This window comes from Delphinapterus leucas, chromosome 1 (genome assembly GCF_059928025.1).
Source record: "Delphinapterus leucas isolate spDelLeu-1000000601 "Yukka" chromosome 1, BTC_Dleu_Yukka2, whole genome shotgun sequence".
NCBI classification, from domain to species: domain Eukaryota; kingdom Metazoa; phylum Chordata; class Mammalia; order Artiodactyla; family Monodontidae; genus Delphinapterus; species Delphinapterus leucas.
The window spans coordinates 132,062,714-132,351,071 of record NC_143129.1 but is presented as its reverse complement, the minus strand read 5'-3'; the positions used below and the strand labels follow the sequence as shown (position 1 = coordinate 132,351,071).

Genomic DNA, 288,358 nt, shown 5'->3' with positions numbered 1-288,358 from the left:
ACTCTCAACCACTGCACCACCAGGGAAGCCCTACCATGTATATTTTAATATCCTGAGTTTTAAATCTTAGTATATAAGGGAAACATTTTCTCACATCACTAAATATTCTTTAAAACTTGATCTGTAATGACTTGTCATGATATAGATAGGCCCAAATTTTATCAAACTTCTCTTATTCAACATTTAGAGGGTTTGCATTTTTTTCTCCTTTAAATAACAGTGTAATATCCACCCATGTATATAAATCTCGACAATGTATCTAATTATTTCATTAGAATAGATTCCTAGGAGCACACCAAATGTTTTAATGTCACTGTCAGAGACAAAAAATTCATTCAGAGAAATTCTGGTTTTGAATCAGGATGGAGAGTATACTATTTTATGTAAAGATGCATCTTTGGATTATGCCCTTAAAAATTATCTGTGCCTCTGATAGCTCACATAAATTTATACACAATTTATTTATAGTTCAGCTAAATAAGTAATTTTTGTATAGTTCCGACCAGTAAATTCGTATGTGTTATTTTATCTCAGCAACTCACATTGCCTGGCACATAGCAGGTATTCAATAAATATTTGTTGGGTGAATGTCTACTGAATGAAATCTTTTATAAATAAAGATATTTCCAGCTTGAACATGAGGACGTAAAACTGAAAATGTGGAATTACAGTGCTCTCACTTCGGTGTATGATTCGCAGGCCCAGGCGGCTTTGTGCATGTTTTGCGGGAGAAGCGCCGTTCCGTAGCGACTGCAGTCTGGGAGGATGGACTGGACTCAGAGGAGCTGGAGCCAATCATCTGGCGCAGAGTCTGAGAAAGCCCCGCTCTCCTGCCCACGGCAGTGCTGAGCTTCTCTGGCGAGCAGGGTGGATGGCCGAAGTTCTTGGTCTTCTCCAGTTGTGTGCACACAGCCTGTGTTACTCCTGCCTGTTTTGTGTCACCAGAGCCCTGGGGATGGCAAGCGATCTGCCCAGAAGTATAAAGCCGTCCTTCTACTGAAAGAAATTTCAGAATGAGAAGGTACCTTGAGATGCCTGGCGACCTCAGAAAAGATAGCCAGAAACGGCACAATATGAAACAAAAGTGTTCTCCTAGATCTGGCGTCCTAGATCACTGACCTCTCTCCATCAGAGAGGGCTCTGCTTCCCATAAGCTGTTGCCTTTACAGGACCTCAACACAGATGCTCCTCCCCGTCCTCAGAGTTTGCAAAGTTCAGTCCCACGAGGAAAGTTTCTGTCCTACAGGTGGCATGAGAATGTGAGCCACAAGCACGGAGTGGGAAAAAGGAGGCTACAGCGAGCGGTAGGAAGAAAGAGGGAGTGGGCATCCAGGGAACCCAAGACTCCACTCTCAGTCTTTCTGAGTGACCTTGGTCAAGTCACTGAACTCATGTATTCACTCGGGGAACATTCGAATGATCCCTGTGTCCTAGAGCAGCACTGTCGAAGAGAAATCTAAAGGAAGTCACATATGTAATTTAAAATTTTCTAGCTGTGACTATAGGAAAGTAAAAAGAAGAGGTGACATGAATTTCAACGTATTTTACTTAACCCAATATGTTCAAAATATTACCATTGTATTGCACAATCAATATAAAAATTATTTGTGACATTTTTTCTTCCTTTTTTCCATGTTAAGCCTTCAAAATATGGTATATGTCTTATATTAGGGCACCTCTCAATTCAGATGCTACGTTCTCATTGGAAGTAGTCAATCTATATCTAGATTTCATAAAATTTACAGTTGCAAAAGTAGATTCACATTCCTGAATTGTTCCCAGCATACTTAAAAGTTCTCCAGTAACTGAATTCAGTTTTAAATTTAAATTAATTAGAGTCTAATATAATTAAACATTCAGTTCCTCTGTCTCATTTCAAACTAGCCATATTTCAAATGTGTGCCTACTGGCTACTGTATTGGACTACAGAGTTCTAGGGTTCGGGGTGCAGACTTGTTTGACGTTGAATCCTGTCCTCTAGATTTCAATCCAGTAGGGAATTCAGGCAAAAAAACCCCTAACAATTACAATATGAGAAGCCCTGTTATCTAAAGCAGTTGGGTCTAGAGACTGGCTGGTTGCCTTGTAGCCAGTCTAGTAAAGGAGGGAGTTGTGAGAGTGTTACCTAACTTTAACATTTCTTAAATTTAAAACATATGAAAGTACATTCATTCAGCAATTTTATGGGGTATGGTCAAGAGGTTTTCTCTGAATAAGGGTTTGCTGCTTGGAGTTTTGAGTTACCACCCCTGTTGGTGGTGATCAGTCAGATCTATTGTGCAAGAACAATAATTTTCAACAAGTGGGAAAAAATTCAGAGTTGTGAATGAAGGCCAAGGTCAAAGGCTGGCTGTTAGCAAAGCAGGAAGCTGGCCGTAGCCACTGGAGCAGACACTTGGGCCAGAGACCCTTAATGCTGCTGAATGACTGTCTGTTTATACACCATCTTCATTCCCTTCTCTGCCAAAGAGAAGTCTGGGTCTATTCAGAAAGTGAGTAGAGATCTCTTAATCTCGTGGAAGACGGGCGTCTACCCCAGACCAAGGAGATGAATCATGAGTGGCTTAAATCTTTGCCAGTAAGTGGCTACAGAGATAGGCATATGGTTCAGCTCTGGCCAAGGAGATTTCAGGGAAAATCTGCTGAAGAGCTTCTATCAAAGACTTTTTTCTTGGAAAGATGAAGCCTCAGGAGGAGAACATCCTTGGCCCTTGCCCCTTTCTTCACGCTTGGAATGAAGTTCTGTGGGAGTCACAGCTGTCATCGTGTGGCCATAGGGAAATTAGCCGAAGGATATGCAAAACAATTTCACTGAGGATGGCAGAGGAAGAAAAAAAAAACCTTGGGCCCCTCGGGGTATATGTGGGCAGCTATAGCAACTGTGGACCTCTTGTTTTGTGTGATAATTAAACATCTTTATTATTGAAGCCACTGTTAATCAAGCATCCTGTTATTGGAAGCTGAACGCATTCTAAACATGTATTCTCCAGGTCACAGAACGTGCTTTCCAGGTGTCTACCATGGTGAAGATACCATACAGCCTCTGAAACACACACGCCCGACCAATCACCCCAACAACCAGATAGCATAGCAGGTGTTCACCATTGAGTCTTCTTTGCCTTCTCTTATTCTAGGTCTTGGAAGATAGTAAAGATGTCCTTTGTTGATTTTAACCTGGGACAGCTCTTCTATAGTTTGTCATAGATCATGAGAACTCAGTAAATCATCACCAAGCATAAGGATTCCGCTTTTCCTTTATCATTTTACCTATTCATCAAGGTCCCTTGAGGCTCACCTTCTCCAGGAAACCTCTGTGATTCCATCCAACCCCCAGGGATGCTTCCTTATGAGGACTTATGGTACTTATCCAATAGATAATTATATTCTCTTGCAGCACCTTTTGTTTTTTTTATCTTAAATTTATATGCATCTAGCTATCTTAAGGGCATGCACTAGGTGTTATACTTCTTGTATCTCTCATAGCATCTAGTACCAGGCAGGCACTTGGCTGGTGTTCAGAAAAAAATCTGTAAAATAGGTCAGTGAAAGAACAAAAGAGCAAAGCCAGGTATCCTCACTTTGTTGATCGGGGAGTGGTATAGTAATTAACTTAAATAGTGTAAGCCAGTTGTGAATTGATGGTCTAGATGATTATTATTACATTTTACACAGATCTGATTCTTATAGAGATTCTTACATTTAACTCAAATCTTTGACTTAATATTTATCCCTATTTCTTAAGGCCTTTGCCAATTTTATATTCACGATAATCTTAACCACTTGACTGATGCTCTAATTTTTTCCACTATATTTCTTTTACTCATATTGCAAAGAATTTATTCTAAACCTCTTTCCACTCCTTTCTTGAAACTCTCTCCTCTCACATTTCTGCCACCCAGGGCATCCTTCAAGTACTCCTTTTGGGGACTTCCCTGGTGGCACAGTGTTTAAGAATCCGCCTGCCAATGCAGGGGACACGGGTTCAATCCCTGGTCCGAGAAGATTCCACATGCCACGGAGCAACTAAGCCTGTGCGCCACAACTACTGAGCCTGCGCTCTAGAGCCCATGAGCCACAACTACTGAGCCCACATGCCACAACTACTGAAGCCCGCACACTCTAGGGCCTGCGTGCCACAACTACTGAGCCCGTGCACCACAACTACTGAGACTGCATGCCACAATTACTGAAGCCCGTGCGCCTAGAGCCCGTGCTCCACAACAAGAGAAGCCACCGCAATGAGAAGCCTGTGCACCGCAACAAAGAGTAGCCCCCGCTCGCCACAACTAGAGAAGAGCCTGCGTGCAGCAACGAAGACCCAACACAGCCAAAAGAATAATAAATAAATTTATTAATTTTTTTTAATTATTAAAAAAAATTTTTCCTTGTGAACTGTGTTCCACCACCCCGTCCGCCTCCTGAACTTGACAGCCTCTGAAGGCCTGGACAGAGAGGGAAAGCCCGACTCTAACACCTGGTGTTAGGTTAGAATGGGACCAAAATTAGTGTGGGATGTTCTGCCTGAAGAACCAAGAATTGAAACAGCCTAAATCCCCAGGGCATGCTGTCGGTACAAACACAGGAAGCCAAGGGCCAGCGCTAGTTTCTAGAGGCAAACAGAAAGGTCAAATTTCAGCAGCTCTGCCAGAGCTGGAAAGAAGTAGAAGCAAGCTAGAAATGGAGCAAAGAGGGTCCTGGGCATTTCAAAGAGAGCCTGGAGGGGCCTCATTTCCCATTATGAATCAGAAGCCTCATGCTACACACAGAAGAATGAAGGGACACTTCCTTTTCATCTTTTTCCTTTCCCAGCCTCACATCTTTTAGAGGTAACTTTGTCTGGCTATTCTATTTATTAAACAATGTTTATTCCCTCCATACCCTCTGATGATTGGGTTGGACCAGAGTCGACAGGACACTTGCCAGGCTGCCTACACATTTGCAATTGAAGGACACTGTCACTTTGGACACGTCCAAGGACTTCAGTAGGACAGTGTTTTCCCGAGGCTGCCTGCCTCCCGGAGAGCCTCTTACATGCCTGCTCTCAACAGGAAATAGGCAAGGAGGGGGGGAAGAAAAAAGGGAGAAAGGCTATAAAATGTGGACAGAAAAATGCTCATATAAGAGACTGCTTAGAAAAACAAACAGATCCATATCTGATCCTAGAACAGCGGCCATGTCCAGAGGGCAGCCAGAAGCCCAGTGGAGCAAGTAAAAGATAACAGACAGCAAGCAGCAGGCAGCAACTGACGGGTTTCTCGGGGCAGGCATGGGGGAAGTCTGAGCAATTACACAGGGATGAAGCTGAGACCCACAGAGCAGGGAAAGAGATGGAACAATGCCAACAAAGACTTGGGGGTAAATGGGGGCATCAGAGGGAAATATGAACAAAGCTTCCTATTTGCCATAAGATACCAGATAAAGAAAGTTCCAGATCAAAAAGATAGATTGGGTCCTCTAGGAGGAAGGGAGGGGGAGGAAGGGAGGAGGATGGGAATGGATTTTCTAATACAATTGCTTAGAAAACTTCTGATTTTTTTCCTTTTTACAATGATGAGCTCAAAATGAGATCACTGGGGACATTGTCACGGCAGCCCACAGCTGTCATAGTAAAAGGGCAAGGGCTTCTAGAAGTGCAAAGTCACTGTCTGGACTCACTGAGGGGACTCCCTGAGGTCTCAGATATCTATTGCTGGTGGCCCCAGGTTAGGCCACTGGCTGCAGTGACGGAGCAATGAGGCAGGCAGAAGGGGAGAACTCTGGTTCCTGAATGCAGCCAGGAGGACCTTGATCTATGCGACAAGTTTTCACTGCTTAGGAAGACGGTCGGTCTAGGGGTAGAGAGGGCTCTCCTCAAAGGCAGGCTCTGCGGGGCATTGCGACAGATCTGATGGGATAAGGTAAAATAATATTGTCTGTGTGTGTGACAGTGACTCTCCTTATTTGTACCAGGAAGCCTCTGTAAGAGCATGGGCCTGTTTAGGTATGCAGTGCTCAGCACTTCTTTGGCGTGTAGCCTCCATTGACCTTCTGCCACATCCTCTGGCCGGGTTCCAAACCTGGATGGTTTCCATGATCCATTTTCTCCACCTTGCCCTGGATCCCTGAGCCTACCATGTGACCTGGCCTGCCATATGTCCATCTGCCTCGCAGACATCCTGCCATCCTTCTAAAGATTTCTCCTCTGTTTCTGAGCACACTTGCCACCAACTTTCTTCACTCCCTGCCTTTAATTAAAAGGAATTCCTGATACTTGCAGCCCCTCTCCTCCAACACACACGCCATTGGGTCCTTTCCTTGTCTCTGGCCTTTGTTCATCTTCCTGTATCATCTCCCAGTTGCGCTCCTCTCCACGATGGCTATGAATCTTTTCTTTCCTCCAGCCCCAGCCTCACTTTCACCCCCCCGTTCCTGCTCTAGTCAGCAAATGACGTCACCTGTACTTAAGGAATTAGGTCATCTGACATCCTCTCCTCTCCAGAGTCCTGTGACTCTCCTCCTTGTCTTCCCATGGTTCCTGACCACATAAACTCCTCCACTGTAGCCAGGATCCTACCCGTGCCCATCTCCTCCTGACCCTTGCATGGTCACTCATTCTCCCAAACTCCTACATTCCTCATCATTCCCTTTAACCCTCTTCTCCTCTTTTGCCTGAAAGAAAGGTTTTCCACCTTGGCTGTACTTCAGATCACCTGAACCACCTTAAAAAAGTGTAGGTATATCCAAAAGAATTGAAAACAGGATCTTGAAGAGATATTTGTACACCTATGTTCATAACAGCATTATTCACAATAGTAAAGGTCAAAGCAACCTAAGAGTCTGTCTACAGCTGAGTGGACAAACAAAATGTGCTATATGCATACAATGGAATATTACTCAGCCTTAGAAAGGAAGGAAATTCTGACATAAGCTGTATAACATGGATGGACCTTGAGGATATTACACTAAGTGAAATAAGCCAGCCACAGAAGGACAAATACTGTATGAATCTGCTTATATAAGGTACTTAGAATAGTCAAAGTCATAGAAACGGAAAGTAGAATGGTGGTTGTCAGGGGAAGCGGGGAGGGGGAAGAGTTATTGTTCAATGGGTATTGAGTTTTAGTTTCGCAAGATGAAAGGAGTTCTGGAGACGGCTGGGGGTGATGGATGCACAACAGTGGGAATGTACTTAATGCCACAGAGCTGTACACTTAAAAATGGTTAAAATGGTAAATTTTATGTATATTTCACCACAATTTAAAAAATAATAATAATGAAAGGAAGGATGCCCTTTCTCCAGCCCAGATGCCCGATGTCAGAATCTCCAGGTGGAGAACACTTCTCATTCATCCAACAGACAGTGACTCTGTGCCAGGCACCGTGCTAGAGGCTGCGAGTCCAGACACACAGCACATACCACCGCTCCTTACAGAGCTCTCGGCCCATTGAAGTGAATTCCTGCAGGATGGGCAGATGCAAAACGTGCGTGGGAGATGAGAGGGCAGCTCTCAACCCTGGGGTGGGAGGGTGGAGGTGAGCAGAAGGATTCTGGGAGGCAGCACTGAGTTACCTGCACTTCCTCACACCCATCCCCCCTTTCACTCACTCCTTGCAATTGGACTGTCTGTCTGCTCACTCTGCTAAAACCTTTCACAGGTTTAAATGCCCCGGACACTTCTTGCCCCGCCCCTCGTGTATGCACTCACGTTTCTGAAGGTTTCTGATGAGCTCCTAACTGACAAACACTGGCATATTCCACGTGGAATCATCTCTGGATCACGCTATGGGTTTGCCCAGGCACTCAGGAACAGATCTTCCATCCCCCCGCCCCCGCCGCCCCCCGCTTCCTGTTAGGTTGGGGCCGTGCACCTGGGCTCTGGCAAACGGGGTATAAGAAGAAGTGACGCCAGCCACTCCGAAGTCAGACCCTCAAAAATCCCCCCACCCCACCTTTCTTGGCATCACCAGCAACTCCTGCCTTACGTGGACAAACCACAGCACCCGTCTTGCTGTGAGTGAAAAACAAACCTTTATGGGGTTAAACCAACTGAGAATTGGGGATTTTTCTGTTGCAGCTGCCGACTTTAAATACCTTGATAGTTCTCCGTTTCTATTCACTAAGTTCAGTCAACACTTTTTTTTTTTTTTTTTCCTGGTACGCGGGCCTCTCCCTGCTGTGGCCTCTCCCGTTGCGGAGCACAGGCTCCAGACGCGCAGGCTCAGCGGCCATGGCTCACGGGCCCAGCCGCTCCGCGGCACGTGGGATCTTCCCGGACCGGGGCACGAACCCGTGTCCCCTGTATCGGCAGGCGGACTCTCAACCACTGCGCCACCAGGGAAGGGAAGCCCTCAGTCAACACTCTTCTAGACTGTTGTACCAGGCAGGCAGCTATGAGTCTTCTCACTAGTCTTATTTTCTCTTCAGGATACAACTGGGGATCATCCTCTTGACATTTGCTCTCTGAGGCTTGGTCACAGGGCTTTCTGCTGGGTTTCCTCTTATTTCCATGGTCTCCTTCATTCTCCTCCTCTCTTTACTCAAGATGAAGGCCTTTTCCAATCGTTTTGCCCTTGGTGTCTCTTCCTGTCTAACTCAGTGTGTCAGTTCAAGGAGAGGGAACAGGATCAGGTGGGAGAGCCTCGTAGCACATAGCACGATGCAGATCTGACACCTGTAAAGGCAGAGAGGAAGGAAGGAGGACCGGGCTGCTGCTGTGCAGCTCTGAGCACTGGAGGATTTGTTGGAGGATTGCTGTGTTGGGCAGGAATGTCCTGGCTGTAGTACCTTTGCCATACTCTGACAGTAGCAGGGAGCAGCCCGGGAAATGTCACCTCCATGTGAATGCTGCGTGCACCCCCGGGGAACAGGGACGCAGCAGCTGGGAGCTGTCAGCTGTGTTGTCCTCACATCCTGTTCTCTTGGAGGGAGATCTGAGGGTGCACTCCCTTGGCTGCTACATCCTCTACTCTCTCTTGTCCCTCCCCTTGGAGGCTCCCTGGTTCTGGCGGGTCCACTAGCACTTGACATTCTACGAGGGTTAAGTGCAAGACTTAGACCATCTGTGAAAGCATAATTTGGATATGTGGCTCAGCGCAAACTTGGTCTTCTCTGTGAGGCCATTCTCCCCCATGCAACCCCTTCCGTGACACTTGTGCACCCACTGCCATCTCAGCACTTGTCAAATTGCTTTTTTTTTAAAAATTTAAGTCTATTTTCCCCAATGGTTTGCGAGCATGACACATATTTGTCTTTGCATCTCTATAGCTTGATACTTTATGAGACATACAATAGGTGCTCAACTGTTTGTCGGATGAATTATACAGAACTGATAACTGGGCTGACAACGTAAACTGGAAAACTGAATAAGCTGGGAGAAAGAAGTTGTGTTCCAGTCCTATCTCCAACAGTACAAGCTCTGTGAACTTGGGCAAGTTGCTTAACATCTTTGACCCTCATTGTCTTGTCTATCAAAAGGAAGTGACCTTTATTCCTGTCTTACCCCTAGGGTAAGCTGTGACAAAGTGAGAGTGGCATGGACATATATACACTACCAAACGTAAAATAGATAGCTAGTGGGAAACAGCCGCATAGCACAGGGAGATCAGTTTGGTGCTTTGTGACCACCTAGAGGGGTGGGATAGGGAGGGTGGGAGGGAGACGCAAGAGGGAGGGGATATGGGGATATAGGGATATATGTATACGTATAGCTGATTCACTTTTTTATAAAGCAGAAACTAACACACCATTGTAAAGCAATTATACTCCAATAAAGATGTTAAAAAAAAAAAAGGAAGTGACCTTAATTAAGCACCCACTTTAAAGTAGGCATTTCACATATGGTAATGCACTTAATGGGAGTTATCTGCCCACCCCAAGGATAAGGTTATTGTGAGCATTAGCAAATACCTGGGGTTTGAAAGCACTAGGCAAACTCTAAAGCTCTGTGAAAATGTAAGCTATAGTTTTACCACGTTTGGGCACACAAATCCCAAATCTTTATTTCTCCCCTAGCCTGTGTCTGGAGTTCCAGGCGGGCACACACAGAAACTGACCGGCAAATGTCTTATTTCAGTATTGAGTTCTCTCCATATCGGACCCTAACCATCTTTTCTGGCCTCACTTTACACTACTTCCCTGGAAGGCAGACCCTTTGCAGGGATCAAAAGGGCCTAATTTCACGAGCCAGTCTGCTCCTGCCCAGACTCTAAGCTTTTGCTGGCAATTGCCCTCTGCTTTGGGAAGACTTTATCCCTCTCTGCCTGTAGAAATCTTGCCATATTTAAAAGCCAATCTCAGATCCCACTGCCAAGAGGTCTTTTGTGCCCACTCCCTTCAAAGTGATTTCTCTTTACTCTTACTTCTACTACTCCTACTGATAGTACTGCTCGTTCTAATATTACCATTACTGTTTTTCTTTTTTTTTTAATAAATGTATTTATTTATTTATTTTTGGCTGTGTTGGGTCTTTGTTGCTGTGCACAGGCTTTCTCTAGTTGTGGCTCGCAGGCTCTAGAGTGCAGGCTCAGTAGTTGTGGCACACGGGCTTAGTTGCTCCGTGGCATGTGGGATCTTCCTGGACCAGGGCTCGAACCCGTGTCCCTTGCATTGGCAGATGGATTCTTAACCACTGCACCACTAGGGAAGTCCCTTACCGTTACTGTTATTAGCCTGTAGTTAAAAGACTGCCTGGGTTTGTGTCCCTTGATTCTACCATGTATTAGTTGTATGTTCTTTAGAAAATTAATTAATCTCTCTATATTTTAGTTCCTTATCCGTAAAGTAGTCATAAGAATCCTCCCACCTCATAGAGTTACTATGAAGAATCAAATGCAATGCTACAGGTAATCTACTCCGTATTGTTGTAGCACAATTCCCATAATGACCCTGAGAAATATATGCTGCTATAGTCTCCATTTTACAGATGAGAAAACAACTGTCTGCCCTTTAAGGTGGCATTTAATTAACAAGATAATTTCATGCAGCAGGGTTAGCTTTTTTTTTTTTTAGCAATAAAAAATCTGGCTTTTAATAGACTTCTTGGCACTTAGATCCATTTCTCAAATCTGGATAAACAGGAACACAATTTACGTATATATTTTTAAATTAACTAGTGTTAAAATAGAAAAAGGTCCTAAAGAAACAAGGAAGTGTAGGATGAATGGTTGTAATACTTTGTAGTAGACTGTTTACAGAAGTGGCCACAAATGTCCCATTCTCTGAGTCCACTTTTTTTTTTTTTTTTTTTTTTTTTTTCGGTACGCGGGCCTCTCACTGTTGTGGCCTCTCCCGTTGCAGAGCACAGGCTCCGGACGCGCAGGCTCAGCGTCCATGGCTCACGGGCCCAGCCGCTCCGCGGCATGTGGGATCCTCCCAGACCGGGGCACGAACCCGTGTCCCCTGCATCGGCAGGCGGACTCCCAACCACTGTGCCACCAGGGAAGCCCCTCTGAGTCCACATTTTAAAAAATGTGACTCAACAGCTCCTCTATTCAAGACATGGTGCCTATATCCCCACCTCTTAAATCTGGGCTGGCCTTACCACCTAAAATGCGGAAGTGATGGTGGACTAGTAATGGGCCTGGTCCTCAACAGACTTTATGTTCCTTTACTCTTACTTGAAACACCTACTTCTGTCATGCCAATAAGCAGAAGCTAGCCTCTTGGAGGATGAGAGACCGTGTGAAGCTGAGCCGAATCAGCCCAGTTGTCCCTTCTAAGGCCTTAGATATATGAGCCCCACCATAGCAGGGTTAGTTTTATTGAGTTCTGACTACACTCAGGTACCACGCTGGTCAGTTTACCTACATTATCTTATTTATTTCTCACAAAAATCCAAGTCCCCATTTTTTATAAACAAGTAAACTGACACCCAGAAAGTAGAGCAACTTTCCCCAAATCATAAATTTAGTTGGTTTCTGTAGACTTCAACTCCAAATTCTATACCTTGATAGTATATTATGCCATCGCCCTAACAAGTATATGTCTTACCAACCAGATTGTAGGTGACATAAGGGCAGTGTCTGTCTGCAGTTTTTACTAAAGCCTGTCTCACAAGGCACTGCAATAATTATTCAATAAATACATTTTGATTGATTGATTAGTCCATTCCCCGTTTATTGAAAGTGTACAGTGTCAGACAGGCAGAAAGGCAAAGTGCAAGTTATATCCTAAGTAGGAAATACTATCATAGTATATCATACAACATATATACACACATATGTATAATCTATATTATAGTATAATATGGAGAGTGGGAACATAACAGAAGGAGAAATCACCTGATTGATTCAGTACACAACAAAAATACCATGTACAAATGCCCAAAACAAAAACTACCCTAGAAAACATTCTGTTTAGCAGGGGCTTAGCTGGAAACATTAGATTAGCAAGCAAAACATTCAGAAGAGGACTCCCTCACCCTCCATGGATTGCAAAAGGCTGTAAACAGATCTCTAGCAATGTTTTCGACTACAGATCCAGGACAAGGAGAGTGCCAGGAGGGCAGCTGCATCCCCTGCAGACTCTTACTCATTACTGAGCACTTCTCTCCTCCAGATCACAGTCACAGGAGTAAATAACCCTCACCCAATGGAGGCACAGAGTTTAGCCAAAGTGGGTACACGATGCAGCAGGAAGAGGTGTATATAGCAGGCATTACACATATACTTCATGGTGGGATCCTCAGTGCACTCTCCAGTTGGCCATTTCAAACGCTGTCCTCAAATTTCCTGCTCCTCCCCACTTCTGCTGATGGTCTTAACATACTTCAATGAGAAAATCGACATTTTCAGAAGAAAATTGCTTCATCTTTCCACCACTAAGTTCCTAAGCCTAGCTGAATCTGTCCATCTTCTTCCCTCTTGTTACCATGGAGGAAGAGACCTTTCCATGACCAAAATCCTTCCACTTGGCTCCAGAAGCCATCCCATCTTGCCCTCTCCTTAGGACTTTGCTCCTTCTTTGTTCCCTTCTTCTTCCATCATTATTCTCCCCCTTTCTAGTGAGTCATTCTCACTGGTGTAAAAACATGCTCTAGTGTGTCATATATTTAAAAATAAACGACCGCCAAAAAGCTTTGACATCACATTCTTCTGTGGCCACTGCTTTAATTCTCTAAAGTTGTCGGCATATGTGTCCACGTTTCTTCTCCCCTATTCACTCATCCCCCCTATTGTTTTTAATTTTAACTTAATATACAGAAGAACTATTAAAAAATCACCACCATTCAGTGTTCTTATGTGCACCTCTCATGTTCCATCTCCCTGCATCCCTTTCAAAGGTAACCACTATCTGAATTTTGTTTTTATCCTTCCCTTGCTTTTTTCTTTATCGGATATGCGATCAAATAATTTGTGCAACGAAATTCACATAATTTAAGAGTACAATTCAGTGCATTTTGCTTAATATATACTGTCATGTAACCACCACCATAATCATGATCTAGCACACTTTTTAACCCCCAAAGTTCTCTCTTTTCCCTTTGCAGTCAACCTCCACCACAACCCTCAGCCTCTACCAGCCACTTATTTCTGTAATACAGTCTTGCCTTTTCTAGAATTTTATGTAAATGGAATCCTACAATATGTAGTCTTTTGTGTTTGGCAGTTAGAATAATACTTTTGAGATTCATCCATGTTGTTATATATATATATATATATAGTTTATTTCCTGTGCTGCATAGTATTTCATTGTATGGATATACTTCGATGTGTTTATCCATTCACCAATGGAGGAACATTTGTGTGGTTTCCAGGTTTTGGCTATTGTGATTAATGCTGCTTTGCACATTCAGATACAGGTTTTTTTGTGTGAACATACATTTTCAGTTCTCTTGGGTAAATACCCAAGGATGGAATTTCTGGATTCTACGGAAAGTATACGTTTAACTTTATAAGAAACTGCCCAGCTTTTTCCAAAGAAGTTGCACCATTTTTTAATCACCACCAGTACTATGTGAGAGTCCAGTACTCCATATAATCATTAACACTTGGTATGACCTATCTTTTTAACTTTAGCCATTCCAGTGGGTATTTAGTGGTATCTTGTGGTTTTAATTTGCATTTCTCCACTGACTAATGATGTTGAACATCTTTTTATGTGTTTGTCACCCATATCTTTTCTTAGGTGAAATATCTATTCATATTGCTTGCCCATTTTTTAAATTGGTTTTGTCTTCTAATTATTAAGTTGTAAGAATTCTTTATATATCCTGGATACAAGTCTTTGATCAAATATATGCTTTGCAAAACTTTCTCCAAGTTGGTGACTTGCCTTTGCATTTTCTTTTTTTTTTTCATTTTAACATCTTTATTGGAGCATAATTGCTTTACAATGGTATGTTAGCTTCAGCTTCACAACAAAATGAATCAGTTATATATATACATATGTTCCCATATCTCTTCCCGCTTGCGTCTCCCTCCCTCCCACCCTCCCTATCCCACCCCTCCAGGCGGTCACAAAGCACCGAGCTGATCTCCCTGTGCTATGCGGCTGCTTCCCACTAGCTATCTATTTTACGTTTGGTAGTGTATATATGTCCATGCCTCTCTCTCGCTTTGTCACAGCTTACCCTTCCCCCTCCGCATAGCCTCAAGTCCATTCTCTAGTAAGTCTGTGTCTTTATTCCTGTTTCACCCCTAGGTTTTTCATGACATTTTTTTTTCTTAAATTCCATATATATGTGTTAGCATATGGTATTTGTCTCTCTCTTTCTGACTTACTTCACTCTGTATGACAGACTCTAGGTCTATCCACCTCATTACAAATTCGTTTCTTTTTATGGCTGAGTAATATTCCATTGTATATATGTGCCACATCTTCTTTATCCATTCATCCGATGATGGACACTTAGGTTGTTTCCATCTCTGGGGTATTGTAAATAGAGCTGCAATGAACATTTTGGTACATGACTCTTTTTGAATTATGGTTTTCTCAGGGTATATGTCCAGTAGTGGGATTGCTGGGTCATATGGTAGTTCTATTTGTAGTTTTTTAAGGAACCTCCATACTGTTCTCCACAGTGGCTGTATCAATTCACATTCCCACCAACAGTGTAAGAGGGTTCCCTTCTCTCCACACCCTCTCCAGCATTTATTGTTTCTAGATTTTTTGATGATGGCCATTCTGACTGCTGTGAGATGATATCTCATTGTAGTTTTGATTTGCAGTTCTCTAATGATTAGTGATGTTGAGCATTATTTCATGTGTTTGTTGGCAGTCTGTATATCTTCTTTGGAGAAATGTCTATTTAGGTCTTCTGCCCATTTTTGGATTGGGTTGTGTTTATTTTTTTGTTATTAAGCTGCATGAGCTGCTTATAAATTTTGGAGATTAATCCTTTGTCAGTTGCTTCATTTGCAAATATTTTCTCCCATTCTGAGGGTTGTCTTTTGGTCTTGTTTATGGTTTCCTTTGCTGCGCAAAAGCTTTTAAGATTCATTAGGTCCCATTTGTTTATTTTTGTTTTTATTTCCATTTCTCTAGGAGGTGGGTCAAAAAGGATCTTGCTGTGATTTATGTCATAGAGTGTCCTGCCTATGTTTTCCTCTAAGAGTTTGATAGTTTCTGGCCTTACATTTAGGTCTTTAATCCATTTTGAGCTTATTTTTGTGTATGGTGTTAGGGAGTGATCTAATCTCATACTTTTACATGTAGCTGTCCAGTTTTCCCAGCACCACTTATTGAAGAGGCTGTCCTTTCTCCACTGTATATTCCTGCCTCCTTTATCAAAGATAAGGTGACCATATGTGCGTGGGTTTATCTCTGGGCTTTCTATCCTGTTCCATTGATCTATATTTCTTTTTTTGTGCCAGTACCATACTGTCTTGATTACTGTAGCTTTGTAGTATAATCTGAAGCCAAGAAGCCTGATTCCTCCAGCTCCGTTTTTCGTTCTCAAGATTGCTTTGGCTATTCGGGGTCTTTTGTGTTTCCATACAAATTGTGAAATTTTTTGTTCTAGTTCTGTGAAAAATGCCAGTGGTAGTTTGATAGGGATTGCATTGAATCTGTAGATTGCTTTGGGTAGTAGAGTCATTTTCACAATGTTGATTCTTCCAATCCAAGAACATGGTATATCTCTCCATCTATTTGTATCATCTTTAATTTCTTTCATCAGTGTCTTATAATTTTCTGCATATAGGTCTTTTGTCTCCTTAGGTAGGTTTATTCCTAGATATTTTATTCTTTTTGTTGCAGTGGTAAATGGGAGTGTTTTCTCGATTTCACTTTCAGATTTTTCATCCTTAGTATATAGGAATGCCAGAGATTTCTGTGCATTAATTTTGTATCCTGCTACTTTACCAAATTCATTGATTAGCTCTAGTAGTTTTCTGGTAGCATCTTTAGGATTCTCTATGTATAGTATCATGTCATCTGCAAAGAGTGACAGCTTTACTTCTTCTTTTCCGATTTGGATTCCTTTTATTTCCTTTTCTTCTCTGATTGCTGTGGCTAAAACTTCCAAAACTATGTTGAATAAGAGTGGTGAGAGTGGGCAACCTTGTCTTGTTCCTGATCTTAGTGGAAATGCTTTCAGTTTTTCACCATTGAGGACAATGTTGGCTGTGGGTTTGTCATATATGGCCTTTATTATGTTGAGGAAAGTTCCCTCTATGCCTACTTTCTGCAGGGTTTTTATCATAAATGGGTGTTGAATTTTGTCAAAAGCTTTCTCTGCATCTATTGAGATGATCATATGGTTTTTCTCCTTCAGTTTGTTAATATGGTGTATCACGTTGATTGATTTGCGTATATTGAAGAATCCTTGCATTCCTGGAATAAACCCCACTTGATCATGGTGTATAATCCGTTTAATGTGCTGTTGGATTCTGTTTGCTAGTATTTTGTTGAGGATTTTTGCATCTATGTTCATCGGTGATATTGGCCTGTAGTTTTCTTTCTTTGTGACATCCTTGTCTGGTTTTGGTATCAGGGTGATGGTGGCCTCGTAGAATGAGTTGGGGAGTGTTCTTCCCTCTGCTATATTTTGGAAGAGTTTGAGAAGGATAGGTGATAGCTCTTCTCTAAATGTTTGATAGAATTCGCCTGTGAAGCCATCTGGTCCTGGGCTTTTGCTTGTTGGAAGATTTTTCATCACAGTTTCAATTTCAGTGCTTGTGATTGGTCTGTTCATATTTTCTATTTCTTCCTGATTCAGTCTTGGCAGGTTGTCCCTTTCTAAGAATTTGTCCATTTCTTCCAGGTTGTCCATTTTATTGGCATAGAGTTGCTTGTAGTAATCTCTCATGATCTTTTGTATTTCTGCAGTGCCAGTTGTTACTTCTCCTTTTTAATTTCTAATTCTATTGATTTCAGTCTTCTCCCTTTTTTTCTCGATGAGTCTGGATAATGGTTTATCAATTTTGTTTACCCTTTCAAAGAACCAGCTTTTAGTTTTATTGATCTTTGCTATCGTTTCCTTCATTTCTTTTTCATTTATTTCTGATCTGATTTTTATGATTTCTTTCCTTCTGCTAACTTTGGGGTTTTTTTGTTCTTCTTTCTCTAATTGCTTTAGGTGCAAGGTTAGGTTGTTTATTCGAGATGTTTCCTGTTTCTTAAGGTAGGATTGTATTGCTATAAACTTCCCTCTTAGAACTGCTTTTGCTGCATCCCATAGATTTTGAGTCGTCGTGTCTCCATTGTCATTTGTTTCTAGGTATTTTTTGATTTCCTCTTTGATTTATTCAGTGATCACTTCGTTATTAAGTAGTGTATTGTTTAGCCTCCATGTGATTGTATTTTTTACAGATCTTTTCCTGTAATTGATATCTAGTCTCATAGCCTTGTGGTCAGAAAAGATACTTGATACAGTTTCAATTTTCTTAAATTTACCAAGGCTTGATTTGTGACCCAAGATATGATCTACCCTGGAGAATGTTCCATGAGCACTTGAGAAAAATGTGTCTTCTGTTGTTTTTGGATGGAATGTCCTATAAATATCAATGAAGTCCATCTTGTTTAATGTATCATTTAAAGCTTGTGTTTCCTTATTTATTTTAATTTTGGATGATCTGTCCATTGGTGAAAGTGGGGTGTTAAAGTCCCCTACTATGAATGTGTTACTGTCGATTTCCCCTTTTATGGCTGTTAATATTTGCCTTATGTATTGTGGTGGTCCTATGTTGGGTGCATAAGTGTTTACAATTGTTATATCTTCTTCTTGGATCGATCCCTTGATCATTATGTAGTGTCCTTCTTTTTCTCTTCTAATAGTCTTTATTTTAAAGTCTGTTTTGTCTGATATTAGAATTGCTACTCCAGCTTTCTTCTGATTTCCATTTGCATGGAATACCTTTTTCCATCCCCTCACTTTCAGTCTGTGTGTGTCCCTAGGTCTGAAGTGGGTCTCTTGTAGACAGTGTATGTACGGGTTTTGTTTTTGTATCCATTCAGCCAGTCTATGTCTTTTGGTTGGAGCATTTAATGCATTTATATTTAAGGTAGTTATCAATATGTATGTTCCTGTCACCATTTTCTTAATCGTTCTGGGTTTGTTATTGTAGGTCTTTTCCTTCTTTTGTGTTTCCTGCCTAGAGAAGTTCCTTTAGCATTTGTTGTAAAGCTGGCTTGGTGTGGCCGAATTGTCTTAGCTTTTGCTTGTCTGTAAAGGTTTTAATTTCTCCGTCGAATCTGAATGAGATCCTTGCTGGGTAGAGTAATCTTGGTTGTAAGTTCTTCCCTTTCATCACTTTAAATATGTCCTGCCACTCCCTTCTGGCTTGCAGAGTTTGTGCTGAAAGATCAGCTGTTAACCTTATGGGGATTCCCTTGTATGTTACTTGTTTTTCCCTTGCTGCTTTTAATTTTTTTCCTTTGTATTTAATTTTTGATAGTTTGATTAATATGTGTCTTGGTGTATTTCTCCTTGGATTTATCCTGTATGGGACTCTCTGTGCTTCCTGGACTTGATTAACTATTTCCTTTCCCATATTAGGGAAGTTTTCAACTATAATCTCTTCAAATATTTTCTCAGTCCCTTTCTTTTTCTCTTCTTCTTCTGGAACCCCTATAATTCGAATGTTGGTGTGTTTAATGTTGTCCCAGAGGTCTCTGAGACTGTCCTCACTTCTTTTTATTCTTTTTTCTTTATTCTGCTCTGCATTAGTTATTTCCACTATTTTATCTTCCAGGTCACTTATCCGTTCTTCTGCCTCAGTTATTCTGCTATTGATCCCATCTAGAGTATTTTCATTTCATTTATTGTATTGTTCATCATTGTTTGTTTCATCTTTAGTTCTTCTACGTCCTTGTTAACTGTTTCTTGCATTTTGTCTATTCTATTTCCAAGATTTTGGATCATCTTTACTATCATTATTCTGAATTCTTTTTCAGGTAGACTGCCTATTTCCTTTTCATTTGTTAGGTCTGGTGGGTTTTTATCTTGCTCCTTCATCTGCTGTGTGTTTTTCTGTCTTTTCATTTTGCTTATCTTACTGTGTTTGGGGTCTCCTTTTTGCAGGCTGAAGGTTCGTGGTTCCTGTTGTTTTTAGTGTCTGTCCCCAGTGGCTAAGTTTGGTTCAGTGGGTTGTGTAGGCTTCCTGGTGGAGGGTACTAGTGCCTGTGTTCCGGTGGATGAGGCTGGATCTTGTCTTTCTGGTCGGCAGGTCCACGTCTGGTGGTGTGTTTTGGGGTATCTGTAGACTTATTATGATTTTGGGCAGCCTCTCTGCTAATGGGTGGGGTTGTGTTCCTGTCTTGCTAGTTGTTTGGCATAGGGTGTCCAGCACTGTAGCTTGCTGGTCGTTGAGTGAAGCTGGGTGCTGGCGTTGAGATGGAGATCTCTGGGAGATTTTTGCCGTTTGATGTTATATGCAGCTGGGAGGCCTCTTGTGGACCAGTGTCCTGAAGTTGGCTCTCCCACCTCAGAGGCACAGCACTGACTCCTGGCTGCAGCACCAAGAGCCTTTCATCCACACGGCTCCTTAATTTGGGATGATTCGTTGTCTATTCATGTATTCCACAGATGCAGGTACATCAAGTTGATTGTGGAGCTTTAATCCGCTGCTTCTGAGGCTGCTGGGAGAGATTTCCCTTTCTCTTCTTTGTTCTCACAGCTCCCAGGGGCTCAGCTTTGGATTTGGCCCCGCCTGTGCGTGTAGGTCGCCGGAGGGCGTCTGTTCTCTGCTCAGACTGGACGGGGTTAAAGGAGCCGCTGATTCGGAGGCTCTGGCTCACTCAGGCCGGGGGGTAGTGAGGGTCACGGAGTGCGGGGTGGGCCTGCGGCGGCAGAGGCCGACTTGACGTTGCCAGCCTGAGGCGCGCCGTGCATTCTCCCGGGGGAGTTGTCCCTGGATCCCGGGACCCTGGCAGTGGCGGGCTGCACAGGCTCCCCGGAAGGGGGGTGTGGATAGTGACCTGTGTTCGCACACAGGCTTCTTGGAGGCGGCAGCAGCAGCCTTAGCGTCTCATGCCTGTCTCTGGGGTCCGCACTTTTAGCCGCGGCTCGCGCCCGTCTCTGGAGCTCCTTTAAGCAGCGTTCTTAATCCCCTCTCCTCGCGCACCAGGAAATAAAGAGGGAAGAAAAAGTCTCTTGCCTCTTCGGCAGGTCCAGACTTTTCCCCGGACTCCCTCCCGGCTAGCCGCGGCGCACTAACGCCCTGCAGGCTGTGTTCACGCCGCCAACCCCAGTCCTCTCCCGGCGCTCCGACTGAAGCCGGAGCCTCAGCTCCCAGCCCCACCCGGCCCGGCGGGTGAGCAGACAAGCCTCTCGGGCTGGTGAGTGCCGGTCGGCCCTGATCTTCTGCGCTGGAATCTCTGCGCTGGAATCTCTCCGCTTTGCCCTCCGCACCCCTGTGCTGTGCTCTCCACCGCGGCTCCGAAGCTTTCCCCCTCCGCCACCCGCAGTCTCCGCCCGCGAAGGGGCTTCCTAGTGTGTGGACACTTTTCCTCCTTCACAGCTCCCTCCCACTGGTGCAGGACCCGTCCGTATCCTTTTGTCTCTGTTTATTTTTTTCTTTTGTCCTAACCAGGTACGTGGGGGGTTTCTTGCCTTTTGGGAGGTCTGAGGTCTTCTGCCAGCGTTCAGTAGGTGCTCTGTAGGAGTTGTTCCACGTGTAGATATATTTCTGGTGTATTCTTGGGGAGGAAGGTGATCTCCGCGTCTTACTCTTCCGCCATCTTCCCGGAAGTCCCCGCCTTTGCATTTTCTTAACAATGTCTTTCAGAGAGCAAATGTTTTTAATTTTGATGAAATCCAATTTACCAATTTTCTTCTTTTATGGTTTATACTTTTTGTGTCCCATCTAAAATTCTTTTCCTGCTCTGGAGTCACAAGGATTTTCTCCTAAGTTTAATAGTTTTTGCTCTTACATTTAGGTCTATGACACATTTCATGTTAATTTTTGTGTGTGTTGTGAGGTAACAGCCAAATGTTGTAGCACATTTGTTGGGTCCCTTCCTTCAGCACGCTTGTCAAAGACAAATTGACCATATATGAGCGGGTCTATTTTCTACTGATCTATATTCCTCTTCTTGTGCTAATACCACATGTGTTGTATAATAAGTCTCAGAGTCATATAGAGTAGGTTTCTTTTACTTTTTAAAAATTATTTAACTATTTTAGGTCCTTTGCATTTCCATATGAATCTTAGAATCAACTTATCAATTTCTATTTTTTAAAAAAGCCAGTTTGGAGACTCTACTTTCTATAATTGTGGCATGAAGAAGAGTTAGAGAAGTTCCTCTCCAGAGAGAACAAGTATATAAAACTGAACAAAATGATTAACAAACACTTCATAGCCCTGGAAGATGACCAAACTCAGGCAGCAATGTTAAGAAGTCTTGCTAACGAAAATTTCACCATATTAAATAAGAACAAGTTTGTGGCCTTCATGCTGGTCAGGGGGCAGGAGGCATTCCCATGCACCACTCCCGTGTTGAGTAGCAAAAGCCTACAGTTTTATCTGCTGGATAAAATGGTTGTCTTGGTTTAGGGAGGATGGCAGAAGGGCTAATATGGGGAAATTTTAGAAGTGAGAGAGCCATAGAAGGGCTGACATAATAAAATCACATAAGTCTGGATGGGTGCCAAACTACATGTGCACCCCAAAGAACCCAGTGAAAATGGAAAGTCTGGAGAAATTTGTGAATTTGCTGTACCTTTAAATACGCTCCTTGGCCTACCCACAACTCAGACAGCAGAGAGTCAAGGCCTTGCTGGCTTGAGGTATCTAAACATAACCTCTGCCCAAATCACTGGTGTACCAATAAGTTACGTAGGTGTGGGAGAGACCTTCGGGAGCCAGTAGTCCTCCTCTGGGAAGCAAAACAAAACAGCAAAACTGAGCAGAGCCATCAACGGCTGCACACTTTAGGGAAGTGGACTTTGCAATTTTGAGGGCAGACAAGTTAGTTACCTACTGAAACCAAAAATAACAATCATAAGAAGAATAAAACAAAATCTGAAATCACTACACATATTATCTACAATCTTTGCTTTTTAACAACAACAAAAAATTATGAGGTACACAAAGAAACATAAAAGTATGACCCATGCACAGGAAATGAAAACCAGTCAATAAAAAATCATTCCAAATTGCCCTGGGTGTTGGATTTAGCACACACACACAAATTTCAAAGCAGCTATGTAAATATGTCTAAGGATTTAAAAAATATTTGTATTCAAATAATTAAGAGAAAATATGCTAAAAAAAAAAAAAAAGGGTGGGGCTTCCCTGGTGGCGCAGTGGTTGAGAGTTCGCCTGCCAATGCAGGGGACACGGGTTCGTGCCCCGGTCTGGGAAGATCCCACATGCCGTGGAGCGGTTAGGCCCATGAGCCATGGCTGCTGAGCCTGCCCGTCCGGAGCCTGTGCTCTGCAACGGGAGAGGCCCCAACAGTGAGAGGCCCGCGTACCACAGAAAAAAAAAAAAACAAAAAAAGGGTGAAAAAATAGGGAAACACACCAGAGAAACAGACCCTATAAAAAGATCCAAGTGGGAATTCTAAAGAATGCTGAAATTCTACAGAAATGCTAAGAAGTATCATACTGAAAAGAAATATTTATTAGATGAGCTCAACAGAAGATTTGACCTGACAGAAGAAAGTCAGCAAGCTTTAAAATAGAAATTATAAGTCTGAAGAATAGAGAGAGAAAAAGATTGAAAGAAAATTGAGGGCTTCCCTGGTGGTGCAGTGGTTAAGAATCCACCTGCCAAAGCAGGGGACACAGGTTTGAGCCCTGGTCCAGGAAGATCCCACATGCCGCGGAGCGACTAAGCCCCTGTGCCACAACTACTGAGCCTGCGCTCTGGAGCCTGTGAGCCACAACTACTGAGCCCACATGCCTAGAGCCCGTGCTCCACAACAAGAGAAGCCACCGCAATGAGAAGCCCACGCACCGCAACGAAGAGTAGCCCTCGCTCGCCGTAACTAGAGAAAGCCCGTGTGCAGCAACCAAGACCCAACGCAACCAAAAATAAAAAATAGATAAACAAAAATAAATAAAAATTGAACAGAATCTCAGACTTGTGTGGATCACGTGAAGCAGTCTATCCTACATGTAGTTGAAATTCCAGGAGAAGAAAGAGAAAGCGGTAGGAAACATATATAAATAAATAAAGGGTGAAAACAATGCAATTAATGGTTGACTTCTGCTCAGAAACAATAGAAGTCAGAAAACATTGGAATGATGATTCAGAAGCTAAGAGAAAAATCTCTCAACCAAGAATTCTATATCTAGACTATTTTTCAGAAATGAAGACAAAATAAAGACAATTCCAAGTAAACGATCTGACAGAATTTGTTGCTAGCATATCTGCACTATAAGAAATGCTAAAGGAAGTCCATTGGGCTAAAGGGAAATGACACCAGATGGTAACTCAGATCCACAGGAAAGAATGAAAAACATGGGAATTGGTAAATATTTGGACATATATGAAAGATTATACGTATTTATATATTTTCTGTTTTATTCTCTTGATTTCTTTAAAAGTCATATGACTCTTTAAAGCAAACATTTTAACACTTTATTGTAGGGTTCACAACATATATAAATGTGATATATATAGCAACAATAGCCCAAAAGGGAGGGGCATGCTACTAGACTTGTGATAAGTTCTTATATTTTATCAGTAGTACCTAAGTACATAAGTGTTTATTTGAGGTAGATTAGGATAAGTTAAAGATGCATATTATATCTTTATATATATATATTATATCTTTAGAGGAACTACTGAAAAATAAGGCAAAGAAATATAGCTATTAAGTTAACAGGGATTAAAATGGAATACGAAAAATATTTTTTAAGCATAAAAAGTAGTAAAGGAGGAACAGAGGAGCAACAAAAACAAAAAAAAAGATGAGATGAATAGAAAAAAATAGCAAAATGGCCTACCTCATCCAACCATATTGATGATTACATTTAATATAAATGGACTAAACACCCCAACCAAAAGTCAGAGATTGCCAGATAATACTTTAAAAAGCAAGATTCAGTATCTGTTTTCTACCAGAGATGCACTTTAAATTCAATGACACAAATGCTATCCAGGGTATTTTTCACTTTGGATATTATAATTTTCATCTCTAGAAGTTCCGTTTGGGGTTTTTTTATATCTTCAAATTCTCTTCTCATTATGGCTACATGGCTTTTCTTCTACCTTCTGAACATTTGGAGCATATTTATAGTAGCTGTTTTAATGTTCTTATCTATTAGTTCAATCATTGATATCATTTTTGTCTATGTTTCTATTGATTGGGTTTTTTTGTCTTATTTTCCTGCTTTGCATGCCTTATAGAGTTTTTTGTTTGTTTTTGTTTTTATTAGATACTAGGTATTGTGAATTTATGTTGTTGGTTGCTAGATTTTCTTGTACTGCTTTAAGTACTATTGTATTTTTTCTGACACACAGTTAAGTTATTGGATCACACCTGGATCTCTCCAAGCTTGCTTTTAAGCTTCTTATTATGGGTCCACAGCAGCCTTTAGTATAGTTTTAGACCCATTACTAAGATGTTTGATCTTTAAGGTTCCTACCTGATGCCCCACATATTATGAGATCTTTCCACTCTTACTTGTGGGAGCAAGAACTTTTCTCAGTCCTGTTAGGTCCAGGAATTGCTCTGCCTATTCTTTTCTGAGTGGTCTTTCCCTGGCCTCGGATAAGTCTGTCTCACTCAAGCGTAGGTAAGTACTCAGCCATAGACATTTAGCTGAGCCTTCTACAGATCTCTGGAGCTCTCTTTCTGCACAGCTCCTCCTCTGCAGTACTCTGCCCAGCAAGTTGTGGCTGCCTTGCTCTCCCCTAACTCCAGTCTCTGCTTCCCACTCAACAAGGCTCTGCTTGGGTTTCCCCTTTCTGTGCTACCACATGGCAATTCCTTCCAGGGGATAGCTGGTACAATTACAGAGCTCACCTTGTTTGTTTTCCTTCATTCAAGCATTACAGCCCTGCTTTGCTGTTGTCCAATTTCTGAAAACCATTGTTTCATATAATTTTCTAGTTTCCTAGTTGTTTAAGGCAGAAAGGTAAATTTACTCTCCATTCCAACACCTTGGCTAGAAACAAAAGTTTCAATTTCCTTGTTTTTTAAAAATACTTTTACAATATAATATGTATATAAAATTTTTAAAATATTTTGGGTATTCTAAGATTATTTAAATAAATAATATGGTAAGCTATTTTTTAATGATTTGTTTTCTCCATTCAAAGTAGGGTTTATAAGATTTATCTTTATTGGTTTGAGTAGCTACAATTCACTCATTTTCACCACTGTATAACATTCCATCATGGGACTGTACCAAGATTTACTTCTCTTTCCTTCTGTCAATGTTTTGATGGCTTTAGTTTTGTACTATCACAAAGGTTAGTGCTAATAGAAGTATTCTTTTTTTTTTTTTTTTAATGAGTATTCTTATATGTGTCTCCTAGTAGAAAAATGCAAGAATTTCTCTAGGATATATACCCAGTAGTAGAATTACTGGGTTTGGGGGTAGACAATATCCACTTTTTAGGATAATGCCCTCCTTTGTATTTTTCAAACTACTAGGCTACTTTCAGTTTCTCAACTCCTCTTTATCAAATCAGAGCCTTTGCACAAATTACTTCCCTTACCCAAGACAGTTTTGCCACTTGCCATTTACAAAGCATGCCCTTTGTATGCTTTAGATGTCAGCCTAAGTGTCACCTCTGCAGAGAGGCCTTCTCTGACCACCCACTCCAAAGCATGTTTCCTCTCTTTATTCTCTATCATAGCACCCAGTTCATTTATTGCCTCTTTCTCTCACCAGGCCGTAAGGTTCACGAGGGCAGGATCTCTGAGGTATGCTTGTATACAATATGAAAGACCTGTGCATAAATCTCTATCGTGCTGGACATTGTTTATCTAGTGCCTAGCTCAAGTGGATATTTTTTTAAATGTTTTCTGGATGAATGAATATATAAGCAAACCAAAAAAAAAGACATTATTATCTGTTTTACAAATAAGGATGGAGAGGCTCAGGAAGGCTTACGTAACACAGCAACATGAGACAGAGAGTGGATGAAGAAGCCAGTATTCAACTATAGGGCATGTTTCTCAAGGCTTTGGATAACAGAGTTAAAATAACAGAATCTTCCAATAGTTATGAAGGTGATCTCTCTTAGTTCCTGGAATCCCTTCACTATCTAGTGTTCCAGGACTTTGGGGGAACTTCTGGAGCAGGAACTAACTAGAATGTATCCATACGCTACTGGGCATCTCTTACTCTGCACACTGAAGAGAGATACCTTATAAATTGTTGCCGTATCATGAAAGAGTTTCTGTGGAGAGTGGGGAGAGGGACAACCAGGATATATTTCACTAATTATACTTGGACTATTCCACTGACTTAAGATCAACCTTATCTGTGCTCTAAACATAAACTAGAATAAGTTTTTATGGATTCCTTGAGTACAGGAACATGCCCTTTGATCTCTGTGTCCTGGATATAGAGCAGAGTAACAAACTTACGGTAGGTACTCAATACATATTAGATGAGGGAGAAGTGGAAGAAGCTGGGTTGTGAGAGGGGACATCATTTCACCTTAAGGGCAAAATAATGTCACTGAGATTTATGCACAGGTCTTTCATATTGTATACAAGCATACCTCAGAGATACTGCAGGCTCGATTCCAGATCACTATAACAAAGAGAATATTATAATAAAGTGAGTCACATACAATTAGTTTCCCAGTGCATATAAAAGTTATGTTTATACTATACTGTAATCTATAAGTGTGTAATAACATTATGTCTAAAAAATGTACATACCTTAATTTAAAAATACTTTATTGCTAAAACATGCTAATAAACATCTGAGCCTTCAGTGAGTCATAGTAGTAACATCAAAGATAACTGATCACAGATCACCATAACAAATATAATAATAAGGAGGAAGTTTGAAATATTTTTGAGAATTACCAAAGTGTTACACAGAGACACAAAGTAAGCAAATACTGTTGGGAAAATGGTGCCTATAGACTTGCTCAATGCAGGGTTGTCGCAAGCCTTCAATTTGTAAAAAACAGTATCTATGAAGTGCAATAAAGTGAAGCACAATAAAATGGGGTGTGTCTGTATATGAGTGTATATATATATATACATATGTATGAAAGTAAAGTAATATAATAGCATGTTCTGAAGACTGTTACTATTATAGGAAATAAGAATTATAAATTATAGTAAAATTAAGTTACTTGACAAAACCAGCATATCCTGGCCAAGAAGACTCTTGAAGCTGTGGAAATGTTAGTAAATTATCCATTATGGCAGAATTAACTACTACCACATACTACACGTGCACACACGCACAACACACACACACACACACGCACACACACAAAGTATACTTGAAAAAAAATCCTGCAAATGCAATTTCGGTAGAGACATGAAAGCAAAACTAAAATCTAAGGATAGCAACATAGTGCCAGTTGTTATTGTAGAAGGCTATTTGGCTTCATGACTAAAAATAGGGGCATGAACATCAAATCTGGGTTCAAACCCAGCTCTGCCATTTAGTACTGTAAGAACTCAGCAAGTCACAGCTCTGAGCTTCATTTTCCTCCTCTGTAAACTGAGGACAATAACACCTACTTCGTAGGGTTATTGTTAGAGTTAAATGACACAGTAGTAGTGTTTAAAACAATCCCTGACACATGTTAAACGCTCAGTAAATAAGAGTGTTACTATCATCACCATCATTCTCACCATCATCATTATATCATCATATTGGTAATTTGAGTAACACACTCTAATGGTCAACTCATGGAACAGGAGATCTACTGTGTTAGTGACAGTACAGAAAGTATTTTTTCTATATACTTGCCACGGCCTCCTTTTCCTCTACACAAACAATAGATCATTGTAAAGCACCTGGCTAACTGGATTAATCTGTTATGTTAACAGTTAATGCCAAATGTATTAGAGATACAAACAACATTAAGGCCCATTCCAGGGGAAGAATACTACGTCCTCATGATCATGGAGCATAGAGGATCTTGATCAACAATTAAAACAAGAAAGACCCTGAGAAAGTTTTGAGAGTGGGAGAAGCACTTCTGCACAGTAAAGGGGAAAGATGTCGGGTAGACATGTGGTTGAATCCTAGCTCCATCCCATTATTTATGATGCTTGAAGCTAGACAGCTCTGTGAGCAGTAGTTTCTTCATTGATAAAGTGAGAATATACCTGCCTATAAAAATTTCTGTGAGCATTAAACAGTATAACAGCTAAATTGCCTAGTGGAGCACCTGGCACAAAGTAGCTACCAAAAAAAAAAAAAAAAGTGATCTCTTCTTTCCTTCCCAAATCTCTCAAGTGTTCTAAAGTCTCAGTGAAAGGAAGCTAAAAAAAATCCTTTTTGAGAATAAGGGGCAGCTGGGTGGGAGTGGGACAGTGTTGTCTGAGGCCCTGAAGGTCTTCCTGTTTTTACAAAAGCATGAAAAAAGGAAGCAACAAATAACGGAGTAGCAAGGAAGACGAATTGCTGTGTGCCCTCTCTTTGATTTTTTTTTTCTTCCATTTCTGTCTTCCTAATGTACCTTCTTCTTAAGGCTTCATTGTAGCCTAGACTTTTAGAAAAAAATGTCCAGGTAACATGACCATACAAACTAAAAACTGAGTTTTGGAAGCTATGATAAAGGTACCATACAGGCATACACATTTAGTGGTTATACATTTTTGTAAGGATTGATAAATTCTGTGTAGCTTCATTTCTTCTTTCAACTCACAGTTATAGAGTATCAATTATATATTAGTAACTATCCTAGATCCCACTAATATAGACATAACACTGCATGTTCAGTTTGTTTGCAGCCCAACTCCTTTCCTCTTACCCTCAACCCCTGAAATGTGACTGCAAAGAAGAATATTTATACAAAGACAAAACTCTCCCGTACTGATCTCTGACCATTGTCAGCCTTTATAATGATAGGAAGTCAAAGGGAGGAAACACCAGAAAGCTACAAAGACAAAACAAATAGACACACAAGAAGGAGTGATGTGGTGAGTCAACGTGGTATACATTTTCCTCTTAATCTCGATATCTTCATCGATTCTTTTCATCGTTTCTAGGCAGTATCTGAAAAATCTACTTTTTGTCTTTTTGCTTATAATCATTAAATCAGAAATGTCACTTACTTCTGTTTTCTTTTTGGTCCATGATAAGAACCCCAGTTTTGCTCAGTTTGAGTGTGTTGAGATACATACACTTTCTTGTGTTGTGCTCTAATCCCACAGGTGGACTCCATTGGATCTTTTTGCATTCAAATCATTCAAATTCCCTTTGCCCTATATTTCGTAGTTATTTTAAATTCATTTTCCTTGCTATATTGTTTGCATTATTCTATGCTACCTTAAACCCCTTTGGAATCAAGGAAAAATAAATAGAGATACGTGCCTTTGGCTACTATACTATCTTTGTGGAGGATAACCCCCTCTTTGTGTATTCTTGTCACAAGATTTTCTTCACCTGTCACAGTTAAAAGACAATGATTGCAATAACAAATGCTAACTTTATAGAATTTTAATTTATTTTCTTAATGAGACTAATAGGTCAGGGAATTTATTTTTATTTTTTTGCGGTACGCAGGCCTCTCACCGCTGTGGCCTCTCCCGTTGCGGAGCACAGGCTCCGGACGCACAGGCCCAGCGGCCACGGCTCACGGACCCAGCCGCTCCGCGGCAGGTAGGATCTTCCCGGACCGGGGCACGAACCCGTGTCCCCTGCATCGGCAGGCAGACTCTCAACCACTGCGCCACCAGGGAAGCCCAGGGAATTTATTTTTTACAGTAACCCAAATTTCAGAGCCCTTTTCACCTGGCTACAAATAAATACCTATTAGAAAAATGTATAAAAACATATATCAGTAGATTTATATTTTAAAACATTCCAATCTGTTCCAATCATTTCTGTACTGTTTGATTTGTAACCAGCAGGATGGTTAAAGGTGCAAAAAGCCCGCTGGAGGTCTTTCTTTTGGGATACATCCAGCTTAAAGCATGAAATATTATAGCCGCATAAATTATTAATACCACTTTAATCCTCTGTTGAAACTACAGTGTGAACCAGACCGTTTTACTGTGTAAACCATACCATAGGAGCACGTTAAACACCTTTAGATGCTGCTCTAATTCTTTCAGCACTTAGCACAGTGCCTCCGAGCACGATCAGCTCAGTAATACATGTTTTATTTGCTGGGTTCCAATCATTTCAGTGCATTTGATCCACTAAATCATTAATAAGTGAAGTGGGGCTCATAGTCAGTTCAATTCAACAAGCACTTATGGAACACCTATTATGTAATCCGATCATGTCACTCCCATACTTAAAATCTTTCAATTATTCCCTATGGTTTTCAGGATAAAATTCAACCTCCTAATACAGCATATGAGGCCCTACCTAATCTATCAACAACGGCAGATATGCGACATGCAGGCTCCCACTCCCCTCGTCTGCTCCCATAACACATAGAGCTACTGTATCCCATCACTTTTTCCCACAGAGATTGGGCACGGCTTCAGAATCCTTCTTAATACAATGTTCCAGGCAGCCACTACCAATAGACCAGAGTTGAAATCTATTTGCTAGTCCTACCAATCTATCCCTCTAGTCTCCCAAAATATCACCAAACACCATTTGCTTCAGCCACATCGCATGACATGTAGTTCCTTAAACATGTGAGACTTCCACACTTGGGTGTCTTTGCGTGTGCTATTCCCTCTCCCTAGAATAATCTTCTCTTTTTCAGTGTTTGCTAACTCCTACCCATTCTGCACAATTCAGATCAAGCTTCACGTCAAAATCTGGATGCCTTTCTTCTGTGCTCTTAAAGTAACTTTCACCTAGGATTTTATCATGTTGGACCGTGATTGTTAATTGCTTGTGTCTCTCCCTGACTAAAATTAAATTCTTTGAGAGCAGAGGTCATGATTTATTTCACTCTGTATCTCAGGCAGCCAGCACAGAGCCTGGTGCCTGGTGCACGCTAGATATTCAATAAATGTTCAAAGAACAAATATTCTAGCCACTGTACCAGGTTCCAGGAACACAAAAGAGAATAAGGTATAAGAATAGAAACATTTATTGAATATTATTATATGCCAGGTCCTGTTCCAAGCACTTTATATGGATTATCTTATTCAAACTTCACAGCAACAACCCTTCAAGGTAGGTATTATGAGTATCCTCCTTTTGTGAAATGAGGAAACTAAGACACAGAGAAGCCAGCTGACCTCTCCAAGGTGATTCCCAGCCAGGGAGTCTGGTTCCAGAGTTCCTAACCATTATGTTCCACTGCCTGGGCCCTGCATGGACCCTGTCCTCAAGGAGTTCAAAGATTGGTAGAGAGACAGGCAGATAGGTGACTCATCACCATATAGCTTGGAAAGATTATAATAGACGTTTGTGTAACATAAAGGGGTAGCACAGAGGAGGGAGGGGTTAATGTGGTCAGGGTAGAGGGACAGGTGTTCAGGGAAGGTTTCACTAAAGAAGTGGTATTTAAATTAACTTTTTTTTTTTTTTTTTTTGCAGTACGCGGGCTTCTCACTGCTGTGGCCTCTCCCGTTGCAGAGCACAGGCTCCGGACGCGCAGGCTCAGCGGCCATGGCTCACGGGCCCAGCCGCTCCACGGCATGTGGGATCTTCCCCGACCGTGGCACAAACCCGTGTCCCCTGCATCGGCAGGTGGACTCTCAACCACTGCGCCACCAGGGAAGCCCTCAAATTAGCTTTGAAAGACTAAGAAGAGCACAGGAGATGGATATGAAGGGAAGGATATGCTAGGCAGAGAGAAGAGTACATGCAACACCCAGAGGTGGGAAGCAATGTGATGTTTAGGTGCCGGGACCAGCTATGTAATTTGCTGAGCCCAGAGCAAAATGGAAATGCAGGGCACCTCGTTCACAAATTATTAAGAATTTCAAAATGGTTATAGCAGAGCATTAAATCAAACAGCCCTTGTAAGTGCAGGGCACAGGTTGCCTGCCCATGAAGCCAGACTGCTGGGCACCATAAATGCTTCAACCTTGCTGGAACAAGAAGTACCTGGGGCAGAAGTACTTTATGAGGCAGGAAATGACACTGCTGAGGTCAGCAGAGGTCAGACGGTATGCCCTGCTAAGCACCCTGGACTTTGCCACATAATTAGCAAGAGTCCAGAGAAAGCTTCTCAGCACTGATGCCACCAGATTGGATTCATTTGCAAAAAGATACTTCTGGCCCTCCTATTGGGAGCAGATGGAGGATGAGAGGAAAACCATGGCAACAGTAGCAATTATACAGGGCCTGAGAGGCTCAGGTCTTGAACTTGGCCTTTCCAGTGGGGATGTCTGAGAAAGGTAGATCTGAGAGATGAGTAGGAGGTACAGCTGGCTGGAGTTAACACTCCCGGTGCACAAGGAGCCTGTAAGGAAAGAGGAGTGGACCAAAGGCTCAACCAAGTGAGCGGGGTTCAAGAGAACACATCACTGTTGTGCTTGGGCCTACCAGACCCACTGAAAGCCGTGCTTCATATAATTATTCTGCATCATTCATATCAGGGACACTCCCAATCCTTGTACAAACTGTAAGGAATGAAATCCTTGCACAGATTTCCACTTCTGCAACTCCCACAAGGCACATGAAGAGTCTATTTATTTGTTTCTTGATCTCCTTCCAAAGAACCATGGCTTTTTTGGGTCACTCAAGTTTTTCCTATGAAATACTAAAAGAAACGATCCTTGAACCCTGCTGATGTGATTTCTCAACTGCCAAACTGTTCCCCAAATCTTCCTGAGTTCTCTTTGGTTTTCTGGCACTATTTGAATGTGATCTCCAATACAATAAGGATAAAATTAAATAACACATTAGTATTTGGAAATAGAAGGTCAATGTAAACACAGCAATATCAGTTTCATTTACGTGAAGACGGTAAAACACCCAGATCCTGGGACGATGGCGATGCTTCACAGAACTAATGTGTTCACGCTACTGCTCCTGGATCCTCTGAGCCTCTTTTCTTTTATTCAGTTTTTCAGCCCATTTGTGGAAATTCTCCTAATCATGTTAACTTCCCTTTCACCTCTTTGCTGATAAAAATTAGCGAACCGTAATACCAGCAGACACAAACTGAAGTAGTCAAAGCATGGACCTGCTCACGAGTCATAATCATCTTTGTTAAACAACAATTTTTTAAAATGGCAACATTGCAGATTGTACTTGGGTTTACTCTCTAGTTCCAGGACTGTCACTTAAAATGTTTCTTTGATGATCTAAGTGCCCATAGAGAGGACAGCAATCATCTGACAATATGCCAACAATTGAGGAGCTTGGTGTAGCTGAAAGGACATGGGCTTTCATGGGACAAGGGACAAGGGTACAGGTGTGATCTTAGACAGGTTATTTAATCTCCCTGACCCTGGGTGTTACCTGGGGTGTAAAGTGAAGTTTATATTTGCATTGCAAGGTTAGTAGAGGACTGAATGATCTCATGGAGGTATAAATCGGTTGTCCCAAAGCAGACCTTCAATAAAGTGAGGTTCCTGAGTGGCCTGTATGTGTGTTTGGTAAGGGAAATTAAGTGATATTTAATATCTCTTTATTCTCTACCCAATTTTATTTATTTTTGTTTAAATTTATTTATTTCTTTGTGGCTGTGCCCCATGGCTTGTGGGATCTCAGTTCCCCGACCAGGGATTAACCCTGGGTCACGGCAGTAAAAGCCCGGAATCCTAACCACTAGGCCACAAGGGAACTCCCTCTCTACCCAATTTTAATTGATTGGTTCTGAGGATACCTGAGTAGGTTTTTTTCCTTTGGGTGTAATCAAGCGGGAAGATTCTTACAGATCCCAGCTTCAGAACACCAACCAGTCACCAAGGCTGGAATACACTGCCAGGGTGGAACCTGAGACAACCCACCAGCAGCACTGGGAAACTCAGAATCTTTATCCTCCAAACAGCTGGGAACTCTTCTTTTTCCTTATCAGGAACTGCTTTTTAGCCTTCACATTCAGTGCTCATTAATTTCCCCAGAAGTCTCCCCCCACCTCCCTGACCTCTCTACTGCATCAGATCCCCTGCTATAAGCTCGCCTAGCAACCTGTAAATGGTTCTTTGTAGAACTTAGCACAATTATAATTGAGCAATTAATCCTGTAATTAGTTGTTTCATGTGCATTTCCTTCAACAGCACATGGATTCCACTGGAACTCTGTTTTGTTCATCACTTGTGGGCCCGCTCCCAGTGCACCCTCTTGCACATAGTAGGTGCTTAACAACCACGTATGACTAAATGAATGAGTGGGTGTTGGGTCCTTGTTAACTGATAAACACAAATAGTATTCATAGTTATACATGATATGGGTTAGTTTGCTTGATTCGTATGTGTACACTTTGAACAGAGGACTAGGCTTCATACCTAAGGATGTTTGTGAGCGGCAGCCAGTACAGTGCACTTATTGAATTGCTTTTCTCATGGTGGGGATGTATTTGTGCAGTTCCAGCCATACTCTCCCCCTTAATAACTGTAGTGTCCAGTGGCTTACACTTAACAAGTTGGTGAGACAAATGACTATCTCACAAATCTGGCATGTCCTCATGTAATGGGCAAGTGAGGAGGGGAATAGAAATGAGAGAAAGACCTTCCAAAGGCACTGTGGTGGCACCTTTAAGCTTGCCTATTAAAATTGAGTACACCGGGGCTTCCCTAGTGGCGCAGTGGTTGAGAGTCCGCCTGCCGATGCAAGGGACGCGGGTTCGTGCCCCGGTCCGGGAAGATCCCACATTCCGCAGAGCGGCTGGGCCTGTGAGCCATGACCGCTGAGCCTGCATGCCCGGAGCCTGTGCTCTGCAATGGGAGAGGCCACAGCAGTGAGAGGCCCACGTACCACAAAAAAAAAAAAATTGAGTACACCGGAGAGTGACTTCCTGATGGCTCCCAGCAATGGAGCCAATGAGTGGGTGGTGGAGGAAAGCAATTAGCAGTGAGAAATTTCCATGTAGAAGACACTGAATCCACTGACATTGATATTATCCCCCAATTAGAGTTGAAGAGACTGAGGTTCGGAGATCTTAAGTAAACTTTCCAAAGACACAGAGCTAGGATCTAAAATAAAGACAACTGATAGACAGGGAGTGCAAAGAAAATACTGGAAAAGGACAACGAAGAAAATAATAGGGGAAATTGAAATAGGATGGGCCCGGCCTACACAGGCTAAGGGCAGCCTCGTTTTTCTAAGAAATTACAATGGCAACAACTGACACTGTGACCCGTCCGATCTCCCCACTACTCTTATAAGGCAAAAACTCAATGTATGTGCGGTTTAAGAGGTGGTACAAAGGCGGCCCACCTTAGAGCCACAATTATCAGAAATCACCTTAGCAGGGATGAATTATCAGATACCTGAAAAGGATATGAGGATTGGTAAAAGAAAAGGAGGAATGTGGACAAGATCAAGAAAAGATACCCAAGAGAACAGGTTGTGGGCATCAAAATCCTTCCACCATCACCATTTTGCCCTGCACCAGCCATTCCAAATCACTACTTGTGCACCTCAGGTCTGCAATGGACACATTTTAGATGCATGGTCTGAGCTCTGCTCAACAGAGGTCTGACCCTCACCATGGTATCTTTTGCATAATGATCCGAGAGAAAAAAAGTAAATGGTTCCACCATCAACCAAGATGGTGCTCATACCAGGACTTGGAGTCACTCTTGACACCTCTACTCACTTATTCATCACAGCCAATCACTTGTTAAGGCTCAGTTTTGTCTCTGAATAGGCCTTCACTCCATTTCTTTTCACTTCCTCTACTGCCGCCCTCCCCAAGGCCCTCAACTCCCTCTTACAACATTATAACAGCCTCTTGATTGTCTACTGTTGCCTCTGTCCAAGCTATCCTCTCTCTGTTCAAGATCCAGAGTAATATCTTTTTTAAAGATTTAATTTAATTTTTTATTTGTGGCTGCATTGGGTCTTTGTTGCTGTGCACGGGCTTTCTCTAGTTGCGGTGAGCGGGGGCTACTCTCTTCGTTGCGGTGTGCAGGCTTCTCCTTGCGATGGCTTCTCTTGTTGCGGAGCACAGGCTCTAGGCGTGCAGACTTCAGTTGTTGTGGCACGTGGGCTCAGTAGTTGTGGCTCATGGGCTCTAGAGCGCAGGCTCAGTAGTTGTGGCACATGGGCTTAGTTGCTCCACGGCATGTGGGATCTTCCCAGAGCAGGGATCAAACCCGTGTCCCCTGCACTGGCAGGCGGATTCTCATCCACTGCGCCACCAAGGAAGTCCCCAGAATAATATTTTAAAACACAAAATCGATCAGGTCCATCCCCTGATTAAAATCCTTCAATGGCTCCCTGTTTTTCCTGGGATAAAATCCCCAATCCATCTGACAACCAGCAAGGTCCTATCTGTATCATCTGGTCCTCGGCTAACTCTGCAGCCCCACCTCCTGCCTCCTCACCCCTCACTGTACTGGCCTTCTCTCAGTCTCCAAGCTTACCAAGCTCCTTTTTTTCTAATCCCTCACTTGTGTCATTTTCTCTGCCTCTAGAACTCTGTTAATATCAGTCTTCCTGACAAGACACGTTGTAAGCTCTGTGAAGTTAGGGACCATCTCTACCATTTTTAAGGGCCATTGTCTACCGTTCTATCTCCAGAGCTTAGCACAATCCATGACACATAGCAAGAGGTCAATAAATATTTGTTGGAAGAGTAAGTAAATATTTGTTGACTAACTGAATAATAGTATCCACTTATTCAGCTCACAGATATTTCTTGAGTCAGTAGCTCTGCCAGGTAATGTGTAAAGCAGTGAGGATACACGAAACAAAATAAATATAGTCGCTGACCTCTTAGAGCTTATAGTCCAGTAGACTTTCTCCCTTTGTCTACTTGAATGAAATAATGGATCTAAGATCTTATAAAATCTTATACAATCTTGCTCTTCTCTGAGTTTTCTTGAGCTACATGATTTCACTCTTAAATTCTCTCTCCTAAGCTCTCGCACTATTATTTTTCATATCTCTTCACTGACAAGGTAGGGGACAGTGTCAACTTTTCTTGGGGTCCTATCTCAGTTTATACAGAAGTTTCTTTAAAAAACAGAAACAAAAATAATTATGCTGTTTTTTTAATTTAAAAGTGACATGTACATCCATGATGATAGAAATCAGAACAGTGGTTGCTTATGGGATGCAGAGATTGACTGGAAGAGGGTTAGAAGGGAGCTTTCTGGGGCAATGGAAATGTTACATATCTTGACTGGGGTTATATCTTGATTGGACTTTATATGTTGCTTGGGCTGTATGAGTGTGTACGTTTGCCAAAACTCATCAAGTTGTATGATCTGTGTCTTTCACTGAAGGTAGATTTTACTTCTATTAAAAATACTTTTAAAAAGTAACACGTGCTTATTATATGAAACATTATCATATAAAAGTAAGCAAAAATAAGAAAATCAAAATGACCTGTAATCATATCACTCAAAGAGGAACAGTGTTTACATTGTGATATATGTCCTTCCAAATTATTTCACTTTTTACACATCAACACACAAGATGGATTCATACAGAATGTAGTGCCTCCTAATTTTTTTTTTAATCAACAGTATACTGAGAACAGACATAAAAGATTCTTTATATTTACTTCTTACAGGATTAATTTGCTAAACTAAGTAAAAATCAGGGTCCTAAATTTGTTTTCAAAACTTTTAAAGCCTATGATACTCCATCATTATCACCAACAACAACACTTACTGAATGTGAAAGGCCATCCCTAAAGAGGTTTCTTGACCAAGAATGTTCTTCAGGCTGTGGTGCTAAGATTGCTAAATCTTAGCTGCTAGACGATCACTAACAGTAAATCTTTAAGCTGGTTCCAAATTTATGATCAGCTTTAACTAAGAACAGTCTAGTAACTAGGTACATTAAACACCACCTCAGGATCCATTCTTCTATCCTCCCCAGATTATTAAGCTGTTACAAGATCCAATTTATGGCATGTTACTCATATCTATTGTTTAATTTGTGTAGATTCTAATCCAATACAGGGACCCATATAATTGTATGGCTAGACTGTTGTGATCTACAGCTCCATAAAATTTACCACAGCATGAGATCATACACACAAACCTCACATTTATATCAGAAATTCAAACCACATCAAACTTAAGACATAATATCTGAAGTCAACAAAGCCACAGCCCACCTCTAACACTTCCTAAAAAATCTATTGCTAAATCTTGTTCACCAAGAAGACATCTGGGTAAATATTCTGGTGTGTCCTTTGTTAGTTTCCTGATGGTGGTTCATAGTAGACAGAAGGAGAATTATTTGGAACTACCCAGAAAATTAGAAAAGTAAGGACTAGAAGCAAAGATCTGTGAGAAAGAGAAATGTCGTTAGCGTTACACTTTTGGCAAGCGATAAAAGGCAGCTTTAGTGACAGCAGCCAGATGGAGATCAAATGACAACTGTGAGTTCATAATGGTCTCCAGCGTCCTGGCAAGCACAGGGGCAGTAGGGGAAGTGGGAGGGATCAGCTTTACTGGTACTACAAGTCAATCTGGTGCATATCAGCATTATCTGACGTCAACTAAAACCAGTTCTGAGGCACTACATCAGGACCAACTGCTAGATACTGAAAGCACCCTGGCCTGCCTCTGTGTGCTTCCCGAGCTCCCACTCATAACATTTATAGGACGCTACCAGTTAATTTATGTTCCCTGCAGCAGGAAGGACCCAGATGTTGGGGCTGCACTTGCTGATTTGAAAGGAGTTCACAAATACAGGAAGCTCTCAGAGGATAAAAGAAACATTAAGAGTATTCTATAGTTTGAGGAACACATTGTTCTGTATTAAAACACACACATGCACACACATACACACACACACGAGGAGGGTTTTGAACAACATCAAGCCCTGTTCCTTAGCACACAGAAATACATCATTCAGGCTATCAAAACTGCATAAAGATCTAAAGTGCACAAACGGGGAAAGTTTGCTTCCTCTGTAGTTAGAGAGGAACACGTATGTTGGATTCATCTGTGACTGTATTACAATAAAATTCAGTGAAATTTTTCACAGCATTAGTTGAAGACCGGGAAGCCCAGTACTTTTACCATCAGCAAGGATGCCCCAAAGTTTAGAGAAAATGAAAATACAACATTTTACTTTGATGAAGGAATTGGAAAATGGGTGGCAAATAATTAACACTTATGGTATTCTCTGTGCTGCACACTATAAGTGCTGTGTCTATATTATCTCACTTCATCATAATAATAAACTCATGAAATAGGCACTATGATTACTCAGGAAAGAGACAAAACAGGTTAGGTGATTTGCCCAAGCCTGACTCAAGAGTCTGCATTCTGAATACCATGCTCTGATGCTGAGAGCTGTTCTAGAGGAAGATGGTCCGCTGCTAAGGAGGTGAGATCTGGAGTCTCGCAGACGTGCATTTGCATCCTGACTCTGCCCCTTAGCTGTGTGTCCTCTGAGCTAGTAACTAGCTTAACTCTCCTCCAATAGGCCACAGCTTCTTCAGCAATAACGTAAAGATGACAGTATCCACCTCAAAGATGGTCGTGAGAGTCAAGTGATATCATATAAATAAAAAGTGCCAAGCAAATGACAAGCATTTAACGAAGCAGCTCTTTTTATTAATAAATCACAAGTCTAGTTAGAAATCTTCTGAAACATCCCTGGAAGCCAACTTGCTGTCACCTCCAGAGTTTAGGAGAAATTCTAAAGCATTGCACATGGGTTGAAATCTTGACATCTCAGATTGTTGGAAATTCTTGCTAATAAGTGTTTTAGGTTACGAGGAAGTTCTTTTTCTCAATAAACACTCAGAAAAGAGTAAAGGGATATTTATCCATGTCATGGATGACAAGAAGGCATTTGAGAAAAAGTTAATTGCAGAGTACTGCCAAAGGCCTGCGTTTAAGAGCTCCCACAGCTAGACCCAAAGACTTTAGGATTTACATTGTGGTTGGATTTAGGGCGAGTATAGCTTCCAGATCACAGATGGACCTGTTTTGATAGTTTATGTAAAAGATATAAACCCAAACTTATAAAATGGAGTAGAGGGTCCAGTTGCTAGGGATAATGAGAGACACGCCAAATTAACCAAACTTAATTCAGATGGTCATTAAACAATGACCCCACCTGGTTTTCAGTCGTTTTACCATCTGCTGTAGCTGTTTCTTCTCAGATGGGAGAGTTCCCACTAGCTCCCAGGTGCGACCTGTTTATTAAGACACAGTGCCAAATCATACTCCATTTGGTTAGTTAGCATTTGGTAACTGGGCAATATATTAAGGTTAATAAGGCAAGCTGTAACATAATCTCGACTAACCTACTGAAATGAATTGAGATTTTAAAAAATTGACATCACAGCAGAGGGATATGAATGTGTTTTTAATTCTTTAGACAGATTATCTGGTGACTAAGCTTTCAAGGCCCAGAAAAATAACGTGTTTTTGTGTGGCAAAATAAGATATTAAACGTTTTTTGGTGGCTGCTGAAAATTATAGAATGATTATTAAAATAAAAAAATTATTAAGCAAAAAATGTCAGAGTTGGAAGGGTCTTATAGAACAAAGTTTTCAGTTTCCAGTTGTGACCAATGTGTGTCTCCAAGACTGTGAGTTGAGCTGGGGTGTTGGGGCCTTGGTAAGAGGAGGCCTAAACCTGCAGACCTCTGTCCTTCAGCCCCACCCCCATCTGCCAATGTCAGCCAGAACACTTCTGCTTTTATTTATCTATGTGTGGGATTATACCTACTACTTTGCGGAAAAGGCAGTTCTCTTCCAAAAAAAAAATTTGATAAATGAGGAAACTGAGGTACAAAAAGGGTAAACAACCTGCCTCAGATCATGCATCATTCAGTCCACATTCTTAGAAGGACATCAAGTTAGATTTATCATGCTGGCTATGCATGCAAAGTAGCCACATAGATCTTAATTTTATAGCATCACTTCAAAACATCCCTAAGATACAGACATAAAATATAAACAATCAAATGAATCTATAGACGACTTATATTTGATGGTGACACTTCCCTAAAATAGGGAGGACGGCTTGCCAAGGGTGATATTCCAGCTGAGAAAGCAAAATCCCTGACACATTTCTGCTTAGTGGCCAGTGATACTATTAGGGCCTCCCCCTCCTCTATCCTAAAGGGGACGAGCTACAACATATGGCAAAAATCCTTATAGGTCAACAACAGAATGTTAAACACAATCCATCACTTTGCCACAAACTGATATGGTCCATGAAGCACAAGAGTAAAGTGTTCGTAATGGACGCTCAGATAACAGTGTGCTTACTGCATTCTTTGGTTACTAAAAATGAGGCTACTTTGGACCTTTAGAATATAAAGTCAAACAGTAGCCAGACAGAGTACTGTCAGACATCCTCCAGACCAGCCCACAGAAATAGGTGTTTCAAAAGACTGTGTCCCATACCCTATTCAAAAGGTCACAGCCTTATAGGGCTTAATCGTAAATTATCCTTTTTTAATATTTAATATCTTCCAGACCTGGAGACTGACATTTCATTGCCAAAGTAAAGGAGGACCAAAGCAAAATATAAGAATGCATATTATTCACAGAATAGATCTTACAAGCAATTTCAGAGTATAAGCTCTCCTGGCAGAAATTTCCAGTGAACAGAGATTAAATGCTTATAAGCACTAAAGCCAGAGAAAAAGGTAAAAGTTCAAATACTAGTAAAGAAGGCTTTTATTTTCCTTTGTGCCTTATTTCTTTTGTTTGCAGTATCCTAAATATTACTCAATGTTTTCAGTTTCATCTCCATTTGTGTTTCTTATATGTTGCTTCTATAACAAAACACCCCATCTCTGCTCTTTTAAATCTCCCACTTCAAAACTCACCTGCATAAAAACCTTTCAAGGTTGTTTCCCTCATCATTATAATCTTTTTATGCTACATCCAAAGAACAAGACTTGAAGCTTGGCAATTAAGCACCTTTTCATCTGTTGGGTTTTATAGGTGTATACAGTACAGACTGGTAGAGGTCACAAATCCGTAGTTACACAATGGGCCATTTTATAGCTCCTGAAAATAATATATAAAAAATCATTGGGGGCTTCCCTGGTGGCGCAGTGGTTGAGAGTCCGCCTGCCGATGCAGGGGACACGGGTTCGTGCCTCGGTCCGGGAAGATCCCACATACTGCGGAGCGGCTGGGCCCGTAAGCCATGGCTCCTGAGCCTGGGCGTCGGGAGCGTGTGCTCCGCAACAGGAGAGGCCACAACAGTGAGAGGCCCGCGTACAGAAAAAAAAAAAAAATCATTGGGGTGTGAAAGGTGTACAAAGAAGAATATAATATGTAGATAAGGGTGTATAACCCTCTGTAATTAAAAAAGTACAACCAACAAAACTAGGATTCAATCAAAAATTCTGTATAATGGTTTCTATTCTCTTCTATGTAAGAAGAGACCAGAAGATGTACAGTTTTATGTTCTAGTTCATTAATTACATCTCTAAATCTGTACAACTTATTCGTTCAACAATATCTGACTCAATAAATATTGAGTGTCTACCCTGTGCAGGGCACCCTTCTAACTACTGGGGATCAACCAATGACCAAAACAAATCCTACTCCATTGAACTTATACTTGGAGAGTAGAGTGGGTAGGATAGGGGAGCCAGATAATGCAGACTATAGAGAGAACAGGGTTTAGGGGATCAGTAATGCCAGGAGTAGGCAGGGTAGGCCTCATTGAGAAGGGAACTTGAAGGGAGCGAGCAATGTGGTGATCAGGAGAAAGATTATTCCTGGCTTTCAGTCCGTAAAAAGGCCCAGAGGCAAAAGGAAGGCCAATGTGGTTTGAGAGTGATACGCATGGCGGAGGATAGTAAAAGAAGAGCTTGGATTAGGGATTCAATATTTTTTTAATAACAGGTTTATTGAGATATAATCCACATTCTCTACAATTCACCCTACATGTACTATTCAGTGGTTTTTAGTATATTAATAGAGTTGTGCAGTTATCACCACCATCAATATTTGAACCTTTTCATCATGGTGAACAAATTTTTTTTTTCTTTTTGCGGTACACGGGCCTCTCACTGCTGTGGCCTCTCCCGCCATGGATCACAGGCTCCGGACGCGCAGGCTCAGCGGTCATGGCTCACAGGCCCAGCCGCTCCGCGGCATGTGGGATCCTCCCAGACCGGGGCACGAAACCGCGTCCCCCACATCAGCAGGAGGACTCTCAACCACTGCGCCACCAGGGAAGCCCAGTGAACAGATTTTTGCAGGGCCTCTTAAACCTTAGTAAGGACGTTGGCTTTTACTCTAAGTGAAAAGAGGAACCATTAGTAAGTTTGGGTCAGAAAAGTGACTGTGATTTGACTTGCTTTTTATAGAAATAGTATATATAGTACTATATAGTATCTATAGTACTATAGTACTCTATAGTATATAAAGTACTATAATATTCTATAATGTATAGAATACTTTGTCTGCTGGAGATGATTAGAGGAAGGACAAAAGCAGAGAGAGAGAAACCAGCTGTTGCAGCTATCCGAGTGGGAGATGATGGTGGTGGTGTTGGCAGCCCTGAGAAATGGTTGAATTATTTTACATTTTGAAGTAAGCCAATAGTGTTTGCTGATGGACTGGATGTGGGTTGTGAAGAAAAGAAGTCAAGGATGCACCGTGGCTTGGGGTCTGCGCAATGGGAAGAATGGAGTTGCCATTGACCTATAGGAGGACAATCAGGAGGCCACCTTTGTCAGTTTAAGTTTGAGATGCTTATTGTATATCAACACAAAGATGATGAGTAAGCCTGAGATTCAGAAGAGATGACCGACCAGATTGGAAGTATATTTGGGAGTCATTAGCATATAAATATTTAAGGCCTTGAGACTGGATGAAGTCACCAAGAGAGTGAGTGTAGATAGAGAAGAACTAAGCTGTTAAGAGTTAGGAAGAAGAGAACTTTACAATGAAGTAGATGGGTGAAAAGAATCACCTCTTCTATTTCAGAGGTAGAAAATTTAGAAACCTGGTCAAGGTACCAGAACAAACTACAAAGGGCCAATTACCAACCCCAAACACCTATCTTTTTCACCTTTTTATTTTTTTTGCGGTACGCGGGCCTCTCACTGCTGCGGCCTCTCGCGTTGCGGAGCACAGGCTCCGGACGCGCAGGCTCAGCAGCCATGGCTCACAGGCCCAGCCGCTCCGCAGCATGTGGGATCTTCCAGGACCGGGGCACGAACCCATGTCCCCTGTATTGGCAGGCGGACTCTCAACCACTGCGCCACCAGGGAAGCCCTTTTTCACCTTTGATTAGCTCACCAAGAAGAGACATTCACAGAGAGAACATTCCTACAACAATAGAAACCTCCTGACACACACTTAACTCAGTGGGGAGGTGGGGAAATGGAGTGAGGGGGTCCTTGAAAAGTGCCCTAGTGAGTCTCTTTATCTGACACCTCAACTAGCTGGCCCCTGCATGGCTGGTGAAATGCGAACAGCTGATGGCAACACAAGGAGGTCAGCCTAAAGCTCAAAGCAACAACACGCAGCTATTGCCATGAATATTCATAGCTAAAGAAAATTTCCTTAGGGTAAGAAGTTATTGAACACACAACAAGATGGCATTAAGCGTATTGTATTAGGCCTTGATGCTATGAAACAAAGTACAAATAACAAATTACTTAGTGGTTTAAAACAACACTTACTTGGGCTTCCCAAGTAAACACAAGGTTAAACACAAGGAATGGGTTCTGCCTATACTCAAAGAAGGAGGATTATACAGAGCTTAACACCTGGGGTTACAGATCATTGAGGCCGTCTCAGAATGTGCCCACCAGATAGTCCAAGAAACTAAACGTTTACGTTAAATTCCAAAATGGAAGTACTGATCCTAAGAAATGACACGTTTTTAGGTGTAAAGTCAATCTTGTCTGAATGATCTTCTCTGAGAAAAAAACTGAGGGAAATTTAGAGCCTGCCTTTAGAAACTAACTTCACTAGACTTACACAAAAGATACATCAGGAACCTTATGATCTTTAACAATAAAATATAATACAGTTGTAGATAGGGAGTTAGTACACCCGTCATAGACTAATTGATCTCCTTCAATGTGAACAATGATCTGTTTAATGCTGTAATAATAAGCATCATACTTCTTTCAGATGTTAAGGGATTGACTGATTTTTGAAAGAAAGAAAAGTTATCATTCTAAACTATAGAACCAGTAGTAGGAATATATGTATGATAATAGTGAAGAAAATATCAAAAAAGCCTTTTAATATGCAAAGCAGGTAGCAGTGCTAAAATAATTTAACAATTTCTGAGTATATGTTTTCATCTGATTTCCAAATATAACCATTTAGCATCCTTATAAATGTTACTAGAAGGTCATTCCAGTCCTGTGCAGTTGAAGTACCTGGAGTTACCGGGGATAGTTTTAAAAATGATTTTATATGCTGGAATTATTTTTTTAAATACAAATATATTAAAACACATGAAAAAAGTATATATACACATATATACTGATCTAGGGATATTCCTCTGATTTATCATTGGATACCATCCTCTCCTAGGACTAATAAGCACTTATGAAATGTATCATCTACGATCATCCTATTGTATAACTGCAATCTAGCTGTAGCTAAATTCAGCTTCTACTTCCAGTTGGAAACACCAGCTTTGAAAATAATCACTGATGAAACCGTCTAGGTAGACTCAGCAATGAGGCAAAATGGTGTAACATATCTGAGTCAGAAAGTATGACAAATGAATATTTTTGAATACTGGAAGGCTAGGCTTATCTCATAGGGAACAACCGAACAACACGTGAACAAATCACTTTCCCTATAGATCAAATATAGAATTCAGTATAATTTTCGAGTGAGGGACCAGGCCTATATTAAGAAGTAATCCTTTTATACCGCATTTTTACTGCATGTAGTTGACCTGGGTGGGGCATTATTAGGGCTGTGGTTCGTTTGAATTGGAATAACAATACAGGGGTTCTACTGTCCTACGGTTTCTGTTCAGATGACCAAAGTCATGGGACTTTCAGCATAGCTGGCTGATGACAGACAGTGCATACTATTTTGTCCCAAAATCCAGTTCAAGCATGGACATACCAATTAGACGGTAAGCACTTTAAAGGCAAAGGACCAGGAATTGTACCATTGTTGGTATATTGTAGGACATCAAAGAAGTCTTTTCTTTGAATTAAATTTAAATATGGAATACCTTAGAGAGAATTCAATCATTACACAGGACTGCAGGATTCGGAGATCTTTTTGTTCAACCCTCAGATTCTGTTTAACTCAGTGAACATTGACTGTGCTTCTACTAAATGCAGAAATGGTGCTACATGCCAAGAACACCAAGTTGATGAAGTCACAGTCCCTGCTGTCAAGAAACTCACTCGATTCCCTAATTCATCGTCAGCTTGCTGTGATCACACTTCCTTCCAAAGAACTTCTAAGAAATACCTAGTGGATAGAACCTTGGAGTTCCACAGAACACAGTTCAACAATCTCCAAATGATGACTCAGGCCAGACTGCATAATTCAGGTTTTGTTTGCAAAGCTGACCGGGCTTCAGCATCTCCCTAAATTTCAATGTAAAGGAATTCTTTAACAAAGACACTACATGTTAGAATTTAAGATATAGATATGAAACATACCTTACACTCCTGGGTAAGTTATGCATTGACAAGCACCATTCCTTTACTCAAACCTTGTCCCTTGCTGACAACGCAGTTAGGGATTAAGTGCAAAATGGCAGCTCAAATAAATGAGCCAGAAAACTGACCTATCACTTTTCTTTTCCACTAAATTAAGATCAAGAGAGCTGGAGAATATTTTGTCTAGAATGATACAAACATACGGGAGTTTGCAAAAACTCCCAGGTAGCTTAGCAAAAAATTACTTCTGTGACCTTTGTCTGTACAGTAACCTTAATAATGCAAGCATTGTTTTGAATGCAAGCATATGGGAGCATGTTTACCACTTTTGGTGACTTCAGTAGGTTTAACACATATTTTTGCATTTATTGCATAAACTCATGAAACAAAGGAAAGAACTTTCAACCTATTCAGTGAAAGTCTATGCATTGAAGTTTGCTTTTCAAAAATGCATAACTACTGCTTTCTTTACACCCACAAGTTGCCGTTATCTCAAAGCTGAAATTTTAGCATATGACTAAAAGGTCCGATTGCTGCCGCTTCATGATTCAGCATCTAACATTAATAATTCACAGTGAGATCACAGGCCCCCTGTGGAAGGTAGTGACATACTTGCCTTATGAAAGGAAGCTGAGGGCATATTGAGAGCATTTTGAATTTAGATATGTAGCTTGTGTGGGTGTCAGACAATTGTCTCTTAGCTGGTGCCCTGCAGAATGATCCTCCTTCGGGAAAGGCTGTCTGAGAAAGGTGAACTGGGCTTGTAAGGCTAGGATACACACATGTGGTAACCAGCTCCTGGTGCACACGGTTTTCCAGAGTTACCCTGGGCAGGTGGGAAGCCTTTCTGCTTTCTGTGGAAGAGATTCCAACTTGGTTCCCTGCCACCACCAAACACAAATGTGTTGATTTTTCTTTTTTTGAGCTCCCAACCCTTGCAACCTTCCAAAAATAAATCAAACCAGCCATCAGGGGACCGAAATAATACTACTACTAATAAGCAGCTTTGCCTAGACTTACATAAACAACACTTCTGAGGTAAACTTTGCCCCAGAGGTCTGGACACACTCTTTTTATGTAACCAGCTTATTAATAATTACTAGACTTGGGTGCATTAACCCTGAAAATAGATTTTAATAGCAGGCCCCCAAAACAAAAGACATGAAACGACAATTAAAAAAAAAAAAAGTGCACCAACTAGAAAAACACTTGGCAGCCAGCTCCAGCCCAAGCTAAGACACCCTCCTCTCCCCGCACAAACACCTCCTCTCCTACCCGCCCTGCCAGCAGAATGAGAGTAGGCTCGGGACCCCGCCCCCCATCCCCGCCCCCGCCCCAGGCTCGCCTTCCTCGTGGCCCCTCCCTCTTCCGCTCCTCTCAGCCGGGTTCCAGGAGCTGAGGTCAAATTGTCGGAGCAGGCTGATTTGCATAGCCCAATGGCTGCGCGCATGCAAATGAGGCGGGTGGTGGTTGGCTGGGGGTTGGCAGGATAACTCCGGCGAGGGGGGCCTTTGTCCTTCAGTGGCTGTGAGGCAGCTGCCGCGTCGCTGTAGTGGACCGTGGCGAGGCGGGGGGCCGAGAGCCGGCGGGCGAGCGAGCGAGGGGGGCAGGAGGGGCGGACGGCGCGGCGGCGGCGGGCGCTGGAGGAGCCTGAGAAGGAGTGCAGAAAGCAGGCACCCGCGCGCCCACGTGGCAGGAGCAGCCCGCAAGCCGCTCTCTCTCTGTAGGGCACCTGCAGTTGCAATATGACTTTGGAGGAATTCTCGGCTGGAGAGCAGAAGACCGAAAGGCAAGTCAGCCGGAGCTTCTCCCTGAAATCTGCTTGCCCACTGCGCGCACCCCAGTGCTGCCGGGCTGTGCAAGGTTTGCGGGGAGCGAGCGGTTAAAAGTTTGCAGAGGGTACTTCCTATCCTGCCTTTCTTTCTCGGGACACTAGAGGCGTGCGTGGACAGAAAGAGCGTGCCCCCCACGCAGGTCGAGCCCCTCGAGCCTTTGCAAAGGGCAGAAGTGACCGTCCCTGCCGGTGCGGCTCCTGCGGCCGGCAGCCTGTGGCTTCGCCCAGCGCCGGGGACTGGCAGTGCCCTCGGGAGAGGGTGGCGGGTGGCACTCTTGGGGCTTCTCACTGGACGCCCGGCCTCTGGGCGTGCGAGGGGTCACGGCGGGGGCGGGGGGTGACAGGCCGGGAACCCCGGGTTTGCAAAGGCCCAGGTGCGCCGTGGCGCGTGCGCTCGGGAGGGAGGGTCGCGGCGCAGGGCGAGGGGGCCGCGACGGCCCCGAGGGGCGGCGGGCTGACGGGATCCCCTTGCTCTGCCTGCGTGTAGGATGGATAAGGTGGGGGATGCCCTCGAGGAAGTGCTCAGCAAAGCCCTGAGTCAGCGCACCATCACCGTCGGGGTGTACGAGGCGGCCAAGCTGCTCAACGTGTAAGTGGAACCCTCGCGTGTCCCTCGTGGTTCCTCTTCCCGCCCCAGCCCGGAGAGGTCGCCTTCCAGGGGCGCCCCCTCGGCCAGCAGTGCCACTTCCTAACGCTTTCCATCTGCCCTGAGGCTGCTTGTCCCAAGGGGAGCAAGCGGGCCGGGGCGCGACCCCCGGGACGTGGGCGCGGGGTGCGAGCGCCCACGCGGCGGGTCTTGCCTTTGGGCTCATCAGCCCCGTCCCTGCCCGCACGCAGCGACCCCGATAACGTGGTGCTGTGCCTGCTGGCGGCGGACGAGGACGACGACAGGGACGTGGCTCTGCAGATCCACTTCACCCTGATCCAGGCGTTCTGCTGCGAGAACGACATCGACATCCTGCGCGTCAGCAACCCTGGCCGGCTGGCCGAGCTCCTGCTCCTGGAGAGTGACGCGGGCCCCGCGTTGAGCGAGGGCGCGGAGCAGCCCCCGGACTTGCACTGCGTGCTGGTGACGGTAAGGGAGAAGGGGACTAAGGGCAGGACGCGGTTAGAGTCCTGGCAGGAAGTCCGCAACGGCTGAAAGTCGCCTGACTCCAGATCTGGAATGGGTGAGGGTCAAGAGCTGGGCGCCTTTGCCCCATCAAAGAGTGTGGCTGGACTTTCAGCCGAGATGTGCTAGTTTCATCCTTGGGATTTTCTCTGGTACGGAACGTGTCTAAGCACGTTGGAGGCTGCCAGAAGCGGAAGAGATCCTTGTGAGTCAGCATTGTCAGCCCAGCTACTCCCTACCTACATCTGCACTACCTCCCGTGACTAATTCCTTTAGCAGGGCAGATTAGATAAAGCCAAATAAATTCCTGGCTCACCCTCATTAAGGAGTCAGCTTCATTCTCTGCCAGTCAGAGCTAAAAATAGAAATGGTGTGGGAGACAGACCTTATTAATTCCCTAGAAATGTATTGAGAGGATAGAGTGGAAATTTTTTCTTTGCAATCTTGTATATTTTAAAATGGAGCTCCCCCCACCCCATAAAAACCTTTGGTAGGTAGATAACTTGTGTTTACAGAGGTAAATGTGATCGTTTTGTCTTTTACATTTTACTACTTTTTGGCTGATCTCTTTAAGTGGCAGCCTAGTTATTTTGCTACTCCTGAAAAATTACTACTGTCTCTTTTGGGAGGATAACAGGTGGCAGTTCTAGTTAACTGCTATGCAGCTCTCACCTCCTGGTAGCCCAACATGGAAATATTTCTCACAGTTGTTTCACTCAGGTCTCTGCCAAGGTACAAGTTTGGTAGGGCAAGCCTGTGAATAATACTTTCATGCAAAACTGAATAAATATTATGAAAACATACATATATATGTATATGGCTCAGTGGGTTTCATGTACTCAGACTATACTCAGACTTTGAAGAGTACAGCTTAGTAGAGAATTACCCTGAATGATTTTGCAGGATACCCAACTACCTAGAAGAAATTTTATTTTTTATGGTTGTAACAGGTCTCTGTGTCACACAGCCAAAGTATAGAATGTTCGAGTGTCTTCCCCTCAAAAGTGGTATAATAAGTAGCAAAGGCTGACTTTTTTAATAGTAAATTTATTTTTTCTAAATTTGTTCCCAGAATCCACATTCATCACAGTGGAAGGATCCTGCCTTAAGTCAACTTATTTGTTTTTGCCGGGAAAGTCGCTACATGGATCAGTGGGTTCCAGTGATTAATCTCCCTGAACGGTGATGGCATCTGAATGAAAATAACTGAACCAAATTGCACTGAAGTTTTGAAATACCTTTGTAGTTACTCAAGCAGTTACTCCCTACACTGATGCAAGGATTACAGAAACTGATGTCAAGGGGCTGAGTGAGTTCAACTACATGTTCTGGGAGCCCGGAGATAGATGACTTTGCAGATGGAAAGAGGTGAAAATGAAGAAGGAAGCTGTGTGGAAACAGAAATACAAGTCAAAAGGAACAAAAATTACAAAGAACCACGCAGGAAGGAAAACAAAACTATGTATTAATTTAGGATGGTTGAGTTACATTTAAATAAACCAAATATGCTTTGTTAAAGTTTAAATGTGCGGCAGTAGTTTGGGTAATTTTGGTTTATATGCCCTCAAGTAAAAAAGAAAAAAGCAGAAAGGGTTAATCATATTTTAAAACCATATTTTATTGTATTTTGATGAGATGTTAAATTCTCAAAGTTTTATTATAAATTGTACTAAGTTATTTTATGACATGAAAGGTTATTTATGCTATAAATTTTTTGAAACACAATACTTAACAATAAACTGGTATGGAATAATTGCATCATTTCTTTATGTGTGTTTTGTTTCTTTTAACTTGGACTTTCTTTTAAAGAAGTTTCTTTTTAATATGGAAAAATTAAAACCCTTGTGAAATCATATACATATAGTATATGTGTCTGTATATATAGATGTGTGTGTGTATGTATATATAATTCTTTTCCACTCTTAAACATTTGGGCCAGACATGGGGGCATAATATTGCTTTTCATTCATTCTTTAGTGGACATTTTAGTGATGCCCTGCTCTACCCTACATCCAAAGTCAGAAAAACGATGACTTAAGAGGAGTTGGGGTTAGAGTTAGGGAACAGGAGTGCTAGAAATTGCACTTGCAAAACCTGAATAAATATTTATAGTTCAATGATACTAGTGCTGTAATAAGATTATATGCAACATATTAAGGAAGCAGAGGGGAGAGAGTGACCAAAGGTACCTGTAAGACCAGTGAAGTTTTTCCTGGAGAGAGATTATTTTATTTGGATCTTAAAACAGGAAGCGGATATTGCTAGCAGCAGCACACTAGTTTCTGAAAAGGTGTGGAGGCCCGAAAGACCAAAACCTGTTCAGGGAACAAAGTGATTCTGTGTGTGCCTCTGGTGTAGAAAGATAAGGGAGAGATAAGGCTGAAAGGTAAGTGGCGATTAGGCCCAGACTGTAAAGGGCATTCTGTGTCACCCTTAGCTTTTGGGCTTCCTTCTGTAAACTTTGTCCAGTCTGCAGAGGCCTTCACGCAGGGAGTGACGTGATCAGTGTTCTAGGAAGATAACACTGGAGACTGAAAGACGAGTTATTGGGATAATCGGCTGTAGGTAACAAGGCCAATTAGAAAGTGACTGGAACAGTCCAAGGCCGTGCATTTTGCAGAAGCATATTCAGGGAACAAACAGGAAAGTGGCCTGCTAAATATTCTGGTACCCTTAATTCTCTTTCTAGAGCTGTGTGCCTTCCAGCTGAACATGTCTGCTATGGTTCTGAGGGGTTTGGTTAAATTAGATGGGAGAGGTGGAAGAAAAGAGCAAAAGAAATGAAAGGCTTCAGCAGAACAGTCATCTTTTACTTGGAACAGTCACTTGATAATTAACTGCAATAACCTCCTGTAGATGCAGCCAAAGAAAGCAAAAATGCCTACTGAGGCGAGGCCTAATATAGCTTTGGTCTACATGATTTTTCTTTGCCTCCTTCTCAAACCATAAGCCCCCATGGCTCCCCTGCCATCTGTCTCCCACCCTTGTCATGACTACATACAATCAGGAAAAAGTAGAAGTCAGAGGAGAGAAAACCAGCTAACAGTAACTAAAAGCTCCACATTTCTGTATATTTTAGGAATAACATAGGCCCATGAGCCCTTCACCTTGCAATTAAGTTTCTGTTTTTCACATCTACTAGAAATGTGGGTTTTTAGGCCTTGTTTAGACTTGTTGTATCTTATTTAAGCTAGTGCCTGATCCAAAACATAACTGGTATTTAATATTTGTTTCTTACATTATCAAAAGATTGAGAGCAGTGAGTTTTAAACAGAATTTCTTTTCGTTCCCACTAAAGTAAAAATATTTTCAATTCTTTCCCACAACTACTTGATTAAAAACGCTTCTGCAAAGATGAGTGAATTAAAGTAGGAAGGCGGAGTGGGGAGAAGCAGCATTCCTTGGCGGAAAGAGCATGGGGTACAGCCAGGATCAGTCCCAGTGCATCCCGTTTTCATCAGCAAAATGGAGATAAAATTAACCATCTTGCAGAGTTGTTTCACTCCTACAGGACTGTAACCTCCCTGAAGGTAAGAAACAATGTCTGGTTCATAATTGTAGCCCAGTACTTAGCACACTTCTCAGCAAGCAGTAGGTGTTGAATTAATATTTGTTGACTAGGGACTTCCCTGGCGGTCCCGTGGTTAAGACTCCACCCTTCCAATGTAGGGGGTGCGGGTTCAATCCCTGCTCAGGGAACTAAGATCCCACATAGCGTGGCAAAAAAAAAAATTTGTTGACTAAATGATTTAGAAATAATAGATGCAAACTACCTGGCATCTGATAGGTGCCAATACAGTGTGTCTATTACGAAAACTTAGGCGATAGCAATAGAAAAACTTTTAAGGCATCAGAGAAATCTGTTGCTTATAACATGGTATATATTTTAAGAAAAGTGTTTTGAATCTGTATTCTCAATTCATAGTACTTAGAGATATGAAGTGGTAGTATGCATCCTTCAGGTTGTTTGGTTTCAGAAAAATCTCAACAATTAATTCAGTGTTGTTGTTTTGGTTTTTAAGTTTTAACTGTTGTTATTTGCTCCTGATTGAACATAACCCAAAAGTAACAAGGCATTGAAAAATCCAATCTGAAACAATTGAGTTAATTGTAAACAAGTGTGCAATTACCAGGGCAGATTCTGCCTCTAAATGATGCTAATATTTTTCAGTTGTGCTTTAAATGCCTACTTATTGCAAGTAGGTGAAAATGTTACAACAGGGACAAAAATCCCCTCGTCTACCTACAGTGTGTTGTTTGTGGAAAATACCTATTTTTTTCCACTGGCAGCTTCACCTCAGTGTCGTAAATAGCATTGACTTCTCCTGCCTACAGTTCACCAAGGCCCTCAGTAAGTTAAACTTATATAATGAAAGGACTCATGAAGGTAACTAATCTTCCATAATACATGTTTTATTTCCCAAATAAAGAAAAAAGGGTCATGACTAGGAAAGAGCTGTTTGTATATTGTTAATTGGAAGTATTTTCAAAGCTTGTTTTGAGATGCCTTACTGTAACCCTTCTAAAATCAGTTTCCCAATTTTCAACTATATGGGTTAAATTTTATTCTTTGATATGTGGTAGAAGGCTGTAAGCAGTGAGGTGCATTTCCTTTAAATGAACAAAACTCTCAATGGCATGATTTAACACCAAGCCAGTGTCCCTCAAGTTGAGTTGAATCTTTTTTTGTTCCTTTTTAACAATACTTAGATAAACATAAGAAACTGTGTAAAACGTTATATTCATGAAGATCACCAAGAAGTACTTAGTGAGAGCTTATTATGGGCAAGGGGCTATGCTGGTTATATTGAAATCTAAGAAAAATCAGACACTTCCTCTGGCCTCAAGGAATTCCCAGCCTAGTGAAGTAACTAGGGCATGCACATCAATAGATGTAATCCAAAGCAAAAGTGCCCAGTAACATAAGAAAGGCCCAGAGAAATGCTATGAGAATTCAAAGGGTAGAGATTTCTGGAGGGCACATGGGGATGACAAGTAGAAAAAGTCGGAGCACAGGCTCCGGACGCTCAGGCTCAGTGGCCATGGCTCACGGGCCCAGCCGCTCCGCAGCATGTGGGATCCTCCTGGACAGGGGCACGAGCCCGCGTCCCCTACATCGGGCAGGCAGACTCTCAACCACTGCGCCACCAGGGAAGCCCCAAAGTCTGTAAGTTCTTTGACCAGAAGCTAGCATCGTATTTTGCAACCACACAAATTACTTAATTGATTGAATATTGAATGTAATTCTGCTAAGTGCTGTGGGGAATACACAGATGTAGCCTATAAGAGCACTTGTCCTTAAGAAGTTTATCATCAAATAAGGAAATTGTGAAGGTTAGCACATTCACTTCTTTAATGCTATTTATTGAAAGCCCATCATGTACCTGACACTGTGTTAGGTCCCGGGGCTACAAAAGTGAAAAAATAAGGTCTCTGCCTTCAAGGTTGTGTGCAATGTAGTGTAGAAGACTGACACCTGTGATGCAGGGTGATCAGCGATGATGTGCTATGTTCAAGGCCTAAGTGTTCCTGGGGGTCGGGAAGGTTTGCCAGATCCAGAGCAACCAAAGGATGAAGAGATCTGCCAGGGGACTGTGAAGGGCACGTCTTCCTGGACAGGAACTGCAGCTCTCGAGTGTATGTTTGAGGCATGTTTGGGGCGAGTTTCTGAGGCAACCACACCACTCACATAGGGCTTACTACACGCTGAGCACAGCTCTAAGAACCTTATGGTAACTCATTAGCCTCACAACAACTCTATGGAAGTATCAGTACTATTATTGCCTCTATTTTGAAGGTGAAGAGACTGATACACAGAGAGAAAAATCTGCCCAGAGCTGTTTGTTAGTAAGTGGCAAGTCCATGATGCACGCTGAAGCAGTCTGGTCCTGGAATCCATATTCTCCAATGACAGGTGATAATGTGGGAAAGGGTGGTAGGGAGGACCATGAAGGGCCCTTCAAGCCAGCCTTTTTTTCATTAGGCGATAGAAAGCCATTTCAAAACTTAAAACTGAGAAAATAGGCAGGGTGCTGTTACCACCATGACAGAGGCTAGGAAAAGATGAAACTGTGGCTCACAGAGTCCTAACGTGAGGTTGGAAACTGGTAGCCAAGAGAAATTTGGCTCACATGATGTTTAAAAACAATTTTGGGGGGGAATCACTTGCCAACGTTTAAACATGGAGAAATTTCTTCGAAAAATCTTTATTTCTGTTGTCGCTTGGAAATTTGCTGTATGTGGCAACAGTGGGTTCACATTCTGCATGGAAGCAATTGGCTGCAGCTGAGGGAGGCTCCTCCCTTTGAGACAAAGATTTCCAGTTTGCCACAGACCTCACCCCTCCCTATTGTTAACTTAAGCCTGCTGGACTCACTTAGGCTTTCCTTCCTAATCCTTTTAGGCATGTGAGGTCCACACTTCACCCCCCAATGACAAATATCTCTCAGTCTGGGGCTCAGATTCTTCCTGTGTAAAATGAGGGATTTGCCCTCCAGAATTTCTCACATTGTTCCGATAATAATGAAGACCTAGCGTTTTTGATAGTGTTAAAAATACAGCTTTAAGACCCCTTCCCAGGAGCTTCAGATTAAGTGGGGCTGGGAAAATTCTCAGAATTTATTTTTTTAACAAGTAAATTCAGGTAATTCTTATTATCAGGGAAGTTTGAGAAACACTGCCTGCTTTCTTGGAGTTCTTCCAGCTGAAATTGAGCAGAATCATGCTTAAGGAAGTTTGGTGCGGGGGCAGGGGCAGGGAGCAGCTTTCACCACATCAGTTTCCAGTCTCCCTGATGTTAGCCCACCAGGAGCTGAGGGATACATGTTTCTCTGCAAAGGTTGAAGAGATTCTCAGGGAAGAGGTATAACCAGAACAATTTGCCACGTGTGGACAGAGTTAGAATTTACTAGTTTACTAAGGTGATTACTGTACAAATTACAAGAACTACAAAAGGTGGGAGGTCCACAAACAGGTTGGCTCTTAGCACTGCCTTGAACTGACCGATCAACAGACCTGTTATGTGCCCGACACAGCACTGGGCACTTGGACAAGAAGCTGACAGCATGATAAAAACAACCTGTTGTACAGAGTGTTGCTCGGCATCAGGCACAAGGTAAGGAGCTTGGAGAGTGAGTGGAGTTCCTATTTTTGTTATATCCATTAGCACTTTCTGGCTTATAATGTGCTTTCTTATTTATTTATTTATTTATTTTCTTTTTTGCGGTACGCGGGCCTCTCAATGTTGTGGCCTCTCACGTTGCGGAGCACAGGCTCCGGACGCGCAGGTTCAGCGGCCATGGCTCACGGGCCCCAGCCGCTCCGCGGCATGTGGGATCTTCCCGGACAGGGGCACGAACCTTTGTCCCCTGCATCGGCAGGCGGACTCTCAACCACTGCGCCACCAGGGAAGCCCTGCTTTCACATTTATTAATCCATTTGATTCCTTGCCAAAGCACCTGAGGCTCAGAGAAGTCAAGAGACCCCTCCAAAGCCACATGGAGAGGAAGGTGAAAATCAAAATTCTACTGTGAACTCCATCTCTCAAAGACACCAACCAGACAGCACAGGTTAACCCGGGAGGCTGAAACTAATTGCATCTAATCTTTTACTTACCCGGTAAATGGGAACAGAGCCCCCGGTAAACTAAAGGAGACCAAAAAACAGGAGGAGAGAATTCTAAGAATTGTTCTCTTTCATCCTGTAACCTCATCACAGAAGAAGTGATTTTTGTGTCCTTGGGTACTTTATGCTAACGTATTTTCTACAAATAAGTGTCTGAGAACTTATTATGCAGAAAAGCTGCAAAGTTCCCTAGTATCCCCACTTAATACCTGATTACGTCACCATACTGTAATCACGCTGCAACCATCAAAATGAGCACTCTGCAAAAACGCTCATCAAAAGAGCCTTCTGAGTTTTTTGCTTCTTTGTATAACTGTTAAGGACAGAGCTGGTAAAAGATCAAGAATAAGAGTTCAGCAGTTAAGACAATAGGCTTTTCTAGCCAGAAAGAGCTGAGCTTGGGTCCTGGATCCCAGCTAGGGCTTGGGAAAGTAGTGTAACTTCTCTCAGCCTCAGTTATTTCTTCCAGAAAATGGGAAAATAAAGAAGGCTTATATCGTTGACTTTTTGTAGGGATTAAAGGAAACAATGCAGAGAAAGCAAAGCACTTGGCTCAGTTCCTGGAAGTACTGGATATATGTAACCTAACGATAATTGCATCTCCCATGATAATTACCTCTCCCACGAGTGGGTAACTTTCTATGCATGTATGTTATGTATGTATTTTGTATCATTATTCTATGTTTGTAAATTAGAGGGTGACTTAAGTGAAAAAGAAACCCTCCAGCCAACTACATAGCTGAACAGAACTGAATATGGAAAGACATTATCCAATTAAATTGTTAATTTCCACGAATCCAGTTTCTCCTCTCCATTACCATTAACTTAATTTGGTCCTTTATCACCCATTTGGATTATCAGAGTAGTTTCTGTTCAAAATCAAACACTGAGCTCATACTGTGTGCCAAGTTCTGTGCTGGAACTTACTATAGAAAGATGGTTATGGTGCAGTTTCTACCTGCAGTCTAGTGTAGGGAGCTGACAGACACAGAATTTAAGGTGGTGCGGTGTCTTGGCATTTTGGGCATGGTGTGTGTGGGCATGCTGTGTGTGTGTGTGTGTGTGTGTGTGTGTGCGCACGTGCGTGCGTGCGTGCGTGCGTGTGTGTGTGTGTTTAGGGTGGTGGTGGTGAGGAAGCCTTCCAGGAAAGGGTGATGCTTGACCTGAGTCCTGAAGCACGGTTAGAAGAGAGGGGAGAAAAATGCGGTGCACGAGGGATTCTTTCAGTCTGTGGTGTTTGGTACAGGATTAACTGTTAAGGAAGGGAGTGGAGAAAGGTAGGCTGAAAAGGTAGACAGAGACCAGCTCACAGAAGGCCTTGTATGTCCTTCTAAGGAGCATGGCTTTGCCCTGCAGGCAATGAGGGGACGCCGAGGATTTTATATAGAAAAGTAAAATGGGCTAACAGTCGTCTATGGTTTACTCTTCTCAGAGGCATTTAATTGCCCAGATCAGTGCAATGGGATTTGAGGGGAGTGTAATGTAAAGGGACAGCTGTTCATTGTTCTTGTCTGTCCTGCTCCCCTCCTTCCTTCCATGAACCTTCTTTCTTGTTAGCACCCCTCACCCCAGCCTCAAAAATAGATTTGGAATATAGGCCTGGCTCATCTTCCTGGCCATGGTGATTGGTGTGGGGATAGATAATGTGACTCAGCTGGGCCAATCAGAAATCTTCCTGAGAATTTTCTGCCAGAGTAGAAAAGTCTATAGTCTCTTTGCAGTGCCACCAAGCTAATGGATGAGTCTAGGCTTGCTGGCAGCCGCTTGCCTGCTGTGGAGAGTAAGTCTATTAAAGAGTAAAGGGCAGAGGTGACACTTGAAAGCAGAGCTAAATCCAGCTGTACCTGAAGGGAGGCCCATGGATTTTTTATTATGCGTAATTTAATTTTCAACTAAAAATCAGGTTTTAGTTTTATTTGCAACTAGAAGTAGGACTGAGGGATTTCCTGGATGCGAGACTTTCAGGGCCAAAACTGAGACAGTCCCAAGTAAACAGAAACAGTTGGCTATCCTAATACCAGGGGCAACCACAGAGGCTGGAGTCTAGATGGGACGTTTTCCAGTAGTTCAGTCAAGGGGTGATACATGCCTGAACTTGCAGTGGATGAGGAAAATCAGGGGTGGATTTTAGAAATATTTGGGAAATGAAATAGGCAAGACTGGGTGATCAGATGTAAGGAATGAAGGGGAATTCTTGAATGCCTCTCAGGATTCCAGCTGGGGCAATTTAACGATGATACTGATGTCAATTAAAGTTTTGCAAGGGGAGATGGCTTTAGTCTTGGACACATTTTGTTTCAAGTCCTTGTGTGACTATCTGTTAAAAATGTCCAGTAGAACAGGTAAGTTGGATGCTTGGATAAAAGGTGGGCTGGATGTTTGGATTTGGGAATCCTCAGTGTATACTAACAGTGAGAGTGGATGAGCTCTCCAAGAAGAATGGATAAAGTGAGAAGAGCGACAGTGGGTCAAGGATAGAAACCTGGGACTGAGGGTGGGATTTTAGAAGGCAGACATAGGAAGAGGAGACAGAGGGGAAAAATGAGTCTGATGTCGCAGAAGCTAGTGGGGCAGAATGGTGAGTTTACAGGAGAGAATAATTCCCACTGTTAGAGGGGTCCCTGAAGCAGAGATTGAAAGTTTCCACTGAATTTCGAAATTAAGAGTTCACTGGCTGGGACTTCCCTGGTGGCACAGTGGTTGGGAAACTGCCTGCCAATGCAGAGGACATGGGTTCGATCCCTGGTCTGGGAGGATCCCACATGCTGTGGAGCAACTAAGCCCGTGGGCCACAACTAGTGAGCCCGTGGGCCACAACTGCTGAAGTCCGTGTACCCTAGAGCCTGAGCACCACAGCTACTGAGCCTGTGTGCTGCAACTACTGAAGCCCGTGCACCTAGAGCCCGAGCTCCGCAACAAGAGAAGCCACTGCAATGAGAAACCCACGCACTGCAACAAAGAGTAGCCCCTGCTCACCATAACTAGAGAAAGCCTGTGTGCAGCAACGAAGATCCAACACCTCCCCTCCAAAAAAAAAAAAAAGAGTTCACTGGCCGTTTTATTGGATGACATCAGTTTCGCTCTGTTGGTGTGAGTAAAGCCACATTGCAGTTGATTGAGAAGATGGGAGGTGAGGAAGAGAAGACAGGGAAGGTGGACTACTGTTGGGAAATTTTGATAAGAAAGGAGAAAAGAGGATAAGCGGCTTCAGGAATAGCTGGAGGACTTGCTGCTCACCTGTGAGACTGATGGAAGTTATTTGCTTGGGTGTGATGGAGACATTTGGATGTGGAAAGGTAGGAAGTTTTAAGAATTCAGGCCAAATGGCCCCAGCATGTTTTTGATGGGGAAGGCAGGATTATTTGCTTGATGGGAAGGAGATAAATAGGGGGGTTTGAGTAGGGTGTTAAAGGTTTGGAATGGAGGAGTTGAACAAGGACCAATAACAGAATTATAAAATGCTGCTGGAGGCTCAGCAGAGGTTAGAAACACTACTGCCACTTTTTCTCCACTAGTTCATTCTCCTTCTTCACTCTGTCTTTAAGAAAACAAGGCTTATCATGTCGAGACCCTGCTTAAACCACTCTACCAACTCCCTCCCCTTGCCTTTTATAATCAGTAGAAACTCTTAGCCTTTGTTGACTTGACTCAAACTTCCTTCCCAGCCTCATCAACATTCTTCTCCCCACACTCCTGCCACAGAGATCTGTTATCTGATAACCCAGACTTCTTTAGAACCTAGCGTTTGTACACACTTTTTGTGCTGCTGAGAATAACCTTTCCCTATTCTTCACTAACAAACTCCTACTCATCCTTCAAGGCCCAACTGATACAGTGCCGCCTCTGTGAAACCTTTGTTGACTCATTCAGGCAGGGCGACTTCTTATAATAGCATTGATCACATTGCACAGTAATGCCCACCCCAATCCCCACCCTCACTATCTTGGGAGATCCTAGTCTTTTCTGGGTTTATCCTAGGACATACTTAGCTAGTAGGAGCTACCATATTCCCAGGAGGAGCTCAACAAATGAATGAATTCCTCTTTGTCCTGCTTCTAAAAATCAAATGCTGTGTTATCCACATTTAATGTCGAGTGGGGTATTTTTCTTTCTGTAGTTATAACTCATGAGACATTGTTGATACTTTGTTGAAGAACTTTGCTCATTTAATTCTATTAATTGCTTATATACAAAATACCTTTCTACAATTCATTTTTCCTTAAAAATTCTTTCCTGCCCTGATGATGAGTCAGTAGCTGAAGTATCAGGAAGTGATTTTTAAAATATCTTTTAAATATCTATAATTATACTCGGAAAACCCACATACCCTTCTCTGACCCCATACTCTAGACTTTGGTTCTTTTCCTCCTGATTTTCGATTCAAGGAGGAAAATGTAAAATGACTGGGGGTAAAGATGGCAAAAAAGTGACCCAAAGTGAATTGCTCTCCTCTCCCAAATTTGTATAAGATTTAAAGCTAGAAGAAATGTTAACAATTACCTAGCCTAAATCCTTCTTTAAAAAATTCCTTTTTTTTTTCTGGAAACAGGAACAGGAGTCATAAAAGTCTTAAGGTTGCACAGCAAATTAGTGGCAGTCCAACTAGAACCCATATTTCCTGAGTCTAAGATGTTTTTTCTCTTACTTCATACTGACAACTCATGAAAAAATGCAGTTTTTTTAAAAAAAGCATATCGAATGCACTTTTGGATCTCTGCGAAATTCCATTTTCTCATATGTAAAGTAGGGATAATAATAGTAGCGACCTCATAGGTTTGTTGTGAGAATTAAGTGAATTAAGAGATGCAAAATGCTGAGAATAGTACCTGCCCATAGTAAGTGCCTGGAGTCTAGTATTGTTTATTTTTATTTAAGGTCCAGTACATTAGGCTCTTGATTACTAAGGAACCAATTTGCTCACTTTACATTACTTAAGTTTATTTAAATTAAAAAATTTTTTTTTGTTTATTGAGTTCACGAGCAATATTATGTTTCAGGTGTACCACATAGTGATTCACAATTTTAAAGGTTATACTCCATTTATAGTTGTTATAAAATATGGCTATATTCTCTGTGCTGTACAATATATCCTTGTAGCTTATTTTATACATAGTAGTTTGTACCTCTTAATTCCCTACTCCTATATTGCCCCTCCCCCTCAATCACTAGTTTGTTCTCTATATCTGTGAGTCTGTTTCATTTTTGTTATATTCACTAGTTTGACCCCTCATATAAGCGATATCATACAGTATTTGTTTTTCTCTAAATGCACTTAGCATAATACCCTCCAAATCCCATCCATGTTATTGCAAATGGCAAAATTTCATTCTTTTTTATGGTTGAGTAGTATTCCATTGACTATATTTATATACCACATCTTCTTTATCCATTTGTCTGTTGATGGACACTAAGGTTAATTCCATATCTTGGCTATTGTAAATAATGCTGCTATGAACATTGGGGTGCGTGTATCTTTTCAAATTAGTATTTTTGTTCTTTTCAGATACATACCCAGGAGTGGAATTGCTGGGTCATATGGTAGTTTTCTCACTTGATTAATTTTAAAATTCCCGAAGTTATTTTGCCTCCCTGCTGCCCCCCCCCATTCAAACCATGCTACAGTTATGAAGACAGACTATGGGCTGTAGAATCTAGCTGACGCGGGTGTGTGGAATTAGGGTCCGTACTTCTTAGTTGTTGGATCCTGCATTACTCACTTGACTTCTCTGAGCCTCAGTTCCTCATCTGTAGCATACAGTTAAATAAAGTCTACTTTCCTTTCAAGAGTTGTTGTGAGGCTTAAATGGGAGGATACATGTGGAGTGTCCAGCCCAGTGTCAGTGTTTGGTCCCTCCTTTCCCCAGGCCCTCACACAGATGTCTGTAAATATCGACAGATGTATGAGCTATATTGAAATGTACTTCATTGATGTCAGATCTACAAGGGTTTATCTACAATAAAGCAATTCTAATGCATTGGCCATGGGAAAATGTCTCAAGGTTAAAAGTAGGAAGGATCTGCTGTATATGGACGATTCTCCAAAGGGATGCTTGTCTTCAGATATACTGTAAAGCTTCTTTACCATTTTTGCCACATCCAAGTACAAGCTGTGCTATTATATACCCACATTTTTGAAAATATAAATTGGCTTACTTTTTACTTAAATCTGTTTTAGAAGGAAACTTTATATCACAACTTGCTCAGTGAGTGACTGCTTTTCCCCTGCCCCCAGCATATCAACTTACAGATCCACAGGGTCTTTGTGATGTCACATGGTTAATGTCCTATGTCAGGACCAGATTTCAGGTCTTTTGTGGCTGGAGCTCTCTCTTCTATCACTAAGGTGTGTGTGTGTGTGTGTGTGTGTGAAGATGGCATGATTGGATCTAGAGACCAGGAGTAGCAATTTGCACATAGATGTCTCAGCTGCAGATTTAACGTGCAAATTCGAGACCTTACCATTATATACCTCGGCCAGTCCAATTACTTGCTTTCATTATTCAATAGATTACCTAGGAGGATTTATAGGGTATAAAAATGCTTTGTATGTAAAATTAATTCTCAATACACCTCAAACTTTAACTTCTGCTCCTTTGTGCTAAGCATTGCTCTCTCCATAGTTCTATTTTATAGCATCAGTTGTCTTCTACAGATTAATATATTGTCATATAGCATTTCAGGATACATTTATTTGGACTGCATTTTCTTCCAGTGCAGAGAAAATACTGGTTTCTTAAAAAATTAATCGTTGAGGTGAGGGTTCCTGAGACCAACTGTAGGTATATGTTTGCCCAGGACTGGCCTATAACTAAATGGCCTTTAATAGATATGATTGACTCAGATAAGGAAACAGCAATGGGGGAAGCATCTGAAGGGAAACGTTATTTGCTGCTCACAGAGGCAAAGGGGTAGAGTAGCAAGCAGGGCCGTGCTCTGAAAGCAAGCTATAGGCAATAGTCATGTCAGGTTGTGCAAAGATGGCTTAGAGCTGATGGCAGGACAGGTTCTACACAGTCAGAGCTGTGAGCCCAAAGTTTATAAATGTAGACATAGGGACTCAAAAGACTGTCCACCTAGCCCCAAGTAAGAAGGCTTATGGTGAATGTCCTTATGTATATGTGTAACATTGCCGATGAGGAGCTGGTCACAGCGCATGTCCAGGAGAGCTGGACCTGCGTCTCCACATTTGGCTCCCACATTACCAGCAGGCTTGAGTTCTTTGTTCACACCATTAAGGTTGCATACCATTTCATCTGCCACGTTTACTTACTTAGTCTACCCATTTCAGCTTCACTGTCCTCCATCCCCTTATCCCTACCCAGGTCCCATCTACCACCCCCAAGCCCGTCTTCCATTGAAAGTCACAGGGACTTCTGGTAATTTGGTCTGAGCCAGTGAAAGTCCTGGTCAGTTGCTGCTGCCTGTTTTTCATGACCAACGTGTCTAAATTCTTCAGTTCCTTCCTAGGAAGGGCTGAGTGGCTGTCTATCTTTTGCCCCTACCCTTTGTAGTGTGTGTGTGTGCTGGTTTTCGGAAGCAGGGGGCATCTCTTTAGCTTGCCCAGCCCATAACCTTGTTGGCTGCCTTCTCCCTGGCTTTCTGGATGACGTTGTCCCTCCCTTGATCTCTGTGGGAATCCCAGCTCTGGAGGAAGGGACTGGGCAGGAGGCAGGGTACCTTCAACAAACACTTGGTGAATATGAGTCTGCAAGTCTGATGACCTTTCCATTTGTTGTCTGTTTCTGTGGTCACAGCCGGGTCTCAGGATGGGAAAGAGCCTTCCACACATTGTGACTCACTACGCCACTCCTCCTTAACAACTTCCACTGCCTTCCGGTTGCTTGCAGGGTAAGTGGTATGGGAGATGCTCTGCACACTAGCTTTGAGCTCACTTTTCTCCTCCTCCTGTCATTCCCTCCCAAGACCTCATTCCAACACATACAGGGTTTCTTCGTCTCTCAAGACCTAGTTCGAACACCACTTCCCTTGGAAGCCTTCTCAGACTTTGCTGATATGGAGGTAGCCCTCCTTCCCCTGGGCTCTCACGGCACTGTGTGTTCGCCTGAGTTCAGGCACTTTGCACACGGTACTGTAATTATTAGTTTATATATTGGTTATTCCCACCCTTCCTTGCCTTAGCCCGGGTGAGCCTTATTCATTTGGGTGTATTCAGAGCCTGAGTCCCATACCTGGCTCTCAGCAGGTGCTCGGAAAATAATGTTAACTGAATGCAGGCAGGAAAAGGGGAAGAGAATTGGTCTTCTGTTAATTTACTGAGCAAAATACAGTAGGAAGATTCAACGAGGCACTGATCCAGTAAAGAGAGCAACGGTGCTTTAATGAAACTTCTTTCAAATCTGTGAACACGTTAGCTATCAAGTAAATGCTTTTATTCTTTCTGCAGAACAGACTTCCAAACAATAATCACAATGTTTAGGTTAATAAGATGCTGGACAGATGAGTAGTTATAAAACAACAATTCCATCAACTATATACCAAATGCAAATTTACTGAGACATCAAGAGAATGTATGTTTATAGTTACATGGCTATAAACAAGACATTATTACAGTAATCAAGTCCATAAAACTAGAAAAAAAAAGCCATATAACAAAAAGGCCTTTCATAAGCTATTAAATGAGCACACACAATAGACAAACCAATTCTATATTTGAAGCAGCATATAGCACCAACATGTTGGCAGGACCAGTAGCGGGGTAGTAGGCTGCTGGATGGAACAGGGGGAATCTCAGCCATCATCTACTTCAAGCCCCGTTTTACAGATGGTGAAATGGAGGCCCAGAGAGATGGAGTGCCTTGTTCAAAGTCACACAACACAGGGACACAGGATTGGCTAGACAACGAATGATCCAGGCCACCCAGCTCTAGGTAAGTGTTCTATTTTAACATACAGATAATTCTACTTGATTCAATGTATTTTTTTTTCCTATTAACAGATCTACCATAAAAGGTCAATACAAGTCCTAACACACTCTGGTATTATGTTTATTGAGAAAGGACTGACATGTACTGTGATTTACTTCTTGGGACTATATAGCTGTTAAAATTCGGAGTACTCACTCAGATGACACTCTCTTAGGTGCAAACTGACTGAGAAGAAGGAATCTGAAGGGAAAGTTTGGCACATCCTGCACTACCTAAACTAACTTATGCCTCAAAATTACTAAATTGTTGGTATAATTTTTTTTTTTTCTGATAGTTGAAAGATTAGTAAAGCACAGAAGTAGTCCCAATAGAAAGAAAGCAAATCAGGTCTTTCCTTTAAAGGGTAAGCATGGCACTTTTCATTTTAATAATAAGGTAAAGGAATGTAAAAACCTGATTCTTATTTAGGAAAAAACCTATAGCTTGTGAACCACCTGGTATAGAAAGTGTTTCTCTAGTTAAAAAAAAGTGTTTCTGTAAAATACTTTGGAGTCATGAAATTCTGTCTAGCATATCTTGCCATGGTCCTGAGGCCTCAATTGGACAGATTTACGATGCACTAATGAAGATATAAGAATGGAAAAAGAGATCACTGTTAACAGAAGCAGCATTACAGACAAAGTAGAGTGAACATATTTAAATAGCTTCATAGATATGAAGGCAAGAAGTTGCATGCACATAAGTGATTAGGTGTGTCATTATAGTGGTAGTTGGAAAAAATAACACACACTGGGCATTTGTCTGTCATTACCAAAAACCAGTTGCTGCCGAATAGTTAAACTGTGGCTTTACAAGTAGAATAAAGCCTGATAAATAAAAGTGACTTCTGCATATCATATATATGTATACATATATTTTTCTCACATAGATGTCTAGTTATAAGTAAATCAACATTTAGCTACAGTTTTTCTCCCCCTCGGGTCCAGCATCAAAGGATTTGATATCACTTTTCTTAAACATACCCTATACCTGGTTAGGAAGTTACATGATTTTCATACTCGTAGCCTTTATGATATCTGGCCAGCAAAAATAAAAATGAAATCTCCTGGGACCTCAAGTCCATTCCTTACCACTACAGGCATGTTAACAAATATACAGCAAACCGTATTTGTTTTCTGTTAGGTAAAAGAACATGTTTTAGTACTAAAGAATAAACTACGCTTGCTACCAAAAATGTGTACATAGCAGTATAATAAAAGTAATTTCACGAAAATATTTTGTAACAAGCTACATTATAAATATTTAAAGAAACATGGTAAAAATCAGAGTGAAAATCAGATTAGTGTTCTGAAACTCAGTAGAAAAATATACTTATAAAAAAAGAATGTCTCATTAAGTGAAGCTGTAAATGTAAAGCTGTCTTATTAATGTACATTTCAAATATCACCTTTTGAAAGGAAAAACCGTTCTCTCTCCAACAGGTGCCTATAATTTACTTGGAAACTGGGCGTTTTGCAGAACTAAGCGTAGATGACAAGAGGGTAACAGCGGTGGCGTGATTTCCACATGGTCCTGGAAGAGTGAGGGCCGTTCACAATGCTGAATAGGCAGGTGACTTGGAGAAATACGGAATATATTTGAGCAGTTTGGAAACAGTACTGCATTTGTTCACCCACAATCAGCATAATACTCAAAGCTCAGACATTAGATTTTAAAAGGGGCTTGCACTGCAGGGCAGGACTGTACAGAACTAGGGAAAACCCGTTGTAAATAATTCCTTCTTGGGGAGGGATCCTTTCTGAGAATATTTTAAATCGTTCACGAGTAGTTGTTTTTAATGAACTGAAGCTGAATTAAAATATCAAAGGTCTAGTGTATGGTTTGGGCCCATAAATAAGCATTTAAAAAGACCCTCTCTTCCTCTTTGATAAAGTTAACATACCCTCTGGCCACAGGAGATGCCTTCTTTTGGCATCCCCACTGGAAATTCTGAGAATGTGTGGCAGGACCATCATGCCCAGAGGAAAATCAAGGAGCCCAACACCCAGCTGCTGGAACCGTGGGCCCAGGTAGCGAACCACTGGATCCTAGCCTCTCTCAGATGGTGTGAGGACAAGCTAGGGATGACGATGACGCTGCAGGTATTTGAAAAAAGAGCTTAAGTAAGTAAGTGTCTGATACCTTTACGTTCTTTCTGTATGTATGTTTCTTCCCCATCGTGATCTGCCCACTGGGGGCTGGGAGGTGAACATTACCTCTGAGGACATGCTCTGGCGGCAGACGAAAGATAGATAGAGGGGAGGCAGAGACAGTGAGATAAATCACAAAGTTGGGCCAAGGAGAGCAGCTGTTTTTCACGCATTCCTGCTCTTCTCTTGGCCCGGCTCACGGCTGCTCTGTCTCGCTCCCATCGTTAGAGTGGAAATTTCAGAGGTGTCTACCCCTGCTCCAGAGAACGTGAGCCCTGGGGCACAGCTGCCCAGGGTACTCCCCAAGGGCCTCCTCCCCTTTTCTAGATGCAGGATCACTGAAGCCTGAAAGCCCTTGGTGAATTAATAGTCATATCATAAAAGGGCTTTTAGTTCAGTTTTTGAATTTTAATTGGCACAGTTTACTGTAGCCTAAGAGGTCAGCACGATTTCAAGAGGAGAGAGATGCCTTCATTACTCAATTACAATGAATGCAGTCTTCAGGGTGTTCTTTACTTTTTGTACAATAACTATGAGAAAAGAATTTAATTCTACCCACACACAGCTCAAGATAAAGGTATAACTTCTGGAGTTGAACTGATGGTCTGGAGAGAGAGACATTTTAATAGGGAAATAAGCTTTGAGATGTGTATATACAAACACACATATATATACACAAAACACTCCTCACCCACCTATACTGTACAGATTGGCATAACCCTATTAAGAACATACTATGATAGAAAGGCTTTAGGACAAGTTATTCTTGGCATGTTAATCGAGACGAGTCCTTAGGTAATTTAGGTCTTAACTGGATCATTCACATATTTGTTTTTTTAAAAGGCCAGACCAACTTTCCTTCAGCAGTAACCCAACATGGCAGTAACCCAATATGACACCAGAGTTAACAAATGGAAAACAAGATTGTTATTCTCTATTAATTCATTAAAGGGCATTTTAGAGAGAGGACAACTTGGAAAACAAAGACTTCAGAGTCCATGATTCCAAGTTACTTAAGAGCATTTTAGTTATTAGCAGTGGTTACCAAATAAGCCGAAGGTAAATCTTTTCAAGGAGCTGCTCATCGTTTGCTTTGTTGAGAAGAGGGGAGGAGCCACTTCACTACTCCTCTATAAGATGATGCAGGTCTTTTTATCCTTGAAAGGGTTTTCTGAAGTTGGTATCCCCATCAGCAGAGGGTCATTCCTCGCATGTTCCTCGCAGTAGGACATGAGGTCCGCTGATGCCTTTGAAACCTGGTGCGCAGACAGACCAAAGCAAACAAAGAAAATATTTACAGGATACAACTAGAGATGATCATACTAAGTGACGTAGGTCAGACAGACACATACCGTATGATATCACTTATATGTGGAATCTAAAACATGGCACAAATGAACCTATCTACAAAACAAACAGACTCGTAGACATGGAGAACAGACTGGTGGTTGTCAAGGGGGAGGGCGAGGGACGGAGTGCGAGTTTGGGGTTGGTAGATGTAAACTACTATATAGGTTGGATAAACAACAAGTTCCTACTGTAGAGCACAGGGGACTATATTCAGTATCCTGTGATAAACCATAATGGAAAAGAATATATAAAAAAAGAATGTCTATATGTGTATAACTGAGTCACTTTGCTGTAGAGCAGAGACTGGCACAAAACTGTAAATCAACTATGCTTCAATAAAAAAAAATTTTTAAAAATATTTACAAACTTGGAAGGTATTTGAATGCTAACCCACTGGGTGGAAGACTGTTGGAGAACAGGATGACCAAAGTATCACTCCCAGATTATCTGTTACTTAAAGAGGGAAAAGGTACTTCTAAATGGAGAAATCTGGCAGATAAGGCCTCCCTTAGCCAAGTGATCAAACTGACATCAGATGTCTCTTGGAGTGAGTGCAAAAGACTCGCCACCAGCCAGCTAGTATTTCTGCCCAAACTTTTAGCCTGAATTTGATCGTCAGCAAACAATCCCATCTAAAGTGAAGGCCATTCTGAAAAGTGAGTGGCCTGCAATCTTCGAAACCGGACTATGTGTTAGATACTATTAGCAGCCGATCTGAATGCAATCCCTGTACTGTGGTTACGCAGAAGAATGCCCTGATACTTAGGAGACAGATGGTGAAGTATTAGGGGTGATGCGTCACGATGTTTGCAAATAACTTGCAACGAATTTAAAGAAAAAATGATGTCAGTTTTGTGAGTGTGTGTGTGTGTAGAGACAGAGAAAACAAGTGGGGTAAAATGCTAATAATTGGTGAATCTTGGTAAACAGTATACGGGTGTTTGTTACAACTCTTCCACAGGTTTGAAATTTCTCAAAATAAAAAAGCTGGGGTGGGGAGGGGAACAAGAAAAGTGTCTGTGATTCAAAGGAAGGTTGTATCTTAGTTTCCATCCAATAACAAATCGATTAGAATGCAGAACAGAGTTAAAGAACTGAATTACGGGCTCGGAGCCAAAACTCAGAATGGAGCCAAATTCTAGTAGAGCTTCAAGATTTACTGTTAAAGGCTGGACTTGGCGGAATAAAAAGAGGGACAAAGCCAGCATGGGAAGATGCAGTACCTTACTTCGGCATGAGTTAAAAATGGAAATACCACACCCTGTTCAGAAGTCTGGGTAGGAAACCCGTTAGAATAATCAGATAAGTGTCCTCAGGCGAGGGGCACAGGCAGCCTCCTGTTTTTTTTTTTTTTTTTTTTGCAGTACGCGCGGGCCTCTCACTGTTGCGGCCTCTCCCGTGGCGGAGCACAGGCTCTGGACGCGCAGGCTCAACGGTCATGGCTCACGGGCCCAGCCGCTCCGCGGCATGTGGGATCTTCCCGGACCGGGGCACGAACCCGTGTTCCCTGCATCGGCAGGCGGACCCTCAACCACTGCGCCACCAGGGAAGCCCTGTAGGCAAATTCTTAACCACTGCGCCACCAGGGAAGCTTTTTTGTTTTTTTTGTTGTTGTTGTTTTTTTCAGCCTCCTGTTTTGAAGACAGGTGACTATCTCTAGGCCCAGAGGAATTTATCAGGTGACTGCTTCAGTATCTAGGCGACGGCCATTACTCACAACATGCCAAGGCACTCACCGCCTAGCCATCTCTGAGGGTCTGGGGGGAAAAGACGTCAAAGTCAGGTGACCCAACAAATGCCTTCTGGTTTCCTCCAGATCTCAACTAAGGCTGGCGATACTTATCCTGGGTTGCAGACTGTGGTTGTCCAAGTCTGCACACACTGAAAAACCCACCTTCTCCTAAAAAGGACACCTGGGTGTTGACTTATGCAAGGCCACCTTGGCTGCACTGATAACTCTAGAACACTTCATACATTCCAGAGGGATGACAAGGGTGTTTATAAAGTCCACCTGGAAGCCCTGTCCCGAGGGAGGACACGGTGACAGAGGGGGTTCGACCATGTGCGCTCAGGGAAGGCAGGTCCTCAGGAAATCCTGTCACGGGCTTTAGGTTTTCTGTCCACACAGAGAGCCTCACATAGACACTTTGTATCGCCAGTGCTACGTTGAAATGAAAGTTAAGATTCGGAGGCTTTCAGCTGGCTCAGGGAACAGCCTGGCACCTGGCCCAATTACATGGCATCCACCTTCTCAGAAATGTGGCCCAGCCTTGGGAGGGCAGAGGGAGCCGGTCCGAAAACACGTCTGACCCACTCAAGGCTCTTACCTTTATTCTTTCGATGGAGGCTTCCATTCTCAACTGCTGCACAGTCCTTCGTGCCTGGGCGATGTTGTTGGTGCTGGCTGTCTTGGTCGACATCTTCAGTTACGGTTTCACCTGAAATCTGAAGAGAACTTTTTTGTCAAAGGTGAAGAACAGTCATCTTTAAGTTGCTTAGACATTCATAATGCTTTGAGGGGAAAAGGATGCATTCCCGGTCACCACAGCCTCTTGGAGGCTGCTACCACAAAGCCCCTCAGCAACGGGAGTGGCGGCCTCAGTTTCTAAGCTTGTAATCCTTTTGAGCACCTTCATGAATCTTTCGTCTGCAGAAACCCAGTACTAGTAGTTTAATCCATGCACCCCATATACAGCATAAGGTAGCGTTTTCTAAGGGGAAACAAACACACACACACATCCGTGGTAGTTACCAGGCCTCCGGCCAACGCGGGCCATGCTCCATGTGCAGGTTAACATCACTGCCCTGTACGTTAATAGAAGGTTTGATTTCATGTCGTTTTGGCTCTCTTACCCAACTATTCACTGATACAAATCCTGGCAACAGAAAAGGGCAGAAGAGAGCGCTTCTGGAGAACTCTGCACAAAGGGTGCATTTTTAGGTGCTATCAAGATTTGCAGTCGTTTGGAGAAAGTTAGGCAGATAAGGAAGCCTTTATTCAGGAAAAAGTGGGAACCTTTCAGCTGAAAGACTCTCAATGACAGATCCACAGCAAAAGTCACATAGGATACAGCCTCAAGCCTGAAATATTTAATGGAATTACATCAGCACCTCCCCCCCTGCCCCACCCCGTTGACCTCTCTGGCTTCATCCTGGTGGCCAGGGCACTGGCTAATCCCACACCCCCATCACATGTGCGTGGGCCTGCCCTCTGCCTCTCTCTCCCAGTGAAAACAAAGGAAACATCCCGGACCTTGAGCTTCGACCAGTCTAGTTGCCCAATGGCATAGTCCAAGGGGAAGGCGGGCTGGGGAAAAGCACTGCCTGGTGCCCCTGCCATATGTGGCTAAGTTCTCTCTCGGCACGGTGGCATTGGAAGACATCGCAGAGCTGGCAGCCCTGGCAGTTTTATGAGTCAGAGCGGGTGGACAGTAGGTGTGCCTCGCCGGCGCTAGTCAAGGACTCAGCAAAGTCTGAGGGCACCGTGGCGCCAGCAGCAAACGCAGGCTGACTCAACCTTCTGGAGGGGCTGCAGGTGCACAAGGCGTTATCTGCCATAAAGGCTTACATTAGACAAGGCTGCCGAAAACAGCAACCCACAGCTCCTGCGGTGTCCACCGGAGTTCTACTGCACTCAGGATGCTGAGTTCAAGGACTTGGGTAGGGCTTGTACCTTCTGAAGTCAGAGGCAGCTTTGGATCAAATGCCCAAATAAAACTGTGCTTTTAACTGCGTGCGGAACTTTGAAGTCCAACCTAATCAGCAAGCTTCACGTTCCTGGTTTGGACCCTCTTCCAGTTACTGGACCTCTATGAGCCCATGCTTCCTCATTTGTAATATAGGGATACTACTGTTTTTGAGGATTCAATTCACTGGTGCACATGCAGTGTTTTGCACAGGACCAAGGCACTCCATACACAGCAGCTGCTATTGTATTTATCCTTGGGGGTCACACCCAGCACAATGAATGGGAATCCTCTGTGTACCTACCTGCCTCCACCTGGTCAATGGGCCTCCAAGCGTCTTGACCGACTGGTCTGGGTGGGCTGTGGGCATGCGCCCCAGGCAATTCTGCTGCACTCTGGTGTCAGGACGGAATAGAATGGCTGGAAACAGCCCTCTGAGGATTCCCCTAGCATAAGGGAGCCCAAGCCCTGCAGGAAATTGGGAGGAGCCAGCGCGTGGCAGGGCACGCTGGCCTTGCCTTGGGCGACCCGGTTACAACACACTTCCAGACAAGCTGCCTCCTCCTCGGATTCCGCACTCATCCTGCCCCACCCAAAGGAGAGGCTGAGGGTCTCCTCCCGGTGACTTTGCACACACCCAGCGGTCTGGCCCAGCCCTTCTGCGCTCCCAGCAAGCACCTGTTAACAGAGCCTTTGAAACGGGTCTAAGGCAGCAGGCAGCCTTTCTGCGAACAGTTTGAAGTGCCCTGATTCACAGCGCGCTGGTCCTCATTTTGTTCCCTGTAGCATGTTAAACTGGGCTCCCCTGCCAGCTGGCGCCGGTTCTGAGGATTGGCCCCCAGCCTTCAGAATGCGAACGTGACACCCTTTCTGAGTGGCCTGTGGTTTCCAGGCTGCACCCTTAGGATTTTCTAAATGTTCCCTTTGCAGGAAAATAACGCCAAGCAGTCTCTTCTTCTCAACCTCTAGGGCATAAAGTTTCCAAGGCCTGAGCAAGTTTTCCTGTAACTGCAGAACATTTCACACACGTATCAGGACTGGGTCAGCCATGGCCCCTCCCACCCACACAGCTGTAAGGAAATAGGCCACAATTTGGCTTTAGTTATAAAATGCTTGGGTAGGTCCTCCTAAAATTGGTGAGAAACTTTGCATCTGCTACACGGACGACTTACTTCCTGACTGTATTATAGTCACGATTATAAACAGCCAGTGGTTCACAGTGCATGCTTGCCAGCTTGGGGCTGTTACAGCTTTCCCCACTTCTGACATCTGTGTTCTGACCTGCTCCTTCACAGAGAGCCCCCTCCCTATCCCTCAGATAGCTTCCCGCTCCCTTCTGCTGGGGATCCCTCTAGAAAAAGTTGTACACTGGGCCACTGGTAAAGAACATAATTTCTTGGGCTTCTCTGGTGGCGCAGTGGTTGAGAATCTGCCTGCCGATGCAGGGGACACGGGTTCGAGCCCTGGTCTGGGAAGATCCCACATGCCGCGGAGCAACTGGGCCCATGAGCCACAACTACTGAGCTTGCGCGTCTGGAGCCTGTGCTCCCCAACAAGAGAAATCGCGATAGTGAGAGGCCCACGCACCGCGATGAAGAGTGGCCCCCGCTTGCCACAACTGGAGAAGGCCCTCGTGCAGAAACGAAGACCCAACACAGCAAAAATAAATTAATTAATTAAAAAAAAAACAACTTATGATAACATGCGTCCAATGGAGAAGTCAAATCAAAATCATGTCGTTTTAACTTAAGGAACCTCTTCAAGGAACTCGGTGGGCTGAGCTGCCTCACATGTACGAAAGCAGGGTCACGGCTGCTTGACGTCTGAGTGGTGGGTGGTGTTTACAGGAGCAGGAGGTCTTGCTGAGGACGTCCTCCCCACTTGCAGCTGCTCTGCATTGCCTCAACAGCTGGGCTGGGGCAGAACCAGACCGAGAGGCTGGGACACAAACATCTCTGAGCCTCTCTGCACCCTCAGAGGGTGTCTTTGGTCTTCCCTCAATGCACGGATGTCTGGCTGTTTGTTTGTGCTACTACCTGGATAAAAAACTTGCGTTATTCTTACTCCAAAAATAGCTTCCAAGACAAACAGCACCCGATGTATAGGACCTTAGAGCACACACATACTTTCATCTGCATTCGTCTGTCAAGCCTCACTCTCAGCCTGAAAGGTAAATTACTTTTTCATCCTTGTTTTATAGATGAGGCAGCCAAAATTAGAAAAACTTGCTCCAAGTTAACCCAGCTCAGAGCCTTGAACTAGCTTTTAAGCCTCTCCACCCCAGAAGCCACACTTCCTATTGTATCAAGGAAAGGATGCAATTCCAATTAATTTGATTTGCAAACACTCTGGACATCACTGAACAGTCTACGATGTGGTTCTCATCAAGGGCGACCTTGACACTCCATGACCTGGAGTTGTGGCCTTGCTGATGGCTTCACGTTTGTGCAACACCCCTTCTGGTGCAGAAGGCATCTGCTTGTCTGTCTAGTGCCCTGGAAGACAGGTCTCCCCTCTCATATCCATAAGCTAAGTGAGAATGTGCTCGCTGTGGCTATTAGGCAAGGACTGAGGTCAACTTCTGGAGTCACTGGATAACCCACCCAGAAGGGCCCAGGCCTGTGCCTGCCTGTGCAGACACCCGGGTTTGATAAAACTCTGCCTATTGCGTCCGCAGCCTTGTTTCCACTTTTACATGTGGCTGAGAGATTTGAATAAACATAAGTAGTATTTAGCTACTCAAATACTTTGCATTGGTTTTAATGCTATTATCCATCTGAATTCTCAGCTTCCTAGAAATTCCTAGGAACAAGTTGTCACTTTAGGGAAATGTGGGCATTTTAATCTTTGTCTAGTGGGACCTGAAGCAGGGAGAGGAGGGTGGGGATGGAAAGTGTGTCACAGAGCACACTCTGGGGGGAAGGCACCAGGAAGCCCCAGGATCTGAATCACAAGTCATCATGGCCTGGCCAGTAACTGAATCACTGGAGTGACGCCAACTTTCTGAGCAAACACACCCCTTGTGGCTGTAATAAAAGAGCAGGTTGCAAAAAAAAAAAAAAAAAAAAAAGCCAGCAGGCTACCACTTACCCTCTGATCCTGCCTTCAACCATCAATGTCCTACCCCAGCTCTCTTCTAAATGGGACAGCAGTCTGTCTCACAGGCTTGTTGGAAAGACAAACCGGAGCGCCTGGCACTGGTGCACCCGGTACACACAGACATGTAACCAGTGCTGGGCCCCCAGGCTGGTTAATACTGAAAACCACGTGTTCAGTGGGAAACAAGGGAAAAATTCAGACAGTAAAAGAAGAGTTTCAAGGTAATGTGATCAGGTAGCAACATCTACTGATAGGGTCTTGGCAGGAGTTCAGGGAGTGGACAGTCAGGCCCCTAAGAACCGGTTTTCTATTCTCATGAACACTTATTATTTTCTATCAGAGCCTGCAGGCTGAATGCAGACTGCAGATGTGTTTGGTTGGGTCCCACAGAGGGTTAACTAAATTGTGTGTGTGTGTGTGTGTGTGTGGATGGAGGGAGGGAGGGAGGGAGGGAGGGAGGGAGGGAGAGAGGGGGAGGGGGGAGAGGGGGGGGAGAGAGAGAGAGAGAGGGAGGGAGGGAGGGAGGGAGGGAGGGAGAGAGAGAGAGAGAGAGAGAATGTGTGTGTGTTTTAATTGTCAACACTTGAAAAATGAAGAGATTTCACCTTAAAAAGAAAAATTTCTGGAAAAATCAGAAAATCTTACACAAGTGGGCTGGATCTGAGCAGAGGCACACCTGCCAGGCCCTCTATTTGAACTTGTGGCACAGCCTTTACACTGTGCCTCGGATATTTAGTTCCTGGGACATGCTCAAGGATTAGGCCAGGGGACTTGGACTCATCCCTGCCCCTGCCCCTTCTTACCTTTGGCGCCCTGGGCGGGACCTGTAGCCTATCTAAGCCTCAACTTCCTCATGGGAAAAATGGGGATAATAATACTTTTCTATCTCAAAGGACTGTTAAGGCATCAGATAAAATAAGCATGTGAGTGTAGTAAACACAGAGGACACCCCTGCTGAGCACTTGGTAGCTGCATCCGCTGATCACAGCCCGTGGGAAGCCCTCTGAGCACCCGCAGGCCCTGACCTTCTCCCCGCTCCTGGAGTGGGAAAGTAAACTACCTCTCCCAGTGTTATCAGCTGAATTGTATCCCCCCAGAATTCACAAGGTATAGTCCTAACACCCCCCCCCCCACCCCCCGCAAACAAAGCTCGCAGGCAATGAGGCCAAGGGTAGTTGAACCTGTGACTGGCTGGCTGCATGTCCTGCCCTGCTCCTGTCCAGTTCCGAGAACACAGAGCGCAAGGAACAAGTTGCTGGCCTAGGGGGGATGGAAAATAAGATGGACAGATGAGGAAGGGCTGCACAGAGCGGTGGAAGACGTGCTTCGCGGTGGGGAAGAGACAGCGAAGTGACAGTGATGTTCCTTTCTAAGAGAAGTATGTGTGGGCTCAGAATCAGCAGAGTGAAAAAGAAAGAGAACGATTCTCTCTCAAAACCTCAACAGAGCACTTCCTCTAAAAGCAGATGCTTTTAAACTTGCTAATAACCCTTTGAAGTCTTTGTCTGGTATCTCTGATTAGTAGATTTTACCTGACATCCAGGGCACATGTCACTGAATAATGATGATGGTGATGAAGATGTTATTGCTATCGTTATGATGATAAAATTCAAAAAACCACCACCGCTTACTGAGTACTTAGTATGTGCCAGGTAAGTAAATTCCAAGAATCATTTCATTTAATCTTCTTAGAGATGAATTCTTTTATCATTTCTGCTTTATAGATGAAGCACAGAGAGGTTAAAAGATCTTGCCGAAGATCACGCTGATTTACGTAGCAGAGCTGGGACTCAGGGCCACCTGACTCTCAAGGTCATCCTCTCCATCGCCACTCTTTACTGCAGGCCTCTGAACATCAAAGACACAAGGAAGGAATCGGGAGAAAGCAAGGCCAAGCGTCAGCCAGAAGCACTGGACAAAGAAGACAAGGCCTCCCTTTAGGGCCTGTTGCTCCTTCAGATAGGTGGTTTCCATAGCAATGACGGTAGAAGTGGGGAGTTCAATGGCCTTGAGAGAAGATCTAAGCGAAGGAGAGCTGGTTGCTCTTATTTAAAAGAAGGACTGCCCCAGATTCCAGGTAGGACTACTGCTAAAGACGCAGGATGGTCCCATCGTCCTCCTGTGCCCTAGCGAAGCTGGCAGGGAGCCATGAGAATGAGGCAATCCTGGGTAATAAATCCAGAGGAGAGAGCTGCATAGCCTGAGCAGCTGGTTCCTAACTTAACTGTGTATCTAGAACACCTGGGGCATTTGTTCAAGAAAATCTGATTCATTATATCCGATGCAGAGCCCAAGAATCTGTATTTACAAGCTTTCTAAAGGATTCCGATACAGGTCCTCCTGAGAAACACCAGTGATGATTATTAGAGTCTCTGCCTCTTGGTTCGACCCATGTTTATTTCTGCCTGGGTCTTAGAACAGGTCAGTTTAAAAGAATGCCACTTCCTACCTATGCTTAACTTTTCAAAGGTCTGGACAAGTCCTGGAAAATTCTAACTCCTTCTAATGACCTTAACCTACAGGATTAACCCTCCTTCAGTTTGAAACAGTTCTTAGCATTTAACATCCTTTGTAACTCAAGTCTAAATTTGTTTTCCTAACAGCTACTTCCTTTTGGAAAGTGTCTCCTCCCTGGCTTCCGAGACACCAGACCATCATGTTCTTGCCTGTCTAATGCTGTTCCTTTCTACAGCTCTTGTTCCTTCTTCTGAGTCTGGTTTTCTCAGGGGCCCAGTCCTGGAGGGCTGGTGTAGCAGAGTGAACAAGAGCCTTTAGAGTCAGATAAATTCGAATCCTGGCTCATCACGGACTACCCCATGTTGTTTCACTTCTCTGACCTTCAGTTCCCTCATCTGTAAAATGGGAAGGGATAATAATAGAACCTACCTAACAGGGTTGTACCAGGAGGATATGAGAGAACATACGTAAATTACTCAGCACCTGCCTGACCTGCAGTGGTCCTCAGTGACAGTAGATGCCTTACCCATTAAGGACTTTAGCTAAGACCAACACACTTCTTGTGCATACAGCCCTGACCCTTCACCTTAATTCCAATGTCTAAATAAAAAAGCCTATTTCAATTTACACTCGAATGCTGCACAGCTGCTTCAAACACAACACACCTAAAACCCGATGCAACATAGCCGCCTGCCCCCAATCTTTCTCATGTCCCTTTCTCAATGAGTGACACCGCCGTTGTCCTGGTCACGAGGCATCCTTTTGCATTAGCCCTCCTTCCAATTCCTAAAATCAAGCTTTGTCCAACAGAAATGTGAGCCACATATGTGAGGTTAAATTTTCTAGTAGCCACATGAAAAAAAAAATTAAAAAGTGAAATTAATATATTTTATTTAGCCCAATATGACCAAAATTAAAACGTAAACCAATGTTAAAAAAATCGAGATATTTTATTCTTTTGGGTACTAAATCTTTGAAGCTCAGCATGCATTTTGCGCTTACAGCACATCTCGATTTGGATGAGCCACATTTCAAGTGCTCAGCAGTCACAGCGACCTTTACTGAACAGCGTAACCTTAGACGCTGGCACTTTCTAAATTCTTTTGATTCCGACTCTGACAAACCCCGCATTGAAATTTCTCCCCATTTTCCGGTCTTGGCTCCCAGCACCTCAAGTTAGGGCTATTGCAACAGCCTCATAACCACTTACGTCCCTTATTTTCCTCCAGTCTAATCTATCCTGACCAGCATATGCTCAGATAAAGTACCATTTTCAGTTTATTTCTCTCTGGCTCAAAGAAGTTCCAGGGATTCACCAGGAACTCCAGAAAAAGTCCAAAGGGCTCAGCTTTGCAGTCAAGATCCTCCCTAGTATTTTGGCCCCATAATAAAAATCCTAATCTTAAAAGCAGCTTATTGCTACACAGAGCTTACACCAGACACCAGCCTATATGCCAATCACTGTCAATACATTATCCTACTGAATCCTCACAATCACCCTGTGAGAAATTCTATGTATTTTCATCCCCATTTTATAAATGAAGAAACTGAGGCACAGAGGGGTTAAATACGTACCTAGCGTCAAACAGCTAGCAAGCTGCTTGGCTGGGATTTGAGCCCAGGCAGTCTGACTCCAGGGGCCCAGCTGGAACCTCACCTGCTGTATACTGCTGTAGCCTCAGGGGGCTGTCAACCCATCCTCTGGCTTTGTGGGCTGCGTTTTCAAGTCCCATCTGCAAATCTCCACCCAAGTTCTCCGCCTGCTTCTCTTGGCCAATTTAAATTCTCTCTTCTTTTAGGCTAGTTCACATTTTTAGCTCTTCCAGGAAGGGCTCCCTAACTATCAATACTTTTGCTTACAGTGACTAATTCCCCCTACGAATTCTTGCTATATGCTTGAAGCTCAGGGGTTTCAAGGACCCCTAAGGGATGGCCCACGCATGAGATGGGAGAGGCAGGGGGAGATGTGAATGAAGCCCCTAAAATCGCATGCAAAATTCAGTTGTGCGCCTATGTTTATTTTTTCTGAAGTGAGGATTTATAGCTATCATCAAGCTCTCAAAAAGGGTCCGCAACACCATTTATTTATTTCAATGCTTAACTGTGCGTTATTTAATGCTTATTGTTATGTAGTTGACTTTGTGTGTGAAAATCGTCTTCCCACTAAACTGTGGGAAGTTTAGCTCAATAATAATAGTATAGCAAGTACATTCATTCATTACTTACTATGTGCCAGCTACTATGTCAAGTACTCTCTACAGATAATACTTCACTTAATACTGCCTGCAACTGTAAGAGGTCACATTTATTATACCTATTGGGACTGAAGCTCAGGAAGGTTAAAGAATTTGCCAAGATCAGAAAGCTAGAAAGTGGCAGAAACAGGATTTGAACCCAGAATTCTCCTACTTCAAAGCCACACCCTTAACCAGGCAGGTGCGTTATCCATGCCATCTTCTCTCTCGTAGTGACTAATGCAGAGAATGGGGCCTCAATAAATACCTGGGTTAGGTTAAGACACTCAATATAGCAACCAATACAACACATCAGCCAGTGTGAACCTATCACCCTGGGATGTTAATGTGTACAGTGTTTGTCTTCTTAGAAACAGGATACACCTTGCTGCTCCTTCCCCCATGTACCCTGCAAAAGACTGCCTGTTCCAAGCCAAAGGTTACCCTTCACAGCTCTGAGGAGCTGGGCTGGGGTCCCTGGGACTCCGATGCACCCGATCAGGGCCAGTTTCTGGGACTGTGAACTTTCACCTCCAGCATGGGCTGGCCACTTGCGTGGTGCCCAGGTTCTGAGGGCAATGCTGCTCTGCACCCCCATACTGTGCCCCAAACAGGTTCACAGCCAGTGGAGGCGGGCCGAGGGAGCAGCTCTCTGACGTGCACTGCAGAGGTGCAGGGTCCAGCTCCCCCCACCGTGTATGCCGAGCTAGGGTCCAGCCATGCAGAGGCACGTGTTTACCATCAAGACTGAGAGTGACCTTTACAAACAAGTTTTACTCTCTACCTAGCATAGTGAGACTGGCTGAGAAATGATTTGCTCATATCTGCGTGGCTGGCTGAGGACAGCTGCATGTCCCATTTGTTTATTCATGAATGAATAAATAAATGAATGGATGAATTCCACAACTATTTAATACTGAAGACAAAGGCTGACACTAACAGAGTGCTTTTCCTGTGCCAGGCACTGTGTTCAGGGCTTTATGTCAAGTTATCTTACTTACTCTTTACAGCACCTCTGAAAAAGAAATTACTATTATTTCATTAACTAGTTTTGAAAAGAATATACGTGCATAGTCAAAATTTTAAACAGTCAAAAGGCGTAGGCAACAAAAAATAGCTGTCCTTCTAGTCTAGACTTCCCAAGGTAATCACTGTTACCAGTTTCTCGTGTTTCCTTCTGAAGACATCACACACATACACAAACGTGATTACCCACATACCTGTTCCAAAAAATACAAACGGGAGCATCTCATGCATTGCTCTGTACCCTGTTTTTTTATTTTAACTATATATTTGGGGGTTATGGTGAAGGTGGTGTTATTAGCCCATCTTCCAGATGAGAAAACTGAAGCTCTCCAGGGCTGAAATCAACCCTGGTGTTCCTAGCCATCACTGCACACATCACATCTGTCTGCAGGTTCTACAGGAGAAGCTTGCTGGGGCTGGAGAGAGGAAGTGGGCATGATCAGAGAAGCGGAAGACTGAATTCCTGCCTTCAAAGGGCTCACTGCTTTGGGGAGCAAACGATGCTATATGACGTGAGGAAGCCCCCTGGAACAGTGCTTCTCTATCTCTGAGTTTCTGAGTCGGTAGGTCTGGGCTGGGGGGAGAACTTGCATTTGTGCGAAGTTTCCGGTGAGGCTGACGTTGCTGGTGTGGTGTGAAGCCCACTTGTGGAGGAGCAGAGATCTAGGGTCTCCCGTCTGGAGTCGTCCCCACCCTCCGGCTCCTTCCCTGCACAGATACTGAGCACCTTGGGGTGCAAGGAAACGGTCTCTGGGCTATGTTCTCATGTCGTTTGGAAATCATTCTCTCATTTCATATAGCATCGTTCGGTTCCAAAAGACACAGGGACTTTGCCTTGAGGAAGTGATTCCTGGCAAGGGACACAGGACCAATCTAAGGAAGGAGGTAGAACATTCCGAAGGCCCATTCATCTCTTACCTGTGGTTATGTGGTTGATGGCCCTTCTGATACCCAAACTCAGAAAACAGGTGCCTTCTTCTCCATCTATGTGACAGCTGGAGTCCTCCCCATCAGCCTTCCTGAGGGATCTGCCTTGCACTCCCTCTACCTCCCCTAGCGGAGCAGGGCTGGACGCTGTCTGCAATGAGATCCCTTACCCGGGCTGTTGTCCCCAACACAGCCATTCCACCCTCATTCCTGGTGGGCTGACAAAGCAGCAGAACAGAGATATTTAGGATTCTGGTCATAAAGGCCTAGCATCTCCCTGACTTTGAGCAGAGGATGTGCTTTCTAATCCTGCTAAGCAGAGAGGAGCTCACCTACATGCCCACAGCGAGTTAAGACAAACAACCGAACACCTAACTGGAGAGCTGAAAGTGAGGCAACAGGTAAACGCCGTTACATCCATTTTCGATTAAGAAGCAACTAGGTAGTCATTCTCATGCTTTGAACAGCACAGCTGCTTGAAGGCGTAGGAGTGGGGGGCGTTTGAGAGAGAGAAAGGCTGAGAAGGACTGAGACGTGTGTGTGCAGCACACTGACATTTACAGTCACCAGCTGGGCTGGGCATGGCCGACAAACAATGAATGTGGGCTGTTACACTGGTGATTAAGGGGCTTGTGACTCCAACAAGATGGACTAAGCCCTGAATATGAATAAGGAATATCAGTGGGCCAATAAGGCATGCCAAGCGCAAGCATTAGGAGCTTAGAGAAGACAGAGTCAGTGAGGGCTTGAGCAAGCAGACATGCACGAAGGATACAGTTCTTAAATGGATCAATCCCTTAAGGATACGAACTGGATGGGTGGTGGCAAAGGAGTGGGGAGAATTTAGAACGGTTATTGAGGGGAGCAGTAGAGAGTGGATGAAAGCTGATTCTGTTATGTGAAAATGGGAGCCACTGAAGGTTTCTGACCAGAATGACAGGCATAGGAAGTGTTATCAGAAAAACAACCCAAAAACCTTTTGTAGGATGGAATAGAAGTGGGGGGTAGAGAGAGACAAGTAGAGCATTTCCATGGAAGGTCTAGAGGGCAGGCAATACGGTATAGGTCATTTTTTTTTTTTTTTTTTTTTTTGGTACGTGGGCCTCTCACTGTTGTGGCCTCTCCCGTTGCGGAGCACAGGCTCTGGACGCGCAGGCTCAGCGGCCATGGCTCACATGAGCCCAGCCGCTCCGTGGCATGTGGGATCTTCTCGGACCGGGGCACGAACCCGTGTCCCCTGCATCGGCAGGCGGACTCTCAAACACTGCGCCACCAGGGAAGCCTGGTATAGGTCATATTTACGATCAGATGGAACTGGGTTCAAATCTGGGCTGTGCCACTTCGTGTGTATGTGGAATGAGCCACTTAGCCTCACTGAACCCCGAGGCGCTCTATCTGTAAAATGGGGTAACGAGAGTGCCTACCTCATAGGACTGTAATGATTAAATGGGATCATATAGAAAAGAGCCTGGCACACGGAAACCACTCAATCTTATCTATCAGCATCATTACTGCCATTAGGAGTTAGAGCATAAGGTTTCAAATATATGGAGGCAATTGGAATGTAAAGAAAAAGCTGGATGCAAGAGATAGGAAACGTAAGAATGAACAAGACTTCTTTCTTTGGGCTGGATGGGGATCAACAGCCCGGAAATGGTGGCTGAGTGCTAGACTTTGGAGGGAGAGCATGAAGAAAAGAGCAGGGCGCACCCTTGGGCCTTCCCCGTGTGTCAGGGGACAATAACGGCAGCTTCAAAGGAGCAGAGAAGGGGCAGGGCGACACCGTCACAAAAGCTAGGGGAAGAGAGGCAGGAAGGGCACGTTAATGCTGTGTAAATATGTTTAGTCAGTTAGTTATAAATATGTTTAGTTAAAATATATCCAAATAACACACTGGAATAGTCCACAATGTAGCTATAGATAGGTGGTGAGGATTTTAGGGGATTTTCAGTGTTTTTATGCACTCCTGCAGTGTGTACGTTTTTATTTATTTTTTTGCTCTTAATAGCTAATACTTGTACAGCACTTACACTTGCCAAGCATTGTTCTAAGAGCTTTACAGATATTAACTTACTTCATCCTCAAAACAACACTATGAGGTTGTTACTATTGTTTTTCCCAGTTTAGGATTAAAGGAACTGAGGGAGGCAGACGCTTAGAACACAGCCAAGGTCAGAGCGAAGGTAAGTGCAGGAGCCAGCACTGCGATCCCGGCAGCCTGGCTCCAGAGTCTGTGCTCTCAACCACAAGTGATGCTTTCATGATTAAAAAAAAAAAAAAAATCCCAGTAATTGTTATTCACGAAACCAGGAGGAGGGGCAGTTATTAGTCACTTTACAGGGATAAAGGAAGGAGAGAGCAAGCATAGCTCATGGAACTTGGTGATGGGGGGGGCCCCTGAGTGAGTGGTTTCCACCGTGTGAAGGGAAGGGAGGTCGAAGGATAAGGGACCAAGAGAGAAGCATTGATTCAGGAATGGTGAGCGCAGGGGAATATGAGAGGAACGCGGCTGAAAGCCTTCTAATAGGTGAGGAAAAAGGGAAACCAACTACCGATGCACCAACAACATGGGCGAATCCCTTAGACGTCATGCTGAGCGAAGGACGCCAGTCACAGAAGAGTGCATACTAATTCCATTTTCTTACAGTTCAAGGCAAAACTAATCTATGGTGCCAAACGAGAAGGCTAGTGAGAGTGGGTGAAGAGGTAGATGAAGCAAGACTGGCTATGAAATCTGTTGCTAATTGTTGAAGCTCGGTGGCAGGTACACGGAGTGCATCCTACTTTTGTGTATGTTTGAAAATTTCAAGGATAAAAAGTTGAGTAAAATTCTATGATCCTAAACACTTCATAACCTATAACATGATAATGACCAACGCCATAAGATGAGCTCTGTCATGAAAGAGTGGAAGATACGTTAATTATTATCTACTGTTACCTCTTCCAGATTACCATCTAGCAAGTATGTCCAATGTCCACAGTACAGAGGAAGTAATTTAACTGCCTTTTTAGGAGGCACAGAGGGGATTAAAACAGCCATGATCTGGGCCCTCTGCCCACTGTACGTGGCACTCAGGCCCTGAGTCACAGGTGCCAAAGTTTAACTTGTCAGGAAGCTTCGCACCCTCCTTGCACTCACTGACCAAAAAAAAAAAAAAAAAAAAAGGCCCAACTCTGGTCTCGATGGTCCCGATACCCATAACTCGCACATGCTACCGACTACATAACAGGATACTTAATTTTTCTTTCTTTCTTCATCTCACCTTCTCCCATGAAACGATAGCCAGGGAATATGCCCAACCTCCTTTCCAACACGTCCGGACTTGATAACTGCATTGGGGAAAAGCAGTGTCTATCGAATTCCTGGAATGACCAGCAAGATGAACTTTCCATGCTGGCCCTCACAGGTAAAGTACCTGTTTGTTTTGAGACTCACGGAACCTAAAAGTTCATATATTTTCAAAGGGAAAGAACTGAAGATACAAGGGGTCCCCAAGGAAGCTTCCTGTACTTCTAACTCATTCTCTATGTAAAAGGATTAGAGCTCTCCCTTCCAAAGCAAATTTGTTGATTCCCTCCTTTTCCAAAAAAAAAAAAAAGTTACTTGAGGGAAAACATGGACTAGGAAACCAAGCCAAGTCATTTAAGGTCCAAACCTCATCAGCAACATCAATGCAATTTAAATAATCTGGCACCCAAATGGCACACTTCTACTGCAGCTCACTGAGTTCTGTAAAATTTCAGAATATCTCTTAACAGGGGATATAAAATTCCTCAGAAATATGAATTAATTCAAATCCATTAAAATTTTTCTTTCAATGAGATACAGAACTTTTGAGAAAGGGGGCTGAATCAAGCAAAAGGTAGATCATGACAGAACGACACTCAAGACCACTGGAAAGAGGACATCAATTTAAATACACAGCATGTTACTACCAACAGCTTGCTTGTTAAGGTTTGTTCTCTTAAACACAAGAATTTCACAAAACAAGAACATCAAACGGAATGCAGTGGGAAAGGATGCTGCCTGTAAGCCCAGATAAAGAATTTCTATGGCCACTCTCAGCCCCAGATTTTCCAGGCCAGAACTATTTCAAATATTCTGCTTCTCTTGGTGTTCTAGTAACTTACCAGACCACACGTCCCAAGGGCTGGCTTTACGACTACAGTCATCATACTTCTCACAAATATTTTGCATCTACTTCACCCACCAGAGTCCTTCTTTAAGTCTAATTCTCTCTCTGATGGCTGGCCCTTGAGGCCAGCCACCCCATATTACACAGGTCTCTACTTCTTCCATATACAAGACACACAAGATAAACACATACTGATTTGGTTTGTTACGAGACACATGGATAGCCCTGGCAGGAAGCAATGGCTTTGCAATTTTTCCTTTTCCTAATTCAGCAAACAGAAGGCGCAATATATTCCTGGGGCTGGACACACGGCAGGAACTCAATACTTTCTCCAATAAAATTATGACACAGGGATCTGTGGCAGTATTTTAGATGAGTGATGATAAGGGCCTGAACCCAATGTATAAAACTCAGAATTTCTGAAACAAATGGGGATCATGTCACATTACAAAAGGATTCCTTCAGGTAATACTTTCCCAGATGCGTTACCTCCGGATGAAGAGGTCAAGTCAGAGAAACTCACTGTATTAGCTCTGTTTCTGATTATATATCAATTAGGAACCATAACAAACATCTCTGAAGTATAACATTTTACACAACTCCTTCTTATGTCTTAAGCACAGTTTTACTTGAGTTTCCAAAATGAACACTAGGGCATATACTTTCCTCATTCCTGTACTTATGAAAGGAGGGTGACATAGATGTTGGTTTTAGGCTACCTGCTACCCTTGGTTTCAAAAGCAGCTCCTTATCTGGACTCTGGCCTCGGTGGCACTTTCCCCCTTATATTAAGGATGAATATAGGAAAGTACAGTTGTGATGCTGCAAGCTCTGGAAAGAAAGATGCCTCCATTGCTTAAGTCTGCTTCTGCAGGTCAGGTGCTTACAGTGGAAGGAAGGGGGCTGCTTCCCAAGGGTAATTCATCTTATGAGTGGCACTGGGAGTAACATACGCCTTCCAGCAAATGCTAATACCAATAATGACAACATTAGTGCCTATTATTTATTCAGGCATTTAACTGTAAAGTTAAATTTTTCTAACACTTAATGAGTCCAGGGACTAAATTCCTGGGAGAGATCATAAGAAATCAGCACTTAGTTGTCTGTGACCAAATACGAGTTTCAGAAGGTTGAAGTAGATTTTGTCAAAAGTTTGTCCTTGGACATATACACACTAACAAACGTAGTAAGGTAGATAGCTAGTGGGAAGCAGCCGCATGGCACAGGGATATTAGCTCAGTGCTTTGTGACAGCCTGGAGGGGTGAAATAGGGAGACTGGGAGGGAGGGAGACGCAAGAGGGAAGAGATATGGGGATATATGTATATGTATAACTGATTCACTTTGTTATAAAGCAGAAATTAACACACCATTGTAAAGCAATTATACCCCAATAAAGATGTTAAAAAAAAAAAAGTTTGTCCTTGGGGTATTTTCAGAAGCACATGAGATTCTTTGGAACAATTTTATGTATAATATAAGTCAAAATAAATGACGTGTTTATATTACATGTAGAAATTATGAGACTGATTTTAGTCGATTGAAAAAATAAACATATTCAAGTCTTATAAACAGCCATGACCTGTCAGTGTCAACATTGATAAATGAACTGACCCAGAGTGATCACATGATCACAGGATGCTTGTGCCTTCATTTATAAATGAAAACCATCCCCAGCTAAATTCTGGGGAAACATACCTATGTGTCACATACAGATGCTGCCACATGTTTGTACGTCACTTCTGCCTCGACCCAATGTCGAAATCTGGTATTCTATTTCTAATGGGGTAAGTCTGGTATCCCAATAATGCCTCCAATTTATGAAGTGCTTTCTCATATACCATCTATATCAGATAGCTTCAACTAAATACTTAATTTCATTTTAATTTCTACTTATGGACTTGTTGAACTTCTTCAATTTAGCATGCAAATGTATGTGGTCAACAGGTAAGATATTTTTGCAGATAACCGGAAAAGTATCAGAATCCTTTGCCTCACAAGACTCTTATTTCTTAGTAGCCTATCAGGTGCTTCCCTTCTTAATATTTAGTGTAACATTCACTTTTAGTAATTCCATATAGTATATTTATTTATTTTTTTGCGGTACGTGGGCCTCTCACTGTTGTGGCCTCTCCCGTTGCGGAGCACAGCCTCCGGACGCGCAGGCTCAGCAGCCATGGCCCATGGGCCCAGCCGCTCTGCGGCATGTGGGATCTTCCCGGACCGGGGCACGAACCCGCGTCCCCTGCATCGGCAGGCGGACTCTCAACCACTGCGCCACCAGGGAAGCCCCCATATACTTCTTAAATAGAGGAAAGTATTGGTTTTTCCTCTCTGAGACACAACCCGTTTAATGACATTTTCTTAGACGCAGATTATACCTGTACTTAAGAGGTAGCGTGGAGTGAAACACAGAAACCACAAAGTGACTAGATGTTGGACTCCTAACAGGGTTGCTTTCAGAATCACCTGGGCAGTTCTTTCAGTGCGCCCAGGTCTGAAGTTCACCCCCAAACCTCCAGAATCAGAACATCAGGGTAAGTCCTGGGAAAAGTACATTCTGAAAAAGTTCCGGGTGATCTGGATGTACATTTGGATAAAAGAGCCGCAGGGACTAGAATACATCAGGGCTGCTCAGCACAACGCCTGGGACTCCCTGACTCCTCACGTGCCGAACTGGTGGCCAGTCATTTGCCCTCTCTGGGTCTCAGCTTCCTCATTCTTAGCAAAGGACAACAATGTACACGCTCTGCACCTCTTCTTTGCTTCTCTCTGAGTGGTCCTCTCTTTCCTGCTCTTTAGAATTCCTCAGATCATTGGTTTAAGCACTTAATATTTATATATTGTCATAATGATCACGGCAGGGACAAAGTCACTAAAGTAAACTGTGTAGGGACACGAACAGGTGAATCTAGTGCCCTGAAAGAATTACGCACATGGGAGGGGGGTGTGTGGTCAGCACAGAGTTGCTTCTGAATCCCCAGAAGACTTTATAAGCGGGGATCAGCCCAAATAGGGGAGGGATGGGCAGGGGAGCTTTCCTTACCAAGTGGGTTCTGAAGCAAGCAAGCATATGGGGGAGAAAATACTGTTCATGGATGTTTTAAAATAAAGCCATGCTCACAAATACAGTAAGCTTTTTTAGCCAGAATGTTCTGGGAAGGGCTATCAGAGTGAACTGAAATTTCTGGGCGAGTTACCATGTGCAAGGGCACGCTGTTGCCAGTTTTCAGAGATAACAGCACAATAGCACATAACCCTGAACATTACTGATGGTTAAGAAGGCACTTCCGTGAAATGTCATGATTCCAGATAAAGCTGAAGAACTCTTGGAACAAGTCCAGTTTTTGACACTGACACTGCTGGACTGTCCCACCCTCCTGACTCTGCCCTCGGTCTCTGAGCCCCGATCCTCCCCTGGGCGCGTCTGCATGCCTCCGACTGTCCCGCTCTGTCTCCCGGGCTGACATCTTTCCCTCTCCAAGTCCTCCAAGCTCAGCTGTCCTTGAAGACTTTGCCTGCGTGCTTATTTTTCCTCTCTCTGTCCTCCCTCCTTCCATCTCCCTCCAAGGGCTTGCAGAGGATTCTTTTTTTTTTTTAATTCATTCATTCATTAATTTATTTTTGGCTGTGTTGGGTCTTCGTTGCTGCTCGCAAGCTTTCTCTAGTTGTGGCGAGTGGGGGCTACTTTTCCTTGCGGTGGCTTCTTTTGTTGCAGAGCATGGGCTCTACACATGCGGGCTAGTTGTAGCTCGCAGGCTCTAGAGCGTGGGCTCAGTAGTTGTGGTGCACGGGCTTAGCTGCTCGGCAGCATGTGGGATCCTCCTGGACCAGGGCTTGAAGCCGGGTCCCCTGCATTGGCAGGCAGATTCTTAACCACCGAGCCACTAGGGAAGCCCCTTACAGAGGATTCTTACACCTGTGTCTGGTCCCGGAGCTGTCTGCGGGACCCCCTCATCCACATAGCCTGCCTGTTCCTTAAACTTGTCAGAAGTCAGGCTCCCCATCTTCTTCTCCCCGGGGGCCCTTCTCTGGACTTGGCTTCTCAAACTCTCTGCTAAGAAAGCAACCTTTATTACAGTAACCTAGATTCAAAACGTTAGTTCTGTTTCTGAGACCACCCCCTTGCTCCCTGACATCCAAAGAGGTGACCAGTCCTACAGGTTCTATTTTCCTATCCACACCTTCCTCTCTGGTGCCCCTGCCGTCAACCTCTTATTAAGGCCCTCCCTCGATATGTGCTTGGAGATGACTACAACCGCCTCGCTTTTCTTGGTTTCCCTGAGCTCTCCCCCAACAGCTGTCAACTTGTCAGACTGCTGGCCATGGACCAGTAATCCTAGATAATGGCAAAAGCTAATGAAACAGATACGAGCGCACCTGCTCTGCTGGAGGGTGGCTGTGAACGAGGAGCTCAGAGCACTACCACAAACTCAGCCTCCCTTCTCTCTGCCTGGTGGCAGCCCCTAAGGCGACTCTGCAGATTCCCAGGGCTCTCTGAAACCACTGCTCAGAGACATCAAAGATACCACAGCCAAATAAATCTTCCTAAAATTCAACTCTAATCTTATGATGCCCCTCAAAAATCATCAACTGGATGGGGGGAGGGAACACAAAATATGGCAATAGTCACTTGGGCAGAACATTTACATATTGCCATTCTAGTCCTATATCTGCCAAAGGACATGCATTAGAATGTTCGTAGCAGCCCCCAGATGGAAACTGCCTCAACGACCCAAGCAGGAGAATAATATCTCACTCGACGGAATATTCCATAGCAAATGACAAGCTCCAAATACATGCAACCATATGGATGAAAGCCCCGAATCCTAGCCACTAGACCGCCAGGGAACTGTATAACAATATGGATGAATCTCACAAATATAATGTTGAGTGAAAGGAGCCAGACACAAAGAGTCAAAAGAAGTACCTACCATACGAGGCCATTAAGCACAAAAACAGGTGAAACTAATCTATGCTGTTGGATGTCAGGCCAGTGGTTACTCCTGAAGGGGAAGGTGGCAAAGGGGACACAAAGGGACTTTTCCAAGTGCTGGCTACATGTGTGTGTCTAGCTTGTGAAAAAAATCATTATGCATACGATCTGGGTCAGCAGCTGCGAGATATAACACGTCAAAAGAAAGTAAGAAACAAAAAACCAAAAACATCAACTGTTCCCGATTAACTGTTGAAGTGAACGCAACTTTCACTATGGCCCAGAAACCCTTCACAATATGGCTGTAATCTACCTTTCCAGTCGTCAGCTATGTTTTTGCTTTGGGATTCTTTCCCCGAAAAGGTCCAGGTACCCTCTATGAAATGCTGTGGGTATGTACATTTTCTGGGGAGAGGGTCCAGAGCATTAATCGAAGGGGACCCACAACCCAAAAGAGGTAGGAGAAAATAACCTGACTTGTAGCTCCTCAAATGGCCCCTGGAATTGAACTCTGACTTGCCCTTCCCAAGCCGCCTGTTGAGATGCCACCCCTGCTTCCAGGTCCTGTCAGGTTGCCTCTATCACCAAGTCTCTGTTTATCCTCCAACCTAAAGCTCCCCCCACCTCCATCCCACAGCTGTTTGTCAGGAGGCTGCTCTGATGCTTTGGTAGGCACTGAGCATGTACAAATAAACAAACCCTCAGGGAGCTTTCCATCCAGCAGAGAGAAAACTGGTGCGTCCACAAACAACTTGAAGCAGAAAAGCTGCATCAGGAGAGACAGAGAGGTCAGTACAAGGGGAGTTCAGAAGAGGGAGTGATTCCTTCTGGCTGGGGGAAATCTGGGCAGGCTTTATGGGAGAGGTGGCACCACACTGGCAAGCTATGGAGCTGGGAGGGTAGGGCATTCCAAGTGGAGGGGCAAAGGCTATGAAAGCCCTGGTGCTGTGCAGGGAAAGGCAGGTAGCGGTTAGGTTCGGCAGAGCAGAGACACCATGAAGAGCTGGAAGGGGTGTGGAATAGAGTCAAAAGGTTGGCTGCCAGGCTCAGGAGTTTGGATTTTATGCTGGAGGCAACTGAGAGCCACTGAAAAATTTTAAGCAGGGGCTGATATGATCCTTGGTAGGTCAGATGGATGGAGATGGTCTGTTTCTCCTTTGAGGGTCTAGAACACATTGTCCTGCCTCTGGCACTTAACTGCCTCTTGCCTTGTAATGCGGTTATCTGTGTGCTTATCTTCTGGTGCTCCTCGCCCCACTGGACTTCAGCTAACGAAAGACAGATATGGTTTCAGTGCTAGTGTACCGTCATACGCACGTGGCACTCAATAAATATTTACTTAATAGGGCTTCCCTGGTGGCGCAGTGGTTGAGAGTCCGCCTGCCGCTGCAGGGGACCCGGGTTCGTGCCCTGGTCCGGGAAGATCCCACATGCCGCAGAGCGGCTGGGCCTGTGAGCCATGGCCGCTGAGCCTGCGCGTCCGTCTGGAGCCTGTGCTCCGCAACGGGAGAGAGGCCACAACAGTGAGAGGCCCGCGTACCACACACAAGACAAACAAACAAACAAACAAAAATTTACTTAATAAATGAATATGCAACGTCTCCTTAAAATGGGTTTTGAGTGAATGAGGAAAGAGAGTGGGAAGGTGGGACAGAAAAAAACTACAGGGCGTAGCATAAATGAGCTGGACAAGTTCAGGTGCGCCATTCACCTGTACGACTTGATGTCTGGGCCCAGCTGTTCACTACACTGAATGACTGACATCTGGAGGGAAAACCTGTCATCACAAAGGAGAATGTTTAAAGTTCCTTAAACCCTAGAGGAGGTGTATGTGAGGAGTGGGGTCCCACTCTGTGTCATTCTTCAACAAACACTGACATCAGTCAGTTACAGATGCCCTCACCATAAAGTGACTGTTGAAGCAGGACAGTCCAGTTAAATGCTTAGCACCTAGAATGTGGAATCCGAGAGTCCAGCCTCACCCTGGGCCCTGTTCCCTGGCTTCCGGTGGGATCTGGGAAGGTGGGAAAAAGAGACAGACTATTCACCCTCTCAGGCCCTCCTCGTGTGTGTTTCTTATCAAAAAAGAGGGGATTCCTAGGACAGCAAGTACTCTGAATACTGCAAAGGAAGGGGCTCTGCCTCCAAGTCAGTGCAGAAAGTGAACGCTGTGTTGGGAGAGAAATCAGCTCAGGCACTGAGTACCCTGCCTGCCCCACCCCCAGCATAGTACTGCTAATGATAACATCCAGGGGGCCAGTTTTTCTTTTCAAATCACCACCTTTTACCTTTTGAAGCTCTTTCACTCCTATTATCACATCTCACAACCACCCTGTAATTAAATTACTTTGTATGTCTAGCATCTGAGAAAACTGAGGCAGAAGGAAATCTGATTTGTCTAAGACCCCTCAGAACTGGGAAAAGACCCCAGTTCCTGACTTTTGAGTCAAGGTCCTCTCCCCACTCGAATCTTTCCCCGCTGGGCAGGGCTCCAAAGTTTGGCTGTGGAACTCTCACGGGGAGTGAGGACTCTGCAGAGGTGACCCAGTGATAGCAATGGCCCCTCCGTTTGGTCAGGGCCTGGGTGATTAAAGTGCTTTACCATGGCCAAGGGCAATACAGGAGGAGCTGAACCCCTGAGGACCTGGGCAGCCTGGGTGGCCTACAGGAGGGAAGGCGTGGGAAAGGGAAAGCAAAACTTAGCACCACTTGTAACTGCACAGGCTCCAAAGCCACCCACTGCACTGCTGAGCCGAGCCTATACCATACTCACTGGGCCTGGAATTGGCCCATTTTCTGGTCTGGTCTGTTTCCTTCCTTCTCACTGCAAAGCCTCCCCGCCTAGGCAAACAACACCCATTATTAACCACTACTATTTATTTTTGGAGTCTACCTCGGGGTGTTTCCCTTTTATTATTTTCTTCTTCTTCTTTTTAATAACAAAAGGAATATGTTGAAAAATTCAATCTATAGGCACGTGAATCGAATAAAAAGTTAAAACTCTTTGCTTCTAATTTCACTCGAAAGGGCAAAGGGGTAACTACTGTCCCTAGTCTTTTTCCTTCCTTCCACACCTTCCTCTGGCCTTTCCAAACACACACATCATACACATATATGTGGATTTTCAAACAAATGGGGCCATCTTTACATATAGTTCTGCAAATTTCATTTTTTCACTCAATAATAAATATATTACGGGCAACCAGCCTTGCTCACATAGAGGGTTGGTGCATTTTTCTAATTTGAATTTCTCATTTTGAGACATTTAAAATTTAGAGAGGACTTCCCTGGTGGCGCAGTGGTTAAGAATCTGCCTGCCAACGCAGGGGACACAGGTTCGAGCCCTGGTCTGGGAAGATCCTACATACCGCGGAGCAACAAAGCCCGTGCGCCACAACTACTGAACCTGCGCTCTAGAGCCCGCGAGCCACAACTACTGAGCCCATGTGCCACAACTGCTGAAGCCCGCGTGCCTAGAGCCCGTGCTCTGCAACTAGAGAAGCCACCACAATGAGAAGCCCACACACCGCAACGAACAGCAGCCCCCACTCGCCGCAACTAGAGAAGGCCCACGCACAGCAATGAAAACCCAATGCAGCCAAAATAAATAAATAAGTAATAAAATAAAAGATGTTAAAAAAATAATAAAATAAAATTTAGAGAAAAATCACAAAGGGCAATGTAAACACACGGCGTTCATTTTAAAAACTAGTAAGTTCCTGTAATTGCTCTACTTCTCTCCAATGGACTTCTCTCTGACCCTTCCCGGGAGTCAACGCACAACCAACTTTGGAACATGCAGAGGAGGGGAAGAACCGGGCCCCACCAAGTGCTATCTGTCTGCTGCAGGACTTTGCACGAGGCGGCTCAGGCTGGCTGGGTGCTGAGACACCAGGACCAGAAGCCGAGCCTGCAGAATTGCAAGGCTTCTCATCCAGCGCTGGACCCCCTTGGAGGAGCTGCTCTGGTTAGTGGCAGGTGACAGGGGGAGCAGCAAATTCAGTGAAAGTGCAATGCTTTGCAACAGTTTCCCCTTCTGGAAGTCCAGGAGCCAACAGTGTGCAAGGGCAGCTGCCTTGTTTAAACACAGGGAACCTGAGTTCCTTTCTTACCAGTACATTCTCTCTGCAGATTCTGCTGGGGCCACCCACAGGCATGTGGTTAATGCCGATAGCTGTCCCCTGTCCCAGCAAGAGTGCATGCTAATCCTGACTCAAGGGCAGAGACCTGAGCCCAGCTCTGAGCTGCTATCTGGACCAACCAGATGGTGAGAGGCAGAGAGAATCCAGGGAAGCTAGAGAGAGCACCAAGGGAAAGAGGGAGGGCAATGCTTCCTGTCTCATGTGTTTTCTAAGCACCATGAAATAGCATTTTGGCTTCGGCCAGCCCCCACAGGTAGTAGCAAATGTTTTGATTCATCCTGCTACATTTGGAACATCGAGTACTTCTCCATGTATACAACACTCTCCTAGGTCTTCTAGATGCACTGACTAATTTAGTCCTCACCATCACCCTGTGAGAGAGTGCTATTATATTTTGCCATTGTACAGATGGGAAAAGTGAGGAAGAGGAAGTAGCAGATACAGTATTCCAATCCAGGTACTTTGGCTCCAAAGCTCTCAATCACCTGGCTATATGTTTTCGTATACTAGTGTGGTGTTTCTCAAAACGCATTACAACTTAATAGGTATACATGGAAATAAGGGTCCATGTCACATCTATTTTGGAGAGTCCTAGTTCAAACAAAGATAAGTAGGCTTCTTTCACATAGGACGACACAGGGTCTTCCCACACTAAGATACGTTTATGATCTGCAAGAGGCATACGGTTTGCAGCATTTCCCCCAATTATTTGAACACAGTTACATTTTTCTAGGAACATCTCATGAGGTCAGTGCTCTGCTGACCAGACTTTTGAGTAAGTGCTGGCCAAGAGGGTGATTAGAAACGGGGCTTAAGGGCTGGCACTTGCCATTCAACTAACGTTGTGACTTTGGAAATTGCTTAACCCAAGCCTCAGTCCCAGCACACTGGGAATAACAATAGTCCCTCTACCTCATGGAGCTCTTGTGAGGATTAATGTATATGTGAAGTTTTTAAAAGGGTGCCTGCCTCTAAGCATTCAATACATTATTATAAGGATAATTTAAGAACAAGGGGATTATGAGAATTCCATTAAAAGGAGCAGAGAATCCCTCAAATATTATAAATTCTTAGTTGATCTTCATAAGCAACAGTTCCTGTCAGAAAAACATGAAAAATGTTTACACAAAAGAAAATCCTAAGAAACCATACAGTGCATTACCATCCCGAGAAGAGAAACAAGGGAACATATTTGAATAAAAACAAAACAAGAATCAAAAACCAAACAAAACCTCAGACAGAAAGTTTCTCTGGCAAAGAGGGTTCGCTGATACCGTCACAGACACAGCAGACCAAGGACACGGCCAATTTCCTGAGCACTAAACCAAGCTGGGCCCCGGGCCGTCCTTCACAGGGAACACAGCCAGTGCCGGACCACTGTGCCCGGGGAGACGCATGCCGAATGCTGATTTTTTGTCTTTTTTGGGGGGGCAGGGTGTAAATTCTCATAACTGAACTGAAAATGTTTTGGCATCAACAGGATGTCTTCCTGTTCCCGTCTCACAGGGTGACTCACGCCTCTGCCATTTCACTTGCAGCCGCTGTGGGAGAACTGTGTAGGAACCCTGACTCCACAAAAGGTACCCTCCCCGCCCCGCCTTTTGGTCATGCCTGCCAAGCACGTGATAGCGGACAAAAAGCAAACCAATCTCTCACCCCCCAAAACACTCAACCGTCCCCCACTAAAGCCCCACCAAGCTGCCGCAGAAAGACTGCTACCCCCACCCCCACCCCGGGGCAAACGTGAGGCGAGGGACACAGCCACAGCTGCAGGCCCCAGAGCACCTGGAGCCACGGCTCTCCGTGAGCCAACGCGGCTCTGAACACCGGCCCTGCTTCCTGTTGTGCCACAATGTAAACGAGCCTGTGCTCAGGCCGGGGCCAGCTGCGCGGGGTGGCAGGGATGTGTGAGTAATGCAGCCACCAGGGCAGCCTCTCAGGGGAACCCGCTGGAGCAGCCCACAGGCTCAGACTGTGATGCCAGCCCTGGGGGCCTGTGCCCCCAGTGGGCACTCCTCCCCCAGGGAAGCTGTCCAGGCAGTATGGCGGGGCAATTTCCTGGCGAACGCAGCCTGAGGAAGTCAGGAGCCAGGAACATCAGGAGACGGTGACTGAGCTGGAGGGTAGTTACTTAAAAGCTAGGGCATTGGATTGTGGGCTCAACTCACAATGGTTTCTTTGGGTTACTTCTAACAGGCCTCAGTTTCCCCACATGTAAGATTCGAAGGGTTCCTCTCTTTCCCCAGGGCCTCGTCCGTGCAGGCATCAGATGGCTGTGCTTTCTAATGTCCTCATTAGAAAGGAAGTGTCTCCCTCCCCATTTTGCAGATGTGTAAACTGAGGCTTGGAGGAGTGAGTTAGCTTGGCCAACACGTCTGTACAGGTAATTGAGCTGTGGAGCCAGGATTTGAACCGAGAGTTGTGGATATTCAGATGTGTCCCCTCCTGAAGGCCTACATGGGCTTCTCAGCTTCCTTAAAATGATGTTTGCAGCTCAAATCAAGTTTTAATTTTTCGACACGAGAATTACTCACTTGGTAAATTATCTATTGCAAATTAAACATTTTACTTTCAGCGACCCTTCTTGGACTACTTATTTCTTTCGCATTGCCAAAAGGAACATGCTTAGGGAATTGTAAATGGATTTTGAAATCAGCTAAAACAAAGTCTAATTATAATTCTCATATTAAATTGCCTGCAAAATAGATCACTAAAATAATTCCATGGCCAAAAATAAATGAGTTCCGTTCTAAGGCAATACCTCAATTACTGGTCTGAAGAAAGTTGGTGCTGAAATTCAGAGCACATGTGTGGTGGAAGGAGTTTTGGGCTCAGGTTAAGGAGACCTAGGAGTCCATCTAGGCACAGTCATTAATTAGCTGTGTCATTTATGCAAATCACTTAATCCCAATCCCCTTCCCTTTCTGTATCAGTAAAACAAAAGGCTTGGATTAGATCCGAGTTTCCCACCCATTTCAAGACAAAGACTCCTTCTAATGTACAAACACTCACTAAATTCTCTCCCCTCCAAAGACAGTTGGTCTTTGGGAGCTTATGTTGTTCTCTCTTATTTTACTAATTGCAACATCTTCGTATGCTTGAACAAGAGTAGTGCATTGACGGTCAAGACATTATTTATTCAGTTTATTGTCAGTGTGCGGGCCCTATACACTGTCTCACCCTTGGCAATAAACCATCTACTTCCCTTACCACCCTCTCCTCCACAAATTTTGAACTTTTGCATTAAATGGCCTCAAAGGTTCCTTTCAGTGTCAAGCTTTGATTTTATCATATGCCAATTATTTCTTAAGAAACTACACACCAGGTTTCTATTTTTGGTTTGGAATAATAAAGCAAATTTTCAGTTAGTGCTTTTGTTTTGCACGAAACCACATTCATCATGTAACAGTTTAATAGCCACAGATTAATTTACTCACCAGACACATACTGAATATTCATGCTGTGCATACAGAGCTCAATGACACAGACACGGTCCCTGTCCTCACACAGCTTTGGTCTCTGTCAGGTCTTTCCCATGATCCTGAGCCCTCCTTCTATTTATGTCCAGCTTCAACCTCCCCCTGGACTTCTGGATTTTAATATCCACCTGCCTGCTCAACATCGGCACTTGGATCCCTATCGATACAACGCATATCAAACTTAACACGTGTAAAGCAACCTCTAGATTTAGGTCCCCCTGCCTGCCAAAATCCATCTTTTCTCAGCCTTCGCTGTCTCTGAAATGGCAACATCCAAATGCTCAGACCCAAAATACCTGGAGCATCAACTCCTTTCCTCATCTCATACCCGACAGTTAATCCCAGAGAAAGCTCTGCTGGCCTTACCTACAGAAACACATCCTGAGCCCAGTGGCTTCTTATCACCTCCATGCTCCCAGCATGGTCCAGGCCACCCTCATCTCTCTCCTAGATGCCTGAGACAGCTTTTTTGCTGTCCTTTCCTATTTCTTTTTTGCTACCCTACAGTTTATTTTATAATTAGCAGCTGGAGTGAAGCTTTCTAAATGTAATCTGATCACATTGTTCTTTTTGCTCAAACCCTTCGGTGGTTTTCCATCATTTCCTGGAATAATTCCAGGATCTTAGCATGGTTTAGGAGACCCTAGATCTAGCCCCTGGCCAATATCCCACCTTTCTCTCCCAATCCTTAAGGTCTACTTGCTTTTTCATAAATATGTCAGACTGCTCCCACCTCAGGGCCTTAGCATTTGCTGTTCCCCTGGCCTGGAATACTCCTCCCTTAGATATGTGCATACGGAATACTCTGTTGTTTTTTTTTAGGTTTCCGCTCACATCACCTGCTCAGGAAGACATTCTTTGATTGCCACACCTGAAACAGCCAACACCCTATTCTACCTGTCACTTTCCTTCCCCTTATTCTGCTTCAATTTTCTTCTGAACCGGGGTGGTCACTTCATGACATTATAGTCTACGTGTGTTTGGTCTGTCTTTGCTCCCAGAATCTGAGCTCCATGAGGACAAGGTCTGTCTTTTTCAGTGCTCTCTGCCCAGCTCTTAGAACAAGGCCTGGTATGTACACGTTGCATGAAGGACTGGGTGATACAATACTCTAAGTACCATTAACTGTGTCTTATATGCCGGCTTCTGTTTTCACATTATCTCTAATCCTCACACTAACCTGACAAGGTGTATAATACAAACATTCCATAGATGATGAAATGTGCTCAGAAAGTGTATGTAAACTGTCTGCAGCGTCTCAGGCACCGACTGGTGAAGCAGGGGTTGACCCAGGATTTAGGCTGCATGTGTGAGATAAGAAAGCCAAGGAAATGGCAGTGTTTCTGGGTAGCTCAGTGACTCTGCTGGGTGGGCCTGCAGTTAGTGGGATCCTGGCAGTCTGTGAGAAGGAGATCACAGAAATTATTCTGGCAGCTACTGAAGAAGTAGGAATAACTCCTGAAATAGACTTGGTGGTGACTACGGGGTCCGGAGCTCTGAATTCCTGGCTGCCCCGTGGCTGGACCAGTCTAATCACCCGCAGGTTCTCCTGCAAGTCCTGTCTTCTTGTCCTGCAAGCTCCCACTCACGATGGCTTCTTTCTCCCTTATTAATAAAGAGGTTCTGGGTTTGCCTTGCTCCACAGCCCATTCTCTGACCACACGGCCAGCTCTCCTTAGGGCTGAGTGACAGTCCTCAGGCAGGTGGAAGGGGTCACAGGAAGTGCCCCAAAGGAATACGACCAGCCACCCTGCTGCGTGCTTGGGCTGGGCAGCACCCAGCAAGGACCCTGCCAGCGGGTCTAGGCCTCAGCTGGGCAGGTTCTGAACCACCATCAGGGCCCCCTGAGGGGGTCCTCTCAGGAATGAAACATGCGTATCAAGCTCAAAGAGACAAACAGAGACACCAGTGGGGACCCTCTTCACCGCACAGGGCAGCCCTCCATGGGATCAGCTGTCTCAGGGAATGTGCCAAACGAGACACTGGAAGGCCTCGTAGGGAGCACACAGTCTAAGCAAAGCTGAGAGACGGCTCAGCTGGGCTGCAGCAAGACCCATAGACCTCTGTCCCTCCAGCAGGTCCACCTCTTCGGTGACCTCAGGTCAGCAGGTCTCTGCCCTGCACAACTGCGGATCATGTGGTACTGTAGTGTTTACTATTGAAAAAAATCTGCGTAGAAGTGGACCTGTGTAGTTCAAACCCATGTGGTTCAAGGGTCAACTGTCTATGTACATAAATCAGTGGTCAGAACATGGAAAGATGAACTTATTTGCTAGCTAGGACTATGAATACTCTTGCTATTGTTTGAGCAATAAGAACAATTAAGAATATAGCAAATAAGAAACAGAAAATATTAACATACCAATTACCAGTACTGAAATTGAACCAGTAATTTAAAAAAACTCCCAACAAACAAAAGTCCAGGACCAGATGGCTTCACAGGTGAATTCTACCAAATATTTAGAGAAGAGTTAACACCTATCCTTCTGAAACTACTCCAAAAAACTGCAGAGGAAGGAACACTTCTGAACTCATTCTATGAGGCCACCATCACCCTGACACCAAAACCAGATAAAGGTATCACAAAAAAAGAAAATTACAGGCCAATATCACTGATGAATATAGATGTAAAAATCCTCAACAAAATACTTGCAAAATACTTGCAAACCAACTCCAACAATACTTTAAAGGGTCATATACCATGATCAAGTGGGATTTATTCTAGGGATGCAAGGATTTTTTAATATCTGCAAATCAATCAATGTGATACACCACATTAACAAACTAAAGAATAAAAACTATATGATCACCTCAATAGATGTAGAAAAAGATTTTGATAAAATTCAACATCCATTTATGATTAAAAACTCTCCAGAAAGTGGGCATAGAGGGAACCTACCTCAACATAATAAAGGCCATATATGACAAACCCACAGCTCACATCATACTCAGTGGTGAAAAGCTGAAAGCATTTCCTGTAAGATCAGGAACAAGACAAAGATGCCCACTTTTGACACTTTTATTCAACATAGTTTTGGAAGTCCTAACCACAGCAATCAGAAAAGAAAAAGAAATAAAAGGAATCCAAATTGGAAAAGAAGAAGTAAAACTGTCACTGTATGCAGATGAAATGATGCTACACATAGAAAATCCTAAAGACACTACCAGAAAACTACTAGAGCTCATCAGTGAATTTGGTAAAGTTGCTGGATACAAAATTAATATACAGAAATCTGTTGCATTTCTATACATTAACAACAAAATATCAGAAAGAGTAATTAAGGAAACAATTCCATTTACTATGGCATCAAAAAGAATAAAATACCTAGGAATAAACCTACCTAAGGAGGCAAAAGACCTATACTCTGAAAACTCGAAGACACTGATGAAAGAAATTGAAGATGACACAAACAGATGGAAAGATATACCATGTCACTGGATTGGAAGAATCAATAATGTTAGAATGACTATACTACCCAAGGCAATCTACAGATTCAATGCAATCCCTATTAAAGTACCAATGGCATTTTTCGCAGAACTAGAACAGAAAAAATTTTTAATTTGTAAGACAAACAAACATACCCCGAATAACCAAAACAATCTTGAGAAAGAAGAACGGAGGTGGAAGAATCATTCTCCCTAACTTCAGGCTATACTACTAAGCTACAGTAATCAAAACAGTATGGTACTGGCACAGACACAGACACATAGATCAATGGAACAGGATAAAAAGCCCAGAAGTAAACCCATGCACTTATGGTCAACTAATCTACATACAACAAAGGAGGCAAGAATATACAATGGAGAAAAGACCGTATGCTTAATAAGTGGTGCTAGGAAAACTGGACAGGTACACATAAAAGAATGAAATTAGAACGTTCTCTAACACCATATACAAAAGTAAACTCAAAATGGATTAAAGATCTAAATGTAAGACCTGATACTATAAAACTCCTAGAGGAAAACACAGGCAGAATACTCTTTGACATAAATTACAGCAACATTTTTTTGTTTCTGTCTCCTAGAGTAATGGAAATAAAACCAAAAATAAACAAATGGGACCTAATTAAACTTAAAACCTTTTGCACAGCAAAGGAAACCATAAATAAAATGAAAAGACAACCTGCAGAATGGGAGAAAATATTTGCAAATGATGCAACCAACAAGGGATTAATTTCAAAAATACACAAACAGCTCATACAGCTTAATATCAAAAAAAGAAAAAGTCCAACCCAATCCAGAAATGGGCAGAAGACCTAAATAGACATTTCTCCAAAGAAGACATATAGATGGCCAACCAGCACATGAAAAGATGCTCAATATCATTAGTTATTAGAGAAATGCAAATCAAAACTACAGCGAGGTATCACCTCACACCAGTCTGAATGGCCATCATTAAAAAGTCTACAAATAATAAATGCTGGAGAGGGTGTGGACCTCCTACACTGTTGGTGGGAATGTAAATTGGTACAGCCACTATGGAGAACAGTATGAAGCTTCCTTAAAAAACTAAAAATAGAGTTATCATATGATCCTGCAATCTCACTCCTGGGCATATATCAGGAGAAAACTCTAATTCAAAAAGATACATGCATCCCAATGTTCATAGCAGCACTATTTACAATAGCCAAGACATAGAAGCAACCTAAATGTGTACTGACAGACAACTGGCTTAAGAAGATGTGGTGTGTGTTTGTGTCTGTACATATATATACACACACACCACATATATATATGCAAAAACTATAAAAAGAATGAAATAAGGCCATTTGCAGCAACATGAATGGACCTAGAGATTATCATATTAAGTGAAGTAAGTCAGAGAAAGACAAATATCATATGATATCACTTATATGTGGAATCTAAAAACAAAAATGATACAAATAAACTTATTTACAAAACAGAAATACACTTATAGACACAACAAACTTATGGTTACCAAAGGGGATAGCAGGGGTGGAGAGATATATTAGGAGTTTGGGACTAACATATATACACTATTATATATAAAATTGATAAAAAAGAAGGGCCTACAACAAGGGAACTATAGTCAATACCTTGTAACAACCTATAACAGAAAAGAATCTAAAAAAGAATAGATATAGATATATGTATAACTGAATCACTTTGCTGTACACCTAAACTAAAACAACATTGTAAATCAACTATACTTTAATTAAAAAATGATTAAAAATAATAAAGTACTTTTCCAAGTTAAAAAAAAAACACTATAACAAATAAATTATCCCTCCCATACTTCTTCCTCAGTTACCTAGAACAGGGGTCTGCAAATTGCAGCCTATGGGACAAATGCAACCTGCTGACAATTTTTGCAAGTAAAGTTTTATTGGAATATAGGCACGCCCACTTGTTTATGTATCACCCATGGCTGCTTTTGTGCTACAATGGTAGAACTGAGTAGCTGTGACAGAGAATGGATGATGTACCAAGCCTAAAATAGTTACTATCTGGCCTTTTATAGAACATATTTGTCAACCTCTGATCTAGAGTAAAGAAAAATCATGGCTCCATTCACAAGTCTACCACATATATAACCTAACAGGTACTCCATGAATATGGATAAATAAATAGGGAATTGCCTGTTTTATACTTTCACCCACTAGTTCTTTAAAAAAAAAATAAAATAAAATGAACTACCTCCCCAAATACTTCTCCCTACTGTTTGTTTCTGCTTCAACTTGGATAAGAAGGTCCTGTATTAATCATATAGTTTATTATCTAATTTGGACTTCAATTCATTTTTATAAAATACACACTGAGGAAAGGAGACAGACAAATGCATCTTAAGTTAAAGATTAGTGCTGAGAACTGAAAAAGCGTTTCTTATGCTTTAAATTTTTTTTGCTGTTTGTTTGCTTTTTAAAGCTTCTCTGGCTTTTGGGAACAATAAACAAGTCAGAGTTCCTGGTTATTCCGACTGATTGCACACCTGGACTTCAAGGCCACTACCTTGGGTGTAAGGTCATTGACACGTGCAGCCAACATGGACTTTCCTTCCAAGTTGTTCCTTATTGCTCTACAAAAATGCACTGACCCTGGAAGAGCGTTCACCATATTCTAAGCAAAGTTCCCACCAAGTTACCTGTGCTGTTAACTGCCTGGCATCTGTTTCCTTTGTTTGCAAAGAGGGGAAAGACTGGAGCCCAGGCTTTAGGGTCAGTAGCTTATTCTCCTGTTTTGGAGGAGCTGGGATTCCCCCACAGAAACTGACCACCAAAGTTACAAATCCTCCTTTGATTCCAGCATTCTTAAGAGTTTAAAATAATTAAACTAGCTGTTTGACATGAGAATAAATTACTGAAAAAAAATATTGTATGTCTACAGATAAACCCTCAAATCAATCAAGGAAGCAAAATCTAAGCCAAAAGTCACATACTGACATCTGGAGAGCTGGAGCTGGCAGCAGACCTGTTTTATTTGGCTCACAGAGAATTATTTAACAAAACAAAACAAAAACAAAACCAGCAACGGAGCCAACATTTAGATATTGGGAGTTTTCACATAAAAATCCAGATTTCTGGCTTTTTTTAGAGAGAGCACATTCCCATGTAGATGCAGATTCGGGGTAGAGCCCAGCCTCATTCACTGCTACGCCGGCCTGGCCCCTTCAGTATCTGAGTCTGTGACCATGGGGTAAACGTCCTTTTGGAAAGTTGTTCCAATGTTTCAAGGGGTGATGGGACCAATGACAGTTTAGGAAATCAAAAACCTCAAAGTCCTGAGACTGAATTTCAGTTCTTTCTCCTTCTCCACTTAGGGGAGGCATGAATGAGGGGGAACTAGCCAGAGACAGATTCTCTAATACCCTTTCAGAGATGACTTGAATAAGGGTAGTCACAGAAAAAGACTCATCCACAACAATGTGCATTAATAAACCTACATCAAGAAGTGTGTTATCCTCATGACCCCAGTGTCTATTTATTTCCCCGACTATTCTACAACTACTCAACTTTTAATCATTTGATAAATATGTGTTGGGTATTTACTGGAGGCAAACCAGTATACTATATACTCACAAAGAATTCAGGAATTGTTTGAACCCTAGGATTTGATAAATTCAGCTGGGAAGAAAACACCCACACAGACCAGAGAGGAACTAATAGCCCTAACTCTGTGCCAGGCACTGTGCTCAGAGCTTTCATCCTCCAATTACTCTGAGATAAGTATGATTATTATCTCAAAAGAGGAATACATTTTAGAGCCTTAAATGGTAGGTAGAGTCCAAGGAGACTGAAGAAAAATAGTGCAGAACAGTGTGTGCAAAGTGACACACACTACTTAAAAAAAAGAAATATTTTTTATTATAAATAAAGTCATAGCAGTGAGATTGCTAGCAAATTATACCATTTGATCAGTCTCTGCATCAAAGAGTGCTATTTTCAACTCTTTGGAACTTACAATAATGTTTGGTAGTATGCAGACATACATTCTTCATTATAATAATAATGGCTAGTATTTATTTTAATGTTTGTTAGAAAACAATAAAGATAATTATACATCAGACCAGTGGTTTTATTGATGATATCGTTTGAGAAAAGACTAAAAAGTGAGTTAGTTTAAAAAGAGATTTAAAGAAAAACATTAAACACAGGATGTCAGATGATATACAGGTATGATAAGTACTCTTGATGGTGGTATGCAAAATACTGGTGTTTTATATTCATTAGAAGAGTAAAGATATAAGCTGTCTATTTATTAATCAGGAAGAACAAAGGTCTCTGATTGCTCAGTGCAAAATTCCCAGCCACATGGGATTCACTAACAATAGCGTCTCTGGGTAGAGCGTTACCACTGAAGCTACTTTCTGGGATCTGAAGTAGGGAAGGAATGGGGGAAGCTGGGTGAAAACAAAATGCTGCCTAGTATTTTAGGAATTCGAATCTTGGATTTGCAGCATCAAGATTTAGTATGTATTGTACTTAGTACCTGAAGCAGAAGCAAGGTTCTTCTTGACCATGTCAGCTAGGTAGGCAAAACAATGTCAAAACACAGCTAAATAACACAAAATGCAACAAGTTTTTGTTAACAAACCATAAAACTGTACCTAGTCCCATGGCACAAATGTTTCTATATAGCAGATGACAGAGTTTTGGGTTTTTTTTTCCTGCTAACAAGGCCTAAGGCAACAGAATGAAAGTGAAACCTAGATATGGCTGGATTAGATAAGGAGGGTAAAAGGCCAGAATGCCTTTGGATATAAAGACACTTTGCAAGGTGAGGCCCCGGGGAAAGAAGACATTTAGGTTTCCTCACATCTGCCTATGTTTGAATTTGCTTTTTGACCCTGTCACCCCCCCCCCTCAAAAAAAAGCCCTATTTGAATGTATGACATATATTTTTTTAAACCTCAGAAAACTCAAAGAGCAATGAATAAAGGCTGCTGTGATGCTTAAGATATTTTTATATTTCTATTTATCAATAAACTGAATTCTTTATTTTTGGAAACAGGGGCTAATAAGTTAGGAGGCAGGCCAGTCATTTAGCTTTCTTCAAAGGTATTGGTCCCAAAGAGGTATGGGAACATCAGTCAGGTGCTAAATAATTTTCTGGAAATGTATCAAGATGGAAAAAATGGTATTTATCTGTAAGTAGAGTACTGAAAATGGTGAGTAGTATAATAATGTCAGAAGCCACTTGGTGTCTGTGTGTGTGTGAGTGGTGGGCAGGAGAAAGAGAAAGGCGTGTAGGTGGGGAAGGGAGGTGGAGGACCCTCAAAGGGCTTTGCTTGAATGATAATAATACTAACAATAATCCGAACAGTGTTTACTGGGTTCTTACTAAGCGGCAGGCACTGTGCTAAGTGCTGTACAAGGACTACCTCATTTACTCTTCACCCTAATCCCATGGGGGGAACCTTGACCATCTGCACTTGGATGTATGGAGAAACTAAGGTATGGGCAAACTAAGTAGATTGGAGCTAGAAGTCCACAGCGCTGGGATCTGACCCTAGACAGAATGACTCCAAACCTTCACTCTTCAACGCTGGTCCCTTAGCTGCCTTCTAAGCAAGATGGGTCCAGGTTAAGCTGCAGGGTTTTGCGACTGCCAGCTGCTGTACGCAAGTGTAGGGTCCGAGCTGAAATTCTCAGGGTTACCCGTGGTGTTCCTTCACTGTGTCCCACACCCTTGCAGGCACCTCTCTAAATAACTGATTTTCAGATATGTAAAGAATGTTCGTGAGAAGGGGGGCCAATCTGTGGTCTGCCGAGAGAGGCCACATATCTTAGTCCAGGTTTATGGAAACGGATAGGCAAGGCACAGTCCCAGAATCACGAATGTGTAACCGCTACTCAACGGGCAGCTGCTATGAGGACCCAGGTGTCTTTGAGGGGCTCTGTAAGTGCTGTCTCATTTCCTCGCTACAACCCTACAAAGTGTGCATTAGTCCAATGTTACAGATGTTAGAATGAGGCCTGGAGAGGTTCAATCACTTGCAGCAAATCACACACCTAGTAAGGGGTAGACCCGGGATTTGAACTTAGGCCTCTCTAGCGTCACACTCTGTCCTCCTAGCATTTCGCCTACGGGAATACATGATCCCATTTAAAACAACAGCAGGGAGTAGTGGCTACATTCACAGGCTGTCAGGGCTTGATCTGCCACCTACTAGCTATATAAGTGAGGGTAAGTCACTCATTTTCTCTGTGCCTCTTTCCTCATCTGTAAGATGAGAATAATAATTGCACGTGTCCTCTCGGGTTGTATTGAGGAATGAATGAATGAGTTAATATTTGTAGAATGTTTATTTACGTAAGTGTTTGGGACATAAACAAAAAGACAAATCTCTCTCTTAAGTGAGTACCTATATACAGATGACAAACCAGGCAGGGGTGGTGGATATATTATCAATGGAAGAAATATCTAAATTAGTTCTCGCAGTGGCCGACAGAGCAAGCCCAGCACAAACACTGGCTGTGGGGCTGGCTTTTGATCTGAATTGCTGAACTGAAGAATACATCGGGAATAAAGTCCTAGTCTTTAGTCCCAGATTGGACATGAATCAGCTGTGTGACTTGGAGAAGGCATTTCATTCTTCTGGGCCTCGGTTCCTCCCATGGAGACCAGATGGCCTGTCATAGGGGAGAGAGGACAGAAACAGGTCCACATGCTCTGGGTTCTGGTTCTCCTGCATAGGAATTCTGTAACTTTCAACATATAGCTTCATCTCTTTGAATTTCAATTTCCTTTCCTCTAAGAGGACGAAAACAGAACCTGTTCCCCATATTTCACAGGGTTACAGACAGATAAGAATACAAATTTGAGAGGCCCTCTCCATAGATGGTTCTACAAGAACATCTCATTTCTGGGTAGCAGATGGACACTTAACAAATAGTTGTGAAAATGATTTTATAATTTACCACGACCTGTAATAAACCCACCTTATTTGTTTACTTGTCTCTCTGTCAGCCTAGAATCTAAGGTCCATGAAGGCAGGGCATCTCTGTCAATATCCCTGTAAACACTTAAGAAATATTTGATTGAATTTGTAAAAAGTGGGAACATATGAATCAATGAATAAATGATTTTGAAGTGGCATGAGGAGCAGAAAAAAAAGAAAAAATACCGACCTAAAGATTTTAATTAAAGCTCAAAGTACTGAGAAACAGAAAGAAAGATACGCAGGTACTAAGCTCTCATGTATCTCCAGACTCCTCTGAATTCTTTGAGGAGGTGATTTGGGTGGGAGAGACTGGCAGAGTTAAGATACTATAAAGTGGTTAAATTAACATACTCAGCAGGTACACTGACTTTGTAAAGCTGAATACCAACTGGGATAATTAAAGGCTACAGCCTTCTTTTTTTTTTTTTTAAATTGACTCCCCTATAAACTACCTGCTGACAAAGGCATAATTGTAAGAATACCGAAGGAAACTTTTCTCCTCCATTCTTAATTAAAAAAAAGTCCCATGTTACCCCTAAGCTCAAGGAGCACACAGATCCACTACAACTAAAAGGAAAGTTACAGAACACTTTTTTCCCTTGGTTTGTTTTTTTTTAAATTAAGCCTGCAACATCCTTTCTTCCCAGTAACCAGTTCAACCGAGGCTCGGAAGTAGCTGTGCTGGGGAAGGCATCCGGAGAGAGGCAGCTGCCCGGGCCAGGAGGTGGTCAGCCCAGCTCTGCACTGAGGGATGGAGGAATGCCCAGGAGCCTCCTCCGTTGCTACTCGGCTGTGTGGCCGAAAATAAAATCTGCCGTTTTTTTTTTAATACTGTTCTAAAAATAGGGGGTTTGGCTTAAATCCGCCAGTTGGTGTTTTGATTTTTAAATTATGTGCAGAGGATCATGCTTAAACCCTAGTGAGTACCGGTAAGTAATTCAGAGAGGTTGCAATTTTATTTTGATTTCAAGGTTCTAAACATTTCTTCTCTTAGAATCCAAAGGTGAAAGGAGATAAAAGGAAGGTGATAAGGATGTAGAAGGCTTAAATTCCAGTTTGAAAGCAGAAGGTAGCTGGATAACCCTAAAGCAAATAACATATTTTAAAAGTTTTTTTTTTTTTTTTTTTTTTTGCAGGGGCGGGGAGGGCCTATAATTCACTCAAAATAAATGGAAGAAAAACTGGTGAGTTTCAACTTACTCATACCTTTCCTAACGTCATTTCTGGAACCAAACTTCATGCACACAAAACTGCAAAAATGCACCTTTAAAAGCATAAAGATTGTTCCAAACGTTGGGTGGTATAAGATTTGGTTTTGGGGGTAACAGTTTTAAAGTTTCCCTGATTAGGCACCAATAGTAACCAGAACATATTTCAAGAACGATGTGTCATTATAGCATCTTAATTAACGAAGATTAATTTCACGTGAAATGGGGCTATTTCTAAAAGACTTTCATATAATGGGACAGGCGTGATCGGGGAGTGTTATAAAGCAGCAAGTATTAATGCTATCTGCTTCTGGACTTAAGTACATTAAATGTTTGATTTCACTTGTGAATTTTAGAGATGCAATTTGCAGCTAACCTCTAGAGAATAAAGATTTGGAATTTAGGGTGTGTGTGGGTAGCATCATGTGTGAACCATGAAAGTCACCATCTCCTCCCCCTCTCACCGGAACAAACACCCACAAACCGACAGGGATGCTCTGAAGGTTAAATTGGATAGTTCAATTGTCCAGGAATGTACGCTATGCAAACAATGTCGGCTCCCTGTGCCAAGGCAGAGATATTGTGGGACTTGAGGCTGCTGGCCATGAGGACAAGGATGGTGGGGCATAGTTTTAGTCACTGGGGCCAAGTGGGATCCCTTGGAGAGTGGCTGCAATGTTTCAGTCTCCTAATCTGCAAAAGACAAATAATTACAGAACTTGGTATATTAAAACCAGAGATGAGTGAGTCCCCTTCCTTCCTTCCTTCCTTCCTTCCATCCTTCCTTCCTTCCTTCCTTCCATCCTTCCTTCCTCTCTTTTCTTTCTTCCTTTCTTTCTTTTCTCTTTCTCTTTTCTTTCTTTCTTTTTTCTTTTCTTTTCTTTCTCTTTTCTTTTCTTTTCTTTTCTTTCTCTCTCTCTCTCTCTCTCTCTTCTCTCCTTCCTTCCTTCCTTCCTTCTTTCTTTCTTTTTTGGGCTGCACTGGGTCTTTGTTGCTGTGCGCGGGCTTTCTCTAGTTGTGGCGAGCGGGGGCTGCTCTTTGTTGCGGTGCGTGGGCTTCTCATGGTGGTGGCTTCTCTTGTTGTGAAGCACGGGCTCTAGGCGCACGTGCTTCAGTAGTTGTGGCCCACGGGCTTAGTTGCTCCACGACATGTGGGATCTTCCCAGACCAGGGATCAAACCTGTGTCTCCTACACTGGCAGGCGGATTCTTAACCACTGCACCACCAAGGAAGCCCAAGAGCCTTTCTTTTAGGGAGGAAAAAATGGGGAGAAAACCTGCAAAGTGGACTACAGTTTAATTTTCAAAGGACTCTTCTGCTTGCAAAATGGTGCTTCTGAAGAGGGGTATTTAAGAGTGGGTTAAAGATCAATAAAGAAATCCCTGGCTTTTCAGACAACGGCGGCAGAGGAAGTAGTGTGAGGAGGCGGGTTGCCAATCAAAGATCGATGCCACAGGAAGGTCAGAGAAGGCCAGGGAGGATACCATAGGCTTCTGGGAAGATGGAGTCTGCTTTACAAAAATCTCTTTTATGCATTTTTTTTCCTTCAGAGAAACTCAAAGGATGTGGGATCTTCAACCGAGAAAGGGTGGGGCAGGGGGCTCACAGCAAGGAGAGAGGGTGGAGAAGAGCTGCAGCGTCTCTCCTTGGGATGGCGGGTGTTTTATTTGCACCCTCCAAGAGTTCCTGAAATAATTAACATGCCCTGCCATTCTTGTTTTTCCAGTGGTGATTTCATCCAGTCCCTGCAGAAACTCAGAATTAAATGTCATGCTTTTGTTTTTTGGAGCGCAAAACTCTCCCCCAAACAAGGGAGTTCTGCATACCTCGGAGAGCACGTGAGGCCTGAAACGTTTGCAGAGCACTAATCATTAACACGTTGCTTTTGAAGGCAGGGCTGCCCCTTTCTTTGCTGACTATCACATTTCCTTCTATTGGGTCCTGCCCTATCCTGGTTTACTTTCTGTTTCTCCCACTCATTTCCATGCATTCTTCCATAACACACGCCGAGTCCAGAATAGCCTCTCCCTTTCTGCCGGCCAACTCAACACTTCTCTCACAAACCCTCCTTTTTCAAAATAAGTTCATCTCTGACTTATTTTTTCCAAGGCCTCTCCCTCTTCTCACCACCCTGGGGAAAAAAAGTTCCTCTCCTTCCCAAATTATGCAGGAGAATTAAGTAGGAGTAAGATCTGTAAGAAACGGTAAATAGAAAATTGTCTGAGAGCAAGAATCGTGGTGGAGGTAGACAGATCTGGGTTTGTATCTCAGCTTTGTCATTTACTAGCAGTAAGGCTCTGGACAGGTTACATGACCTCCCTAAGCCTCAGTTTTCTCATCTGCAAAATGGAGATAATAATGTAAAAACCCTGCTAGGGGCTATAAGGAGAATTAAATGAGACAAAGCACATGAAATGCTTCCTGTTCCTGGAACACAGTAAACACTCAACGGATGTTTGCTGCTGTATTATTATTATTATTATTACTTACACCTTTTGGATGGGAATGTCACCCCCCTTCCCCCAAAGCATAAAGAGTAGCAAGGACTCAGCGCTTCTAAAAGCTAAAGAACAGTACCATAAGGAAGGCTTGGGTACAATTATTTGCTGATCCAGCCCCTGGGTAGCAGTTCTCAGAGGAAGTGTACAGAAGGGAGCAACGGGCCTATTTTTAGGCATTTCCAATCAGGACACAGCGGTTGCTCTGAATGCTTTACCTGACAGGCCGGCCTCAGCCATAGCCCCCTCTCTGCAGGCTGTCAGCATTCCCAGGGGGATATAACACAGCCCCAGACTCAGGAATTTTACAGTCAATTTGCCCCCCTCCTGATGTCCCTTCTCCCTCTTGGTGACCTCGAGGCTGGCGCTAAATGAAAAGCAATAGCTCTGCCTCACAAACAAGGCAAGGAAACTGCCTGCTGGTACTGAATCACTGCTTAAGGCCCGCCTCGTCTGTAAGAGTCTCCCAGAAAATGACACACAAAACACACAAAGTCAGGCTCCAAATCTCAGCAAGATTCTGATCCACCAGGGTGTGCTTCCGAACTGGAACTTGGGGCACAGGAGGTACACCACTGCCCAGATTGCCAAGAGCCTACCTATGTTCTCGAGAGAGAGAGAGACAGAGAGAGAGAGAAGGAAGGAAGGAAGGAAGGAAGGGAGAAAAAAAGAAGGAAAGAGGACCAAACCTTTCCTAATAAGGTAACGCCACATGCCAGTTGTGGTTTTGAATTGCTCAGCATCCTGGGATCACGTGACATTCACTGCAGCCATCGCTTCACGCTTGTGCGAGGCTCTCCGGGGAAGAATGGGAAAGTCTTTGGTGTGCCTCTGGGGATTACAAATGAATAGGGACATGTTCTGCCAGTGGAGCCCCACATTTCCCTGATTAACCACACGGTCTCACATCCCTCCTTCACGCTGCCGCCTGCAGGACCCTTGCTTTGTGGTTCAGGCACTGGGAATGCTCTCAGGTTGCTCTGCATGCATACTTTCTCTCTCCAGCTAGGTATGAGCTTCTTGAGGGCAGAAACGGCCCTTTATTTCTTTTGTTTCACCCTGCCATGCTTATCAGAGTGTAATCCACCCAGCAGTTACTCAGTAAACACTTGATGATGGACTCGGGCTGAGAATTCTACACATCAGTAGGTGACCGCTTTATATCATTAACCCCCAACTTATAAATCGGCAGGGTTTCAAAAGTTGGTTTCAAAGAAGGCACTTAGGGAGCATATTTTCCCATAGAAACAGTGTTATAACTGGGGGTTAGGTTTCTAGGCCCACTCGTTTCTCAGAATATCCTACACATATTTATATACCTTCTTATTGAGCCACATCATTTGTCTCAGACTCACATTAGACTGGCAAGTACCTGTGCGAATAAACTTCAGTTCTTTCAATTTAATGTTTCATTTTAGTACAGCATCAGGGACTTGTGCAGATTCCCACCTCGACTGGATGTATTTCATATTTTATGACACTTTATGTAGCATCAGGTAACACATTAGATACTTAAAAAAATAACATTAAGAGGGAAAGAAATATTTTTGCTCATCATTAAAAAAAGATGCATGCACTTGTGTTTTTGCTTTTGTATTAAAATATTTTTTCAACAGTTTTTAACTGCTTATTACTTGGGCCACCTGGACTTACCCAACCATTCACACACACAGACACATACACAAACATACAACCACACACACACCCTTGTAGTAAGAATCACAGCCTCCAAGAATGGCCATTTATGTTTTTGTATAAATATGAATGTGCTCTGGGGCAGCTCTGTCCAGGATGGGGCCTTCCAGCCAGTCAGGGTTGCTGTGTTTGGGACCATGAGTACAAAAGTACATGCACCAAAAAAAAAAAAAAAAAAAAAAAAAAAAAGTACACGCATCAAATGCCTTCTGTTGTACTGCTCCCGAAAATATTCCCTGGCCACTTAGGTAACCAAAAAAGCCACACCTTGGCCCCTGTTCTCATACGACAGCATCCCCCAAAGATACACCTAATTGATTTTCCAGCACGAAAAGCAAGACTGGTAGAAAGGGTTCTCCTGTGGACACTCTAGAAGAGCCAAACCAAAACAACAGGCAAACAGGAACCTCTCCCAAACCGCACATGCTAATAAACTCACGTACTAAATGTGCCTCTCCCCAGGTTTCAGAATTCACGGCTGCCTTTCTAACCCAAATCAGCATTTAACGCAGCACAGCAGAGATGTCAGGTTAATGACCGTGAAGTGTGAGAAGTACCAGTGCACTTGTATCACATCTGTCTTTCAGCAAGAGTTATTACCAAGACACAGGGAACTGTGGTCTCTTCTCCACCCCTTTGCGCCTGGCTCATCCTTGATTGACTGATTGGGCTGACCCTTTAATGGGAAGCTCTGAATAACTGGATGTTCTTATTAGCAGCCGTTTCCTTACGTCAGTATTTAAAGAAAAGCTAACACATGTTCCTCTACTCCTCCACCATTGGGAAAAATATAACTTAATCAGGACAGGGATTAATTACCCAATATTCATCTTTCCTTGGTGTTTCCGGATGTTGCTCTGCTTCCAGCTCTGATCAGTGACAAGAGGGCAACTGTCTAACAAGTATAGGAGACTGGGCTGAAAGAACCTGAATTCCAACAGACAACTTTGAAAGTATGATTGTTTACTCTTAAAAATTTCACACATGAACAGGGTACTGTTGTCTCTGAAAAATGCCAAGTGTGCGTGGGTGGAATTGATAGGTTTTATGCAGTCAGATCCCAGTTATTTGAACTATCATTCTAATTTGAGGATGGCAGATGTTGGCATGCATGCTGCCCCTCCCCCCTGCACCCCTGGCAGACATCACTAATGGGTCACAGTGCTCTTTCTTGTTGGGCCCAGACATGAGTTAATTAATACCCTTTTCAACACCTGGCTCCAATCAATTGTAGGTGACACATAAGTTGCAAACAATTAGCTAGTCCTGTTCTAGTTGATTTAGTACTTTAATTTTTTACCTTTAATGCACCAGTTGACGAAGGTATCATTATTTCAGCAACAACCTCTCTATTCTCAGCTTATCCCTCTGCTAATCTGAGCTGCAAATAATATTAGCTATCGGTCACTGCATGTTTATTGTGTGCCAGACACTTAATGCCTAAGTGCCAACTTATGTCTGTGTGTCCTTACAAAAATCCCAAAGCAGGCAAGGGTAGCTTGAACCTGATCTGTATCACAGCTTCCAGCAGCTTCCCCTGGTGACTCCCTGGCTGAGCTGGTGGCCTCCCTTTAGCCTCCTCCAGTGCCACCACTGCACTGCCCTTGTTGTATTACGAAAGCAAGCTCATGTGGCTGTTTTGTCTTCTCTATTCAACTTCATGAAGGCAAGACCCACGTCTTAGTCACCTTTGGATGCACAGCCCCCGGCACGTGGCTGAGTTCATAGTGGGTGTTTGATAAATATGTTGTAAGAATGTTTTTGTTTCTGTGTGTTTTTTTAAAGCTCCTGTTTTCAAATAAGCTCCAACTCATGCTCTACACTGAACAGATAATCCGTGACAACTGCTACCTCTGGTGGTTATTTAACATCCTAACAGCAAGGCGTGCGGGTGCGGGAGGGGGGTGGGGGCAGAAATGAGGCAGGGTCCGGGGCAGCCCCCAGTGGCCTGCTGGCATCTGCTCTTGGCCTCACTCTCCTCTGAGCGGTCCCTCATTCTCTGCTTCTATGTTTCTACCTTCACTCTTCACTGCAATTTTTTGTGTGTGCCTTTCTCTGCCTTCCAAATGGGATCGTGCTCGCCTCAGTTCTGTAATCCTAGCACTTACTAACATGCTTGTGCAGTGCTGCATAAAGATTCTTTGCAGAGATTTTTAGTAAAAACAGCACTGGCCTGAGTGGGGAGAGCAGGGAGCTGCTTCCGGGGCCGGGGCCGGGGGCCGCCCCCCCCCCCCCCCCCCCCCCCGCCGTGCGGGGAGTTTTCTTGCGCCGCGGTTTCTGCGCTTGTTCACGAGGGAACACCTGCCCCTGCAGGCCCGGCGGCACCCAGAAAATGTGATAAGTGCCTTTAAGCACTGTGCCAGGTGAAAAGCAGGTTACCACTTCTCCTTTCCCATGGACGGGGCCCCGGGCTGTCACCAGCACATCCCCATCCCCGTCGGGTCCGGCCAGCTGTCCTCCAGTCCCTGTGCAGCCCGCTCCACCGTCCCCCGTGAGAACCGGCCATGCCCTGCCCCAGCCTGTGGAGTTGTGGCCTTTCTACCACTGCTCACGGCGTCTTCTCGCCTCCTCTCCTCACCACCTCTCCGCACGGATTCTTAGGAGGATCAGGCGTAGCCTCCCAGGGGGGCCCTCCGAGCCCTGCACTGACTTCCGGCTGACTACCTCTCAGCTCCTTCCGACCCCACCCGCCGCCCACGCTAAGCTCGGGTGCCACCTGTACCACTCATCCTTCACGCCCACCGCCGGGATCCGCTTGGGGAGTGGCGTCACCATCCACCATCCGGGCAGCTGCCCAAGCAGCCGCTCGGGAGTCACCCGGGCCTCCTCCCACTCTGCACCACAGCTTCTTGCTCCTCGTGCTGCTCGCTCGACCTCCCCAGTACTTCTCAGGTGGGTACGCTTTTATCCCCTTTGCCACCACGCTGGCTGGGACCACGGGCAGCTCCCCACGGGATTACTGCAACACTGTGACAGCTTTGCTGGTTGGTCTGCCTTCCGAATCCCGACCAATCCCTTCCTCACAGCCACTGATTCCTGAAAGAAAAATCTGATCGTGTCCTCCCCTTTTCAGACTTCTTCCCCAATGTAGCTGTCGCTTCCTCCCGGAAGCCTCGATGATATGCTTCCACGGCGCCTGTAGGAGCATGCCTGTGGGTCTTCTCCACCGAGGGCGCACCTTGCTTTCCTCTGAACAACATGAGCTACTTTATCACTCCCTCTGGCAGGCCCTCCAGCCCGCCACTGAGTGGCCATCTCCCCCTTCCTCCTCGCGGCAGAACGAAGGCACCATTTCCTCATGTGATTAGGGCAGATCTAGATGGGTCTAGGCTAGGGCACGGAAATGACCCCATCCTATTTGTCAGGGATGAATTTAGGGGTGAGCATGTCTCAGTTCCGGCCAAGAAGACCTAAGGGGAAGTTGGTTGGTGGCTTTTGAAAGGTCTCTTCATTCTTAAACAGGGATGCATAAGAAACCATTCTTTATCTGCTTTGGTACTGGTGTGAGAGGAGGGGATGCCTGCAGCCTTTTGGTACCTATGAGGAGAGCTAGCTGATGCTTTGAGGTTGACATATAGATAGAAATTGATGTTGTCAATGAGCACTAAATTGGGCAACTGGGGACAGCCTACACCTGGACACTTTTTTTTTTAGGTGAGATACTAAGTCCCCTTTTTGGTTTAGGCCCTTTTGAGTTGGATTTTCTATTACTTGTAGCCCAAACAGATACAGCTTCTTAGGGCATTTTCACTTTCTATTTTGTCTTAGAGGCACTTAGGTATAAATGTTGTTTCTCCTGTGAGACCATGGGCTTTTGAAAGGCCATGTTTGCATTTGATATATCCTTGTAGCCCCCAAAGGCAGGCTTGGTTATCCCACCCCTTGCCTGAATGAAGAGCAAGCACTGTCTTCTGGGCCTCATACTGTGAGGTGCCAGTACCCTTCACATGGGTCTCACCTTCCTCAGGGGCTTAATTTGTTTTGTTTTTGCTTATGTTTTTCGAATGTTCAACAAAAAAATATAAAAGTTCTATGGTCAACTCCAGGAGGCAGAACCTAGCTCATCCATCCTTATACACCTTATAGTGCCGAGCACATGCTTAGTGCAAGGCGGACACTCAAAATGTTTGCTAAATGAATAATTTGCCTCTGATGAGTCGAGGGCACTTAAGACTTTTATAGTGTCCTAGGCTCATAATGACGAACAGCAATTATGAACAAACTGTGCTAAATGTATCCTGGCCTGGGACATCACTAGTGGTTAAGTTGTTGTTTGTTTATATGAGAGCCTTGATCCCACCGAGATGCTAAGGCTTTAAAACAGAACAACAAGCAGAGCCAGGCACTGGAGAATGAAGCAAAAACTAAAGTGCAAGCAGCAGACGTGCCTGCTGAGTGCGCACTGAATGCCCATCTTGTTTGTGCCAGGCCCTGGGGTCACAACCACAGATAAGACAGGCCCACTGTCCTAAGAGGCTTTGCACCTGCAGGGTGGGTGGAGAAAAACAGACAACTTCCAAACAGTGTGGTCACTGTTATAAGAGGTTAGGTAGAAGGTACACAGGGATGCCCAGGCCAGACTTGGTGAGTCGGGGAGGCCCCCCAGAGGAACATTTATGCTGCATCTGAATGCAGCGGGGGAGCTAGTTAATCAAAGGGGCACAAAGAAAGGAGGACAAAGGAGTAGCACGATCAGGCTTGTAGTTTATAACAAGCCCATTCTGGCTACATTATGGGGTGCAAGAGGCAAGGCTGGACTCCGGGAGACCAGTTGGGAGGCTGCTGCAGTAATTTACTGCGGAATAACAGAGGTCTCCTCTCAAGCTAGAAACAGGTTGATGACAAATGACATCAGGCATGGGTCTTTAAGAGCTCGTGGTGCTGTGGACGTTGCCCAAAGGGTGAGAGCTCTGGATACCAAGCCTCCCGTCTTTTGAATGCAGGACAGAGAATGGGTTTGAGTTGGAGGCCACATGGCACAGCCTAGTGGTTTAAAATTTCTACCTGCTGGTAAAACTCTTTGTTAGAATGAAATATGAGAACCTGATACTTTAAAAGAAGCAGAGTAGCCCTGTTGAACCTGGCGTGTGTGTATGTGTGTATATGGATGTACATGTGTGCACACATGCCCGTGAGTGTGTGACGTCATGCCCCTTCATTCACACCTATCCCATGGTCACGTGCACCGCAGGGACGATCCTGGTCCCAACACAGTGACCCAGCTCAGGCCTCTTTGACCCTCAGTTTTTTTAAAAGTCCCATGAAGGGGCTGGACCTCAGAATCTCTAAAATCAAACACCTGCCTTGAACTTCCAACTCTGGGCAGCAAAAGGGTTTGGTAAATTAAGGGTCCTGGATAACCGAGCACAGGGGTAATCTGCACTTGGAGGTTGACGATTCTCTAGCTGAGAGCCTCTCAGCCAGTCCCCCTGGTTAAGGTTCTGGGGCTGGTGCCCTGCCTGGCTGTCCAGAGCCTCGAACTGGGGCCATCTTCCTCCCTACCACGGTATGACATTTCTAGGTGAGCCATTATGAGAGAACAGGCAGGAAGCACTGCTCCAGACAGGAGACGGGAAAATACCCACTTGAACCTAGCATCACCTTTGGCCTCTCACTTCCACCTCTTCTGCCTTGAAAGTGTCTAGTAGCTTTGTTAATGACACACAGCAGACATCCACCCACTTCCAACTACACCCTGGGAAGGTGAGCACAAGACCAGCATGGCCAGAACATGACAAGTCATGCGGCCGAAGGAGCAATGACAAATGGGAGCCCTTCTACCTGTGCCCTCAACCTTCCACCTCTGCCTGCTCGGGGAATTTGTTCTTTGGACTACCGCCTCCCCCTCCAACAGCTCCAACCTCTCCCTGTGTCTCCTTTGACATGCATACTTTTGGTTACAGTGAAAAAACATCTTCTATTTCAAGGGAGAAATATTCAGAGAGAAATCATTGCTTTCCTCGAGAAGGTTGAACCCGGGGCCTGTAGTTCACACATGCCCACAGAGATGCTGAGAAGTTCTGAGGAAGACTCAAGACGGCACAGTTCACGTACAGAGAAGCAGCAGTGGACGGAGGGTTCCAAAACCAAGTCTCCGTGCTCAGAGCCACACGTCTGAGGAGGAGGTTTTAGTCTAACTTCTTTTGGGTTTCCTATTGCAGTGACACATAAAAAAACAAGCAAGCAAAGCCCTGGGACTGAATTATTGTAACCATAGAATAATTTATGAGGCCTGGGTCCTGCTTTTCTTCCTAAGACCTCATCGGCACCGTGATGACCGAAAATATTGGCCAGTCTCAGCGGTCAGCTCACTAACAGAGGCAGCGGGTCCCCTCAGCTGCTCACGTCCCCTGGCACCGGCCAGGCGTCAGGACCAGGGAGTGGGCCTGTCCGAGGGTTGCTTGGGTGCACACACTGACGGTACAACCTCCAGGGCTGGCTTGACACCCTGCAACCCTCCGGCCTTGGCTTTTTGAGGCTAAAGAGATGCTGCCAGACACCACTCTACCAGAACAAACAAGCCCAAGAAACACCTGCCAGAAAAGCGTGAAGCAGATAAAATGCGCTGAGATGCTCCCTGTGGAAGTGTTTCCTGGAAACATTTGCCACAATGATAGCCTTTTCCTCACTGTTCCAATGAAAGAGTATCTTTCTACCAACAAAGAGTCAGGAGCAAAATCCAGCTCATGGAGCTGCATATGTATCCCATAATACTAATGGAGGCCGGTGTGGTTTTGAGTGGGGGTGTGAAGACCTGTATAGTTCTTCCTTAGGGAGGCTTCTCTGTGTTGGCTAATTACAGTCTGAGAACTATTCAATTCAATAAACACTTATCACGTTCCTACTGCATACAAAGCATTGTGGGTGATAGCATAGTACAGAGGTAAACAAACAAACAACTCTGGAATCAAGTGGGCCAGGGTTTGTGTTCTGACTTCCACTCACTCCCTGTGTGACCTTGACAAGGTTACATAACCTCTCTGTGCCTGTTTCCTTATCTGTAAAATGAAGGTAATAATAGCATCTACCTTATAGGATGGTTGTAAGGATGATACTTAAAGCACTTAGAGTAACTCCTGACCTCTAGTAAGTAAGTACTCAATCCCTGTTGGCTATTCTTATTATACTCTTTTTGCACCTCAATTTCCTCATCTATAAAATGGGCATAATAACCAAACCTACCTCATAGGGCTGTTGTAAGGATTAAATAGAATAATGAATGTATGGTGTTTAGCATAATAGTTTGCACATAGTAAGTTGCGTAATGAATGCTAGTCATTGCTATTCCTAGAAGATCCTCCCCAAATTATTATAAAAATAAGACACCAAAGAAATTCTTTCTTTGAACAATTTGAGCAAAGGACATTTTGTGACTATCCCCCCATCACCCCCTTCCACCCAGTTATGCACAAAACACCGTGCTTTGTATTGAGTAAGCTCCACAGTGACACTCTCGGGAGTTCTGATGTCCCTCCAGATATTCCAGGCTTCCCTTTAACCTGATACTGACATGCCATCCACTTTTCCCTTTAAGCAGCTATTTAAAATGCTGGCTTTGTAAAACAGGGAGCAAGGCACACGTGCTTCTCCTGCAAATGCTTCTAAGGCCTGTCCACTTGGCTTGGCAGGGAACAGCAAAGCGGTGTTCTGTGGTATCAAACACCAGAAGTAGACTCAGCTGCTAACCTTATAGAGCTCTTCCTCTACCCTGGCAAAGTGCTGAGCATGTTATACGCATGACATAGCTAAAACAAGGGCCCTGGGGAAGTTTCAGGGTGTCTGAGGTCCGCTGGTGGGAGCAGAGCTAACCTAAATCCATGCACACAAACCCTGGGATACCTGCCTCCCTCTCAAGGTAAGTTCCCCCAACTCATCCAAGGCTATAAGGGTATAAGATCACTCCCATTATTCTCTTGGTAGGGCAACCGGTCCTTTTTTTTTTTTTTTTTTCCCTTTGTCCAACCCTGCCACCTAGTGGCCATTCAAGCACACAACCATAGGTCTTCCCAAAAGGCAGGAGGGACCGGACGGATCAAATCCAAGGTGAAGAGAGAGAGAAATGAATGAAGCACGTTGCCTAAAGTTAAAGAGAGAAGGAAGCCAACATGAACAGTGTGGAAAACCTGCACGCTAGAGTTAGGACATGGTTTTGATTCAGACTTTGCCTAAATTCCACCTTCAGCAAGATGCTTCCTTCAATCATTCAACAGACATTGGCTGAGCACCTACTATGTGCCCATTGCTGTGGCAGATGGTGGGGACATGACAATAAGCAAGGAGGACAAGTCTATCTTCATAGTCCAATGGGAGAGGAAGATAATAAAACTGGGAATCAACATGACAACACTAGTTGATATAAATCAAGGACTTATTCTGTGATTATTACTCTCGCTTTAAAAATGAGTGGGAGACAACTACTGAAGCCCGCACGCCTACAGCCCGTGCTCCACAACAAGAGAAGCCACCCAATGAGAAGCCCGCGCACCGCAACGAAGAGTAGCCCCCGCTCGCCACAACTAGAGAAAGCCCAAGCACAGCAACAGAGATCCAACGCAGCCAAAAATAAAAATATATTTTTTAAAAAAATGAGTGGGAGAACATGTAAGCTATGATTAATAAACCTTTCTAAGTTTCTGAAAATGAGGTTGTTGGACTAGATGCTAAAAAATTTCTAAGGCCTCCTTCCAGCTGTTTCTTTTTACTTCTAGGACTTTTGGGGTAGAGCTTAGACTAGAAACCATGTCACTTAACCAAGAATCTAGGGCTTTCTCTTCATACACAGTGCTAATCAATGCTTATTAATAATAAGTGGTAGTTATCAAATACTTACTATATATTACATCCTGAATTAATATCAGCTCGTGCAATCCCTTTTCCAAACTATGAGATATGTTTAAAATGGAAATAATACCTGAGTAAAAAAAATCATGATCTAAAATGGTTAAAAAAAAAAAAGGTTCCAAGATAAATGGAGAGAAGCTGCTAACCCAAACCAGGTGTAGGATTCTTAACCACTATTTTGTCTCTGATCTAGTTACATGGTGGATTAAAGTTACTTACGTACTGGTGTCCTCAGGCTCTGAGGACTAGATGGAAAATGGGCCCAAGCAAAAGATGGTTCAAAGAGCAGTTACTGTCCAGGAAAATAAGGAGCACACTTCTCAACAGCAACATTGTTTTCGGCGTAACTCTGGGACTCCAAAAACAGTTGCAGAGCCTGCGAGGCCACATGCAGGCAGACCGACCCCTTGGCTTTATTTCTGATACCAAATGAATAAAGCACGTTCCAGCAGTTCCACTGAGTACATCAGAGATCAGCAAGCTCTCCAACATGGTATTGCCATCACCTTTATTCTGTCCTCCCTGGTGTATCTATGCTGTATCTGTGGTGGGAGCGATCAGGCAAACTCCCACAGTGATTCTGCAAATGGAGGCATTGGGTTCATGGGCGGCCTTTGCTCCAGAGCCACAGGGAGCCTCCTCCTGCTTCCTGCAGCAGGACCACTTCCTCCTAAACCTGGGAAAGCAGACCCTGTGGGACCTGGAGCTTCCCAGTTTTGTAAAACCCTCACCTCCCTGGCCAGGGTCTCCAGAATGACACTCCAGTGGGCCAGAGTGAGGACATATGCTAGATACACTGAAATGTTCAGCCTGCAATGCTCTGCTACCCTTCTCCGAATGGCAAAATCTCACTTAACTTTCTAGGTCTAGAGATCCATGCCTGCCTTGCCCAACCACTACCCCTGCCGCAAGCCAGGCCCGCCCATCATAAGAGCTGCTATGCTCCCATAGTACCTAGCACGAGATCAAAATCACTGGTTTGTCTGTCTGTGGACTGTGAACGCAGAATATGGACTGGGTGGCTTACCCATCCTTATGCACTCAGTACCCAGCACCCTGTCTGGATTGCAGAGGTACTGACTTGCAAAGAACTGGAAAGTAGAGCAAGGAATTCCAGGGCTTAAGAGGTCATTTCGTTTCAGCTCCTGCCCAATATAGGATTTCCTTTGAAATGTCATTAAAGAAAAACAAAAGTTTAAAAAAGTATGTGTGTACATTCATACATATACGGCATCCTTCTACCAGAATGAAGCGCATGGTGGTAAAGACACAAAGAACAAGATCCACTCAGGTCTATTCTTTGAGAGCTAGCCATCATCTTTCTTGAGAAGTTTTGTTTCCTCCTTATTTTTCAAGAAATGCATGCTACTTAGAGAAAAACGTGTGAGATACATTAACATGGATACAAGATGACAAAAGTTAACATGTTGCTATATTTCCTTATCTTTTCTCTATGAGTTTTTAAAGTAGCTGAAATCACACTCTATTATACAATTTTATGTTTTGCTCCTTTTCAGCAGTGACATTTCCTGAAGTGATTATAATCTCTTCATAAGCATCCTGTTTTAAAACTTTTATTTTGACATAATTTCAGACCTAGAGAAAAGTTGCAGGAATAGTACAAAGAATTCTCTGATACCCTTCACCCAGATTTGGATTCCTCAAATGTCAACATTTTATTATATTTAGTTTAATTTCCCTGCACTCTCCCTCTGAGGGTGGGGCGGGGTGGGCAGGGCGGAAGAGAGAGAGATGATGTTTTTTTACCCCTGAATACTTCAGTGTGTATTTTCTACAAATAAGGAGTTCTCTTTTTTCTTTTTTAATTAATTAATTAATTTATTTATGGCTGTGTTGGGGCTTTGTTACTGTGCAAGGGCTTTCTCTAGTTGTGGCAAGCGGGGGCCTCTCACTATCGCGGCCTCCCTTGTTTTTTTTTTTTTTGCGGCCTCTCCTGTTGCGGAGCACAGGCTCCAGATGCGCAGGCTCAGTAATTGTGGCTCACGGGCCCAGTTGCTCTGCGGCATGCGGGATCTTCCCAGACCAGGGCTCGAACCCGTGTCCCCTGCACTGGCAGGCAGATTCTCAACCACTGCACCACCAAGGAGTTCTCTTAAACAACCTCACTACAATTAATATACTGCCGTTATCCAATCTGCAACCTTGCTCAGATTCCGGCAGTTCTCCCAATAATGTCCTTTACAGCAAAAGAAAATCTAAAATTCTACGCGGCATTCAACTGTCTTTCCTCTTTAGTCTCTTTTAATCTGGGACGGTTCCTAAGTCTTTGTATTGATATTTCACGGAGTTGATATTTCTAAGAGTAAAGGTCCAGTTATGTTGTACAACGCTCCTCAATTTGGGTTTGTCAGCTGTTTCTTCCTGATCAGATTCAGGTTTTGCACTTCTAGCCCATAGAAGTGAGTACACATAATTTTTAATGATCTCAGTAAGATTCCATTTTACATAGGCATTTCCTGATTGCAGAATCTTGGGCTCTTTTATAATTTTGCTGTAATTGCAAAGTGAAGCTCTTTCTCTTTCTGCCTACCAACTATCCATTGGCCTTTCTCCATTCACTTCTATATTTAAGGATATGATATTAACAACTTGTTCTAAGATGCTGCTGTCAACGTGCAGTCCCACAACTGATAACCGGCCTTGCACACTGGCATATTATAAGATATATTTGAATTTAGGGAGACAAAAAATAATATTGCACTGCTGTTTCAATAAGCTTTGTCTTAAAGTATGGTTACAAACAGCACTGCTCCTCTCATGATTGACCCTGAATACATGTGTTCGTTTGTTCACTTGTTCATTCTTTTGTTTGTGTGTTCCGTCATTCATTAGAAATTTTCAGAGTGTCTGCTTTGTGCTAGTATTCTTCTAGGTGCTGACGTCAAGCTCTCGTGTAAAGAAATAAACATGGTAATACAGATTATTCTAAGGGCTATGAAATACCCTGGTATCAAATAACGAGAGGGGGCGCTCCAGATGGAGCAGGCAAGAGCCTGGTGCTCTGAGACAGACACAGAGGTGCTATGGCTGCAGCTGGGACGCACAGGGGAAAAAGGGAGCCTCTCCAGTTCCACCCCATAATACTTATCACGACTATCCTCAAAATGTCTGCAAAACCTGCCCTTTACCAAAAACATGAACCCCCAGATCGACCAAACCCAAATAAGTGTGCCCTTCTCCTTCCTGTTCGTCCTGGTCAGCAGAGTCTGAACTTCAGGGTGCGGCCATTTGTGAATAATAATGAAAGCTTGAAAATGCCCAGAAATTAGACGGAACTTACAAACCATTCTGATGTTGCTCAGCCTTGCAGTTACCTGGACATCAAGGAATCATTAATGAGTCAGGCTGTCTCAACATTAGATTAATGGCCAGTTTTAACAGTGGAAAGGGGACAGATGGCCAGGAAGAGAGAAAGGGGTGTGTGTGTGTGTGTGTGTGTGTGTGTGTGTGTGTGTGTGTGTGTGTGTGTGTGTGTGTGTGTGATCTCCTCAAACAACTGGGATGGTGGCTGCAGCCACGAGCAAGGAAAGAAAAGCAACCAGTCTGTGCTGTGCTGTGGCCTGAGGCTGGGCCAGCAGCAAGTCCAGCTCCCCAGGCCCATTCCCTCCTCTGGGTTGTGTCAGAGTGAGTCAAAAGGCAAGAAACTAGAGGATTCTCCCAGGAACTAATCCTGGGAGAAATATACCCCCCCCCACCCCCAAATAATGCCTATTTAGTGCTTAGGACAACTGGTTTCCATACACTTGGGGAAAAAGCAAACAGATGATACCATCAAAAAATTGTTTTTCTTACATAAAAATTTCGTGAGGTAAAAAATTAGACAATATATATAAAAATATGATCAATAATCATTAGAAAACTCCATTAAATATTGAAAACAATTACATGAACCTACAAGGTGTGTGTGCACATTCATCTTCTTTCACATCTTTCTTTTGAGGAAAAACAGCCCCAAGGCAGTTAATCTGATGTATGAGTAACAAACAGCCTCTTACAATGCCAGGCTCTCAAATCTGAAGTGCACCTAAGGGTTTCTGAGAGCAGAGAAAGGTTTAAAAAAACAACAACTATTAAAAGCATTACTAATATAAACACTACGATTGTATCCTCCACTTGGGGAATGGAGATCCAGGACAATGGAGATGATAAACATTCACGAGGGACACGAACTACCACTTGGTGAACGAAAGATAGCAGATGAGATTCTATTAGGAAGGCTCTTATTATTGAAGACACAACAGAAGCTAAACAGTCAGGTCAGTTCTGGTAATTAAAAGCAGTTGAGTAATTAACAAAAGATTGATAAAGGTGTCAGGATAAAATCATATTTCAACAGAAGATGACATATATGGGAAGGTTTTTATATTTCAACCATTATCCTTCTGTTTTGCATTTTCCTTTTAAAAATATGTAGGAAATAGTGAAATGGCTATCACCTAGTTAGCCCAAATCTGACTTTCTGGAAGCTGTTAGCAGTAAGTGTAAATGAACTAAGGCAAATAATTTAAACTCGCAGCACTAAAGCAAAAGACGTCAACGTGGGCCGTCTGAAAGTCAGGATTACTAATAGATATCCAGTTGGTGGCTGAAATCCCTATTTTCTGGTTGGTTCTATGTCTCTGCCACAATCTCAAGGAGTAAAAGAAGCCTACAGACCGGTAAGGATTGGCCATAACTAGCACTGGTGGCAGAGCTTTGGCAAAAAAGTCCACTACAGTTTAATAGGTGTGAGCCTTAAACCTAGTGGCATTTTAACCATTTTACTCTTTACAGATATTAAAAAAAAATTTAACCCTAAGTTTAGAAACAGTTAGTTTCAAGGCAAAAAACCCACCCCAAAACCCCAAAACCTTATACACCCAGCCCCTTTCACTGTCCTAACTCATCACAGGCTGAGAATTTCCAGATATCAGTCATGACAATGATGCCTGATGGCTCATTTTACACAGTCCTCTATTTCTCCACCAGGGGGTGAAGTTGGCCAGCATTTGACTGAAAGAGAAAATTATTTTCAAACTTGGGTATCCTTTTGCACAGTGGTAGAAAGACGTTCACATACAAAAAGGGCCTTTCCCCTCCTTTCGCTTCTTCTCAGTACATTTAATCCTGACTGATTAGCAAAGCACTCCAGCCCTTGTGCGGCATGAGAGGGAAGGGATGATTATGGCTGAGAGCAAGCCAGCACACATAATCTGCACAGTCCTGTAGGCTGGCAGGCCCATTCTCCCAAAACTTGAGATCAGAGTTATGGTTTTGCCAAAGCTGATACAAGTTTCAAGGATATTACTTTTTTTTTTTTTTCTTAAAGGAGAATTTTCCACCAGGCCTATTTTAGCCAGCTGATGCCTCACACGGGGCTGGCTCCCTCCTGCCCGGCTCCTTTGCAGGGCCTCCCCTCCCAGCAACCACAAAGCCACGGGAGGGCTGAGAGCACCCGCCCTGCCTTCCTGCAGGAATGGTGGGACCTTTCCACCCCGGGGGAGGGTGTCTGGTGGCCAGGAAGAAGCCCAGACAGCAGTTCTTGGCTGGGCCTCCCTCCCCCTCACTCACGGGGTTAGGGGCTCTGGGAGGGAACTCAGGTCTAGCTGGGTCAAGCCGCAGCCTCACTCACGGGGTTAGGGGCTCTGGGAGGGAACTCAGGTCTAGCTGGGTCAAGCCGCAGCCTCACTCACGGGGTTAGGGACTCTGGGAGGGAACTCAGGTCTAGCTGGGTCAAGCCACAGCAGAGGACACACACACACACAGGGCCAAAGCCTGTTCCTGAGTTCAGAAGCAAATTGGAGTTTTAGCGTCTTGGTGAAGGCAAAATGGGGTGGAGGGAAAGATGCGGAGCGCTGTGCTAGTTCTCCCCGGACCTGGGACAGATCCAGTTTTTTGTGGATCCTGAGCCTTGTACAATTTGGGGGCCTCTTTAAAAAAAGAATGCAGAATTAGGAATGAGCTATAGGACATCAGAAGGAGTCCTTGCCGATGAGAGATCCTGAGGCTTAAGCTTCATAACCGCCATCAGCTCCTTCGTGGGCCCTGGAGTTGAGCATGTGTGGCGGCAGGGGGCTCTCGTGAGCCTTATCCACAAAACGGCAATGGGGGGTTTCTCTAAGGCCACGTGCGTTGGTTCAGTCCCTGCCTCAGGGAGTGGGCTACGGAGCTGGGCAAGGAAGAAGGCAGGAGGTTCGGTTCCGCTTCCTCTTCATCCTGCCCGCACGCGTGGCAGATGCTCCATACACACTTGCTGACCCACCAACTCAAGTGGCCCCACTGCTTGGTCCCCTACCCGTCCCTCCCTTCTGGCTTCCCGGCCACATTTCAAGTTTCCACATCAAGGAAGATTACTGCTGAACTGTCTGTCTGCAGGGGTGAGTAAGTCAGACCCAACCTATGAACAGGTTTCCTGCTCACCTGGATCATTCCTCACCGAAGGTGTCCAGGCATGAGTGACACAAACTTCAGAATCAGCCCAACAAATAATGATGTCATCATCATTCTTCGCAAACCTGGTATTTGGTGCAGCACGGGCACCTGGTCAGTAGGAAGCAAGGGGATAGGAGCTCTGTTGCTCAGGACTGCCCATTGCTCCAAGAGGACCCTAGGGACGAACTGCTCAACGGAGTGCAGGTGTTGCCCCGTGAGAGGAGAAAACCTCCCTGTCAGGAATCCCTGCTCCGCCCTGGCCAGCTCGCCACCCTCCTGACCAAGCCCCGATCTCCAGTTTGGGTCATCTTGTTATAGTCTGGCCCTGTCTTCTCCTCCATGGCCCCTTCCAAGACCTCCCTGGATGCCAGGAAGGTGCCCACCATGCATCTTTATTGCAAGAGCACAAAATAAATTGATGTGAATTTAGAGTATCTAGCTAAATATAGCTACGCTTGCATGTTTCCACGGGACTTGTAAAAATAATATATAAACTCTCCTAATCTAGTGGCAAAATCACTTACTCAAAACTTAAAAGGAAATGAGGCGAAGCCTAAAAAAATGGAAAGCCATTTGGTTTAGTTATATAGCTTACTTTCATATATGCTACAGTTTGGTATTTATAAGCAAACCAGCTGCTAAATGTTCTTTCTTGAACGAAACAGTGAGAACAACTTCTTACATATAAAAGTGTCTTCATGAAGCCATTTATCACAAGGAAAAAAGTGTCCTGCAAATTCTTATCTGTAAAATGGAGCTAATATTGTGATGGGAATATATTATTTAATGGCCACCATTATTTGGGTGCTTACTATGTGCCAGGCCTGTGCTGAGCATTTCATATAGATTATTTCACTTAATCCTCTCAATAACCCGGTACAGGATTATCCTCCACTTATTAATGTGCAATTTGAGACTTTAAGAGTAAGTGACTTGCTCAACTATTGCGGGAGGATTGACACTTGTTTTCAAGGCTTTAAAAGTTTTTTAGAAATCATCACGACAGTCAAATGCAAACAATGATAATAGCCCATTTATTGAATATATACTATGTGACAGGCCACTGTGCTGAATTCATTACATGCACTGGTTCCTTTAATACAGCCCTCTTGCAAGGCAACTGTCATTATCCCCATTTAACAGATGACGAAACTGAAGCGCAAAGATGCTAAACCACTCTGCCCAAAGCATCTCAAGCAGCTGAGGAATGGTCTGAACTCCAGTCTCTCTGCTTATACTATGCCACCTCCCTACTGTAAAATGCACACAAATATTAATAGAAAGCTTGTTTTCAGTAACAGCCCGTTAGCTATTTCATATATAGAAATTTTTGAATGGCCCAGTAAAAATCACTATATTCTTTCATGCCAAGAGAAGAAGACAGGTGAGCAGTGCTAGGGGAGATGAATTCTGCCCTCCGGGCCTCTGTCTCCAGCATCATGTGGGGCAGGAGGGAGGGCACAGGGGCGGGGGAGAGAGGGAGGGAGCTGCACCTCACCATCTTTGTAGACAGCATGAAAAGTAACACTAGCATGTAAACCAGGTTCACATCTGGATACATAAGGTTGAGACTTGCCAGGGGAACCAGTCCATGATGGAACGACCCAAAACGCATTTAGCATTTTCTTAGGCCATTGTCCCCAAAGTGACTTCAACTTTAGCTGACCCAAGAGGCTTGCTAGCACATGTCGCTCGCTCATCTGAGACGCTGCCTTCACCATGGGGTGGGGAACATAAACACAGAGTGATCAACTTGTTGTGGGATCCACCGTCACAGTGGCCCAACTTGCACATGACAAAGAAGGTCACCTGGCAGAGAGGCCCAGTTCACGATGCTGGGGAGAAGGCAAACCAACCAGCTGAGTCCAAAGGACACTTAAACATACGAGAAAAACTGCAAAAAAGCAGGGATGGGGTGTCTTTGGAGGGCAGTAGGGCACATTCGGCAAGGCTTGATTTTGGAGAGTTCATCAACTGTGGATGGACCCCTGATCCAGATGCCCCCATGAAGCAAGGCAAATCAGCTCTCAGATCAAGAGAAAGGATACTAGTTAGGGTAATGAGCATGAGAAATGGTGCTTGAGCACAGTTTCCCAATACTAGCTTTCTGCTGGGGTTATGTGCTGTTGGCGTGACAGCAAAGAAAACCGGCCCAGAGACAAAGTCAGAGGCTTCCCTGTGGTTTTAGAGAACAGAGTGTTGGTGCAAACCTGGCTGCCACTCGAATCCCTGCAGCCCAGGCAGATTTTCTCAGACGAGCCTCACATGCACACTTCTGATCCCATCAAAGGCAAGGTTACAGGGACTCAGCCTTGGCTTCATGGGAGCAGCATCTTTCCAACGACTCCAAGCATCTGAAAATCGGAATGGGATGCTTCTTGGGAGGGAGGGAGAGAGGGAGGTAGGGAGCTTGCCATGCCTGGACAGTTTTCAAGCACAGGCTAAAGGACCGCTTTTCAGGGTGTTGCAGAGGAGTTCCTCGAACTGGGCCAACAGTTAATATAACAAGATGCTCAAGTGGAAGTTTCCATTGTGGCAACACGATTCAACAGATGGGAAATTCCAAAGCCGGGGCCAGACCACTATATGGAAATTCCTAAGAAGTTGACCTAGCTGGTTCAAAGGTCCATAAGGAGGATATTAACAGGTTCAGGACAGTGGAAAGTGATGGAGGATTTTGTGGGGCAGATTCCTCAGAAATGCTTTGATTCCTGGCCTCCCCAAGGTGGGTGGAGTGGTGGGAGTCCACTTTTCATCTCAAACCTGGAGACAAGAGTTTCAAAAGACAGCACCTGGAGGGCTCCTCGAGTTTGGGGATTGGCATGTGACACCTGCTTGAGGAACCAAAATGTGGGAGGGGAGCTGAAGCAATATAAGGTGACAGTAGAAGAAAGGGTCTGCTTGCCCCCTCCCCTGATGGGGGGTTAAAGGGCACCAGGAATGCCAGCTCTGGTCTCTTTGAAACAGGCTCTACCCACCAGGGCTTCAGACTGAGGATGAGGGAACCCCAAAGAGAGAATCTGTATGGGAACGAGAAGCTGATGGAGGATGGTAGCAACCAGCAGAAGGAGAGGCACTGCCCGAATCCTGGGAGGTCCTGGTGGAATGTGCTGGTGTGGGAGTCCTCAGGACAGCCATGGAAACAGCTAGGAAAGCAAAAGAGAGTCCATTCACCCACAAGCCAGGCTCAGAGAACCCAGTGCCAGGCGCGACAACAGTGGTCAGGTAAGAGCTTTCCTCTCTCTCTGCCTCTCCTGGGCAGGCCTGGAATGGTGGGCAAGATGGAGGGAAGTCTTCTCTTGGAGTAAACACTGACCGTTCACAGACTAAAGTGAGCATTTCCAATTTCCAGAAAGTATGCGGCGTGTGTGTGTGTGTGTGTGTGTGTGTGTGTGTGTATGTGTGTCACTTATAGGGGCCGTAGGACTTTTTGTTACCTAAGAGTAACCAGAAACGTCATAGGCCTGATCAAGTTTTTATCAGGAAATGGGGAAAAACACACCCCAGTGAATCAACTTTAAAGGCATGGTGAGAGACAAGAATAAAGCTGTGTCTTAATTACGTCTCACAAGCTGTGCTGTACAGTGTCCTAGTCACAGCTAACCTTTGCAGCAGTGCCTGTGGGCCAGGCACTGGGACGAGGACTTTACAGACATGACCTCATCCAGGCCCCCAACAGCTCTGTGAGGCAGGTATTATCACCCCTTTGACAGAAAAGGAAACTGTGGCTCAGAGAGGTAAGGCAACTTTCCCAGAGTCACACAGGGAGGTGAGCAGAGTAGTAGCTCGGACTCAACCACAAGTCTGACATTGAACTCTGGACTCTCTTCTCCCAGATGAGTAGTTTTCAGCAGCCAGTGGTGACCAAAGCAGGATAGGGGCTTGGGATCTTTCCATCCTTCCCTCTAAGGAGTCCCTGAGCTAGAAAAGCAGAGAGCCAAGTTTGAAAACCACTGAACTGCATGATCTCAGCAGTCTCCTCCAACTCTGGGGTTCTAGGATTCTATCATGTGGGGGTTGGGAGTGGAGAGGTGTGGACCCACAAAAGAGGACACGGGGAAGAGGGAAAAGCCAGACTTTGTGTCCTGTGTTCCCAGAGAGGCAGCCGAAGGAGCTGGTTCCAGCAGGTGGTACCATAACAAACCTGAGGTTCAGAGAATTACAGTCACGTGTATAAATATACAGTTCAGACAATGCACATAAAGCACTTAGCACAGGGTGAACACCAGAGTAAAAGCATTAGGTAAATGGCAACTACGACTGTGAAAAGTTTACATGTATGCCTAAAACCCTCAACATGCAATTTGATGCCACATACTCAGCCACTGACATCACTGTGTCTGTTCCATAGGGAGCTGTGTTTATCATGGACACTAAACTCTACTCGTTGAGCCAAGAAAAGAAGTGAACACATAAGATTAAGCTAGCCAAATGTAAAACAATTTGAGTAAGTCTGCTCTTAAGCAGTAGGGGGCTAGGGAGTCCTACGAAAAAATCATGGAAGCATGATCCCTTTCTCCAGTTAAAAAAAAAAAAAAAGTACATACACAGCATTTTGCAAATAATTAGAGAAGCCCATTCATTGATTCATTCAATGGATTACAGATCCACTGAAGTCTATTCATCGTCTTCAGGTTAATAATCTAGATCCAGGGGACACGACATGAGGTCGTCAGGCCAAAAGCTGCCTACGTGACCCCACAGTGGGGTCACCCACACTCCTCCTCTCAGTATGCTCACTGTTGCTAGTCTGATCATGATACTAAACTTGGAATAGGTAGTCAATGTAACTGAAGCTGAATCTAATTTTAAACCTTTCAAGTTTAATGGACGCCAAATTAAGAATTTCTAAATCAGTGCACTCTGGTACCTAGAAATTTTAATTGCTTGGCATGCTCTTTCTTTCCTTTCTTCTGGTAACAAAGTTCCTCCTTTTTCCTAGGGACCCTGTGCCATGTGCTTCAGGTACGATTCACCCTCTGTCGAGGAACACATGAACAAGCCCTGGCCAAGCAGATACTGCTTATTGTCTACTGCCTACTTCTAGCCAGGTTGATTCAGGCAAGGAATCCAAACTGGCCCAGACCTCCTTGGTACTGTTGTTAGAACAATGACAAAAGAGGCACTCTCTTTTCTCTGAGATCCACAGCTGTGAAGATGATGGAAGTGTAACGCTGATGGCTACCTCTGCAAGGTACTGAGGGGGAGACTGCCTGAGAATGAAGCTGACAGAGTTAAGCAGAATCAAGAGATGGAGAGAGTGAAGGATAATGGCCTGATGTTTTTTGGAACACCTGGATACACCTATGCCTGAAGTCCATGCCAACACGGACATGTTGGTCATTAAGTCAAGACACTAGTTTAAGTTGGACTTCTGTTACTTGCTACCAAAATAATTCTAACTAAGAAACCTGATCTAAATGAAGACAAAGCCCAAAAGGAAATTCCCATTTATGGGCAGTCCTCGTGGAATTCTGGGCTCCTCTCTGACAATGATCCTTACTGAATTAACTTTTTTTTCATCCTATGCACATTACTTTCATATCACCCTCTGCTCCCTTACCAGTGCTGCCAACCCATCAGACACTACTGCTGCAAAAATTATTAAAGTCACCGACTAGAAGAAGAAAATCACATAAGTGGACAATAGTAGCTCAGTTTATAGTTTGCTGCCATCCAATACATCCTTGGAGTCTACTAATCTTATTCCAGTGAGCTTCTCAAACTGCCCTGGTTCCCTCAAAAGGTACAGAACACTCTGGTATCTAAAATGACGCAGAGCCACAGGGCTCAAAACAGAAGGAGAGATACACGTGGAGCAAGCGAAGTGGGCCACACAGGTCACAGTGGACAGGGTCAGTGTAAATTCTGTGCATCAAAAAGCCACTCTGCAGACTGAGTCAGGGCATAGCACGATTTGGAGTTGGGAGAAATAACTTTCACTGAGTACTTCCCAGGAAGTTGTTTATTATTCTTTTAGAACTGGGATGGTAAGGAGATCTCAACTCGTGTGCCAAGCCTGGGCCATAGCCAAATGTCTGGGCTCAGCATCAAGAGCCATGACGGTCTGTGACATGCATCACACGGGAGGGAGGAGGGATGAATATATATGCTTGTTATTACAGATGAAAATATTACTTTTTTTTTTTTTTTTCGGTACGCAGGCTTCTCACTGTTGTGGCCTCTCCCGTTGCGGAGCACAGGCTCCGGACGCGCAGGCTCAGCGGCCATGGCTCACGGGCCCAGCTGCTCCGCGGCATGTGGGATCTTCCCGGACCAGGGCACGAACCCGCGTCCCCTGCATCGGCAGGCGGACTCTCAACCACTGTGCCACTAGGGAAGCCCTGAAAATATTACATTTTATACTTGGGTGAAGCAAGGCCAGCAGAGAAATGCACACCTGGCCTGGAAGGCGCTTCTTGGGCAGCACTCAGGTGTCACACGTCGTTGGTCTACATGGAGGGTGGTCCTCATCAGTCATTTCTATAGGGATGTTGTTCGCTGCCTTAGGTGGCATCCTCCTCCTGAGCACCCAGGGGGAAATTACTCTAAGTCTCGAAAGAATCACAATCAACCTTGCTTCTTCTGAGTAACTAGAGTGCTTTTATCCTCTAGCCACCAAGAACTCCTAACTGAGCACGTTTTCCTAGTACTGACTGCTCAGAAACTCAGAGGCAAGACCATGGGGGCTGCTAGTGTGCGTACAGGCTCTCACTTAAGAACTGGGGGCCTAACCTAATCTCGGATTTCACCTTACTTTTCCTTCCCCACAAATTTCCTTCCTTCCTTCTTTGTCTGAATCTTAATATATGTGTATTTAAAAGGCACCTCAAAACTCTTTGAAAGAAGACAGGCACATACGCTAGATCAACAGCAATGAAAATAATGTACAACGAATCAGACAGTGAACAGAGGACAGTTTTATAAATGCTGCCTGTTGTGATAGCTGTTACAGGGAAGTTCCAAGCAAGCAGCGTGAGCATGTGGTGGGCCTTAGACCAGAGACAGCCCTGGGCCAAACTGTCACGTCAGCAAATGTCTCAGACCACGCCCTCCCGCCCTCCTGCACTCCCCTCCCCCTACTCCATCCTTCCTCAGGCAGTTGGGTGCCCTGTGGTCCATTCCTGCACGTCCCACACCTACTCTCTCCCTAGCACTGTTGGTTGCTCTCCCTTCCCCAAATTCTCCCACCAATCAAAGCAGATCACACTTCTACAGGTCCCTGTACTTGACGCTGGTAAGCTGTCAATGGTTGATAGCGGCTCAACCAACTATTTCTCTCAGGAATGAAGAGTGAGAAATCAAAGGACTAAATCACTAATGGTGGAATAGGCTGTAATTATGATACAGATGCAACTGAACAAGGGGATCTTCTCGTAAATTTCAAATAATTCTATGGGAAGCAGTTACCACAGTGCCCAGCATACAGTCGGCATTCAATAAACAGTAGACACTAAATGACTACTGTTGCTGTAATTATTAATCCTTCCACCACTGGATTACTCACTGTCTATTCCTCTATCACTACCATGACTACCACCGCAGAGGTAACTGCCCCTTTTGAAACACTGGCTAGCCACAGATCCATAATCAATTAATGTATTTTAATTACATTCTATGGTTTATAAAGCACTTGCGTATACATCATCCTTTTTTTTTTTTAAGAGGAGGGAACACTTCTTTTTATTCTTTTTTTAAACAACTTCATTGAGATATAATTCATATACAGTTCACCCATTTTCATGTACAATTCAGTGGTTTTTAGTACATTTACAGGCACTGTGCAACCACTGCCAGAATGAATTTTAGAACATCTTCATCACGCCAAAAAGAAACCCTATACCTTTTAGCTATCCCCCCATGTCCCCCATTTTCACCTCCCAACCCTAAGCAATGAATAATCTACTTCTGTCTCCATGGATTCCCCTATTCTGCATTTTCATATGAATGGAATCATATTATATGTGGACATTTGTAACTGGCTTCTTTCACTTAGCATAATATGTTCAGGGTTTATCCATGTTGTAACATGTATCAGTACTTCATTCCCTTTTACATCATCCTTTTTTATCTTCTTGGCAATCCTCAAGTTAAATGTTATTTCCGTTTTACAGATGAGGATACTGAAGCTCAGAAAGGTCACATTTATAAGGTCCTAGAGCCAAGAAGTAGCAGAGCCAGGACTCAAACCCCAGTCTCATATAAATTTCTTGTTCTTTCCTCAACAAGTGGTTGCCAACTGTGTAGCTATTACATCAGAATCATCTGAGTGCTTCAAGATCCCCAGGGTTCACCTAATGAACGTAGACGGCCCAGTGAAGGGACTGTGAACTTGTATTTCAACAGGTACCTCATGTGATCCTGGGGAGCTGCTGGTGGGTGACCAGGTGCAGGGTCCTGGCTGACTAAGTACCCACTGTCCTCTCGGCCCTGTACTGAGTACTGCAAGGGAGACACATGGAACCTTCTGCTCTCAAGGCACTGACAAAGCTACTGAGGAGGTAAGACTAGCGAAGCTGAAGAAGGGTGCATGACAGAAGACAGTGTTTGGCTTTGAAGTATTCGGAGCAGAGAAGATCACAGATGGTGGGAAGAGGCAGGGAAGGCCACGTTACAGAGAAGGGAAGATTCTACCGGGCCCTGCAGAATGAGGAGGATTTCCAAGCAGAGAAGGGGTGAGCTGCATGAGGTGTCCTCAGGAGAAACGGTAAACAGGCTAGTCTGGCTAGAGGAAAAGGAATAGTGGGAGCTGAACAAGAGAGGACTGGGCCAGATAATGGAAGTGGAGAAGCCAGAGAGGAGTCTAGGCTGGCGTGGTGGATGACATGGGGGCACTGACAGTTTCTGAGCAAAGGAGGAACTTCCTGAAAGTTGAATTGAAGGAAGACTGGTGTGGCGGTGCTGCGTACCATGAAGCGAGGCTGGGAGCGGAAAGCTGGTATTGGCAAGACCACCCAGGATGCTGCTGAACTGACCGGGATGCCAGGCGGCAGACAGCAAGACCAGGATCCCAGGGTCTGTCGATCAGAACGGGCCGAGGGGACGGGCTATGAGATGGGAGCGTGACCTGAGCCCTCTCACTCTCCAGGCGCTTTTTTCATTCCATCACAGCTGTTTTCGTGAGACCCATAAACACTGTAGGGTGGATTGTGAAAATGGCCGCAAATCTTCCCCTCTCTGTAACCATCCTCCCTGCAATGTGATTCCGCAGCTCGTCTCACCAAGAGGTAGAATCTATTCCTGTACCTCTTGAATCTACACTAGCCACATAGCTTCTTTTAGCCAACAGAACGTGGTGGAAGCAATGTTGTGGCAGTTCTGAGCCTTGGCCTCAAGACGCATCTGCTGTGTCTCTTGGTACCCTGCCCAAATGCCACGTGCACAAGCTCAGGGTAGCCTGCAGGACAGTGAGACACATGTCTTAGTCATTGTCATCACTCCAGCGGACAGCCAGGTGACCCCCAGCCTAGGTGACCTGGACCTGCAGCTGATTGAAGACACATGAATGGTCCTAGCTGAAACCAAAAGAATCACACACCTAGGCCCAGCCCAAATCGCCAACCGACAGAATTATGGGATAAAGAAATGATTGCTATTTTGAGTCAGTGAATGTTGAAGAGGTTTGTTATACAGCAAAAGCTAACTGATACACAATGCAACTAACATTATCGCCACATATCAGGGAGCGGTGTCACCTGAAGCCTCAGAAGCTTTTTCACTTCAGAAGTACATTACTTTCCCAGCTCTAAAGGAAGTTTTCTACCACTACAGAACTGTTATCTCATGACAGTCACATTTAGGTTTAAAGAGAGATGAGAGAAAAAATAGGGCAATAAGAAAGCTAATGTTACATCTATGAGCCAATCTTCATTACAACACACTGCAAGGAACTGTCTGAATTCCTTGGCTGAAGTATCACTTTGTTGTTTTGGATACTGTTTGAAACAAGCAGACTATCGACAGGGGCCTGGAAATAGTTTCAACACACACACAAAGTTTTTATTTTAATAGTATTTGGCATGCAATCATAGATCTTTTCCCTGATCGTGTTCTTAGCAAAAGGACATGGATTGATCTGTTTTTTTAAGGCATGGAAACATCGTCAATCATTTCAGAGGGAAAAAAAACGTAAATAAATAGACATCTAATCATAGTACTAGTAGAGATGCATCTAACTTAGAAGTGTGAGCATCATTTCAAAAGTGACGTCAAACGGTCACTTTGTTTTAAAAATGAAAGAGCACTTACCAGTAAGACTCTGTGTGGCCCACCGTTACCAGGTTTTTAGGTGATGGAATAAATCTGAAATAGAATGAAACAAGCATTCCGTAAGTAAATCACATTTGGAAAGGGTGTGCCTTCGATCCCAGTGACTGCCATCACATTGAGTATTTATTCTTTTAGATAAAGATTAGCAAAGCTTTTTCTGGCTCCTGATGGAATAGGGAGAGTGTTTTGCCTACATATTTCAACTTCCTGAACAGAGAGCATTCTCTCATCTCCTTCAGGGAGGGTTCAAAGTCTGAGGCCAGTATAACTATAAATGGTAGTGTTTTTGTCCAAACCCCTCCAAGTCAGCGGAAGCCTCCCGGGTTGTTGCTCTTGCTTTGGTCCCTCCACTCCCTTCTGCTAGCACCAAGCCATGACTCCCTTTATGGAACCGATTAAAAAACGGATGGTCCAGTATAACTTGAAGGGCAATAGAAGTGTACCAGGCTTTTCAATAGTGAGCACCTGATCACAGATAACCACACCTTTTTATTTTATTGATAATGGCGAGCCTAAAGCCCTGCTGTTCAGCAGAAATATAACACAAGCCACATATATAACTTTAAATTTTCTAGTGGCCACATTAAAAAAGCAAAAAGAAACAGACGACAATTTTAATATTTATTTAACTGAATTTACTCAGAATATTATCATTTCAACATGCAACCAATATAAAAAATGATTAATGAGACATTTTGCTTTCTTTTTTTTTTCTTTTTTTTTTTTTTTGGTCATACTAAATCTTCAAGACCCAGTACATTTCAACTCGGGCTAGCAGCAGTCCAAGTAGTCAACAGCCACAGCAGCTGGTGGCTTCCGTATCAGACAGCATGGGCCTAGGGAACGATCCTTGGCCTTCAGGTACTGGCAAGGATCCAAAGTGAGTGAAATGCACATGGAGATTTTGTTTATCTATTTTCCTGCTCTTAGGAATTCATCATTAATTACCACATTCCATGATGTCATTTAGTAGAAATAATAACATAATAATAGGAAGGGATATGGGAACATATGTATATTCATAACTGATTCACTTTGTTGTAAAGCAGAAACTAACACACCATTGTGAAGCAATTATACCCCAATAAAGATGTTAAAAAAAAACATAATAATAGCAAATACTGTATAGTACTTGCTATGTGTTCTCGGCAAGCTCCCATGTTACCTTAATGAACCCTCACAATAACTTCACGAGGTACGTATATTATCATTCCCACTTTGTAATGAGGAAACTGAGGCACAGAGAGGTTAAGTAATTACTCAGTTATAAGATACTGACAGAGCTGGGATTCTAATCTACGTAGCTGGTCTCCAGAGCCCATGCCCTTAGCCACTATACTCTCAATTAAATTTGAACGGGTCAAAATAAGATAATTACTTTCAGTTTTAATTATAACTGTCAAGTGATCCAAGGTTGCTCCCATCATACATGGTCAGATAATAGCACTGATGGCAGATGGAGAATTGATGGGATGTACTAGCAAATTAAATTTAAAATAATTTGGGGTGGGAACACAAAAACCACAGGCAAGCCTGGGGTCAAAAAGACTGTACTGCATCTAGGGGGCCTTTCTGGATGACCAAGATGGGGGTGCAGGGAGAGGTTAAGGTGGGGTCTTTGGAAAATCGTGTCTTTGTGATTTTTCTGAGGGAAGAGTCTATCACTTTCATCTGATTCTCAAATGAGTCTGTAAGCTAGACATCTCTGTATCTGTCTTAGCAGGGGTAGGGAGTAGAAAGGAATTACATAAACATATCCTTTCACTTTATTAATCTGTGCCCCCCTCCAAAGAAATCATACCCAATGAGCAAAATCAAATCCACACACATGAATTTCCTGCCCAAATGATAGGGAAGGAGGCTGGTGAGGGACATCATTTAGAATCAACAGGCTGTGGGCTGAGGCCACTGGGGGTGCTGCCTCCCAGTCTCCCAAGGCGACCCCCGAACCTGCTGAAAATCCTTCAGTGGCTTCCTCTAGGTGGTAGGATTAAGTCCAAACTCCTTAGCCCAGTCTCCAAAGCTCCAGTGACCTCGTGCCTGCCCCTCAGGCACTCTCCTGTGGGCACTTGCCCTTTACCCACACAAACCTATTTACAGGTCCCTAAATGCTCCCCCCTCCCCGCCACTCTCACTTCTCTGTACCTTTGCAGATTCTGTTCTTTTTGTCAAGCACGTCTTTCCCCTACAGTATCTGCCTGCCTTCAAGTCTCAAATAAAAAATCAACACTTCTGGGGAGCCTGTGTGAACTCCTTCAGCTGGCTTAGGGGCAACTTCTCTGCAGTAACAGTAGTAAAGTAGTATTCACTCAACTCAACTGATAATTATGTACCACTACTACTGATAATAATAAAAGCTGATTTTTATGGAGCATTTCAAGCGCTTTACGTGCTCCTTTAATCATCTCAGTAACCTTATGAAATGGGTTATTACCACATTTAGCAGGTGAGCAAACTGAGGCATAGAGGTCAAGTCAGTAGCCTAGGGTCACACAGCTTATAAATGGCAGAGCCAGACTGTAAACCCAGACAGCCTGGTTCCAGAGCATGCACTCTTTTTTTTTTCTTTTTTTTTAAGTTGATGTAATTTGATTTACAGTGTTGTGTTAGTTGCAGGTGTATAGCAAAGTGATTCAGTTTTCTATACTGTATATATAAAGAATATGCATATATTCTTCTCAGATTCTTTTCCATTATAGGTTATTACAAGATATTGAATATAGTTCTCTATGCTATATAGTACGTCCTTGTTGTTTATTTTATATATAGTGGTATGTATCTGTTAATCTCAAACTCCAAATTTATACCTCCCCTCACTTTCTCTTTGGCAACCATAAATTCGTTTTCTGTGCCAGAGCCTGGACTCTTTAACGCTATACTGGGCCTGACTCCCTCTGTGTCCCACTGCCTTTTACTCTCATTGCCCCTGTACTTCCCTCTGTTAATCCAAGTGGCTCCTGTGTTTCAGTTTTTCATTTACTGGTCTCTCTGTCCACTTGTTTGCAGAATCTCTGGAGGTTGAGAATGTGTCTAACTCATCTTTGTCTTTCCAGGACCTTGCAATGTGTTTGGTATACAGCAGATGCTCCATAAAGGCACACACATGAAAACACTGGCACAGCACTGGAAGGACAGCGGTCAGGGGTACAAACTTGGGCCTAATAAAAACACACCAGGAGAAAGAGTCTCCAGATATGCACTTGAACAAAGCAAGCTCTTTGTTTTTTAATTTTTTAAATGGTTTTTTAAAAATTTATTTTATTTATTTATTTTTGTCTGTGTTGGGTCTTCGTTGCTGCACGCGGGCTTTCTCTAGTTGCGGCAAGCAGGGGCTACTCTTTGTTGCGGTGCGTGGGCCTCTCATTGCAGTGGCTTCTCTCATTGTGGAGCACGGGCTCTAGGCGCATGGGCTTCAGTAGTTGTGGCTCACGGGCTCTAGAGCACAGGCTCAGTAGTTGTGGCACACGAGCTTAGTTGCTCCGCGGCATGTGGGATCTTCCCGGACCAGGGATCGAACCCATATCCCCTGCATTGGCAGGCGGATTCGCAACCACTTGCGCCACCGGGGAAGCCCAACAAAGCAAGCTTTAACTTCATCTTTTAAATTCAGCCTGTGCTGAGGGAATGGTCATTTCCTAGGTCTGTTTAATACCAGAGGAAACAGAAGCAATGCAGGCCAGGGCATGGCTAACTTGATCATACCCCCAACAAGTTCATCAGTTTCATTTTACACTGCACATGGATTTACGTAATAACATGCCTTGGCTGGCCACTATAAAGAAATGCCAGAAAAGACACTTTCCTTTAAAAAATGCAATATTCAAGGAAAAAAGGACAGAAATTGCTATTTCCTAAAGTTTTCTTGGTTTCCAAAAACTGGCTATGAGTATGTTCCAAACATCTTTTTTTTTTTTTTTTAAAACAACAGCCTCATGTTGAAAATCTCCTTTTGCTGTTCAGACGTGGTTGTGCCACTTTCTACCCCAGAGTTCCATAAGATGCTTCCTTCCGTCACTACCTACACTTCCCTTGGATGGATATAAAAGTCCTTGTAGGAGGACACTCTCCTCTTTCTCTAACAGCAGGAAAGAAAAAAGCTTCACGATCTAGGACATACATAGACTTCTAGAGAAAAAGAGACCTCCTTCTGGCTCATGTCAGAGATTGCATCAGGACTGCGCCCAGCCCACCTACTCAGACATAAATACAATTAGCCATAATACCCACCCTTCCTACTTGCATCCAGAATATAGAAGAGACCACCAACTTCCCATGGATATGGATGTCAGCATCCTCTCAGATATTAACAACCACATTATAAATCTGCATTTTTGATCTTGCTATCTCATCTCCTTCCACAATGAACAGTAATTTAATTATTCTCGAGAGGTTTGCTGAGTGCAAATTAAGGGACAGGCACAGTTGTAGGTGCTGGAGATACAGCAGTGAATGAGGTAAATAAGGTTCCTGACATAGGGGCCCTTACATTTAATAGGAAACAGGAAATAAACAAGTATACAAAGAAGAAAAATAAGAGAACTTCTAGATAAGTTCTACAAATTCTTTCATACAAGCAGCGAGGGATGCAACCCACTGGAGGGCCTAACAATGTCTCTTTGGCAGCTGAATGGAGGAGTTTCAAAAAGGCAACAGTGAGTGAACGGATCAATGGTGGCCAATTCTGAGGCTACTCAATTGTGCAGGTGAGATATGATGGTACCTTTGCCTAAGATGGTAGCAGTAGAGATGGAGAGAAACAGATGCATTCAGGACAGGTTCTGGAGGTAAAAAAACTAGGACCTGCTGATGAAGTGGATGTGGCCAATGAGGAAAAGGAAGGGGCTGAGATGACACATAGGTTTTGGTTCAAGCAACTGGGTCAATGATGGCTTCCTTGCGGGAGAAACGGGTTGAGAGAGGAAAGAAAATCAAGAACTCTGATTTGACCCTGTTAACTTGGAGACATCCAAGTGGAGATGGCAAAAAAATACTGAGAAGTCTAGAACTGTGTTGTCCAATACTATAGCCGTTAGCACATGTAGGGATTTAAATGTAAATATATACAGTTACAAACTCATTCCCCCAGTGCATGAGCCACATCCAAGTGGTCAGGTGGACACAGAAGCAGCTACTGTCCTGAAGAGCACAGGTGTAGAATGTTTCAATCACCATAAAAAGCTCTATTGGGCAGGACTTGTCTAGAATGAACATGATAACCTGCTAGATTCCTTTCATTATTATAAAGCTTATTGCAATGATAAAATACAAAATGATAGTCCTCGGAGACCTAATTTAGCTTTGAATGGCAAGTGGATTATGATCTGTCTGAACATATTTGTTCCTAGTCTCATTTTAATTCTCTAGAAAATAACACAATACAGGCGCTGGAGGAGAGTGAACACTAGATTTATAAGCCTGGCTTCCAGCTGTCTTCACTGTCAGTGATTTCCAGCAAAATCACTAAACTTCTATGTGCCTCAATTTCCCCACCTACAAAATTGGGAGTGATCTGGAATGGATTATATTGAGAAGTATGTTGGAGAATGTTTCCAGCTCTCCAGATGGCTCCACTGTTCTCTCTGGTCAGGTCTATTATGTTTTCACTTGCAAATACTGACATGATGTTATCTCAAATGGCAAAACAGATATAAAAGGGCCTTTGAAACATATAAAGGACCCTACAGTAGGCATAAAAGGCACATGTTCCATAAAGGCAAGACAAAGCAAAAGAAATATGCCCTGTGCCTTGATCCACCACAGAAAGTCGTGTGTTTTGACACGTTGGCAGGGCTACTGACTTGATAAAGTAATGCCATATGGGTTAAAGCATCAAGAATCAAGTGTTGATCCCCAAAGGTAAAAGACAGTAAACAGTCACCAAAATGGTGACATTTTCCTTTATTGTGCAAGGTTTCTGTCCCTGGGAAGGGCACGCCTGGAGCTGGTGAACTGGCCTATTTTAGCCAAATGGTGCCACACCATTTTCCCCACCTTAAGACTATGTCCTGGTCAAAAGAGCTGGTCTGGGCTGTTCGCTGGGAGAAACTCTTCTACCTGGTCACTGTTCTTAATCCTCAGAGAGCTTCTAGTGACTTAAAATTTGTTTTCAATTGAGGAGCTTGGTGGTATATGTCCTCAACTAATTTGTGGATAAGATGGAGAGAAAGTATCCTCATAATGTCAATGCCAGTGAGAAATCTTTAAAAATACACATATATTCCTAGTTTGCCAAACTTTAAGAGAATATAAAGAAGTCAGATTGAACAATTAATTGTGAAATATTACACTCCACATATTTTGTTTCTCCTTTTCTATTGAAAGGGCAATGGCAGTTTTTTGTTGGTTTGTTTCCCCCAAAGGCAGTTTTAAAAGGATAGCATTCTTTGGAATGACCCATATTCCCACCATACTAGTGCTACTATTTATTTTTTTCTGTTACCCTCGATAGACATGTGTTATATGACTATGGCCATAGTTTATATGCTATTGGTAGCAAAGGCTTTGGAGTTGGACAGATCTAGGTTTGATGCTGGCTCCTCAGCTGGTGACCTGCAAGTCCTGGGACAATTTACCCCTAAGCCTCAATTTTCTGACATGTAAGGTAGGACTAATATGACTTTTGCACATTGTTGCTCTAAGGATTAAAAAAAGGGAGGACACTAGGATAGAGCCATCAGGAAAAAACCCTATATATGACGCTGTTATTTTCTTTCTCCATTTTACTTTCAATTTCAAATATTTTTTGTGTGTTTCTACACACATTCATAATGACTGTTTAAGGGACCTAAATCTCTCCCCTAATGCTGGATATTTAAATTACTGCCAGTTTTTATTACTATAAATAAGATTACATTGGAAACCTTCATGCTTCAGCGTTTTTCATCCCTTTAACTTATTTCCCTAGCTTCCCTAAATTCCTAACAGTAGAATTAGTAGGTTTTGCTTTTAAAGGGGCTTTTTAATTAATGTATGATAATACCACCAACAAAATAATTGAGAATTTCCGAGACCTTGACATTTTATACATAACATGGTATTCCTAATACTGCTTTAATGTGTATTTCTAAGATTATTAGTGAGGATGGACATTTTTTCCTGTTTATTAATGGTTTGTTACCTTGAGAAACAGTAAGTCTATATTCTTTGCTTATTCGCGTAGCAGGGTCTTGATATTTTCCTTTTGAATTTGCATGAGTTCTTTATAGTGCATGATAATCAAGAGTTAGTATATGTATTTGCCACAAGTGTATTACTGATATTTGGCAATTTTAAGATAGCCATCTTTTCATTTATACAGTGTTTTAATAATGAGCAACAGCCGTATTTTGTATAAACCTCATGAGCTATGACACGGCTTCATGGCAAAATGTTTGGCTTTTGACTGCTTTTCACCCTCCATTTACACCCACTTTGATTTTCCCAGCTACCCTGAGAGTGAGCTGGGGAGAATGACAATCCCCACCTTACAGAGGAGAAAAGTGAGACCCAGACAGGCCAGGTGACTTGCAGAGGGTCCCCGAATCCTGGAGTTGGCCAAGACTGGCCTCAGTCCTTTGCTCTCTGAACCCAAGGCCTCCGCGTGAAAGGAAGGTCACAAGGTAAAATGAAGAGATGCATTTTGTGCAAAATAGATTATTATACAAAGCACCAATTCCACATTGTTTCTGATTAAAAATCCTTTATATGGAGCATCAGGGCCCTGTGCCTGCTGCACTGGAAGCACTCAAGAAATGTTAGTATGATTTTAGCAAATCCACCAAAACCATGACTTACATAACGGACCACCCTTACGCAGTTCTTATGTAGTTACAATAAGTTAAATAACTTAGACCTAAAGCAAGTGTTGTTTTATTACTATTTTTTTAACCTAGCTCAAGTACCACTTCTTCCCCCAAATATTCCCTTCCTCTTTGGCTCCATGAAACCACTCCTCTCCTTGAACTGCTACGACCTTTACCACCTTCTACCTGTCATTACAGATGCTTCAGAATGTGTTTCAGCTCTTCTACTGGATGATAAGGTCCCAAGGGTCCATATATTATTTGTGTTTGTATCTCCCAGAGAGCCTAGCACCCTGCTCAGCACACAGGTGGCACTCAGTCAGTGTTTTATGGGGAGATGGGGGAAGAATTTTATATAGCTAAGAGACAATGGTAAAAGCAATTCCAGTTCCGTTAAAATATCATAGGTTGCATGAACTGTGTGCTTTTTGCTACACCACTCCTTATCTTGGCAAGCACACTATCATGGGACAGTTCTAATGCAGTCTTAAGCCAGCAGTCTGCATTAGCTAAACAATACTACACTACATTAACCAGAATGTCCAAAAGCATTTCCAGCCTTGGACACATCTGTACAATTCTGTAGATATATCTGTTATGGTTTTACTTGCAAATTCTGATGTAACTCATTCCTCAAAACTTCACTGTGTACACGTACACACACTCATACACACACCACACACACACACACATCCTGGTTCAGCATCTGGAAAATACTCAGATAAAAATATGGAACATCTGTTTCCTAATATCAGGAAATCTCACAGGAAACGATTAATGTCCACTAGGGAGAAAGAAAAATAATCTGGATCACATTATGAAACGAAACATCCAAAATTCACAATTTAATACAGTGTAGCCTGCAAATCATCACATCTTCAGAACTGAGGGGAAGATTTCACGTTTTATTAAAACTTGAGAGAGCAGAGATATCTTTAGTCATGTATATACAAATAAACATGAAGTTGAAGGCTCTCACCCTGCATATATTCTTGGTCCTATGTCTCCCCACTGATATTTATGCAGTGCTTGGCAGGCGGGTGGCTTACTGCATGTGTGTTTTCATAATGTGCTCAGTGTCTTACGGGGCAAACGAAGACCTAACTAAATACTAAATTAGATGGTGGTCCCTGGATGAAGAGGCTGGAGCTCTTCTGAGAAAGATCTAGAGTGGCTTATGTCTCCCAAGCAGGACTGCAAGGACAGTCAGGGCCACTGCAAAGCCAAAGCCAATTGTACATAAAGATGGTCTGCTCCTTGGCGGCTCTTCCACTATCCTGATCCTTATAAGCCTCTCTATACCTTTTATGTTCCTGGCAATATGGAAGGTTCTGGGGGTATAACAGAGAACAAAACACAGTCCCTCTCTGCAAGGAGCCTACAGTGAGTCATACGGACAACTGATCAGGCAATTACAGCTCCAGAGGCACATAATCTATCGTGCTAAGTACAAGGAGCTCTGAGAGCACAGAGGAGAGGCACCAATACCAGTCTGGGATGATCATGGAAGGCTTCCAGGGGCAAGTGGCATCAAAGCTAAAGTGTGAAGAGTGACCAGGGTTAGCCAGAAGATGAAAGGAGGGAGGCATGAGCGAGGCAGATGGAACAGCTTGTACAAAATGCTGGAGAGGAAGAGAGTACCTGTGTGTGCTCGGGGCTGCAATTTTAAAAGTAAAGAGTTTCAGTGAACATTGGGGTGCATGTATCTTTTTGAATTGGATTAAAATATACACATTAGTATATATAAAATAGATAACCAACAAGGACCTACTGTATAGCACAGGGAACTATACTCAATGTCACGTAAAAACCTATAATGAAAGAGAATGTAAGAAAAGAATATATATATTTATATATATGTATAACTGAATCACTTTGCTGTACACCTGAAACACTGTAAATCAACTATATTTCAATAATTTTTTTAAAAAAATGAGAAAAAAACCTGAAAAATCTTTGAGCATTTCTCAACCCAACTATACATGCCAAGTGACGTGGTAAATTGAAATACTTAAGGACTTCATATGTTAAAAAAAAAAAAATGAGTAAAGAGTTTCAAATCAGTGAGAAGCCTTATTACCTAAGAGACAGTAGCAGGTAAAACCCAAAGGGGGTAACCACAGTGAGAAACATAAAGACAATAGAAAGAACCCTGGATCTCTAGCATCCTCACGTCAGAAACAGCTGGCAGTGACTCACCCCGAGGGAACAGCCAACGCCTTCTTAGGCAACAGGCCTCTGGAGGAGGGCAAGGAGAGAGACTGCCCGTCAGAGATGATGCTGGTCCCCAATTCCAAGGAAAAACACATAGCCAGCTACCCAACCCCTACTCCTACCCCAGAGAGGAGAAGTGAGTAGGCCTTATCACAACCCCATGCGGAAGAGAGAATCATCCCCATTCTACAGATAAGTTGCTGGTTTTAGAAGACAGTATTTATTGATATTCCTTTCTGTTAACTGACTCTTCTTCTGACTAGAGAAACCAACTCATCTTGGTATGGCTAGGACATTGCAGTTTTAACACTGAAAGTCTCATGTCCCAGGAATCCCCTCAGTGCCGTACAAACCAAGATGGATGGTCACCTACTCAGAGTTCGTATGCCCTAGGTTTTTATATTAGAACCAGTGCAAAGTTAAGTGTGATCTAACTCCCTGGAAGCTAGCCTAGACCTTTTGAGCTTCAGGACCCTCCTGGATATCTTGGGGGCTTGTCTGGGGGTCCTATATCATTTGCAATAATTCGTGCTGAATTATATTTGCAAAGCACAAAGACTAGCTTAGGGCCTAGTGATCACTAGCTGTCATGCTGAAGGGAATCACTCACCGAACACTTACTGAAAACAGTAATCAGCCAAAAGAGGGTCTGAATTTAATTTTTGTGCTTCTTGCTGTTAACTGAGAATTAACCAAATACCTTTCAAATTTAACACTGAAAATCATCCTTAAATAAGTGAATCTACTTACCTATCCAGAGTAGTAAACATATTTTCATATATCTTTGTTAACTAGGGACCATATCCATTGCAATGGCTTACATTCCTACTGGTCAATAGAGAGTTAAGAAAGTTGAGAAGACAAAAATAGTAACACAGTTTCCAATAACTACAGGCCCAATAGGATACTACTTTATGGCAATATTTGACAGGCAGAGGGTAGCTGATAAATCTTTATAGAATGACCGACGGTAAAAAAGAATTGGGCCATGGAGAACCACAGAAGAGAAAATTACCAGGGCTTGTGGATGGGATGATGGCAGGCCTTGAGCTTTTGCTACAGTGCTGTTGACTCGGGCAGCTGCGGCACACGGTTCTTGTCTGATAAAAGGGAATGTAAGCTCTTCAAGGGCACTCTTTTCCTTGCAACAGGGTAATAAGTAAAACAGCCCCTGTGGCCTGCAGTCAGCAGAAGACGCAGAAAGACTTCAAATTGGCAAAAGCCAAGGGCCCACCGTTAAATCCTGATTCAAAGGCACCCCTGCTCCCACCTCCCACCCCTCAAAGCTCAGTGCTCTTTGTGAGAACTCCTGAAGCAGGAATGGATGAAGATATGACCTTAGACTCTTTTTCTGGCAACAGACAATGATCTCCAACATATTTCTGATTAGTTTTCAAGGAAAAAAGTATTTTTAAGATCCAATCATGTTTGGAAAACAACTATTCAATAGGGTTGAATTTTATTAGCCTCAGAAAACTTAAAAAAAAAAAAAGAGTAAAATTTAGTAGCATTTATCACCAGGAATATATATTAGAACTATGTTTCCCTCTAAAAAGTCCAGTTTTATGGGAGCATTCTGGGTAACTGAGATTCTGCTTTTATGTTGAAAATAATCATTTTGTTCACGAGGCTTAGCTCTCTAATCGTATCACTCCTTTCCATGACACACTTTCCGTCAGACACTGAGACAGAAAGATTCATCACAGAAATATTCAGGTTATGTCCGCTGCCCAGAGTCAGGCAGCATAATGAGGGCAGGATGCAGCAAAGGGCACTGCCCTGAGCCTGAGTCAGAAAAACGAGAGAGAGGTTTTATTTTCACTCTGCCAGACCGCTGCTGTGGATGAACATACTTCTGCAGGCCTTGGACTCAGAGGCAGAAGGCAATGAATAGTAGTCCTCAAGTGGCTCCCTCCAAGTCCCACATGTTTACAGGCACTTAGAGCACATGCTATGAAATATATCACCCTGGTTTCGGGACTTGGACTCTACTGGATGGTTCAGTAGAGTCTTTCATTGCAGCTACCCAAACAAGGCTGGGCATGCAGAATCTTCTAAGGATTGTCCATCTTTTTCCTGTATCGTCAAGAAAGAGATGAACAGCTTATACAAACAAACAAACACACAAACAAATCCAACTATATTCAATATAATCCACTTAATGCCACAATTCAACAAGAAGATAGCGGTACAACCTTCCTGTACTTAAACCTACCACTTGCACTTGCTTCCTGGGTAAAGCCACCTTCGCTGCCTCTATTCTAACATTAGTTTGCACCCCCTCCAGATATTCTCAGGGAGCTTCCCGTTTTACATACATTCTGAATGACACAACCTGCTGACCCTTCCTTAGGGAAATATACAAATATATATCCACTGCACCACGAAAAAACAAACAGAACAAACAAACAAAAAACCAACAACCACCACCCAGAGCCAAGAAAAAAAAAAAATCTGTCATTCCCCATACCACTGGGAGGATTTTAAAGGCAGCCCAGGGCATTCAGCAATGTTCTAACTGTGAAGCTAGTCATTTCCACGCCCAGCCTTCTCCTTGGACCCTCATGGGTCCATCTGCATGGACAACTTGACTATAAGGTCTTCTGACAGCACAGGCTGTACTTTAAACTTCCATGTATTTGTTTTCCTTCCCACAAGAATGAGTTCTTAACATACCCCAGGCTTCCAATAAATTTAAAAAAACCATCTGTACATGTTTTTAGACAGATGTACATGTTTCTATCTAATTATCTATACCTAAGATGTTCACAGTGGCCTAGCAAAAGAGTAACAGAACAGCTAATTCAGAAATTCAGTTCCTATTTATCTTCTATTGGCAAAGCTGGCTTTTGTTCCTATGAATATGTCTCCCTTAATTCTAGGAACAGCTGTGGATACTGATGATGTAAGACAGTCTTTCTTAACCTTTTAAAACTCACACTCATTTCTGATAACCATAAAGCCTTCCCCTTCCCTTCCCCAACTAGATTTTGATGTGCCCTTCCTCAGTTGTTTTGGGAAACTATGACATGCATTCTCAGCCCCTTTCCTCTTCCCTAAATCTACATCTCCATTCCCAGTCTTTTATCTGACTTAACATCTCCCCAGTGATGCCTTATTAGGCATCTGAAACTTGTAACAATGGCCACAGCCAAATTAATAATCTCCTCACACGGCTCCTCCCCTGGGGTTCCTAGTGCTAAAAGTGGGACACCACCATTCATGCCCCTTGTTCAAGGCAAAATCCTCAGTCATCTTTGGCTCCATTTTTACCTACTCTACATCCAGTCAATGTGTCAGCACACTCTGTCAGCCCCACCTCCAAAACATCTCCCCAATTCTATCACATCTCCGCATTCCTCCCCTCCCCGTTTCCTTGTCCAAACTGGCAGCATCTGTCACCTGGAGGACATCAACAGCCTCCACGCGTATCTCTGGGCTTCCCTCTTGCTCCCCGTCAGCAGGGGGCACTCGTGCTCTCAGATGACCTCATTCTTCGCTCAAAACCCTCCAATGGCTTCCCAGCAGGCTTAGCGCACCCACCCTTTGCCTACCTGGCTCTACAGGAACCAGCCCGGGTCACTCTATCTGGCCACACCGACCTCCCCGTCTCCTCAGATATGCCATGACACTGATCCTTCCCGCTGCTGGACTTCTTCTCACAGACACCGCAGGCCTGCACACTCTACGACCTCACTTCCTCTGGGTCTCTGACAAGTGTAATCTCCTCAGAGAGGCCCTGCTCTCTCTTCCCTTACTCCGCTTTGCTTTTCTTCATAGTACTTAACACTCTCTTTTCTATTCTACTGAATTATTAGCCCTGTCCTCCACTGGAATGTAAACCCCGCGAGAAAAGGACGTTGTTTGTTCTCTGCTGTACCCCCAGTGCCCGAGGCGACGCCTGACACAGACGAGGCATTCAATAAAATAATCTTTTTTTTGTTACTGAAAAAATGCATATTGTCAACTAACCAGAAGTATTTTGTTGAACTTGATTTTCAGATGTGTTATGAAAATAAATATTTCCCCTTTTCCCAAATGAATCATAAGACATCATTTTTCAACGACCCCCCTGCACACACACGCACTTTTGATTCTGATATGTCTGCCCTCTCTGAAACACCACATCGGGGCTGGGCTAGGGCGTCCCATCCCCTTGAAGGTCAATGGTGTGGTCCCCCAGTTCAACGTACACAAACTCATGGCTGCACCCTGAGTTTTTACTAAGCATCTGACATGTTTTACAGTCTCTTGCCTCTTACTAAAGCCTTAATGCTTTATTGCCTTCAAAAAATGCTCAGAGAATTCAACTCATAAAGCAACTGTCTGCCTTATTTATGGCAGTGACAGTGTCTCTTTCAGTTAATTCTGAATACGGCTGGCTCAGATTTTAGTGCCAAGTGGTTGGCTAAACTACTTTTGTTGTATGCTTCCAGTCAGCTTGGGCCCAGTGGCCACAGGAAATACTGTGGAATATTAAGAAAACTCTTTGGAAGAGACAGAGGGAAGGAGGAGGCACAGAGCCTTCTTGCCAGGCATCTCCTATACATCTGGGTTTTCCGGTTGCTTCTTCAATATGGGTGCTTTTCAGAAGAACAGTGTTTCCTTCAGGAATGAGCCCCATTTATGATGAGGCACCAAGTGCTCACTGTTAGCTCTGAGGGGTCGGCCATTCTCCCAGCCCTCTGGCATTTTCCCAGCGTGGCCTTGAATGCAACCTCACAGAGACCAGTATCTCTCTCTGAATTCCACCTTTCTCTCCTTTCCTTGGCCTCTTAGCAAACCTCAGCTTCAGAGTCTAGTCAACTGGCATTTATCTACTGTGTCTTTTCTCCTTTTCTTAAAGCATCATCTGTCTGGAGCTTTTGTACGTGAGACTTTGAAATTCTTGTATAAAAACAGGATATTATTAATCTCCAGTCATTTGAGAAATAGCACAGTTCAAGGATATGGTCAAATTCTAAGAGTAGAGATAAGATAAATAGAAAGCATTGATCAGTATCAGTTCTGCCCCTTTACCTCCTCAATAAATGAAATGCAATAAATCAAATGCAAGTCTTGGTGAACTTTTATTGACATGTGTGAGTACTTCTTCAAATCTTAAAAGTTTTGATGTCTGCGACATGAAATCCTACTTATTTAGGAATATTTGTTTAGGAATGTAAGTGGTTGGGTGGCTTCTCCAAAAGAGGAAAATGGCAGATATTATTAAGCATTTTGTCATCCGAGTCAAAAGCTCCCACAAAAACACTTTGATATATATATTTTTTAAACCACAAATCTGGATTCCTAGAATGTGTGTGTGTGTGCAATTTAACTCTGGACTTAATCCCACTGTAGTCTTTACATCCCTCTCAGGCTAGGCAAGTGGTTTCCTTTCTTCCTCTGCTCTCTGAGCACTGAACCTGGTCAGAGCCAATGTAAACCACACACTAGTGTACAACCCTCAAATTCCTACACTCTCCTGCAAAGCTTCACTTGTACAACCCTCCTTTCAGAATATCTGCCCCCCTCCCCGCCCCAATACTGTTTTATATTTTCTTCTCTTCACTTAGCTTGGTTGGGAAGTATTTTGTTAACAGTCTTTTTGGCCAGTTTCAGCACAGGGCTTCTGGCAAAAGTCAGGGTTGCAGCATTTCAGAGGCCTAGCACTAACTCCAGAAAATATTTTCCTAGTTTAACTCTTTTACCCCTCTTTGTGTCTGCCACTCAAAAAGGAAGAAGAGAACAAAACAAAACAAAACAAAAACCCTGACACACACAACCAAGAGACAAAAACATTTCTACCCAGTTTAAAACCAGCAGAATCATCACACCCCAGTTGGGGGCTTGCAAATCCTGAATCTCCTGGCGCAGATAACACAGTTTTACAAGCAAATCATCTCCATTAAACTTGAACTTTTGCTTTTTTTTTAACCAGTTCACTTATGTGAAAATGAACGTAGCCCTCAACATTTCCCTGCTAAGAGAACCCCAGTTGTTTGGGTGGAGATGCTGTGAGCTCAGGAAAAGTGGGAGCCTTGGCCTAAGGGAGGCTGTGTGCTCTGTCCACGCAGTAAGGCCCGAGGGCACATGTTGTGAGTCTGCTGGGAAAGGATTTTGCCTCCTCACGAAAGACATGAGACATGTGCCAGGTGCCTCCTTGGTTCTCAACTTGGAAACTGGTAGTAAAGCACAGAACTGTGATCACCATCGGTGACCATGAGAAAGCAAGTCTGAATTTCAAAAACAACACAGCAAAGAAGGCAGATCCAATGAATGAAAAGAGCACAGCTCTTTAGTGGCAAATGGCAGAAGTAACTACCTCGTCTACACTTTCTGAATATGTGGAAAATAAACCCCTACTTGTTAGGGCCACAATTAGTCATGTTTTCTTTTCTGTTACTTATAGCCTTGATGTACATGAGATGACAAAAGAGAGGTTTATGGCTTCTAAAAATTTGGTCCCCACTAACTTAGAAGTGAGAAAATTTACTTGGCAAACCTCAAGCCAATAGGGCAAATATGACTTGTTATGAATGTACCTATATTATTTAGCACAGAGGCTCTCAGTTTTTATCAATCCAGAGTAATGGCTCCATCCATCCATCCATCCATCCATCCATCCAACCATCCATCCATCCATCCATCCTTTCTTTTTTTCTGCCAACAACCAACTGCTGAGCCTCTATCCAGTGCTGGGCGCTGCACTAGGCACTGGAAATATAAACAATGCCAAAAGACAGAAAATACTATACCCATTTTAGAGATAAGGACATTTGAGTTTCAGCAGCTTTAAATGTTTTCCCCAAAACCACAAGTCTACAAGTGGCAGAGTTCAGAGTCAAATCCGAGACTGTCTGAATTCACAGGCCTTGTGCTTTTCACTCTACCATGCAGCTTTGAACCCAGCCATCACTTTGTTAGCCCAATTTAGAAATAAAACATTGTATTGCTTTTTAATATTCTACAATTTTGATTGTCTCTCACCCCACCATCTGCAGTTAATCTCACATAGTTACACTGTATACTGAATCTAGACCCACCCAGACCAAATATCCACTTTTCGCCTTGAAGTCTGACACTGTGCTTACAGGATGGCAATGTCACCATGATGACGCCTGCTTCCACAGCACTCATCTTGCATCTGTTGGCCACTGTATGCACCATCAGTTGGAGACCTTTTCTACCTTGCTCACCAGTGCCTGGTACTCCATTGCACATGACAGGTCCTCCCTACACATCTCCTAATTATAAGAAGAAAAATAAGCCACGCTGTCTCAGGAACTCCTGAGTGCCAGTTCTTAGGACTCTTAGTTTAATGAGCTGATATCACTTCCAAGACCTTGCCAGAGAGTGCCATTCCAGAAGGTACATAATAAGTCGTTGACTAAGCAATCTGCACACTGTTTATAGCAAGTATGTTCCTCACTGTGGAATGCTGGCAACAACCCAAATGTCTAGTATTTGGATACAAAGGTAAACCCACGGCTACTTATCAGTAGAGGAGATCATTTTACTGCCATCCCAAGGAGAAAGAGGTGGAGTGTAAGGACACAAGAAAAGGGCGACATCAACCAAGGTTAGATGCAAAAGTAGACCAACAAAGAAGAAGTACATACTGACCCAACTATGCAAAAATACGCACGTTGGGAAAACTGGCACTAGGATGTGAGGACTTAAGCGTCCAAGGAAGATTCAGAATTTAATAAAACCACTCACAATTGGCTCTTCTATTTTATCTCCACAGCCCTTCTTAAGATCCATATTACAGAATTCTTACAAAATGCATGTTCACAATTTAACACGTGACCAATTTTGAAAAACATGCCTTCTGGGTTCCTATCATGAAAATGAATGCCCTAGTGATAAAAGACACCCATTTATTTGCCAGTTTAAACATATTCATTGTTCTCGGTGCCTGAAGGCCACATGATAATGTTCTGTGTGTATGTGTGTGAAAAGCATAATACATGACTCTTTCCAAACTGTACATTCAGATAACCCAGCCTTTGCTTTGCAGGGACAGCCCTTCTTTGCTGAGACTGGCACACTCAGGATGCTTTCTGCTTGAGGCCTGGATTGCTATACCTTTCCTCTGGCTAACTCTGGCTTGTTCAAGAATTTCTGAACTTGGGTACACTTCCCTCAATAACAGTAATAACAATGGGTACCATTTACTGAACATTTTAGTATGTACCAGGCACACTTGTAAGCACTTTCCTGTGAGCCCCATTTGAATTCAATCTTGGTTTCTACTATAACCCCAAGCACAGAGTATATGACATATAGCAGATACTCAATAAATACCTGTTTACCAGTTGAGTTACACTTTAGTTCATTTAACTCTTATGTCCACACTAAGAAGGAGGTATTATAATTATCAGCTTTTTATAGATGGGATGCAGAGAAGTCAATTGCTTAGTAGCTAACATTTTGCTGAGGTTAATAAAATGAAATAGTTAGCTTCCTGCCTCAGCTCACCCCAACTCAAAAGCCAGCTCATTCTAACTTGGAATATCACACTTTTTTTTTTTGCGGTATGCGGGCCTTTCACTGTTGTGGCCTCTCCCGTTGTGGAGTACAGGCTCCAGACGCGCAGGCTCAGCGGCCATGGCTCACAGGCTCAGCCGCTCTGCGGCATGTGGGATCTTCCCGGACCGGGGCACGAACCCGTGTGCCCTGCATCGGCAGGCGGACTCTCAACCACTGCGCCACCAGGGAAGCCTGGAATATCACACTTTTGTGAGTTAAAAACTAACTGGCAAAACACAAAAAGTCATGCTCACCAGAATCATCTCTAAGATTCTTTTTCTACTCATCTCCAGCTTGTCCTTCCATTAAAATACAGGCCCTTGAAAGGCAGGGACCCCCTACCCTTTCAACCTCACTAGAAGGATGAAATGCTCTCCTAAGATGTCACCGCATACAAGAGGAGCACGTAGATAGAGGAAGGTGGTCCTGCCGCTTGCTGAGCGCTTAAATTCATAAGCACAGTTGAGTCAGGCAGCGCAAAACCATTAATTAAATTGACTGTGAAAAACAACAACAACAACTCAAGTATGCATAACACAAAAATAAAACGTTAACATTTCACGCCTGAAATCTCAAGGAGCCCAACTGGGAGGAGGCGGCTTCGGGCGAAGGACCCCTTGCTGTCATCGTTCTGCCTTTTGGAAAATCCCCAATTGACTGTATTCAAATGATTCCCCATTAAACTTTTCATACTTTTCCTGAAGAAGTTCTTACCTAGAAAATGGGGTGGGAGGTGGAAAAGAGAAGGATCAGCCCCGTTCCAGTCAACGTGGGTGCTGTCTCTGGGATGTTCCTCACGTGGCCACAAGGCTTTTGAACAAGAAAACCAGTCCCTCAGAACCAAGACCTTTCCCGGGTGACCGGACAGGCCAGGCTCTTCAAGTTCTATTGAGAGCAGGGCTGAGGCGACCAGCACGTCCACGGACACTATAGGGTTACCGCAATGGCACTGAAACCAGGGTCCCTGACTCAAACGCTCTCTCCTCAGACCCTTCCCCAGTCACCAGGCCAGTCTAATCTTCCCCCACTTCCATTTTTAGTCCTCTGTTCAAGAACCTACAGGAGGTCCCTCTCACCTTCTGCCTCAGTCTGCCCTCCTCTGGTGCTTTCCAGTGCTGTCTGCATGAGGCCACTTGAGCTAACCAGCTTGAACTAACCAACCAATCTCTTCCTTACTCTACTTTGGGGACCTCCCCTGCCATCCTCTTCCTCTCTTCACACATGCCTCTCGGTCATGCTGGTGCCCCAGCCCGGAATGCCCTCTGTCCACTCAAGTCCCGTCAGGCCCTGCTGACGCCATTTCCTCTAAGGCGTCTCCCCTACCCCACCACTCCGACTGACTTCCAATCACCTGCGTATACGTTAAGCTCTGCTGCGGAAAGGAACAGACTCCCTCCGGTGACCTCACATATTAGAGGTTTACTGTAAAGATATACAAAACAATAAGGACCATGGTGACAGGCCTCCCTGAGACCAAAAAAAAAAGCAGTTCAAGAATTGAGAGGACCCAGGGCAGCTTTGGGGACTGAATTCCCTGGTCTCCCATTGACGGCAGCAATTTTGGGATCCCCCAGACTGATGACTCAGCCTTTTTTTCCTCTGCTTGGATTGATCCTGCCATGCCCCTTAGGTCTCCCCTCTGCTTCTGCTTCCTCATAGTATCTGCTGACTCAGAGCTTGTGATGCGGCTTCTGTGACTGTCTTCCCAGCCACAGGTTAGAGTACCAACTGCCAACTCTCCCAGTCCTATGTGTCTTTCATTCACAAATTCTTATAAAGAACACAATTGGGCACATGGTGCCTTTAAACTGGGCTGCGATTTTCACAGCAGACCAGAATGCTTGTTAGACTGGCTGCCGTACGATCAGGGCCTCTTCCTGACCCAATCATCTGAGACTAATAAGGAAGAAGGGCTGGGGGAGAAGAAGTCATACTAGTTAGAAACATGGCCACCCATTTTTAACTAATAGTCTGGGCTGCTTCCCTCAGCCGAAACTGGAATTTTTAGAAGGAGCTGTAGGCATGGCAGACACATTTATTAGTCTCTTGGGTGAACTGCTTTTCTTCACATCTCTAATGTACTTATATTAACATGCATTCCAGGCATGGTATGGATGACAGAGCACCGTATACTAGTCTTTAATCATTTCATGCCTATTTGAAGTGATTTTGTACCTAGTTAGATCGTGCCAGAAAACCCAGAACCACAGTGATATTCGTGGATAAATTTCATTGTAGGAGGGATTTAAGTTTTCACTGATGTATGCCAGCGACTAGAACTGTTCTAATTCAGCAGCTCTCGAAACTGTTTGGTTTCAGGATCCCTTTAGTCTTCAAAACTGAGGATCACAAAGGGCTTTTGAGTGAGCCACAACTACTAAGCCCGTGTGCCACAACTACTGAGCCTGTGCACCACAACTACTGAAGCCCGCGTGCCTAGAGCCCGTGCTCTGCAACAATAGAAGCCACCGCAATGAGAAGCCCGCGCACTGCAATGAAGAGTAGCCCCTGCTCACCACAACTAGAGAAATGCCGCACACAGCAACGAAGACCCAACGCAGCCAAATATAAAAATAAAAAACCAAAGGGCTTTTGTTTATTTGTCTTACTCTATCGATACACACACACACACACACACACACACACACACATACACTACTGGAAATTAAAACGGAAATTTTGAAAATATTTATTAATGGACTAAAAATATAACAATGATAAATCCATTAGATCCTAACAAAAACAGTACTTTATGAAAAACAACTATGTTTTCCAAAATAAAAGAAGATATAGTGAGAAGTGTAGAGCTGTCTTCCCTTTTTGTAAATCTCTTTAATGTCATGTCTGTGCAAATCTAATAGAAGACAGCTGGATTCTCATTTCTGCCTTTAAGCCCAATCTGTTGTGATATGTTGTATTGGTTGTAGTATATGAAGAAAGTCTGGCCTCACATGGATATAGATGGAGAGCCTTTTCAGGCAATGGTGGATGTTTTTGACTACACCAAGACTTACACAAGTGATGATTTCTTAAAGGTTAGCCGAAACCCTTTCAATGAACTTTTCATGTTCTGCTGTATTAAAATTGCTTAGTCCATCTTGCATTTGAATAGATCTTTATACAGGGCTTGTAACATCACACACTGGACTTTGAAAAACATCAGTTTACTGAGTTATGCAGGTTTTCCATATCTTGACACATTTCATCACACAATACCAAGAAAAAATACTCGTTAACATTACCACAGATCTCATTCGGGAAGTCGTTAAGTATACTTTCTTAAAAGTATGTTTGAGAAGTTGTCAAGCTCATGGGGGCAGACACAAGTTTTCCAAAAATCCTAAATTTTTCTTGAAAGCTAGAATTTTATCACTGGCAACAAACACTGCCAGTCATTTTTCTTGAAGTGACAAGCTGACTTTGTTCTTTTTTTGAGAAAACATCTGCCAAATATTCAAGTCTAGATAGCCATAGTTTGTCAGACATTCTTTCAAACAAGCGGCTAGTTCAGCTTGTAACTCAAATAATTGCACAAGTGTTTTTTCTTGAGACAATCATCACACTTTAGTTTTAGCAGAAGAGCTTTATTTTCCCTTCTGTGTCACACAGAATCTTAAAAAGATATGCATTCAAGTGTTGAGACTTAATAAACATAATAATTTGTATTGCTTCGAGGACATTCTTCAGTGAAAATGGCATTTTGTTTTGTTTCTTTATTGTGGGTGTGTAGTGGTGAGGAATATGGGTTCTAATACAGTTTGGTGCCACTGTCTTGATTAATGATTAGGCACAAGGAGTCTTAGCCTCCACTGCTTTTGCAGCATTATTTCAAAAGTCAATACAATTAAAAAAGTCAAATATCATCCTAATACTATAAAAAGAAATCTGACCTTGTGGACTCCCTGAAAGATTCTTGAGCCCCTCAGGGTCTATGGACCACCTTGGAAAACACCGTTCTAAAAAGTGTTTGATAAATATTCTTGAATCCATCAATGAATGAATAAAACTTCATATTAAGCAGGGAGGTTCTAGAAAGGTTTACTGGATAAGATACCTTTTCAGTTGGGCAATCAAGACCACATAGGAGGTTTAAAGGTTGGGAGGAGTACAAGCAAAGATTCAGAGCTAGAAATGTGCAGGGAACCTTCCTGGAACAGAAGCAGAAGAAAATACAACTTCAGATGACCAGCACCTCCCATGTAGCAAAGCATGTTCACGCCCGTCATGTCTGTCAACTCCCACAACAGCCCAGTGAGATTAAGTGTCATCGTCCTTGTTCAGATGAGGAAACTGAGGTCAGTCTGGAAGCTCTCTGAAGGCAGAAACCATGTATGTTTTCTTCACTAATAATACTCAAAACCCACACAGTGACCAGCACATCAAAGGCACACAATACATATTCACTGAATAAACAAACAAATGAGGCTCAGGGAAATGAACTGTCTGCTCAGGATCACACATCTGGAAAGTGGTGGCTCCAGGACTGAACCCAGGTCTTCTGGCACCAAACTCCACGTTGTTCTCGCCATACCCTGATGCCTTTAAAGTGATAAAAACCAGGGCCATGCTGCTGTGGGGAGCTTGGATGTCAGTACTAGTGGTTTATGAACTGAGGGATTTTTAGTAAAGGATTTACATGATCACATTTGTGCTGTAGAGGATCAAACCCAGCGGGATCTGGGAAGGCTTGGAGTGGAGAGGGACAGGAGGAGAGACACATTAGGATTCTTTCAGTGGTCTACGTGAAAAGCATGACCTAATTCTGACACTTAACTGTGTGAATTTGGAAAGTTACTCTTCCTGTTTGATCCTTACCTTCCTTATCTGCAGAATGGAATAATATTGGGTTGGCCAAAAAGTTCGTTCGGTTTTTTCCATGACGTTCCAAGCGAACTTTTTGGCCAACCCAATAATAATATATAATTTCATAGAGTGATCTTGAGTGTTAAATGAAAAAGAAGCACACAAAGCAACACCACAGTTCTTGGCTCCATATTAGCTACAAAAAAAGAAAAAAAAAGAAGGAAGGGTGAGAGGGAGGGAGGGTGGGTGCAGGAAAAGAAGGAAGAAGGGGAAAAAGGGGGGGGGAGGAAAGGAAGGGGAAGAAAAAACAGGAAGGAGAAGGAATTATCTGTTGAATGCCCAAGTGAACGTGGGCAGTGCCAGAGGGAGAGAGAATCTATTAAGCCCTGCTTGTGGTTTCTTAAGACAATAATAAGAGAGAATAAGAAAGAAGATCATTCTAAGGTTTCAAGCCTGGGGGACCATAAGAATGAGCTGATAGGCACGTACCACAGGGCATCCAAGTGGAGGTGCCAAAGAGGCTGGCTCTGTGGACGCCGAAGGGTCAGACTTCCAACAAAGATGCAGACAGTCAGGGAAGGGCAGAGTAAAGGATCGATTAACGTCTATGGGACATGCGGCTCGGTAAATCAGGGCAAACGGGAAAAAAGGAGAAAACCAGATCAGAGACACAAAAAGGAAGCACCTGCTTTAAACCACACATCAGCTCCCAACCCTTGTCTGCAAGGCACATTTAGGCTCTCCCGTCTCCAGCCCGCCACTCCCGCTCCGTCAAACCTGACCTTTGACGCGTTCACAACACCAGACTTCTCATACACTGTCCTCTGTCTGAAAGGCATTCACTGCTCTTCCCCAGAAGCATAGTTTCTCGAAGAGCGGTACTTGTGATTTTTAAGGTCATATGTTAATATTACGGCAAAACAAAACAATTATGGAGAGCAGTGTTCACAGTGGTACCTTTGAAGTTCTGGTTCCCTCCTCACCCTCTGGGTTAGTCCTGCCTCTCTCCGCCCTGCTGCTGTGTCCTCTGAGCCCCACCACACACTTGCCTCTCCTGGCTCGTTTCCTAGGTTTGCTGGACCTTGTTCCTTCTGCCTACCACTCTTCTGCTGTAGTAGAAAAAGGTGTGTCTCTTCCCCAAGATGTGACCCTGTCCTGGAAGTCTCAGATGCTCAGTCCCGCTCAGTTGGCTGAGTGGGCCAGGAAAACAGAGAAGGTCCCATTAGAGGAGGCGCAGGCAGAGGACGGGATACCACAGGCCAGAGGTGTGGGGAGAGACCAAGGATGGCAGGTCCAGAGGAAGCTAGTGGGTTTCACAAGTAGAAGACTATTAGGGATCTAAAGCACGCACTCTCATTGGAAGGGGTAGTGCTCACTCCCCCTCCCCAATGTGGGTGCAAACTGGCTCCTGGGGGGGAGTAAAAAATTCTTAATATGACGATGGTTTGTGGCCCTCTAAAGCTCAACCCTACATAATAAAATGTGTGTTCCTTAATATTTAATTTAATTAAACCAATGAACTTAAACTTATTTTACTTTCTCCTATGGGGTGATAATGAAAAAAGGTTGGGAAGCACTGATCTAGAAGGTGATTCAGTGAAAGGGGTGAGAGGAGAGCACCCTGTAAGGACTGAAGGCAGAAGGGAACGGTGGAGGAAACTGCAGTGATAATGCCCTTTTGCTCCTTCCCTTCGTGGGTAAGCCTCTTGATCTATAACCACAGAGTACTTAAACACGTCAGGCCCTGCAGGAAGTACTGTACCTGTAGTGTTTTACTTTTATCTTCACAACAGCCTTCTGAAGTTATGTTCCCTTTTTAAAGATGCTTAGAGAATGTAGGTAGCTTATCCAAGGACCCATGAGTGGTCAGTGGTAAACGATGCAAGTTTAGTCCTTAGCCCAGGTTGGACACATCGTAACTATGAGCAGAGCTGGCAGGACTGGACACATCTGTGCGGAGAGGGGAAGAAGTGTCTGCTACATGGTGAGTGTACCAAAAAAAATGTTATTTGAATTAGACAGTGAAGAAGCGAAAACGCAATTGGGAGAGGAGACAGCTGATGGGGAAGGAATCCAGGCGACTGGACGTGACAGCCTCCAGCAGCAGAGCGGGGCAGGAGGAAGGAAGCGCAGAAAGCGGGTTCAGGGCTGGGGGAGGTGACGGGGCAGGGCCTGGGGGGCAGAAGGAGTGGACAAATCCTGTCCTCACTGGGGCCGGCAGCTGAGGGCAGACTGCACGAGTCCCTGGCGGAATCAATTCACGCCACTGCATTACTTCGCAGCCATCTTCTCGAATGAGAATCTGTTCATATTATGTCTCCCTCCTCTCTCCCCAAGGCCCAGATTTAGAAAAGGTAACCGGACACCTTGCTTTAGTGAAATAATTCCCAATCTTTTCTAGATGACTTCTTGCCATCAGAAACAAGAAACAAAACAACTTCCCAGGCCCTTAGTAATAGTAGCTGTCGTTCCAGGGTCCATTGTGTGAGAAAATGCTCGCTCCACGTTAACTGTGTCCAGCTGAGACACTTAATATGACTTCACAGTGCCTTTATCACAAAAATGCAGGTGTACAACAGGCATCCAATATGTGAGACATTCAGTCTGCAGGCCATGCAGACTGGATCTGCAAACCCCATCCCCATCTTGGACCACAGGTTGGGAACAAGTGGTCTACAAGAAAGGCACGTGACATCCTAGATGGGGAAGGGGTCTGGCATTACCCAGACCTCCGTTCAAATTCCAGCTCTCCGATGCCCAGCAATTTAATGATGGGTAAGTTATTGAAACTTCAGTTTGCAATGCCTTGGTTTTCACCTTTGTAAAATGGGGATAGTCATATAAGGTTCTTAGCTTCAAATGGGACTGAATTTATCACATGTAACACAGTACCTGACACAGAAAAGGTAGTTATTATGATTACGTCAGTTCTCTACAATCAATTAGTGGTTCAGTTTTCAAAGTGTGGTCCCTGGACCAGCAGCATCAGCATCGACTGGCAACTGGTTAGAAATGCAATTTTCAATGCAGACGCACTGACTCACAGTACTACGTGTTTTAACAAGTCCTCCAGGTGACTCTGGTGCTAAAATTTGAGAAACACTGCTCTACAGTACTGGTTTTCAACTTAAAAAAAGATAAGCCGAGGAATCCCTTCTACCAAAGGTTCTTCAGCAGGTTGATTTGTGAAATATGAATATTTTTAAAAATTTATTTTTTTTATGTATTAATTTTGTATTAATTTTTGACTACATTGGGTCTTCGTTGCTGCGTGCGGGTTTTCTCTAGTTGTGGCGAGCGGGGGCTACTCTTCATTGCGATGTGTGGGCTTCTCATTGTGGTGGCTTCTCTTGTTGTGGAGCAAGGGCTCTAGGCATGCGGGCTTCAGTAGCTGTGGCACACGGGCTCCGTAGTTGTGACTCACGGGCTCTAGAGCACAGGCTCAGTAGTTGTGGCACACGGGCTTAGTTGCTCCGTGGCATGTGGGATCTTCCCAGACCAGGGCTCGAACCCGTGTCCCCTGCATTGGCAGGCGGATTCTTAACCACTGTGCCACCAGGGAAACCCCAAATATGAATATTTGAGACAGCTCTGAAGGTTCTGGGTAGGGAGAGCTCCGACAAGTACCCTCAGATCCTGCCTCATTCCCCGCAGCCATCCCGAGTGACCTCAGGGGCGGGAAACAGGGGTCTCTGGCTTAGTTACAGACGCTACAATTTTGGGTGGCACCACTGAAAGAATTAAAAGACAACACAACACTAAACCATTCAACCATAATCACAAGGCACACCCAGCTGCAGTAAAATAATGCTTCCCGGGGTTTCCACGGCATCTGTAGCTAAGCCACTTCGCCCTGGGTCATCCTCCCAGAGTCACCCTCCAACACCGACCGCATTGCTGGCCCTACCCGGCTGTCTCACGTGCTTGGGGGCAAACTTCCCACGATTGCCAACCTAGCCGTCTTTCTTTGGCCCCAGCTTCATGTTTCACTGCCTGCTACTCAGAGCAAGTTTTACTCTACTCACAGCAGGCTAGAAGACCTACTTATTCTGTGGTAGCAAAAGTACATTTTATGCCTTGCTCAAAATTTGGTGGCACACTTCTGAAGAGACTCGAGGCCCACCAGTGAGCTGTGGGCGTGCCAGTGGCGAATCACCATCTGGGAACAAGGTTTGAGAACCACTGATGGAGAGGCTATCACTAAGGAGCCCTGAGAGGGTTTTATCTGTTTACTGACGATTATATTCCACACGGGGCTTACGTAGACTGCCGTGAGAAAAGGAGCACAAGGAAGAGAAGCCGAGAGGGGAGCCACAGTTCCCAAGAGAGGGGATCCACTTTGTTTTCTCAGATGAAACAGCTGACTATGCAGAGATAGATGAGGGAATGCCACGTTAAGCAAGATTATTAGGAAAAACTAGCACCCACTGATCAAATCAGTCATCTGTCATCAGGACAATGTCTCCCAGCTTGTATTTCATAGGGGTTGCGTGGTATTTGTCTCCACTCTGGCCATGAGGATCACCTCAACACAGTAAGTTCATCACCTGCGGCACCTTAGAGAAAAGAAAACCCACCCACGACTTGTGTCAAAGCCAAAAATATTTCCAGACACCAAAGACCATTTTTAAAAGAAAGCTTTCAAAGGGATTTCTTCTCACTGATTTCCTACTCTAATAAGACTCTCCCGATATTACTGAGATGAGGGAGCAGCTAACTTCAGGTGACAGATGAGGAAACTGAGGCAGAGGTAGGCTAAGCACCCTTCCAAAGGTCACACTGCTGATCAGTGGAGAGCCATGTCTGCACACAATGAGACTTTGGAGGGAGATACAATCCAACCCACTACTTCACAGAGGAGCCACCTCTCATCCAGAAAGAGGGGGTGACTGGCGAAGGCTGACTCTCCGGGGTTGGCACAAGACCAAGTGTACCTGAGCCACCGGAAAGGTGAGCCTCTCGCCCTGTGAGAATAAGGTAGGAGGTGAGGACAGGCCTTTTTCTCCTTCTCAATGTCTCCAAAGCTGGACTGTCCGAAATGGTTGTCACTAGCCATATGCAGCTATAAACATTTGAATTTTAATTAATTAAAATTAAATAAAGCAAAAAAAATACAACTCGGTTTCACTAGTCACATTTCAAGTGCTCAGGGGCCACTTGCGGCCGGTGGCTACCATCCTGGACAGACTGAACATTTCCATCCTGCAGAAAGTCCTACTGCACAGAGCTGCTCTAAAGACACACTTATGACAGGTGTGTAGTTGGGTAGACCAGGCAGCTGGAACTGGAGCCAAGAGTCCCGGGGGGTGCCACCAATTAGTTCTACAAACTCAGGCCAATCTCTGGCCCTCAATTTCCTCATTTGTAAAAAGCAGGAGTTGGGCTCCACGATCACCATGGCCCATTTGCACTGTAACCTTCCTTAATTCTGTACCGAAAACTCCCGAAGGTAGGCTCCTAACTCTCCCCACTCTTCTTCCCTAGGACCTCCCGGCTGACCCTTTATCAAATCAGAGCAAGAGAGCAGTGGACCTGGACTTAACTGTTTCTTGTAGAAGCACAGTCACTGAATGAGAATTAAATAACATCCTTCTAATTACTTCAAGGGTTAACAGGAGAAATGGCCACAAGAACAGTCTCTCCAAATGTTCCCCAGGAATAACTGCTGAAGATACTCAGGAATCTATCTCCAGTGTTCCTCACGTGAGGACCTACATGACAAATCTGTTGGCGTTTAGGGCCAGAAAAAAAGCATATTTCTCCAGAAAACATTTCATTTCATCACAGAATGAAAACTACATTGTTCACTCCGACTTGGGGTGAGCTGGTGGCGAGGTATTGGTTTCTCAGAGGAACAGATGATGGGGGCCCTTCCGCCCAGCACCTGCATCAATGACGTCTCTTGCACAGAGGTCCTGACAGCTTCCGGCTGTCGCTCTGCCCCACTGACTGTACAGTTTCAACAGAGGTCGCATCTAACACTTTTTGAAAGGACAGCTGGAATTACAACACGTTTAAAAAATAAATAGCTTGATGATCTTCCCACTATACTGTAGAAATACAGTATTGTAGAAATACAAATTTGGAGTACTGTGAGAATTAAAAACATGGACTTCAAATCATCGGGCTGAAAAGAATTACCTATTCTAGCAGGATTCTCAAAAGGCTGGCCTGGAAGAACTTTAGCATCCCCCTCCCTACCACTGTCTCCATCAGACCTTCCAATTAGATTAAACTCCAATTAATTAAAAGAACAATGGCAAACATTCATTGGGCGTCTAGTTTACTCAGTGTCAGGCACAGTTCTATGCACTTTATATATTATTCACTTACTTACGCCTCACAATAACCCCAGGAAGAAGGTGCAATAACCTCTCCACCTTCCAGGAGAGGAAACTGAGGCACTGAAAGGTGAAGTAACTTGTTTAAGGTCACACAGTAGCAAGTGGCAGAACTGGGATTAGTCTCTGCCAGCCAGGCTCCCCCTCTCTGCCACTGCAGGAACCCTTTTTTCAATATGGACAGAAAACACTGTCTCACTTTATAAAGTATAAATTTTAAAACATCTTTAGAAAACATTAGAAAAACATGCAAAGTAAAAAAAAAAACAAAAACATCGTTCTTGTTTAGCAAACACAACTTCCAGATTTGTCCCCCCAAACCCCTTGTAGCCTGCCAGCCCTGAGCCTTTCCTGTTTAGAAATTCTGGAGAATGCCAACACTTTAATTCTGTCAATTTTCCAACATTTACTCTAAACTTCCTCAGCATTGTTTTCTGGTGAAATAACCAAAACGCACGCATTCAATGCAACCGTCAACCAAAAGCTTATTAACAATCAGCAAAGCTGTTCCTACCTATTACAGCGCCATATTTAACAAGGGCAAGTCACAGATAATAAAAAGACAATCGAGCTGAGAACTGATAATTCCAGTCTTTGCAGCTGTCATGAGTCAGTTTAAAAACAAATTCACATGAGTGATTGCTGGGCTCTTTATAAACATGGTACCTGCCAGGAAGCAGTTCCACTTTCTCTTCTCTGGACTTTCTGTCCTCCCATAGATGCTGACTCTGTTAAGCCTCAGGTTTTACAATGCTTTTATGCACTTCTACGTTTTTATATGCTTCTCAGGACAATCTTCTGTGGACGATAAAAGAAAAGTCTCTGAAAGGTACTAGAAAATGAACACTTAAGGAATTAAGTGCGTTTTTTGTTGTTGTTGCTTTTTTTTTTTTTTTAGTACCAGAGATCAGCATGGTATAGTCTAACAGAAACAGGTTTGAATTCTGGCTTTGTTTCTCATGAGCTGTGCAGCCTTGGACAAATTACTGAACCTCTCTGAGTTATAGTTTCCTCTTCCGTAAAGTGAACTAATTATACTTCCTTTATAAGGTTGTAACACTTGGTCAAAAGCAGGCACACAAGAACGTTACTTCCCTCTCCTCATCGTCAAAGCTGTAAAAAGTGAAGTTAGTTTCAAAACCAAGTAGCACTCCTGAGATTCCATTTTTCATTTTAATTCGGCACGTGACCATAAAAGTTCCCGAGGGACTCTCACTTTCAAATGCTTCTGGAAAGCATTACCATACGGAAGGCTTCTAGCTCTCAAGGGGGAATGGGGAAATCTATGGGGAATGGACATTCAATCCAAAAAAACCTCTCTCTCTAAATGAAATTTTATTTGTATCCAGCGAAACAAACCCACAAATCATTTCTGTGAATGTGAATTTTACAGGTCACCTTCCCTCACAATTTTTCCTTTACTAAATCCCTGATAAAAAATAAAATATGCTACTGGACATAAAACAGAACGAACATTGATCATTAAAGCCATTTCTAGTCAAAAGTCAAGAGCCTGCAATATGCTCCTCAAAAACACTAAATTGTTCCTAGGCTCCACGTGACGAACCTGGCCATGAGTAACACATGTTGAACATGACTCGTGAGTAACATGAGTTGAGCGGATTCCCTTTCTCCAGAAAACTATCCATGGGGTGGTGTTATTTGCCAGAGAGGCCTGGGCCGAGAGCCCTCTCGCACCCAGAGTTGCCGTGCTCTTCCACTGTGGGTGACTGTGTCCAAATGGGAATGGTGACACTGTCCCTTCAAAGATGCTCCTTTTTGTTTTCACCTAACAGGATACACCGATAATTTGTTCATAAGTGGGAAGAGCTGGATTAGACAGCTCGAGGGTACAGCTCAGCGTGTTTCAAGGAAGGGGCTCTGCGAGCTGATGCGGAGAGGGGATGTATCGCCGAGGCTGCTCCCAGGCCCCATAATTAGATGAGGAAATGAGCCAGAGGCCGTAAGACTCACTGACGGCCAAGTCACGGCTTCTCCTCACGTCCATCATCCGCACTGCAGAGAACCAGCCTTACCTCGGGCATCAAGAAGGCCACCCTCGGGGCACCCCTCCCAACCCTTCACTGTGCACTTGGGGCCACCTGGGAGCTTTACAGGAATGGCCACCCTTGGGTCCCATGCCCGCAGGGCTGACTTCACAGGACTGGGTGCAGCCAGGGCTCTCTGATGGTTAAAAATCACTCTCCAGCTGATCCCAATATGCAGACAAGTCTGCAAACCATGACCCTGGGCTCTTCTGCTTTCCAGGCTACCTGAGCCACTAGATCCTATTCCCTTTGCGAATTCTTTTCCTTTTTTTTCTAATGAAAGAATTAAAAAAAAAATGTACGAAGTCATAAATTTTAAACTTTTCTCAAGAAAGTTTGAGGTCAGAGTCCTCGTTGTGAATTCACCACCCTGCCCTGCCTCCATTAATAAAGACTACAACCCAATCGAAGTGATTAGAGCACAGAAGATATTCCTCAGCAGAGTGTAAAGGGTGACCCTTTCATAGAGGGTGTGAAGGGAGATGCATCAAGATGTTTCTGGAGGGAAAAAGAAGTCTAAGAAAGCTTCACTGCCTTTGGATATCCTTACAAGAGTTTTCCCAACTCTCCAACCTCTTGACTTCACTGGGCTCCTCCTCCTTGACTCATCCCTGTAGCCTTGTTACAAATCACTCACTCTTAGACAAGGCCCTCCCTCTCTCCTCCATTCTCCAGCAGCCTCCTGCCTGCCACAGGCTGCCTCTGTCCCCCACCTCCACCCCAGGTTTCCAGGTGGACGCTCACTGCCAACGCTGTGACCCATAAATACCATTGGGGCAGCAGTGAGCGAGATGGATGGGGAGAGAGGGTGTGTCTAGAGGTCTCTCCAGGCCTGGTTCCTGCCTACTCAGCCATCCTGATACAGGTGGGACCAGGTGATAGGAGCTTCTGAGTCTGGCCAGCAGCCAGACATACCCCCAGCTCACAGGGTGGACTTGACAAGGCAGCACAAAACAGGAAAACAAGAGACATAAGGTTCTAATCTCACCTCTGCCCTTCATTAGCTCCCTGACCTTAAGCAAGTAACAGAAACTTTAGAAAGAGTCTCAGTTTCCCCATCTGCAAAGTGGAAACTAATGTTTGCCCAGTGTTTTAGTCCATTCAGGCTGCTATAACAAAAATGCCATACACAGGGTGTCTTAAACAACAAACATTTATTTCTTACAGTTCTGGAGGCTGAATGTCCAAGATCAAGTTTCCGGTAGATTCAGTGTCTGGTGAGAGCCCACTTCCAGGTTCACAGATGGCCATCCTCTCACTGTGTCCCCATATGGCGGAAGGGGCAAGGCAGCTCCCTGGGGCTTCTTCTGTAAGTGCAGTAACCCTATTCATGAGGGCTCCACACTCATGACCTAATTACCACCCAAAGGCCCGTCCTCCTAATATCCTCATACTGTGGGGATTAGGATTTCAACCTACGAATTTTGGGAGGACATAAACATTCAGTCCATAACAACCAGACTCTTCACAAAGCTTTTTGACAAGAAGTGCTCAAATTTAAATACAATATAAATTCTCTAAATATTCATTGAGTCTTCTATGAGTTGAACGTTGTCTGCCACTGGCAATAGACAGAGGAAAAAATGTCACTGGCTTCAAGAGGTACAGTACATTCTGGAGGGGAGGCAGAGATATGCAGGTAAAACTACACAATTCAATGTAATAATCAGTGTGCTGGCTGAAAAGCCTGCCACGGGAAACCCAGACGAGGGAAAATTTAAATATGTCCCCGAGATAGGGGTAGGAAGGGTAGGGGAATAAAGGTAACCGCAAGAGTGATAACATCTAACATTTATGGAGCTGTATATGTCAGGCTCGGTTCTAAACACATTATGTATATAGTAATTTCAGGCGAGCCTCAAAACAGTCTTGTGAGGTAGACTGGTATTGCTATCCCCATTTTACAGATGAGGAATCTGAAGTTCAGGGAGTGCTATGGTTTGAATGTGTCTCCTCAAAATTCAAGTTGAAATCCTAAACCCAATGTAATAGTATTTGGGGGTGGGGCCTTGGAAGGTGATTAGGTCATGAGGGTGAAGTCTTCATAAATGGGATTGGTGCCCTTATAAAAGAGACCCCATACAAGTGATATAATATTCTCTAGTTCTATCCATTTTGCTGCAAATGGCAATATTTTATTCTTTTTCATGGCTGAGTAATACTCCCGTGTGTGTGTGTACATTACACCTTCTTAAGCCAATCATCACAATACTGTAAATCTATACTTCAATAAAAATTAAATAGACCCCACACAGTGAGAAGACTGCTGTCTATGAACCCAGAAGTAGGCTCTCATCAGACACTGAACTTGCAGGTGTCTTGATCTTGGACTTTCCAGCCTCCAGATCTCTGAGAAATAAATTTCCATCATTTATAAGCCACTCAGTCTATGGTATTTTGTTATAGCAGCCTGACAGACGGAGAGTCAGTCATTCAAAGTCACATGGCTAGTGAGTGGTAGATCTGGGCTTTGGGCCTGGGCTTGACCTCAGGACCTGGATCTTCAGTTTTTGATGACACTTCCTCCATTGTACCTGTGAAACCATATCCCAGCTCCCAAGTCATTGCCCAGCCAAGGGAAAGTCAGACACACCTTCCTCTGTACTTCACACAGCTCTCTAACCCTCCCATCCTATTATCATTGTTTTTGTGTCTGTTCACACGTGTCCCGCACCCCCATTAGTTTGGTGGTCCTTAAGGGCAGGAGCAGAAAGCATCAAGTGCCTCGTAAACAGTTGGTATTTAATAAATGTTTTCTTAATGGGTGAAAGAAAGAACAAAAGTATTCTAGGTTTCAAAACACAGGCAAAAACTCACTGGGTAGCTGGAGGGAAACTTCCTCAGTAGAGGCAGTATCTTACTCACTCTTATATCCGCAGAACCTAGCACTTATAGGTGCTGCGTAAATGTGTAATAAACTCTGGGCAGAGGAAACAGCGTGAAGAAATCCAGAGAGATTTAAGGCTACACAGTGAATATGGGTAACCTGGCCAGGATGAATCAACTAGCTGGGATGTGTGGGAACAGGGAAGTGCTTTTCAAACTATCCTTGGTGAAAGATCAGCTTTTCGGTTTTATTTCTAATTCACCATGGACCAATACTTTTATAAGATGCAATAAAAAGAACTGATAGAAAAATGAAATATAAAATGCAAGCCAAATTTTTCATTAGATTCAAGAGATGTAAAACTTGCTATGAAAATGTCTAAATGTGTTCTCTCCATGTGGGTACTTACCTAGCGTCTGACCATTAGCGAAGAGTCCGTCCGCACAGCAAGCTTTGTGCGGCACTGAGAGGGTGGGAGGATGAGGTGCAGAGCAGTAGGGAAGGTGAGCTACAGTCGTGGTATCAAGGACTGTGGGTTAATAATGTTCATGGAGGGCTTTGTGTGTGCCAGGCACTGTCCTAAGTGCTCCATGCATATAACCCATTTAAATTCCACAACCTATCTGTGAGGTTGGTGCTATTATTACACCCATTTTAGAGATGGGGACACTGAGGCACAAGGCAACTAAATAACTCTTCCAAGATTCCAGAGCACGTAAGAAGCACAGGCAGCCTTGAAACTGTACAGTGTGAACCCTTAACCACTAGCCTGTGATGCCTTTGGGGAGCTGCCAGACAGGAAGTGACATATTCAAACCCATGTTTTAGAAAAATCACCCTGGTGGCAGTGTGCAGGGGAAAGGTCAGTTAGGAAGCCACGGCGACAATCTCGTTGAGAGGCAGTGGGGGTAGAGGAGAGCAGACCAGGCATGCGGACTAGTTTGGAAGTGGATGTGGCAGGCTATGGTGGAGGCCAGGGGTATCTGAGCTGTAGGGAGGGGAAGAGGAGGGAGGGGTTTCGGAGGACTCAGGGGTCCAGAGCCTGGCATCCTGGGTGGATGGAGATGTCTGCAGACTTAAAGAAGGCAGGAAGAAAAGCAGGCTTTGTGGGCAAGATGATGAGGTTGGTTTTCAAGAATGTCTACCTGAATTTGAAGAGCCTAAGATAATCTACAGTTGTGTCTTGGGAAAATTCTGCAGACTGCAATCTTAGAGTAGTTTACTGCATTCAGGTAGCTACTATTTTTACTCCAGTTCTGCTAAACCACTCTCCTCCTCTTCTCCCTTCCCCTTTGCCCCAGTTACACTTAAAATAGTTTAAAAAGCAGAAATTCTCCAATGCTAACTCTCCTCCCTTTGAAAGCCACACACAGTATATAGAAGTGTTCCGGTCACCAATTCCAATTTGTGGCGGAGGCTTCCACACTACCAAGCAATTCTTGACACCAGCTGAGTGTCCTACAGTTCAACTCAATTCTGACATATCTACCTGGAGATAGCATCGGATTCCACAGGTTAAGGGCTCAGGGCGGCTCACAGAACTTAGAGAAACATTATACTTACTAGATCACTAGGTTTATTATAAAAGGATATGACTCAGGAAGAGGCAGATGGAAGAGATGCAGAGGGCAAGGTGCAGGGAAAGGGCACGGAGCTTCCATGCCCTCTTGGAGGGGACCACTTTTCCCATAGCTCCACTTGCGCATTAACCGGAAGCTTTCCTAACCCTGTCCTTTTGGGTTTTCATGGAGGCCTCATCACATAGCTACGACGGATTACATCACTGGCCATGGGTGAGTGATTCAACCTTCAGCCCCTCCCCCTGCCCTGGAGGTCTGAGGGATGGGACCAAGAGTTCCACCCTTCTAATCACACGGTTGAGTCTCAGGAAAACAGCCCCCATCCTTAGGTGTGGTCCCAAAGTCACCTCAATAACAGATCAAAAGACACCTTTATCGCTCTCATCACTTGGGAAATTCCAAAGGTTTCAGGAGTTTTGTGACAGGAACTATATACAAAGATCGTATATATATTTCTCATTGTAAACCACAATATTGTTCACAGCTGTATCCTCACAGAGTAGGTAACTGATAAATACCTGTTGCATGAAAAAAGATAATTTTTGTGTTTATTGAAAACTGAAAAAAAGGATGAAGAGAGAGGACCTTACTCCTTGATAAGCTAAACAGTTAATAGCAAAGAAACAACTGAGTACAAGAGAGACACATCTCAGGGCAACGCCTCTTCCCCTGTGTTCCTTTCCCTTCCAGGAGGCCACCGCCTCCAGCCCACACACCTGGTGGACACCAGGACAGGTAATATGGTGGCACGAAGAGCACTGACTGCAGAGCCAGCAGACCTGGATTCAAAGCAAGGTGCCACCACCACTTAACTACTGCTGAGCTCCTAAGCAGTATTCAACCTCCCTGAACCTGCTTCCCCACCTGTAAATGGAGCCAGTACTGCCTACTTCAGAGGGCTACTGCAAGGCCTGAGAAGTGTGTAAAGGTCCTAGCACATGTCGGCACATAGATGTCACTCAAGGAGTAACTATCACCATCACTGTCATCAAATTAGCTGCCCACACACTACACTCTCTCAATTAGTGTTTGTCAAGTGCATCTAACTGGGAGAGTAACTTCAACTGAAGTTAAAGGTGATGGGCATTATATGAGCACTGTGATCATACTATTAATTATAATAATAATAGTTAATGCCTGAGCACTTACTATTGACACCCTGAATGCTTTACATACATTAGTAGCTCCTTAATCTTTAAACCAAAGATAGTGTTTAATCAATTCTAAGAAACATATTCTGTTCACATTTTAACATCCCTGATACTAGGATGACTGCAGTAGTCAGAATGGCGCCCCAAAGATGTCCCTACCCTAATCCCTGAAACCTATGAATATGTTATGTTACACAGCAAAAAGGACTTTGCAGATGCAGTTAAGGGAGAGTAGGCTGGAATATCCAGGTGGGCCCAAGCGAAGCAAATGAGCCCTAAAAGCAGAGAGCTCTCTCTGGCTGGAAGCAGAGGGATGGAGGAGAGGGGGCGTCAAAGAGATTCCAGGCATGAGAAGGACTCATCATCTGAGATGTAGGGTCCAAGTGCAAGGACCCAGGAGAGGTCTCTCAGGGCTGAGGGTGGCCCACCGCTGACAGCCACCAACGAGGCAAGAACCTCAATCCTACAACTGCCAGGAACTGGATTCTACCAACAACCTGAACGACCCCGCAAATGGATTCTTCCCAGAGCCTCCCAATAAGATTTCGGACTTGTAAAACCCAGAGCAGAGAAACCAGCTAAAATCGTGATGACTTTTGATGTCAGAACTGTGAGATAATACATGTGTGTTGCTTTAAGTGGCTAAATTTGTGGTAATCTGTTATGGCAGCCACAGAAAACGAATACATTCTTAGGATTAATGGGAGCTACAGTTGGATTGGCAGCAATTTCTTTTTTCTTTCTTAGTGGCTCATAGAATAACGGCACATCTCATAACTGATGGCACCTTAGATTTGTTGAAATATCGTGTCATTACCTTTATTCTGCAAATGGGAAAGCAGAGGCTCTTCGAGGTCAGGTGACTTGCCCAGGTGAATCAGACTGCAAGCCTGAGCTCTTAAGCCATCATGCACACCGTCAGAGGGTGCACAAGGGCTGGAGCATCCTGCCCAAAGGCCAAGGAATGGCTAACGTGACCCCCAGCCCGGGCCCCTGGCTAACATGGGATCTCTAACATGGTTGACCACAAAGACCCAGCCAGGTCCAGAAGGCGGTTACCCTCAGCAGCATTCATTTATCCACTGATGGAGCGCTCCAAGGTGCTAGATACCCTTCTAGGTCCTGGGCTAGAACAACAGACCAAGAGCCTGTTCTTACAGAGCTGAGACTATAGTGCAGGAGCTCAACACTACAGCGACAGGAGCACTGGAAGGAAAACAAAGAATCCAGAGAGCTGAAAACCCAACTTCACAAGGTAATAATCCACTCATTTTGGAGCTCAAAAGAGAGCACTGGGGGTGGAAGATCATAGCGTCCTTTCTAGAGATTTCATGGGCCTCTGCTAAATGTGGGAACTCTGAGAAGGAGAATTTGTTGTGGTGCTGGGGTTTTCTTGGTTTTGCCTGTTTTGTTTTGTTTTTTTTCTCTTTCTTTTGATGGAGATGGAGGCTAACTTTATACAGGACTGCCTCATTTGAATTTCTAAAAGCAAAAAATAAAAAAATAAGACACACACAGTCATCTTTTCCCTCAACCAAAATTTCTCTTTCGGTGGATTTCAGTTTTAAAAAGATGAAAATTAATTTTATATTAAAAAAGCATCCCAAGAGCTGACTGAGAGAGCACCTCAAAAAGAAGGGGCTGGGCTTCCCTGGTGGCGCAGTGGTTGAGAGTCTGCCTGCCGATGCAGGGGACACGGGTTCGTGCCCCAGTCTGGGAAGATCCCACATGCCGCGGAGCGGCTGGGCCCGTGAGCCATGGCCGCTGGGCCTGTGCGTCCGGAGCCTATGCTCCACAACGGGAGAGGCCACAACAGTGAGAGGCCCGCGTACCGCAAAAAAAAAAAAAAAAAAAAAAGAAAAAAAGGAAAGATGACTCTGTGGAACTCCAACCCTGCACCCTTCGTTGAAGCCTGAACTCTGGTCAGTCTCTTTACCTTGTACTTTTACTTCCCTCTTTTCCTTCACCCTGGAAATAAGAGTAGACAGCTCTCTGATGGTTAAATCAAAGGGCGAACAGGAGCCCTATTCAGCAGGTCAGCAGGTACGCACACAAAAAAATGTGGCATGTATGACCTTTCAGGAGATGCATATGAAAGGAAAAATATAGATTTCTTAGAAGATTTTGCAGGAAATGCCATTGGAATTTATATATTCTCAATCTCTCTTGTTTTTGTTTGAGAGGGAGAAATTCTAGACTAGAAGGTCATCTTCATAATGGTTTTGGAGAAGCCGCAGTTTAATGATACCATTAGCCGAAAACTATTTATAAATCAGACATTAGCAACTGGCATAAAACCCTACTTTCCACTTCTCTCGAATTTGCACTGACAATTTGGCAGCCCACTCTACGCTTGGGCCCGAAAGAGCTATCACATTCTTAAGTCTGTATTTTAGAGATTCTGACAGTGGTGTAGGCAAGAGGCTTAGCTTCAGGAGGAAAGGTCAATAAACGCCCACGGGGGGATCGGCAGGCCTGGACTGCCCACAGGAGAAGATGTACAAATAGCCCCAATCCTCTCACTCACTCACAATTCGAAAAAGTTAACCAACCCTAATTACCATTTCTCATCAATGAGATTAGCAAAAATAAAAAGAGCTGACACCCTCCATGCGTTGGGGCTATGGGGAGACAGGCCATCTGATACGCTACTGAGCAGAGGGCAAAATGAGCCAACCCTTCCCAAGGGGCTGACAGGGCCCTGCGAGTCAGCAGTCCCGCTCCTGGGAATCAATCCTCTAGGTCCACCTGCACAAAAGCAAGATGAAACCTTTATTTGTTGCAGTGCGGTGGGTAATAGCGAAAGACTGGGAACAATTCAAAGGTCCAGCCTTAGGGGACTGGTCGAATAAACCATGCTACATCTACACAATGGAAAACGAGCGTGCTGATAGAGATCTCCAGGACAGACTGCTAATTTTAAAAAGCAAGACACAGAACAGTATATATACCACTTTTTGTGAAAGAAAGGGGAAGCATTAAATACACACACACACACACGCACACACACACGCACACCCTCATTTGCTTGTATTTACAAGTTGCAGCCTGTAGAGAATGTGGAAAAGGCTTGGATGGGAGCAAGATTTCTCAGTGTTTACCTTTTTATATGGGGGTAAACCATATAAATACATTACCAATTTTTTAAAAATGGAGAGGTTGTATAAACCATTTTTCACAGGAGTGTGAAGAATAGGACAATCCCAGCTTGGAAGAAACAAAGCTGAGGAGGCTTCTGGGAAACCTGGGTTGAGGCAGGTGAATTCTCACGTTGGCATCAGTAAATCAGAGGAACCTGGATCCAGAGCTCAGGAGGCGTGCACGGAGAGGTGGTCTCTGCCCTGTGTGATATCACCTGCTGGGTGTGGGTGTCCCTGAGCCCCTTGACATTTATTACAGCAGGAGAAGTCAGAGAACTGGAGGTGAATGGGAGGCAAAGGCAGAAACATGAGGATTCCCTCCCAGGCAGCATGCCAGGTGCATTTATTTGCTTTCTGGATTTGGACAGTAATGGCTGAAGCATGCTGCTCATCAAATATTTATGTCAAAAAAGAGGGCAAAGCATGTGCTGGAATATTCTGCTTAATTCAACAGATATTCCTGAAAAGTTGAGAATCCTGGAATTTTGTAAAATCAAATCATACCATAATGCAACAGGTAAGTTTGCTCTCTCAAGAAATTCTGTGAGGGACTTCCCTGGTGGCGCAGTGGTTAAGAATCTGCCTGCCAAGGCAGGGGACGTGGGCTCGATCCCAGGTCCAGGAAGATCCCACATGCCATGGAGCAACTAAGCCCATGTGCCACAACTACTGAGCCTGTGCTCTAGAGCCCGAGAGCCGCAACTACTGAGCCCACGTGCTGCGACTACTGAAGCCCATGTGCCTAGAGCCCGTGCTCCACAACGAGAAGCCCGTGCACCGCAATGAAGAGTAGTCCCTGCTCGCCACAACTAGAGAAAGCCCGCGTGCAGCAGCAAAGACCCAACGCAGCCAAAATAAAGAACGAAAGAAGTTCTGTGGGAAATCCTTATTAGGAATTGTTATCTCCTGCTAGTCCTGTTTTGGGAATCTGAGTTTGCCTGAAGAAAACTGCATTTAACCAGCCTAAATGGGAAAGGCGTTCACGTTTCTGCACCTTTGGGCATTTTTCACAAGGTGTGGCCTCTACATAAAACAGCAGAAGGCCAAGGTCCTAAGTGCAAGCCCAAGGTCCTAAGTGCAAGCCAGCACCTCTATGCACAGAACCACTGTCTTAGCAGTTTGACCCACTAAACATGGCTGATCCTACCTGCTGTGCGGATTGCCCCTCAGGAGGGGAGCCAAGAGGAGGTTAATTCTGAGAGTCTGCTTTCTAAAGGATCAACTTGAAACAGAGGCATGCAAGCAGCAGCTGGCACTGCAAGGGACACAGACAAACCCCCTTCCTCAGTTGTCAGTGGCTTTAGCAACAAGGCTCCCCACTTCTTACCCTAAACTAGAAAAGTCTTTCTACACAAGAAGCAGCCACTCATAGGTAAATTCCAAAGGCTCCTGCAGCCAGTGTCCTTTGCATCCTGTCCCCAAGAGGAGGGCCCACAGCTGGTCAATAAACACCATGGATCCCTTTGTCCATTCCCAGGAGGCACCACTGCAGGAGCCCCGCAGGTACCAGGCAATGCTGAGCACGTTTGTTGGTGCTGGACTCAGAGTAAACAACGCCAACGACCCCTCAAGTGCTGGGCTTTACCTGCCCCTTAAGAAATGATGAACTAAAGAGGAAGAAGCCTGTCACAGGGAACACGCACCACTGAATGTGCCTTTCCTAGTAGATACCATCAATTTTACTTTTGATTAAAAAGAACACTGGCTCATCCACTTCACTGGCACACACTACAGAGAATGTGGTTTTATTCCTTCATTCCACTGGCGTTTATTAAGTACCTACTACGTGCCAGACTCAGCCGGCTCATGTCATTTTGAGGGTTACTGGGGCTGAAGGTGCTGGCAGAGGCAGGGCTGCTGCTGCCAGATTGTGCCTTTGTGTGACTTAGGAAAAGGCCACCCCTCCAAGTGCACCCAGCCTTGCAGGCTTGACGGAGTCAGAATGAAGCGCCCGCTCCTCCTGGCAGAGGCAGTTCTAGCCCAGGACACATAGTTTTTGGAGAGATCTGAGCCCCACTTAACTTCCTTGGCCAGCTAGTCTTGTGCAGTGAACGATCTGTACAAGAGTTCAAAGCAGCCCTGTCAAGAAGTCACAATCCAACTCTTCTGCTTCTTGGCCAGACATTCAACCTTCCCCGGACAACTTGTCTGAGCAGCCAATCATGACCTTACACGCCCACATGAAGCCTCATGGTCTAACATTGCAAAAGGTTCGGGTAGTTCAGGTACAGGACAGGCACCAAGTCTGCTGGCTTCAACACTTTTCCAATTTGCCTGAGGTTCTGGTTGAATAAACCTGGTGTGATGGTTTCATATCAATAAAGTCCTCACTACGCCTCGATAAAGTCCAAGCAGCTTTTGGATCCTGATTCCTCTTTCCGTCCTTAGATTTGTTTAGCTCACACCGAGAGCTAAACTGCCATCATTCGTCTCTGAAGAGCAGGCAAACTTTGAGGTCACTGCAAGCTTGGGAATCTTAGTCAAAGGGCTCCAGTGCAGGGGGGCTAAAGGTTTCATGTCCAGTGCTCAGGGACATCTTGGCTGGTAGCATCTGTAGCTAAGTAAAAGCCTGATTATTCTACATGGGTGAAGTTAAGATTCCACCCCCACGGGCTCATGTGGGTTTGCACACGGCCATTGGGGATGAAGGCAATGCTCTCTACGTGGCACGCAAGCACGGCGATGACCACTGATTCAGAGCCCACCCGGGGAGCATTTGTGATGACAGCAACCCAAGTTAAATGAGAACTTATGCTCCTCTTCTCAGTCAACCAAGGGGATCCTATGTCAGTTACGTGACACTGACTGCAAGAGGAATGGTAGTCTATTCTGTAAGAAAGCAAATGGAATATAAGGCCTCCCGACCCTCTGGCCCCAAAGTCACGTGCTTACAATCAAGGAATGTGAAAAATTACAAAAGACTCTTAGCAACTGATTCACTAAAGCAGACCTAAAAGAAAATCTTCTTTGAGCTACTAATTCTCCAGCAGAGGTGAAAATATCAGAAGTCTTTTAACAGTCTACAACACTCTGGTTTTTATTATACAGGAGATTATACAGTAATCCTCCAAAATACAGACCCATTAAGAGAAGACAAAAACCCCCCTTGTCAGTGGATGGCAACCAGACACTCCCACCTAAGCACTTTTACGACACCCAATAAAGCCTGACACAATAAACCAGACATTTAAGTGACTCTAGAAATGATTTTCAAGAGACTGGGCACTAAATGGAATAATCCACCTAGAAGTAACCTTCAGTCAAATCACCTCCACCCTCTGGCCTGGGTCCAAAGCACCGGGCTAACCGCTCTTCCCTTTATTCCTGAGAGAGAAGTGGGGAGACAGGACCTGTCGGTGGGAGCTGGCTCTAGAGTAGGACTCAGCTGGTGCCCCCATCTCCGCTCAAGGCCCTCTTGGGGAATCCAGGCATGGGAGAGACTGACTCTACAGATCCCTTCAGGCCTGCTGGGTCTCTGAGGCAATTCTGGAAGCTTCGATTCGACTTCTATGGCTGCAGAGGGCAAGGAGGCCAATGAGCCCAATGGCAAGGCACTGGTAATACTCCTCAGGCCGGTCATCTCACCCCCAAGAGGAGCCCTCTCCTCCTGTTTCTCTTGGTTTGAGTTACAGCTTCTAAACGAAACTTCCTCCATAAGGAAGCACTTTTAGCTGGAAGCACCTCCACTGCAGCTCCCTGGCAGAGCTCTTAGTGCACAGTATATGGAGTCAGAACAACTCTGGGTCACATCCTCGTCTTGCCGCTCAGGGAGCCTCAGCTTTCTCACCTGGGCTGCTGTGAGGACTGGTCAAGATCATAAATGTAAAGGGGTTAGACTGGGGCCTAGGATGTAGAACAGCTCCATAAATGGAGTCGCACGACTGTGCTGAAGGTATATTTTTTTACCTATTGAACTCTCCCATTAAACTAATGGCAGGTATGTCTTCTTTGTGACTGTCTTAGAGGCCTCTGACACGCGGCAGGTGCTGTATACACACAGCTCCTCAACGCAGGGCTGGGACATGAGGGATCTGGGAAGTGACAGTTTCCATAAAGTTAAGGTTGGTAAACAGCGTCTGCAGGCAAACCCAAATTTCAAACATCTCTTAATTAGATAAACCTGCAAACTTCCAAAAGGGCCTCTCTTTTACTGCTAAATAGTTCTCACATGTAACTCAAAGACCGATTGCTATGCAAGCTGGTGTTTTTTCTAAAACAAAACCAAAATCCTGCTATTTGTAGCTAATAAACCAGGTTTTACTGAGTAATTGTTACACCAATGGATTATCTTTTATTTTCTATACATGCTCATTGGCAAAAATATGGGGAGAAGCGCCACAATCCCACGATCCATTTGTCTGTACTTTCTTTTCTATGCGTAATTTTTTTTTTTTTTTTTTTGCGGTACGCAGGCCTCTCACTGTTGTGGCCTCTCCCGTTGTGGAGCACAGGCTCCGAACGCACAGGCTCAGCGGCCATGGCTCACGGGCCCAGCTGCTCCGCGGTATGTGGGATCTTCCCAGACAGGGGCACGAACCCGTGTCCCCTGCATTGGCAGGCGGACTCTCAACCACTGCGCCACCAGGGAAGCCCATAAATTTTTTTTTTTATTAGTTGTAAGTGTAATAATGCACTGTAACTGGGCACACCACCCTTCCCCTACTTAACCTATCCTAGGGTGGACTTCATGGGTTATCGATTCTTTTTTTCAAGTTTCTAATAAGAAAGGAAAATGGGACTGAGATCTAGGAGAATTAATTTGTTGAACAAATGAACACTGCACTCTATTTCATGTTTAAAAGACACAATGAGAATTGCCTGATTGTATTCTCTTACTTCTTATGCACTGCTTGACAGGACTATATAAATTACTGAGCCTTTTTAGATTTGGGGGAAACATTAAAATTTCATATAGTTGTTTTCCTGTTACAAAAATAATGTATGCTCATAACATTTAGAAAATTTCAGTAAGTAATAATTTAATGTTAATATTTGTTGAGCATAGACTATGTGTCAGGCACTGTTCTAAATGCTTTAGAGAGATTAACTCGTTTATCCCTCCCAACACCTCACTGAAGCACCGAGGTATTAAGTAACTTGCCCACACGCTACACACCTAGAAGCATGAGCCTGGAATCCATCACTATGCTATGATGTTCTAAGAGAGAAAAGAATCAATAATTTATTCAATCGAGTCCTCCGCTGCTTCAGAGTATAATGTCATAGGCAAGAAATGATTCATAATAATACTGTACCCTTTACAGTTATTTAAAAATATTATAAGCATGATCTGAGTCCCTGTGGAACAATTAGTAAACGAGAAGTCATCTGTGGCACAAGCCACGATTCCAATTGGCCCAATCCTATGCACCTGACATGCATTAAGAAAACAACAGACACTTAAAAGGGTTTGTTTTCAAGATGGAAGCATTTTTTAAATTTTGCAAATGAGTCAATGACATGATGAGTAGATTCCCTGAATTAATGGAACACCCAGTCTCACAAAAGTTTACCATCAGTCACAACGCTTTTACAAAACGTTTATGAAATGCTGCTAGTCCTTTCCTAAACACTCCTTTAAAAAATATTTATTTATTTATTTTTGGGTCTCCGTTGCTGCACGCGGGCTTTCTCTAGTTGCGGCGAGCGGGGGCTACTCTTCGTTGCCGTGCACGGGCTTCTCATTGAGGTGGCTTCCCTTGTTGAGGAGCACGGGCTCCAGGCAGCGGGCTTCAGTAGTTGTGGCGTGGGCTCTAGAGCGCAGGCTCAGTAGTTGTGGCACACGGACTTAGTTGCTCCACGGCATGTGGGATCTTTCTGGACCAGGGCTCGAACCCGTGTCTCCTGCATTGGCAGGCGGATTCTTAACCACTGCACCACCAGGGAAGTCCCCCTAAACACTTCTTGAGGCTTATCTGTTAGCACTGGACATCAGTACATGAAAAATAACTGTATACTCCAGGTCACATTTTTTTCATACTTTAATTAAAAATCATACTAGGTAAAAGACAAATATTTCTGCTTCTGTTTAATGTCCTACCCAGGGCTAATAAGCATGACTATTTTAAATATAAATTCTCTTCAAAGTTAAAATATGAGTAATGAAATGATTGTCTGGCTCTAAAAATATTATACGATGTAACTTCACACTAAAAACACATTAAAACTGTTACTCCAGTAATCATAATTATTCATACCATTGTGGTAGAAACATGACACACATATGTAAACAACTATTTTAGATATTTTAGACAGATAGATGGATAGACATCTTGCTCTATATATCTATAAAACCAGGTAACTTCTTTGGAATTTAATTGCTCTAGCATTCCAGAAGCTTTATCTATCTACCTACCTATCTACCTACCTACCAATCTATGTACCTACCTATCTATCCATCTATCTATAAAATCAGGTACCTTCTTTACCTGATTTATTTGCTCTATCCAGTGTTTCCAGAAGGTTCAAACTGCCATCTTTTAATGTATCCAATAGCCGGCTGCTGGTCAGTAGATAAAATATCTAATAATTCTGAACATTATCTGTGTATTAGGTGCAAAATGTTTTCCAAAGACTGTTTCATACACTTTCATAAAAACCCTCAAGACAGAGACCACTATCATCCTCATTTTACAAATCAGACTGAAAACAGTTAAATAACTAATATTCCCATCCACATCTGTCACACCAAAACCATACATCAAACCACTGTTAGGCTGCTTCTCTTCCAAATCAGACTCCAGAAAAATATGACTTCCATAACTTGCCTCCCTAAATTAAGCTTAAGCTGACATATAAAACTTAAAAAAAAACACCCAATAAAAATCCAACACAATAAATGACATAATTCCAAATCTGAAATTTTCTTCTCTCAGAAAGAGGTAAACAAAACTAATCTGATATTAGCTAGCCATTTCTTCAAGTGTTTCGACTACGCAGCTTTTTGCTATCACAACATGACGACCACCCACGTCCTTCAACAAGTGACAACGTAAGCCCAACACCGCAAATCTCATTGTTAGAGAGCGAGGCTTTCAAATGAGACTGGAGCTTGTGACATTGAAAATTTTTATAGTATTAATCTTTCCGGTTTCTTGTGAAACACAGATCCACATTTTTATGTATTTCTACACAAATCTAAATGCTGTCCAGATTCAACACCTTCCTGAATTACCTGGGTTAAAAACAGTAAAAATACAACTGCATTTTTTTTTATAAGGCCTAAAGACGCAGCCCTTAGGTTCTTCAGCATTTTTTGGACTTAAACCAGGGTTTTATGGTGTTAGTTTACCGTTAGAGAAGGCAAAGAAACTGAATGGTTGATCCCAAGGTCCTTTTATCACTGAAGTCTCTGTAAAACGTTTGATTACTTTAAAAAATTATGTGTGAATCATATGTTTGTTTATTGAAAACAGGTCTTGCTGACACATATACTTTTTTTTTTTTAAAGAATCAAAACAGCTCCTTACTTGAATGTGACTGTTTTGGCAACAGTTAAACGCAACCCCGTCATTCTAGCGCTGCTGGCCTTCCTGGTTCTCCTAGGTGAGGGCCGCCATCCTGCGATAATTTACACGCAGGGCTGCGAAGCACCAGCAATGGTGCAGTGTGGTGACTAGCACTTTCAAAACAAAGCCAAACTCGGCTTTTAAAGTAGAGAACACACAGACACAGTCCCTACCTCTGACAAGGTCCAAAAGATTCCTTATAGTCAGTCTATTCAGACGAAGCTACAACAGCCCCAGGAAATATAAAGTGTCCACAAAGACAGCAGGGGGGCAGGGGAGGAAACAACTGATGGGAAGGAAGCTAATCATGTGAAGTTTGCCCAACTCCACAAGGTCTAATACATTCCGGTTTGTTTCCACTCAAAACAGCCATTAAACGTGCCCTGACACGTGGGCGCGGGGGACCTCCCTTCTCGCCGGTTTTTGGCCATTTCCTTCTCTGTGCACTTGTTTGTATACAACCTCGCCCGGACAGGGGTGACCACAAGATGACAGGCCTCGGCAGTTCCTTCACTCAGATTTCTAGTTGCCCAAAGTTTCACTCCACGGCGGGGTTTTAACGAGAATCACGGGATCCTTTTCGAAAGTTATGAATGGTTTAAGTCAAGTTTACAAGGCACAAACGGAAGGCGAGGGACAAGTGAGTGTCGGACGACTTCAGTGACAGCGTTTTAAAATTAGCTTTAATTGATATGCCCTAGTTAAAATTTTTTTAAAAAGTCACTCTGATCCACGCAGTAAGTGTCGGGGCAGTACTTTTTAAAAAATCACGCAAGACTCACGTCTGAGTCTTGACCTCCTCAAACCATCCGCAAATACAGTCTCCGGGTCACTCACTGCTTGGGGGTCCCTCGCGGGATGTGTGATCTGAGTCCTCGTTGTGACCCGCTATTTCCCCGCCAGAACCCCAGCGCCGAGCGGGTTCCAGGTCTGCGCACACGCCGCCTAGTCCCCAGAAAGAACGGAAGAAAGTAGGGAAGAGGGGCGTGGCGCCCCTCTCTCCCCCAGTTGTCCGCCCTCCTCCCGAACCTGGCACCACCGCAAGCACGAGCGGGGAACGCCGGAGCCTCCCAGCCCCAACCCGGTGCGGGGCGCACTGCCGCGGGCAGACCAGGAAGCAAGAGAGCGAGCTGGGAGACCTCTCCTCCCACTCCCGCCCTCGTCCCGGGGGCCGCGCCCCCAGCGCCCCTGGCTTCCTGCGCCCTCCGACCGCCGCCCGTCGAGGGCGAGAGCGCCGTCTGACTCCGGGTCTCGGCGTCCCTTGCCCTCCCTCCCCCATCCCGGTCTCCGGCGCCCAGTGCCCCGACCAGTCCCCGCCCTCCGGGACACTCTTTCCTCCTTCCTTCCTTCCTCCGTTCCCTCCCTCCATCTCGCTTCCCAGCACCGGGAACTCGGAGGCGGCTCCTGAACTGGCCAGCCGACGCCCCGCGCTGCGCCCCTGTCCCCTCGGGGACCGGACCCGCCACCTGCGCCCGCCGCTCGGTGCTCACTCGCCTGCCGGTGCGCTGCCCCTGCCGTCACCGCCGCTGCCGGGGACTCTGTCTCTAAGGGCTCCTGGAGACGACTCCGACCTCTTCTCCTGCTGCTCCTCCGGGCGGGCGCCGGCTCCGCCTCGCTCGGGTAGGCGGGGCGGACAGCCCGACGGGCGGGGCGGCGGCAGCCTCGGACTCCTTCCGACAGGCCCGGCCCTCCTCCCTCCTGCCCAGACGCCCTGGCTGTTCCCTGGTTCGGCTGCCGAACCCGTGTCAGGTCTGGGCCGGCAGAGGGGAAGAGTTGGGAGCGTTGAAGTCCTGCAAACGGCTGGCTGCCTTGGCCACCCCCAGTTTCCCTTCCCCGACTTCCCCGTAGCCTTGGAAGTTCAAGGATTCTCGGGCCGCCCCACTTCACAGCCCTCCACCGGGTCGCTCTGACTCCTGAGAAGTTTCCTTCGCGTGCGAACGCTCGAACGCTCGGCAACTCTTAAGCCAGCCGTCCCTTAGGCCGCCAATACGCACGCCGCCAACCCCCTACACAAAAGTTAGGCTCTGCTCCAGGAATTTCTTAAGAAAACAGTCACAGTAAAATTTAAAGGGCCCTGGGGCCACAGAGAGATTTTGCTTTCCAGAAAATGGAGCTATAACTGCGGATTGTTGAATTTTTAGTACATCCGCTCATCATGTGCATCCCCTCCATCTCTCGCCGTGAGATTTGTGTTTCCGAACGCCCAGTACCTGGTAGAGTTCTGCTTAATGAATGGATTCAGGGTGGGGTAGTTTGAAAAGCCACTTCTGTTTCCACAGACTTCTGACTATTCGTATATAGAGCCATTCAACGAACACTCATTGAGTACCTGCTGTGTGCCAAGCATTGCAATAATGGTGATTGGAGAGACACAAAGATGAATCAGACGGGGGACTCACCCTCAAAAAGTCCAGAAAGAGTCCAGAAAGAGTAAAAAAGTTGGATGTGCAGAAATCTTACCACTCAGTGGACTTCTTGCAGGTTCCTAGGTATCTGCTTTCTTGTTTGACAGGGTGGAGATAAAAGAGAAGAGAAGGCCAAAGCAGCTCACTTAAAACCAGTGTGGGCAGAGTCCAGACTTGAAATGGAGTCTTAAAGCGTTGGTGAAGGATGTCTGTGAGTTGACTTTCACCAACTGAGGAGAAGTGAGGCCTAGGGAAGCCAGGAGCCAAGGACTGCAGTGAGGACATTATCTTCTCTCTTTCTTCCCTCCTGACCCCTGCTCAAGTATCATTCTTGGTGAAATCTTTTGACCAGGCTGTAGAAGGGGTACTGCGGGTATAAGAAGTCTGTGGTTGGATGCTTTGCCCCAGGACTGTGATTCTTGCAACCTGTGGATGGCGGTAGCTGTTGGTGTGCAATCCACAGGCTGCCAGGGGAGCTCTTTATTCCCCACTTGGTACAGTGGCAGGAAATGCTTGACTGATTCACAGACACTGACAGTTCCAGGAATACACTCTAAACAGAGCAGCCTGATGCCAGCTGGGACTGAGACCATCATACACTGGAGTTTGTATCTTTTGGCCACAGACTACAGAATCGACTCCTAAAGCCCTACCACTGATTTGCACTTCTGGAGCCCTTTATCGTCTAGTAAATGCTTTCATGTATGTAATTCTCATCTGGAAACTGAGGCACCAAGAATTGAAGGGGTTTATTGAAGCTTTTCTAATTTAGTGCTATTCAAAGTGTGGTCCACGGAACAATGACCATCTGGGAACTGTCACCCATCTGTAATGGGATAAGCACAGAAATTGAAGGTGAGCATGTAAAAACTTTTATAGCAATTTGAGTAATTTTCTGCCTGTTGAACTTCATAACAAAAGATGGCCTTGTATTCTGTATGTTTCTTTCATTTTTCTTGTTATCCATTTTGTATTTATCATGTTGGATAAAAGCATCAGCCTGCAACAGATTGAAAAGAAAATCCCACAGATAGTTTGAGATGCACTGATCTAGTCAGGAGCAAGGCAAGAATAAGAGCTAACACTTCCATGGCAGATGTGGCTTTAAGTGCTTAACGTATATTAACTCTATTAATCCAACCCTAGCAGGTAGGCTCAGAGAGGTTAAGCCATGCAATCCAAAAGTGGCAAAGCCAGAATTCAACCCAAGGGGTCTGACTCCAGACTGTGTGCTTTTACCCACGACCCTGCATCCAGTCGTTCTTATACCCACGACCCTCCATCCAGTCGTTCTTTCTGCTCTGCTGTGTCCAAACTTCAGTCATTCACATTTCATCTACATATCACTGGGCCTCCTATATGATTTTTTTAATTTATATTTTTGATTGACTTACTTTTGTTATTTCTTACACATAGGATGCTTGCTGTTAGTAATCTCACCTGTGAAATCATGACTTTGATGAGCTAGCATCAGTCTCTTACTCTAGATCACATCAAAGTAGATGCTTAACACCAGCAGTTGCTGTCAGTGTTCTGCCATATCCCCTCTGATCCTTCTCCAGTTTCGTGCACACTGGCTCCAGGTGTGCATTCATTCCCATCACCTGATCCTGGCACCTGGGACTGAGACCATCATACGCTGGAGTTTGTATCTTTTGGCCACAGACTACTGGAGTTTGTATCTTTTGGCCACAGAATCGACTGGCACCTGCATCTCATTGTCAGAACACCACCCTCAGCTGCAGGATTTACTTTGCTGGCTCACAGGGCAGCTGGAAGTACCTGGGAATTGATGTTCCCCCATCCCCGCCTCAACCTTTAACCAGTGACTATGGCCATATAAATACGCCAGTTCCTTTGCTCTCAGTTGGAACAACTTCAGGGTGAATCTCCACTGTCTACAGGTCTCCCTACGAGATTGAGCTAAATTCTCTCCCCACTTCTGTGGGAACTGATGCCACATTCTTGCTTGTCCTTCTTACCCTTCCGGGACCTACATCCCATCCCCCACCTAGGAACACATCCTAATCAGGACCAACTATATAATTTGCAGAGCCTGATACAAGATTTAAAAATGCTCATAAATCATTAAGAATTTCAAGATGGCAACAACTATTAAACCAAGTATGGGGGACATGTGTGACTACAAAGGTGTGTGACTTTACAGGCTGCACAACAACGATGTAGGCCTGGATGCTAGTAAGTCATTTTCACTTTTCTTTTTTTAAAAAAATTAATTCGTTTATCTATTTTGGGCTGCGTTGGGTCTTCATTGCTGCACGCGGGCCTTCTCTAGTTGAGATGGACAAGCGGGGGCTGCTCTTTGTTGCAGTGCATGGGCTTCTCACTGCAGTGGCTTCTCCTGTTTCAGGGCACGGGCTCTAGGCGCACAGGCCTCAGTAGTTGTGGCTCGCGGGCTCTAGAGTGCAGGCCCAGTAGCTGTGGTGCACGGGCTTAGTTGCTCCGCGGTATGTGGGATATTCCCAGACCAGGGCTCGAACCTGTGTCCCCTGCATTGGCAGGCAGATTCTTAACCACTGTGCCACCAGGGAAGCCCTCACTTAAGTTCTTATCTCAGGGTCTGCTTCTGGAGAATCCCAAGCTAAGATAACAACTATTAAAGTAAAAGCCAGCGCGTTCAAGTACTACCAAAATTATCTTGTATAATACACTGGTGGTCAGCATCCCACACCTTGGGAGCCCACCTTGTAGAAGGATGGGTCATGTCAAGTTGTACATAAAAAGCTTGAGCCACAGGAAGAGGTATAACAGTTGAGAATGGTTTAGGTTAACAAATGATGGGGCAGAAAACCTGGGTTTTCTTCTCAATTCTGACACGGAATGATACACACAAAGTGTGAATTTGGGTGGTATCTTAGATTGAGTTACCTGGAAACATACCTTGCATGAAGAAGACTTATGGGCGAGTGGTTAAAAAGATACACCTGTAAGGAAGCAAGGCCAGCAGGATAGGGCAGAGGACAAGGATGCCTCTCAACATGGTTACAGCTGGACCTGCAATCCAGGGGGGACTGGAGGTAGGTGGCTCTTCAGAAATGGACCATATTGAGTCCAGTGTATTGGACCTTTGTATCTCCATATCCTGTATTCCTGGGAAGAGGTGTTGCATTAGGCAAAGCAGTTCATTAAGGGTAATGCCCACAGCTGCGAGTGGTCAGGAACCAATATTCCCAGCAACTCGGGAACAGGTGTGTCACCCCTGAACAGGGGGTCTGGGAGAAGCTCCAGAGTATACACTATAGGTGGGTTATCTCCAAGGTCTCACTTGGGCTTATAGTCAGTCAAAACTGGCATTCTCAGCCCAGCCCAGGAGGACCTGACCCCTTGGTCTTCCATTAGCACCTGGGCAATGCTTGGTTGCATTTTGCCTTCTTTATACTATGAACCTATTTAATTTCCAATTTTTTCTTTCTCCAGACTTCTTCAAAACTCTTTTTTCTTTCCCTTTCTGTTTTCTGCTCCAACTGTCTTCCACCCTCCCATGGCACTCGAGACAAATCAATCGATCAGTTGCTTATGAAAGAGTGACGGTGTAGTGAAGTGAAATTTTATGCATGAGGCAAGGCCTTTGAGATTAAGTCCTGGCTTTGCCACTAACAATCTGTGTGAATTTGGTGCCGTCATTTCACCTTACTGGGCTGTGGCTTGTCCTTAAAATAAAGAGATTTACAATGGTCTCTAAAGTCCCAATTCTATGAAATTTAAACATTTTTTAAAAGATGGCTTTCTCTGCTATATAATCCCTTATAAAGCAAGCAAGAGAAATGGTTTTAGAACTCAGGACAGCTGACTGTTTTTAAATTAATTACAATTCGTTGGTGAAGCTCTTCTATGAACTTCTACTCAATAGTCAATAACAACACCCTAACTAAAGGCTCAGTCAGAAGGAGATGAGGAAAGAGGAATGAAAGAAATGAGGCAAATCAATCAGTCTGTGGGCGATCAGGTCTCCACGGACTTCACAACAATTTATCTGGGATATCAGTGTTGCTTCCTAAGGATTTTATTTCTTCTAATGCACATGGCCACACTCTTTGCCTGAACCTGCCCTAAAAGTTATGAAGAGAGCTTCCTCTTTTTGAATAGGTTACCTGGGTAAGTTTTTCACAAACTGGTTTTTCTGCTCAGTCAGAGGCTGTCATCTTCTCATGTAGAAGTTAGGTCAGGGAAAAGCACCCACAGTCTTGGAAATCCCCAAGTAACTTGTTGAAACACGTATCAGCAGAGGCAGGAGCTATGACCCAAACTGTGACTACAGATCAGTAGTCAGTTCAATGCAGTTCCATCCTCAAATGGATGGAAGCCTCCAGAGGCCTGGGTGGGAGTGGCCCAAAATTGAGTCACTAACTCAAGTTAGTTGATTACTAACTCAAAATTAGCTTTCTGGCTTATTACAGAGCTAGGCTCTCTAGCTCTGGAGAATGGAAGTCCCCAGACACTGTTGTATAGATGTCAAATGTGTGGGCTCAAGAATGAACAAATTTCCCATCATTGAAGGGGTTCAACCAGTGGTCAACTAGGAAGTAGAGATGTAGATGTTATCAAGGGAAGCAACCCAAATGTTCACCAGGGGAGATATATTACCTCCATCTAAAGCACTCTGTGAAAAGAGGTAGATCTAAATATATTCACATGAAAAGATGCCCCAAATATATTTTTGAGCATAGAAAGCAAGTTACAGAAGACCATGAATAGAATTTCCCACTCATGTATAAAAAAAGCATACACACACAAGCACAAATGTCTGTATGAGTATATCTGCAGTAATGTTTGGCAAAATGTTAAAAGTGATTTTATCAAGGTGGTAGGGTTTTGGGTAACCTACACTTTTTTTATATTGCATGAATTTTTTTTTTTTTTTTACCACGAAAGTATAGCCTTTCTTTGAATAATGTGGGTTTTTTCCCCATACTAGAAATATATCTCTTTTCATATTATAAAAAGAAGAAAAAAGGCATTGTGTTGACCAGCAGTTGGCAAACTATGGCCAAGGGGGGCAGACCATCGGCCATCTGTTTTTGTGAATAAAGTTTCATTGGAACACCACCACACCCATTCATTTATCTATTGTCTTTGGCTGTTTCTACTTACAGAGCTGAATGGTTATGACAGAAACCTTATGGGTCACAAGGCCTAAAATATGTATCTGCCTCTTTAGAGTTGTGGTAACCCCTGGTGCAGACAATTAGACTAGAAAGCTTTTTCAGTATGGCAAATTGCAGCCTAGATCTTACTAGTTCTTCAGATTTTAACATATGTGACAAAACCCAAACATGGTCTGTATATTTTAAAGTACCCCCCAGTTCTGAGTAGTGATTAGGATAGCGCAGCAAAGAGACGACACATACTTTCCTTCTTCCTCCCCCTCCTTCCTTTCCTTCTGCTCCCCTTTTTCTCTGTCTGTTCCTCTTGCTGTTCCTTCCCATTCTTCCAATGAGATAAGGTAAGCAACGTGTTCTCCATTTTGCCCTCAGACACTGTCCCGCCCGAGCGAGGACTAGGTAGAGGACTGAGGTTCCTCTCTCCTTCTGGCTGGGTCTCTCCAAGATAAAATGATTGAGGAAGTTCTGGACAGAATAAACTATCCTGGGAGAGGAGGGTAAGCTCCCAAAGAATCAACCCAGACTTGGAGGAAAAAAAGCCAGGGGAGTTGTGGAGGATAGGAGACTACCAGGCTCCAAGGGGAAAGGCTGGGAACTGGATGGAGCAGATCCCCTCTCTCTCTCCCCGCATTCCTCCGTCACACTCTGCTCCAGTTTTCCTTCCTGCGTAATCCATCTGGTCTCCAGGTACACAGAGGAGGTTTGGGATGTTTCTCCTTCACCATCAGTGGTACCCAGCATCAATACTCTCACTTACTGAAATCACACAAGCAAGGGTAGCTAGTGCCAGTCTGGCCATGCCAGGCCCTTGCTCATTGCCAGAATTTGGCCAGAAGAGCTGGATGGTGGCCCTGATGTGGGATGTACTCAGATGCTAAGTAATTAAATGGTTCAACAGAAACATTCTCTTTGTCAGCCACTCGCCCCAGACCTTCCCTGAAGAAAATATAAGGCCCCTGCAGTGTCAGAAAGAGAAGCAGCCTGGTAGATGATTAGATTATTGGTCCATCTATAGCCTATGCTACAGGGCTTTGATTCAGACACAGTCTAATAGCTGTGGACCTGTGAGCTAAGTTGTGATGGGAATGGAAAATATTTTCTCTGGCACTCTGATAACAGACCTGTTAATTTCATTTAGCTTTATATTCTGGTGAGAATGGAAAAAACCAAGCCTGCAACCTCTGTGACTCCAATTTACACTGCATGGTTGTCAAAATATCTAAAATGTTCTTTTCAGAGTGTGGGGGAATCTCAGAAAAATGTGATAAAAATGCTGTTTTTTTCTAGTATTTCAGTATTACTCTAGAAATACTGAGATAATGGAATAATACCAACAACAATGCCAGGGTTTAAATACAAAACCTGGCATCATTGTTGGTATTATTCCATTATCTCAGTATTTCTAAAAATAAAAATATGGACTGTTTCTATCCTGAGACTACCCTGCGAATTACATACACTTTCAAATTTTGAATGTAATAAAGGTGCATTCATTTAAAGAGTGTTCTGACCACATTCTTCTCCTGTTTAAACACTCCCCAGGTGTCTTATTGTTATTTTCTTTCCTATTTCCTGGGTTACTAGGAAGACTGAGCATCTTTTCTTGTATTTATTAGTCATGTATGGTCCTAGTACCAATTTGGGCATGGATCGACTTCCAGAGGTCTCTGATGAATTGTGCTCAATATTTTTGTATTGCTATAAATAGCCTTGATCTTTGTTCTGGAATATAGTTAAGTTACTGGAACCAAATTTATCCTTTTAGGTCTTGCTTTTAAGATAATTCGGCAGGATTAGGGCAGTTATCACTCTAGGGCTAATTTTTCCCCCTACTGAAGGCAAATTGTTTGTCTACCCAATGATCCATAAATCTTGAGGTTTTCCAGTCTGGCTGGTGGGAAGAGGCAGCATTTCTGGTCCTGGTCCTGTGTCAGCATCAGGCACCGTTACGTCTAACCCTTACAGCTGGTTCTTCCCTGGCCTTGGGTAGTTGCTTTACCTGCACAAGTTCATCCTTACTCATCATACACATCATCATACTCAGGGGGGACACTCAGCTAGTCTCTGGGTTCGCTTTCTGTTCAGCTCTCTTCTGTCTGGTGCTCTTTCCAGTGAATCCTAGTTGCCTTGATCTCCCTGAGCTTGCATCCCCATCTCCTTGACCCAAGGAGCCCACCAGCTCTTCCTGAATTCCCCCGTCTCTGCTTTGCCTGGAAACTCCTTCAAAGCAGTCAGTTAGGGGACTTGTAAGACTCCATTTGTTTTCCATCTCTCAGGGATCACTGTCCTTTTGTCACCTGATGTACAGTGTTTTGCAAACTGTTGTTTCATATATTTTGTCTGTTTTTAGGTTACTTCAGGTAGGAGGATAAAACCAGTTTTTTTTTACTCCATCTAGACTATAAGCAGCAGTCTCCCCTATCACTCGAAACCATGCCTTATTCTTCTTTTCCACTTATCATTATATAACATTATTTTGCACATTTATTTGTTTAGTGTCTGTCTCCCTCATCAGACCATAAGCTATATGAGGGAACTTACTATGTCTGTTTGGTTTACTGTTGTGTCCTCAGCTATAATAACTTTGCCTGATGTATTCTAATGCTCATTAAATACTGAATGAATGAATGAATGAATGAATGAAAGCTAGACCAGAGCCAGATCATGGGAGGCTTTGAATGCCCAGCAAGGAAACTGAACAAGTTTTGCTGAGAGCAGAGGCTCTTATTCCAAGACTAGAATGACATAAGTAAAATTCTATTCATTTGCAATTTGAGGACATTGTGGGGTGCAATGCTGGTGACTTCACTCAAGCTCCTCTCTGTGTAAATCTGCCCAAGCTCTTGGTAGATTAGGTCACATTTTTTGGAATCTGCTTGGAACTTAGGAACCTGGCAGTCATAATGAATCTTGCCTTTGACCCTGCCTCTTAATCTGATTGGCTCTAAGCCCTTTACAAATATTAATTATGTCTCACAATGGAGTTGCCACCCTGACCTTTTTTCTTAGGCTGCTATCACTGAGACCAGTGTTCAGCACTTCTGTCCCATAATAGCATGCTTATTCCTCCTTCCTAAGAGAGAATGGTTAGGGTACTATCTTTACCAACACCCTTAAATTAATTAGTGTCCTAACAATAAGCCTGACAAGCAGCTTTCTTAAATTTCACAGGATAATCGTAAAAGCCTCTCCACTGGTCTTTCTGACTTGTCTTTAAGACAGTCTGCTGGAGGCAGGATAAAAATATTAGAAATTAGGGCTTCCCTGGTGGCGCAGTTGCTGGGAGTCCGCCTGCCGATGCGGGGGACGCGGGTTCGTGCCCCGGTCCGGGGGATCCCACATGCTGTGGAGCGGCTGGGCCCGTGGGCCATGGCCGCTGGGCCTGCGCATCCGGAGCCTGTGCTCCGCAACGGGAGAGGCCACAACGGTGAGAGGCCCGCGTACCGCAAAAATAAATAAATAAATAAATAATTAGAAATTATAGCTACACTTATTTTGTGTTTTTTCCTTTTGTTAGTACAATAGTTCAGGGATAAATATATAAGTAACGCATATATTGGGCTGCATACTCAAAATATTTACTGAAGTGCACAATAAAAATGTTTAGAGATCACAGATCTAGTCTCTCTCCCAATCCACCCTAAGTGAGGCCAGATTACTCTTCCTAGAAGGCACCTCTAATTGTGCTCCTTTCCTCTGCCAATACAAACAAATAAAAACAACAAAACCCAAAACCCCCAAACGTTCTATGGCTTCAATATAAGAAAACAATTTTTATAGTAAGTGACAGTTGAAAAGAAGGGAGCTTTTCTATGCAGAGACGCATTCAGTCCACAACTGTTAATAAGCCCTCACATCTGTACAACACGTAATTTTAAATGCACTGAACTTTGCCTACAGGCCTTCTGATTTCAGCAGAACATGGGTCTGCTCTCAGCCAAGATTTGTGTATATTTAGTTCTACTCTATGAAGCCTGTTAGGCCCAGTTAGAGACTGGACCCAGAACAATAACTGCAAGGCCATGAATATTTCCCGAGACCCCATCAGTGAGTGTTAACAGACTGAATTACTGAAGAGATGATGGAAATAATGAACTTTAGACATGCTAAGTATACAGAAATAGCAACTGAGTAGAAACCAAGCCCAGCACACTGTGTGTTTGTGTGTGTGTGTGTGTGCGCGCACGTGTGTGCGAGTGCATAGGAGGGGGGAAAAGGATTACCAACACACCAGACATGTGAATGAAGAAGGCTATTGTAGAAGAGGAACTTCTGGCCCTGGCTAGATACCACCTGACACCAAGTGGATTAGAAATGAACTGTCCAGTTGAGCCTTTCCTGAATTCCTAACGTACAAGCTCATGAACGAGTAAAATGGTTCAGTTGTTAAGTTTTGGCACAGGAGAGCTGAGAGTTGTAGACATCATTTGAGTACCTGGATCCAACTCTGCCTGAAGCAGAACTACCCCTGAATTTTGCAGTGAGCCAGTACATTCCTTTTAGTTTGTTTATGCTAGTACATGTTGAGTTTCTGTCATTTCCAGTCAGGAGAATTGTGAATGATACAGTGACACTCTGTCTTTTCACTCAGGTGCAGAAGCTTCAGCTAATCATAATTCTCAGTTCTTGACTTACTCTCATCATTAATCGTTCAAGGGCCTTCTCTTACTTGACTGATCGAATTTTCATTCATACCCTTTTTACCCTACTCCTACTCCCATTCCCTTCCTATTCACAGGCAAACATTCTAATTCTGTTGTGTATCTTTTTATTTGTATGTGTCCTTATAAAATATATATTGTTATTTTTTGTACATGTATTTTACTGTGGTATATTAATGGTATTGTATACTCTTTTATATATGAATAATACTTACAAGTTTTTCCAATTAGATGTTATGATGGGCCATAGTTTTCTCCAAAAATACATCTCCTGTTATAAATTTCCCCTCTAAGGATTATACAGTCTAATTATGTCCATTGTTACTGACAGTTATTTTTGTCTTCTTGGAATTAAAAAAAAAAACTCTTTTATTCTCTGTCTTCTTTCCCAACCCTGTCCCCTTCCATACACACTTATTTTTTAATAATAAATGTTTTGGTTATAAGGATGCAATATCTGGTCATCTCTTTGAGAGTATTAATGATTTTTTTGAGTTTTTTCTATTATTTTCATTGTCTCTGTTCTTTTCTCTTTAAAAAAATTTCTATTTCCTTTTTAAAATCTGTGCCTTTTGTGGTGGCAGCCTTCCTCAAATGTCTAGTGATCCTTAGCTGATTCTGATTGGAACGTCTGTGTGTGTGTGTGTGTGTGTGTGTGCAGGGCTTGTTGCATAGGGGGAGTAGGTAATGTAGTGTAGATCTGGCTCTTTTGTCTGCCTACAGACCTCTATTGGTTTCTGTAGGCCCCTTTTCTTGGGCTAGTGGGATACACCAGAAAGGATCAGACACTGCACTTGTGGGTGGGGAAGGTTTAAGCCTGGCTGCCATCATTCTAGGAGCCTGGAAGTTTCATCATGTTTTTTTCTTGTTTTGTTTTATTTTTTAAATCTAGATTTTCAGTTGACCTTGTTTTTTGAGTACCCAGTCCTCAACTGTGACTCATGTCATACTTTCTGGATGCCTGATCATTTATTCATTCAACAAATATTTATCCAGTACCCCCTTAGCACTTTGTGCCAGGCATAATCCTAGGTGTTTGGGGTCTACCAGTAATCAAATCAGATGAAAGTCCTGCCCTCATGGAGCTTACATTCTAATAGAAACAACATCTCCAGTCTTCTGTCAGAGTGGGGGTGGGGTTAGGGTGGCTGCAAAAGGAAGTGGGAGGATTTGGAGGTCTAAGTGCTCCTTATAAAGACTTTCAACCAGTCCTCCTATTTTCAGTCCCATTTTCACATCCCTATCTTCGAAAGTGCTCAGTGGCTCCAATTCTGAGCCTTTCTAGGTTTTGGTGGAATGGACCAGCTTTATGTTCACATCCTCCACCCTTCACAGACATTCAGATTTCCACTCTCTTGGTTCTGCTAAGCCGGTTGCCTTGTCACTTGTTCGTCTACTTTCTATTTTTTGTCTGCTTTAGTCTTCTCTCCCATTTTCCTTTTTCTTGTGACTTATACCTTCTTGTTTTTCATTGAATATTATTTTACTGGGGCTTTTGGGAAGGAATAGAGATAATTCTGTGTTTGACTAACTTTGTTTAGTCACATACCAGCAACTCTTCTCAGCTCTTCTCTACAGGCATAAAATTGCTTGCTTGACAGGTAAAAATGGTGCTACCCTGGACGGTGGCAGTATCACGTTTAGATTTTCTGATAGTCATATCTCTGTGAAGCTGTATTGCTTGAATTTAGAATGAGATCACACACTGTTTCTAGGCCTCTATTATCATGGCTCATTTTCTTTCTCTTTTTCTCTTGGCCCTTAGAACATGTCTCATTTAACTTTCTTATTCCTCGAATCATATTTTTCTTTTCTTTTATTTCTATCTTTTTTTTTTAAGATTTTTTTGATGCGGACCATTTTTTTTTAAAGTCTTTATTGAATTTGTTACACTATTCCTTCTGTTTTATGTCTTGTTTTTTTGTTTTGTTTTGGCTGCGAGGCATGTGGGATCTTATCTCCCGGACCAGGGATCAAACCTGCATCCCCTGCATTGGAAGGCGAAGTCTTAACCACTGGACCACCAGGGAAGTCCCTTATCTTTGACTATCACCTTTTCCTTGCTTTGATACCCAGGGTGAGAAAGTACTTCAGGCTACATTCCTAGTTATCCCATATATGTATTGTTATACAGTAAAATAGTATTTTTTTTTAAAGTTGGAAGGAAGTAATAGGAAGACTAGTAGCTAACATTTATGAAGTTCTTACTGTGTGCAAGACACTGTCCTAAGAGTTTTACATGCATTATCTTATGAAATTCTACTATTCTCCTATGAGATAGATATTATTATCATCTCCACTTTATGGATGAGATATTGGATTCTATCACCTTATTTTATAAATGCAAGACTAAGATATTCCGCAACATTGTAAATCAACAATACTCCAATAAAAATTAATTAAAAAGAAGACTAAGAGAGATTAAAAACTTGCCTAAAGTCTTAACAGCAAATGAGTGAAGTTTTTAAATATTCATGAAATGAATCTGGTTTCTTTATTATCAAAGTCACAGGTACTCCTTATTAGGAATATTTAAAAATTAATTAATTAATTAATTTACTTTTGGCTGTGTTGGGTCTTGGTTGCTGCACGTGGGCTTTCTCTAGTTGTGGTGAGCGGGGGGCTGCTCTTCGTTGTGGTGCGTGGGCTTCTCATTGTGGTGGCTTCTCTTGTTGCGGAGCACGGGCTCTAGGTGAGCAGGCTCAGTAGTTGTGGCTTGCGGGCTCTAGAGCACAGGCTCAGTAGTTGTGGCGCACGGGCTTAGTTGCTCCGCGGCATGTGGGATCTTCCTGGACCAGGGCTTGAACCCGTGTCCCCTGCATTGGCAGGCAGATTCTTAACCACTGCGCCACCAGGGAAGTCCTTTATTAGGAATCTGAAGTGGGGTTTTGGTGCCCCAAACCTCTAAGGCTCCCTGCTGAGGGAACTACATATCAATAGCCAATTAGAAAACAAAGTACCAGATTTATCTAATAAAAGAGCAGGGATGTCTGGTTAGCTGTGATGGAGGGTTGGGCCTAGAAACCAACAAGGGGTTTCCTGGTCCCGCAAGTGGAGACTGGCTGAGTCTAGAAGGGCGAGGCCAGTGCAGCAGGTTCTAATTCACTCACCTAACCTGCTGTGCAGGAGAGAAAGGCTGGCTGCCTCACCCTCACATTGCAGACCAAAAACCTGGGCAGAAAGCACAAGTATTGCTCGGCCTACCTCCAATGGGGACAGCTGTGTCCAGGGTGTGACTGCCACCGTGCAAGGGCACACAACGTAGATGAGAATGCTGGTAACAGATCAGGCAGCCATTAAGAAGTGGCCCAATGTGAATTAGGCTCCAACCTTTTGCATTAGCACCTGCTGGTTTCCTCCTTTGGGACAACTGTGAAATGGCCTGGAAGTGTGGGTGGAGATGTTCTTTCTTCTGGAAGCCAGGAAAAAACATTCTCTTTGCTGTGGGTTGAGGTGGAAATGTGGGGAAAAGAAAAAAATAGTTTCTCTTCTCAATGTTTCTGTTTAGTGGAGATAAAAATGCCGCTATTTTAAACATCACTTGTAGCTAGGTTTTCTATTTTATTCTTATATCAGTGCTAGCTGCAACCCAATGGGTTTCTTGACCCACTAATGGGTTGGGACCCTCAAATTGAAAACATTGTTTTGGGAGGTTTGTTGACACAATTTTGGAAGAAAGAATGACTTTTATTTGTAGAACGCTTCAGTGAGCCCTTTGGTTACACATAAAACAGGAATTAGAGACTAGAATGGACATGAGTGGCTGACAAAGATGTAGTTTGGTACAACTGTGAAAGATAATTCAATTAAGATATGAGTAGAAATGGTTAGAGAGATTATTAACACCTAATGTCAAATGTCTTTTCATGTGCTGATTTGCCATTTGTCTTAGTCCAGGCTGCTATACTAGAATAACATGGACTGGGTGGCATAAACAACAAACATTTATTTCTCACAGTTCTAGGGGCTGAAAGTCTGAGATTAGGGTGCCAGCATGGTTGGGTTCTTGGTAAAGTCCCTCTTCCTGGTTTACAGAGGGCCATCTTCTCTTTGTATCCTCACATGACAGAGAGAAAAGGGACTGTCTTCCTCTTCCTATAAGGGCACTAATCCTATCATGGGGGCTCCATCCTATGACCTAATTATCTTCTAAAGGCCCACCTCCTAATACCATCACATTGGGTGTTAGGATGTAACATATAAATTTTGGAAGGACGAAAATATTCAGTCCATAGCACTATCTGTATATCCTCTTCAGTGAAGTGCCAACAGCATTTTAAATAAACCATGTGCTAAAGGAAAGTGGGATATTTTTATTAACAATGGTAGTAATATTGGTCACAATAAGTTTCAATCTTTCTTTCTTTTTTTAAAAAAAACTCCTGTGCATAAAACTCTATGCTAGGCACGAGAGATACAAAGGTTAACCAAACAGATCTGGCTCTTTCCTTCATGGAACTTATACTCATGAGGTGGTTGAGGAATTGGAAAAGTTTTTTTAAAAAACAAATACACAAATGTGTGATTACACAAATGATGTGCCCTAAAAGAAAAAAAAAAAAGATGTCATAAAAAAGAATACTGGAGACTTAATTTACATTGAGAGTCAAGTATTTCCAATTTGTAGTTGAAAAGTGAATGGGTGATATTCAAGTATTTTGGGGCCAAGAGCAACTAAGCCCATGAGAACAGCATGTGGGAAAGTCCTGAGGCAAGGAAAGAGCTGAGGATGTTGTATAACTCCAAAAGCAGGCAAGTGCAGCAGGGATACAGAGCAACAGCAGAAGAGTAATGTGAGATGAGTTTAGCTACGTAGGCAGGACCCAGATAAGAAGCACGAAAGTCAGTTAGGAGACTACTATATAGTTCAAGCAAGAGATGGTGGTTTGAATCAGCATTGTAACCAAGGGAATGGAGAGAGAAGTAGATAGTTTGAAGTATATTTTGGAGATAGGATTGATGAGACATGGTGAGGGACTGTATGTTGGGGGGCAGAGAGAACAGGTGAGGAGGAAGGAGGTGTCAAAAATAACTTCCAGGTTGATGGAGGTGACTTTACCAAGATGGTGAAAACAAGAGGAGGACTTGATTTGCATGGGGGTGGTAGGCAGTGGATGGTGGTCATGTTCCTTTTAGATGCATGTGAATTCTGAAGACTGGTGTGTGTCTACAAAAAGAATAAGCCTATTTAATAGCATAGCACATACAAGAAACCTACAACTGAGTCTGAAAGAGTTGAGGCTAAAAGAGAACAACTCAAGTTCAAAATACATCCTCACCCTTCCCCTTGCTTTTGACTTTTTTTCATGGAGATTTTTAAAAAGTGTGGGCAGGTGTCCACCAGATGGCAATATTTCTTTATAAAAGCCCAGATTTAGAAACCATACCTTCGCCACCACTACATCAAGGTAGATTCTTGGGGGGGCACAGAGCCAGAGTCTAGTCCAAATCATTGAAAGTGAAGCCCTGCCTGCTGACTTCTAGTAATGTACACAGACAGTGGCAGATCCTTCTGAGGCCTCTTAAAAGGAGACAAAGACGTGGTGTGTGTGTGTGTGTGTGTGTGTGTGTGTGTGTGTGTGTGTGAGAGTGGGCCGGCGCCTGGGCTAACTGGGACCAGTGGCTTCGTATCATAAACAGTCCCTTAATCCTAAGTGCTAGCACATGAGTAACATTGGAAGCCTCACATCACCTCTCCCAGCCTCTGTCTTCATCTGTAGAATGATGAACATATTAGTACCAACCTCACTAGGTTAGGGCGAGTATGAGATTAGATAATGCATGCCTACAAGGTGCCTAGCACAATCCTGGTACAAATCATTATCATATTATCCCCACAGTGACCCTTACCCCCTCTCCCCCTCCCTCAAGGCTCTACCCTTTGCCAGCCTCGGTCATGGGCAGGCTTCCAGGCATGAACTCACAAGGGAAGCACGTGAGTCCCAGCAAGATGGTAGACTCCTTTCCAGGTCCTCTTAAGCTTTGCCTCATGGCAGGTGCTCCTCTTTGATAATCCTTCCTCCCCACTGCATTTACAGGAAGATAGAGTCCTTCTGTAATTGACTTGTCTGATTGGACAGGCAAGCCACGAAGATGGAGAGGGAGGAAGCGCCTGAATGGAACACGAATGCCAGAAAATCAGCCCCTTCCTAACACGCTGCATTGAATTCAATTACTCTCTGTTTAGTTGCTTTTCCTAATCTACTGAAACATGTACAATTGCTATCAGAGGACTTATAATTATATATTCCCAGCCTGCCAGGTGGGATAGGTCCAAGCACTCGTTTTGTTTGGAGGCTGACACAATATGAATGCAGCTCCGATTTGTCTTGGGAGGAAGCCAGCACGATGCTAGTGCCTGTGGTTCAGCTACAGGGAATATTACTTTGGCAGGGGTCAGCCAGCCACCCCCCCCCCCGCCACTATATTTATCTTCCTCCTTCTCTTCTAGCTCAGCCTGCCAGATGCTTCACTTTCCCTCATAAAAGCCTAAAATATTTGTGTGCTTTAAAAACACGTTTTCAGAAATGCTACCAATTATTATTATTATTATCCAGTAACATTGCTTTATAGGTGTTTGTCAGCTTCTTTTGATTTCATATGGGGTTTTGGGGGGGACAGGTAATGAGGGTGTAGTGAGAAGAGGGTAGGAAATATACCTTTATGGAGGGAAGGAAAAGATTTTTTTGGTCTCTAACTTGTATTGCAGGTAGCAAAACCAATTTTTATGTTTTCAGTCCATGTAAAAGGCTGCTAAATGAGCAGAGTGTCAAAGCGTGGCCACGTGGAACTCAGGTTCTCATACTTCCTTACATTTATACAGCATAACTCAGTTTACAAGGCACAGTATTTCACTGGCCTCTTAGGTTAATCTTATATTGTAGGCATGGGTTATTTCTAACATGTATTCAACTGATATTCAGATAGATTAGGCAACTTGATTCATTAAATGAATATTTATTGAGAGCTTACTATATGCCAGGCAATGTTGTAAGCAGTGAGCAAAAGGCCCCACCCTCACACAGTTTACATTCTAATGGGGAACATACATGTAGATAAAATATATAATATGCCAGATAGTGATGAGAGGCATGGAGGAAATCCAGTGGGGAATCAGGCAGGGGGTTGTGTGTGGGTGTGTGTTTGGGGGTGGTGGTGTTGCAATTTTAAATTTGGTGGTGAGATGGTGTTTTGTTAAATACCTGAAATGGTGAGGGAGGAAGCCATGTGAAAACCTAGAGGAAAGAACATTCTGGAAGTAGACAAGCAATTGCAAAACTTGGAGGAAGAAATCCTGCTACAGCAGAGCGGATAAATGAGACAGAGCCAGGGGATAAGGTTTGGAGAGGTTAGAAGGAACATTGTGTGAGGACTTACGGACCGTCACAAGATTTTGAGGAGGGGTGCATGATCTGATCTAGATTTTTAAAGGATTACTCAATGCATCGTGCTGAAATTAGAATGTAGGGGGGCAAGAGCAGAAATGAGCCAGCCAATTAGGGGGCTATTACAATAGTTCAGAGACGAGGTTGGCTCGGACCAGGGTGGCGGTGGAGGTATCAGAAGTGGTCGGATCTGGAGCCAGTAGGGTTTGCCAATGGATTAGCTGTGGGGTATAAGAGAAAGACAGGAGTCCAAGGTGACACCACGGTTTGTGGGAGGATGGAGTTTCCACTGCCTGAAATGGAGAAGACTATGGGCAGGCTTGGCAGAGGGAAGATGAGGAATTAGATTTAGACCCGATAGGTTTGAACCTGTGATTAGACATCTCAATGGAGATATTGAGACATCAGTTAGATATATAAGTCTGGGGTCCAATGTAGAGGTTCTGGCTGGAGAAATAAATATATCAGTCTTCAGAGTACAGATATTATTTAAAATCTTGAGATTAGATGGACTCACCAAGGGAGTATAGACAGAGTAGGGGTCTGAGGACTGAGCGCTTGCCAGCATTTGAGGGCTGGGGTGATGAAAGATCTAGCAAAGGAGAAGGAACAGCTAGTGAGGAAGCAGGAAAACCACAAGGACATGATCTTCTCGAAGCCAAGTGAAGAAAATGCTTCACAGAGAGGGAGTCATCAATTGTGTCAAAAGCTGTTGACAGGGCTTCCCTGGTGGTGCAGTGGTTGAGAGTCCGCCTGCCGATGCAGGGGACACGGGTTCGTGCCCCGGTCTGGGAATATCCCACATGCCGCGGAGCGGCTGGGCCCGTGAGCCATGGCCGCTGAGCCTGCGCATCCGGAGCCTGTGCTCCGCAACGGGAGAGGCCACAACAGTGAGAGGCCCACGTACCAAAAAAAAAAAAAAAAAAAAAAAAAAAAGCTGTTGACAGTTCATGTGAAATGAGGCAGTAGGTCTCCCGAGTTATCCTCTCTCATAGCAGTCTCTCTTCTCCATTGGGGAAAAAAAAATGGTAATGCCTGCCTATTTCACTGGATAGTAACTCCTGTGAAAGCTGGCACATATTAAGAACTCATTGTGAAATGTATCTTTCTTTGGGTTTTTGTTTTGCCACAAAGCATCCATTCCTCCTTTCTTGCCTTCCTAATAGCGTCCCATATCTCTCTGGGTAATTCTCTCTGTCCTGTTGTGTGTAGCCTTGATAGGATGGCAAATTCAGGCGCTTTGGAGGTCAAATGGGCAGAAGCTGGCCAGGACCCCTACTTTGGAGGTCAAAATGGGCAGAAGCTGGCCAGGACCCCTACACCAGGCCCCATCCATCAGAGGCTCCTAAGTTTACCCAATGCAAGAGCAAGTGTTAAGTACCAGTATCTCTGTCCTAACCAGGCCCCTCCTGGTGGGAGACTGTTGCCATGGTTCCTGTTTCGTGGGCCTCGTGCTCCTCTGGGTCTGCTTCTCCAGCCTCTCTTTAGTGCCCTGAGCTCCCAGTACCCTCCCTTAAGTAAATCTCCAATTGTTTATGTTAACCAGAGCCAGTTCCTGTTCCTTTTAATAAAAAGTTGTAAGCACAAATAAATATTTGTTGAATAAATGAAAAAGCCTGGTTTTCATTTCACAAATGGAAAGTCTGAAGTTCAAAGAAGTTTAGCCTCTTGTTTAAGACCTCACAGCTTCCATCTGTCACCGATTCTTTGATGCACCCTTTTCACATTCTCAGATCTCTGCAATCGGGATGCATTTTACAGTTGATGGTGTCTTGTAGTTAATGGGCAGTATTTTTGTTTTTATTGGTATATAAAATAATGCTGTGTCTTACATCAGTTTTGAGTCAATGAAATACAGTACTAAGTTCTGGAGTTAGGATTCAAACATATCTCAAAAGTCTATACACCTTTGCTTCCTGAGAAGTTTACTATCTAGTTGGAAAAAAAAAAAAGTGGAAAAAGAAAAATCTCCCTAAAGCTGGAGAGAGGATCTAACCAAGATTTCCGGGCTATATGAACTCTGAGGGGTTGGGCAGGGGAGCCTCTGGGTGGGCATCTAAATTGATCCTGAAAGGATAAGGAAGATCTTGGGAGTTTGGGATTAGCAGATGCAAACTATTATATATAGCATGGCTAAACAACAAGGTCCTACTGAATAGCACAGGGAACTATATTCAATATCCTGTAATAAACTATAATGGAAAAGAATATGAAAAAGCATATATATATGTATATATACATATATATATGAATCACTATATATATTCATATATATATATATGAATCACTTTGCTGTACACCAGAAACTAACACAACATTGTAAATCAACTATACTTCAATAAAAAATAAATTAAAAAAAAAGAAAGATCTTGGTCGATGGAAAGGTGGGAAGAGAGGAGAGATGAGAGGCTATATTCTAGATGCTGGCAACAAAGCAGACGTTTAAACGCATGTCTGAGGCGCGAGGCTGATGTTAGTGAGGATGGTTGCTCAGTGTCTCCTCCTCACTGCCTTCTCTTTCTCTAGAGTAAATGATTCTTCCAATTCTCCCTGCGTTTCCTATCACAATTCTTTTCTGCTGCAACCTTTTTCTGGCAGGCTCCTCCTTCCCACCTTCTGTCCTTTCCTCCCAGTCAGTTCCACTCGTATCTGGTAGACAGAATCCCCCTGGGAACCATGAACAGGGGAGAAGGTATCCTACGTGGAGGGGCAACAGTGCATGAGGGTATATAGATAGATAGATAGATAGATAGATAGATAGATAGATAGATATACACACACATACATATGTATGTATGCACATAGACAAAATGTCAGGTGGTATAGAGCAATGAAGAAAAAACATTAGAAGGGTTAGAGAACCAAGGATGTTGGGGTGGGAATTGCTAATTCAAATAGAATGGCTAGGGAGTCCTCTTTGATAAGGTGATACATCAACAGGGACCTGAAAGGAGGAAGGTGGAAAGTGTACCAGGGTGAGGCCACAGCACGTGCAAACATGTGGAGGGGGGATCACTGTTTACAGAATAGCACGTCTACAGCAGAGTAGGTATGGGGCAATGCGGCAGCCAATGCATGTAGGGAGGTGATGCCTGGCCAGACTCTGCAGGCTTTATCAGTGTTGTAAGGGTTTGGGGTTTTATTCCACATGGATGGAAAGCCTTTGGGAAGATCTGAGCAGAGGAGAGAGAATGGGAGATAGATGGGGCATGATCACGGAGAAGCTGGAATGCTGCTCTAAAAAGTTTGAATGTGATTCTGTAATGTCCCTGCGATGTTCATTTCTGAATCTTTGAACAGTATGAAATCTACTCTAATGAATAAATATGATTTATTTTGTGGAACTCAGAGAGGCCCCCCCCACCTAGAACAGGTGTAATGATGTGATAGTTTGTTTTGACAGAAACAGGCTACAGAAGGTTATACTCCCTCCACTCTGCCTTTGGTTGTCAAGGAGATACCTCTGGAAACCTCTTCTCTTGTATCTAAATGTCACGATGTAGCACTTAGATTTTTCATGTTCTCCTTTTATTATGTTATTGTAAAGTTCACCATGTAATTTTGTGCAGGAGTTAACAATTTCATCACCGATGCATCTATTCATTGCAAATTCCCTATTCTTCTCCATCCTTCTGAGGCTGGTTTCCCAGAGGGGATTGTGCCTGAAAGATAATCATGTCTCCAGGAGGTCCTGAGATCAGACAGGCTAAAAGAGGCAGGTTCATTCTGAGACGTTGATAGCAAAGTGGCGAATTGATGGATTCAGTGCATTATTTCAACTGCTTATTAATCAGGGTAGATGCTGCTGTGTTCATCTTATAGGGAAGGAAATTGAGACTCAATGGTAAAGAGACTTAACCAGGTAGTTGGTAGCCTGGCAACTAACATCTCCTATTTCAGTGTGATTTCTACAACCCTGCACTTTTTCAAAGATAGGAGCCGGAGGTGATAGATTAATTAGTTCATCCGTTATTCATTCACACATTGTGACTGAACGCCTTCTGTGAGCCACGCACTGTTTGAGGCCCTGGGAGCACGGAGGTGAATGAGTCAGACCACAGCCTACGCACGTCCCTCCTGTGCCTACGCAGACATTACTCCTGGCTGTCGGCTGGAGGTAGATGCAGAATCCGTTATTGATCAGAGTTGGCCCTTTAGATGAAAATCTGTTTGCTCTCCCTGGCTCAGGCGGACATGATTCAGAGTCTGACAGAGCTGACTCCTAACCAGCTCTCCCTCTGAGAGGAAATTGAGGTTTTTCAATAAGTTCCAGACTAAAAGACATGCAGAGACGGATCTGGAGATTAAGACGGCCACGGATATTGTTGGCCAGGGATCAGACTCTCCCAAAGTGTTGTTTCATAAACTGTTCAACAGTTCTGCTGAGTGGAATGTGTTTCTCCCAGCTTATTCAAACTGCACATCTTAAAGCATTACATCTCTGTGCTGTGATGCTCAATCAAGAGTAATGACGCATCCTGCTATCGCTTCCTTTCAGCATAGAGAGGAAACAGGTTGATGTCTTTGGACCTAGCGCATCATTTACCCACGGTAGCAATGCTTTTCTCTTGCTTCAGGAGGTCTTGAGGGCTTCCATCTGCTAGCAATTGGCTTTTAACAAATATTTTTAACCAAGGAGAGTTTAGAGTTTCTATATCAAAATATCTTCCTGAAAGCTCTGTCAGTAACCAACATATTTAAAGAAGGGTTACACTATCTATATTACTACCTGCACATCTTAATTATTTAAGCCTTCTAGAGCACACCCAAACTGGACAAAAGAGGAGATTAATGAAATGTATTATGATGTTTAGACAGATCAAATAAAAATGTGTCAGATACAAATAGCTCACACTGCATTATCTGATTTTGTCCTCAGCCTTTGCTTTTTCATCTGAAACGTCTGGATATATGTATTATCAAGTGAGGCTTGTCTGTCTGCTGTGCTGTTTCTTGAGTGGCCCCTTTAGTGGTTTAATATAGAGCTAAGAAGCAGCCATTGTTCTGGGTTTTGGGCATGTCTGAATTTTGTCAATCCAGTAAGCCTGCTACTTGGGGAAATTGATTTGGGGTGAAGATGACAATTGATTTGAGCCCAAGGTGTTTTGGAAGACAAGAAGCCAAGGTTCCAAATTCTGCTCCCTGAGGTCTGGTTGGGTAGAGCTGCTGAAGAAGGGTGGGTAGAGGGCTCCCATTAACCCAGGACAGGGAAGGGCTATGAGATTCCTAAAATAAAGTCAACATTATGGAGAGGAGACGTCTAGGCTGATGACCTGGGACCAAGACCTTAAAGTCTGTGACGTAGGGCTAGGTCTTACACAGTGCATCAAATGGCTTTTCTGGACTAACCTAGCACAGTGAAAAGAATATAGGCGAGAATTCCTGGGAGCAAGGGTGTCATTGGAAAGACCCGTAACTTCAGAGTTAAAATAAGGGGCAGGCATGGGAAGGAATGGGCAGAACCAGCCCCCATGGCGACACTGGGTAGAAGACATGGCAGCTCTGGACACATCCGTCCACTTGTTTCAACTTGGTATGGAGGGGCAGGTCTGAATGTTGTTGCTTTGTGTAAGCTCCTGGGAGATCACTGGACTAGTTAGAGTTGAGAATATCCCTATATATCACTTCTTGCTAGTGGGGCATGAGGGTGTATTCAAGTAAAAAAGAAAGGTGATGTGACCATATCTGTACTCTGAATTTGTGGGGTAGGACATACTAGTTGCAGTGTGTGTGTGTGTGTGTGTGTGTGTGTGTGTGTGTGTTTTGGGGGATTCAACTGGGATTTTACAACTCTTTGGACACCCCATATCTGCATCACAAACTGATCACCCTCCCCTAGAAATGGAGCCGCCTAGTGACTGAGATAAGGGCCACCACTCTTATCATGGAAAAGGCACTGCTGACAGGGAGGATTCCAGGGTACTGTGCTGAGCACAGCCTAGAAAGAGCCCTAGAGAAAGCTCTGAAACCCCTGGGTAAATAGAGAGTGGTGGGCAGGATATTTAGGGAAGAAGAAAAGACAAGAACAGCAAACTAGAATGGTAGAAGATGTAGCTTTAACTTCAATCTCCAAGACAATATGTGGAAGGTGATTATTAAGGATTCCCGCTCAAACTCAATTTCTAAATATCATGAAATCTCTTCTTGGTGGAAGAGCAAGCAAAATCTGATGTTGTAGGTCCTGGGTGTGAAAGGATCCCTGCCACTCCAAGTCTGGACATCTCCAGAGATACGGGCTAACGCCGAGGCCATATAGGAATGAGGACACGCAGGTCACAATGGAACCCTGAGGTACTGAAACACCCCTGGAGGGTGTTTTGAGGAATGAACTTATAGCCCTGGGAGGAAAACATTTGAACTTTGTTCAATGGGACATACTTCTGAAATAATGGTAAAAATAATAGGTTTTTAAAAATATATATATAATTTAGAACTTTTCCTATGCCAGTCCTTGCTCTAAGGGTTAGGGTTAGGGTCATTCAATTAATTAATTAAATGTAATTCATTTAATCCTCATAATTATCCTCTGAGGCAGGTCCTAGTGTTATGTTTTCTCATCTCCCGTCGCTCCAGGCTCACTTATGCTGCGCGTGGTGCTCAGGCCAGGCCAGACCTGCTCCTCACTGAAAGTCTTTGCTCTTCTGTTCCTCCCTACGTGTGCCCACATGCCCTGTTCCCTGACCTCCCTCAGGTCTTTTCTCCAATGTCTCCTTCTCAGTGAGTCTTCTCTTGCTACATTTTAAACTTGATATTCTCTCTCCTCTTCCCTGCTAGAATTCTCTCCACAGCACTTACTACCATGCAAGATATATAAACGACAAACACACACTTAATATGCCTTACTTATGAACACACACTTACATGCCTTACTTATAAAGACACATTTATGGCCTTACTTATAAACACATACTTACATGCCTTACTTATAAAGACACATTTATGTGCCTTACTTATAAACACACACTTACATGCCTTACTTATAAAGACACACTTATATTCCTTACTTATTTTCTGTCTTCTCTATCAGGATCCTAAAGGCATTTTTGGCTACTCTTTTTTCACTGTTGAATCTAGAGGCCATATTAAAACACAGTTAACGATTTCTCCCACACAGGTACCCAAAGATGCTGGCAGAAGCACTGGGGCAGGCTTCTGGAGGGTCCATCCTCTACCATGCTCATCCTTTTAGTCACTAGATTGTGGGAAGTCCAGAGGGTCTTGGGGTAGAGGTTGAGGCAGACACAAAGTTGGGGCTGAGGGTGAGTGAATTTCTTAATAACAAGTGACACTGTATATGTGTATTTTGGCTGAATCCCCAGTGCCTAGAATTATGCTGGCATATAGTAAGTGCTCAATAAATACTGGTTAAATGAATGAACTCCCATTTTATGGATGAGGAGGCTAAGTCACAGAGAATTAGGGAACATGTGCTAAGACACAGCTATTAGATCAATGGAATAGGACAGAAAGCCCAGAGGTAAACCCATGCACCTACAGTCACCTTATTTTTGATAAAGGAGGCAAGAATATACAATGGAGAAAAGACAGTCTCTTCAATAAGTGGTGCTGGGAAAACTGAACAGCTACATGTAAAAGAATGAAATTAGAACACTCCCTAACACCAAATACAAAAATAAGCTCAAAATGGATTAAAGACCTAAATGTAAGATCAGACACTGTAAAACTCTTAGAGGAAAACATAGGCAGAACACTCTGTGACATAAATCACAGCAAGATCCTTTTTGACTGACCTCCTAGAGAAATGGAAATAAAAACAAAAATAAGCAAATGGGACCTAATGAAACTTAAAAACTTTTGCACAGCAAAGGAAACCATAAACAAGACCAAAAGACAACCCTCAGAATGGGAGAAAATATTTGCAAGTGAAGAAACTGACAAAGGATTAATCTCCAAAATTTACAAGTAGCTAATGCAGCTCAATATCAAAAAAACAAACAACCCAATCCAAAAATGGGCAGAAGACCTAAACAGACATTTGTCTAAAGAAGATATACAGATTGCCAACAAACACATGAAAGGAGGCTCAACATCACTAATTATTAGAGAAATGCAAATCAAAACTACAATGAGGTATCACCTCACACAGGTCAGAATGGCCATTATCAAAAAATCTACAAATAATAAATGCTGGAGACGGTGTGGAGAAAAGGGAACTCTCTTGCACTGTTGGTGGGAATGTAAATTGATACAGCCACTATGGAGAACAGTATGGAATTTCCTTAAAAAACTAAAAATAGAACTTCCATACAGCCCAGCAAACCCACTACTGGGCATATACCCTGAGAAAACCATAATTCAAAAAGAGTCATGTACCACAATGTTCACTGCAGCTCTATTTACAATAGCCAGGACATGGAAGCAACCTAAGTGCCCATCGACAGACGAATGGATAAAGAAGATGTGGCACATATATACAATGGAATATTACTCAGCCATAAAAAGAAATGAAACTGAGTTATTTGTAGTGAGGTGGATGGACCTAGAGTTTGTCATATAGAGTGAAGTAAGTCACAAAGAGAAAAACAAATACTGTATGCTAACACATATATATGGAATCTAAAAAAAAAAATAATGGTCATGAAGAACCTAGGGGCAGGATGGGAATAAAGACACAGACCTACCAGAGAATGGACTTGAGGACACGGTGAGGGGGAAGGGTAAGCTGGGATGAAGTGAGAGAGTGGCATAGACTTATATATACTACCAAATGTGAAACAGCTAGCTAGTGGGAAGCAGCCACATAGCACAGGGAGATCAGCTCAGTGCTTTGTGACTACCTAGAGGGGGTGGGAGGGAGACCCAAGAGGGAGGAGATATGGGGATTTATGTATACGTATAGCTGATTCACTTTGTACTAACACACCATTGTAAAGTAATTATACTCCAATAAAGATGTTAAAAAAAAAAAAAGACAGAGCTATTAGGTGACAGAGCTGGGCATGGGTCCAGTCCCTGCCCCAGTCTGGCCCCAGAGTCTATGCTCTAAACTGTTAGGCTCTACCTTTGCAGGATGGTTTCTGTGAAAATAGGGAAAGACAGGAGGCTACCATTTCTGTACCTGACACATAATGCTTATCATATTCTTAAGGACCCTTAAGGGTCCTTAAATTCCTCTTAGAACAAGTTGGGGATATGCATAAATGCAATAAAATACATTTCTAAAAAGTTAAAAATAAAATTGTTTAAGTCAAGTTTTTGATTTTTCTCTTCCTCCCATGACTGAGTAGCTACTAGGAGAATCCAGCTACAAAACAGGGAGTAGGCACCATTTTAAAACATTACTTCTAATAGATAATATCTATGGGATATCTCATGTAGCTGTCAGAATAACAGCCCTCCAAAGATGTCCATACTCCGACCACCAGAACCTGTGAATATTACCTTACATGGCAAAAGAGACTTTGCGTATGTACTTAATTAAGTTAAGGACCTTGCGATGGGGAGTTATCCTGGTTGCTCTGGGTGGGCCCAATCTAACTGCAAGTGTCCTTAGAAGTGGAGAACCTTCTCCAATTGTGGTCAGAGAGAGACATTCGATGATGGAAGTAGGGTTAGGGAGACACAACACTGCTGGCTTTGAAGATGGAGGAAGGGGCCACAAGTCACGGAATGTGGGCAGCCTCTAGAAGCTGCAGAAAGCAAGGAAATGTATTCTCCCCTAGAGCTTACAGAAAGGAAAGTAGCGCTGTCTGGACCTTGGTTTTAGCCCAGAGAGATCTGTGCGGGACTTCTGACTTACAGGATGGTGTGTTTTTGTTTTTCAGTTTTACATATATATTTTTTATTTTTCAGATTCTTTCCCATTACAGTTTATTACAAGATATTGAGTATAGTTCCCTGTGCTATACAGTAGGTCCTTGTTGTTTATCTATTTTATTTTATTTTTTTTAGTCCTAATCTTATTTTTAAATTTTATTTATTTTTTTATACACCAGGTTCTTATTAGTCATCAATTTTATACATATCAGTGTATACATGTCAATCCCAATCACACAATTCATCACACCAACCCCCCCCAACCCCCCACCGCTTTCCCCCCTTGGTGTCCATACATTTGTTCTCTACATCTGTGTCTCAATTTCTGCACTGCAAACCGGTTCATCTGTACCATTTTTCTAAGTTCCACATATATACGTTAATATACGATATTTGTTTTTCTATTTCTGACTTACTTCACTCTGTATGACAATCTCTAGATCCATCCACGTCTCAACAAATGACCCAATTTCGTTCCTTTATATGGCTGAGTAATATTCCATTGTATATATGTACCATATCTTCTTTATCCATTTGTCTGTCGATGGGCATTTAGGTTGCTTCCATGACCTGGCTATTGTAAACAGAACCATTGCCACAGTCCAGGCAAGAGACTGTGGTGGCTTAGACTAGGGTGGTGAAAGTGGAAGTAAAGAGAGGTGTGTGAACAAACCCAGAACACATTTTGAACTTATGACTGATAAGACTTGCTGATGGATTGGATTTATAGAATTAGGCAAAGAAAGTGACTTGGTTTTTTGGCTTGATCCACCGGGTGTTGGTGATACTGTTTATTTTGATGAGGGCACTCAAAATTATTCACTGTGCTTTCTTTGTTTATGAGTCATCTGGGGTAATTTGCTCTGGTATGAATAGTGCAAGACTGCTATGCTTTATAAAACTATTCCTAATCTAAAATAGAAAATTAAACAATGAACAAAACAGTATTTAGGCTTAAAGGAGCTCCAGAGACGGGTGCGAGCCACGGCTATCGGCGCAGACCCCAGAGACGGGCATGAGACACTAAGGCTGCTGCTGCCACCACCAAGAAGCCTGTGTGCGAGCGCAGGTCACTATCCACACCCCCCTTCCGGGGAGCCTGTGCAGCCCGCCACTGCCAGGGTCCTGGGATCCAGAGACAACTTCCCCGGGAGAACGCACAGCGCGCCTCAGGCTGGCGTAACGTCCCGCCGGCCTCTGCTGCCACAGGCTTGCCCCGCACTGTGTGCCGCTCCCTCCCCCCGGCCTGAGTGAGCCAGAGCCCCCGAATCAGCGGCTCCTTTAACCCCGTCCTGTCTGAGCGAAGAACAGACGCCCTCCGGCGACCTACACGCAGAGGTGGGGCCAAATCCAAAGCTGAGCCCCGGGAGCTGTGCGAACAAAGAAGAGAAACGGAAATCTCTCCCAGCAGCCTCAGGAGCAGCGGGTTAAATCTCCACAATCAACTTCATGTACCTTGCATCTGTGGAATACCTGAATAGACAACGAATCATCCCAAATTGAGGAGGTGGACTTTGAGAGCAAAGATTTATTATTTTTTCCCCTTTTCCTCTTTTTGTGAGTGTGTGTGTATGCTTCTGTGTGAAATTTTGTCTGTGTAGCTTTGCTTTCACCATTTGTCCTAGGGTTCTATCCGTCTGTTTTTTAAAAAAAATTTTTTTCTTAATAATTATTTTTTATTTTAATAACTTTATTTTATTTTATCTTACTTTATTTTATTTTCTTTTATCCTCTTTCTTTCTTTCTTTCTTTCTACTTTTTCTCCCTTTTATTCTGAGCCGTGTGGATGAAAGGCTCTTGGTGCTACAGCAAGGAGTCAGTGCTGTGCCCCTGAGGTGGGAGAGCCAAATTCAGGACACTCGTCCACAAGAGGCCTCCCAGCTCCACGTAATATCAAACAGCGAAAATCTCCCAGAGATCTCCATCTCAACACCAACACCCAGCTTCACTCAATGACCAGCAAGCTACAGTGCTGGACACCCTATGCCAAACTAGCAAGACAGGAACACAACCCCACCCATTAGCAGAGAGGCTGCCTAAAATCATAATAAGTCCATAGACACCCCAAAACAAACCACCAGACATGGACCTGCCCACCAGAAAGACAAGATCCAGCCACACCCAACAGAACACAGGCACTAGTCCCCTCCACCAGGAAGCCTACACAACCCACTGAACCAACTTTAGCCACTGGGGACAGACACCAAAAACAACGGGAACTACGAACCTGCAGCCTGCAAAAAGGAGACCCCAAACACAGTAAGATAAGCAAAATGAGAAGACAGAGAAACACACAGCAGATGAATGAGCAAGATAAAACCCCACCAGACCTAACAAATGAAGAGGAAATAGGCAGTCTACCTGAAAAACAATTCAGAATAATGATAGTAAAGATGATACAAAATCTTGGAGATAGAATAGACAAAATGCAAGACACATTTAACAAGGACCTAGAAGAACTAAAGATGAAACAAGCAACAATGAATAACACAATAAATGAATTAAAAATACTCTAGATAGGATCAATAGCAGAATAACTGAGGAAGAAGAACGGAAAAGTGACCTGGAAGATAAAAGAGTGGAAATAACTATTGCAGAGCAGAATAAGGAAAAAAGAATGAAAAGAACTGAGGACAGTCTCAGAGACCTCTGGGACAACATTAAATGCACCAACATTCGAATTATAGGGTTCCAGAAGAAGAAGAGCAAAAGAAAGGGACTGAGAAAATATTTGAAGAGATTATAGCCAAAAACTTCTCTAATATGGGAAAGAAAATAGCTAATCAAGTCCAGGAAGCACAGAGAGTCCCATACAGGATAAATCCAAGGAGAAACACGCCAAGACACATATTAATCAAACTATCAAAAATTAAAGACAAAGAAAAAATATTAAAAGCAGCAAGGGAAAAACAACAAGTAACACAGAAGGGAATCCCCATCAGGTTAACAGCTGATCTTTCAGCAGAAGCTCTGAAAGCCAGAAGGGAGTGGCAGGACATATTTAAAGTGATGAAGGAGAAAAACCTACAACCAAGATTACTCTACCCAGCAAGGATCTCATTCAGATTTGATGGAGAAATTAAAAGCTTTACAGACAAGCAAAAGCTAAGAGAATTCAGCACCACCAAACCAGCTTTGCAACAAATGCTAAAGGAACTTCTCTAGGCAGGAAACACAAGAGAAGGAAAAGACCTACAATAACAAACCCAAAACAATTAAGAAAATGGGAATAGGCACATACATATCAATAAATACCCTAAATGTAAATGGATTAAATGCTCCTACCAAAAGACACAGATTGGCTAAATGGATACAAAAACAAGACCCATATATATGCTGTCTACAAGAGACCCACTTCAGACCTAGAGACACATACAGACTGAAAGTAAGGGGACGGGAAAAGATATTCCATGCAAACCAAAAGAAAGCTGGAGTAGCAATTCCCATATCAGACAAAATAGACTTTGAAATAAAGACTATTAGAAGAGACAAAGAAGGACACTACATAATGATCAAGTGATCGATCCAAGAAGAAGATATAACAATTGTAAATATTTATGCACCCAACATAGGAGCACCTCAATACATAAGGAAAATACTAACAGCCATAAAAGGGGAAATCGACAGTAACACATTCATAGTAGAGGACTTTAACACCCCACTTTCACCAATGGACAGGTCATCCAAAATGAAAATAAATAAGGAAACACAAGCTTTAAATGATACATTAAACAAGACGGACTTAATTGATATTTATAGGACATTCCACCCAAAAACAACAGAATACACATTTTTCTCAAGCGCTCATGGAACATTCTCCAGGATAGATCATATCTTGGGTCACAAATCAAGCCTTAGTAAATTTAAGAAAATTGAAATTGTATCAAGTATCTTTTCCGACAACAACGCCATGAGACTAGATATCAATTACAGGAAAAGATCTGTAAAAAATACAAACACATGGAGGCTAAACAATACACTACTTAATAATGAAGTGATCACTGAAGAAATCAAAGAGGAAATCAAAAAATACCTAGAAACAAATGACAATGGAGACACGATGACCCAAAACCTATGGGATGCAGCAAAAGCAGTTCTAAGAAGGAAGTTTATAGCTATACAAGCCTACCTTAAGAAACAGGAAACATCTCGAATAAAACACCTAACTTTGCACCTAAAGCAATTAGAGAAAGAAGAACAAAAATCCCCCAAGTTAGCAGAAGGAAAGAAATCATAAAGATCAGATCAGAAATAAATGAAAAAGAAATGAAGGAAACGAAAGCAAAGATTAACAAAACTAAAAGCCAGTTCTTTGAGAAGATAAACAAAATTGATAAACCATTAGCTAGACTCATCAAGAAAAGAAGGGAGAAGACTCAAATCAATAGAATTAGAAATGAAAAAGGAGAAGTAACAACTGACACTGCAGAAATTTAAAAAATCATGAGAGATAACTACAAGCAACTATATGCCAATAAAATGGACAACCTGGAAGAAATGGACAAATTCTTAGAAATGCACAACATGCCAAGACTGAATCAGGAAGAAATAGAAAATATGAACAGACCAATCACAAGCACTGAAATTTCAACTATGATTAAAATCTTCCAACAAACAAAAGCCCGGGACCAGATGGCTTCACAGGCGAATTCTATCAAACTTTTATAGAAGAGCTAACACCTATCCTTCTCAAACTCTTCCGAAATATAGCAGAGGGAGGAACACTCCCAAACTCATTCTACGAGGCCACCATCATCCTGATACCAAAACCAGACAAGGATGTCACAAAGAACGAAAACTACAGGCCAATATCACTGATGAGCATAGATGCAAAAATCCTCAACAAAATACTAGCAAACAGAATCCAGCAGCACATTAAAAGGATCATACACCATGATCAGTGGGGTTTATTCCAGGAATGTATGGATTCTTCAATATACGCAAATAAATCAATGTGATACACCATATTAAGAAATTGAAGGAGAAAAACCATATGGTCATCTCAATAGAGGCAGAGAAAGCTTTTGACAAAATTCAACACCCATTTATGATAAAAACCCTCCAGAAAGTAGGCATAGAGGGAACTTTGCTCAACATAATAAAGGCCATATATGACAAACCCATAGCCAACATCATCCTCAATGGTGATAAACTGAAAGCATTTCCGCTAAGATCAGGAACAAGACAAGGTTGCCCACTCTCACCACTCTTATTCAACATAGTTTTGGAAGTTTTAGCCACAGGAGTCAGAGAAGAAAAGGAAATAAAAGGAATCCAAATGGGAAAAGAAGTAGTAAAGCTGTCACTGTTTGCAGATGACATGATACTATACATAGAGAATCCTAAAGATGCTACCAGAAAACTACTAGAGCTAATCAATGAATTTGGTAAAGTAGCAGGATACAAAATTAATGCACAGAAATCTCTGGCATTCCTATACACTAATGATGAAAAATCTGAAAGTGAAATTAAGAAATCACTCCCATTTACCACTGCAACAAAAAGAATAAAATATCTAGGAATAAACCTACCTAAGGAGCCAAAAGACCTATATGCAGAAATTTATAAGACACTGATGAAAGAAATTAAAGACGATACAAATAGATGGAGAGATATACCATGTTCTTGGATTGGAAGAATCAACAGTGTGAAAATGACTCTGCTACCCAAAGCAATCTACAGATTCAATGCAATCCCCATCAAACTACCGCTGGCAGTTTTCACAGAACTAGAACAAAATATTTCACAATTTGTATGGACACACAAAAGACCCTGAATAGGCAAAGCAGTCTTGAGAACGAAAAACGGGGCTGGAGGAATCAGGCTCCCTGACTTCAGACTATACTGCAAAGCTACAGTAATCAAGACAGTATGATACTGGCACAAAAACAGAAAGATAGATCAATGGAACAGGATAGAAAGCCCAGAGATAAACCCATGCACATATGGTCAACTTATCTTTGATAAAGGAGGCAGGAATGTACAGTGGAGAAAGGGCAGCCTCTTCAATAAGTAGTGCTGGGAAAACTGGACAGGTACATGTAAAAGTATGAGATTAGAACACTCCCTAACACCATATACAAAAATAAGCTCAAAATGGATTTAAGACCTAAATGTAAGGCCAGAAACTAAAACTCTTAGAGGAAAACATAGGCAGAACACTCTATGACATAAATCACAGCAAGAACCCTTTTGACCCACCTCCTAGAGAAATGGAAATAAAAATAAACAAATGGGACCTAATGAAAATTCAAAGCTTTTGCGCAGCAAAGGAAACCATAAAAATGACCAAAAGACAACCCTAAGAATGGGAGAAAATATTTGCAAATGAAGCAACTGACAAAGGATTAATCTCCAAAATTTACAAGCAGCTCATGCAGCTTAATAACAAAAAACCAAACAACCCAATCCAAAAATGGTCAGAAGACCTAAATAGACATTTCTCCAAAGAAGATATACAGATTGCCAACAAACACATGAAAGAATGCTCAACATCATTAATCATTAGAGAAATGCAAATCAGAACTACAATGAGATATCATCTTACACCGGTCAGAATAGCCATCATCAAAAAATCTAGAAACAATAAATGCTGGAGATGGTGTGGAGAAAAGGGAACACTCTTGCACTGCTGGTGGGAATGTGAATTGGTACAGCCACTATGGAGAACAGTATGGAGGTTCCTTAAAAAACTACAAATAGAACTACCATATGACCCAGCAATCCCACTACTGGGCATATACCCTGAGAAAAGCATAATTCAGAAAGAGTCATGTACCAAAATGTTCATTGCAGCTCTATTTACAATAGCCAGGAGATGGAAACAACCTAAGTGTCCATCACTGGATGAATGGATAAAGAAAAAGTGTCACATATATACAATGGAATATTACTCAGCCATAAAAAGAAACGAAATTGAGTTATTTGTAGTGAGGTAGATGGACCTCGAGTCTGTCATACAGAGTGAAGTAAGTCAGAAAGAGAAAGGCAAATACCATATGCTAACACATATATATGGAATTTAAGAAAAAAAAATGTCATGAAGAACCTAGGAGTAAGACAGGAATAAAGACACAGAGCTACTAGAGAATGGACTTGAGGATATGGAGAGGGGGAAGTGTAAGCTGTGACAAAGTGAGAGAGTGGCATGGACATATATACACTGCCAAATGTAAAATAGCTAGTGGGAAGCAGCCGCATAGCACAGGGAGATCAGCTCAGTGCTTTGTGACCACCTAGAGGGGTGGGATAGGGAGGGTGGGAGGGAGGGAGAGGCAAGAGGGAAGAGATATGGGAACATATGTATATGTATAACTGATTCACTTTGTTATACAGCAGAAACTAACACACCATTGTAAAGCAATTATACTCCAATAAAGATGTAAAAAAAAAAACAGTATTTAGTCAAAATACTCTAAGTGGGACAAATTTAAAGTTTTTAAGCTATAAATAAACTATAAAACAAAATTAAAAATAAGGCTATTTCTAGTTTGCATAATTTTTTAGTACTTTTTTTGGACAGGATTCCCACCAAAGAAATTTCCCCTTTCTCCCAAAACCTGTCATGGGCTAGGAAACCAAATACAATTGTTCATTAAAATCACATGTAAAGGGACTTCCCTTGTGGCGCAGTGGTTAAGAATCCACCTGCCAATGCAGGGGACACGGGTTCGAGCCCTGGTCTGGGAAGATCCCACATGCCGCAGAGCAACTAAGCCCGTGTGCCACAACTACTGAGTCTGCATTCTAGAGCCCATGAGCCACAACCACTGAGCCCACGTGCCACAAATACTGAAGCCTGCGTGCCTAGAGCCCGTGCTCCGCAACAAGAGAAGGTACTGCTCACCACAACTAGAGAAAGCCTGAGTACAGCAACGGAGACCCAACGCAGCCAAAAATAAATAAATCAATAAAATTGATTCTTAAAAAAAATTGCATGTAAAATAAGAGTAAATAAGGTCTGTTTTACATCACTTTGCTCTACACCAGATACTAACACAATATTGAAAATCAACTATACTTCAGTTTAAGAAGTTTCAAAAAGAGTAAACACGGTCTGAATGAGGGGATGAAAAGTTTCCTATGAGTAAAGGATAAGCATTTTTTCCACGGGCTTTATGACAATGATTAAGATTGCTCAGAAGCCTTGTCCGCTTACTTATGGAGCCAAAGAGACTGCTGAATAAGACTACTCTGGATAGATATGGAGTTACTGACTTCAGTTTTGATATGTTTATGAGTTGCCTGTCTGCCTTTCCCAGATGTCTTCTCTACCACCAGCTGAAAACTTGATCTCTGTGAGTAGATTTGGTCCAACCATTGTGTCACACTTGCTTCTAGTTCAAAGCTGCTTATCTGTCCCAGTTTTAGTTACTGCATTTCTACCCTGTTATTATGACCTGATCTCCCACATGTACCTTGTTTCTGTATCTGTGGAGTGCATGCCTTGATAACACGGTCTATGTAGAACTGTGACTGTAATTTTTCCTTTTCAGTTCTCATTCATGTTGGAGCAAGCATTCTATTCCTGAACCAAGGAAACAAACTCTACTACATCTCTTACTACTAGCTAGCAGGTTCTGAACATTTATTATGTGCCAAGCATTGTGATAAACACATTACACACATGATCACACAATTCTGACAGCTATCCAATGAGTTACATTATTTTTTTTTAATGATGAAGCTGAAGCACAGAGAGAATATATAATTTTTTCTACTTCATACAGCTAGTTAGTGGATGATGGAGCGAGGATTAGGACCCAGAGTAACTTAAAAGTCCCTGATCCCCATCACTATCCTGTAACTGCCCAGTATAGACCAATACACAAACTCAAGCCCCCTAGCTTGCTTGATCTGGGAATAACTTCCCTTCCTATGTCCCTTCTGCCCCTTAGTTGATGTCTCTCTGTGGTGGAACCCAAACCCACGCTCCTTCACTGTCATGTGTTCCTGAAGTTCCTTTTCCATGCCATATTATTTCATTAGGTATGTTAGATGGCCAGAAACCAATTCTATGGGGGAAATTTGTATTTTTATTTAGCTCCAGACTTTATAGATGCTGAGACAGCAGTTAATAGAGAGACAGCTCACTGGTTAACCGGCCCTATAAAGTAGGTGCTATTGTTACTATTTTTGAAAAGATTAAGGTACAGGTCTTATAATTTCATGTAGGTGTTTTATGCTGGGTCCTAGATTTCAACGCATGTCTGACTGATTTCAGTGTGTCCTCTTACTTAATTTCTGGGAACTGTCTCCTAAGTGAATCTAGTTTGGTGCTCACAGGCTTCCTATTTTACATGCAGCATTGTGTTTCTATTTTATTTCCTTGTAAATAAATGTCCCTATATGAGTTTTTATGGTAATGGAAATTTTTTAAATGCAGTTTTCATCCTCTTGTCCACTCCCTTGAAACAGTAAAATTGATAAGTTGTTTTTGTTCATCTCATTTTGGAACACAGTTAATCTTTTTCTTATTTTGGATTTGTGCTTTTGAATGCTTATTTTGTCTGATTCTTGCCTTGGAATATTTTTTAATCTGAATATATTACTGTTTTAGGAAAGGGGAGCTTTTTCTTAATAAAACTGAGTAATGCAATTTCTATGATAACAATTGCTTAATTATTCCAAAATAAACACAATATATCATGTGTAATGCATCACTGAACAAATTTACCACATGAATGTTTGAAACCAAGAGAAAAATTTATAAAGGCCAATTTTATGGAAAACCTGAAAGGGTTTTGGAAATTTAAAGAAAAAAAGAAATCCTTTGGCCACATTCTGAGTTGACCTGTAGCTGAAAGAGCCAGCTTCAGAGACGTTAGTGGCTAAGGGGAAGCTTTAGATTCTGAACTCAACTCTACATGCATTTTTCAGACCCCTCCTGTGTAATTAGCCATGTTTTGTGCTGGGTGTGCAGAAAGTAGTAAGACACACCCCTTCAACTCAGAGTCTAGTAGAGGGTGGGTGGCCATGACAACACAACAACAGCAATGATAATAGCAATACAGTATGATAAGTGTGCCAACAAAAGCATCTACAGTTTGGATCCTGCTCCCTGGTGCTACCTCAGGCTTTTACAGATATATTTTCTAGTATCCTTTGACTTTGATTACTTTTTTGTAAAATGAAAATCAAAGACTTACTTTTAAGCCGTTAAACTTAGATTAACTGGAAAGGACCATTTTTGTTAATTGATTTTTTTGGATTGGCAAGAAATCGAATTTTCAGCTTGTTACCTATTTCATTCACTTTAATTTTTTTACATCTCCAAAACATTTTTGTTGAGTCACTTCTACAGTAGTTCCCAAATTTAGTTATGTATAAGAACCTCTTCAGAGACCTGTTAAAAATAGACTCCTGGGACCCCAACCTCATCAGTGAGGTTCGGATTCATCAGGTCAAGACTAGGGCCCAGGAATCTGCCTTTTAAACAAACTGCCCAGGTAATTGTGACCCTGGTGGTTTGGGGGAGAACACAGCTCTGTATGTCACAGTGTCACGGTAGTCTTCCAGTCCTGGGGCCAGTTTGCTCTTACTCTGATCCACTCTGCTCTGCATCCTGGAGAACAGGCTGGTTTCCCAAGCTCCTGTCAAGTGGTTTCCAGCTGGTTCTGGCCAAGGGAGGAACTGGTGGGGACTGCAGGACAGGAGGAAGGAAGAAGCGTCTGCTTGCCTCCTGTGGGAGTCTTTGGGAGAGGCTAAATGCTATGGCTCTAGTGTCTGCCAAACAAGAACAAGCCCACAATGAGCATTCCAGCTTCTACATGTATTCCTGGCTTCCAGGACCCAGTACTCCAGCCCCAGACTCTGGACATCAAGGTCAGCTATTGATTCTGTTAACTTCTGAGTTGCCTCACTATAGCTGATGTTATCAATGCTCTGTCCACATCTCTAAGAATCCACTTACCATTTTGGTCAGCCAGCCTGACTTCCAAAGGTAAGCTCCTGCCTGTATCTTTGCTGGAGAGCTACCCCCAAGCAGCTGACATCCCCTTGGTGTGTATAGCAGGCTGTAAGTGCCTAAGAATTAACATTTCCTTAGGAGATAGCCCTTAACCAATGACTGACTAGTGTAAATACCCCAGCTCCCTTACCCCTTGGTGAGGATAATTCTGAGATGTGCATTTTGTGCTATTTTCTAGAGTGTCCACGTGGAATTAAGCTCCAGCAGCCCACTTTGGTATCTGGCTAAATAGATGCCCGTGTGGGCAAGTTGCCTTGCCTTCCTTTCCTGTAGCACTTCTCCCCATCTACCTATATTCCTTGCATTTTCTGATAAATTGCCTGCATTTGAATCTTGTCTCAGAGGCTGCTTCTTAGAAGCCCAAACTAAGATGCTCACTATTCCTGGTTGGCTTCTCAGCTTCTTCTATCACTCATGTATCCAATTCCTGGCATTACAGTCCTTTTGTTTGAAACTCCTAGAGGAATTTTTCTTATCCTTGTTAGATGAAACTAGGTACTAGTTACCACAACTATTCAGATGAACAAGCACGATCTTTATCCCCAAGTGGCTCATCTGCTAAAAGGGAAGACAAACAATCTTATAGAACAGCAACGTGTGAAGAGAGGTTGGAGACAAGATGGCAGAACAGAAGGACTTAAGCTCACATTCTCTCACAAAAACACCAAAATCACAACTAACTGCTGAACAACGATCAACAAAAAAAGACTGGAACCTACCTAAAAAGATATTCTACATTCAAAGACAAAGAAGAAGCCACAATGAGTCACTAGGAGGAGTGCATTCATGATATATTCAAATCCCATACCCACCAAGTGGGTGATCCACACACTGGAAAATAATTATATTGCAGACGTTCTCCCACAGGAGTGAGAGTTCTAGCCCTGCATCAGCCTCCCTAGTCTTGGGGTCTGGAATCAGGAGCAGGAGCCCCCAGAGCATTTGGTTTTGAAGGCCAGTGGGGCTTGACTGCAGGAACTCCACAGGACTGGGGGAAACAGAAACTCCACTCTTGGAGAGCACATACAAGGTCTCGTGCACACCAGGACCCAGGGAAAAAGCAGTGACTTTGTAGGAGCCTGGACCAGACCCACCTGCTGGTCTTAGAGGGTCTCCTGCGGAGGTGGGGAGAGGCTGTGACTCACTGTTGAGACAAGGACACTGGTGGTGGAGGTACCAGGGAGTACTCATTGGCATGAGCTCTCCTGGAGGCTGCCATTTTGACACGAAGACCTGGCCCCACCAAACAGCCTGTAGGCTCCAGTGCTAGGATGCCTCAGGCCACTACCAATCAGGAACACAGCCCCACCAATCAGCAGGCAGGCTGCCTAAAGTCTTCCTAAACCCACAGCTACCTGTAAACACACCACTTGACACAACACTGCCCACCAGAGGGAAAAGACCCAGCTCCACCCAAGAGCGAGTAGGCACCAGTCCCTCCCACAAGGAAGCCTGCACAAGCCTCTAGACCAGCCTCACCCACCAGGGGGGCAGACACCAGAAGCAAGAGGAACTACAGTCCTACAGCCTGTGAAATGGAGACTGCAACAGAAAGTTAGACAAATTGAGACAGCAGAAGAATATGTTCCAGATGAAGGAACAAGATAAAACCCCGAAGAACAACTAAGTGAAGTGGAGATAGGGTATCTACCCAAAAAAGAATTCAGAGTAATGACAGTAAAGATGATCCAAGATCTCAGAAAAAGAATAGAGGTACAGACCAAGAAGACCCAAGAAATGCTTAACAAAGAGTTAGAGGATATAAAGAACAAAAACACAGAGTTGAACAATAAGTAAACTGAAATGAAAAATACACTCGAAGGAGTCAATAGCAGAATAAATGAGGCAGAAAAATGCATAAGTGAGCTGGAAGGCAGAATGGTGGAAATCACTTCTGTGAAACATGGTAAAGAAAAAAGAATGAAAAGAAATGAGGACAGCCCTAGAGACCTCTGAGACAACATTAAACTCACCAACATTCACATTATAGGGGTCCCAGAAAGAGAAGAGAGAGAGAGAAAGGGCCTGAGAAAATATTTGAAGAGATAATAGCTGAAAACTTCCCTAACATGGGAAAGGAAATAGTCACCCAAGTTCAGGAAGCACAGAGAATCCCATACAGGATAAAACCAAGGAGGAACACGCCAAGACACATATTAATCAAATTGACAAAAATTAAAGACAAAGAGAAAATATTAAAAGCAACAAGGGAAAAGCAACAAATAACATACAAGGGAATCCCTATAAGGTTATCAGCTGATTTTTCATCAGAAACTCTGCAGGTCAGAAGGGAGTGGCACAATATATTTAAAGTGATGGAAGGGAAAAACCTACAACCAAGAATACTCTACCCAGCAAGGCTCTCGTTCAGATTTGACAGAGAAATCAAAAGCTTTACAGACAAGCAAAAGCTAAGAGAATTCAGCACTACCAAACCAGCTTTACAACAAATTCTAAAGGAACTTCTCTAGGTGGACAAGAAAAGGTCCCAACTAGAAAGAGGAAAATTACAAATGGGAAAGCTCACCAGTAAAGGCAAACATACAGTAAGGGTAGGAAATAATCTACATACAAATATGATATCAAAACCAGCAATCATGAGAAGAGGAGAGTACAAATGCAGGATATTGGAAATGCATTTGAAATTAAGAGACCAGCAACTTAAAACAATCTTTTTTATATATAGACTGCTATATCAAAACCACATGGTAACTGAAACAAAAATCTACCCTAGATATACATACAAAAAAGAAAAAGAAATCCAAACACAACACTAAAAATAGTCATCAAATTATAAGAGAACAAAAGAGGAAGGGAAGAATAAAGTCCTACAAAAACAAATCCAAAGCAATTAACAAAATGGCAATAAGAACATACATATTGGTAACTACCTTAAATGTAAACAGATTAAATGCTCCAACCAAAAGACACAGACTGGCTGAATGGATACAAAAACAAGACCCATATATATGCTGTCTACAAGAAACCCACTTCGGATCTAGGGACACATACAGACTGAAAGTGAGGGGATGGAAAAAGATATTCCATGCAAATGCAAATCAAAAGAAGCTAGAGTAGCAATAGTCATATCATACAAAATAGACTTTAAAATAAAGACTGTTAGAAGAGGCAAAGAAGGACACTACATAATGATCAAGGGATCAATCCAAGAAGATATAACAATTGTAATTACATATGCACCCAACATAGGAGCACCTCAATAAATAAGGCAAATACTAACAGCCATAAAAGGAGAAATCAACAGTAACGCAATAATAGTGGGGTCACCCACAATGGAATATTACTCAGCCATAAAAAAGAATGAAATAATGCCATTTGCAGCAACTTGAAAGGACCTAGAGATTATCATACTAAGTGAAGTAAGTCAGAGAAAGACAAATATCATATGATATCACTTATATGTGGAATCTAAAAAAATGATTAAAATGAATTTACTTACAAAACAGAAACAGACTCACAGACTTAGAAAACAAATATATGGGTACCAAAAGAGAAAGGTGGGGGGGGGATAAATTAGGAGTTTGGGATTAACATATACACACTACTATATAAAACAGATAATCAAAAAGGACCTACTGCATAGCACAGGGAGCTCTACTCAATATTCTGTAATAACCTATATGGGGAAAGAATCTGAAAAAGAATGGATATATGTCTAACTGAATCACTTTGCTCTACACCTGAAACTAGCACAACATTGTAAGTCAGCTATACTCCAAAAAAAGAAAAGAAAAAACAGCAACATGTGACGAATGCAGCAACTCACAAATGTGCACAGTTCAGAGGAGAGAGATTATTTGGAGGACTGGGCTAGCAGCTGGGTGAGATCAGGGAAAACTTCACAGGGGAGTTAACAGTTAAGCTGGATTTTGAAGATGAAGTTTTTAAGTGGCTAAGGGTAGGAGCAAATGGCATTTCAGACATAGGAACAGTACTTGCAAAGTTACAGAGGAGTAAAACAACCTCTATATTTAGGGACTCATAAGCCATTTTTCTGGAACCTAATATGAGGGTTGGGGAGATGCAGGATATGTGATCAGAAGGGTCACAGGGGCACAGAAAAGCTGTGTGTATCATGCTCCAGAGTTTATGCTTGTAGGCCTGAGGCAAGTATTAGAGAGTTTAAGGTGTAGGAGGGACTGTAGGGTTTTCCCTTTAGCGATATGACTCTGGGCCTCTGTAGAGGATGAACAGTTTTCTCAGGCCTTATTGAGCACAATATAATTAACCTAACTAAATTTCCCTTTGATGAGCATGGTTCTTGCAATGCCTCATGCAATTCAGACTTTCAGGGATGAAATACACAGATAATATAAACATATTCCTTCAATGCCTCCATTTACTGAGTGCCTTCTCTGTGCCAGGCCTATTGTAGGCATAGGAGATTGAATGGTAAATAAGACAGGCAATTTCTTGCCCTCAGGGGCTACAATACATATGTGCACAGAGGTGATGTGGTCTAATTCCCTTAAAGGTGTTTTTGGGACACTTAATACTCTCTCTCTCTCCTTTTTTTTTTCTTTAATGAGATTTGATAAAGTCATTATTTTTAATTGAAATACAATTGACATAAAATATTATGTTAGTTTCAGGTATACAAAACAGTGATTCAACATGTAAATACATTACAAAATGACCACCATGATACGTCTAGTAACCATCTGTCCCCATACAAAGTTACTACAATATTGTTTACTATATTACCTATGATGTACAATATATCCACTTGACTTATTTACAGGCATACCTCAAAGATATTGCAGGTTTGGTTATATACCACCACAATAAAGCAAATATTGCAATAGAGCAAGTCACACAAAGTTTTTGGTTTCCCAGGACATATAAAAGTTATGTTTACACTATGCTGTAGTTAAGGGTGCAACATACCTTAATTAAAAAATACTTTATCACTAAAAAATGCTAACCATCAACTGACAGTGCAGGGTTGCCACATACCTTCAAGTTGTAAAAATGCAGTATCTGCAAAGCACAATAAAATGAAGCACAATTAAACAAGGCATGACTGGAGTTTGTACCTCTTAACCCCCTTTACCTATTTCAAGCATTTTTTCCAGGACCCTCCCCTCTGGCAACCACCAGTTTGTTGTCTGTATCTATAGGTCTGCTTATATTTTGCTTTGTTTATTCATTTATTTTGTTTTTTAGACTCCACATGTGAGTGAAATAGCATGGTATTTGTCTGACATACTTCACTTAGCATAATACCCTCTAGATCCATCCATGTTATTGCAAATGGCAAGACTTCATTTTTTTATGGCTGGGTCACATTCCATTTTATATAGAGGTATGTAGTATATACACCACATCTTTATCTGTTTATCTATTGACAGACACTTAGGCTGCTTCCATATCTTGACTATTGTAAATAATGCTACAATGAACACAGTGCTTATATCTCTCCAAATTAATGTTTTAGTTTTCTTTAGATAAATACCCAGAAGTGGAATTGCTGGATCATTTGGTAGTACTATTTTTAATTTTTTGAGGAACCTCCATACAGTTTTTCATAGTGGCTGTAACAATTTACATTCCTACTAAACAGTGTACTAGGGCTCCTTTTCTCCTACGACCTTGCCAACACTTGCTATTTGTTGTCTAGATAAGAGCCATTCTGATAGGTGTGAGGTGATATCTTACTATGGTTTTGATTTGCATTACCCCCCTAATAATTAGCGATATGGAACATTTTTTCGTGTATCTGTCATCTGAATGTCTTCTTTGGAAAAATGTCTATTCAGGTTCTCTGCCAATTTTTAAATCAAACTGCTTTTGACATTGAATTGGGTGAGTTCTTCACATATTTTTAATATTAACCCCTTATCAGATATATTATTTGCAAATATCTTCTCCCGTTAAGTAGGCTGCCGTTTCATTTTGTTGATGGTTTCCTTCACTGTGTGAGAGCTTTTGGTTTGATGTAGTTCCATTTTAAAATTTTTGCTTTTGTTCCCCTTGCCTGAGGAGACAGATCCAAAAAGCATGTTGCTGAGACTGAAGTTCAAGAGTTTACTGCCTATGTTTTCTTCTGTGAGTATTGTGGTTTCAGATCTTACATTTAAGTCTTTAATCCATTTTGAGTTTATTTTTGAATATAGGGTGAGAAATCTCACTTGATCATGGTGTATAATCCTTTCAATGATTGTTGAATTTGGTTTGCTAATATTTTATTGAAGATTTTTGCCTCTATGTTCATCAATGATTTTGGCCTGTAATTCTTTTCATGTGGTTTCCTTGTTTGGTATTGATATCAGGTGAGGCTGGCCTCATAGAATGAGTTTGGAAGCATTCCTTCCTTTTAAATTTTTTGGAATAGGTTGAGAAAAATAGGTGTTAATTCTTCTTTAAATACTTGGTAGAATTCACCTGTGAAGCCATCTATCCTGAACTTTTGTTTGAAGGGAGTTTTGTGATTACTGATTTAATTTCATTACGGGTAATTGATCTTTTCATATTTTCTATTTCTTCCTGATTCAGTCTTAGAAAATTGTATGTTTCTAGAAATGTATCCATTTCTTCAAGGTTGTCTAATTTTTGGTACAAAATCGTTCACGGTAATCTTTTATGATCCTTTGATTTCTGTGGTGCTGGTTATAACTTGTTTCATTTCTTTTTTTTTTTTTTTTTTGTGGTACGTGGGCCCCTCACTGTTGTGGCCTCTCCCGTTGCAGAGCACAGGCTCCGGACGCGCAGGCTCAGCGGCCATGGCTCACAGGCCCAGCTGCTCCGCGGCACGTGGGATGCCCCCAGACTGGGGCACGAACCCGCGTCCCCTGCATCGGCAGGCGGACTCCCAACCACTGCGCCACCAGGGAAGCCCTTCATTTCTGATTTTATTTATTTTGGCCCTCTCTCTCTCTCTCTCTTTTTTTTTTTTGATGAGACTGGTTAAAAGTTTGTCAGTTTTGTTTATCTTTTCAAAGCAGCAGCTCTTGATTTCATTAATCTTTTCTATTGTTTTTTGCCCTGTATTTTATTTATTTATCCTCTGATCTTTATTTGCCTCCTTCTACTACTGCTTTTTCCCCTAGTTCCATTAGGTGTAAGGTTAGATTGTTGGAGATTTTCTGATCTCCTGAGCTATCCCTGTATTGCTATAAACTTCCTTTTTAGAACATCTTTTGTTGCATCTCATAGATTTTGGAACATTGTATTTCCATTTTCATTTGTCTCAAAATATTTTTTTAATTTCTTCTATTTCTTCTATGACTCATTGGTTGTTTAGTATCATATTGTTTAGACTTCACATGTTTGTGTTTTTCCCAGTTTTTTTCTTGTAGTTGATTTTTACTTTCATACCCTCGCGGTCAGAAAAGATGCTTGCGAGGAGCTTCAAGATGGGGGAAGAGTAAGACACGGAGATCACCTTCCTCCCCACAAATACATCAGAGATACATCTACATGTGGAACAACTCCTACAGAACACCTACTGAACACTGGCAGAAGACCTCAGACCTCCCGAAAGGCAAGAAACTCCCCATGTACCTGGGTAGGGCAAAAGAAAAAAGAAGAAACAGAGACAAAAGAATAGGGACGGGACCTGCACCAGTGGGAGGGAGCTATGAAAGAGGAAAGGTTTCCACAAACTAGGAAGCCCCTTCGCGGGCGGAGACTGCGGGTGGCGGGTGCGAGGGGGGAGCTTCAGAGCCACGGAGGAGAGCGCAGCAACAGGGGTGCGGAGGGCAACGTGGAGAGATTCCCGCACGGAGGACTGGTGCCGACCGGCAGTCACCAGCCAGAGAGGCTTGTCTGCTCACCCACCGGGGCGGGCGGGGGCTGGGAACTGAGGCTTGGGCTTCGGAGGTCAGATCCCAGGGAGAGGACTGGGGTTGGCTGCGTGAACAAAGCCTGAAGGGAGCTAGTGCTCCACGGCTAGCCGGGAGGGAGTCTGGGAAAAAGTCTGGAGCTGCCAAAGAGACAAGAGACTTTTTCTTGCCTCTTTGTTTCATGGTGCGTGAGGAGAGGGGATTAAGAGCGCTGCTTAAAGGAGCTTCAGAGACGGGCGTGAGCTGCGGCTAAAAACGCGAACCGCAGAGGCGGGCCTGAGACGCTAAGGCTGCTGCTGCCGCCACCAAAAAGCCTGAGTGCAAGCACAGGTCACTATCCACACCTCCCCTCCCGGGAGCCTGTGCAGCCCGCCACTGCCAGGGTCCCGTGATCCAGGGACAACTTCCGCGGGAGAATGCACGGCGCGCCTCAGGCTGGCGCAATGTCACACCGGCCTCTGCCACTGCAGGCTCGCCCCTCATCCGTACCCTTCCCTCCCCCCCGGCCTGTCTGAGTGAAGAACAGATGCCTTCAGGCGACCTACACACAGAGGCGGGTCCAAATCCAAAGCTGAACCCCGGGAGCAGTGTGAACAAGAAGAGAAAGGAAAATTTCTCCCAGCAGCTTCAGGAGCAGCGGATTAAATCTCCACAATCAACTTGATGTACCCTTGAATCTGTGGAACACCTGAATAGACAACGAATAATCCCAAACTGAGGAGGTGGACTTTGGAGCAGTGATATATATATTTTTTCTCCTTTTTCTCTTTTTGTGAGTGTGTATGTGCATGCTTCTGTGTGTGATTTTGTCTGTATAGCTTTGCTTTTACCATTTGTCCTAGGGTTCTTTCTGTTTTTGTTTTATTACTTAAAAAATTTTTTTTCTTAATAATTATTTTTTATTTTAATAACTATTTTATTTTATTTTCTCTTCTTCTTTCTTTATTTTCTCCCTTTTATGATGAGCCATGTGGAGGACAGACTCTTGGTGCTCCAGCCAGGCATCAGGGCTGTGCCACTGAGGTGGGAGAGCCAAGTTCAGGACACTGGTCCACAAGATACCTCGCAGCACCGCGTAATATCAAATGGTGAAAATCTCCCAGAGATCTCCATCTCAACGCCAAGAACCAGCTCCACTCAACGACTAGCAAGCTACTGTGCAGGACACCCTATGCCAAATGACTAGCAAGACAGGAACACAACCCCATCCATTAGCACAGAGGCTGCCTAAAATCATAATAAGGCCACAGACACCCCAAAACACACCACCAGATGTAGACCTGCCCAACAGAAAGACAAGTCCAGCCTCATCCACCAGAATGCCTACACAACCCACTGAACCATCCTTAGCCACCGGGGACAGACACCAAAAACAACAGAAACTACGAACGTGCAGCCTGCGAAAAGGAGACCCCAAAGACAGTAAGTTAAGCAAAATGAGAAGACAGAGAAACACACAGCAGATGAAGCAGCAAGGCAAAAACCCACGAGACCTAACAAATGAAGAGGAAATAGGCAGTCTACCTGAAAAAGAATTCAGAATAATGATAGTAAAGATATCCAAAATCTTGGAAATAGAATGGAGAAAATACAAGAAACGTTTAACAAGGACCTAGAAGAACTAAGGAGCAAACAAACAGTGATGAACAACACAATAAATGAAATTAAAAATTCTCTAGAAGGGATCAATAGCAGAATAACTGAGGCAGAAGAACGGATAAGTGACCTGGAAGATAAAACAGTGGAAATAACTACTGCAGAGCAGACTAAAGAAAAAAGAATGAAAAGAATTGAGAACAGTCTCAGAGAGCTCTGGGACAACATTAAATGAACAAACATTCGAATTATAGGGGTCCCAGAAGAAGAAGAGCAAAAGAAAGGGACTGAGAAAATATTTGAAGAGATTACAGTTGAAAACTTCCCTAATATGGGAAAGGAAATAGTTAATCAAGTCCAAGAAGCAAAGAAAGTCCCATATAGGATAAATCCAAGGAGAAACACGCCAAGACACATATTAATCAAACTATCAAAAATTAACTACAAAGAAAAAATATTAAAAGCAGCAAGGGAAAAACAACAAGTAACACAGAAGGGAATCCCCATAAGGTTAACAGCTGATCTTTCAGCAGAAAGTCTGCAAGCTAGAAGGGAGTGGCAGGACATATTTAAAGTGATGAAAGAGAAGAACCTACAACCAAGATTACTCTACCCAGCAAGGATCTCATTCGGATTTGATGGAGAAATTAAAAGCTTTAAAGATAAGCAAAAGCTAAGAGAATTCAGCACCACCAAACCAGCTTTACAACAAATGCTAAAGGAACTTCTCTAGGCAGGAAACACAAGAGAAGGAAAAGACCTACAATAATAAACCCCAAACAATGAAGAAAATGGTAATAGGCACATACATATTGATAATTACCTTAAATGTAAATGGATTAAATGCTCCAACCAAAAGTCATAGACTGGCTGAATGGATACAAAAACAAGACCCATATGTATGCTGTCTACAAGAGACCCACTTCAGACCTAGGGACACAAACAGACTGAAAGTGAAAGGACGGAAAAAGATACTCCATGCAAATGGAAATCAAAAGAAAGCTGGAGTAGCAATTCTAATATCAGACAAAATAGACTTTAAAACAAAGACTATTACAAGAGACAAAGAAGGACACTACAGAATGATCAAGGGATCAATCCAAGAAGAAGATATAACAATTGTAAATATTTATGCACCCAACATAGGAGCACCTCAATACATAAGGCAAATACTAACAGCCATAAAAGGGAGAATAGACAGTAACACAATCATAGTAGGGGACTTTCACACCCCACTTTCACCAATGGACAGATCATCCAAAATGAAAATAAATACGGAAACACAAGCTTTAAATGATACATTAAACAAGATGGACTTAATTGATATTTATAGGACATTCCATCCAAAAACAACAGAATACACATTCTTGTCAAGTGCTCATGGAACATTCTCCAGGATAGATCATATCTTGGGTCACAAATCCAGCCTTAGTAAATTTAAGAAAATTGAAATCATATCAAGTATCTTTCCGACCACAATGCTATGAGACTAGATAACAATTACAGAAAAAAATCTGTAAGAAATACAAACACCTGGAGGCTAAACAACACATGATTTAATAACCAAGAGATCACTGAAGAAATCAAAGAGGAAATCAAAAAATAACTAGAAACAAATGAAAATGAAAACACAATGACCCAAAACCTATGGGATGCAGCAAAAGCAGTTCTAAGAGGGAAGTTTATAGCTATACAAGCCTACCTTAAGAAACAGGAAACATCTCAAATAAATAACTTAACCTTACACCTAAAGCAATTAGAGAAAGAAGAACAAAAAATCCCCAAAGTTAGCAGAAGGAAAGAAATTATAAAGATCAGATCAGAAATAAATGAAAAAGAAATGAAGGAAACAATAGCAAAGATCAATAAAACTAAAAGCTGGTTCTTTGAGAAGATAAACAAATAGATAAACCATTAGCCAGACTCATCAAGAAAAAAAGGGAGAAGACTCAAATCAATAGAATTAGAAACGAAAAGGAGAAGTAACAACTGACACTGCAGAAAGACAAAGGATCATGAGAGATTACTACAAGCAACTCTATGCCAATAAAATGGACAACCTGGAAGAAATGGACAAATTCTTAGAAATGCACAACCTTCTGAGACTGAACCAGGAAGAAATAGAAAATATGAACAGACCAATCACAAGCACTGAAATTGAAACTGTGATTAAAAATCTTCCAACAAACAAAAGCCCAGGACCAGATGGCTTCACAGGAGAATTCTATCGAACATTTAGAGAAGAGCTAACACCTATCCTTCTCAAACTCTTCCAAAATATAGCAGAGGGAGGAACACTCCCAAACTCATTGTACGAGGCCACTATCACCCTGATACCAAAACCAGACAAGGATGTCACAAAGAAAGAAAACTACAGGCCAATATCACTGATGAACATAGATGCAAAAATCCTCAACAAAATACTAGCGAACAGAATCCAACAGCACATTAAAAGGATCATACATTATGATCAAGTGGGGCTTATCCCAGGAATTCAAGGATTCTTCAATATATGCAAATAAATCAATGTGATACACCATATTAACAAATTGAAGGAGAAAAACCATATGATCATCTCTATAGAGGCAGAGAAAGCTTTTGACAAAATTCAACACCCAGTTATGATAAAAACCCTGCAGAAAGTAGGCATCGAGGGAACTTTCCTCAACATGATAAAGGCCATATATCACAAACCCAGCACCAATATCGTCCTCAATGGTGAAAAACTGAACCCATTTCCACTAAGATCAGGAACAAGGCAACTTTGCCCACTCTCACCACTCTTATTCAACATAGATTTGGAAGTTTTAGCCACAGCAATCAGAGAAGAAAAATAAATCAAAGGAATACAAATTGGAAAAGAAGAAGTAAAGCTGTCACTGTTTGCAGATGACATGATACTATACATAGAGAATCCTAAAGATGCTACCAGAAAACTACTAGAGCTAATCAATGAATTTGGTAAAGTAGCAGGATACAAAATTAATGCACAGAAATCTCTGGCTTTCCTATACACTAATGATGAAAAATCTGAAAGTGAAATTAAGAAATCGCTCCCATCTAGCATTGCAACAAAATGAATAAAATATCTAGGAATAAACCTACTTAAGGAGACAAAAGACCTATATGCAGAAAATTATAAGACACTGATGAAAGAAATTAAAGATGATACAAATAGATGGAGAGATATACCATGTTCTTGGATTGGAAGAATCAACATTGTGAAAATGACTCTACTACCCAAAGCAATCTACAGATTCAATGCAATCTCTATCAAACTACCACTGGCATTTTTCACAGAACTAGAACAAAAAGTTTCACAATTTGTATGGAAACACAAAAGACCCTGAATAGCCAAAGCAATCTTAAGAAAGAAAAATGGAACTGGAGGAATCAGGCTCCCTGACTGCAGACTATACTGCAAAGCTACAGTAATAAAGTTAGTATGGTACTGGCACAAAAACAGAAATATAGATCAATGGAACAGATAGAAAGCCCAGAGTTAAACCCATGCACATATGGTCACCTTATCTTTGATAAAGGAGGCAAGAATATAGACTGGAGAAAAGACAGCCTCTTCAATAAGTGGTGCTAGGAAAACTCGACAGCTGTAAAAGAATGAAATTAGAACACTCCCTAACACCATACACAGAAATAAACTCAAAATGAATTAAAGACTTAAATGTAAGGCCAGACACCATCAAACTCTTAGAGGAAAACATAGGCAGAACACTCTATGACATAAATCACAGCAAGATCCTTTTTGACCTTCCACCTAGAGAAATAGAAATAAAAACAAAAATAAACAAATGGGACTTAATGAAACTTCAGAGCTTTTGCACAGCAAATGAAACCATAAACAAAAGGAAAAGACAACCCTCAGAATGGGAGAAAATATTTGCAAATGAAGCAACTGACAAAGGATTAATCTCCAAAACATACAAGCAACTCATGCAGCTCAATATCAAAAAAACAAACAACCGAATTCAAAAATGGGCAGAAGACCTAAATAGACATTTCTCCAAAGAAGATATACATATTGCCAACAAACAGATGAAAGAATGCTCAACATCATTAATCATTAGAGAAATGCAGATCAAAACTACAATGAGATATCATCTCACACAGGTCAGAATGGCCATTGTCAGAAAATCTAGAAACAATAAATGTTGGAGAGGGTGTGGAGAAAACGGCACCCTCTTGCACTGTTGGTGGGAATGTAAATTGATACAGCCACTATGGAGAACAGTATGGAGGTTCCTTAAGAAACTAAAAATAGAACTACCATATGACCCAGCAATCCCACTATTGGGCATATACCCTGAGAAAACCATAATTCAAAAAGAGTCATGTACCAAAATGTTTATTGCAGCTCTACTTACAATGGCCAGGACATGGAAGCAACCTAAGTGCCCATCAACAGATGAATGGATAAAGAAGATGTTGTACATATATACAGTGGAATATTACTCAGCCATAAAAAGAAACGAAACTGAGTTATTTGTAGTGAGGTGGATGGACCTAGAGGCTGTCATACAGAGTGAAGTAATTCAGAAAGAGAAAATCAAATACCATATGCTAACACATATATATGGAATCTAAAAAAAAGAAAATGGTCAGAATAACCTAGGGGCAAGATGGGAATAAAGATGCAGACCTACTAGATAATGGGCTTGAGGATACGGCAAGGGGGAAGGGTAAGGTGTGACAAAGTGAGACAGTGGCATGTACGTATATACACTACCAAATGTAAAACTGATAGCTAGTGGGAAGCAGCTGCATAGCACAGGGAGATCAGCTTGGTGCTTTGTGACCACCTAGAGGGGTGGGATAGGGAATTTGTGAGTGAGGGAGATGCAAGAGGGAAGAGAGATGGGAACATATGTATATGTATAACTGATTCACTTTGTTATAAAGGAGAAACTGACACATGATTGTAAAGCAATTATACTCTAATAAAGATGTTAAAAAATTTAAAAAAAATTTTAAAAGGAAAAGATGCTTGGTATGATTTTAATCTTGAATTTACTGAGACTTGTTTTGTGGCCTAGCATGTCATGTATTCTGGAGAATGTTCCATGTGCATTTGAAATATATATATATATATATATATATATATATATATATATATATATATATACTGCTGTTTCTGAATGAAATGTTCTGTATATATCTAAGTTCATTTGGTCTGATGTGTCATCTGAGGCCAGCGTTTCCTTATTGATTTTCTGTCTGGATGATCTGTCCATTGATTTAAATGGTGTGTTAAAGCCCCCTACTGTTATTGTATTACTCTCAATTTCTCCCGTTATGTTTATAATATTTGTTTTATGTATTTAGGTCCTCCTATGTTGTGTACATATATATTTACAGGTGTTATAGCTTCATGTTGGATTGATTCATTTATCATTATGTAATGCTCATCTTTGTCTCCTGTTAAACTCTTTGTTCTAAGGTGTACTTTGTCCCATATAAGTATTGCTATCCCAGACTTTTTGTTTGTTTACATTTGCATGGAAAAGCTTTTAAAACCCCCTCATTTTCAGTCTGTGTGTCTTTAGAACTGAACTGAGTCTTTCATAGGCAGCATGTATATGGGTCTTGTTATTTTTTTTTTATTCATTTGGCTATCCTATGTCTTTTGATTGAAGCATTTAGTCCATTTATATTTAAAGTAATTACTGATAGATATGTACTTATTACCATTTTGTTAATTGTTTTCTGCTTGTTTTTGTAGTTCTTCTTCTGTTCCTTTCTTCTTCTCTTGCTCTCTTCCCTTGTGATTTGATGCCTATCTTTAGTGTTATGTTTGGATTCCTTTCTCTTTATTTTTGTGTATCTTTTATAGGTTTTTGGTTTGTGGAGTCCATGGGGTTCATATATTACAATCTATATCTATATCTATGTTTTTTAAGTTGATTATTCTTAAGTTAGAACTCATTCTAACAGCCCTACATTTTTACTCTCTCCACCTACATTTTACTTTTTTCATATTATATTTTATATCTTTTTATTTTGTGTATCCCTTCACTACTTATTGTAAACATAGATGATTTTATTACTTGTCTCTCTTAACATTCCTACTGGTTTTATATGTAGTGATCTACTACCTTTACTGTATGTTTGCCTTTACCTTTACCTAGACTTTTCCTTTCATAATTTTCTTATTTCGAGTTGTGGCCTTTTCTTTTCCGGTTAGAGAAGTACCTTTAACATTTCTGGTAAGGCTGGTTTGGTAGTGATGAACTCTTTAGCATTTGCTTGTCTGTAACACTCTTTATCTCTCCTTCAAACAGAATGATAACTTTACCAGGTAGAGTATTCTTGGTTGTAGGTTTTTTCCTTTCATCCCTTTGATTAGATCATGCCACTCCTTTTTAGCTGAAAAGTCAGCTGATCATCTTATGGGAGTTCCCTTTTATGTAACTAGCTGCTTTTCTCTTGCTGCTTTTAAGACTCTCTCTTTATTTTTAGTTTTTGACAATTTAATTATGTGTCTTTGTGTGGACCTTTTGGGTTCATCTTGTTTGGGACTTTGTGCTTCCTGGACATAGACCTCTATTTCCTTCCCCAGGGGTGAGAAAAGTTTTCAGCTATTATTTCTTTCTTTTTAATAAGTTCTCTACCCCTTTCTTTCTCTCTTCTCCTTCTGGGACCCATCCCTATGTGAATGTTATTACGCTTTATGTTGTCCCAGAGTTCTCTTAAACTATCCTCTTCTTTCTTAATTCTTTTTTCTGTTAAGCTTGGGTGATTTCCAGTACTCTGTGTTCTAGAGTGCTTATTTGTTCTCCTGTATCATCTAATCTATTGTTGATTCCCTCTGAAATAGTATTTTTCATTTCAATTATTATATTCTTCAGCTTTGGTTGTTTCTTTTTAATATTTTCTCTTTGTTGAAATTCTCTCTGTATTTGTCCATTCTTCTTCTGAGTTTGGTGTGCATTTTTATGATCATCATGTTAAACTCTTTATTGGGTAGATTGCTTACCTCTGTTTCATTTAGTTTTTTTCTGAGGTTTTGTCTTGTTCCTTCATTTTGGAACATATTTTCCTGTGTCCTCATTTTGCTTAATTCTCTATGCTCATTTCTATGCATCGGGTAAGTTGGTTACGTTTCCCTGTCTTGGAGAAGTGGCCTTATGTAGGGGACAACCTATGGAGGCCATTCTATGCTCCTCTCTGGGTATAAGAGCTAGATGTTCCAGAGCTATCCCCTATGTGAGTTGCCTATGCCTTTCTGTTGTAGTGCAGTCAACTATTTTGGGCATGCTGGTAAGTGGGGCCAGCTCCTGGCCCAGTAGCTTAGAGGCTTTGCCTCAGCTTGGTGGTTTGCAATGCCTGGTGACGTGCAACGGCTGTGGGCCTGGTTGTGTGTGGGGTAGGTCCCTGGCTCTAATAGCTTAGAAGGAGGATTCCAAAATGGCTCTTGCCAGTGCCAGTGTCAGCATGGTAAGATGAGATCCCCAAAATGGCTGCTGCCTGCATTTCTGTTCTCAGGGTGAGTCCCATCTGCCTCTTGCCTCCTGGTGGCTCTCTAAGATCAGCAAGTGGGTCTATCCAGGAACGTTTCAAAGCACTGCCTCTGTGCTGGGACTCAGAGCTTGTGAAATTTTGCAAGTGCCCTTTAAGAGTGGACTCTCTGTTTCCTATAGCCCTCTGGCTCTCCTGAATGTAAGCCTTGATGGTTTTCTAAGCTAGACAGTCTGGTTGCTCATCTTCCTAATGCAGGACCCCTGGCCTGGGGAGCCTGACATGGGGTTCAAGGCCTTTGCTCCTTGGGGAGGACCTCTGTGATTATATAACAATATCCCTCCTCCTGTTCGTAGGTCACCAACATGGAGATATGGGTCCTGACTAGCCTACATCTCCACCCCCCTACCCATCTCATTATGGCTCCTTCTTTATATCTTTTGTTGTGGAAATTTTTTTTCTTCTAGTCTTCAGGTCATTTTCATAGATAGTTGCTCTGTAAGTAGTTGTAATTTTGGTGTGCCTGTGGGAAGAGGTAAGTTCGGGGTCTTCCTATTCTGCTGTCTTAATCACTTATTAGTCTCCTGAAATATTCTTTTGAAAAAGAAAAGGTTCTTTGGTAAAATAATTGAGAAATGTTCCATATTTTATCTCCTATTAAAAGTTAATAAAAACAAAATTTGCTAATTAAAGGCTCTGAGAAGTCCTACAGTAAAGAACCTGATCCCGAATTAATTGTTCTGAGTTAGCCATCTGTTATTTTTACATGTTTAGTATGTGTTCTCATTTCTGGGAACAGCACCCTAATTTTGTTCTGGGGAACTATTCCTCTTGCTTGGATACAGTGCTGGAGTGCTGTTAATCAGATTGTTCTGCCCTGGCCAACGTATGGACATATGGCCCAAGAAAAGCCAATCAGATGCTTTCTCTCTGGAATTTGCATCTTGAGTAGAGCAATGTAGTAATTAAATATAGTTGAAGTTCATTTATCCCAGTGGTGGTGTCCTGCTTCTGGGATTTTTCAAATTGCTGTTTTTCTTGTGCTTTTAATATTTGGTTATTCAGCTTTCCCTTGTATGATTGTTCATGTTGTGCACTGTATAAGGGCACTATTTCTAAGAGAAGGAAAGCATTCAACTTATGGATTTATTTTAACTCCTGTGAGAATGGGGGTGGATTATGGAGAGTCTGGGACTTCTGGCTGCATCTTGAAGCAGAGGAAAGCTCTCAATACAACAAACTTGCACTGGCATCCAGGAATGTACATTCACTTTGGAGACCTGTATGTCCATTTGTTGATGCCTGCACATGCACTGTAACAGGTCTTATTCCTATGCAACTCTGGGTATTCCCTGAGGTTGCTTCTCCCATTCCCCCGCTGCCTTCAGATGCACTGACACATCTGAGAGACTACCCGTCTAAACACAGTCCCCTTGGCTGGGGAGTAGTCCTGAGGGCATAGAGTATGCCTACTGCCAGGGTGTGTATGCTCCCGTATCAGGATGTGGCTGAGCAGCTAGAACTATGAGCACATACATGTGTGCATGCCATTACCGCTCCTGCTTGCCAGGGCCCTGGCAAACTTCCTTTAGAAGGGTCTGGAAAACTAATGGTATGTGTCTGTATTAGTCTGTTTGAGCTGATAGAACAAACTACCACAGACTGGCTAGCTTATAAACAACATAAATATATTTATCACAGTTCTGGAGGATTGAAGTCCAAGGTCAGGGTGCTAGCATGGCTGGGTCCTGGTGAAAGTCCTCTTCCAAGTTGCAGACTGCCAACTTTTCTGTGTGCCCTCACATGGTAGAATAAATGAGGGATTTCTGTGAGGCATTTTTAATAAGGGCACAAATCCCATTTATGAGAACTCCATCCTTATGACCTAATCATCTCCCAGAGGACTCACTTCCTAATAGCATTAAGATTTCAATGTGTGAATTTTGTGGGGCACAAGCATTCAGACTATAGCAGTGTCCAAGCAAGAGGCTTTAATTTTACTTTATTTTGAGTGGACATATATATTTGGGCCAATTTGAAAAATAAGTTTGATTGATAGAATCCTGCTCCTCCTTTTTACCTATTCACTCCTTTCCCTTCCCCTACTCTTCTCCTTCCTTTACCGATGAGACAGTTACATGCCTGGTTTCTACTTTCCCTGGATGGTATGGTGTTTATTTGTACAATAATAAACTAACAGCAATTTTTTTTATTTGAAGGAGCATCCTTTTTCATTTGTACTAATTGCAGCCTTGTCTCTGAGCTGCCCCATATCCTTCTAAAATATGTCAGCCAGATACAGGCAAGGTTGCTCATATCTGAACCTTAGGTAATACATCCCATGCCATATTTTAATACTCCTCTAGTTCCTCAAAACCTTTGGTTTCCTGGTCCCTAGCACAAGGCTAGGAAGGAAGAGACCTAATTTTATTGATGAGAAACTGAAGGCTCATTAAAATGAATAAGAGGCAGGATTTCCAGAAATGCAGAGTATCCCTCTAAAACAACTGGAAACAATGATCCCCAACAACCATTGCAGGGCTCTGAAAGTTGACAAAGGCAAATAACAAACTGATAAACATTTATTCATGAGACGCTGCTGAACTTTGGGTAAGAACAAGAGGAGTCTGTAGCTTGCTTGCCTGGGACCGATCCATACCCCTGCCCTGGATCTGTTGGAACAAAAGTGTTGCTACGGCGGGGCTGCCTGTGAAAACCTGCAGCTGAGCTGCCAGAGGGGACTGACTTGATTTGGGGTGGAGGGCACTGTCCGTAAAATTAGAAAACTCATTGGAAAACAAATAGGAAACGCCTATAGCCTTGCCTGCCTGAGGCTGTGGCCAGAAATCCAACAGAGAGACCTTGGAAATTAGACAAGCTCTCTACATATCACTGGCTGACTGAGAGGATATGCACACACAAGAAGTCTTGGGGGTGCCTAGTAAAAAGTGAAAGCTGGGACAGCCTTGAAACCAACCTGCATACACATAATGACAATAATAGCACCAAGAATGAAGAAGGCACTGGAACAAAGCTGCTATATTTTACCAGGATTAAGCCAGCATTAACACGACAGGAATTGTAATAAGATGTATATTGTAATCCCTAGAGCAATCATTAAGAAAATAACTCAAAAACTAGAGTTAAGAAGTGAATTGATTTGAACAGCATCACCTAACCAGCTAGTGGGAGTGACGAGACGCTTCACCTATCTGCCTTAGTTTCTTCATATGTCAGTTCAGGATATTAATACCAGCCACACATCCTCACTGTTAGGCTCTGACCTCCCATCTTACATCTGACTTACTTCCTTGGAGCACCCAGTATACTGCAGCCTACTTGTGTAATGAGCAGGACAGACTCCTCCCCATATCCTCTGCTTTAGCTCCTCTCTGAAGTACCTAGTTAATAGTACCTGATGTACATTTCCTGAGTCTTTTTACAGATACTAAAACCCCCACCAAATGGGAGCTGAAAACTCCTTAATGACCATGAGCACGTAGCCCCCAGGCCTCCTGGAGCCCAAGGATTGATAATGTTAACCCCTGTGACACCGCCCTGTTACCTCACCATCAACCAATCAGAGAACTATGCATGAGCTAATCACATACCCTGTGACTCCTCTCCCTCACCCGGCCTTTAAAATTGCTTTCATGAAACTCATCAGGAGTTCATGTTTTTTGAGCATTAGCTGTCCCAGACTCCTTGTCTGGTGCCTTACAATAAACACCGCACTTTCCATCACCATAAGCCGGTGTCAGTAGATGACTTTACTGCATGCCAGCCAGCAGACCTAAGTTTGGTTCAGTAACTCTTGGCCTATAGCCAAAATTAGAAAATCTGCTGTGGCTGGGCTGTTCATTCTCAATTGTCCCCCTCCCCAAGCAGGCCATGGACTTGGCTGCCCTCCCTGAGGCTGAAGGGCTCAGCAGTGATGTCAGAGAAGTCAGGGTGCTTTGGGGCAACTTGAGTACCATAGGATTTTCCATCCTCTTTTAGTGCAGTACAACCTAGGGGAGGCCTTGCATTGTATTTCAGTGCATTGACTGTTGCCTCCTGCATTTCCTGTGGTTCCTGTTATTCCAGGAGATGAATTTTACTACTGTTCCCTCCACCCCATACACATACACACTGTCCCCCCTCCCCACATCCTCCGTTCTCCACCTCCAAAGCTCACATTTTATGTTCCACCATATCAAACTCTCTTCCATAGCACCTTATTCTTCTCCACTAGCAGGACGGTACTTGGGATTTATCATACTTGCTTGGACGAAGTCTCTGATGCCAGAGGCCCTGGCTTTTCATTCATTATTATCTTGAATCTAGACCAGTGTTTCTAAGATTTTACCATGTATAGGAATCATCTGGGGTACTTGTTAAGATGCAGATTTTGGCTTAGTGGGTCTAGGGAGGAGCCCGAGATTCTGCATTTCTAATGTCTACTGAAGAAAAACACACAATCTAAAAGTTGTGAGTTAAGTTTTATTCTGGGACCTTATTGAGGACTTTAGCCTGGGAGCATAGCCTCTCAGATATCTTTGAAGAACTGTTCTGGAGAGGTAAGGAAGGAACCAAGATTTACAGAAGATTTTTTGCTGGGGGAAAAAAAACAAACATGTGGTCAAACATCAAAAGATTAAAGCTAATCACAAAAACCAGACATCTCAAGTTAATGATTTTAGTGCTCTTCTATGTACAAAAAGATGCAAGAATCCAGGCTCATTGAAATTATTCCTTAGATATGCATCTTAACTGTCTAGGGCCAGTATCCACAGCACATAACATTTCCTGTGTTTCTCTACCCTGAATTCCCCTCTGGGTGCACCATGGTGGAGCAGGGCAGCTGCAGTGGCTGACGGCTTGATTCTTGTTTTCTGGAATGGTAGGCAACATTCCCTGTCCACACTAACATGGTGCCAGGACATGGGGATGCTGCTGTTTAGTGGACCATACTTTGAGTAGCTGGGTTCCAGACTAGAGCATAGCTGTATTCAAACACCCTCCTTAGAGCACACAGTGACATGGTATTATTTAAGCGTACTGAAAGATAAGAAATGAAAAATAAAATTTAAAAGTATTATAAGAAAAACTTTGAATCAGGGTTATTGACTTCAGAATGTAAATGTTAAAAAAACTTTCAATACTAGTATGTTTTGTTGTGTTTTGTCTGGGTTCTACTATCATCCCTGGCTCCTCCTGTCTCTCTTTCAACAGAGTTTAATATTAGACAGATTTCTCTTGAAGCCCTTCCAAAGGAGTGTATTGATTGAGATAACAAAAATAACTTATCGTATTCATCCACCCAGCCATCTGCGCAACCATCTGTTTAATCCTCCACCCCACCATCTCTTCATTCATCCAATGGTTCCTAGAATCTACCATGGCACGCAGATGCTGTGAAGGATGTAGGTGTTAATGAGACAGTTTTTGCCCCCAAGAAATTTCATCTCTGGTGGAGATGACGTAATTCTTGAGATAAATTCTCAAGGATAGTATTGAAGTAAAGCCTTAAATATTGTCAGAGTGATGATAGTTAAGGGCTTGGCTGTAAACTTGAGTCATTCACGATCAGACCATTCAACAATATAAACAATATTTTCAACAATATAGACAAAATAGAATTTTATTTTCTGGCAAATATAACTTTTCTGATTTTCTCCTGCCTCTTTTCACAAAGGATCAATTTGAATTAAAAAAGAAATTCCGAAGTCTACCTTCTTTGTTTTCTGAAAGATGTATCCTTTTCTTTAGCACAGGCAAAAATGAGGGGAATCGACAGGGGTGTCTTTAAGGAGGTAGTTATTACCTGTATAGAGGGTAGTGTTTGTTGATTTGTTTGACTCAGGAAACTTTTAAGAGACTGCAAAAACTCTGAGGTGCTTCCAGTTTGGAGTACAGAGTAGAAGTGCAAAACTTTAAAAGGGACTTTTTAAAGTTCATATTACCCTCCTGGATAGGTTAAGTCAAACATCCTATTATAGGTACATCCAAGATTTCTCCTTTTAGTCTCTCCCTCCCAGAAAAATCAGTGTATTTTAGCAGTGTCTCTACTAGTATTTTCTCTAAGGCAAATCAATCTTAAAAATTCATACACATTTGATGATGATGAGCAATACCTCCTGTTTAATTTTTTCTTATTTTATTTATTTATTTATTTATTTTGTGGTATGCGGGCCTCTCACTGTTGTGGCCTCTCCCATTGCAGAGCACAGGCTCCGGACGGGCAGGCTCAGCGGCCATGGCTCACGGGCCCAGCCGCTCTGCGGCACGTGGGATCTTCCCAGACCGGGGCACGAACCCGTGTCCCCTGCATCGGCAGGCGGACTCTCAACCACTGCGCCACCAGGGAAGCCCCCTCCTGTTTTATTAATACCACTACCCACATGTCAGCTTCCCCACCACTCTTATCTTCCTTTCCTTCACACACACACACACACACACTCTCATTTGTTACAGGCTCATGAAAACTGAAGGACTTAGCTCTGCAAGTGACTTTGCAGGGACAGAGCAGATGTAAACCTACTTTAGAGCATTCACATGGGTCAGAAGAGGAGACCATACACTCATTGAGGGAGATTCACTAGTCCTTGCCCCTCTGCTCTGTCTGGCCACTCTCTTTTCATGCATCCCCCACTTTTCCCACTGCTGACCCAGTTCTCTCAGTGCCTTGCCTAATTCCCCCATGGGGAGAGCTTCTTGTTTGAGTGGTCAGGGTCCAGGACATCTGATTGGGCCATGGTGACTAGTGGGTGAGGTTACTATACCTTAAAATGCATGAACCTCTTCTCTTACTCTCCTACTTCTCACAGCTCTAGATGAGTAAGTGAACTCTAGATAATTCTGTTGGTTCACTCTCTCTTCAACTTCTTTCCTGCCCATGTTCAGCCAAAATGATAAGATATCAAGATGGAAATGTAGGGCAGGAGGTCCCAGGCCCCACTGTAACCTTTATCAAGGCCTTGCACTTGGGTTTTAAGCTTGGGAACAACAATTAATAAAGTGGTACTTTGGTTTTTACTTATTATTCCTTTTTTAGATGGCTCCCTCAGGAACTCCAGTGGAAGGGGGGAGATGTGTGGAGCAGGATTTGGGCATTCCTGAGTCCCTGGCCATAAAATCATTAATATCTCACTTTAACTCCCTGCTGCTCCTGGGGCTAGAAAGTAGTATAGTGTATTGGTTAGGGGTCAGTGCAGGAAAGAGAAGCCACTTTAGCTATTTATTCAAGAAGGAATTTAATGAAGGAAATTAGGTGCTAGTAAACGTCACTGAGAGGATAGGGGGAGCAAAATCCTTCTTACAGAACAGCAGGACTAATCCCTAGATACTTACCACCTCTGAGGCCACCCCCAGAAATTTTGAGTGGAAAAACTCCCCACCCTGGAGCCAGGACCCTGCATTGCATGATCTGAGAGGCACTTCCAAGGATCAGGAAGCCAAAGTCAAGAGGCTACCCAGCCCCCTGCCTCTCATACAGACACTGGGACCCTGCTATAGCAAAATCTCCCGTCTCTGAGATAGTGTTTGCCAGAAGAAAAGCAGTCTGCAAGAGGCAAGGAGAAGGCCTTTGCCCCATTTCTGCCTTCTACATTTTGCACAAGTGCCTCTAATTGGTGAGACATAATTTGTGTCCACACCCTAGCTGCAAAGGAGTCTGGAAATGCAGGCTTCCAACTTCTGCAGTATAGACAGGCATGGCAGCAGGAGGGAGGAAAGCAGGGTGAACAGGGAGTCAGTCCATCAGTTCATCACAGGGAGCAAATGAAGTGTAGTGCGGTGTTATGAACTGAATGTTGGTGGCCCCCAAAATTCATGTTTTGAAATCCTAACCCCTGAAGTGATGGCATTAGGAGGTAGGGCCTTTGGGAGGTGATTTGGTCATGAGGGTGGCGCTCTCATGAATAGGACTAGTGCACTTATAAGAAGATACGAGACAGCTTCCTTCCTCTCTCTGCTTTCTGCCATGTGAAGATATGAGAAGACAGCAGTCTGCCATCCAGAAGAGACTTCTCACCCGAAGCCAACCACGCAGGTGCTCTGATCTTGGACTTCCAGTATCCAGAACTGTGAGAAATAAATTTCTTTTGTTTATAAGCCACCCAGTCTATGGTATTTTGTTACAGCAACCCAAACAGATTAAGATATGGGGGTGTGTTACTTTATACTTAAAAACATGCTTTAAGTAAGTATTACATGCTCAAGGTTTTCCTGGAAAAAAAATGAAAAGTATAAAGAACATAATAAACATCAGATATTGGTTGCAAGTAGGAGAAACCCTTTAGAGGGTTTCTAACTGGAAGTAACAGAAAAACACTTGTGAAAAGAACACTGCAGTAGCTCCTGGAATAATGAGAAGAGTTTTAAAGGACAAGGTCAGCTGTCTTGGTTCTTAATGGCTTCCCGATTTCTGTTTCAGGCTCCTGTGAGATTTTGCCATTCATCTTCTCTTCTTGAGACTGGGTGGATGCTGGGCCATTTTTCAAGATCAAGAATATGGAAAAAATGACTCCTTAGATCCTGCCATCCTTGATTCCTCAATTTTGTGTCATCAATTATATAATGCTCTGATGTTTAATAATTTTGATCCTCCAGAGGGTTGTATACTTTGCAACTTCAAAAGTTAAGCTTAGCATACGGAGGAAAGCAGGACTTTTGCTTTCCACACAGAGGCTGGTACAAAAAGAGAGAGGACAGGCCACATGGGAACCACGGGCTTCAACATCTTAACCTCTCCCTAATAAAGGTCTGTATAAAAATGGATGTCAGATTTTTGTCACTCTTCAATTTCATACATCAATTCTCCTTCCATGGGAAGAAAAGGTTCCTTTCACGTGGGGTTTTCCAATACTGTTTCTTCCCTGAATAGAAAGATGTTTATCCAGAAACATGAGGATAGGAGAGTAAAGTTTTCTCTAATAGAACTGAAATAATGGATGTGAGAAACTTGGGAGAACAAGAATAAAAGAGGACCAAAATAAAGAGTCTAGAGAATCCTCCAAAATCAATGATTTAAAAAAAAATTTAGAGCAGCCTAGGAAACAGTGAGAATGGTCAGAGGAACAGGTGAAAAAACAGATGCTCAAGAAATCAAGGGAAGGAAGAATTTGGGAAGTAGATGGTTGGTCACTGGTGGAAAATATGAGTAAGTTGAGGACTGAAATGGGTTTTTAAAAATTGAAGTAGAGTTGATTTACAATGTTGTGTAATTTCTGCTGTACAGCAAAGTGACTCAGTTATATACATATGTACATTCTTTTTTTACATTCTTTTCCATTACGGTTTATCCCAGGATATTGAATACCGTTCCCTGTGCTATACAGTAGGACCTTGTTGTTTATCCATTCTACATGTAATAGTTTGCATCTACTAACCCCAAAGTCCCAGTCCATCCCTCCCCCACCCCCCCGAAATGGATTTTTTAAAGTAATTTATTGAGGTGAAATTCACATAACATAAAATTAACTATATTACAGTGAATAATTCAGTGGCATTTAGTACATTCACAGTGTTGTGCAACCATCACCTCTATCTCGTCCTGAAACATTTCCATTACTTTAAAGTAAAACCCCGTATGCATTAAGTGGCTTCGCCCCATCCCCCTTCCCCGTGCCCTGGTGACCACCAATCTGTGTTCTATTTCTGTAGATTTAACTATTCTGAATATTTCATATAAATGGAATCATACAACATGTGCCCTTTTATATCAGGCTTCTTTCACTTAGCATAATGTTTTCAAGGTTCATCAACAAGGTAGCATTTATCAGTACTTCATTCTTTTTATATGGCTGAATAATATTCCATATGATTTTTTATCCATTCATCCATTGATGGAGGTTTGGGCTGTTTCTATCTATTGGCCATTGTGAATAGTGTTGCTATGGATATGCACGAACATGTACTTTTTTAGAGTATACCTGTAGGAGTGGAATAGTGGGGTTACATGACAATCCTACGTTTAACTTTTTGAGGAACTACCAAATTGTTTTCTGAAAACTTACTTCAGATTTAGCAATTTGATATTAATTGTTGATCCTAGCTAGAAGAGTTTCAGGAGAATAATGACTGGAAAACAGATGGTAAGGGATTAAGAAGTAAGTGAGTTTAAAAAATTTTAAATTTTGGGCTTCCCTGGTGGCGCAGTGGTTGAGAGTCCGCCTGCCGATGCAGGGGACACGGGTTCATGCCCCGGTCCAGGAGGATCCCACGTTCCGCGGAGTGGCTGGGCCCGTGAACCATGGCCGCTGAGCCTGCCCGTCCGGAGCCTGTGCTCCGCAACGGGAGAAAAATTTAAAATTTTTAACAGCTTTATTGATGTATACTTGACATATGCTAAACTGCACGTATTAAAAGCACAGGTTTTATTTAGCCTTCGGGAAGAGTATAGGCACTTCTTCCTCTGAGATAGAAATAAACTAAGGGTGGGCTCTATAAATAGATAAGTTAGAAGTGGAGGGGAGAGGTATTAAGGGTTTTGACATCTGATGGTCTCATTTCTCAATAAGAGTTATCTGATTGAAATGAGAATGGTAGTGTGAGAGTTGAGGTATTGAGGAGATGTGATAGAGACAATTAGATGCTTACCCCCAATCCATTCTCCTCCTCCTCCTTAGTAATAGAGTCTTGATTTTGTTTAGGTAAGTGACATAGACAGCTAAAAGACTTCATTTCCCAGTTTCCCTTACAACTAAATGTGATTGTGTGACTATAGTGTTTACATATATAGGTATGTGTGTGTGTGTATGTATATGTGTGTATACATAAATTATATGGAACTTCTAGGAAGACTTCTTAAAGGGAGATAACTCAGCTTCGAGGGGAACCCTTTTGTTCTTCTGGCCTTTCGCTTTCTGGCTGTTTAGGACATGATGACTTGTGCTCCAGCAGCCATTTTTGCCATGAGGTGATCTTCAGGATAGAGCCATCTGCTGAGGATGGCAGAGCAGAAAGATAGCTAGCTAGGTTCTGATAACTTTGTGGTGGTGTCTCCATAGCACATGTGGATGGTCAATCTCTGATTTTCTTTTACCTAGTTAAGAAATAAACTTAGATCAAGTTTAGACCACTGTTATTTTGTGTTTCAGTTATATGTACCTAAATACAATCCTAACTGAAACAGGAGCTTATTAAAGCTTTAGTACATTCTCTATGGTGAGTAGGAAAGGGATTCATGAGCTGAGGCCTCAGTGGAGGGAGTCATCAATCTTTTCTCTACTATAGACAGCCTGGAAGCAGAAGTGGAGGCACAGACTTGATGAATTCTCCAAGACTTGGGAGCCATTCTAGCAGAGGCAGCTAAACAATGGTCCAGTGAAGAAGTGATGGTGCAGTTATTGGGTTTGCAGCCTTTGACCCTGGGATCCAGGTTGAACAGGAAAGTGAAGGCAGTTGAGGACTGATGACTTGAGGGTACTGGATTCTTGAAGAGGACTTTGGGATGGTTTTATAGCTCTACAGGTAGAGGCTCAAGAAGCTGTGATCAGACAGTGGGCTTTCTAAATCTTGTATTTCTGAGGTGGGAATCAAGAGAATGGTAATGCTAAGGCCTGGGTGTGGCCATGGGAGTGAGGAGATTACTGTAATAGGATGGAAATGAAATTATTGGCACAAAGAAGGGCCAGAAAATGTAGGCTTTGTTTGAAGGGGGGCGGGAGTGACTCTGATCACTGAAGTGACCCAGTAGGATATCAATTTGAAGTCTGCTAAGATAACTGAAACCAAGAGGAACAGCAGTTTTAGCTCCAATCTTAAAACAGGCAGGTCACATTGAAAATTTCTGGAAAGAACTCCAACTGGGCTGATGGGTACTTTAAACAGGGCAGCTAGAGAGACAAGAAGAATGCAGGAACCACCGGCACAACCAAAATACATTGCAAACATCTCCAGTTAAGTGAAAGGAGCCGAGGGATGTCTGGTCAAAGATCCCTGAGGTGGACGGTGGCTTTTGGAAAGTCATCAACCAATTAGACATATTTTCTGTTCAGACATCTTCTGAACATGAACAACACTTCAATCAGTGTCATTCAGGGAGGATCATTTCTGTTAAAATAAGTGATTCTTCTCTAGCTCTCAGGGATATGATGTTGAAGAACAGACCAGGGACAGGAATGTTGTGTATGATTTTAGAGGAATCATTGTGATTTTGTATTGATTTGTACCAGAGAAATAAAGTGTAATTTAATGAAACACATAATGTTCTCAGCCAGGGTAGCACATCAGCCTGGAAATGAGGGGGAAATGGTTGGTAGATTGAATTCTACAGATGATGGCAGTGCTTTTAGAGCAGAGGCTATTAACCTTTCCAACATGGAGTTACCCTCTCCTCAGAACAGCAGGAGGCAGCAGGGCATGGTGGTAAGGCTGAGTTCTATGAATAGACTCCCTAATTCTGAATCCCTGCTTTTTGAGGTATTCACCAGGTGTCCTTGGGCAAGTTATTTAACCTCTGCATGTTTCAATTCCCCTATTTTAAAAATTCGCCTTCTTGTCATTTTAACCATCCACACCGTAACCCTCCCCAGAGGTCAGCAATATCACTGTTTTTGGTGTATACCTCTGAAGATATTCTATGTACTTAACAGTTCACAGGTGTATTCATTTTCTCTCTTTTTTACAAAAATGGAAAAGCACTTTTCTGTACCCTTTTCCAAAAAAAACTAACAACACTTTCTCAGAGCGCTTTCCAAGCGTTACACAAAGAGCCTCCTCAACTGTATTAAAACAGCTTTCACATTCGTCATCGTATTTGGAAATGACTGGTTTACTCTTTCCTTGTTGTGCGACAAGAAGCAGGGTTAATAAACTTGCCTGCTGACACACAGTGCGAAAGTTTCGAGCTTGAGCCAGGACACAAAACTTCCAACACCACATCCATTGTTCATTTCTTAGACCAGCCTACCTGTGAAATTGATCTGAGACTCAATGCTTTCTCTATAACAAGTCCATCTGGATGTTTGCATTTAGTGGCACTGTTACCCTAGCCCAGTGTCTAAATATAGTTGTTCTATAAATGTTTGCTGAGTGGAATAGGATTGGTTAATTCCTAACCGTGGATGATGATTCACATTTTTATCATTAGTTCCTCATGTTTCCTAGGAGATATATCCTTAGCATATGTGCTAACGGAAATACTGGGCATGGGTGCAAATACAAAATGTCCTGGTCCCAGCCAAGTGCAAATTGTTTAGCAAGTTGGAAACATTTGCACTATCCTACAGCTATCACACCAGTGAATCAGCTAGCACCCCTCCTGGCCCACAAGACCTCCAATCTATGAATTCTACTCAGAAACAGTGTCTTTAGTCTCCAGTTCTGTCTTCCTGTGCTTCCTGTATTTATTGAGCAGAAAGATGAACTGGGTAAATTGTGCACTGCTTAGAAAAATGTACTTGTTTCCTTGGAAAATGATTACAGAAATTCACCTAGCTGTGTGTTTGTGCAAATGTGTGTATTAAGAAGGGGTGGCACTCTCCTGTTTAGTGTGAACATATGCTCCCACGTGAAGAAGGAAGCAAAAGCCCACGATTCTGAGAGTCCTACATCGCCCAGTTGTCTACATGTGATGGCTGAGGGAGGCATCCATTAGGTAGCACTTAGTTAGGCTCTCTGCTTAGGTAGCTTTTATTTATTTTTATTGATAATTGAGGTATAGAGTGCACATAGGAAAACCAGGCAGACAAAGCTTGAGTACCCTATTTGAGCCATGGGTTGCCTAATTTCCAATTAGTTGGGGATTTTCTATAGTGTATTTTTTTAAATAAAATTATGTATTTATTTTTGGCTGCATTGGGTCCTCGTTTCTGCACATGGGCTTTCTCTAGTTGTGGTCAGCGGGGGCTACTCTTCATTGTGGTGCGTGGGCTTCTCATTGTGCTGGCTTCTCTTGTTGCGGAGCACAGGCTCTAGGTCGCGGGCTTCAGTAGTTGTGGCACGTGGGCTCAGTAGTTGTGGCTCACGGGCTTAGTTGCGCTGCGGCATGTGGGATCTTCCCAGAACAGGGCTCGAACCCACGTCCCCTGCATTGGCAGGCGGATTCTTAACCACTGCACTGCCAGGGAAGTCCTCTAGTAGCCTTTTTATTATTAATTTCTAACTTAATTCCAGGGGACATACTTTTTTTTTTTTTGGCGGTACGCAGGCCTCTTACTGTTGTGGCCTCTCCCATTTCAGAGCACAGACGACTCCGGACACGCAGGCTCAGCGGCCATGGCTCATGGGCCCAGCCGCTCCGCGGCATGTGGGATCTTCCCGGACCGGGGCACAAACCCGTGTCCCCTGCTTCGGCAGGCGGACTCTCAACCACTGCGCCACCAGGGAAGCCCCCAGGGGACATACTTTGAATAATTTCAATACTTCAAAATTAGTTGAGGCTTGGTTTATGATCTAGCTTATGAACAATTTTGATAATCCTCACAGCCACACTATGAGACAGATATTGTCATCCCTCCATTTTACAGATAAGGAAACTGGCACTGGAGAGGCTAAAAAAACTTACTCAAGGTGGACTTGAAATTTGAATGCAGGCATCCTGGCTCTTAAGTCCATCCTCTTAACCACCATGTTACAATGCCTCCACCCACAAGAGGAAGAAAAGGCAGACTCTATAAAAGGTCCTATATCTGATCTCTTATGATATTTGTTCCGGATGACAGCCTGTACTTAGCACAGGTGAAACACGATGAACTTGTTTTCAGGGTCTTATGATGGGAGCTGGTTATGCAAACTTATCAATGGGAGGGATGGGTCCATTGGTCCAAGGATCCTCATGAGAAGGAATTCAGTATAAGAGGAGAGGCTACTGAAAGAGGCATGCTTGGGTTGTGGACAAAGGATCATTACTGGGGGCAGAATATGATAGGAGGTATCCTACTCACACTTCTGTTGGTTCTACCCTTTGCACCAGGTCTTTTTGCCCAAGACCTGGAAAGGGGAGTGGAAACAAGAATAGAATTACTCTGTAGGTGAGAAGTATTTCCCCATTTGGCCACATCACAAAGGGTGAGAACCATGGAAGACTGGTCAGGGAGCCACACCTCCCAGATCACCTCCCATGAGCCACAACATAGGCCCCAGGGTTCCTCAAGGTCACTGGTAGCCATGTGAAGGAGACATCACTCTAGATTCCATTTGCACACCCCACAAGAACAAGGGTGTCCAAGCAGCAGTGGAGGAGAATCACAGTGACCCAGAGACCTGGGGTCTGAGCAGGGAGGGATGTCTGCTGGAGTTTTCTCAGCTCAGAAACCCAGGCAGAGCCAGAGGCCTACACCTTGGTTACATGCCCCGACCTTCCCTCTAGGCTGCTAAGGCCTGAGAAATATGGTGTGTATGTTGCATTTCTATGGCAAGCAGAGCACCCAACTGTCCCCAAAGGTAGAAGGATAAAAGCAACATTGTGTTTGTAAAACACATGGAAGATTTTTTATGCTTTTCAACACAAATTTATAATATATTGTAACTGATTTGTAATATAAGAAAACAGTGCTGTAAACTCACCTAATTATCAAAATTCACTCCTACTTGCTACTGGAAGGACAACTTAGAGGGTGATGGATACTAATATACTGAAGCTAGTCTTTGACCTAGCTTGCCGAGGATGAGAGTGTTCTTGTCGTGGTACCAGATAAAGAAATTCTTTGAATGCTTTTAAATACAATTTACATGGAAAGCTTCCAAGTCACCATTTGATTCCTTCTATTTTTTTTTTTTTTTAGGTTCTTTACTCTAAAGAGAGTTCATAAAGCACTCTCACATAAAATATCTCAACTGATCTTCAGAACAACCTTAGGTAAGGCAGCTTCTATTATCCTCATTTTTCTTTTGGAGAAATTGAGACCCGAAGAGGCATAATGGCATGTCCAGGGTCACAAGTAGGAGAAGTAGAAGAACTGGATCTGAGCTCCATTCTTTGGAATTTAAGTCCAAAGTTTTTCCACTTCATCTCGTGTTCTCTACCTGACCATCCATCCATCCATCCAACCACCCACCCACCAATTAATCCTTAATTAATTCAATGAAAATATCTGAGTGCCTCTCATGAGCGGGGCATTGTACTAGGTGCTATGGCAAATAGAAATATGAGGCAGCCACAGATCCTGTTCTCAAGGAATTTCTAATACACTAGAGATACCAGCTATGGAGCTGAGTAATTCCAAACTGAGGCAGAAAGTGGTAAGTACAAGAGAATCAAAATGTTCTACAGGAGTTCTAATGCAGGAGGGATAACTTAGAGCTGGTAGACAGAGGAATAAGAGATGGAACATGACATGACATATTTGGAAGGAGGCCATAGTATGGGAATGCTATGTGTAGAGAAAAACCTTTTGAAATTGATTGGCTATGAGAACAGTCCAAGGAGAACCTGAAATCACTTAGGGGAGCAAATAGAGAGAAAAGAGAGAGAGAACATATCTAAGAGGGAACAGAAGTGGAAGAGTTCCAACCAGTGAAATGATCTTTTATTTGTTTGTTTGTTTATTTATTTATTTTTGGCTGTGTTGGGTCTCTGTTGCTGCGCGCGGGCTTTCTCTAGTTGCGGTGAGCGGGGCTACTCTTCGTTGTGGTGCGGTGGCTTCTCTTGTTGCGGAGCACAGGCTCTAGGCATGCGGGCTTCAGTAGTTGTGGCACGCAGGCTCAGTAGTTGTGGCTCACGGGCTTAGTTGCTCTGCGGCATGTGGGATCTTCCTGGACCAGGACTCGAACCCGTGTCCCCTGCACTGGCAGGCGGATTCCTAACCACTGTGCCACCAGGGAAGCCCTGAAATGATCATTTTAAAAGAATGTATATAGTATGGAAGCAACCTAAGTATCTGTCAACAGATGAATGGATAAAGAAATGTGAGATATACATATATACACACACATACACTATGGAATACTACTCAGCCACAAAAAAGAAGGAAATGTTGCCATTTGCAGCAACATGGATGGACTTGGAGGGTATTTTTTTTTTTTTGACTTGGAGGGTATTTTGCCAAATGAAATAGGGCAGACAGAGAAAAACAAATACTGCATGATATCACTTATATGTGGAATCTAAAAAATACAACAAACTAGTGAATATAACAAAAAAGAAACAGACTTATAGATATGGAGAACAAACTAATGGTTACCAGTGGGGAGAGGGAAGGGAGGAGGGGCAATATAAGGGTAGGGGATTGAGTGGTACAAACTATTAGATATAAAATGAGCTACAAGGCTATATTGTACAACATGGGGACTATATTTTATAATAACTGTAAATGGAGTATAATACTTAAAAAGTGTGAACCACAATATTGTACACCTGTAACATATAATATTGTACAGCAACTATACTTCAATTAAAAAGCAAATAAAAATTTTAAAGGGATTAAAAAAAAAGAATGTGTATAGATTTGAAAGTTCTGAGCCAAAGGAAAAGAGCCTAAAAAGTGGCCACTAACATCTAGGTGGTATAGAGAAATAGTACTTCTAAACTCAGGGAGCATTTTCTGCTCAGTCTGAATATTTGGAGTATCTCATGGGCAAGGGCAACATAAAAATCTGATATACGTGCTTCCAGAGCAGGTTTGGGTAGAATCTAAATCAACAAATATAGCAGAGTTAGGACAGCTAAGAAAATTGGAAATCTAAGATTTTGGAAATGAGTCTGTTAGGAGTGTTAGGGTAGCAGTTTGGTAGGCAAAGTGAATCAGGTTTAGAAGCTGGGATCACAAAGGATTCTCAGTGTCTGGATGTGATCTGCATATTTAATATGAAATGTGTATGTTATATAGCATTTTCTCTTAAATATACATTTTAGTATGATTTTGTGACAGCTATTTGCCCTGTATATCTAATATTTCCTATAGTGGTAAGAAAAGAAATTAGGGAAATATACCAATGAGAAATTATTATAGGCCATGAAACTAACTGCCTCGAGGAATTAATCTAAAAATTGTCTGGATAAAGGTATTATGTACATGTTATCTCATCAAAGGGCCTGAGTCATACTGACTAGTTCAGGCATTAGGTGCAAGTGACCCCAAAAGGACCAAATGATAATACTTCCAACCATTCAATTCACCCAAGGGAGAAAATGTGGCTAAATTTGTGTTTTCCTAGACTATAAAGAACCCATGAAGGGAGGGACCCTTTTTGATCATCTCTGCATTCCCTATGCCTAGCACTACACCTAGAAGGTAGAGCTGTTTCCCTGAACACATGCATACAACTTCATCTGTCAGCACCTCATATATTCCTTGTAGTTTTTCAAAGACTACATAGATGGTAGGGTGTTTAAGAGATATAGACATTAAGTGCCATAGGAATTCAGACTAGGAGAAATCCCTTCTGTGGGGAGGCCCCCAAAAGGCTTCTTAGACAAGGTAGGACCTAGTGAGATTTACATTGGCAAGGAGAAACAAGGGGGATATTCCCTAACACTTCAGTGCCCAGAGGACAGATGGGACTTTGGCAGGAACCCAGAGAGATGGAGCTAGAGAAACAGAGCTTTGGAAGTGATAGCCTTGCGTCAGAATTGTATTGATAGTCTGCAAGGAATCTGAGACCGCTTGCCTCCCAATAGAAATGAAAATTTGAGCATGGAGAGATTCCCTAATGGAGAGGAAGAGAAGAAAGGCAGGGAGTAGGCACAGATCTCTGGGTAAAACCTCCCTCAGGGGATAAGTCCACTAAGTCAAATTCAGCAAAAGGTGAATGGGATAAGGCCCTCATACAGGTCAGAGCAGCTCCTGGTAAAGGAGGTAAAAAGGAAGCAGGGTTTCAAGTGAGCAGGGCGGAAAAGTTTATAGGCTTGATTTGCAATGTCTGGTCTTCCTACTTGCAAAGCTAAAGTTTAAAAAAACAAGGTATGTTAGAGGAAGCAACTGGAGATAAAAATAAATAAACAGATCTCCAGTAAGGCGCTGCACATTTCCTAGAGCCTGCGGCTCTTCACTTTCCTCCCCGTTTCCTGAGCAACGATTCACCGCGGGAGACCTCGGTGTAATTTCCTTGTCTGGGCGGCGCCAATTTACCAAGCTCTAACAGCCCTTCCCCCATCCTCGGCCATTGCCTCATTAGTGCTGTGAGAAAAATTAATTTATTGAACAGCATTTTCTTTGTGGCTGCCGGTTAAATTCTTCCAGGGCTAAACTGTCCATGCGTTTCGGAGAAGAAGCTGAGAAAGACGGTCTCCCAAGTCTCACTAAGCATTTGTCTGAAACAAAATGTGATGCTCCTTCACTCTTTGCCTTCCCCACTTCTGGCCCCCATCCCACATTCAGCAGGGCTTGGGGATCTTCCTTGAAGAAGAGGAAAACAGGTTTTCTGGAAGAAGTGACCTGCTAGTCGGCAAAGCACCATTACTAAGCCTGAAGACGGAGGTTTGCAGATTTCCCACGATGCTGCGCCTCAGAGCCTTGAGAAAGCACATGTGCTGTGTCATGTTGACCCAGGAAGAGGACTGCGGTGATCACTGCATGAGTGGAGAAGGAAGGGACTTTTAAAGGACTTCCCAGAAGCCAGGGTAGGTAACATAGGCCCTCCACAGCAACGCCAGAGCTGAAGCAAGAAGACATGCCTGGGTAACAGGCAGTTATTAAATCTCTGTGGCTAGAGATGACAAAAATACTACCAGTGACATGTGTTTGAATACTTACTGTGGGACAGGCACTGAATGCTTTATGTATATTCACTCATCTAAAACTTGCAACTGTATGAGTTGGGCACTGTCATTAAGACAATTTTATGCAAAAAGAGGGGGGAAAAAAAAGAAATAATGCAGATAAAGCAGTCCACTTGTTTTTGGTCATGGCCACGTGGGATCTTAGTTCCCCGACCAGGGATCGAACTCGTGCCCCCTGCAGTGGAAGCCCGGAGTCCTAACCACTGGACCTCCAGGGAACTCCCAAAGCAGTCCACTTTGACCACCACATACCAGTGCCCTTGGAGTTCCAAATGTTTCTCTATGCATTTACATATAGGCATTTGATGGCTATTTAGAATTGGCCCAGTTTTTTTCCGTTGTGAACAGCACGGCATTGCAAGTCGTTCTTCAAGGTAGAGACCAGGAAGTGGAATTGCTGGTGGGAGGGAATGTAAATTAAAAAAAAATTTATTAGCTACTCCAAATTGTCCTCCAAAAAGGCTTTTTCAATTCATTTCCTCACCAATCGTGTGCAAGAATACACCTTTTGCTATTCCTCAGAAAGACCTGCTGTTACCAATCTTTTAACATTTTGTGCCAATCTTGTGTGAAAAATGATGCCTTGTTATTATTTAATTTGTTTTCACTTGATCGCTAGTGAGGCTGTGCATCTTTTCTCATTGGCTATTTGTCCTTCTTCTACAAATTACCTCCTCATGTCTTCATTTGCTTTTATTTGGTGCTATGTGTCTTTGTTTTGTTGATTTATTAGACTTTTTTACATAGTCCACATTTCTGTTTTAAATATATGATAGATATTTCCTCCCAGTCTATACTTTCTTATATTTGTGGTCTGTGGGGTCTTTTGCCACTTAAAAGTCAGATGTATTCAAATGTATTTGCCTTTCTTGCTTTTGCATGTTGTGCCTTCTGCTGTAATTTATACTTTTATGCTCTTACTTTCATGGTCTTTAAAACATTTGAAACATATTAAACATAGGTGGAAGGTTCTCTCTTCTTTACTCTAGACGCAGAACATCTGAAGAGAATTCTAATTATTTAGCTACACCCAAACCCAGGAGAGGTAAGCAGCAGTGTCCATCATCTCATCTGGGGATGTGCTGGCAGGTGCTGGAACTTTGCAAGAGAGTCTTTCCTAAGGCATAAATCGACATCCCCAAACAGCTTAGGGAATCAAATTCTTCAAAATTGTTCTTGTCAAGGTGGACTCTGAATGGAGTGTTTTCCAGAATACATCAGTACTCTGGGATATTAATAGGATCTTTATAACTATCACAGGAGGAGAGGTTTTTGTGGCCACACCTGATTGGGAGAGGCTTGGTTAAACAATGTTAAATGGGTTTCTTTGGGGACGGCTCACTTAGTAAACATTTATATTGATCAGAGGCTGCAAGTTGTCTTCAGATGGAAGTTTACAGTGTTTTGAAAAATCTAAGGGATCATTTAGTTCAGAGCCAATATTTTCAATCTTGGCTACATTTTCGAGTAGCCAAGGGAGCTTTAAACAAACATGGGTGGGTCTGAATCTTGCAGGCCCAGAGATTGGATTTTACTGGTGCAGGGTGCAGTTTGGGCACAGGAATTTTTAAAAGCTCCCTTGGGGATTCTAATATGCAGCCCAGGCGGCGAACCACTGCTTCGTCCAGTGGCTTCATGTAATAGTCAGGGAAACAAATATTTGAAGGGTGGTGAAGTTTCACAAGCTAGTTTGGGGAATAGCTGGGACTGGACACAGATGTTTGGAACCCTAGGCCCGGCCTTTCCCTCTACACTATGCTACCAACACAGCACTAGGTGTGTAGGGTCCAACCTGGAGCATACGTTACAGGCATCAGCTTTGGCGTGTATCATATGCTTCCTCATAGTGCCGTTGCATCTGAACAGCCTCAGTTTCCTTATCTATAAAAGGGGCGTAATAATACCCCTTCTTCCTCACCTCAGACTTAGTCTGAGAATTGAATGAGCTAACTCATACGACCTCATTCCAAAGTGTTTTGAAACATGTACACTGTACAAACGAGAGTGATGCCCGTAGCAAGGTAGTGGTGCCTGACACAGTACCCAGTTCATGAAAGGGGTTCGGGAGCTGCAGGTTAACAGTGATTGATGGTAGAAAGAAAACGCAGCTGCTTCCAGAACAGTTCCTTCACACACACACCTGGAATCCCTCAGGTCTCAGGCAAGTTGTCAGCATTACCTCCCTCAGGGAACCCTTGATTAAAGTTACCATATTTCCAGCCCCAGGCGGTCAGCACATAAATTTCATATAATTAACATTCACATGCATATGCATGAACATTTGTATAATTTTGCATGCTGTGTTCAATAATCTCTGACTTAATAAAGTAGTGTACCCTGTGGTGGTCATGCTGGGGGTGTCTTTTTCCCTGGGCTCTCCCCTAATGTAGAGGATAATTGTCAGGGTCCAGAGAGACAGGACAAATGGAGAGAGCTAAAGAGAAGCTGCAGGCAAAGGAGGAGGCATCCAGGTGCCTGAAAGAGAGGCCTCACTCTTGCTACAACAAAGCAGTTGCTCTGTGGTTTGCCTAGAGCATCATGAAACTGTCATGCTTTCCTGAAGAGGCTTTGGAAACATTTAAGGTTCGGCAGGAATCTGGAAAACCAGCCTGCGGGAGGCCATGTGCTGGGAGACCTGCTACCTGCTTAGCCACAGAAGGAACTAGAGATGGAGGAGTCCGATGGTGGCACAAACATCACCACAGGCTTTCCCTTCAGCTGTAGCCCCTGACTCACAACCGCAGTGTGTGCCATTCATAATTAATTCAAAATATTACACAGTAGATGCTGGAACACAACGGCGAACATACAGACCCCACCCCTGTGTTTGTGGAGAATACACTGCATAGAGGATATGGACAAAAAGCAAGTTAATGAAAAAAGAATCTAATTTTGCAGCATTATGAAGGAAGGGCTGGAAAGAGATGGATGGATGGGGTTGGGGGTAGGCATCTGTTTTACTGAGGATGGTCAGGAGCCTGATGGGTGAGAAAGGAGCATTTCAAACAGAGGGAACAGCATGTATGAAGGACACAGGGGTGACAAATTTGGCATGTCCAAGGAAGTCGAGGAAGACCAGCGTGGCTGGAGGATAGAGTGAGGAGGAACATGGCAGACGAACAGAGGCAGATGGGGATACAGGCAGGGGCCAGATCACGCTAGCCACGGATAGGTGTGATACATCTGTTCTCCCAGCGAGGCATTCTGCTGCTGGTATTAGAATCACAAACAGATGCTACCTCAGTTGTTTGGGGCTTGGCTAAAATCTATAATTAGTTATACAGGTTCATACTTTTCCTTTCCTTGGGGGTGAATGCCTTTCAAATGGTCACAATCTGTATAGACAAGTTTATATCAAAAAGGAAAAAAAAATAGTAGCAATAGGAATCATATAACGTATAGCAGTTTTTGGTTTGCAGATGCCTTTTACATTTGTTTCCTTATTAAATCTTCAGACCAAACCCATAAAATGTTGAGTATATCCCCATACAAGAGAGGAAGAAATAGTGTCAGAGAAGTAACTTCCCCCAATCACACAGCTGCATCTTGTAATACTTTATTTATAAGTATTAGTATTATAAATAGCAGGGCTGAGGCTGAATCCACATGTTGTGCCCCCCAGGCCAGTGCTCTTCCTACCATGTATATCGTGGTTCCTTCCCTCCTATCTTTTCTGAAAGTGATTGTGTTATTGAGCTAGATTTCTTCCAAGATGCTTGTTGACCCTGTAAGTTTGCAATAATAACAATATTTATTGATGGCCAGGCTTTTTGCATGTGTTTCCTTATTTAATCCTCACAACAGTTATATAAAGTATGTATTATTTTCTGCTTTTGATGTGCCATTGAGGTAGGAGAGTGTTATCTCACTTGTCTAATATGATACAGAAAATGATAGAATCCAGGACAGTTTTCATTCCAACATCCATGCCAAATAGCTCCACTAGCTACTTCCCTGTGATTCTAGGAGTTGTGAAACTTGAGCTTTGGCCTGGCATGTTCTTAAGTTTGTCCAAGTAATTTAATCTCTCTGCATCTTGGACTCCTAGTCCGTAAATAGGATGGTGAGCAGATTCCGTCTCAACTGGCCAACTGTGGCTGCCAAAAACTCTGTGTTGACAAGGAGTTTTCTATTGTATCTGAGCTCAGCAGGAAGAGTGCAGTGATTATTTTGTGATGGCTTCCAGGGACAAAAGACAGGGTTAGTGTCTTTAATGACCATGACCTAGACTATTTGTAAAAGAGTCCTACTCTAAGCTCTGATGATCAAGAGCTCTTCTTAACTTACTTCACCTGGCACCGATTTTAATGTTACCCAGGAATTCTATATGATCTGAACCAGGCTAACCTTTACTTTTCTACATGATTTATTTTGTACATCTTGTATTCTTAACAAGACTAAAGGATGTGAAACACAGTCATTTACTTCTTTTGCATACTACACAGTGGGTCTAGGACAGGGCTAAGCACATGGTAGTTGTTTTCTAAATGCAGATTTTTATCTTGCATAATTAATTATGCCTCAATTATGAAGAGGCAAAGCAATGCAGCTGTATGTTTACATTTGTCTTCAATACCTTATTAACTCCTGGAACCCCTTAGCAGAGTAGAAAGATACATTTTAAAGGTAAGGAAATATCTCACTGACATGTATGTATAAGGAACTAAAATATAAATTGTTTAACAATAGATTAAAGGGGCAAATGAGAGAGAATTGGGTCTGAGGCTTCAAACCAATGGGTATTTGCTTCCCCTAGACTGGAGTTTGCTTCTGAATGGACTATGCTGGTTTGAAGGATCAAAATAATTTGTAAGCTGTTGGTGATCATCGTTAATGGGGATAAATAGTAGCTGTGGCAATTTCTAATTTACCACTTTTATTTATGAGAGCTTGTGCACACGTGAGGATACATATACACCCCAGGCAGCCCTCTATACCAAACACTCTCCATGCTGTCTTTCTTCTGTGCATTTGTCCACATAAATCCTGTCATCTGCAGTGCCCTTCATGTTGTCACTGCATGTCTTACTCAGCCTTATGTCCCAGCTTAAATACCTAACTCTTTGAAGCACTCTTGATTTTTCCAGCTAGGTGCAAACTTTTCCTCTTGTGAATTCCCTATCACTGTAGTTGGACTTCACTGTGGTACTTCCTTTTTGAATTAGTGGTAATTGCAAAACAATCACTCTTTCCTACTGTGAAAACAGTACCTTAAGGCCAGATAACATGTGTTATTTATCTTCGTGTATCTCCCAGTGTAACCTGTCTTACACTCTGATGTAAACAAGCCTTGTTAATAGTCTGCAAAGAGGGACTATTTATCAGGCCTGCCAGTCTGAACACCCAATATCGATGTGAGGCTCCAGAAGAGTTGAATATAGGGGTTTGGGGCTCCTGAGAGGTTCTAAGATAAAGATTAATGAATCGCAGTCACAGAGATGGGAGTTGATGTCAATAGAGCAAATGAGGTCACTTGCTCACAGAGAGACTGTGAGGGTTAGTAAGAAGTGAAGCAGGCTGAGGACCAAACCTTGGGCAAACAACATTTAAAGCGAGGAGAGAAAAAGAGGAGCCTCTGAGAGGGAATAACTGAGATGCAGAAGGAGAATCAGGATAGAGTAGAGTCATAGGAACTGCAGGATGTGGTGAACGGTGTCAAAATTCAGAGGGCTCGAATAAGATGATGTTTAAAAAGTGTCCATTGGATTTACAAATGGAGAAGATATGATGACCTTTGCAAAAAAAGATCCTGTGAAGGTGTGACTAAGTCGACCAACTGTTCCCATTGCTTGGGACTGAGGGGGCTCCCAGGACGTGGGACGTGCAGTGATAAAGCCAGGAGAGTTCTAGTCAAACCAGGATGAGTTAGTCACTGTAGGTGAAGCCAAAAAAAAAAAAAAAAAGCAAACTCTGGGACTGACGGGTGACTGTGAGTACAGTAGTAGCCACAGAAGTGGAGTTGGTTCTTTTAACTGCATGTGAAAGGGTGGAAAGAGATCTAGGCTGGATATGTGAAATAAGACAGAGGTAGACAAATACTGTATGCTCTGACTCATACGTGAAATATTAAAATTAAAAAAACCCACGTAAGACCTTACATCTGTTAGAATGTCTGTCATCAAAAGCAAGAGATAACATGCTGGAGAGGCTATGGAGAAAAGGGAACCCTCATGCATTGTGCGTGGGAACGTAAATTGGTGCAGCCACTACGGAAAACAGTATGGAGGTTCTGCAAAATATTACAAGTAGAACTACCATATGATCCAGCAATCTCACTTTGGGGTATATATCTGAAGGAGATGAAATCACTGTCTTGAAGAGATATTTGCACTCCCATGTTCACTGAAACATTATTCACAATAGCCAAGATATGGAAACAATCTAAGTGTCCATCTAGGAGTGAATGGATAAAGAAGATGTGATACATACACACACACACACACACACACACACACACACACACACACACACACTGGAATATTATTCAGCCCTAAGAAAGAAGGAAATCCTGTCATTTGAGACAACATGGATGGACCTTGAGGGCATTATGTTACGTGAAATAAGTCAAATAGAGAAAGACAAATAGTGTATGATCTCACTTATATGTGGTATCTAAAAACATTGGCCTCATAGAAACAGAGAATGATGATTTCCAGGGCCTCAAGAGTGGAGTAAAAGGAGAGATGTTGTCAAAGGGTATAAACTTTCATCTATAAGATGAATAAGTTCTGGAGATCTAATGTACAGCATGGTAACTACAGTTAACAATACTATATTGTACACTTAAAAATTGCCCAAAAAGTAGAGCTTTAATGGTCTCACCATAACAAAAATAATTGTAATTTTGAGAGGTGAAGGATGTGTTAACTAACCTTATGTGGTAAACATTTCTCAATACATACATGTATAAAATCATAACATTGTACACCTTAAACTTACAAAATGTTATATGTCAATTATATTGCAATAAAACTGGGGAAAAAAGGAAAACACAAAGGCAAAAAAATTGAAAATTAAGAAAATTTAAAAATCCAAACTCCTAGAAGAGATCAGATTTGTGCACATTTGTGGTTACCAGAGGTGGGGGATGGGAAAGGGGGAATTGCAGGAAGGCGGTCAAAAGGTACAAAATAAGTACCAGGCATGTAATGTACAGCATGGTGACTGCTGTACAGTATATATGAAAGTTGTTAAAAGTGTAGATCCTAGGAGTTCTCATCATGAAAAAAATTTTTTTTTCCTTTTCTTTTTTTTTGTACCTATATGAGATGATAGATGTTAATTAAACTTATTGTGGTAACAATTTCACAGTATATGTAAGTCAAATCATTACACTATACACGTTAAACTTATAAAGTGCTGTATGTCAACTATATTTCAATAAAACTGGAAAAACATCTAGGCTGGAGAATAGAGACTTAGAGGTTTTCAGAGCCCAGGAGGGAGCAGAAGCCCAAGTGAGGCTGAGATCAAGGGAAGAACAATGCCTAAAGAGGGAAACGTGAGGGCTGAAGGCCAAGGAGAAGATCCTTGATAAAGCAACATTTAAGTGATAGGAGAAAGGAAAAACGTTCCGTCTGGTTAATCCTTTCACTCCTCAAATCATGGAGCCACAACAGCACGTGGCACAAATACATATTTGTCCGATGAATATACCTATGCAGTTGCACACGTGGTTCTATGGGACCACACGTAAGTATGGGTGCACCAGGCATGTGTCATACACATGTGAGAACGGTCAGAGCATGGGTAGAGAAATGCGCATTGGAGGTGGCTTGGGTAGGTGCTGGCAATCAGGGGAGGCACAGTGTTGTCTGAGAATGGTCTCCCCTTAAGTGCTCTATGATTCTGCCCTCTGGGGACCTTTAAAAAAAATCAGAGTGTCTGAGTCTTCTTGGGAACAAGAACAGTGACTCCACAGGGTCAGTGACTCATCTCGGCTTCCTCAGGCATGGAGGGGATCTTGGGAAGAGAGCGTGGCCCAGTGGGCGTTGTCCTGAGTGACAATGACCACACAGGAGGCTGGCTTGTGCCCTGGCTTTCCCCAGCCACTGGCCCTTCCTTTCCTCTCACTCTGGGACATTTATATTCATATTAATTAGCATTGTTTGTATTAATTAGCTTTATATTAATTAGTGTGCTTTGGTTGCAAGTTATAGAAAATCCCAACAGGCTTAAACTATAGGGAAATTTAGGGTGGCACTAGGGTTGGTTAATGGAGAAATGTAACAATCTAAGTTTCTATTCGTCCATCCTCGCCTGGCTGTCTTTGTGTTTTCCAAGATAGCTTGCTACCACAGCATGGCTTAATGGAGGAAGAGGTACTATTTCTGTTCATGTGTCTCTCCCTCTCTACCTTTTTATTTTCAATGGACTTTTTTAGAGCAATTTTAGGTTCACAGCAAAGTTGAATGGAAAGTAGAAAGTTCCCGTATACCTCCTTCCCCTATGAGGGCACAGCCTCCGTCTCCATCAACATCCCACTCCACAGGGGTACATTTGTTACAACTGATGAACCTACACTGACACATCATAACCATCCAGAGTCTGTGGTTTAAGTTAGGGCTCACTCCTGGTGTTGTACATTCCATAGGTTTGGAAGAATGAATAATGGCAGGCATCCACCCCTATAGTATCGTACAGAGTAGTTTGACTGGCCTAAAAATTCTCTGTACTCCACTTATTCATCCTTGACTCCCCTCTGACCTCTGGCAATAACTTTTTACTGTCTCCATGATTTTGCCTTTTCTAGAATGTCATGATTGGAATGTCGTACAGTATGTAAACTTTTCAGATATGTGCCTCTTTTTTTTTAATACCTCTTTACTGGAGTATAATTGCTTCACAATGCGGTGTTACTTTCTGTTGTACAACAAAGTGAATCAGCCATATGCATACACATGTCCCCATATCTCCTCCCTCTTGCGTCTCCCTCCCACCCTCCCTATCCCACCCCTCTAGGTGGTCACAAAGCACGGAGCTGATCTCCCTGTGCTATGCGGCTGCTTCCCACTAGGTAGCTATTTTACATTTGGTAGTGTATGTATGTCGATGCTACTCTCACTTCACCCCAGCTTCCCCCTTCCCAACATGACCAGATACCTTCTGCAGACTCCGGCGCATATCTCACTGGGCAGAACCAAGTCACATGGCTGCCTGTAACAAACCCACTGGGGGATGGTCAGACGAATCACGTAATCACAGTTTTGGCGATGATGAGATGGTGGATTGGCCTCCTCTACTGCCTCAGAAGTAATATCTGTGAAGACTGCCTTTAGTATGTTCTTCCTTTATTTAAAAAAAAAAAATTGAAATAATAAACTCTGAATACTAGTATTAATAAAAAGTGTAAATGGAAGGCACACCTATTCCGGAAGTGCTTTAGGTACTGCTGTACCAAGGTGTGTTTATAATTATTTTTTAACCTGTCTTTATTTAAGTCTCTGCTGAAGTGTTACCTTCTCTGAAAATCGTACTCTGACTACTTAAAAATCATACCCTCCATGACTCTTTGAACCCATATTCTCCTTCATTTTTGTTTAAAGCACTTCTTTCCATATGATACAACGTTATGTATTTTTATTTGTTTGTTATCTATCTACCCTCTAGTCTGAGGGAAGGGACTGTGTTTTGTTGCTGCTGATTCTCCAGAACCTCAAGCAGTGTCTGACACATAGTAGATGCTCAATAAATATATGTTGAGAGGGAAATGGGGATCAGGAATGACAAACTAATTAGGATTTTCCTTCTGAGTCATGCAAGGAAGGGATTAAACACCAGAATAAAATGTAACCCCTGTTTGCCAGGAGAATGGGAAAATAACTGTTGAGTGGAAAATTATCTTTGTGAGTCAGAATGAGATAGTTGCCTATGTTTGGAGCTTCCTGGCTCTAAAAAGCCTGTGACCCTCCATCTTAAAGCGGATTAAAATAACTCAGCATCAAGGGAACCATCTCCTTCATGCTCCAATCCACGCAAACTCTCCTTCAAAGTATCTGGCCCATGAGGTTGCCATTTAATTTTTTTTTTTTTGTCTTATCTAATTTGAGGTCTTTTCCAATCTTTCATAAAGTTGACAAGAAGGAGCCAAGGCCATGACTCAGACATACCTTGTCAATGAGTATGTTCTGGCAAAAGCAACAAATAGATTTTCCTGCCTGGGTTTCCTATGCTAAAGCACCCATTCAAATGAGAGAGTATATTGAGTGCTTACTACTATTATCAGCAGCAATAATAATAATTATTATTCCTTACACTGATTTACCACCATATTCTTTTCAAAGAGATTCCATCTCTATTCTCTCACTTGTTGATTGTAACAATTGGCAAAGTAATAAGATAATCAGGACAGATTGTTTTTGTTTTGTTTTTTATTTTCATTTAAATATGAAGAATCAAATACTTCTTCCCTCCCTCCAAAGTGACTTGTCTACACGGTTAATAAGTGACAGATCTTGGATATGAACTCAGGTTTTCTGACACCATGTTCATTCTTTCCACAATACCCATATTGACAATTTCTTCTTCTCTGACCCATGCTAAACAATGAAATTATTTATTTTGCATTTGTATTGAATTCGGCAAACATTTGCAAACAAGTCTATACCTCAACCATAAGGAAGGAGGATCTCTCCAGTGCTTGAAGTATTTATCCCTATATAAGTCACCAAATTTGATTTTTTCTTAAGCATTTACTATATGCCAAGACTAGGGCTTGGCTCTGTGGATACACAAAGCGTAGAAGAAAGTTGACATAGGATGACTTTTGACTTCTTTTCCCACCTCTGGGCTGCCATAGTGCTTCATTTTGTGGTTTTGTTTGTTTGTTTGTTTGTTTTTGCGGTACGCGGGCCTCTCACTGTTGTGGGCTCTCCCGTTGCGGAGCACAGGCTCCCGACGCACAGGCTCAGCGGCCATGGTTCACGGGCTCAGCCGCTCCGCGACATGTGGGATCCTCCCCGACCGGGGCACGGAATCTCAACCACTGCACCATTTAACCTTATTTTATCTGCTTAAACCTGTTGGGTGTTGATGGAGCTATAGATATGGGATAAATTCCAGGTCTGCTGTCCCTTAGGAATGCCCCTGTTTATAGTCATTCTATTGCCTTGGAGCTACTCACTGCCTTCTGGCATTTCTGAAACCCCTCCTGGGACGTCCTTAACTTGTAGTGTTTTGGATCCTGCCTGTTGGCACAATACACACTGATTGAAAAAAAATGGTCCCATAACTTTCCTCTACATACTACTGTAATTCAGAGGGTTAACATGGGAAGAAATTGTGAGGGGTAATCAAATTGGAAGGGAAAGGATACGTGGCAAACTTCATTTGCCTAGAACTTTACATAAGATTGAAAAAATACCAATTGTCCCTGCAAAGTGTAAAGGGCTAATGGAGATTTGGGGGGAAGATAAAGCCTGCCTCGAACTACCTGTAACTCTCTAAATAAAGCCCTATGCTTTCTGTAACCTAAATGAAACTGAGATGCTAGAAATGCATTGGTATAATATAGCAAAAATGAAATACTTAGGGGAGATAGGAATCCTGGAGTGGATCTGTTATGCATGCCTCATTCATTTCCCCCACAATGGCCATCAAGAGGCCTCAGAAGATATTTCTTTCCACAGGACATTAAGATGAAATTTCTGTGTCTGGAAGTACAGCAAACTAGATGTTCTGGCTGACCCTCCTACCAAAACTAATTGAAACATCTGAATAAAATATTAAAAAAAAAAGTGAATGGAGAATACTTGGAGTCCAAGACCAAAGTGAATAAAAAGGAGCAAACTATTGATACATGCAAAATAGATTCATCTCAGCACCATTATGCTGAGTGAAAGAAGCCAGGCAAAAAACAGTACATACGGCATGATTTCATTTCTATAAATGTCTCGGAACTTCAAATGAATGTACAGTGATAGAAAGTAAGCCTATGGTGATAGTTGACAGTGCAGTGATAGAAAGTGGTTGCCTGGGGATGAGGGTAGATGGAGGGATGTGCTACAAAGGGGCAGGAGGAAACCTTTCGGGGGGGATGGAGATGTCCATTATCTTGATTATAGGGATGGTTTCATGAGTGTAAACCACTGAAATTGATCAAATACGTGCAGTTTATGGTACTTCAATTATGCAGCAATAAGGTTGTAAAAACAAAACAAAAACAACCAACTGACAAAAAACAAAGTGATACCAGGAACTCAAACTTAAACTTCAGCTGTGAGGTGGGTCTTTACTGAGGACATACATTCAACTCTAGTGATCTTGATCTTTCCCTTTCAGTTTCACAGGGTGATGGGAAATGGAGAAAATGCTCAAACTGGTGAGTAGAGTAGGAGAGCACCTGTACAAAGCTGAACTGCAAAGTCCTACACCTTTAATGTAGGGGTGACCAGAAAATAAACCAGCCTCTCACTCTCTGGCCACTTAGGGGATAATGGTTTTTTATGTCTCTGTATAGTTATTTTATCTTGATAGCAAACACCAGTTTTCTGGATCAGGGATCAGACCAATATTTATGTATAGCCAATACAGTGCTGGCTTCCCAGACTCCATTTTCCCTCTTGGGGTGATGTGATAAGAGCAGGTGTTCACTCTGCATGTACAAGTGGTCTATCCTACAGGACAGGAGCCCTGAAATTATGACTCTCCAAGTTTATATAGGAATTGCTGCACAGTGGCCACCCTCCCCCCTGCAGAGAGGGGGGGAAATATTTGCTCTCTGATGTAAACAGATCCTCTCTGGGAAGAAAGGGGAAAGTCCCTAGTTCTTCAAAACCCTTTGAAGTTTGGACAAATAGCTCCAAGGGAGATAAACTTGCAGATTTCTCCAGGTTTATACACCATCTTTAACTAATGCTTGCCATTCACTTATTCTTTGCCAAAAACATTTGCTCATATACAAACACGAAAATAGTCACCTGCTTCCTGACCAAGGACAGATAAGGAAACTGCCTAGTGTGAGCTTAGATGCATGTTAGAAGGGGGGAAGTATCTGCTTGAACATTCAAGCACAATATGGCCTCATTTAGACTGAATTCCCACCACCTGGATGGTGATACTAAATTAAATTAGATACTTAATTGATGATTTAACACTGATGAGGTATAGCTGAAGACAGAACTGGAAAATAAATCTAAAGAAATCAACCAGTATGCAGCAAGGAAAGACAAAAAGATGAAGAATACCAAAAAAAAAAAATGTTAATAGATATGGAAAGGAGAGTGAAACAATTTATCATGAGTCTAACTGGAGTCCCAAAGGGAGAAAAGAGAGATAATGGAGAGGCAATTTTTGAAGAATAATGGCTCCAGAATTGATGAAAAACTCTAATCCTCCAATTTCAAAAGGCCAATGAATTCCAAGCAGGTTAAGTTAAAAGACATACACTCCTAGGTACATCATAGTGTGTATTAAATCAACAAGTGAGAAAGACATATTATCCTCAAAAAAACACCTAGAGTACTAGACCAAGGAGTCAAATGATTTTGAAAAATTGAGATATATTTCACATGCCATAAAATTCACCCTTTTAAAGTGTACAATTCAGTGATTTTAAGTATCTTCACAAAGTTGTATAACCATTAGCAGTTCCTAGTTCCAGAACATTTTCATCACGCCCAAAAGAAATCTCATACCCATTAACAGTTACTCTTCCTTCCACTCCCTTCCTTCAGCTCCTGGCATCCAACAATCTAATTTCTGTCTCTATGGATTTACTTTTTTTTTTGACATTTTATATAAATGGAATCATACAATATGTGGCCTTTCATGTCTGGCTTCTTTCACTTAGCATCATGTTTTCAAGGTTCTTCTGTGTTGTAGCATGTACCAGTACTGGTTTATTTTTCTTTTGGTCTCTGAATAATATTCCACTGAATGGATACACCATATTTTGTTTATCCATTCATCAGTTGATGAACATTTGGGTTGTTTCCACTTCTTGGCTGTTATAAATAATACTGATATGAACACTCATGTACAAGTTTTTGTGTGAACATGTGTTTTCACTTCTCTTGGTACATACATAGGAGTAGCATTGCTGGGCCATATGGTAACTATGTTTAACTTTTTAATGCACTGCCAAACTTCTTTCCAAAAGTGGCTGCACCATTTTACATTCCCCCAGCACTGTGTGAGGTTTCCAATTTTTCTACATCCTCACCAACACTTGTTATTGTCCATGTTTTTGATTATAGCTGTTGTAATGAGTGTGAAAGGGTATTCCATTGTTATTTTGATTAGCATCTCCCTAATGAGTAATGACACTGAGTATGCTTTTATATGTTTACTGTCCATTTATATATCTCCTTTGGAGAAATGTCTATCAAATTCTTTGCTCATTTTAAAAACTGGGTTGTCTTTGTATCATTGAATTATGAGAGTTCTTTATATATTCTTGATACTAGATTCTTATGAGATACATGGTTTGCAAATATTTTCTCCCATTCTTTGGGCTGTCTTTTCACTTCCTTGATAGTATCCAGGTATTTTTTTTTTTTTGGAACCATGGAATACCAAGTTCAAAAACAATTTTTTAAACTGTTTTTGTGTTGTCCCGGTTTGCTTGTGCCCTCTTTTCTTCAGCCTTCAGTTGGTAAATTTGGCAAATTTTAGCCAAAGCTTACCTTGGATGCATAGTGACATACCACAGTGTTGGTAATCCTGAGCTGGTCCTTTCTTCCTCAACTCATTGCCTTATATAGACATATAAGGAATACAGAATGACTGCCCCTAGCTGACAGCAATTTAAGAGTGGTTAGTAGGAGAAAACAAGTAGCAGTTTGGGTATATTTGTGTAGCACATGTGCACATTGCCTGTTGCACGTGTATGCATGTGTGCACATGTATGTGCACATATGTTTAGATGCAGAGCTATTGGGACATGTTGGGATAATGACTGGTGGTCTTCCCTGGGATGGTGATCAGTATTGGGTGTATGTGGATGATTGCCTTGGGGTTCAATTTACTATTTTTTTTTAATTCACTTCACTGGGTAAATGGGAGAGAGAGTAGAGTTGATCCTTTCATTTCTCTCCAAACAGATTAAGAAATTCTCCTATTTCCTCATACAGCCTCTCCCTTTGATCCCTTCCCCCACACCCCCATCCTATGGACCACTGAGTCTTGGCCAGCTGGGTATCTCCCACCCAACCACGTCTTCCTGCCGTTTCCATCACCGCTCCCCTGTCACTGCTGCCCTGGTTTAGGCCTTCATCAGCTAGCTGTCTCCTGACTCATTTTCTTGCTGCAGTCACTTAATATTCCATTTCCACCTCTGCATTCATTGCTGCCCCAGTGTCCTTCCCCAAAAGCCTGCATCTTGTCATTTATGCCCTGAGAACCCAACAAAAGGGTTTAAGTCTTTTTCATATTTATGAATATTTGTCCTCAGCAAAGTTTGTTAAAAGGAAACGTTAGTGAACATGTCACTTATTTGCACAAAAATCTTCATTGGCCCCCCTTTGCTGATGTCTGAAAATCTTGGCATGGCATCCAAAGTGCCTTCTGAATTTTGCATAATCAACACTTCCTGCTCCGTTCCCTACCACTGTCTTTTCCTCTCATATCCTGTAGTCGCCTACAATACAGCCACCCTGCATTACTCTGTCCCTTATCACCCATGGCAACTCCATGTCTCTGGGCCTTTATTCATTTAATCTCTCTTCTAAGAATGTTTTTGATTTATTTTTTAAGCTAATTGGAATTCTTCTTATCCTTCCAGGAACACTACAGCATCTTTCATCTCTGCAGACTTTCCTGAACACCTATCGGGGCCCCTCTCTCTTTGTTCCTGCTGTGTTTTGTTTATTTCTCTCTGACAACTGTTACTCTCCTCCTGGCTCCTTCCTAGAAGGCTGGGATTTTGCCTAATTTGAATGTATCCTTCAGGGCTTGGTTAAACTGATATTCAATAAATATTTGTTGAATTGAGCTAAACTTTTCTGTGCAAGCTCAATAGTTGGTTATATCACCAAGGGAGAAAAATTAGGAGAGGAAGTGGGTATAATAATTCCATAGAATTATGTTCTCTTGATTCCCCAGAATTTTAAAATATTTCAGATCCCACCAAGCTGAAACCCCTTCCACATGTGACCCTTGTTCTGTCCGTTTCTTTCTTCCCTTCCCTCCCAGTCTCTGGCTTGCTGCCACCTCATCTACATGACCAAGTGGGTGTGGGATCAGCCTCCTTCCCCCTCTGGTTTGTTTGATAGGCCCACAAAGAAGCAGGGAGGAAGGTGAGCCTCTCTGGGACTGTCTCCATGGTGACCTGGAATGTCATGGACAGTCGTCCAGCTGCAGGCGGGTGAAGGAATGGGAGAGTGAAGCAGGTTTTCTGGCCCCCTTTTCCCTCTTGTTCTGTAGTGAAATTCACATGTGACACTGTGAGAGGAGATAACTCAGAGCAGGGGGTTCCTCCTCTGGAATTCAGGATACTACTCTAGCATTTCATCTGTCCCTGCAGTCTCTGACAGTTGCTCACTGCTCTCCAGAACTGATTGCCTTTGGGGTAAAATCTAAGGTTCAGCCAAAGGTTGTGAAGCAAGATCATAAAACTCTTATGCACCAAACCGTCCATCCTGCTGATGTAGCTCACTTGCAAGGACACCACAAGGGTGTTATACTAGATAACCTAGATAGGGCCTGCACTTAGCACAGGCTTCTGGGGATGGTTTTCCCTTCCTTGCACATAGTAATGATCATCTCCATCCTTATGCTGGGGTGTGGTATCTGCCCTCCGTAGCCCCTATTCTCTTGCTGCCTGGCCACTTGGCCCTTCCTTATTATAACTTCTTATAACCGCTGTATGAAGACTCAACCTTTCTGGACAGCACTGAAAACAGATCTCCCCGTCCATTCCGCCTGCCCCTGTACATCCTTGCCATCACACCAGCTTAGAGAACGTAGCATCTACCTGCGCTGTCCAACATGGTACCCACAAGCCCGAGGTCATTATTTAAACTTAAATTAATTAAAATTAAAAATTCATACTAGCCACATTCCAAGTGCTCAGGTGCCACACGTGGCTCGTGGCTACATGTTGGTCAGTGCAGATTTAGAACATTTCCATCATCACGGAAAATTCTATTTGAATATACTGTCACTATGAGCAACTTGTCTTTCTAGGACTTGTTTATGAATTTTTATCTTAGTAAAATGATTTTTCATTTTAGTTTTTTTCAATAACTTTTTAAAATAGAAGTATAGTTAATTACACTGCTGTGTTAGCTTCAGGCATAGAGCAAAGTGATTCAGTTTATATATATATATATATATATATATTCTTTTTCAGCTTCTTTTCCATTATAGGTTATTACAAGACATTGAATATAGTTCCCTGTGCTATGCAGTAGGTCCTTGTTAGTCATCTGTTTTATACATAGTAGTATGTATATGTTAGTCCCAAACTCCTAATTTATCTCGCCTGATTGTAGCTTTTCCTGCTCATCTACTAGTTTCTTCAGAGTATCATTTTCTAAATTGGGACTTGGTTTCTCCAGGACGGGTATATAAATGGAGACGATGGCCACTACTGTGGAGGGTCAGCTACTGTGCCCGGCACTTTCTATATGTACTGTTGATCCTCGTAACAACCTCATAGGTTAAGTATTTTTGTTTCTATTCACAGATAAAGAAATTGAAGCTCAGAGAGGTAAAATGCGCTTAAGACTACACATCCAGTCAGGAGCTGGGATTCAAACCCAGGTCTGTCTGGATTCGAAGTGATCTCTGATATATATCTCAGTGCCTCTTCAGCATGAAAGACTCTTTGAAATAAGGACTTGCTCCAGCAAGGACTTGGGAGATTTAGTACACAATCACTGTTCTCAGAGGTCTTTCAGTCTAGCTGAGAAGACAAACAACCTCATTGCTACTGTCATCACACTGCAAACATTTGTCCAACACTTTATAATTTACAAAGGGCGTTCTCAGGATTTCAATATCCCAAGAGGTGTTGTAGAGCTGGGCTTATTAAGGGAAACATAGGCACACTCAACCGGATGATGGAAACGCTGAAGAAGGAGCAATTAACTGTGATTGGCAGACACAGAGAGGGTGTCCCAGGAGCTGAGTGTTGATGGATGAGGTGGATTTCTACAGGTGGAAGGCAGCGCTGGCAGGGACAGCCACATGATGAATGGTAGGCGCCCAAGCTGCAGCCTCATACCCCTCCGATCGGTCCTCCTCCCGGCAGCCAGAGTGAGCTTTCTAAAACACGAGGCTGTCATTTCGTAGCTTAAAGGTTTCAGTGGCTCCCATGGCCCCGGCCCTGGGACGCTTTGGGAGGCTGCGCAGTCTGGACGCAGCCTTGTGCCCACTATTCTCACCTCACACCTACCAAGCCCTCTCTCACCTTGGGGCTTTTATTTCCACTGTTCTCCTTAACGTGAGTATCCTTCCCTTTACTGCCCTCCTGCTTTTCTGGCCGATGCTTCCTTATTCCTTCAGGATCCAGTTAGCTGCCTCCTTGGTGTTCTGTGGGTGTCCCGTGCTTGCCTCTGTCTTAACTGCTTCCCCCTCCACTGGAATTGCCTCATTTGTGTGACTCCCTGCATCACCCCAGACGATAAACAACTCAAGGGCAAGGGCTGTGTCTTGTTCATTATGTACAGAGCACTTAGCATATAGTAAGTGATCAATAAATATTTGATGGGTGAATAAATGAAGCAGTTCCCACTTAGTAAGGACACTTAGCTGCCTTTAGGATAACACTGTTCCCTGGTGAGTGTATAAGAAAGACCCTAAAGTAACCAGTATGCTGATGGTGCGTGACTCATGGGATTTAACTACAAATCAATTTTATTTATTTCTCCCAATGTCTCCATACATTTATTCATTAGGCCTTGTTCTTTCCCTGCCTCTGGATAAAAATGTGGGCAGACTCATGATTTTTCTAGTTATCCTTAGGTTAAACAATCCATCTCAATTTAGTAGTTAGGAAATCAGCAGCCAAGACCTAGCTTCCCCAGTGACTTGCTAATCTGGTCCCGTCCATTTAATTCTATTACCTTCTATGATAAACCCCCATTATCTTTTACCTGGAGTGCTGCAGTAACCTCTAACTGCTCTGACTTTCTAAAGGACAGGTGAAGTTCTTTCCACAAAAGTTTTCGATGGCTTCTAGTTGTTTACTGAATCAAATCCAAATTCTTAAACTGGTATTTAGATCTCCGTGACCAAGCTCCAGCCCATTCTTCCAGTTTATTTCCCATCAACTTCATACAATCTGTGCTGTCACCACTGTCTCAGTGTTTCCTGAACATACCTTTACTCATGCTATTCCATCGACCTGGATGCCTTGACCCCCTCCTCCCTTTTTGTTTTGTTTTGTTTTGTTTTTTGTTTTTTTGCATTACGCAGGCCTCTCGCCGTTGCGGCCTCTCCCGCTGCGGAGCACAGACTCCGGACACACAGGCTCAGCGGCCATGGCTCACGGGCCCAGCCGCTCCGCGGCATGTGGGATCTCCCCGGACCGGAGCACGAACCCGCGTCCCCTGCATCGGCAGGCGGACTCTCAACAACTGCGCCACCAGGGAAGCCCTTGACCCCCCTTTTTGCCTAAGAAGACTAACTCTATCTTCCAGGATATGGTCCTAATGCCCGCTTCTCTCAGAGGCCTTCCCCAGTTCCTCATAGAAATTACTAAATTATTCTTCAGTAATCCTGTAGCTGCAGTAGGGCTTTAAACAAGTCCAATGCATGTCACTTCAAGTTAACATATAATTGTTAAAAGCCTGATTTTATAGGATGCATCAGCTGTTGGCTATTGCAACGCAGGGGTTTTATGGGGTGTGGGTTGGACAGGAAATGAAGATCTGTGGATTGGTGAATTGTGAAGGCCTGCAGAAGAGATGGGAAGTGATCCTCCCTTTCTGTGGGGTGGTGAAGAGTATTCTGGGTAGAGATAGATGGGGGACAAATGCAGGGGACAGAAGATGATAAGATGGCTAAGAAAGCCTCTATTTCCTTTTCTTGAAGTCCACAGATAGTCTGGACCCCTGGGTTCCAATAACACACTCAGTTGAGGATGTGTCCCTGACAGCATGATGGTTTGCTAGCTGAAAACTGGGAATTCAACTCCAGGCCTGTATCTCATAGGTGAAGTGAAGGGTACTCTGAAGATCAGAAATTTGGCAGCCTGGGAAAGGGGCTTGCCAAGTGTCTTAATCTGTTTCCTGACAATGTCTTTAGATTATTTTAGGGCGATAACATTTTATAATAAAACTGTGTGCCAAGATTGCTTCCAAGATGTTCTGCGGCGGGAGGGGGGAGCAGGGAGTGTAAAGGAGCCCTGCCTGGCTCAATGTAATAGATGGTCCCAGCCACCTTACAAAACTAGCAAAATGGGGCTTGCACTAGCATCTTTATGGGGCTCCAGAAGAAGTAAGTGCAATTCATCACCAGGTTGCACAGCACTTACTTCATCCCATGTTGTGCTTTATAATATTAGTTCTGTGTAGATTTGGTGCCCCATTAGACTCTATGCTCTTCAAGGACAGGCACCCTGTAAGATCCACTGTGGTGTTGTAAAAAAAAAAAAAAAAAAAAAAAACAGAAACCTTAATTAAACAGAGTCAGGTGACCAGAAGGGGGAGCTCTCAGGCTCTGTGACAAAGGCAGAGCCCAACAAGAAGGTTAAAGACCCCTCTTCTCTCCTGCCAAGGGCTCAGCTAGAGAAAATCCATGAACTCTTTTTTTTCCTATAGCCTTCCCAATTTCCTTTTTTCCTCTATAATAGCATTCTCCTTCCCTTGCCTGCGGGGACTTGCGCATGACTACCCAAGCTTGCAGACTCCAAATTGTAATTCTCTGCTGATCCTGAATCAACCTATCTTTGATGGAGAAATATCTGGTAGTCTATTTGTTTTAGGTCAATTTTGGTGGCCTGTACAGGGACCAGAGAAGACCCCTGATGGCTCTGGGGCTGGTGAGCAAACAGGTGCAGTACCCACAATTGAGCCCATTGTCACTCACTGCTTTTCTCTCCAACCCTGGAATTTGAAGATACATCTTTCTCCTGGATCCAAGCTCAAGCCCTCTTTGCATCTGAAGCTCTCCAGGGTTTATTCAGAATCTATTTTAAGGTTTCATCTTTCTGGTTAAGACCTTGTTTTGTATGCAAGTATTCATTTGACACTTTGGTCTGATTTCGAGATCAAACTAATTCAACTGAAGCTGGATGAGAAGCCATTGGCCCATTCCTTTGGGAACAGGAGCCACTACATTGAAATTGTGCCAGTTCAGCTGGCAGCCCATTCCTTTGGAAAATGGGTTACTCCCTGGAAATTGGCTGAAAAGCATTTGGCCTGGCTCCTCTGAGACCTAGCTGTTTCCTTAGAACTGGATTGTACTAGCTTGCAAGCTGTTTAAATTGAGCTGTTTGAACGGTTTGAAAATTACTCTTTTACGCTAGAGAAAACCCACTGAGAAATGGAATCCTAGTTATCTAAATATTTTGAGGGTACCCCCCCCAACAGGGACTCCAGCTGATTTTATGTTTAAAAACCACAGTCCTTCCTCATGTGCATTTCTAACTAAATGAACCAACCTGACCAAAGGCAATTTAGAATATCAATGGCCATTGTGGGGAACTTCTAAAATCCCCGAACTCAATTTTCTTAAAACTAAGTTGGATTACAATAGCTCAGAAATTTCCAGAACTGAGTGGAATGTCTATTCTGATTAGTATTTTGAGGCTTCTAAATGTTATCAGGAGGCTAAAGCTACCTCCCTGCAAAATAAGATTTTAAGATTAACTGAGGCAAACAAATGATTAAAGAAAGGTAAGATGGCTCTTAACGCCTCAGGCTCTTCTTCCCTGGCTTCTTTGTCACAGGCTTCTCCTCCAGCACCATCTTGTCTCTGTCTCCTTTGGCTTCTAATGGCCAGACTCTGCCTTCAGCATAATCTTCCTCCTTTGCTTCTCTACCACCTACGCTTCTTCTGTACCCTCATCTCTCATACTAATTCTCCCATCAAACTTTCCCTTTCCTCTTAAACTCTCCCCACCCCCTTTACCTGTGAACGTGTCAGAACCTGTCCCTTT

The 288,358-nt window shown here is 43.1% G+C and overlaps 2 protein-coding genes across 4 annotated transcripts; one reads left to right on the top strand and one right to left on the bottom strand.

The window, feature by feature from the left end:
• Positions 1–48,739: 48,739 nt before the first annotated feature.
• Positions 48,740–51,812, top strand: GADD45A (growth arrest and DNA damage inducible alpha). The gene is made up of 4 exons (XM_022581132.3): positions 48,740–48,898; positions 49,431–49,532; positions 49,781–50,018; positions 51,127–51,812. Exons 1-4 carry the CDS (start codon positions 48,855–48,857, stop codon positions 51,238–51,240), a joined length of 498 nt encoding a protein of 165 aa, XP_022436840.1. The 5' UTR covers positions 48,740–48,854; the 3' UTR covers positions 51,241–51,812.
• Positions 51,813–66,045: 14,233 nt separating this feature from the next.
• GNG12 (G protein subunit gamma 12) lies at positions 66,046–191,061 on the bottom strand. 3 transcript variants are annotated; one of them, XM_022581130.3, is made up of 4 exons: positions 190,969–191,061; positions 141,547–141,600; positions 72,429–72,546; positions 66,046–70,007 (listed from the first exon to the last, which is right to left on the bottom strand). In XM_022581130.3, exons 3-4 carry the CDS (start codon positions 72,519–72,521, stop codon positions 69,882–69,884), a joined length of 219 nt encoding a protein of 72 aa, XP_022436838.1. In that variant the 5' UTR covers positions 72,522–72,546; positions 141,547–141,600; positions 190,969–191,061; the 3' UTR covers positions 66,046–69,881. The 3 variants fall into 3 exon arrangements, with proteins under 3 accessions (XP_022436838.1, XP_030615749.1, XP_089777317.1); XM_030759889.2 differs by having other exon boundaries at positions 190,965–191,045; XM_089921191.1 differs by lacking the exon at positions 141,547–141,600 and having other exon boundaries at positions 190,969–191,049.
• Between the last annotated feature and the right edge of the window lie 97,297 nt (positions 191,062–288,358).

What these genes read in the sequence shown, in the direction of transcription:
- GADD45A (XM_022581132.3), top strand. Translation starts at nt 48,855, where the DNA reads ATGACTTTGGAGGAATTCTCGGCTGGAGAGCAGAAGACCGAAAG. An exon ending in GGAGAGCAGAAGACCGAAAG is followed by an intron (nt 48,899 to 49,430) that starts GCAAGTCAGCCG and finishes GCCTGCGTGTAG; the next exon opens with GATGGATAAGGTGGGGGATG. An exon ending in GCGGCCAAGCTGCTCAACGT is followed by an intron (nt 49,533 to 49,780) that starts GTAAGTGGAACC and finishes GCCCGCACGCAG; the next exon opens with CGACCCCGATAACGTGGTGC.
- GNG12 (XM_022581130.3), bottom strand. Translation starts at nt 72,521, where the DNA reads ATGTCGACCAAGACAGCCAGCACCAACAACATCGCCCAGGCACGAAGG. An exon ending in CCTCCATCGAAAGAATAAAG is followed by an intron (nt 70,008 to 72,428) that starts GTAAGAGCCTTG and finishes TCTGCGCACCAG; the next exon opens with GTTTCAAAGGCATCAGCGGA.